We start from the raw sequence: 288,358 nt of genomic DNA, 5'->3' as shown, positions 1-288,358 counted from the left end.
TGTCATCAATTTCAAACCTGAAATGATATTTACAAACCTTAATCGAAAAGCATTTTTGGGAAAGGATTTTGTAAGGTACAACGGTTAAACTAATCAGATGGACTAATCATTACTGTATTCACTTTCCTTTGCTTAGTATCATTAGTTCTTAGTTATTATTAGTTCCTTTCAGTACACAAAATATCACACTTTCCCCTCTTACTGTTTTTCTCAAGTCATAGTATACAAACAGCTTACAATGAGTATACTAGTATTTCAAAATCAGTAGAAAGATGGTAAACTCTTTGCGAGTAGGCCCCTATACCCTGAAGTTCTTTGTGTTCATAACCCCATCTATGTATACTCCAACCCCGCTATAGTAAGGCCGGATATAGGATGAGAAAATAATGTGTTCACTGCAAAATTGGTATAGAAAAACTCTTGTATTAATTTATCATCATTCATTCACGCATAAAATATATAATACACAAAGCGTTTTGGAATTATTATTTTTTTCTTAGCTCAGTAACTCATTCAGACACCTTGTCTTATGAAGATCTTTGAGTGCTGTATAATTAATGCATTTCATCTGACGTCAGGCATTGCATTATCTATGCAGCGTAAAAGTTTCGCGTCAAAATTTCAAAGCTATTACAACTCTAAAGAGTACCTGGTCATTGAAGTCATATATTTGCCACTAATTCAGACCTTATACATTGTGTAATCGGTATTCCTAACTTTCAGCCCCAAATTAAGCTTAAACCACAGCGTGTGTTCTACATAAGTTGATAATCGGAACACTCACCAGCATTACAAGAGTCAGGGTCGATCGCCAGTACATCTTTGCAAGGATTTTGACGATACGAATTGTTTCGAGGGATATGCGATACTCGCATAAACGGCAGGGACGAGGCGCTAATTTTTGACACACGGCTTTTTGTAAATAGTTATCCAGTCAGATGATGGCCAGATTTATCTTTTGTATTTGGATGTAATCAGTGATAGATTAGTTACAACGGCGTGCTGTGTGGAAGTGCGCGACTTAACCGGTCATTATCTCCAAAAAGCTTTATCTATCCGCTCTTCTAGAGTGGCTTCAGTACAGTTCAGCAGAAGTATTCTTTGTACTTTGTTCTGTGTGTATTGTTTGTATTTCCCCTTGAGTGTGTGTGTGTGTGTGTGTGTGTGCGTGTGTGTGTGTGTGTGTGTCTGTCTGTCTGTCAGTCTTTGTCTGTCTGTACATGTCTCTCGCATGCATTCTTATTGTAACCCCATCCTTAGTTCCTATGTGGTGAAGAACAGTGCATGCTGACTGCAACGTCGTATGAAAAAAAAAAAATGCAATCATATTCATTCATTAATTCCGTAATGCGCAAAACTACAAAACACACAAGGTTGTTTTGAATTTCTTTACTTTTGCTTACAGTCACCCCTCAAACACCTTACCCAAACATAATTATCTTACAGCCATCTTCTTGTTTCTATCTTTCTTGAGTTTCATAATCTTTCTGATGCATCCGTTACCGTCCTCACCCATCCTTTCACCCTCGCTCCTTCATCACTCGTTTCTTGTTATCCCCTGTGCCTTAACCTCCCTCTCTCGACCAATATTCATAATTATACCTCTTGATAGTTTGTGTTGCATATGAGTGGCTTTTATTTCTATTGCATGCTTGAAATAGCTGATTTTCTAATCTCCAAAACATTTCATTATTTAAATAATGATTCTTGAAAATTATGTGTATAACATTTGAAGTTTATCAGGTAGTACATGTATTATATATCACCCCTTTGATCCAAACATTCTTATCTATATCTCCCTCTCATTCCATCTCTTTCTTGCCCTTTTTCTGTTTAGCGCGTGTGTGTGCGTGTGTGTGAAATTGTTCGCTGTACAATTAGGGTTTGTTTCTTTTCCATCTTTAATTTCAATCATGTCCTTTTTATGACTTGAATGCCAGGTGTTAAATGGCAAGTTTTAATTTCCATTTTCTATGACGAATAAGCACTACCCATGCATGCAGGATAGATTTAAAGCACTTTCGTAATTTGTATTAAAAATGTGTGACCATTATATGCTACTTTGTACAGGGCCATCGACATTAATATAATATCATATTGTATTGTTTGAATATTAATGAACAAAGAAAAATGTGCCCGAGCTATTTTGCATTGAAACGCCGTTTGCTTTCTCTTTTTGTTTTTCAATTTACCTTTTTTTTTCTCTTCGAAGATCTGAAGCTCCAGGAAATGACAGGATCTCTTTCATTTCGGCCCGCCTTCCCCTTTGGCTTTGCAAAAAAAAAAACAACAACAACAACAACAATACGCCACACAGATTACATCCTGTACCACTTCCCTTTCCCCCTATATTACATGGATAGAATGACTAAACGGGGTATTAGTCTCAATCTTCAGCCACGAAGTCTCGTCAAAAGGCTATGCCAGTAACGGGTGAACGAGTTTCAAGTTTCAAGTTTATTTATTCATTTGTCTTTCTTCCAACAATAGGCAATATAACAATAACATAACAATAACATTGACACTTTCTTTCAAGAATATGTAGGAACAACAACAACTAATACTAAAATTTTTGCAAATTCACATGTGAAATGATGAAGAAAGGGTAACAAATATTTTGAGAAAGGCAAATGAGGAGACCTTAGTGAAGCATAGCTTGTGAGACAAGGTCCCTCAGGAATAAAAGATTATATATATATATATATATATATATATATATATATATATATATGTATACGTAGTGGAAAAAACAACAACAAAAGGTACACAATTCCAAACGGAAACAGGGAATAGACGAGGGAGGCTTGTGTGATGGGGTGAAGGGAGATTATTTACATAAAACAAGGGTAGGAATGAAGGGAGGGGGTGGAAAGGAAGGATAAAAAACGATAAAATACTTACAAAGACACACACACTTAACAAAAACAACAAAAAAAAAGTTGGTCTCTTTTTCAGCACAGAGCCGGTCTGGCCAGAAGGTATCTTGTCAGCAAACAATCAGTGGACCAAATAGCCATCCAAGCAAAGGCCATCACATTATTTTACTAAATTCTATGAGGAAAGTGATGAAACATTAATTTGAAAAAAAAAAATAAAAAGGATCCTGGCGTAAATACTCAATCTTTTTTTTTTTTCCACTGAAACTTTGTAGCCCTCCATGGATTTTTTTTTAATTTTCTCCAGGTCAACATAATACAAATTTTAAACATTCAACAATAGTCTCCTTTTTTTCTTGACATTTCTCTCGCAAACGTTTACACAAACAAAATACTGCCACTACAAAGTGAACTTGTTGAGAGTACCCTATACAGAATGAATACATCTCTCATCTGCATAATAGTCAATATTTTTTTCTTCATAGTGTTCAAACTAGGGACTTGGTTTTTTGATATTTGTACAAACAGTTGTTGCTTGATCGAAACCACAACACAATTTAGAGCATTGTTTCTCTTTTCTTTAAAACCAAAAATAATATTTTCCTGACTAAACTTTATCTTTGCTCCAGTAACTTCATTTATCCATTTTCAGTTTCATTCCAGATTGACTTACTAGTTTCACATTCATAAAAGAAATGTACAATATCTTCCAACTCTTCTTTACAAAACGAACATTTATCACTAATGACGTTTTCATCTTGTACAGTTGCTTATTAAAAAAACGAAATGTTATTGTCCATTTTTATACTGAAAATATCTCAACCCAATGTCCACAGTAAAACGAAATACTCAATCTTGAGTGATACACGCCATTAAACAACTTCAGCAGGATGTTTTGTGTGGTGGTTTAGGGCATGACGGAGGTGAGATTTCCTCTCTGTACCTCAATTCAATTCATTTATTTTCATACTTCTCATTTATGAACATTACAACAGAAATAATAATACAAGTTCTTTTATCTTGTAAACAATGTGCAGAAAACAAACAATATACATGGTGATAACACAGCAATTACAGTCATGTAATGATAACTGGTCCAAATCGAAATGGGGTTGATTAAAGAGAAGTATGACGGGACCTTGATACATGAAAGCTAGCTTGTTTGGCTGTAAACCCCGAGTAATCACCTGACTCCTTTCCGCCCGAACTGGAGCAGGCCTGCACAGCTCGACAAATGGCAGTTGGGCATGTAGTCTTTTGAGACAGACTCCTTTACGACAGACGAGGGCATGTGCCTGCAAACCGGTGTCGAGCTTGGATGCGTGTTACAACAGAGTCTTTTTAGGCTATTACAGTATAAGTCTCTACTTGAACAAAAAACTGTCACACGTCAAGAAGGAAAAAAGGTACATTTACAGATGAATATTTTACACTGTATACATAACAAGCACTTAATGTATACCGATGAAAGTCTCATCAGTCATTCATTCATTTATTCATGCATTCATTCATTCATTCATTCGTTCATTTTCCATCTCCAACAAGATATGTAAATAAAATTTTAAAACAAAAGATATAATTACATATACATGTATATATATATATATATATATATATATATATATATATAGTACAATATATAGTAGGATGGAAGGCGTTGCTTTATTAGTGACTTAGCTGGACAGTCTGTTTCGGCCGAAGCCTCGTCAGCAACTAAATCAGTTTCTTGTTAAAGTACAGTGTAAGACATACGGCTCTGGTGCACTCAAGCAAGCAAACAAAAGATACAAAAGATACATGCACGTGGCTACTTAACAGCACAATAAAGTTGATAATGACACTGGTACCGGGCTTTAAGGCAGGGGTAATATGGTTACATGTGGATGCTGGGGGGGGGGGGGGGGAGCTAACCAAGCTCTGCGAGGGAAAACTTTTTCTTATGTTTACATGTTGAAATGAGTTCTGTTCTTGAGTTCAGGATGGCTGGTTTCTTGGTCGTGATGATGTGGTATTTCTCCCATAGACACAGGTTGCAACGGTTTGTTTTGGGCGAGTACGGTTGGGCGTGCCTGACGATCCTCCATGTGAGTGAGTAGGGAGTGCCTTCATCCTTCAGTCCCCAAATGTATTTACTCAGTTCTGTCTGGTGTCTCTTTTCCCTGTTTGCGAAGCTTGCCTTGTGTGTAGCATATCTGGATTTGAAGGAGGTTGAGGTAAGGCCGATGTATACTTTCTCATCGTTTGGGGTCGCTACCTTCGCCTCGTATATGATGTTCCTAGCTGTGCATTTCCCAGGGATCGGGCAATCCTCCTTCTTTCTGCAGTTGCAGGAGTCCCTGGCTTGCTCTTGACTGTTGTTGGTTATTTTGTTGTTGCGTGCCTTTGTTATAGTGTGCATATTGTCCATGCAGCTGTAGCTTACTTTCAGAGTGTTCCTGTTGCATATCTTGCTGAGCTGGTGTTCTCTAGGGAAGTGGTGCTCGACGAGGGCTAGGAACTTCCTCCCGATGTTTGTTTTAACATGTCTGCTTAACGGGGGGTTGAACCACGTTATGTTTCGTTTCCTTTGGTGTTGTTTTTCTTTTCTGCAATCAATAATTATATAGATCATCTACCGGGGTCCCGTAGGCGTACCGGCGGCCACCCGCCAGTCTCTGCCGGAAATTTCTAACTAATAACTACCTGGGTTTATTCATATACCTATGTGATTTGTGACGCGATAATTTATTAATTACTTAAGATAAAACTCGAGGCAAAAGAATTAAGAGTTAAATTACCAACTACCAAACCTCAGCTATGTAAAACCACAGATAGCTAGAAATTATGAAATCAAACAAAAAGGAGGAAAACTCAAGATGGAACAATGATTAAAATAGATTTGAATTTTTCAAAATATCTTTGTTTGCTTCTATATTTTGCAGTATTTTTCTATTCCCATTTAATTTCATATTTTCATTTCCCCATCTCTTGTCATTCATTCATTACTTCTTCATTCAATAGGTCTTTACTAATTGACAAGATAACCAAATCATATATTACTAAGTCTACATATCTACACTAACATTTAGCTTTCATCTCTTTTGCCCCAAAGTGGTTTTCGGTCATCCATGTCCCTCATGTAGGTTGCCGAGATGTTGAGATGCTGAGATGTTGGTGGGATTTCCTTGCCTCTATCCCTCCCCCCGCTTCTTCCAAAATATGCCCTGGCTTCTCCTACCCATCTTAGTCCCTGGTGTTCCTGTCATTTTCATCTTTATTGTTTTTAGCCCCTAAATCGCTCGACGGTTACCGCTCGATCTATTCCCTTGGTTTTCTTCAGTGCTTTTGTCATTTTTGTCTCTGTTATTTTTGTTCCCCAAATCCGCGTTTGTCTCTGTTATTTTTGTTCCCCAAATCGCTCGGCGGCGACCGCTCGAATAGGTCAGTGCTTGGGCGGTGGCTGCTCGGACACCGAGCGTATTTTGGGCAGCTAGTGAAAAGTGCGCGGCGAGCGACCGATGCCCAAAAAATCAGTTCTGTCACTGGTGGGTGTCAGACCGAAATTAACTTAAAAACTCGCCGACCGGTCGCCAAGCAGGCTGATTTTTGGGGTTGTGACCGTGGCCTCTGCAGAGGAACTCGCTTTTCAGCTAAACAGGGAAAAAAGTGAAGAGATTGCACAAAAGTAACAATTTCGGCCACCATGTTAGGAATAGGCCTATAGTCTTTTTTTAATACTAAACTTTGATGTTGGGAGAGCAAATGCCTTTTTTTTTAAATCAATTTTGCCAAAACTTTCCACAAACCAGGCACGTGGACACGGTAGTAGAACGTATGAGCAAAATCACGATGGAACATTACGAAGTGAAATCACAATTTATTCCATAAAAATACCACACAAGAAAGGCGCTTCAATGGTAGCCAAATCAGTAATGAAAAATACTACGTAACATTTGCATCTTGTCGACGAAACGAGAGCATGAATAATCCCTATTGGAAATTTATAGCCCAAATGAATTTGAAACACAGTGGCAAGTGGACTAACGGGAAATTATAGATGAAATGGGAATAGACTAACTGACTATAATAAGACATAGTGAAATATTTATAGCCCAATCGGGCAGTGGACCAAGCGATAACTAGCCGAAATTTCTATAGACCAAAATGATATATAGACAAATAGACAAAACTGAATTTAGACAAACTGACAGTCGACCCATGACTATTTAGGCGAAAAAATCCAAGTAGGCGAAATGGCAAAAATCCAAGTGGACGAAATGACAATGAGACCATCTATCTAGTCACTAGACGAAGCTGGGCATTAGACCAAGTGAGGATTAGACCAAACGGGCATCAGACAAAGTTGAGACCAATATCATGTAATAGGGACTTTTCGATTTGCACGTTGAGCCAGGCGTCACCCTGTTATGACGTAGTTTTTACGTACTGCGCATGCGCGAGTGTCGACCCTCGGCTCATCGCACAAATTTCGAACGCGTTAACCCCGGTTATAAAATGGGTTCAAGAATGTAGCCAATAGGAAGCGCTGAAATGAGACACACCTCCTTCCTTTACTTCAGTACTATTCAAAGAGATTTTCCCCAGTGGTGGGGAGGAGAAAAATCTCTTTGGTACTATTGCACTGCCTGTAATCCTATGGTAGATTGCCGGTGTCACAGGCGATCCGTTCCGGCCAGTCGATAAGTTCCGCCGGAACTTATCGGTGGACTGTGGCCGGTATATAAGATCCCCCAGATCCAATCGGCGGGATTTTTGCCTCACCGCCGATAAGATCCCCCACCGCCGATTCGATCCGGGTCTCTACCGTACAATGTATACAAAGTGGTAATGGGGAAACACCCCTTCAGTAAAATGTACTCTTCCAGTCTTCCTCTACAGCCAATGAACTTCTCCAAATCTCTCTGACCAGCCAACCGAACAAAGTTGCCAATTTGAAACCCGGACTACAAAGCGATTCCTTTTTTCCCCCCTCCCTTATCTCTTTCGTCGTCATGGTGGCCATGGTACAGTCACAGAACTCTGCTCTGTAGAGTTCTGCACGATGTGACGTTGGTCATGCCAACCTCTCTCTGATTTGAATTATTTTGAACAGAATAACCGAATGAGTAACTGTAATTGGGATGTTCGGCATGATTCATGTTAACTACTGTAATACAAGGAGCTTCATATTTCATTTTCATTCATTTTCATTTCATTTACAAGTGTATTTCATTCCTTCTTTCTTTTTCGTCAAACATAACACGAGATGTATCAGAAGATATAACATAGGCATGTATTCGACTTTACATGGTAGATAATGGTTAACAAATACGAAATTATACATTCATACCGGCAAAATACAAAGTTATGTTTGGAGGGGAAAAAAAGAGAAAGAACTGAGAGGTTCACTGAAAAGCATGCTTGTAAATTGTGAACCACTCAAAGGATTCTTGTGAATACATTAAACTTTCAGGAGAGAACAAGACAGTAGAAACACAAGGACATTACATGACTTTACAGTAGGGTATACCATGACAGTAATAAAACACAAAAGAATAATGGAAAGAAAGGAGAGAAAGAAAAAGGAAATGAAAGGAAAAGCCAACACGCTGAACATCGGGATCAGAAGAGGGAATTGAGGTGTTTCAGCTCGATCAGCCGAGCAATGTTTATACAAATAAGATAATGTACAAATACACAATGATGAAATCAATGATTGACGATGAACCCTTAGGCTGTAAAGACCAGCTAAGTAATGAATCGTATATATATCTTAATATGAGTTCAACAAAAAAAAATTTAACTTACGCTTAAACGAATTCAAAGATAAAGAATTTTTTATATCACAACTTAAAGAATTCCAAAATCTAGGGCCAGTGTATATAAATGTATTTTGAGCCAATAACGTTCTCAGAAGGGGTAAATGAAACTCATTTGATCGCCTGATGGGATAATTATGAAAAGATTGATTTCGTGGAAACATTGAATCAAAAATGCTGGGAAGTGCATTTGTGTTATAATTAAACATAAACTGACCCAGCTGAAAGAAAAACAAATCTTTGATTTTTAATATCTTATATCTAACAAATAATGGATCTGCATGGGAACATGGAGAAACGCCACAAATGATACGAAGTGCCTTTTTTGTAATAACAATAATCTATCTAATAAAGTTTGATGGGCACTACCCCATGCTAAGATTCCATAATTCAAATAAGGTAATATTAATGAAAAATACAACGTCAGCAAAGAAGACAACGGGATATGAGATTTAAGTCTATTAATAATACCAATATTACGCGAAATTATTTTACTAATATTAATAATATGAGGCTTCCACGAAAGTTTATCGTCCACTGTAATACCGAGAAACTTTGTATGAGATACACGCTCTAAGTGAACGTCATCAAAGATGATATCTGTGCGTAAAACTTCTATAGACTTACTGAATAACATATAGTTAGTTTTCTGAAGATTCGGTGATAACTTATTGGCTCTTATCCATTGAGTCACTTTTTTTAATTCAGAATTAACAGTATCGACAAGAGTAATTGGATTTTGGTGGGAGAAAAAAATATTTGAATCATCGGCAAAAAGTAAAAAAGAAAGTATACCAGATGATCTACAAAAATCATTTATGTATAATTAAACTCGCACAACCCGGATAGGATCGGCGGTTGCGGAACGTTTCTGCGTACTGCCTATGGTGCGGTATATTCGTTCCGCGGAACTAATCGACTGGATTCGGCCGGTATATCGGTTCCCCCGGAAGCGTTTTTTTTAAAGACGGCACAGATTGGGGCATGGCGCGTGTTAAACCTATGGGAAAAACGTTGGGTTAGGGTTTTTGGTTATGGTTAGGGTTAGGGTTAGGGTTAGGGTTGGGGTTAGGGTTAGGGTTAGGGTTAGGGTTAGGGTTTGATGGTTATGGTTAGGATTAGGATTAGGGTTAGGTTTAGGGATAGGGTCCCCGATAAATTTTTAGTTTCCCCAATCTGTGCCGTCTAAAAAAAACACGCCCCCCGGAACCCGGAACGGATCGACTCCGGTCGTCTGTGCGCGCGGCGGCTCCTTTGAATTGCAGTGCCTGGGGCCTGTTTCACAAAGGTCGCACTTAGTAAGTCAGACTTAGCGCTAGTCAATCTTAGTCTAAGTGCGACTTCTTAAGTCTGTTTCACAAAGTCAATCTTAGGCTAAGACTGACTTATTCGATTTGAATAAGAATGTACGAGCCAAAAATATGCAAATTAGCCATTTGTTGTCTGCTGATGATTTTTGAGTAATTTCTGGAAGGGAAATTGCTTTGATTTTCTGCAACTGCGATTCATATGACGACATTACTGTATCATTCGTTATTCACAGTGCTCATTTACTGACTCATATTATTTCTCTTTTGTACATGAATAGCCGCTCGTTTGTTGATTATTTTGATATAAGAGATGTTTTGTGCATGAGGCCTCTTTAATCCAGTCCCACATGTTTATATTGGACTGTGTGAAAGTTAGGATGAATGGGGTTGCTCGCGCAGCTCGCAGCAGCTAGCTGGCACTGAGATCTCTGCATTCTGCACAACCATTCACATTGCACAATTGGTAACTGTGGACCATGGTAGAAGAGGATTCTGGCTAGCCTCTTGTTGCACACGAAGAGAAGTTTTCTTTTCCAACTAGCTAGGGTTGGTGGTAACTACAGAAGTGAGTGTATAGATCTATAGCTTAATCTGTTAGTCATTAGGTAGGTCCTTGAAATTATGTAATTTGAGCAAGAGATGATTCATCCAAGGTTAGGAAGGGACTGAATATTATGAACTCTGTGTGTGTTGTACCGGTACTTCTGTATTGTAATTTGTAGACTCTGCTCATTACTAATGTCATTAGACAATGTCGGCATTAGCCCGACCAGACGCTGTTAATACGCTGTGCGAATCATGGGTGTATACAAGGGGGGGGGTCGGGAGGGTCGTACGACCCCCCCCCCCCCCCAAATTTTCAAAAGGTCCACTTTTTGTAAAAGAAAATTTCTGCTTTTCGAGGGCTTTTTACCCTGGGGTCTATGTACTTTAGGAAGGTGTAAGGTTAGCTAGTTTTTAAATGCACTTATGCAGTTTTCAACTTACCGATTAACGAACTTACAAGTGACCAACACAGGTTTTATCACCAATTTTAACATGATGAATGGTTTTTTTTTTTTAAGTATGCTGAAAAAGTCACTTTTGTATGCACCAAATGGCCCCATTTTAAGATATAAAATTCAAAAACTCCCTACTGTGGGAGGGGGGACACACCCCTCCCACACCCTCCCCCCGCTCAGTCGCTCCGCTCCCTCGCAAAGGTAAAGGTCCAAAAATTTTGATTACGACCCCCCCAGAAAAAATCCTGGATACACCCCTGCGAATATTACATGTAGGCTGTGTATAGTTTTCATGTCTATAAAACTCTTTATCAGTTCTAGAATAGTATTAGTATGACTATCAATTAAACATGGCATGCCTAACAGTTAGTGTAGAGTCTGTGCACTGTGTTATTAATCAAGATAGGGGCACAGTGCCACATCTTCATGATTTTGAAGAAAATAAAGTGCATGACTGCCCTAGACTGTATGTATAAGGTTAGTTAGAACCATAATAAATCATGGCTAATGGCTATCAATTGGTCGAATTTTAAAGTCCAATTGCTGGGCCATGAGTTGAATTGGGAAGTAATTGATGAATTTATGTGTTTTCGGATTTTGGAATGTGTTTGAGAACTGTATCAATCAAGATTAGGCATAGAAACTACTAGACCTCTAATGTTTTCCGTGTATACGTTACTGTAGCCTTTGATGCGAGGCACTGCGAGGCAGAGGTGACTGTCTATTGGCTAACCGTTTCCTCTAACTGACACAAAATGCTGGGGGGGGGGGTTGTTATGTCTTATTTTGTTTTGTTTTTTGCTTCCAGGAAAAAAAAAGCATTCATTAAGATGTAACGTTAACTGGTACCGTAGAAATGGAAACTTGGCTAATTTCATTGGCAGTCATGTGTAGAGGTAGACCAATAAATCTGCCTCTTGTCGGGTAGCCTCTTGTTAACTGTATTTATACGGTCGCGAATGCAGTCGACCGTATTACAGACTGTACAGATACAATTAGGCTACCGAACAAGAGACAAATTTATCGGTCTAACCAGTTAGTGTAGCTAGACACAGCCCCGTCCTGTACACAAGAGGTATAATATTTCTAACAAGTATAGGTCTAACTAAACGTTTTTCTAATTTGTTGTGAATGCATGATATTTATAATGGATAGGCATGCATTAATATTCATGGGTAAGCAGCTAAGATTTAAGAAGATAACACAGGCAAGAAAGGATTGGTAGAAATATAATTAATTTCCAAAGTCCAGATACATGTAGATTATATAGCTCTTTATGAGCTAAAATTTTGGTTTAACTTAACAGTTCAAACTATCAGTACATTTGTAGGTAGGGATCTATTTTTCTGACTATTTTTAATTTGGACCATTGTTCAGTGAATAGTGTAGGAGTAGACCCTCTACGAAACTAGTGATTCTCTAGTTTGTTAAAAATACTGGCATCTCACTCAGGATAAGATAAAGTGGAAGAAATTAATGAATATTAGGAGTTGATTATGCTTTTGAACTTCCCATTTTGGAATTTAAGTCTGACTTTACGCATGGCTTCAGGCCATGCGTAGAGTTACGCAGGACTTGGTGGGACTTACGCATGACTTAAGCTTTGTGAAACAGGATTCAAAGTCCTGCGTAAATTTACGCAGGACTTAGTGATTTACGCAGGGTTTGGGGATTTACGCATGAGTTAAGTCAAACTTAAATCTTTGTGAAACACCCCCCTGCAATGCTAAATATGCGAAGTCCAGAGGTTAGATACACAGAACTCTGTAAGAGTTCTGTGGTTAGATATCGCGATATCGATAGCCCAGCGAAACGAACGAAAAATGGCAGCCTCCAGTTCGGATCCGTTGCAGCCGCAATTTGAACTGTTAAATGACGAGGAATTGGATGAATTAATCAATGGAACTGATTCGGCGAGCACGAAGCGGTCTCTGAAATTCGGATGGCAAAGATTTGAGGCCTTTGTGAAATTTACCAAGACTTCATTGACTGATATTTCCCATGAAATTTGGATCAAGGAAGGAGGACGGCACATCGTACAGCAAACGTAGTATTCAGTCAATCAGGTATGCAGTACAGCGTCACTATCTAGACTAGACAAACAAGATTTTGACATTTGTGACAAAAGCACATTTCCGAAAAGCAATAGAGTGTACAAGGCAGTTCTTGTAAAGCTGAAATAGAGTGTACAAGGCAGCTCTTGTAAAGCACAGTCCAAGAAGAGCGTAGAACTTCAAAGACATGATCTTTCTGATGCCAGTGTTACTAGTATGGTAGGGGTCCAACCCACCGACCGGGTCCATAACGACCGGCCGCGCATTATAATGGCATTGCGCGTACAGAAAGAAAATGTACGCATGGGACTACGCGCAACGGTGTTCGATTCTTCACTGGGCTACGCTACCGAGTAAAATGTGGCGAAAACAACTAAGTATTCCCTCTAAATTACCGAAATTTAGCAAAATCGAATAAGGTTTATCGTGTAACTACATATAACTAAGCCTACCTTTGCTGACTCGTTGTTAGATGTAGAGGCGTATCCTTCCGTAATAAATTTGACGATTTTGACCGCAAAATTGTCACCGCCGCTTGTACGATCGTGCACAGTACGTTACACATACACATGACATAAACATTTTGTCGCCCGCTTGCGCTACGACCGTACGAGTTGATGCAGAAACGAGAAATGAATACCGTGAAAAAACAAACCGACTCATCTAATTTATTTCAATTACGATGAAAAGTTTCCTAATGAAAATCAAGTCAAATTCATCAAACAGTCCTTCAAAAGTAATATCGAAGGATTCAAAATATATTCAAATATTATTGGGGAAAAAATTACGACTAGAAAAAAACAGCAGCTTGTCGAAAAAACGCGTTTAAGTACGCTTTATACGTATTGTCAATAGAGGGCGGGGTGGTCGGTCGATATGAGCCGGGCAACTGAGTGCGGAAAAAATGACACCCCACGCGTTCGAAGCCGCCATCTAGAGCGCGTACCTCAGATCGCATTTTCAGTGCGCGCTTGTGAATCCGGAGTATTTTCTCCACACGTGAGTAAAATTTCAGGCAAATTGTGAGATTTTTCACGTTTCTATTGATAGAAAAACGTTAGGTGTCCGATATTATGGACACCCAACCATACTACACTGTAGTAGTATAGTAAGGGTACTAGGTCTCGCGCAGGGACCTAATGATCGCGCATAGCGTAACTGCGTATAGCAAGCGATATTACGCGTAGGACTAAGCGCAAAATTTGCCGATACGCCCATGGAATAAACATACCTGACTTACCGCCCAACATGAGAAGGAAGCAGGTAAGAAATTTTGATTTCCAACAAATTTTCCGCTAAATTTCCAATTTTTTACCTTGTAATTTACCTACCTAACCTTAAAATCTGTTCTAAGGATGTTGTAGCCTAGACGTGTCGTCTCGCTTGTCTCGTTCGTAGTCGATAGAATTCGTAATTTGTTCGATCGATCGTTTACCACGTGACGTCATCATACACAAGAACAATGTATGCTGCCAGCTACGCTGAAATACTGTTAATAAATGTTGTTTTAAGTCAAATTTTAACACAACGATTATAATATTACAAAGGAATAAATATTTCAGTGTATCGAAGTTGAAGTGTGATTTCAATTTGAATTTGCTTGTGATTTCTTGCGCTAACTTGTGATATATTTGTGACAGGGGAGGGTCATAATGATACTGAAGAAAAATTAGATGAGAGTGTGACAAATGGGTGACGAATGGGTAAGCACACACACAAACACACACACACACACACACAATATATGTTCATATTTTACTTTTTTCCATTTTATATTACGTGTATATTATTGGTTAAAGTGATTAGAAATATTGTAAGAAAACTTTATAAATGAAAATCATTAACGATTATGAAAATATCAATGATAAAAATAATGATAATAAGAATGATAAAATGATGATGGTGGTGGAAGTGATAATAATAATAATGAAAATGATAATGATGATGATGATTTTTTTTTCCATAATCTTTTATTGATTCCATATTCAATACAGTTTCATGATAAATCAAATCACATGTATCATAGAATCCACGATTCAACAAAACACAATTATAATGAAATCAAACCAAGCTGTACTTTCAGCAGAAACAGTGCATTCGTAAAGAATATACAACGCACCGAAAAAAAACCCAACATACACTGCTTACTTACTTTCATTAAAATCAAATGGAGCTGTCCTTTTAGCATGACAGTGCATTCATAAGAAAAAAAAAAAAAAGAATCGAGCTGTACTTTCAGCATGACATTGCTTCATAAAAAAAAAAGAAAAAAAGATGATGATTATGATGATCGATGATGGTGGTGGTGATAATAGTAATAATGATAATAATAATAACAATAATAATACTGCTGTTGCTTAACAGGGACAAATTTAATATCAAGTGAAAAAATATTCTACGAAAGCCGGAGCACGCAGAGGGGGAGACACTTTCACGCATGAAACTACAGAGGGCAGCTGCGCGATCTTTACATACCCCGAGAAATTGAACGCATAAAAAAAAGTCCGACATACAAACGGCGACAGCGCACTACTCCGTCATCGTATCATCAGGAGATTTTGGGAGGTGATTTTTCTGCATTTTCGTGATATTCATTGAGAAATTCAGGTACGATTATGGAATAACTTCTATTATAAGAGCATTTCAAATTTTCGTGCGCGATATCTAGACCCCTCAACCATACTGTTAGATCTAACCCCGGGACGCTCCGTTTACACATTTACACACTGTGGGAGCGTCCTGAGTCAATAGAGTGCTATATCGGTAAGCTTGAAAAACATACACAGTCTGTCACAGATTTTCGCGCCTCCGTAAGTTTCGAATTTCACTAGAAAAAACTTACTTTTATAGTATACATAAGATTCTTATCTAATTCCTACCATACGTTCACCTTGTTCTTGTTCACACTGGTCCAATGATCTTGAAAAAAACGTTTTTTTTTACAGGTCCATCTCCTAGCTCCCCATCCCATTCACCATTTTCGAAATCAGTATGCAGTACACTGCGCACGTAAATATTCATGTGCTGGGCGGAGTCGCAATGCTTTTAGCCTTCTGACAAGGCCTGCGCGCGCGTACCAACCCAGAAAGCAACGCAATATACAGCGAGAGGGTTTGCCACAACAGTATGATACGGCCTTGCCATAAAGCTACAGCTGTACAGATGAATTGACGGCCAGCGCGTGCGCACAAGTTTCAAATCCATTGACTGTATAAGATGTCGTTCTCCCAAGTTCCTTTCGACCGAGTCGTATTTAAGTCATCAATTCGAGCAGAAATGGAATATTGGCAGGACCAAAAGTTGAACGCAGTCAGTCTTCAACATTATAACTTCACCTGTAAGTCTTCATATTACAGAATTTTTGCGATTTCATATTGATATTTAGGCGCTATACTTCGCCTGTCATGATCATATCTGCTACAATGCGCAGCCCCAACACTGCGTGTTGGGGCTGGTCGCAGTTATGTTAGATCTACACTAGGCCTACTGTTGCTGGTGAAGAACATAGGCCTAATCGTCATTATCATGGAACAGAGTCAGAGGAATTGGCAATTTCTATTCAGAGTTCTCAGACGCAGAGTATCGGTATCGAAGTGTCTCCATTTTACAAAACTCACCTCAAGTTCGCACTTCTAGTGCACCTCACTTCCATTTCCAGAACTGTGAGGTGCACTTCCACCATAAGTAAGGCAATTGGAACTTGTACATGAGTTGATGTTTGTATTAGTCTTCATTTCACTGTTCATCTTCAATTTGGTTGACGTTCACTTCACTTCGACGTCTTCACTTCACTAATTCTTCATCTTGAATTTGGTTGACGTTTACTTCACTTCGACGTTTATAGATAAGTAAATAACTCATAGACCCATTTTATAAAACTAATGATGCACAGGATTATTTCGTGGCGTAAGTGAAGGTGCGGCGCACTCTCGAGTATTGACAATGGTGCAACATGCACTCGGCTGCGCCTCGTGCATGTTGCACCATTGTCAATACTCTCGAGTGCGCCGCACCTTCACTAACGCACTCTTTCCTGTGCATCATTAGTATATTATCACCGTCCACCCAAATCGGTTGCGCCGCGCTCAACCCAAGCCAATTATGACGTCATACTTCTCGTGTGATGGACGAAATCGCACAAAACATCATGCTGAGTTTCTCAAATTCAGCGGTAAGTGCACCCGCTTCCCTGTATATTTAACGAAAAACAAAATATTCAATTACATGTGATGTGATACTTAACAGCAGTACCGCTGATATACAAACTGGAGTCTCGGGTACCTAGTTTCTTTGCCCGATTTCACTCGTCTTGCAATTTGCAACTGCATACCGTAGTCCCACACATAAACTTTCCATGCACTATGGCCTATGCAGTACCTGGTCTGGAAGTCCGGTGCCCTATCATGGTGTAGGAGTAGGGATGTGCAGTGCATTATTCTTTTAGCAGTCTTAATACTGAACATGCTGAATAATCTTAACAAGCATTATGTTTTAGAATCCACATAAATAATTCCAGGATGCTTATTTAGCACCTACAATTGTACACAAAGACAAGGACCAACTGCAGTGCAATGAGTGCGCATGATGCATCAATCATGCATGCGTGCATGCACAGATGCATCCATCACATGAGCATGGCAAATTGCCATTATTTTAGTCAGAGTAGAGTAGGCATTAATTTAATACTGCATTAGCCAATAGCACTGGTCACTATTAGCAGTAAAAGTTTTGTTAGAATGATTAGTAAATCAAGCAGGGTTCGGTTGACAAAGTTAGGGTTAGGTTGGGTTGTATCTATGGTTAAATAATTTAGTCAAGGGACATTAAAAAGTCTAAAGGGAGAAAAGGAGAAAGCGGCACTGCCACTGATCATTCACACGTACATTACTGTTAAATGGCTGTAGAGGTTTGGGCTGCATTTCAGAGTTATACTACATTTTGTATGAAAGAAAGCCCAACCACTGTGTTTGATTACAAGTAAAAGAAAAGTCACAAATTCCACACATGCACCCAATTATTTGGCACAGTGAGATACAGCAGCATCAAGCCAACGGCCATGCTACATGATAGGGCTAGGCCCATACAATGGGCGTGCCGTGGGTTGGCTGGCCTGTTGAACTGTTTCCCAATCCAAAGATGTAAAAAGATGTAAAAGATGTATGAAGACTGCAATACATCTATTTTTTTTCTTTCATTTATAAACCTCTAATGTAATTTGTATCATATGTATCTTCTCTTTTACAGCCGAGCCAGAGTGCTCCTGCAGCTTTGATTGAACAAGCCTCACCGACAACTACCAGTACTGCATCTCCAATAGAGCAAGCAAATCCATCACAAGCATCTGCACCTTCAGCTGGAACTGCTGGTTCTTCCGTGTTAAAGATGTTAGTACATTCATGAATAACTTTCGACTTTACAATTGTAGATAATCCATTATAACATTTTATTCTAAAGGATACCTCCAGATGATTTTCAGGCTTTTACATTCGAACAGTTATAAATTGGTCATGCTGGGTACAAAGATTGAAAATCATAGTGATTAGGATAAGGAATAAGAATGTTTTCAAGATTTAAAACAAATCACAATGAACAAGGATGATGACATGATAACCTCACCATAAGGATGCATTAGTGGGTGCTCAAGGAAGCAGAACAAAAGATGAAAGCATGCATAAATTCTTCACAGCACAGGTGAACTTGTTCAGCAAGCTGTAGTGGATTTACATTGCTACATTTCTGAATTATGTGATTCTATTATGTCATCATTTTTGTTTAATGTATCTTGTTTGGGGTTTTCATAGTATTGGTTTCTCAGTTCAAAGGCCACGATACATTCCACAAATCTATACATGGAGCTGTCGATTAATGTACTACATGATGCAAAATTATGAAAATTGTTTTTGGAATTCTCCTTTCATTCCTGCAGGTCTGAAACAGAAATATGTGTTTAGTACATACGCATGAATTTGAATAAATAATATTTGGAGCAGTAGTTATCATCTTCTACCGGTTGTATAGTTACAGCTGTACTTTACTTTGGGATTATCTTTACTATATTTATGTGGAGTTGAACTTAATGGCTGTATCTAATGTAGAAAATGGAAAATATGCTTAGTTTATGTTCAAAAGTCAACAAACCAAGACCAGAATCTACATACATGAGGTACATTTTCTAAAGAGGGCTAGTATTGGGATAGAGGAGGAAGTGAAAATTCATTGCTTTGATTGTTCTTGTCAAACTACATTTAATTACATAAAATTGATAAATGCACATGTAGAACATGAATGTCTTATTTTCTTCTCTTTTTTTTCAAAAGTATATTTCCATGTTATTTATGTTATTCTTTTTGTCTTTGTGTTGTTTGGTTTTACACTTGACAGGAATGTAAACTGGACAGAAGAGATGTGCCTTATGTTGTGCAGGGAAGTGGACTTTATAAATCCATTCAAGCACAAACAGCGAACTAAAGAAAGCAGCAAGGCTTGGGAGGACATCACTTCAAATTTGAAGAAGCATGGTCTGAACGTCACGAAACGTGCAGTAAGGGACAAGTACTATAAGTTGAAAGAGAATGTAATGAAGAAAAACAAAACAGAAGAAAAATCAAGTGGGATCGCCCCTGAGCACAATGACACGGAAGCGGAACTGACTCAGATCATCGAGGAGTTGACGGAAGTCGAAAACGACTCGAAGGAGTTACTGACGCAAAAGCAACAACAGGAAGAAAAAAAGCAACTAGATGGGGTGGAAATGCGCAAGAGGGCTCTTGAAAGCTTCACAGAGACGAACAAAAGGTACAAAAAAAAAAGAATCAAATTTTGTTGTGTTTTGTTGTGTTGAAGTGATACATGTATACCACGTTACATGTGTATAAAACAGTAAAATGCACATTCTATTCTTGATAAATGTATGTTATGTAAGATTCAACCAATTTGAATATTTATTTTATTTGTTTGTTTGTCGATCTATTCAGCTGTAATATTGTAGAGAATAGTATAGCAATAATGATAAAGTCTTTTTTATCCAAAATAAGCCTCTTCAGTATTGCCACTGGTCTACCAGAGGACCCTGTCTTTATCATTACCCCTAGCATTGCTAGGTACCCATTTATACACCTGAGTCGAGAGGGACATGGTGGGTAAAAACATCTTGTCCAAGGATTTAGGTACTGGGCAGGAATCAAAGTCAGGTCCTGTTTGGGAGTTGGGAGTTTTACACCCTATGTCACAGCACCCCCCCCCCCCCCCCAAGTACCTTTGTGTGCATAACTATGTGACCCTGCATCACAAAACCAATAAAAAGACATCAGATATGATTTTTTTTTTTTTTTTTTAGGCTGAATTCTGAAAGAGCAGACCTTGAGCTTCAAAATGAAGTCTAAACTCAACTGAAATGAACTCTCCTATATAACCTATCTAAATATCAGAAAGAAAGCACACACTCTGGCAAAGTGTGAACTGAGAAAAGAGGCTCAGAAGTGTAGGGTCTATTCAAGAACTTAAGCTTCCCCAGCCGTGCTACATGTAGCTGTGCAACGAATGGTACAAAAAAAAAAAAAATCTGTTAAAATTGCAATTTTTCATTCATTTTACGATCCAAAATTGCAGATTTATGTAAAAGAATTGCTCTTACAGAAAATTTCATAAGAATTGAACTCTTCACCTAAAATCATGATGTTCATTTTTTTTTTTTTTTGTTTCTGGTTTTTGTGATGCACGGTCATGTGTTCTTAAATAAATGTTTCCTTGGTTATGTAAATTTGGAATAGGATTACTGAATTTTTCACCAAAGCATAATTTGTGTTCTTTAATATTTCAGGACAAACTCTGAAAAGGGAGCAAGGAAAAGGAGGAATACAGGCAGTGATACCACTGAATACCTAATGAAGAAGCTTGAAATGGAGAGAGATCTGAAAGACAGAGAGTTACAGCTGAGAAGAGAGGAAATGGAAAGTAAACGACAAGAAGAGCAGAGAAAGTTGGAGCGAGAAGAAAGAGAAGAAGAAAGGAGGAGACAAGATGACGAAAGAAGGCGCGAAAGAGAGGAAAGAGAGGAAGAAAGGAGGAGGCGCGATGAAGAAAGAAGAAAGGAGAAGGAGGAAAGAGAAGAGGAGAGGAAGAAAAGAGAGGAGGAGAGGAGGATAAGAGAAGACGAAGAGAGGGACAGAAGAATGGACCTGCTCCAACAACAGTTACTCCAGCAGAATGCAGTTATTATGACATTGTTGAAGAATCAGAACAGGGAGTAAAATTTCAAAAGTTGTTGTCATTTCTAAAAGACAGTTCTTGTACAATGTGTATGAATATGCAAATGAGTGAGCTAACCATGTCATACCCTCACAAATTTCCATCGACATGCACAAAAACATTACAAAAATTCAATGTTTCTGTTATTGAAGTCTGAAACATGACATATTCCTGGTTAAGTAACTTCAGAATTAGTGATCAGTTAGATATATGAGGATTTGAGCCTCACATATAATTGCATTTGAATAAAAAATTGGAAATTTCAAAATTTTATGTACAAACTATATGGTAAGTTGTGAGGGAAATGACATGCTCACTTTGCCATATTTGACTGTGCATCACAAAGAAACAAAAAGTCGCACCCCTTGATTTTACGCGATGACTCAAAATAGGTGAAACCGGTCAACCGAGTCAATTTTTAGTTTTCCATATTTTCTAAAAGAGCTATTCTTCTTCTACATCATTCCTGAATTTGGGATCATAAATTGGATGGGAAAGTGGGTTTTCAGCAGTTTTTCTACAACCCTTTTTTGGCAGAGTAGTGTGATCAGGTTTTTCTCAGAGGCCCCTTTTCATTTCTTTAAAATCCTTTGCACACTCTTTACTCTCAACTCTCATAACTTTTGAAAGGATAATGCTACTGCTGTGATAGTTGACATTTATCATGAACAGAATGTGTTAATAGAACATGCTCAATTTCAGCTTAATCTAATGATCCCTTCATTGTTGTTGCTACAGTGGTTTACATCATGTTTTTGTCCCATTCACGGCAAAGGTAGCACGGCTTAATGAAGATTAAGCGCTTAAATAGACCCTGTACTTTAGAGCCTCTTTTCTCAGTTGAAACTTTTCCAGAGTGTGTGCTGTCTTTCCAATATTTATATAGGTTAGGAGAATCCATTTTGATATGAGTTATACATCATTTTAAAGCTTATAGTCTGCTCTTTCATAATCTGCCCTCAACTAAAAATCCATGTCTGGCGACTTTTTGTCTGTTCTATGGTGCAGGGTCACATTATGCCTATTCATATTGACTGTTAAAGAACTGTTTCCCCCAAAAATAGTAAAACTTCAAACTGTCAGAACTTCCTTATTTTTTATCAGATTTCAATCCAAGTTATACTTTTGAACTCGTAATACCTTACTCTTCGAGTACAATGATATACTGTATGTACGCATTGAGCATATTCCTATTATTGACTTGCCTTATTTTTTTTTTTTTTTTAGATGCTGCATACTGTTGTAATCAGTCTCATGTTATTTCTTTGGTGAAAAAGTTTTGTTCTTAGAGGCCACTCAAATAGTATCATTATTTATTCAAGTGTTATCTTTATTGTGCCATAGAAGATATCTTTTTATCTTATTTGTCTACATGTTTTTCTCTTCTCTATAACTGACATCATGAGATAGAGAAAGAGAGAGAAGGAAAAGAACTATGCTGCCAGTTCATGCCAATGCAAGTTATGCTTCCATTTAACAGTCTTGCCATCATTACAAATTGTTCTGCGTTTATAACTATAATGTAAGTTCTGTCATGAGGTGCTTAACCAGACAAATCGCCTTCATTACATTGTATGCTTGAACCATTTTATGTAATATTTACAGGATACAATGTATTTATTACACTTTCAAGAGTAACTTGACTTCATGTTTTTGTAAATCTCTAATTGACAAGCCTAAACCTATAACCATTTCTAGATACATTATTAAATAAATTTGCAAGTTCAGCAAGATATGTGATGCACTCGAGTATCTAGATCGATGTAGTGTATTTTGTTACATGCCCGGAGTAGAGAAGCATAGCATTTATTTTCTCATCAAGGTGATAGTGCTGCCAATTCATGCCAATGCAGTTTATGCTTCCTTTTAACAGTCTTGCCATCATTACAGATGATTGTTGTATTTACAGTCTTTGCTCATTTCGTTTCATTTTATGATCTAGTGATTACAGATTAGAGTCCTGTCAGGATGTAGTGTAGCTGTAGTGTAATACAATATTGTTTTGTTGCAGGCATAAAAAAAACAAACAAAAATATGGCAATTACTCTTCCAACAACGTGATCGTGCTGACAATTCATTCCAATACAGTTTGTGCTTTCATTTGAGTCTTTCCAGCATCACAGATGATTGCTGTATTTATAGTTATGATGTTATCTTTTCTCATTTTTTGTTGTTTTATGTTCGAATGATTTCATGATGTTGTGTAGATGTAGTGTAATTTTTCTTTGCTGCATTAAAGGAGTAAAGACCTACATGTATATCATTTATTTTTACAGCAACATGAAAGTGGTCTTTCAACTTTCCAGTAGCATTTTACTTAACATGTCATACAGTATAGGTAAAGTGACAAACAATGTACTATCTCGTGATCAAGTGAAACGAGAAACGGGTGACCAGGGTCTGGTACTATGTACCTACAAGATTTCATTTATCAGTCATATTCATTGTTACTAGATAGAGAACTTACAGTGTATGGTATTCAGGCATATTTACAGTTTAGCCTCTACACTGTTTGTTGTTTGCTGACCTACAGTAGTGTTGTTTTATGATCGAGTGATCTTAGGATGTTGTGTAAATGTAGTTTATTACATTTTTTCTGCATTGAAGAGGTAAGACCCATGGCAGTTATTTTTACAACAAAGTGAAAGTGGTCTTTCAACTTTCCAGTAGCATTTTACATAACCTATAAGATTTCATTTATCAGTCATATTTATGCGTTGTTTACTAGATAGAGAACTTGTACAGTATACTGTATTCAGGCATATTAACAGTTCAGCCTCTATACTGGGTTGACCTATAGTTAACTTAAAACAAGTATATCTATTTTTGTACGTGTATCTACTTTTGTTACTTATGGGTACTGCTGTCTATTTATTAAATTTTCCATACCATTTGAATTTGCATATGACATTGTTATTATCATTGTTCTGTATGTAACATGGCTACAATTCATGGGCAAATAACAGCTAATAGAAGTGAACAAGAGATGGTTATTAATTTGTGTATAGTGAAACCTTGCCATGAAAACCTTTGGCCCCTGCAAAGTACCTTATTTTTTATCATGTTTCTTGTTTTACAATGAGAAGTGCATATACATGTACAAGTGATAAAACTAAAGTATTGTATCAGCATTCAACAACTGAAATACCTTATTATGATAAGAGGGTTCAGTTACATTTATGCCAAGGTTTCACTATATACAGTGTATGACTTATTAATGGGCACTTATTGTACCCCTAAATGCAATAAACATTTGTATCACATCCTCATCAAACACAACACTCATTCACCCCAGGCAGAAAAAGAAAATGATATCAACATATGTATGTCAAATTCGTAAGAGCATATATATATATTTTCTCGTATAGTTGAATGTTATCTGCAAATGTGCATCCATCTCTGAACAAGTTACCGGAAGAGCTAAACACATATTGAATAGGTAAACAATCATTGTAAAACCTTAATAAGTAAATCCATATTTATCTAGATCGTAGGTGGGTCAAAACTTGACAGGAAACTTCTGCCAATTCTGGGATAATTATTTTCATGTTCATTTGTAGTTATAACAGGTTTTGCAACTTAGAGATTCTTGGCAATACATGCCACTCTCTGTTTGTTACTTCCCCCAATTACAGAATTATATATTACAGATTGTAATATATAATATATTATTGTTAATATTAACAATTATTAACAATATATATTGTTACATATAATATATTTGCATCAACTTTTGTGAAATAGGGAATGGTTGAAACATTTGATGGCAACAAGTACTTACTGTCAGTAGTTACTGTCAGAACCCTATTGATCCTAAAAACTTGAAGCTCTGCCTTTTCAATGACTTTGTTGTACATACAGTGATACACAATACTAGTGATGATGAAAAGAAAAAATACTGAATGTTGTTTCACATCACACCTTAAGTTTTGTGAAGTATTTCAGAACAGCAGTATTTAGTTCACACATGATATAAATACCTGTTCAAGTAGCCACTGTCCATACTATGTATATAGATAAAGAAGTGAAGTGAGAATGAAGAGAAACACAATCATACCAAATAAGGATGAAACTTGACTTGCAGAAACATCAGCATTTCAAATGTAAACTCCGTTCATGTTTCAAAATATATATGCGACACACGGGCTACATTGTATAATCATGCTGAACAGCTGAATAGGCTCTATCATGGCATGTCAATTGTCATTACACAAATGACCTTTGATATAAACTCTGAGGTGCTGTACCGTAAGTGAAATCTTGTTGCACAATGGCCTAAGGACCATGAAAATTGCCTTGTTATCGGTTTTGTTGTTGTTGAACTGGGTAAAAAACAAACAAAGAAATACAGGAACTGGAAATTGTAATATCACCTTGATTCTGTGATATCCAACTTTTTTAATATTGACGTTTCACTGTAATTGTGTGATACATGTATACTTTATCTCCATAAATCTAAGAAAAATGTTATGAAGTACAAAAAAGTAGCAATTATCATATATCACTCAATCATTTTCATTTTGATGTTCACAAAACCGAGTTATAGTGCCAGGATTTTAAACTTCAAAGAAAAAACCAAATAAAATGACACAGAAACAATATGAAGACTAGTATTTCGTACAATGTACTTGCCTTATCTATGCACTATACACCATAATTATTATTACCAAACAATGTAATCAGTGTTGGAGGCCTACTGTACTTAGCAACTTTCTTTCCCAACTTATTGACTACAAATGAGAAGTTATTTACATTCCCTTCATTTACAGCCGGTTGATAATACTTATGTTTCACATGCCATGAAAATATTGCATTAGTGTTGGTGGATCCAGTCCAAAGAATCTAGAGGTTATGTTCCCGTAGAGACAAGTGTGCGCATTGGTTAAAAGTCCAGATACTAGGTACATTTTGCCGATTGCTGACAAACCGATTTTCTGATTTTTCTTGAAGTCTGTGAATTTGAAGTTATTCACAATGTCCCCAAACAACCATTCCACGCTTACTCGCACACTGCTCATCGACCGATTGTAGGCTTCCTGTTCTGGTGTGATGGCATTCCCTTTGAAGGGACTTTGTAGATGGGCTCGGATGGGATATGCCGGATCCCCGTAGATACATAAAGTGTTGCCGTCCACATCATGAGAGTACTGTTCCAGTTCATGGAGGAGACCAGACTCACGGAGCATGTAGCTGTCATGCCTCCGTCCTTCTATGGGTCCAAACAAGTTGGCGATCATGCCGTTTGCTGCTGATACATTCTGGTATTTTAATGCATGCACGCGTTTGTGCCCATTATAGACGACACGTTGGTTTTCATTTGGGCGACAGATCGGTCTCACTGTCCCGTCCACAAATCCCCAACAGTTGTGCAGAGCTCCACCCTTTTCAGTTACAGCAGCAGCAAACTGGGTCAGGTTTGCTGGGGACAACCATGGCTGATTGAGTGTCCCCAACAAATATGCGTAGTTGTCGTACACAAAATCGATCATGTATTTTGTGATCAAACACAACTGCGGTACACTCCGGCCAAACATCTTGACCAGATCTCCATATCTGCAAGGGTAGGCGAATCGTGCCAGCAAGACGCAAAGTGCCTCCAGTCCATTGACCCTTGTGCCATTCCTACACTGGATGCTTTCGGGAATCTGCAGGACTTCTTTCAGGTGCAAAATGTCGTCCCTCTTGAATCTAATAAAATGATAATTTGAAAGCTTGTGTCTAGACAACTAATTCTAGGTGTATTCATGTTTTCATATTGGGAAAAAGTGATATCGATGTATTTTCTGCAGGGTTGGATATTCAATCAAACAGGTTAGAATCTAGTTCAAATATCAAGACGTTTTGTTATCACACAAATATCACATTTCATTTCTTTTTTGACTTTGATCAAAATTTCAATATGTTGAATTTCCTGTATTCCAATGCTTATAAACTATTGTACTCCACATAGAATTATGTATAGACTGAGTTGATAGTAACGGTCAGACAAAAACTAAGCCATGAAGTTACTTGAAATTATTGTGTAATTCTGTATATAATATAAAAGCTGAAACTCATGTTAATTAATCATGTGGATTATCTTTATCGTTACAAAGTGAGAACAGCCAGAATGTAGACTTCAAATAGACAAATAGTTACATTTAGGACCTTTCATTCACTTGTGCACAGCTCCAAATTATTCACACTCCCGTTAGAAATGTCTAGCTATAGTGCAGTGCACCACCACAGCACCTGTAATACATATTTTATAGGGCCTAGACACTAGCACACTACTGCAATTAAGATGGGCTGCGAAGTATAAACCTATTCCGATTCAATTCAATTCAATTCAGTTCAGTTCAATTCATTACGGTATGGTAGCACATATAAGCAGGGAGGTCGACTCACCTCCCTGATATAAGCTAGGGTGTAGTAGAAAATAGCCTACTACAGCTGTACTGTATGTCCCTCGCGAGAGTAACCTGACGTTTGCTTACCTGAAATATGCTTTACACTCGTCATCGTTGTAAAGCCCGAGATCAAATGCCTCATAAGTGGAGTAATTGAAATCGAGGTTTGCTGGCCTATTGGCGTCATACAAGAGTACAAACTCCTCGTCATCTATCAGTCCGTTTGCGTAACCAAGCAGAACCATTTCTCGAATTCTGTGGAGATTCGCCATGACGATAAAAGTAGACCCTATCTTACTCGTAGGCCATGGGGTGAAGCTGAAAAAGAGGCTTAGAAAATGGGTTTCGTTCCAGCAACACTGGCACTACTTTCTGAATGCGGAAATGTGATGTTTTGTACATCCTAAATATGCAGTAAAAAGTTCTCCTCGAAATATCCTGCAGTTTTTGCGAAAATCCATATTTTATAAACTGCGACCAGCAGCCCAATACACATATCGTAATGGGGCTGCGGATTGTAGCATTTAGGATCATGACAGGGTAGTATCGCGGACAAACGTCAACCTTAAATCGAACAAAAAATTTTCAATTTGAAGACCTACAAGTAAGGTTGAAGTATTGACAACAGGGTTCGTGCAAGGTTTGGTTCTACAAATAGGCATTTTCTGTTCGAATTGATGACTTAATATGACTAGGTCGAGAGGAATCTGGGAGAGCTACGCTGAATTGACGGTCAGCGCAGGCGCACACATCACTGCGCACAAATTTCGAATCCATTGACTGGATATGATGTCTGTGTGCGCATGCGCTGGCCGTCAATTCAGTGTAGCTCTCCCAGTTTCCTCTCGACAGAGTCACATTTAGTCATCAATTTGAACAGAAAGGAACTATTTGCAGAAGCAAACCTTGCACGAACTCTGTTATCAATACTTCAAATGTATTAATAAGTCTTCAAATTGAAGATTTTTTCCCGATTTTAAGTTGATATTTGTCCGCAGTAAAATATCCGTCATGATCCTGTATGCTACAGTTCACAGCCCCATGACGCTATGCGTATGGGGCTGCTGGCCGCAGTTATGCGTATGGGGCTGCTAGCCGCAGTATAGTTCCCATAGTGTTTCTAAGCTGAAATACATATACACATTTGTAAAGCACTGCTTTTAGCCACATAGTACCTAGAAAAAAAGTGAAGTTTTGGTTTAATAGTTGCATTATATCTCATGTTTCAGCTTTTCCTGATGCTGGCTATGCAAATGGAGGACAAGAGCAAAGTGGTTCGAGACCATAATGAGAGAGAGCACTGACTAACCGTCAGAGGTCAAGGCAAATGCCTTATATTCTGTTCAACCACATGTTATTAATCAAATGACTAATCATTCAAGGCAAAAAAAAAAAAAAAAATCAGAGCGTTTGTTTGTGTGTGTGTCCGCGTGCATGTGGGAGAATCTTATTGTACACACACACACACACACCCTCACATTCACACACACATACGCACACACATAGTTATGAAGATACCCAAGTGTATTACAATATTATTCTACATGCCTTGGCCATTTATCACATCAGCATCATAAAAAAGATTATCATAAACATGAACACACACAATGATATAATACATGTATTGATCAGTGCATTACACATACACAGGTGCATAAAAACGCTGACATATTATATACGCTCACACGCACATACAAACTCATTTACACACATGAGACATTACTATTAAACAGATCATATTGTTTATCAGTAAACATGTTTTTCTTTTCTTCTTCTTCTTCTTAAGAAGCTTTAATATTAGATCACATAGCAATCACGTTGTTCATGAAATATTACAGTACTTTAGAAAATTTAATCTTCATAAAATTTCCTGAAGTTTTCATTGCTAACATTAGGTTGGTGGGACACCACCTCCTTTCATGTAAGATAGCTCAAAATGATAATCAGTCAAATTTTCTAGTTTTAATAAATTTCCTGGAACATTCCATGGTCCAAATATCCTTGAAAGGGTGTAAAAGTTTTGAAAAATGCCAATATATAAAATAAAGGCAATATCATAGTTTACCCATTCATGAGTGAAAACTGCTGGATTCTGTATTGGAGGCAATGTGTACCTGAAAATCTTGGAGAGAATAAATATATAAAACAGGTTTGGCATTAAAAATTATGATAACATTGCAATTAACTTCCAATATCAGAGGATCTGTGCAAACCTGACTCAACTTATGCACAATTTTCATTTGGCTGGTATTAGTTTTAGCAAACTGATTTTGTACTCACACCTACATTGTACTGACCTTTCTACATGAACATTCTGTTTCAGTATTAATAATAGTTACACATTTTTTCCCCCAGAGTGGGAGAAAAAAAATTTAATCGTAGTCATTCAGTTTTATGAAAAAAAAAACACTTAGGAAAACATCTTTGTTCTTAGAATAATTCAACCCTAATCAAATCATAATAGTGGGCAGAAATGTTTGCTAAAGGGCGAACAATCACATACTGAGGCAAGGAGTCAAAACATGTTGCATAAACATTGGCATTCAAAATACAGGAAGCAATCTGTATTACAAAGACATTTTATCATGCACAACTTTGGTAAGATGTCAATTCTTGAACATTAATCACATTGACCAAAGCATTGGTGCATATACAGTACATTCTGTTGTTTCTGAACTTTGCACTGAAGTTCTTTGTGTATGTGTGTGAATGTTTCAGTGGTGTATATATATTGCTCCATTTTATCAAGGACAACTTATAGTAACATGACAATGTTTTCATGCCTCAATATTAATCATATTGACCTATTTCCCTTGGCAAGTAATGAGCAGGTTGACTCTGTTGCAAATGATGCATTTTACAGGCAACACAGCAGAACCTGAAGAGCTTCCAGAAGAAAATCTTGATCTTGATGTGAGCGTCTTAGGGGAGGAAACAGATGCTCCTGCTGACGGACCAGGCTCCTCCTTCAGCTTTCGTTTCCTAGCGAGATTCAGGCGTTTGCTATCTATAAACCTCTTGTAGCACGTTTCATGGAATCCTATTTAATACAATGGAGAAATGAACAGCAATGATTAGCCGTTGGATTTTGTTAGGGGAAAAAAAGGCTAAACGCTAGGGGGAGGGGTTGAACATTACACTCAATATATCATTAAATGTACGGTAGACTATTGACTGCCAATATTTGAATCTTGTAATTACCAATAGGCCCTAGTACTATGCCAGGTACACCTCTTGATCACTGTCATCATCAACTACTTCAACTTGTACTTGCAGTGCAATTACTGATTTTAAATGACATCTACAGCTTTCAGCACCTGATCACATGCAATATCAATTATCATAATTATGAATACAACTGCCTTATCATCATTAATACTAGTACATTACTATTAATCCTTGGCCTTTCACTATCACCACCACCCACTGCTTTATAATTTGGCACAACATAATGGTAATCTTATGTTTTAGGGAGTTGAATTGTTGAAATTATGTTATTGTCATTGTTGGTTTTTTAGACCTATTTATATCAAATATTAATAAGTTAATAATTTAATGAGATGCTAAATGTGTGTTTTGAGGGGGGATTCACCAATTTCGGGGTGAGAGAGACAGGATGGATTTTTAATATTAATACTCCATGGCCATGAGTATGAAAATATAAATTTACATGCAGTTTAGACCTTTTTCAATCCAGTCCTGTGTGTCAAGATTTTTACAAAACAATATCACTGATCAGCTACATCAACCTAACCTGGGCTGTACATAGAACAACATGTAAAATTCATCTAGGCTACATTGATAACGGCGCTATGCCATGCCAAGGTGAAATTCAAGATAATTTATCTAAAATGTAACAGACACGCTACTAAACGGCTAAGCTACAGCATTACCGTCCATTATAATATACACAAGCAACGTTCATAACATAGCTAACGTTGTACTTGTACAGTCATCATGCATGGTCTTACACATAGCCATATATGAGACTGCACTGCAGTGTCGCCTGCTACGACTGTACGCACGTAAACTAACCTGTAAATTATCATATGTAGGTTGCAGTCAACCCCCTGAGCAGATGAATCACTTCGTTCTGGTCTGCGATTTCACGGTCTCCCCCACTCAATTTGATCCACTCTTTGGCACACAAAATAGGTTTCGTCTATCTTAGGTTTGCCGGTTTGTCATAGCCGTGAAATTTTCAAACTTCATCGATATGTTACATGCATTCAACGCATCTTAAAAGTTTCGGCAGAGCAGACGACGTAGACGCGTCGACAGGCTCACAGGGGGCGGCCATTTTGACTCGTAAACAATAATTCTCGATTCGGATTGGATAACATACATCACATGATCGTTCGCGAATGAATATCGTACACGGCAAAGTGTACATATTCAGCTCCTCAGTGACAAAAAAGTTCACTGTTTCCCCGCTAAATTACCAAAATACTGCAGGAGGGTTTGTGTCGAACTTTTTCCTGTAGCCTTTTGGGTTATTTGTTTACACGTAGCTGTGGAGATATTTTAGTGCCGCAGTTGTCGGAACGAAACAAGCGAAAAAACCAGCTCACCCCATGGCCTATCGGCATTAGCAGACGACAATTTGTTCCCCCATTACATGCTGCTGGCGCGCGCGCGCGGGATTCAAGGGTGCATGACGTCATCACGTTGACCAGACGTGACGCCCGAAATCGAAATGTGTTTTAGCAGCGGCTCAACGTACAGACGTGACGCCTTGACGTACGGTTGCGCTCGGCGGCACGTCCTTCTCGTTCACCCAATCGAAAACTCCCTAATGACAAATCCAACTAAACCTACTCGGGAACTGTTTCTGGCATGTCCGGTGTAAACATATCACCTACTCAAAATGCTCAAGGAAGGATTTGATTGATGCTCGAGAGCGAGGTCACTGTTCCACACACAGTTCATTCTATATACAATTAGCAGAGTTTTAAATATGATTCTCTGCTTTACAGGCAACCAATGTAATGCACGTAGTAATGGACGACAATAAGAAAAACGAGGAGAATTACAAACTAATCTAGCACATGCATTTTGCACCCTTTGTAGTTTACCTAACTGATTATCAGGTAAGCCATTAAATAAACTGTTACAATAATCCAGTCTGCTTGTGACAAACGCATGGATGATTTTTTCAGTACTTTCCCGTGTCAAATGCTTCCGAATATGTGCAATATTAAACAAATGATAAAATGAATTTTTACATACATGTACTTCAGAGATATGTCTGTCAAAAGCTAGGCGTGAATCAAACCACACTCCCAGATTCCGTGCAGAATCAACAGGATAAATATCAACATCAATCACTTTCAGGCTTTCAGTGCGTAATTTTGAAACTTGCTGTTGAGTGCCACATATTACAAATTCGGTTTTCTTATCATTGAGTAGTAGATTGTTGGATAATAACCATTTGTGAAGATGCACAATACATCGCTCTATAATGGACACAGTATAATTCTCATCTGCTGCAGTAGGTGAAAAAGATATGTACAGCTGTGTATCATCCGCATAGGTATGACACATTACTTCTGGGAAATTGTGTTGGAGATTCCGTGCAGAATCAACAGGATAAATATCAACATCAATCACTTTCAGGCTTTCAGTGCGTAATTTTGAAACTTGCTGTTGAGTGCCACATATTACAAATTCGGTTTTCTTATCATTGAGTAGTAGATTGTTGGATAATAACCATTTGTGAAGATGCACAATACATCGCTCTATAATGGACACAGTATAATTCTCATCTGCTGCAGTAGGTGAAAAAGATATGTACAGCTGTGTATCATCCGCATAGGTATGACACATTACTTCTGGGAAATTGTGTTGGATTTCATGGAACAACCTACTAGCATACAAGGTAACTAGACTCGGAATTTGTCATCAAGTTGACAAATTAGGTGATCCGATCTATTGGGAAATCAATGATTTGAGTCCTGATCCCAATAGGCATGACCATACAGGTTTCATCTGTGTTGAGGGGACATTGGCCATGTGATGTTTGGAGTCTCATTTAGAAAAGGGAGTCAGACCCTCCATCTTTGGTACCGAATTCCGTATACACTAAAGAAGATACAGAATGAAGTATATTTGACCTTTGACCCCACTTTGCACAGACAAAATGGCATCTGAGCAAAAAGTGGTTATTTTGTGAAATGATCCTTGTAACATGGTCTTTACGTGTGCAAAATATGGGAAAGATAGGACATGTATTCACCAAGATACAGGATGATACATTTATGACCTTTGACCCTAATTTACATACCCAAGATGACGTCTGATCAAGTAGTTGTTATTTTATGAAATAATGTACGTGACATGAACTAAACATGTGCAAAATATGGGGGTGATAAGGCCTGTTTTTCTTGAGTTATTGTAGAGAAAGTTGCAGAAAGAAAGAAATATCTCAATACATCGAAGATAAGCTTTAATTTCAACCACGTTTTTTGACGTGATTCCGACATCGTATGAAAAATGGAGGGCACACTTTCGATAGCCCAAAGTCTCAGCTACAACATATTAAAATCTGAGAGAAATTCACCGAAGCACAAGTGAGCTAGTGCTCGATAAAGACAATCATGTCAATTTTCACATCTACAAAAATTCCCTCCCATAGAGATAACACGTCATAACGAAGATAAAGAAAGAAGTACATGACCTTTGACCCCACTTTGCACAGCCAAGATGGCATCTGAGCAAAAAGTGGTTATTTTGTGAAATGATCCTTGTAACATGGTCTTTACGTGTGCAAAATATGGAAAAGATAGGACATGTATTCACCAAGATATAAGATGATACATTTATGACCTTTGACCCTAATTTACATACCCAAGATGACGTCTGATCAAGTAGTTGTTATTTTATGAAATAATGTACGTGACCAGAACTAAACATGTGCAAAATATTGGGCTGATAGGGCTTGTTTTTATTGAGTTATTGTAAAGAAAGTTGCAAAAAGAAAGGAATATCTCAATACATCGAAGATAAGCTTTAATTTCAACCAAGTTTTTGGACGTGATCCCGATACCGTATGAAAAAACGAAGGGCACACTTACGATAGCCCATAGTCTCAGCTACAACATATCAAAATTTGGGAGAAATTCACCGAAGCATAAGTGAGCTAATGCTCGAAAAAGATAGTCATGTCAATTTTCAATTCCAGAAAAACTGCACTCCCATTGAGATAACACGTAAACTGGTCAAATTTGACAAGATTACATTCAATCCATTTTTACGAGGTGATGCCGTCATCCAATGAAAATGTTGTTATTACATTTATGAAAGAACATTTAATAAGCTACAACATACTGAAATCTGGGTGAAAATTGGCAAAGGATAAGTGAGATACGCTCGAGTGAACTTGAAATTTGATGACGTCATTCTGAAAATTTACTTTTTTAAATTTATTAAGAAATTTGATATCTTTTAATCATTTTTCCAGCATCGCCAACCCATGAATTGACATGTACAACTCATCAGCTTTCAGAATATGTAAAGAAAATGGGGGGTCACCGTCCATCCTGACGAGTAAAATCGGATTCAAAATTGGCGTTTTTTTTGGCATTGTTGGACTGTATATCGCCATTGACGCGCGCGCGGAATTTCAATTTTGACGGGTCCGTATGACGTCATATTGAGTCGGATTGACTTGAAACTTGGTAGAAATATTCCTTGACATTTCAGTCATCCGATAAGTGTGAAAAAATGGGAAATTTCTATTGCATATGAGCTGTGCGCGCGTATATGTGCGCGCGCGTACGCGTCCGTCCAATTTTTTCAATTTTTCAAAAAATGCTCCAAATGGTCTGAAACGTGTGCAAAAAAAATTTGAGCTCGATTTGAGCATACAAATATTTCAACGCGCGCGTACGCGCACGTATTAAGAGAAAATATGAATTTTGAGAATATGAGTAGAATGCGCATAACTTGAAATACATGTGAAGTAAATTTCATTGAAAAATTCTATTCCATTAATGAGATATGATTGAGAATGTGTTTTCATATAATGACGTCATAGTGACGTCACGATCGACCAATCACAATGATACATTAGATTTGTCGTCTTTGGGTCATGATACATATATGGTATGAGTTTGAAGTTGATACTCTGAGTACTTTCTGAGTACGTAGATACACAACTTTTGTCCAGAAATAAAGAAAGAAGAAGAAGACTAGACTTGGAATTTGTCAACACTGACAAATTAGGTGATCCGATCTATTTGGAAATCAACGATTCAAATCCTGATCCCAATAGGCATGGCCATAAATGTTTCATCTGCGTTTAGGGGATATTTGCCGTGTGATGTTTGGATTCTCATTTAGAAAAGGGAGTCATATCTGCTATCTTTGGTACCAAATCTGTATACACTATAACGAAGATACAACAACACGTACATATGACCTTTGACCCCACTTTGCACAACCTAGATGGCATCTGAGCAAAAAGTGGTTATTTTGTGAAATGATTCTTGTAACATGATCTTTGCGTGTGCAAAATATGGGAAAGATAAGACATGTATTCACCAAGATACAGGATGAAACATTTGTGACCTTTGACCCTAATTTACATACCCAAGATGTTGTCCGATCAAGTAGTTGTTATTTTATGAAATAATGAACGTGACATGAACTAAACATGTGCAAAATATTGGAGTGATAGGGGCTGTTTTTCTTGAGTTATTGCAAAGAAAGTTGCAGAAACATAGAAATATCTCAATACATCGAAGATAAGCTTTAATTTCAACCAAGTTTTTTAACATGATTCCGACATTGTATGAAGAAAGGAAGGCACACATTCGATAGCGCACAGTCTCAGCTACAACATATTAAAATCGAGGAGAAATTCACCGAAGGGTAAGTGAGCTAGTGCTCGATAAAGACAATCATGTCAATTTTCACATTTAAAAAAATTCCCTCCCATAGAGATACCACGTCATAACGAAGATAAAGAAAGATGTACATATGACCTTTGACCCAACTTTGCATAGACAAGATGGCATCTGAGCAAGTAGTTATTTTGTGAAATTATCCTTGTAACATGGTCTTTACGTGTGCAAAATATGGGAAAGATAGGACATGTATTCACCAAGATACAGGATGAAACATTTATGACCTTTGACCCTAATTTACATACCCAAGATGGCGTCTGATCAAGTAGTTGTTATTTTATGAAATAATGTTCGTGACATGAACTAAACATGTGCAAAATATGGTGGTGATAGGGTATGTTTTTCTTGAGTTATTGCATACAAAGTTGCAAAAAGAAAGAAATATTTCAATACATCGAAGATAAACTTTAATTTCAACCAAGTTTTTTGACGTGATCCCGACATCGTATGAAAAAACAAAGGACACACTTACGATAGCCTAAAGTCTCAGCTACAACATATCAAAATCTTGTAGAAATTCACCGAAGCATAAGTGAGCTAGTGCTCGATAAAGATAGTAATGTCAATTTTCATTTCCAGAAAAACTGCACTGCCATAGAGATTACATGTAAACTGGTCAAATTTGACAAGGTTACTTTCAATCCATTTTTACGAGGTGATGCCGTCATTAAATCAAAATTGTGTTTTTACATTTATGAAAGAACATTTCATAAGCTACAACATATTGAAATTTGGGTGAAAAATGGCAAAGGATAAGTGAGATACGCTCGAGTAAACTTGGAATTTGATGACGTCATTTTGAAAATTTACTTTTTTGACTTTATTAAGAAATTTGATATCTTTTAATCATTTTGTAAGCATAGCCAACCCATGAAATAACATGTACAACTCATCAGCTTTCAGAATATGTCAAGAAAATGGGGGGTCACCGTCCATCCTGACGAGTAAAATCCGATTTAAAATTGGCGGTTGTTTGGCATAGTTGCACTGTGTATCCCCATTGACGCACGCGCGGAATTTTGAGTTTGACGGGCCCGTATGACGTCATATTGAGTCGGATCGACTTGAAACTTGATACAAATATTCCTTGACATTTTGGACATCCCATCCGTGTAAAAAAACTGAAAATTTCTATTGCATACTAGCTGTGCGTGCGAATATGTGTGCGCGCGTACGCGTCCGTCCAATTTTTTCAATTTTTCAAAAAATGCTCCAAATGATCTGAAACGTGTGCAAAAAAATTTTGAGCTCGATTTGAGCATACAAATATTTTAACGCGCGCGTACGCGCGCGTTTTAAGATAAATATGAATTTTTGAGAAAATGAGTAGAACCCGCTTGACTTGAAATATATGTGACGTAATTTACATTAAAAAATTCCATTCCATTTATGAGATATGCATGAAAATGTGTTTTCATATAATGACGTCATAGTGACGTCACGGTCGACTGATCACTATGATTTTACTTGCGCTGTCGTCTTTGCGACATGATACATATATGGTATAAGTTTGACATTGATAGGCAATGCACTTTCTGAGCTAACTCTTGCACAACTTTTGCGGAGAAATAAAGAAATAAAGAAAGAAGAATAAAGAATCAGTACAGATACAGAAGGTGATCCGAGAGGATACTCGGATCACCTAATTATGTTATTTTATAGAAATTTGAAGGAGAAGCATAAAAAAATCAGAAAAAGATAAAGTAAGGAAAGGGAGATTAAAATTAACTAAAGAAAAAAAGAACAAAAGTGTTAAAAAAAAAATTGGCAGAGGTGAGCCTCGAACCAGGGACCTTAGGATTACGAGTCGGATGCGCTACGCAATGACCTATTTCATTCTCCATAGGCCCTGTGTATTAAGCAAAATGACGCTGCATCGAAGCCTCGTGCCATTTTCAACCCAGTTTTTCGACGTGATGCCGACATCGTATGAAAAAATGGAGGGCACACTTACGATAGCCCAAAGTCTCAGCTACAACATACTAAAATCTGGGAGAAATTCACCGAAGCATAAGTGAGCTAGTGCTCAAAAAAGAGAGTCATGTCAATTTTCACTGCCAGAAAAACTGCTCTCCCATAGAGATAACACGTAAACTGATCAAATTTGACAATATTACTTTCAATCCATTTTTATGAGGTGATGCCGTCATCCAATCAAAATGTTGTAATTATATTAATGAAAGATCATATATTAAGCTACAACATACTGAAATCTGGGTGTAAATTGGCAAAGGATAAGTGAGATACGCTCGAGTAAACTTGAAATTTGATGACGTCATTTTGAAAATTTACTTTTTTTACTTTATAAAGGAATTTGATATCTTTTAATCATTTTGCCAGCATCGCCAACCCATGAAATAACATGTCCAACTCATCAGCTTTCAGAATATGTAAAGAAAATGGGGGGTTACCGTCCATCCTGACGATTAAAATTGGATTTAAAATTGGCGTTTTTTTGGCATCGTTGCACTGTATATCGCCATTGACGCGCGCGCGGAATTTCAACTCTGACGGGCCCGTATGACGTCATATTGAGTCGGATTGACTTGAAACTTGGTAGAAATATTCCTTGACATTTCAGGCATCCGATTAGTGTAAAAAATCGGGAAATTTCCATTGCATATGAGCTGTGTGTGCGAATATGTGCGCGCGCGTACGCGTCCGTCCGAATTTTTCAATTTTTCAAAAAATGCTCCAAATGGTCTGAAACGTGTGCAAAAAAAATTTGAGCTCGATTTGAGCATACAAATATTTCAACGCGCGCGTACGCGCACGTTTTAAGGGAAAATATGAATTCTGAAAATATGAGTAGAATGCGCATAATTTGAAATATATGTGACGTAAATTTCATCGAAAAATTCCATTCCATTAATGACATATGATTGAGAATGTGTTTTCATATAATAACGTCATAGTGACGTCACGGTCGACTGATCACTTTGATTTTAATTCGATTGCCGTCTTTGGGACATGATACATGGTATGATTTTGACATTGATAGGAAGAGGACTTTCTGAGCTAATCCATACACAACTTTTGCGGAGAAAGAAGAAGAAAAAGAAGAAGAACAAAGAATCAGTACAGATACAGAAGGTGATCCGAGAGGATACTCGGATCACCTAACTAGAGATTGTAATTTGTCATTACTGACAAATTAAGGTGATCCGATTTTTTTTTAAATCAATGATTTGAGTCCTGATCGCAATAGGCATGGCCATACAGGTTTCATCTGTGTTTAGAGACATTGGCCGTGTGATGTTTGGATTCTCATTTAGAAAAGGGAGTCATATCTGCCATCTTTGGTACTAATTCTGTATACACTAGATAACGATGATACAGCAACTAATACATATGACCTTTGACCGACCTTTACACTCCCAAAATGGCATCTGAGGAAAAAGGGGTTATTTTGTGAAATGATTCTCGCGACATGGTCTATATGTGTGCAAAATATGGGAAAGATAGGACAGGTATTCACCAAGATACAAGATGAAACATTTATGACTTTTGACCCTAAATTACATAACCAAGACGGTGTCCGATCAAGTAGTTGTTACCTTATAAAATAATGTACGTCACATGAACAAAACATGTGCAAAATATCGGGGTACTAGGGAATGTCTTTCATGTGTTATTGCAAAGAAATTTGCAAAAAGAAAGAAATATGAAAATACATCGAAGCCAAGCTTTAATTTAAGAGAAGTTTTTCGATGTGATTTTGACGTCGTTTGAAAAAACGGAGGACATAATACCGATAGCGCAAAGTCTCAGCTACAACATATTAAAATCTGGGAGAAATTCATCGTAGGATAAGTGAGATAGTGCTCGATAAAGACAGTCGTGTTAATTTTCTTTTCAAGAAAAACTGCACGCCTATAGAGATAACTCGCAAATGGGTCAAATTTGACAAGGTTACCTTCAATCTATTTTTACGAGGTGAAGACTTCATCCAGCGAAATATTTGATTGATTAAAACTAATAGAGCATTATATAAGCTACAGCATACTGAAATCTGGGTGAAAATTGGCCAAGGATAAGTGAGATACGCTCGAGTAAACTTGAAATTTGATGACGTCATTTTGAAAATTCACTTTTTTACTTTATTAAGAAATTCGATATCTTTTAATCATTTTGCCAGCATTGCCATCCCATGAAATGACATGTACAACTCATCAGCTTTCAAAATATGTAAAGAAAATGGGGGGTCACCGTCCATCCTGACGAGTAAAATCGGATTTAAAATTGGTGTTTTTTGGCATAGTTGCACTGTATATCGCCATTGACGCGCGCGCGGAATTTTAACTTTGACGGGCCCGTATGACGTCATATTGAGTCGGATTGACTTGAAACTTGGTAGAAATATTCCTTGACATTTCATACATTCGATCCGTGTAAAAAACGGGAAATTTCCATTGTATATGAGCTGTGCGTGCGTATATGTGCGCGCACGTACGCGTCCGTTGATTTTTTTTTTTGAAATACTTTAAATGACCTGAAATGTGTGCAAAACAATTTTGAGCTTGATTGGAGCATGTTAAAATTTCAACGCGCGCGTACGCGCTCGTTTAATATGAACGTGAGTACATTTTATGAAATATATCAATAGAGCTTGACTTGAACTATATGATATGTAAAATTCATTGGCAAATTCCATTCCGTTAATGAGATATATATGTAAACGTGATTTTAGATAATGACGTCATAATGACGTCACGGTTGACTGATCACACTGATGCATTAGATCTGTCGTCCTTATGACATGATACATACATGGTATAAGTTTGAATGTGATAGGCGAAGGACTTTTTGAGTTAACCTCTGCACAACATTTGAGGAGATATAAAGAAAGAATCAGTGCAGATACATAAGGTGATCCGAGAGGATACTCGGATCACCTAATGAAGCTAAGCTTTGATTATTTTAGCCGAGTTTTTCGACGTGCTTTTGACGTCGTATGAAAAAACAAAGGACACATTACGATAGCGCAAAGTCTCAGCTACAACATATTAAAATCTGGGAGAAATTCACCAAAGGGTGGGTGAGCTAGTGCTCGATAAAGACAATCATGTCAATTTTCACATCTAGAAAAATTTCATCCCGTAGAGATAACACGTCATAATGAAGATAAAGAAAGAAGTACATATGACCTTTGACCCCACTTTACACAGACAAGATGGCATCTGAGCAAAAAGTGGTTATTTTGTGAAATGATCCTTGTAACATGGTCTTTACGTGTGCAAAATATGGGAAAGATAGGACCGGTATTCACCCAGATACAGGATGAAACATTTATGACCTTTGACCCTAATTTACATACCCAGGATGGCGTCTGATCAAGTAGTTGTTATTTTCTGAAATAATGTACGTGACATGAACTAAGCATGTGCAAAATATGGTGTTGATAGGGTATGTTTTTCTTGAGTTATTGCAAAGAAAGTTGCAGAAAGAAAGAAATATTTCAATACATCGAAAATAAGCTTGAATTTCAACCACGTTTGTTGACGTGATCCCGACATGGTATGAAAAAACAAAAGGCACACTTACGATAGCCCAAAGTCTCAGCTACAACATATTAAAATCTGGAAGAAATTCACCGAAGCATAAGTCAGCTAGTGGTCGATAGAAATAGTCAGGTCAATTTTCATTTCCAGAAAAACTGCACTCCCATAGAGATAACACGTAAACTGGTCAAATTCGACAAGGTTACTTTCAATCCATTTTTATGAGGTCATGCTATCATTCAATCAAAATTGTTTTATTACGTAACTGATAGAGCATTAAATTAGCTTCAGCATACTGAAATCTGGGTGAAAATTGGCCAAGAATAAGTGAGATACGCTCGAGTAAACTTGAAATTTGATGACGTCATTTTGAAAATTCACTTTTTACTTTATTAAGAAATTCGATATCTTTTAATCATTTTGCCAGCATTGCCATCCCATGAAATGACATGTACAACTCATCAGCTTTCAAAATATGTAAAGAAAATGGGGGGTCACCGTCCATCCTGACGAGTAAAATCGGATTTAAAATTGGTGTTTTTTGGCATAGTTGCACTGTATATCGCCATTGACGCGCGCGCGGAATTTCAACTTTGACGGGCCCGTATGACGTCATATTGAGTCGGATTGACTTGAAACTTGGTAGAAATATTCCTTGACATTTCATACATTCGATCCGTGTAAAAAACGGGAAATTTCCATTGTATATGAGCTGTGCGTGCGTATATGTGCGCGCACGTACGCGTCCATCGATTTTTCTTTGAAATACTTTAAATGACCTGAAACGTGTGCAAAACAATTTTGAGCTTGATTGGAGCATGTTAAAATTTCAACGCGCGCGTACGCGCTCGTTTAATATGAACGTGAGTACATTTTATGAAATATATCAATAGAGCTTGACTTGAACTATATGATATGTAAAATTCATTGGCAAATTCCATTCCGTTAATGAGATATATATGTAAACGTGATTTTAGATAATGACGTCATAATGACGTCACGGTTGACTGATCACACTGATGCATTAGATCTGTCGTCCTTATGACATGATACATACATGGTATAAGTTTGAATGTGATAGGCGAAGGACTTTTTGAGTTAACCTCTGCACAACATTTGAGGAGATATAAAGAAAGAATCAGTACAGTACAGATACATACATACATCACTCGGATCACCTAATGAAGCTAAGCTTTGATTATTTTAGCCGAGTTTTTCGACGTGCTTTTGACGTCGTATGAAAAAACAAAGGACACATTACGATAGCGCAAAGTCTCAGCTACAACATATTAAAATCTGGGAGAAATTCACCAAAGGGTGGGTGAGCTAGTGCTCGATAAAGACAATCATGTCAATTTTCACATCTAGAAAAATTTCATCCCGTAGAGATAACACGTCATAATGAAGATAAAGAAAGAAGTACATATGACCTTTGACCCCACTTTACACAGACAAGATGGCATCTGAGCAAAAAGTGGTTATTTTGTGAAATGATCCTTGTAACATGGTCTTTACGTGTGCAAAATATGGGAAAGATAGGACCGGTATTCACCCAGATACAGGATGAAACATTTATGACCTTTGACCCTAATTTACATACCCAGGATGGCGTCTGATCAAGTAGTTGTTATTTTCTGAAATAATGTACGTGACATGAACTAAGCATGTGCAAAATATGGTGTTGATAGGGTATGTTTTTCTTGAGTTATTGCAAAGAAAGTTGCAGAAAGAAAGAAATATTTCAATACATCGAAGATAAGCTTGAATTTCAACCACGTTTGTTGACGTGATCCCGACATGGTATGAAAAAACAAAAGGCACACTTACGATAGCCCAAAGTCTCAGCTACAACATATTAAAATCTGGAAGAAATTCACCGAAGCATAAGTCAGCTAGTGGTCGATAGAAATAGTCGGGTCAATTTTCATTTCCAGAAAAACTGCACTCCCATAGAGATAACACGTAAACTGGTCAAATTCGACAAGGTTACTTTCCATCCATTTTTATGAGGTCATGCTATCATTCAATCAAAATTGTTTTATTACGTAACTGATAGAGCATTAAATTAGCTTCAGCATACTGAAATCTGGGTGAAAATTGGCCAAGGATAAGTGAGATACGCTCGAGTAAACTTGAAATTTGATGACGTCATTTTGAAAATTCACTTTTTACTTTATTAAGAAATTCGATATCTTTTAATCATTTTGCCAGCATTGCCATCCCATGAAATGACATGTACAACTCATCAGCTTTCAAAATATGTAAAGAAAATGGGGGGTCACCGTCCATCCTGACGAGTAAAATCGGATTTAAAATTGGTGTTTTTTGGCATAGTTGCACTGTATATCGCCATTGACGCGCGCGCGGAATTTCAACTTTGACGGGCCCGTATGACGTCATATTGAGTCGGATTGACTTGAAACTTGGTAGAAATATTCCTTGACATTTCATACATTCGATCCGTGTAAAAAACGGGAAATTTCCATTGTATATGAGCTGTGCGTGCGTATATGTGCGCGCACGTACGCGTCCGTCGATTTTTCTTTGAAATACTTTAAATGACCTGAAACGTGTGCAAAACAATTTTGAGCTTGATTGGAGCATGTTAAAATTTCAACGCGCGCGTACGCGCTCGTTTAATATGAACGTGAGTACATTTTATGAAATATATCAATAGAGCTTGACTTGAACTATATGATATGTAAAATTCATTGGCAAATTCCATTCCGTTAATGAGATATATATGTAAACGTGATTTTAGATAATGACGTCATAATGACGTCACGGTTGACTGATCACACTGATGCATTAGATCTGTCGTCCTTATGACATGATACATACATGGTATAAGTTTGAATGTGATAGGCGAAGGACTTTTTGAGTTAACCTCTGCACAACATTTGAGGAGATATAAAGAAAGAATCAGTACAGTACAGATACATACATACATCACTCGGATCACCTAATGAAGCTAAGCTTTGATTATTTTAGCCGAGTTTTTCGACGTGCTTTTGACGTCGTATGAAAAAACAAAGGACACATTACGATAGCGCAAAGTCTCAGCTACAACATATTAAAATCTGGGAGAAATTCACCAAAGGGTGGGTGAGCTAGTGCTCGATAAAGACAATCATGTCAATTTTCACATCTAGAAAAATTTCATCCCGTAGAGATAACACGTCATAATGAAGATAAAGAAAGAAGTACATATGACCTTTGACCCCACTTTACACAGACAAGATGGCATCTGAGCAAAAAGTGGTTATTTTGTGAAATGATCCTTGTAACATGGTCTTTACGTGTGCAAAATATGGGAAAGATAGGACCGGTATTCACCCAGATACAGGATGAAACATTTATGACCTTTGACCCTAATTTACATACCCAGGATGGCGTCTGATCAAGTAGTTGTTATTTTCTGAAATAATGTACGTGACATGAACTAAGCATGTGCAAAATATGGTGTTGATAGGGTATGTTTTTCTTGAGTTATTGCAAAGAAAGTTGCAGAAAGAAAGAAATATTTCAATACATCGAAGATAAGCTTGAATTTCAACCACGTTTGTTGACGTGATCCCGACATGGTATGAAAAAACAAAAGGCACACTTACGATAGCCCAAAGTCTCAGCTACAACATATTAAAATCTGGAAGAAATTCACCGAAGCATAAGTCAGCTAGTGGTCGATAGAAATAGTCGGGTCAATTTTCATTTCCAGAAAAACTGCACTCCCATAGAGATAACACGTAAACTGGTCAAATTCGACAAGGTTACTTTCAATCCATTTTTATGAGGTCATGCTATCATTCAATCAAAATTGTTTTATTACGTAACTGATAGAGCATTAAATTAGCTTCAGCATACTGAAATCTGGGTGAAAATTGGCCAAGGATAAGTGAGATACGCTCGAGTAAACTTGAAATTTGATGACGTCATTTTGAAAATTCACTTTTTACTTTATTAAGAAATTCGATATCTTTTAATCATTTTGCCAGCATTGCCATCCCATGAAATGACATGTACAACTCATCAGCTTTCAAAATATGTAAAGAAAATGGGGGGTCACCGTCCATCCTGACGAGTAAAATCGGATTTAAAATTGGTGTTTTTTGGCATAGTTGCACTGTATATCGCCATTGACGCGCGCGCGGAATTTCAACTTTGACGGGCCCGTATGACGTCATATTGAGTCGGATTGACTTGAAACTTGGTAGAAATATTCCTTGACATTTCATACATTCGATCCGTGTAAAAAACGGGAAATTTCCATTGTATATGAGCTGTGCGTGCGTATGTGCGCGCACGTACGCGTCCGTCGATTTTTCTTTGAAATACTTTAAATGACCTGAAACGTGTGCAAAACAATTTTGAGCTTGATTGGAGCATGTTAAAATTTCAACGCGCGCGTACGCGCTCGTTTAATATGAACGTGAGTACATTTTATGAAATATATCAATAGAGCTTGACTTGAACTATATGATATGTAAAATTCATTGGCAAATTCCATTCCGTTAATGAGATATATATGTAAACGTGATTTTAGATAATGACGTCATAATGACGTCACGGTTGACTGATCACACTGATGCATTAGATCTGTCGTCCTTATGACATGATACATACATGGTATAAGTTTGAATGTGATAGGCGAAGGACTTTTTGAGTTAACCTCTGCACAACATTTGAGGAGATATAAAGAAAGAATCAGTACAGTACAGATACATACATACATCACTCGGATCACCTAATGAAGCTAAGCTTTGATTATTTTAGCCGAGTTTTTCGACGTGCTTTTGACGTCGTATGAAAAAACAAAGGACACATTACGATAGCGCAAAGTCTCAGCTACAACATATTAAAATCTGGGAGAAATTCACCAAAGGGTGGGTGAGCTAGTGCTCGATAAAGACAATCATGTCAATTTTCACATCTAGAAAAATTTCATCCCGTAGAGATAACACGTCATAATGAAGATAAAGAAAGAAGTACATATGACCTTTGACCCCACTTTACACAGACAAGATGGCATCTGAGCAAAAAGTGGTTATTTTGTGAAATGATCCTTGTAACATGGTCTTTACGTGTGCAAAATATGGGAAAGATAGGACCGGTATTCACCCAGATACAGGATGAAACATTTATGACCTTTGACCCTAATTTACATACCCAGGATGGCGTCTGATCAAGTAGTTGTTATTTTCTGAAATAATGTACGTGACATGAACTAAGCATGTGCAAAATATGGTGTTGATAGGGTATGTTTTTCTTGAGTTATTGCAAAGAAAGTTGCAGAAAGAAAGAAATATTTCAATACATCGAAGATAAGCTTGAATTTCAACCACGTTTGTTGACGTGATCCCGACATGGTATGAAAAAACAAAAGGCACACTTACGATAGCCCAAAGTCTCAGCTACAACATATTAAAATCTGGAAGAAATTCACCGAAGCATAAGTCAGCTAGTGGTCGATAGAAATAGTCAGGTCAATTTTCATTTCCAGAAAAACTGCACTCCCATAGAGATAACACGTAAACTGGTCAAATTCGACAAGGTTACTTTCAATCCATTTTTATGAGGTCATGCTATCATTCAATCAAAATTGTTTTATTACGTAACTGATAGAGCATTAAATTAGCTTCAGCATACTGAAATCTGGGTGAAAATTGGCCAAGGATAAGTGAGATACGCTCGAGTAAACTTGAAATTTGATGACGTCATTTTGAAAATTCACTTTTTACTTTATTAAGAAATTCGATATCTTTTAATCATTTTGCCAGCATTGCCATCCCATGAAATGACATGTACAACTCATCAGCTTTCAAAATATGTAAAGAAAATGGGGGGTCACCGTCCATCCTGACGAGTAAAATCGGATTTAAAATTGGTGTTTTTTGGCATAGTTGCACTGTATATCGCCATTGACGCGCGCGCGGAATTTCAACTTTGACGGGCCCGTATGACGTCATATTGAGTCGGATTGACTTGAAACTTGGTAGAAATATTCCTTGACATTTCATACATTCGATCCGTGTAAAAAACGGGAAATTTCCATTGTATATGAGCTGTGCGTGCGTATATGTGCGCGCACGTACGCGTCCGTCGATTTTTCTTTGAAATACTTTAAATGACCTGAAACGTGTGCAAAACAATTTTGAGCTTGATTGGAGCATGTTAAAATTTCAACGCACGCGTACGCGCTCGTTTAATATGAACGTGAGTACATTTTATGAAATATATCAATAGAGCTTGACTTGAACTATATGATATGTAAAATTCATTGGCAAATTCCATTCCGTTAATGAGATATATATGTAAACGTGATTTTAGATAATGACGTCATAATGACGTCACGGTTGACTGATCACACTGATGCATTAGATCTGTCGTCCTTATGACATGATACATACATGGTATAAGTTTGAATGTGATAGGCGAAGGACTTTTTGAGTTAACCTCTGCACAACATTTGAGGAGATATAAAGAAAGAATCAGTACAGTACAGATACATACATACATCACTCGGATCACCTAATGAAGCTAAGCTTTGATTATTTTAGCCGAGTTTTTCGACGTGCTTTTGACGTCGTATGAAAAAACAAAGGACACATTACGATAGCGCAAAGTCTCAGCTACAACATATTAAAATCTGGGAGAAATTCACCAAAGGGTGGGTGAGCTAGTGCTCGATAAAGACAATCATGTCAATTTTCACATCTAGAAAAATTTCATCCCGTAGAGATAACACGTCATAATGAAGATAAAGAAAGAAGTACATATGACCTTTGACCCCACTTTACACAGACAAGATGGCATCTGAGCAAAAAGTGGTTATTTTGTGAAATGATCCTTGTAACATGGTCTTTACGTGTGCAAAATATGGGAAAGATAGGACCGGTATTCACCCAGATACAGGATGAAACATTTATGACCTTTGACCCTAATTTACATACCCAGGATGGCGTCTGATCAAGTAGTTGTTATTTTCTGAAATAATGTACGTGACATGAACTAAGCATGTGCAAAATATGGTGTTGATAGGGTATGTTTTTCTTGAGTTATTGCAAAGAAAGTTGCAGAAAGAAAGAAATATTTCAATACATCGAAGATAAGCTTGAATTTCAACCACGTTTGTTGACGTGATCCCGACATGGTATGAAAAAACAAAAGGCACACTTACGATAGCCCAAAGTCTCAGCTACAACATATTAAAATCTGGAAGAAATTCACCGAAGCATAAGTCAGCTAGTGGTCGATAGAAATAGTCGGTTCAATTTTCATTTCCAGAAAAACTGCACTCCCATAGAGATAACACGTAAACTGGTCAAATTCGACAAGGTTACTTTCAATCCATTTTTATGAGGTCATGCTATCATTCAATCAAAATTGTTTTATTACGTAACTGATAGAGCATTAAATTAGCTTCAGCATACTGAAATCTGGGTGAAAATTGGCCAAGGATAAGTGAGATACGCTCGAGTAAACTTGAAATTTGATGACGTCATTTTGAAAATTCACTTTTTACTTTATTAAGAAATTCGATATCTTTTAATCATTTTGCCAGCATTGCCATCCCATGAAATGACATGTACAACTCATCAGCTTTCAAAATATGTAAAGAAAATGGGGGGTCACCGTCCATCCTGACGAGTAAAATCGGATTTAAAATTGGTGTTTTTTGGCATAGTTGCACTGTATATCGCCATTGACGCTCGCGCGGAATTTCAACTTTGACGGGCCCGTATGACGTCATATTGAGTCGGATTGACTTGAAACTTGGTAGAAATATTCCTTGACATTTCATACATTCGATCCGTGTAAAAAACGGGAAATTTCCATTGTATATGAGCTGTGCGTGCGTATATGTGCGCGCACGTACGCGTCCGTCGATTTTTCTTTGAAATACTTTAAATGACCTGAAACGTGTGCAAAACAATTTTGAGCTTGATTGGAGCATGTTAAAATTTCAACGCACGCGTACGCGCTCGTTTAATATGAACGTGAGTACATTTTATGAAATATATCAATAGAGCTTGACTTGAACTATATGATATGTAAAATTCATTGGCAAATTCCATTCCGTTAATGAGATATATATGTAAACGTGATTTTAGATAATGACGTCATAATGACGTCACGGTTGACTGATCACACTGATGCATTAGATCTGTCGTCCTTATGACATGATACATACATGGTATAAGTTTGAATGTGATAGGCGAAGGACTTTTTGAGTTAACCTCTGCACAACATTTGAGGAGATATAAAGAAAGAATCAGTACAGATACATAAGGTGATCCGAGAGGATACTCGGATCACCTAAAGAACAAAGAATCCGTACAGATACAGAAGGTGATCCGAGAGGATACTCGGATCACCTAAAAAGAAGGGGACCCAGGCAGGAGCCTTGGGGCACACCCCAGGGTACATCAAACTCCTTGGACATACTGGAATCGACCTGGACCCTCTGTCTCCTATCATTCAAATAGGACTCAAACCATGACAATGCTCTGTCAGTTATTCCAAAATGTGTTTGGAGAATATTTACAAGAATGTCGTGTCTAATTAAATCAAAAGCTGCACTCATGTCCAGTAGAACTAAAAATACCACCTGTTGCTTATTCATTGCTAACAGCAAATCATTCTTTACCTTTAATAGGGCTGTTTCTGTGCTGTGGTTTTGTCTATATGCTGACTGCATCGGTGGTAGTAAATCATTGGTTACAAGATGTTGCTGAATTTGACCTGCTACTGCTGCTTCAACCAGTTTGGACACATATTGCAAATTACTAACAGGTCTACAATTTGAAAACTGTAAATCTGCACCGGGCTTTTTCAATAATGGTCTGACTATAGCCAACTTCCAATTCCTGTGAAAGTGTCCACTTGTCAGAGACAGGTTGATAATTTTTGTAAGAACTGGCAATAAAATATCAATGTTCCTTACAACCAGCTTTGTGGGTATTGGATCCAATATACATGTCTTCTTGTTTAACTTCAGAACCAAATTTTGCACATCATGTGCACATAATGGAGAAAACTGTGACAACTTATTTTGAACTTCTGAATAAGAAGATTGGTTGGGGAATCCATCTGCTCTTTTTGACTGAATGTCTTCACACATTTTCACTACTTTCTGCTCAAAATACATACCCAACTCATTTACAAAATTTTCAGTATCAATGTGTGGTGGTAAATCAACTATGGACTTCTTCATATTTAACAAAGACTTTGCAATATGAAACAACTTTTTCTGATCAGCAGCATTCTCAGTTATACATTCATTATAATAATCTTGTCTAGCACGATTCATTAAAGACAAGGTCATATTCCGTATACTCTTATAATCATCATGATCACACTTGTTGTGGCTCTTCATCCACTTCTTTTCTGCTTTACGTCTCTTTCGTTTCATTTGCCGAATATCTTCATTGAACCAAGGTGTTTTGGGCCTCTCACTCACATATTTTGTTACAAGTGGTGCATGTTTGTCAAGAACAGATGTCAAAGAGTTTTCATATAATGAGACCAATTCATCTAAATCATCACACATGCAAGTACTGAGATCGCTTGCTCTCAAATCATTCTGAAAAATGTCAAAATCAGTTGATGCAATTTTACGACACATAACTTTCTTTACTTTTACTGATGGTTTTTGTGTTCTCAAATGACACATGACTGACATATGATCGGAAACCAATGAATCAGCCCAAGGCTTTCCAACAACTATGTCATCTGAACTTCTACTGATGATAAGATCTAAAGTATGACCATGAGTATGAGTACTGACATCTATCGAGCATGGATCGAGCGCATGATGCAGCTCTCCTCTGTGCTCGTCATTCAGCATTGATCTTGAGTGATTTATTAACCTGGTTAATAAATGTATTACATATTCATTAGAATTTTACTATCACATCATATTCATCCTGAGAAGTAGTGTATGCAAGTACATGAAAACTTGTATTTATTCTTTTCATGTGCATGTATTCATACCCTTTACCATGAATGCAGAGTAGCAGTGCCCAGGGCAATCCATCAGGAATGAATAAAGCATTCATGTTCCCAGGAGCAAGAGTCCAGTGAAGCCTAGTCTGCAGATTTCTGAAGAAGGTGGTATTCGTGGTATCAATGTCTTTCGTTCAGGGTCATTGTAAGCACACACTCACGTACACATCATTGGTTCTTATGTAAACTTCAATTTGTACAGAGGGTTCAAATTTGACCAAAATCTGGAACTTGTTAAAAATTAATCATGGATTTAACGGAACTGATTCATGCTCTCATATTCAAATCACCTTCAACTGAATTGTACACTATTCAGCTATCATTCATATCAATGACAGTGTTATCTGGTGTATATTTTTCGATTTATTAAGGATCAGAAGTAGGAAATGTTTTTATAACACCCATAGTATGATTACAGGTGTGAGCCTTATATTATTTTTTGCAATCAGAACATTTGCGCCCTCCCTAATTGGTTTGTCGCAATCGGCAAAATATCTCACCGAGGAAAAGGGACTAGAACAGCCCACTGAACAGACTAGCGAGGCGAGAGCTAGGCATATAGGAAGTGAAACTGATCTATTCGTCAAAAAGGGTAACATAATTGGCTAGTCTTATCAGATTCACATGGCCAATAGCAGCACGAACGGGTAGGGTATTTGGTTGTGGACTGGTGACGTCATGCGTACTATATAGTTGTCTGTCAGTGTGGACGGAGGAGCACATTTCGCGAAGACTTCAATAAGTTTGCTTAATAAAAACTGAAACTTCTCTTTAGAGAGAACTAGTTGGTTGCCAGTGTGGACAAATGAGCAAGCTTTGCCATCTTTTGCCAGTGTGACCGCGGCTTGTGAGCAGCTACTGTGTCAAATATTAGAGCTTTGTCCTTTACCGTCTTGACAAGTATTGCATCACTGGAGGGAATTTGTGTCGCCAAAATCTTCCTTACGAAGATGTATTTGACTCTGATACTTCTAATGCTGGTGAGTATTCCAATTATCAATTTCATTTTAGAGCAAACTTTGCTATTAAGTCGGTGTTTTGACTGAAAGGCAGAAGGTGAGGGATGCTGATGATTAACGTGAATAACCTAAATTAGCGACAAAAATGATCATAACTGAAATAACCAGCTATATGATTAGGCCTGACGTTATTATGACGTATTTTAATTATTGCAGCTCTATATTATATCTGTATTGGTGATTATTCTTTTGGTTGGTTGAGATGAGGATTGGACTTTTAACTTTTTTTTTTTTTACGAGATACAAAGAAACCACTCATGAAATAGTATTGAGCATACGATTCTCAGAGGAATTCAAAGTTTATGTGATCAAAATCGGTTTTAGAATGGCTGGGACATCCGAAAAAACAAAGTAACACGAAGTGATCGCGATAAAAGGTGGGTCACACCTTTTGTCAGGATCGCTCTGGTTTGGATATCTCGGTCATTTCAAAACCAATTTTGATCAAATAATCTTTGAATCCCTCTTAGTGTTATGTGCTCTTTCATATCTTATGATAGGTTTTTCATTATCTCACCGAAAAATATAGGTTTTCACGGCCAATTTCGCACTTTTTCACTCCGATTCCTAATTGCTGCATTCAATTTAGCCCACTTTAGCCTAGATGACATGTTCGGTATTTCAGTTTTATAATTTTTTTCATTCAAATTCATCTTAAAGCATTCAAATTACCTTTAACATCATTCGAATAAGCACGTTTTCAGTTCGAATTCGTAAGACAAGCACCATTTCGAAAATCGTTCATTAATTTTAATTTAGCATGATATCGTCACGTGATCACGTATACGCTGCGCTCGTTCATCCGAATTTAAATTGCATGTATTCATTTTAAAACAATTTTGTAAATTACTTTCATATCGGTATGTTTGCAATACCAAGATAATATGAAATGGTTGTTAGATACAACGTTCCAAATTAGGGCATTAATAGGAAGACTGTTTTTGCCTGCCTGTATATCATGATTTGCAACTACTTCTCATTCTCCCCAATATATAATCTTTGTTCTTTTATAAATGTCGAAAACAGAGTAACCAATTACGCGCCGGTGGCGGACTGGGGTTTGGGGCTGGCGGGGCGTTGGACTGGCGCACATGGTACCCCTCCGGTGCTTTGTCTGCTCCGGGCCTCGGTCTGCTACTGGCACTGTACTATCATCACGTTTCACGGTGGAACAAGAAGCAGGAGAATTCAACACTCGAAAAGTCACAGAGTATTGAATGGTCTGGTTTGTTAGTTTATTGTACTACAGCTGTTCAGGTACTTTTTCATCTTAATCCATTTACCTTATTTACCTTATGAAGTAACTCACACGTAATGTAACGTACGCTCCTGTAATGAGTGGAGTTTCTTTTTTCTCTGGGCTATTCATACTCATTTACGCTGTGCCCTCTTTATTTCAAATGTTCTTCACAATGTCAACGTAAGGTCAATGAAAAGCGTTTGATAACTGAAAACATGCGCTGAATTTTCCCTTGATTATCGAAAAGACATGTAATCATTATTTCCATGTCATAGGCCTTCATGTTACGATACTGAAGTCTTATTTCTGGATTTTGGTTTTCGGGTCGCGTAAATGTACAAATTTTGGTGTGTACCTGTGTGTTTTCCTTTCAAATTTCTCGCTGTTTTACGCATGCTATAGCTCAGACAAGAATTTTCTGTTACTACATCATGAACTGCTCCTCATTTTTGTTATTGCGTCTCTGTACATGTCCTTAATGCTTTTTAGCACACGCTATATTTATTCACGAATGCAGTTCTCTTTTGAGCGAGCCTTCTGTTAGGCTGCTTTCACATAGAAGTATTCGGTATTCGCTATTCGCTATTCGCTATTCGCTATTCGAGCACCGAATACACCATCACCCGCACCGTCAACTCACCATCCCATGTAGTGAGGATTTCTTCCTCCTACATCGCAGCAAATCTTACTAACAATTTCTAAACTGCATCAGAATGTCGGTCTACATGCTTATATTTGCTAACGGGCAAATCCAGACCAAAAGTGTCATTATTTCATAAACGAGAGACGGTATACGCTGCAAGAAAATCGAACAAGCTCGATTCCCACTTTGCTATACTTTTCGCAGGTATTCGGTACTTTCGAATAGTGCCCTCTTATGTGAACCGGTGTGAGGAAATCCTATCGTTCGATTCAAGCTATTCGCGTGCCCTCGAAAAACGAGCCCGAATACCCGAATAGTATACTTCTATGTGAAAGCAGCCTCACACACCAGAAAACGTGTCAATTCCTTTTTAAGTCACTTCCCTTTTGTAAACATGTCGGCAAGCAGTACTTTCACTTCCTACCCACATTTCAACGTATGCAATTTCAGAATTCCAACCTTCCTGTTGTTACTCTAGCTTCCTTTCTCATGTATGCTTCCTGCATGTTTTTTTTTTTTTTGACATGTAAGTTTCTTGCCTTACGTAAGTCCTCCAACAAACGCTTAGCAAGTCTTTGAAACGACATGACTAATACGCATTCTTTTTAATTGACCCAATACCCAGGTTCAATCTTTTTTGTTCCCTGTCCCAGATTTGTTAAGTCTTTTGTTTGGCGATGTCGTAGATTACCGGGTTCACTTGGAGTTTTTCTGCCCATCACACTTAGTTCGGAAGTATGTGGTTTTGCAATTTTAAAATGGTTATCCTTTTTTGGCTATTCATACCCACGTATCCTACTTGTTGACACCTTCCCTTCTAACATTTTTTTCTCACTCTCTTTTGTTCTGTTTTTCTTTATATTCTTGTCCTGCGTAAGTCCTTGACCCTGAAGTTAAGAAAGTTTTTGAACAGCTGCACACTGATAGAATAATCGTTGATTTATGTCAACACATCGACAGAATATTCAGCTTTACGTGCATTATCACAAAATATATGTACATTTTCTCTTTCTTGCTGATGTTAGTCTAGCATTCATTCTACACTTCCCACTCGTTTTGATATGCAAGTTTCTTGTCTTACGCAAGTCCTCTGACTAAACGCTAATGCTTAGCAAGTTTTTGAACCGATACACATTCCCTTTAATAGATTCAATGTTCAAGTACAAACGTTTTGTTCCCTGTCACAGGAATTTTTCTCCGATTTTTGTTTGTCTTGTTACAAGTTAGGAACAGATCAAATTCCCTCAGTTCATTATCCTTGTTAAGTCTTTGTCGATGTAGCAGATTACCGGGTTCAATTGGTGTTGTTTTGTCCACACCCAGTTCGGAAGTATGCGGTTCTATACGTTTTACTTGCTGACACCTTCCCTTTACACATTCTTTTCTCTCTTTCTCTTTCTTATTTTTTTTCTTTCTTCATATTATGTCTTACGTAAGTCCTTGACCCTGATGTAGAGTAAGTTTTTGAACAGCTGCACATTGATAAAAAAAAAATCGCTGATTGATGTCAACACGTCGATAAATTGCTCAGATGTACATGTTTTATTTCATGATATATGCACATTTTTCTTAACCCGTATAGCGTTCTTCTGATCTTCTGTTTTTATTGAATACGTCAAAGTCTCTCAAATCTTACCCTCTTGAAGCTCCTGGGTTTATTCGGTTTCATTCTGCATATTTCAAGTCCACTGAGACGAGACTCTCCCCGCCGCACTTATTTCTTTTCAAAATACAAGGTGCTCTGATAATGCTCGCTCACTATTCACCCTCTTGATCGATTATCCCACTCTCTTTTTTCTCCTTTTCACAAAGGCCTACCTCATTCCGTGTATCTCGTTATAAATCAGCTGTTGATGTTTTTTTTTAGCACTTATTGGCGGGAGCTCTACCCGCAACTGGGATTACACCCTCGTTTCTTACGAGAAATTTACCTGTACTGTAGTGTATCGTGTAAGATCAATGTCCATTATGTGTATTTTCAACATTTTGTTCTTTTCTTTTCTATGTATGTTGTGTTTTATAACGAAGTGTAAACCTACAGAGACATTAGCCATGTTTTATATTTTCTTGATTGTTCAATGCTACTCTTATTTCCTTGCCTCTAACTACTCTAGTACCCCTGGTTTTGCTGACAGCCAACTAGCCCGAACATTTTGTTTGTATGCCCGTGAGAGGCACTTACCCTTCATTGTCACACATGGCGCCAGCCTACCATTTCACTTTGCGCAGAATCCGGTGCGGTATCTGCCGCGTCGACTTTGCTGTTATGCCTATGCTGGCTTCTTCCTGTTAGCATCATTTGCGTGCTCAATTGTCAGAGAATTTCTCATTCAAAATGGCTGAAGGGATAAATGTGCCTTTTCGTTCCGTATTGGATGATGAGTTTTTTGATCTATTTAGACCTACTACACCAGAATTTGATTTCCTAGATGATGTTTCTAATTCGCATACATCTTTTTATGATAAGTTAGTTGCCGATAATATGAACTCAACAGCTGAAGAAATGCAGTATGATTTTGATGATTTAACCCAAGCCCCATTTTGTAGTTATGTTACTATGAATCAATTTAAAGAAATTCGTAAGGGTTTATGTAAAGACACATTTTCGTTGATGCATTTGAATATAAGAAGTTTAAGTAAGCATTTTGATGAATTACAGTTATTATTGGATAACCCAAATAACCCTTTATTTACAGTGATAGGACTATCTGAAACGTGGTTATCTTCATGCCCCAAACGATCTTTCTCGCTTGAAGGATATAATGTTTTTGTGAATAACAGACCCGATCGTTCTGGTGGTGGGGTTGCCTTATATGTTTTAAGCAGTTTTGAATGTATTGTTTGTGAAAAGTTGAGTAAAATGAATGACATTGTGGAGTCCCTTTTTGTTCAAATTAATGTTCCTGGTAGTAAAAATATTGTGATAGGTATCATTTATAGACCCCCAAATTCTAATAACAAAGATTTTTTATCATATCTCACCGAGTTGCTCACAGATCCTTTATTTGCTAACTCAGAGTCCTTTATACTCGGTGATTTTAATATTGATTTGTTAAAACATACAACAGACAATATACCGGGTGAATTCCTTGATACATTCTTATCCTCTTCTTTTTTACCCCTTATATCCAAACCAACTCGTGTTTCTAGTCATTCGGCTACTTTGATTGATAATATTTTTTGTAATGTTTTAACTCTCCCAGATTCTTCTATAATTTTGTCTGATATGACTGATCATTTTCCTGTTATGACGCATTTTAAGTATAATCATATTAATGTTAATTCATTTCATCGTCAGGAAAGGCGTAGAGTAACTCAAGAAAACTTGTTTTCTTTTTGTGCTTCTTTAGATAAGGCTAATTGGGAATGTGTGTTTGATACAGATGACATTAATTTGTCTTTGAATAATTTTTTTGATGTTTTGAATAATCATTTGGATATATGTATTCCCAAAAGAAAATACAAACGGGGGAATTATAAAACAACACCAAGGCTTCCCTGGATTACAAAGTCCATTTTGCGATCTATTAACAGAAAAAATAAATTGTTTTATTCATTTAAGATGAAAAGAACTGAACAAGCACGTTTGAAATACACTTCATATAAAAATACCCTCACAAAAATATTACGTATAGAAAAGAAAAAATATTATCATAAGCAACTGCAGAGATATAGATATGATATAAAAAGTACGTGGAATGTGTTAAAACAAGCTATGAATACATCTACCGAAATCTCTGGTATATCAAAAATTCGATTTGATGACAAGATTATTGATAATTCTCAAGATATTGTAAATATTTTCGATAAATATTTTACAACTATTGGAGAAGATATTGCTCAAGAAATTCCCAATACTGATAAACATTTTACTGATTTTTTGAATCAGTATAATACACATTCTATATTTTTTACTCCTACCACTAGGTATGAGGTTATTGATATTGTTTCTGGTTTGAAAAATAAAAAAAGTGCAGGTTATGATGATATAAGCAATATGATTTTATAAGGAGCAATATATTCTATTGTGGATCCTTTGGTGTACATTTTCAATTTGTCAATGTCAAACGGTCAGTTTCCGGAACAAATGAAAATAGCAAAAGTTATTCCTATATTTAAGAATGGTGACAACCTGGATATTAGTAATTATAGACCTATTTCTTTATTATCTTGTATATCAAAAATCTTAGAGAAAATTATATATAAAAGAACAATGAATTTTTTGAAGACGCATTGTGTTCTGACAAACTCCCAGTTTGGTTTTCGAGAAAAGCATAGCACCTCTCATGCATTTTTGAATTTTATTGATAAAGTAGCACATGCTTTAGATAATCACTCTCATTTGATCGGTATCTTCCTGGACTTCTCCAAGGCCTTCGACACTATTAATCATAATATATTGCTTTATAAGTTGTCCCACTATATGTACGTGGGAAGGCCTTGGAGTGGTTCAGGAGTTATCTAACTGATCGTAAACAATATGTTTCAATAAACAATCATAACTCTGATATGAGAGAATTAATGTGTGGCGTGCCACAAGGTAGTATATTGGGGCCGTTGTTGTTTATTGTTTATATTAATGATTTATGTGCTTCCTCCCAAGTGTTATCATTCATACTTTTCGCCGATGACTCAAATGTGTTTTATTCACATGAAGATCCAAATATTCTTGTGCACACAGTAAATGCGGAGTTACAAAATTTACGAGATTGGATACGAGCTAATAAGCTGTCCCTGAATATCAATAAAACCAAGTATATGTTTTTTAGTAACACTTTAGATAATTTGAATATGGATATTTACTTTGATGATACTGTTTTAGAAAGTGTTTCATATACAAAATTTCTTGGAATCACAGTAGATAATAAACTTTCTTGGAAATTTCATATAGATTATGTTTGTAAAATTATTTCACGCAATATAGGCGTCATTAACAGGTTCAAATTGTTTCTTCCCCAACATTCATTATTCATACTGTATTCGTCTTTGATACTACCTTATTTAAATTACGGAATCTTGGCATGGGGAAACACGCATCAAACATTATTAGATAGGGTTTTATTGTTACAAAAGAATCATTTGTAATGCCGCTCCTTGCTCTCATACAGCTTCTTTGTTTTCTGAAAATAAGATTCTGAAAATTAAGGATTTGTTTTTATTTCATTTAGGACAATTTATGTATAGTTATGATAATAACTGTCTTCCGCTTATATTTGATTCTATGTTTCCTCGTAACCTGACATACCATAGTTACCCAACAAGACAGTCTAATGAATTTCATTTGCCTCTGCTTAGAACGGTTTTAGCTCAGCAGACATTTATATATACAGGCCCAAGATTCTTTAACTCCCTTAGTCCAGACATAAAAAATGCTCCTTCTTTGTTTTCATTCAAAAAAAGATTGAAATCATTCCTTCTTAAGTCTTATAATGTAACAGAAAGAAATTAATTTTGTTTGTTTATCTTTTTCAGTAAGTAGGTTTTGTAAGCACCAGGATGCTATTGATTTTTCATAGGCTTGTTAGGTCGCGTCTTTCGCGGAATTCCGCATCGCATCCCCTGTTTTTCCTATTGCAAACTTACGTGCCTTCACAGAACAGATAATGTGTTCTGCTATCAGCAATTCCATACAATTGTATATATCACTTTCTCGTCGTTTTTAACGCTCTACACTTCTAATATGGCTAATAGTCTCTGTTGGTTTGATCTTGAATGTACCGATTGATCTAGGCTTTTGTTCTTAGTTGTCTCGTCTCTTTACTTGTATTTATGCTTCTTCCCTTTCCCCTTTTCCACTTCTTCTTTCATCCCGCACACTTGTAGTTAAGTTTTCACTTTTTTTTTTCTTCCTGTGAGGTGCCCACGTTGTACAAGCATAGTCTTTTGAGTGGGTACCTCCACTTTTTTTTTTGCAGAATGTATAAATATGTCTGTATGAAAAATGCCTAAATTTGTAATGATTATTGAGAAATGTTATCCTTTGCTATCTATGTATCATTCCTTCAAACGTATGTCGAATCTATATTTTTTTTTTTGTACATTCTGTTGAAAGAAGTGAACATAAAACCTTTGAATTTGAATTTGAATTTGAATTGATTCTTGGGCATCCAATTTTGCATTTACTGCAGTCAATTTAGCAGACACGTTTATGGTTTTTATTCCTTTTATCCATTTTCATTCATTACAGGTATTGTTTGCAAGCATCTTAACATTTCATATTTATTTCGTATTCATTCTTTATTCTGATATCACCTTTGAAACAGTACTTTCAAAATATGTGTATGTGTTTATAATGTTCGATAGCATCACTTCATTCACAGATACATTAATCTCAAGTTTGTTTTGACATTAATTGGGAAAAGGAGGATTCAGTATACATCGTAATTGTTTCTTTCATCTGCATGTTTCATTATTTTCATTTGATGGGTGCTATATTGCGTTATTCATCATTAGGAATAAAGTTTTTGGATCAGCTCTAGCCATCAATATGTCAAGGTTATTACACCCTCAAATGCTTCTATGATTCTTTCCCTGTCTTCTAAGAAATATGAAAGTGAAGTGAATCTATGATACTGGTGCATGTATAGTTCTGATAACATGTATGAAAGAAGAGGGGCGTTACGGAACAACAAACTTGAGTTATTTAGGGTCAAAGATACCTTCCATAATATACTCAACTGTGTGTGGATGAAACAAAAATTTACATTTTAATACGGGACCGGGCATGCTACTCGGGCTTGTTGCCAGGAGGGATTTTTCAACACGCAGGAGAATTTCCCCGGGCGGACAAGAATGTTTGCGAGTTTCGCACTTGTTCCTTACCTACTAGACGCGTGCTACTTATCTTCTACTTGCGTGTATTCCGTGTGACCTGCCTGAGAGCTTTGAAATCGATCCGTTTTCTGTTACGAGCGACTTACAGGTACTGAGAAGTAGGCCTACCTGCGTTGGAGTTGCCTGAGAGGTGTTGCCGGCTAGGGTCTCCCAACTCTCCTACTGTTGTTCTGCGTGTAAACCTCTGTGAACGAACCCCCACGACTCACTCGAGACAGGTTTTGAGCATGCTCAAGGCCTTGTCATACCGTATCTGGGGAAGTTTTGCAGCTTGACTTGCGGGGAAACAATCCAGTAGGATGCCCCTAGTGGCAGCACCTCGCATGCAACTCCCACGCAGGTACTTCGTAGTCCCCGTATGCAGCCAAGATAATGACATTCTGTAGGATTTATGCCATTCATTCAGAGGAATTTCTTCACTGAGTTGTCAGCACCCACGTGACTGGTACACAGTTCACACAGTATACCGCAAGTAGAATTTAAGTACAACGCGTCCAGCAAGTAAGACACATGTCATGCATGCTCTGACTCGCCCAAATCCTTGTCCGCCCTCAGAAATTGTCCGGTATGCTGGAAAATCCCCACACATAACAAGCCCGCGTAGCATGCCCGGAAAGGTGTGACAGGGCCTAAACATAGTTGCGGGTAAAAAGATTTGCGAGCGCACCTCCGGGCTACTACGGGTGAGATACGTGCTAGGTACTGTCACGTCCGGCTCATCTACCTCCCGGTAGTAAAATTGTTCTTTGCAAGTCGCACGCAAGGCTTGCCCGGAAAGGTGTGACACGGCCTTAAAGGCCCCCGAGGTCCCCGGAATGAGCCGCACATGACAGTACCTAACACGTATCTCACCCGTAGTCACCCGGAGGTGTGCACGCAAATCTTTTTACCCGCAACCATGTTTAGGCCCGTCACACCTTTCCGGGCAAGTTATGCAGGCTTGTTGCGTGTAGGAATTTTCCAGCATACCGGAAATTTCTGAGGGCGAACAAGGATTTGGGCGAGTCAGTGCATGTGTCTTACTTGCTGGGCGCGTTCTACTTAAATTCTACTTGCGGGCAGCGGGTATACTGTGTGACCTTTGTACCAGTCGCGTGGGGGTTGACAACTCAGTGAAGGAATTCCTCTGAAGGAATGGCAGAAATCCCATGGAATGTCATTATCTTGGCTGCATACAGGGACTGCGAAGTACCTGCGTGGGAGTTGCCTGCGAAGTGCTGCCGCTAAGGGCCTCCTACTGGCGTTCTGCGAGGACCTCTCCGGGCATCCCCGCGACTCACCCGGAAAAAGTTTTGGTCATGCTCAAAACTTGGCTGCGGTTAAATCGGACTTGCGTGAACACCTCCGGGCAACTACAGACGAGATACGCGCTATATAGGTACTGTCAGGTGCGGACCAACTGCTGAAAACTCCGGGTGGCAAATTTGTTTCCCCGCAAGTCAAGCCGCAAAACTTCCCCAGATACGGTATGACAAGGCCTTGAGCATGCTCAAAATTTGTTCCGAGTGAGTCGTGGGGGTTTGCTCGCAGAGGTACACGCAGAACACCAGTAGGAGACCCTTACCGGCAGCACCTCGCAGGCAACTCCACTACAGGTACTTCTCAGTACCCGTACGTCGCTCGTAACAGAAGACGGATCGGTTTCAAAGCTCTCAGGCAGGTCACATGGAATGCACGCAAGTAGAAGCTAAGTAGCACGCGTCTAGTAGGTAAGAAACAAGTGCGAAAATAGCAAACATTCTTGTTCGCCCGCGGAAAATCTTCTACGTGCTGGAAGCTACCTCCTCGCCACAAGCCCGCGTAGCTTGCCCGGAAAGGTGTGACAAGGCCTTTAGAACATATTAAGAGCGGGTTAAAAAAAGGGCGCGTGAGAGAGGTGTTAACAGAGAGAGTGTGAGTACCGAACCCTGATCATCTGTGTTTTTATTATGATGTTATTTTTACGGCTTGGCCAGTTTGTTGATATACATTATTTTCTTGTTTCCTCCTACGTTTGCCTTGTCTTAAGACCAGGTTTTATTATATCTGCAGTATTTTACGTGTTTCTTTTGTATGAATGTCGTTTGTTTTGTAATATTTGTTGTCTCTTTTACGATGTAAGTCTATGCGCAATTCAGTCTTATAACTGTGAGATATGAATACTTTAATAAAATACCATTTATCTATCTATCTTTCTATCTATCTATCTTTCTATCTATCTATCTATCTATCTATCTATCTATCTATCTAAGAAGATGTCTTAATTTGGTCGCAACTGGTCAAACTGGTCACACGTCATAATGACCAGAAAATGACTTGATTTTAAGGTCCTTCTGAAATGTATCTATCACGCCTTGTTAGGGAAGTTCTAATGACTTAAACTTTACGTCAGTTTTTCGACGTATTTATTGCCTAATAGAGGCTTGTTTATTATTGACGTAAAATTTTATGTCAATTTTTCGACGCATTTTTCACGTCATATTAACGACGTATTAATGACATAAAATCTACGCTGCTCTGCGACGTATATATCACGTCATCTTAACGTAAAACTTGCTCTGCTTTGCCACGTATTCACGATGTCATAATTGAGCGACGTATTGATAACTTAAAATCAGTTTTGCGATATATTTATGACGTCATTGTAACGACGTACTGAAGACGGTAGAATTAAAAGCATTATATTTACCATTTGCAGATAAAACAAAATCCCAGCTCTAGTGCTTCAAAATAGTTCCAAAATATAAGTTAGCGATAGTAACAACATTTGTACAAATTTTGACCACTATAATCAACGTTTAGTATTGTTAGATACTCTATTATACAAAATGTGAACAATAGTTATAATAAAATTGTTTCTAGACCAAGCCATCTTTACAGTTGCGGTTTATTCAGATAAAAACAGAGATATCTCCTTAAATTTGAGGCTTTCATGTACATTTTTTGTACGGTAGAATGTTTTGTGATACATCTGACCTCCACATATGCATCAAATGTGATAACTGGAACTTTTCTTATATCACTTCTCCCAATAAGTCAGTTTTGCGACGTAGGCCTATTTATGACGTCATATAATTAACCTACTAGTATTATAGACGTAAATTTTAAGTCAGTTTATTTATGACGTCATATTTACAGCGTATTAATGACATCAAATATGCGTTGTTTTTTATGTGTTTATTACGTCATAGTAGCGACGTATTCCCTGATACTAGAAACACGTCAGAATGACGTCGATTTCACATCAGCGCTGTCGTCAGGAAGACGCCGTAAACTGTCGACAACTTGTATTTTTTGCTCAAATGCAAGACATAAAAACGACGTCATACTTGTAACGTACTAAAGACGTCATTGCATGCCGTCTTTTGGACGTAAATTATCAACAACAACAACAACAAAATAGACGCCATTTAGACGTCTCGAACTGACGTCAAAATGTATTTTTGTTCAAATGGAAGACATCTAAACGACATTATATTTGTAACGTCTTTCTGACGTCTAGCTGGTCATGCAAAGACGTCATAAGAAAACGTGTAAATAACTAATTTCAAGACAAGATACGACGTCAAAATAACGTATTTTTGACAAAAATCAATATTTGACAAACGAATTGTAAGCCGTGAAATCTAACAACAACAATAACAAGTTCAGTAACTATGAAATAGGTGGTTGGCTTAGACGTAGGTATAAGATTCAGGACTTTGGGAGTAGGTATGGTAAGATTCATAAGGTTGTATATGAAGATGCCCAGAGCTTCATTAGAGCTTGTAATATCATACTATTTAACGTATCTTGGCTTACAAACGACGCCAAAATTATGTCCATTTTTCTGTTTAAAAAAAAAGTCTTTAAGACATTTTTTTTTCTGTAACAATATAGTGAAAAAGTCGTAAATGGACGTGTAAACTACATGCTTAATGCCGTCATTCTGACGTTACATTTTGTCTTTAAAGTCTTTGTCCAGCCACGTAGACTTTGGACAGACGTCAAGTCACAAATATGACATCCTTTTGACGTCTTCCATTAATTCAATTTGAGCAACAAAAAAAAAAAAAAAAGAAGAAAATTTGACGTCACTTTAAGACGTCTAATTTTCTTTCTTATTTACTTCAAAAAGACGACATATTACGACGCCTTTCTGACGCATATTATGCATAACGTCGACAAAGCAATGCGAGGTTGATGCTCCTTTGAGGTTCCCGTACTGGCATGGCACCTTTGCTTGTGCGAATGATGCATTAATGACATCTGTGAGGGGTTGGCTAAGTTCTGAAGCGAATAGATGGGATTTCACCTAGGCTGCTTGCTTTCTTTGTTTTGATTTTCTTTAGTTCATTGAACACCTCCCATGGTTGAATACATTGTAGTGCGAATGGGGAGAGACGGGAGGTACATCAACAAAGCTCTTCTGTCAAGAGGCTCCATGTCGTCTGCAATGGATATGAAGTGATCATTGACAGCGTTTGCGATTCCTTCGTGGTCAGTCCCATTAATGTTATCAACGCTGATGTTTGTCAATGAAGGATTTTTCCCCCCAGACATCTCCCGAATTTGCTGGAACCACTTACTTGGGTTGTCCTTTTTCCAGATGTTGAACGCTATCGACGTAATGATGTTCTTTTGCAGCTCTGATTGATTTCACTTTTGACTTTGTTTCGCAGCTGAGCCCAAAGGCATCGCTTATTGTCTGAGAGCTCTGAGGGCTCTTTGTCTTTGGCAATGAGGTGCTTAATGCGAGGAGCGTGTCGTAGAGGGCAGTGCATTTTTCAGATGCATCATGGCCTCACGCTCTGCTTCCGGGCTCCCATAGAAACCTGTGTTAAATGCAGCATATTCCATGAATCATAAAAAATTAATCGAATCATAGAAACTTTTTAAATTGAAGTAGATGAAGGGAAATTTTCTCTGCTTTCAAGCAAACTACATAGTTTGGGATGTTTGCCAGCTCTAAAAAAAAGTTAAGAGCCTCCATACGAGACTAGTCATCCAGTCACTCTCAAAAATGATAAAAATAGCAAATTACCTCATACATCAATAAAAATTCATTAAAAATACAAAAACCCTGATTCATTCAATTTCTTCATAACCTGCAAAAGCTCCTGTCCTCAAGCAATGTCAAACACTACCAAAAGTGGCAATTTTCCACTTGACTGATTTTTAATGATTTTTTTGGTAAAAAATAACATTACCTCATCTTCGCGAGTTGAATTAGGAGCGTGAGGCCGCATCGGCGGCGTAAACTTCTGACCAATCATGGTTCAGAATCCATGACCAGCATTTTCTGATCTTACTATCTGGCATTGGGCATACCAGTTACTCGCTTTCGTGTTGTGTTACAAATGGGAACATGGTTGTGAGGTTTGACCATCGCACAGCGGGGGTCGCTCAGGTCTTTTGGTGAAATAATTTGAGGGTCATCATACATATCAGAGATGTTGGTGATGATTTTGTCAAGGATAGCGTTATCTCGTGTAGGCTGTTTTGTGATTTGCACAAATGAGTTTGAGACAATTTCTTGCAAATCCAATCTATTGAAGTCACCAAGTATGATCTCTCCCGTGTTTGCCTGGATTGTAAGGGGGCTGTCAATTGTGGTATTGGTGTATGTAACTAAGGTGGCGGTATTTGGCTGTTTGGGGGTAGTAGAATACTCCAACTGTGATATTCGACGTACTTTTTGGAAGCCTCAAGGAGCGGAGTGTAAACCACGTGGTGACAAGGTTTGCAGGATTTAATACCCGTGTAGGTCCGGAGCAAACATGGCCGTTCATCCTGTCAGAATTCGGAAGATAAGGCGCTGCTTTCGTGTGCCGGCAAAGTACCTCCTGTTATTGTATCAGTCGGTGATTTACTTGCATTCCACCCAAACGGAGTTAATTCTTGCTCAAAATGTCGTGGAATGAAGTCCTGACATAATCGTAAAACACCATAACTCACGATTTTCCTCCTATAAAAACACCTTTTTTTGTGGCAAGTTCCACAGCCTTACCAGGAGCCTTTAAGAAGTGTGTATGCAGCCTCTGAGGGCGTAAGTCGGAAAAGCGAAAATCCTTAAACACATCGTGTATACGGGGGTACTTTTTTTTAAGTTATGTTGGTGTGCCCAACAGATACCTCTAACTACGCAATGTTTCCCTAGACGGTAAATTCTCGGTATCGCCAATGCGAAAAACATAACATAACAAAACAAAACAAAACAAAACAAAACATTCTGCGCACGCTGAAGAGTCCTGTAAAAAATGCCATGTCAGAGATGCACTTTAGGATTCTTAGGGAGCACTGTCGCTTCCGGTTCTCTTGAACGTTTCTCAGGTCCCTTTTCGATTCAATGTAATTTTCGCCTGCTTTTTTTTCCGTTGCTGCTAGCGTTGTTGTTAATTTATTTGGTTAGAATTAAGCTTTAAAAAAAGAGTTTCAACATTCGATTTTACTGATTTGGGGTCACTAGAGGCATGGTTCTCTACTGCGAGGGTTCAATGTACTGGTCACATGATCATGATGATGGAAAGCGCAGAAATCTTCAACAGAATATCGAGTATACATCTGAATAAAACCGGAACGCGACCCAAGTTCATTATTTATGCAACCGAAACCGAATGCAAGTTTGTCCCTTGAGCTATCACACAATGTATCTACAGCGATGCTCGCCGCGCTTATTTATTTATTATTATTTTTTTTTGTACACCGTTGTTCGTCATTTTCTCTCCGATAGGTGGGAGCAAGCAAATATGATTTTATATATATTTTTTGTTTTTACAGATAATTATAATACAGGCCTACAATAAAAGTAGTAGTTAGTTAGCAATAAATACTGCAGAAAAAGATATCGTATTGTATAGCTTATTTTCATGTAACACATACGATTTCATTTCATTAAGATTTCACTTATGGCACTGAAGCCGATTACTATTTTAAAATAGTAATACGATGGTTAGTCTATCAGAGTTAGATGACCGTCTGAGATTGACCAAGACTTATTTACTTCCATGAAGTATCATTATTCACATTTTCTTCTGAAGTAATCCCAGCAATTTTCATAAATCTTTCAAAAAGGCGTCGATCCAGCTGTGTATGGGAACTGGTTGTCGTGGATTGAGTGCAGATGTCGACTGCGAGGTAAGTCTCCCCCTTTTGTTTTTGTAGCCACCACTTACATCCGATGTGTTTAGGTGAAAAGGACAAAATATTCCATACCTTGTCATGTTTGCCGAGATAGACCTTGTCAATGTTGTTGTCACTTTATCTTACTATTTAATGGCAAGAAAGGGTCACGCTTTCCACGAAGGAAACTTTTACTGTATTAGTAATAGAAGTAGAAGTAGTGTCAACGATAATAGTGGCAAAACATGCATGCATTATACAAAAGCGATTCGTTTTAGAACAAAATGTTTTGAAAGATTACCTCACCTTTAATAAATGATTGTTTACTACATGTACAGCATATACTGCTTTATTTCTACCTCCCAAATAGTGCGATTGCTACCGCAGGTGCGGGAAAGGCACACTTCAGATTGACTCGTGGCTGCAGTTTGCTGTAAAAACGCAGCGGGAATTGCAGGTGGGTATGTGAACCATACGGGGGAAATGACTTGTGGTGGCGTTGTGGGAGGGGGGGGGGGGGTGGGGCAGTGGTCCCGCTCTAGTACCGTGTGTTCATGGCACATGTCATACTAGGGAGGAGGAAGAGCTCTTCAACCTCCCTGGCGGTACAAACAACAGGCTCTTTCTGACGGACTCGCTCTTTGGGAATTACCCTAACCCTGATATTTACTACATTATATAACCTTATCACTAACCATTGTTTAGCCGGGGGGGGGGGGGGGGGGGGTGGTAATTGTCCTCGGTAGGTACTAGTAATTGCCCTGATACGCTTTGGGTCTGCCCTGAATTTACGTCTTGGCCCACTAGTCGTCTGGTATGCGATGAATATTGTTCTTAGCTATCATCCTAGCTATCTAGAGGGCTCTGATAGCTATCGCAGAATTGCGGCATCTGTTGACGAATACACCGCCAAAGAATGAAACATGGAGGCCCACCTCCATGAGTGAAATATGGCGAAAATACGTCACACGCTAGACTATGACGCACATTACGCCCTGCATGGTTAAAGAACAAATACTTTGAAGAATGAAGGAAAGTGCACTCGGGATCGAAGATGAATCACGAAATATTGTGGTATCATTGCCTTAAAGAGAGAGAGAGAGTACATACTATATGGTAGAGCAACAGGTGTGTGTTTTGTGTGTGCGTGTGCAGGGTGTAGTAGCGTTATGTTCAAGGACTAAACACGATGAGAGCCACTCTACTATTTTGATTATTGACTCTTCATTGACTCATCCGGGGACAATTGGGTCATAGGGAGTTTTCACTGCAGCATGGACCTATGTTGTAGGTCCATGACTACAGGAAGGAAAGACGGAGAAAACGCGGAAGCAATCACCTTTGACAGTCCCCGTGCTCGGACTCCCGTCCCCATATCTAAACAGTTTCGCTTTCCCATTAGGACGGAGGCGTGGGGACAAGATCGCTGATTGGCTGGCTAGCTGGCTGGCTCACTCCTGTCCAGCTGCATCGGGACCGAACGCTATTTTTTTGCCGAATACCGTACTCGTTTTCCCCAGGACGGGATGTTTCTCGGATTCGATCATGCGCAGAAGCAAATTTTGCACACGGCGCGCTCAAATACTGGCTGCGTCGTGCTTGCGAAAACTCCCTATTGGATGATGACAGACGCATCTGTCCCTTGGAGAGAGAGAAAAACAAAACAAAAACAAAAGTTGAACACTCGTAAAGTATATTACTCTTGTTACTTGATTATTGATAACAAAAAGTGATCCCCTGGAGGGTCATCCGGCTGTGAAATAAAAGGAAATTGATTTCACAGTCACATTTTATTTTGATTTTTCTCCTTTAGTGATGGTCTAAACTATTTCATGTATCAATCTTTCAAAACTACCTCACTTGACTCACCTCCTGTTTAAAGTCGTATTTAAATAAATGTAGACCTTAAGTCCTACGTTGTAAGCAGAACGAAGGGGTTCTTTTTAGCTAACTATAAATCCACTGAGGAAAGTAAGGGCATTATTCTCATTTCTTTTTGTTTCATTTCAACAGGTCGATATATCAATTGCAGACATGCAAATATTTGAGGTAAGTGATTTACGCTACATTTCGATTTTCACCCTGAAAGCATCACATGGGCTGTGTCGGTAGAAACGACTTTAAAGGGCCCCTGAGATCCTAATGCATGTTGATTTGTGTTGATTTATGATACCCTCAACATGTTTTTGTTAAGCATTTCAGTACTTAAGCAATGATTGACAGATGAGGTCATTTGAGGAATATTGGTTTGGAAGGATCTTTTTGTGAGCGTTCCCAAATAATCTGAAGAAATATAGAAGAAAAAATCATTAAAAATATATGGAATGTTTCAGGGCCGGCGCACTGTTTTCAAAAGTGTGGGGGCCCACTTCAGGGTTTCATGAGCTAACAAGGAAAAAAAAAAAAAAAAAAAAAAGGTCCTCAGCTCATATCTCCAGCTCATCTCTACCCGTCTACTTCCGGGTTTCTTCAGCTGACAAGCAAAAAAAAAAAAAAAAAAAAGGTCCTCAGCTCATTCTCTCCCATCCCATTGTAGTGCTTCTTACGTAATTCCTGGTTGAAAAAAGTGTGGGACCCAAAGTAATGGCACCTTATGTATTCCTTGGTATGGCGCACAAAAAAAAAAAAGTGTGGGGGCCCGAGCCCCCACGGCCCCCACGGCTGCGCCGCCTCTGTGTTTCTAGGTAATCGTTTCACCGCAAAAGTGCAAGATGTTGAGGGTATCATAAATCGACACAATCAACATGCATTTGGATTTCAGGGCCCCTTCAAAGATGGGATTGGGCCTCTACTAAATGATTTATTTAAAAGTACATGTATCCAAGTAAATCACTTACAATTACGCAAGCCAAGAAGATTATGTAAAACAAAAAGATAACTGCAAAGCAAAATACGAAATCCACACAAACAACCAGATAACAGGAAGTAGAAAAAAAAGGGCAATACGATAGTATCTCTAACAATGTCGTCATATCTTGTAAAAATCATTGAAAGTTTTCTTACACTGCATGCGTGAATATGAACATCCACTGTTTGCGTGTTGCAGTGGCGAAACAAACACTTCATGATGTTGGCTTATAGCGCCTTTAAAAGCCATTTGCGATACAGTAGGGCCTATACTATGGTGGCTTGAGTGTTATCTGTAATCACGTCATTCTCGCTCTTGTTTTTAGCTAAATCACGTCATACACAATCATGACTAAGCTATTGCGACTTTCTGTCTCCTTGTTTGTTTGTTTTTTCTTTGTATAGGCACACAATGCTTTCAACAACAGGGCGTATGGGTCACCGTACGGAGGTAAAGAAAAATATCGTTCAAGACACAATACTATATACAATGTATATATTACTGTGAAATCTATATTTCATCATTTCAGATGTTCAACAAATCACTGTCACTTTCTCACAGCGCAAATGTTTACATGCGGTTTGAGACGAAAACAATTTCTGAAAGAGAAGTCTTCGTCGAGAATTATTGTTCCGTCCATTTTACATCTAAGGATGAAACTCGATCCTCTGTCCTCTGCAGTTAACTTTGCATTCTTTGATCAATTTTGACCTTTGCTGAACTTGGCATTAGGTGTAATTATTCTTTAATCATATTGCATCCTGTTATGAAAACATATTATACAGCCGACGACACATGTCACTGGCCACCGCCTTACAACGATCAGTGTCTGGGGTTAGCCAACCAAGAATTCAGTATCATCGACATGTTGAACATGGGCGTGAGGGCGGTATCCATCGATATTTGGTGGTGCGCAGACGCTGTAAGTGAGAAAGTTTCCATGTGTCCATTTGGCACTGCATATCATAATCCTTCGGTTTACAAGTATTGAAAACTTGACGCATTTTAAAGCTCTGAAGATGGGCAAACACACAATATAAATGTTTTACAGTCATCTACATATTTTGCACATTTGTGCACATTACACTTTCTGGTATTGGGTGTAATATGAGTATATTTATTAGTGGGGCTTTTCAAGAGCATGCAGAGTCGTATTCATATAAATGTACATTAGAGCTACCATCGTGTACATTGTACGCAGAATACTCACATCATCCGAATTTTCACTTGTATCCATTTACACGTGATAATGTCCATGTGCACATTGCAAACTATTATGGACACCTACATGTAAAATTTGTTAGAATCATGTCGATGTTCATCTGTGTTGTGAGTGAACGTTCACCTCAATAGCACTTAAAGCAAATGAGTGCTCTATCATTTCAAATCTTCAATTCGATTTGCCGACGATATCATGGCACAGAAGAAATAGCATTAGTTTGTCAAAATATTCCCCCTCCCACTTTCTCATAGTAGGAGACGCAAAGCGCTATATAGTGGACATCAAAAGTCTTTATATCCTCGATATCAACAATTACTAATTTATTCTTTTTATGCTCGTTCTATATGTTTGTTTAAATTCATTTCATGGCAAGTCATTCTCATGTTTCAATGTGAAAATTCTGAGCCAATGAGAACATTATTGGCTCAGAATACATTTATATACACAGGCCCTAGATTCTGGAATTCATTAAGTAGCGAAATAAAAAATTCTCCTTCTTTGTATTCCTTTAAGCGTAAGTTGAAATCCTTTCTGTTAAACCCTCTCTGATGTTCGTTTTTATTAATCAAGTTCCAACAACCACAGGGTTTATCATCCAACCATCAATCAATTGATTTCTGAATTCATTAATTTATGAAATAGCCATTATAATTTCTACACAGCTGTATGCATCCACCGGCTGTTTAAAGAATTTCTTCAATTACCTCTTCAATTCTCTCTTTCGTTTCTTTGATCAGCGTGTAGGCATTCTCTTTCTTTCTTCCTTCCTTCATTTCATTTTCCACCTTTCTGTCTAGTCGTGTCATGTTATTGTGTGTCTCCCGTTTGTTTCCGTCTTGTGTAAATCATACTTGTGTCCAGCATATACAAATAAGTATTTAGTTAGAGTTTCTTGAGTGGTTCACAATCTACAAGCTTGCTTTTTAGTGGACTTCTCAGTTCTCCTTTTTTTTTTTCAACTGAAACAAAGACTTGTATTATTTTGCGTATACAGAAAATGTTACTTTATTATTGTATCATTTGATATCATTTGTAAGTTGTGTGTATACGATTGTGATAATAACCTAATTCTTACTGTGTTGTGTTTTGTTGGAAAAAGGAGAATGAAATAAAATGAAATAAAATGAAATGAAATGAAATGAAATGTAATTATCTGTCATATCAAATGCATAAGAACTAGCATAGCAGACGATCGTATTTCGAGGCACAACTTAGACATGAGCTTACTAGTATGAGCCCTCAAAATACCTTTGTTGCTTCAAGGCGATGCGTTTTTTTTATTTTTTTATCATTCCTTGCAATGATTATTTCTACCAAAGTTCTAATGCAGACTGAAGTACGGTGTGTATAGTGATTCGTATTATGTTTGCAAATCACACACACACACACACACACACACACACACACACACACACACACACACACACACACAAATCCTGAACAGTTACATGATTGACTATTTAGGTTCGTTTATATGCTCAAGGCGAAATTTCAGAAAATGTAATTTGAGCGCGTAATTGTACATCGCATGCACAATTAATTTCATGTCACATGCCATTGTTTCGGATGAATCCCCCTAGATGTGGGCCGCTTATCTGGTTACCCAGATCTCCATTAAGTGTGGAGAGTCCAACGTATTGTTCTCTGACGTCATAACTGACATCGGACAGTGGCTAGACCGACCTGGGCATGAAGGAGAGTTCGTCAAGATTCAAATAGACGTAAGTGGAAATACACATGAAGAATGAAATCCAATGGAATTATGTTACCAGGTTTTAGGCTACAAAATAGGATTATCAGGACTTTGGATGATTTAGAAGTTAAAATCCTTGATTCAAGAAAACGATTGTCTTTTCGACGTTTGTTTGTTTTTTGTCTGTTTGTTTGTTTGTTTATCTCCATCTGAGAGATGGCTGGATAACCCATATTCAGCTACGTGTAGCTGGCCTTCCATGGGGTCCAGTTGGATGTGAGGTGGGACCACTTCACCGGGTTAAACGCCCTGCTCTTTGCGATGAATGAATGAAGCGGGATCTTTTACGTGCATGAGTTGTTACTCTCTCCAGGGAGGTGAGAGGAAAGCTCACCTCCCTGCTCTCTCTTACACGGGATCTCCATTTTATGTCCTATCCGAGGGACAGAGTGTTTTGCCTCTTGCTAGAGGGGACGATATGCTTACACACAACATTGCTCAGTCCAGACTCGGGTTCGAAACCGGGACGCGTGATCGTGAGGCAGACGCGCTACCGACTGAGCCAACTCGACGTCCAATTTGTCATGTTTAGAAACGATTGTTTGTCACCGCTCCATGTTCGCAGGAGAAGTCCGATCAGGGTCACGACGCCGATGTGAACGGTCCTCTGGAGAGATACCTGGGTCATGATCGCATCTTGAGTCCCGCTGATCTGCGGGATACCTACGGAGGCGTCTGGCCGACACTACTACGGATGAGAGAGGTATACACTAACAAAAAACAAGCAAATGAATAGATCTGCCCCCCCACGGAAGAAAGCAGTAACTGCATAACTGCTGAGCTGAGATAAATGCGATTTTGTGTTTTTTGCAGATTCTTTAAAAACACAGAAACATTCAAAAATAATTTTGTGGTATGATTATGCACCATACCTAGTTGTCTAACAATACCTAGGAAAAAATGATGTTTCCGTTATTTTTTAAATGTTATTTAGGAAAATGCAGTTACTGCGGTGGCTCACCCTTGATTCTGGGTAGTTTCCCCACGGAAAAAAGCAGTAACTGCAGACGGCCAGGAGTCTGCTGTTTTCCCCATGGAAAAAAGCAGTAACTGCACATGTCACATGACCATAGGAGGAGAATTGTTACCACCACCAGGTTATAAAGTTCTTCTACTTTCTGGTTAGTCTAGATCGATAAGATCTAGGACCTATCGCTAGACCTAGACTAGGTCTTGTAGATTGAATGGCATTCTGTGTAAAAATAAGGTAGACACCTATGTACCCTAACTGAACTTTGGAGTGCCCGGCCTGGCCCCTGACACATGACCCTGGACTAGACAATAAAGTCAAGTCTCTTCGTCTTAGATCCTAGTCGAACTCTGACGTTACACTTAAGCTAGACTACAGATCTATGCCCAATGTTAGTGCTAGACCTAGATCTATTACGTTAGATTAGGCCTACTGACATTTTGTCTATTAAACAGTTAACAATAGATTAGAATCTAGATCTACTCTGTAACTTGATCTGGTAGACCTATTTTAAACTTTAGGGCCTACATCTAACATTAGACTAACGTTAGTGCATTAATACTAGTGCTCATCTCCCTTCAATATATTTTCAGCTCACCTAGATTTTCTGGTTCTGGCCAAAGCCATGGCTACCATGACTTTTCCTCTGCAATTCATGATAGATTTACAGGCATGCCTGGACCGCAGAAACTGTGTGACAGCATGGTTAGCACTGGCATGATCACTCAGACTGTACCAGACCTGCAATATTGTGCATGCAAGTGATGACTGTGATGTGATGCAATGTTTAGCTAGTTACTGTATGCTGCAGAATTTATGCGCATGCAGCTGCTGCACGCGTATTCTGCACTTTGAGCGCGCTGAGTCTGCCAGGTTTGCTAGTCTCCAGAAAGAAGCTTTTTCTACAACTTGTCATATGAATCCCTGCGGGCAGAGTCAAGTTACTGGTGAAACAATCTTTTTATATCTACTCTCCTAAATTATGGGAGAAACTGCTGTTTACATTGTTTTAGAAAAAAAAATAGTAGAAAAAATAAATGGTATTAGGGAAAAAAATATACAGGAAGGACTATACAGAGTCTGAATGATAAAGACTAAATTGTTAGTTACTGCTTTCTTCCGTGGGCTTTGTTAGTTACTGCTTTTTTCCGTGGGGAAACTTGCAAAGTTGAATCAACTGGATGCAGTTACTGCTTTTTGCAAAAGTGAAAAATTGTATTTTTGGTCACTTTCATTTTTCTTTTTGCAAAACTGACCTATTAACATTGGAGAGCATTGGGTAAACTATTAATTTTTGCAAAAAAGTAAACATTCATAAAAATGTCAGTTACTGCTTTTTTCCGTGGGGGGGCAGAGATATGTTAAAGCCTTACAGGAAAAGCGAACGTGTCGGACGATCTTCTTTCTAAAAATGATGGGAATGTACTGAATGATGTCCAAAGTACGATAGAATGATATGCAACCGATGACGTGGGACACAATATTGTAAATTCAATTGTGGTTCACTTTGATGACGTCACTCTTTCGAGTAAAAATTCATTGTCCACATCTACAATTTTGATTCGAACAATAATGATTACATGCTAAAGGAGATTAATAAATGTTTGTGCTTCTCTCGGGATCAGTCATTACCGGACGCTATACTTATTCCAAGACGGTCAAGTTTTGTACTGAAATTGTATTTTCTGGCATTGTAGTTTACATTTTAAGTGTGTCTACACAATATACACATATCTCACAAAGAAAGGCATAAACTTTTGAAAACAGAAAATTTGCTCCTTCGTAGTTGCAGTAATCTAGACTTCCAATAATTTGACTTTGCGGGTGGGAGGCAGAGGCAGATCCAGGAATTTCGTAAAGGGGATGCCTTTACAAAATTAAAGGGAGCGCACGCGCCCCCTATTTTCCTCACTATTTCTTCTGTTCTAGCAACAAAAAGAAAAAAATAATAAACGAGACATGAAAACTCGTCACATTGAGGACGAGTTAGGTGATACGCTTGTGGTCATCAGATGACAGTCATCTGTGATCGACAAAGAAAAGAATGTGATATAGGCACCTTGAAGTTATATTGAGCGTGCATGCGAAACCGTTTCTGTAACCACTCGGCCACGGGTCATCCACGGAAATGGTAAGACAAAAAAACAACAACAATGTATAGATATAACAGGGGGAAAGTCAATGCCCACTCAACTAACGTGGCCGTGTGAACATCTATTGCATTGCTAGACGGAAAAGCGGCCTTGTAACGACTGAGGTCGCTATGCCATTTCTGGCAACTTGGGAAAAATACGTCCCGCAGACATAAAACCTATAATCGGGTGGTTTTGATACCTTGCCTTTAATCACAATTTTCAATGTAATGACGTCATCAAATTACAAAACAATGACATCGTCTTGAAAGACAATTGTTCAAAGTACAACACCTCAGTCGTCGTCATTACATACTATGATCGCTTTGACAAAGTCAACCTGCAAAATTTGCTGCAGTCGAAGCAATGTGGTCTCCAACACACAAAATAGAGGGATATGGCGTGTGTGTGTGTCTCTGTGTGTGTATAGGTGCGTTTATATACGAACGTGATTTCTACATGGACGAATATGTAATACAAAATTGAAGAAAAAAAAAACAGTAAAGTATCTAAGTATTTTGTTTCGTGATCTTGTGGGGTTCGAACCCGCAACCTCACGTCTCTGAGAAGTCGCCTTTAACCACTCGGCCACACGTCTCGACGGGAAAATATGGGGAACGTTATGGCCTTGAAAGACAGTTGTTCAATGTATAACACATTCATCGTACGTTGTCAGTTTGCTACTGACACGACAATCTACCACATGAAGATGAGGCAGGTATTAGTACCTGTATGAAATTATTATAGGCATGGTTATCAAATTGCCCTAAAATTTCCTTATAATTGCCTTATTTTTACACACAGTTATGCTATCCCTTTAAACTCGTCACAGTTTAATTAGAATCATTAACATCATACATTAGTACCTTATTCAGTTCCATAGCTGATCACGTTTGCTAATCAATTAAGATTAATTGTCTAGAATGTGTTATATGGCCAACCTGTATACACACGTATATACACACACACAATGCTAAATGTATGTATCAAACATCTGTAACACAACTTTGAACTAACTGTAGGAATTATCGCTGCACTTTAATATCATCCATACTTTTTATCACTATCTGAAACTCCACAAAAACCACTAAATGACAAATAATCATCAATACAGAAGACTGAATACCTTTTTAAAAATGTATAGCTTGTTACATGTATAAATCAGCACAAAGTAACCACGACTACATTGTGTTACTGAATTGATATGAACAAATTTCACTTTGTTAAATATACTATATCAGTTTGAAAAGCCCAGCCTGCAAAATTTTGCAGCAGTCGAAGTAATGCAGTCTCCAACGCAAAACAAAGGTATACTGTGTGAGTGTGTGCGTATAGGTGTGTTTACATGCAAACGTGATTTCTACATGGACGAAGGTGTAGTACTCCATTGAAGAAAAAAAGTAAAAGAAAAAAAATATTTTCTTTCGTGCTCTTGTGAGGATCGAACCCGTACGTGTGCAACCTCACGTTTCTAAGACGACGCCTCTAACCACTCGGCCATACGTCTCGACGAGAAAAGTAGAGGAACGTAAACTTATGTACGTGAAAGATGAATCAGGAATCGTTTGGTCCGCATTCCATTCTCATTTTCAGTTTTAAACTGCAAAATTGTCAACCTCATGAGAAGATTTCAAAGAACAAAATGCATGATTACTGCAGCTTATTGTCTCAGCTACAACATACTTAAATTTCAGAGGAAATGAAGCAAAATCAGCTGAGATAAAGGTGCTTAAACGTTGTCAAGTCAATGGATGGTTTTAAAAAAAATCACCTCCCATAGACATAACACATAAACTTGTCCGATTTTGCATCTTTACTTTCAATCACAATTTAAAGTATGATGACGTCATCAAATTTCAAAACCATGACATAGACTTGAAAGGCAAATGTTTAAAGTACAACATATGTGAATTTGGGATAATATTGAGCTTAAACAACAGAGATACGAGCAAATGAATGTCAGAAACAGTACCTCAAAAAAATCAATTCCACTTTTTTTATTTAAAATGACGATATGATGACGTCATCGCGTTTTCCTGGCAATATTGATACTAGCAATGTTATTTACAATTCACATACTTTTGTAATATGCAATAGAAATATAGGGTCAACGGACGATTTAAAGAGCTATGGCTAAATAAACAAAGACATGTTTTTTCACTATATTTGCAGAAAGACGCGCACGTGGAATTTCAACTTTGACGCCAGTGCATTCCTTTGTTATAGGTCGAAATCGATCGAAAATCAATGGATGTTGTTACTCAAAGTATCAGGAATCCAAATCAGTCAAAAAAATTGCATTTTCATGTTGCTTACGCCCTCTGCGCGCGAAATTGCGCGGACGGACGCGCACGCGAGAAAATGTTTGAAACGCTTAAAATTGTCTGAAACTTCGAGATTTCCCATTGGGAAGTCGTTTTGAGCCTTTTAAAATTTTGACGCGCGCTTACGCGCGCGTAATGATGACCTGTGTAACTAGCGTTAAAAAGTAAGATAGAGCGTGACCTGAACTTCATGTCCACCGAAAATGATACAGAAATGACATCTAGTTATGAAGTTATGATCGATCATGTGACAAGGTCCGAAAATCACAAAATGGCGCCTAGATGACGTCATAGATATGTTACTGTCATGAAAACCTTATTGTGGCTAGATATTGTTATGAGACATGTTGACTGAAAATTTCATGTCATTCCGTAATGTCATTGTTGAGATATTGACGACACAAAATTGTCCAGAAAGAAAGAAGAATAAAAAAAAATAAAGAGAGATTTTGACAATCACAATAGGTGATACGCTGATAGCGTATCACCTAATAAAATAAAAAGGGGCGCGCTCCCAGTGCACCCCCTCTATCAGATTCACCACTGGGAGGTACGAATCTATAAACATAACAAGACTGAAGAGTATAAAATGATAAGAAATATCGCCCTTATTTTTGTCTATGGGGAGCACTTTTTGTCGAAACTGAATACATGTAAAAAGACAATTTCACAGTCGACATGCAAGAAACAGAGGCATTGTAACCCACTGTGGCGTTGTATACATGTAAGGGGGGTGTTAGTGCGTGTGTGTGTGTAGAATAAAGTCACTTGTCAGGATGGCTTATTCTCACCCCGAATACATAATTTCATCCAAATGGATATATCACACAGAAACATTAAACAAACTAAATATGTGGGCGTCAAAGCAGTGACAAAGACAATGTAGTACACATTGGATTACATTAATCACCTTGTTGGTGTTGAGATTTATTCAAAGTCAGGCATCAGAGCAACCAGTTTGATCTCTTTTAACCATGAAAAATAAAAAGAGTTATTATACATATACAAATGACAGAGATAAGAATGTACTCACATATAAGTCCACTCTGATATTCAATGAAGGGGATTTGGTCTCTACCATTCAATATTCGCGCAAAATGCTCATAGATACTGTCCTCGCGGTCGAATTAACATGCTAACTGATGGCGAATCTCGTTGGAGCGCTCAGTTCATGAAGTGAAGAGGGTCCGCGAACGATGACCAGAGGACATCTCTGCGTTGAGTTGACTCACAGTTGGGGGGGGGGGGGTCCTTGTCCAAATGAAGGTTACTTTGGGCTTGCTGCAAATTCTTGAAGCTGCATGTCTGGTCCACAAAGCACTAAGTAGTCGTTTGACTTCTCCTTAGATCGACCAACATATATCACAGACCGTTTCGAATGTACAGCAAAGCGTCCATAAAATATCATTCAAAACATCTAATCAACTTGAACTGATGTACAGTGGACATGACTTAGTTATGTCAGGACGGAACTTCGTGTCAATGCAAAACGTTGAGTTTCTCCACTAAAACAAATAAGTATAACAGCTTGGTCTCGGAGAAACTGGAACACGTCCTTCCACTTCACAGGGCTTGGGGAGAGAGACTGACCCGAAGTCTTTTCTCCAATATATAGGCCCTACTATATATACTTTCCTGTTCCTACTATCCCATAATACTTATCTCTGGTATCGTACCCAAGCTTTCCTGACTAACCCTTCTCAAAGAAACTTTATACAAAAACTTTATACAAAACTGACCATGAATGGTAAGGGAGAGAGAGAGAGAGAGAGAGAGACTTAATACAAAGCATTTTACATGTATGCTCTACTCTGGTTCTTTGTACGGCATCACAAGGTGGCAAACTTCAAAGTAACATAGAACAATACCAGCCACTTTTATGTGGTTTTCTATCTCTAAGTCACTGTCCAGTCATTGCCACTGTCCAGTCATTGCCACTAAATCCACTATTCAAGTAGGGTGGCTGTACCTCTTTTGTTTCATAAACTCATTCAACCTTTAGGTTGCGTGGTGGCACTATATAATACACTGTGTACCAAGCAGCTATTGTATCTTGGTAATGAATAGATTTCAGCTTTCTGGTTCTACAAACACTATGTACAGTAAATTTCGCAAGTTGCTCCATAAACTTATATTACATGTCTTGACAGGAAAGCTATATTCCAGCTTCCTGCCTGTACTATATCTCCAGTAAAGTGGGCATGTTACTCCACCACTTTACATACCTCCCTGCTTTGGAATCATGACTTCCACGTCATGATGATAATGCATACCATGCATCTCGCATCTGGTATTGCTATTTACATATACACAGTACACAAAATATATTATTTACAATATTCATTTAAGAGTGTGATGCCACTTCAGACACCAGAGTTGCATCAGTCACATTCATTATATTGCAGTGTTTGTCTACTACTACCAAAAAAAAAATCCCAAAACCACTTTGAAATTAAATTGTCATGAAAAGATCTAAATTTGTGAAGGACTAATAACATGCATCCAATCTATTGCTCAGACTATCAATCGAACTCAAGCACGTAAAATCACGAAATCGAAGCATGGACATAAAAGTTCATATGAGATGCATGTGCCACTATACAGCCACTACATCAAGCAAGTGTACCCTCATTCAACCTTGTCATCTGTCGGTAGCGGGTTTACTACTGCTTTGACCAGAACAATCTTTCTATGTTTGAATTCGGTCATTCAATGTGCACTTGACCAATTAACTCCAAAACAACCTTGCGAGATGTAGTGCTTCACAATATTCTTAAGTGTGGCAGCATAAAGCAGCATAAATGTACAAAAATATAATGACTTGCAGACTCATGAAATAGATCTCAACACCTACTTTGACAATCCCACTCCTGACACCAATTTATGTAAGGGGGGTGTTAGTGCGTGTGTGTGTGTAGAATAAAGTCACTTGTCAGGATGGCTTATTCTCACCCCGAATACATAATTTCATCCAAATGGATATATCACACAGAAACATTAAACAAACTAAATATGTGGGCGTCAAAGCAGTGACAAAGACAATGTAGTACACATTGGATTACATTAATCACCTTGTTGGTGTTGAGATTTATTCAAAGTCAGGCATCAGAGCAACCAGTTTGATCTCTTTTAACCATGAAAAATAAAAAGAGTTATTATACATATACAAATGACAGAGATAAGAATGTACTCACATATAAGTCCACTCTGATATTCAATGAAGGGGATTTGGTCTCTACCATTCAATATTCGCGCAAAATGCTCATAGATACTGTCCTCGCGGTCGAATTAACATGCTAACTGATGGCGAATCTCGTTGGAGCGCTCAGTTCATGAAGTGAAGAGGGTCCGCGAACGATGACCAGAGGACATCTCTGCGTTGAGTTGACTCACAGTTGGGGGGGGGGGGGTCCTTGTCCAAATGAAGGTTACTTTGGGCTTGCTGCAAATTCTTGAAGCTGCATGTCTGGTCCACAAAGCACTAAGTAGTCGTTTGACTTCTCCTTAGATCGACCAACATATATCACAGACCGTTTCGAATGTACAGCAAAGCGTCCATAAAATATCATTCAAAACATCTAATCAACTTGAACTGATGTACAGTGGACATGACTTAGTTATGTCAGGACGGAACTTCGTGTCAATGCAAAACGTTGAGTTTCTCCACTAAAACAAATAAGTATAACAGCTTGGTCTCGGAGAAACTGGAACACGTCCTTCCACTTCACAGGGCTTGGGGAGAGAGACTGACCCGAAGTCTTTTCTCCAATATATAGGCCCTACTATATATACTTTCCTGTTCCTACTATCCCATAATACTTATCTCTGGTATCGTACCCAAGCTTTCCTGACTAACCCTTCTCAAAGAAACTTTATACAAAAACTTTATACAAAACTGACCATGAATGGTAAGGGAGAGAGAGAGAGAGAGAGAGAGAGACTTAATACAAAGCATTTTACATGTATGCTCTACTCTGGTTCTTTGTACGGCATCACAAGGTGGCAAACTTCAAAGTAACATAGAACAATACCAGCCACTTTTTTGTGGTTTTCTATCTCTAAGTCACTGTCCAGTCATTGCCACTGTCCAGTCATTGCCACTAAATCCACTATTCAAGTAGGGTGGCTGTACCTCTTTTGTTTCATAAACTCATTCAACCTTTAGGTTGCGTGGTGGCACTATATAATACACTGTGTACCAAGCAGCTATTGTATCTTGGTAATGAATAGATTTCAGCTTTCTGGTTCTACAAACACTATGTACAGTAAATTGGGCAAGTTGCTCCATAAACTTATATTACATGTCTTGACAGGAAAGCTATATTCCAGCTTCCTGCCTGTACTATATCTCCAGTAAAGTGGGCATGTTACTCCACCACTTTACATACACACGTGGATGGTGATGAATATAGCTTTTATTTCATTGGCCAAATTTCTCCACTATGTATAAGCGTCGCACAAATACAACGATTTTTTTTCTTTACCTATGTCACGTGTTGTCGAAATACATGTAAATAATTTGATGCTATATCCGTTTGGAATATCAGTAAGAATATCACTTCGTCGAAGTGACTTGGATTTACCGTATTGTTTTAATTTCTACAGGATGGAAAACAGGCAGTAGTTGTCGGGAATCCTGATAGGACGCACCAGGGAAAATACATCCACGTTAAGAGATGTCAGTCAGCTCGTGTGAATGAGGTGAAGCATTTACTGTCATTTCCTCAAATTTCTTTTTTTTTTTTTGGGGGGGGGGGAGGTGGGGTGGGGTTAGGGGTTAGAAATCAGTTTTAAACAAAGGAGGAAGGAATGTTTTTCAAGAAGCAAGCGTTTTCAGGGCTGGAGATGGGAGCATCAAAATCGATACAGAATCAGTATATGCACCATTCCGAGTTCAGCACTATTATATGCAGTCTAATGGGAAATATTACATGGCCTTAAAGGGAAGATAAACCCCAAGAACAATGTGGATTGAGTGAAAGCAGCAACATTATTAGAACACATCAGTGAAAGTTTGAAGAAAATCGGCCAATCGATGCAAAAGTTATGAATTTTTAAAGTTTTGGTGTTGGAACCGCTGGATGAGGAGACTACTAGAGGTTATGACGTATGAGTGGACTACAATATCAAGAAAATATAAAGAAAATACTACAAAAATCCATTTTTCATGAAAATCACATATTCCATCAACTTGATATTGACATAATGTTAAGGGTAGCAATTATTCCCCCTGCTTTCTGAAAGCGGTTGGTCCACTGCTCTTTCATAATTCTAGAAAAGTTATTTTTTGTTGAATATCCTTTATATTTTCTTTGTATTGTTGTCCACTCATACGTCATATCCTCTAGTAGTTTCCTCATCCAGCGGTTCCAACACCAAAACTTTAAAAATTCATTACTTTTGCATCGATTGTCCGATTTTTCTCAAACTTTCACTGATGTGTTCTACTTATGTTGCTGCTTTCACTCAATCCACATTGCTCTTTGAGTTTACCTTCCCTTTAAAGTTGACACGGATATCCGTTGCCCGAGCACTGATCAAAGGGCAACAAAAATTCATACCTTTTGAACTGGTCGTCAGATTTTTCTTTCTTTCAAACTTGATGCACTGCTGTGCTATTTCTGCATTCCCTGAATCCTTGATGACTGCAATGGGAGGACAATTCTTCTTCCAAAGTAAATGAATTTCTATTTTCAAGATTAAAAAAAAGTACCCCCTTTTAAGGAAAATTCAGAGTTTAATGGAATGACCGAAGAGTTTGCAGTTTGCTACCGAAAAATATGCGAGAAAGCAAATCTATATTCCAATTGTTGTTATCTCACAAACTCTGTCTGCTCTTTTGCAGTTTACCTCGTACCCACAGTGTGGCGGGAAGAACAGCACAAACTGCCGCCGCTTTCGCAGCGACGCCACACACATAAACATGTAAGTCCGTGGGGGGGGGGGGCAGTAATCATAAGAATAAAGAATTGTGATAAAAATGGTGGTGATATGGCGAAGACAATGATTTGATATAAGAGAAATAAATTTTTCTTTGTGATTTCAAGAAAAACATGTATAGTGAAGACTTTTGTACAGGTCATTAGGAGGCTTTAGAGGTGATAAAACCTCAGATATTTGATCATGGTTGGTGTTGGTGTTGGTTAAATTGGTGTTGCGTGAAAACTTTAATGCCTCTAAACTTTGTGATGCTTTGTTTTATTTTGATTGAAATGCTACCAGTCTCCCTTTGATTTTCCTCTTTAACGAAGCTCAAACATCGGCTTGAATTTACAATTGTGCATTTCAAAGTGAGTTATTCCAGAAGAAAACTAGCATATTAACTTATCGTTTTAGATTTCATGTCTTCTACGACGGACCCACGGAAGTTGGAGTGATCACGGATCTTTCGGAGATGGTGAAGTGTCGCATCAACCTGCCGGCTATTGACATGGTCAGTCCACAACTCATGGAGACCGCTGTCTTCACCTGGGCCAAGGGGGAACCAAGTCTGGAGCTAGATGGAGACTCCTGTATCATGCTCAGGTGAATGTTACCTATCAGAAAATATAATATGATCATGTTGTATAAATCAGGATATGTTCACAGAAAGAGAGAGACGTTGTACACAGCAGAGGTAGATAACAAGGAATATCAGCGTCACTGATGGAACATGCATCTTTCAATTGAATTCAATCCATTGAAAAGTTGTAAGCAAGTTATTATGTAAAACAAATTGAAAGCATAGCATACGTGCATGGTGTCTATCAATTTTCTATTCCACCTTGATGAATTTACGACTTTAAAACATGATCTTGCAGCCACGGGGACAGTCGTTGGTATACTTCGGCAGACTGCACTCGCTCGCTCAGCTACGCTTGCGAAAGTTCGTCGAACCCTGAAGAATGGACGGTCAGCGAGAGAACGGGTCCATATGACGTAACACAGGACCTCTGTCCCATTGGCTACAAGTTCAGCGTGCCGCATAACGGATACCAACAACAAAAGGTGGCTCCTTGATACCAATATGTTTTTGATGACTTTTCCATCAGCATGTTTACTAGGCTACAGTTATAATGTCAAAAAGGAATTAGACAATATTGTTAACATTGTTACAACAGAGAATAGTAAATAATTGTGTTATTGACAACTACACTTTGCAGCATAGAATTAACTTAGCATACTACTAGCATGTAGATTATAATATCATATACCAGGTCTTTTTTTCATCAGTATTGAACGTCAGACATATAGGAGGAATAATCTAATTATTTTCTTTAAGAAGTGATGAGAAGTTATTCTCTGAATAAGAACAATATGAATTGGAAGGATCTTTGATCTTTTTTAAACATATCTGGTTTTTGTTTGTGTTTTTTTTTTGTGCGTTTTTATCTTTTCGTCTGCTAAAATAAATTTTCAGTGTTCATGATATTCTGGTTAATTTGCATCCACACAGTTGATCGAAGCAATGACTGCGACCGGCTCGGTGTGGTTGAACTACTCGCCTTGGCTTCCCCGTCGATCCCCCACCGAGGCCACCCCTGATCCTTCGCTTACCACCAGTGGAACGTACACGTTAGATACTCCTCACACAGTGATGCTGGTGCTGATAACGGTGACGGTGATGGCGATAATGATGATGATGATGATGATTTTGTACTCATTAATACTTAATAGGTATATAAGAACTACTTAAAAGAGATTAGTTGAAAAACTCAATGATACATGTGCAAGCCAGAAGTACCTTTCCGAAGCTGCCTTTATAACGCATTGCGCATGCGCGTCATACATTGATGACGTGTCAATGTGCGTCACGTAATCTGGGCCCCGTTTCATATAAAGTTCATATGATAGCAAATCTTGCTGGATTGAGAATTGTCATGGTAATGACAAGAATTCAGCTTCCTGATTGGCAGCTTCCAGCAAAAGTTGCTATCCTAACATCTTTTATGAAATGATTCTTCATAAACAGCAATGATGACGACGTATTTAGTCTTTGGAATTGATCCTGTCTTTTCCACATGTCATCGTAACGAGTGTCTTGTAACGTTCCAGCTTGAGCACACACTTGTAACCGAAGACCGATTTATACTTCATTCAAAATACATAATATTTGGTGAAGATATGGTGGCAACCAGATAGTCAGAGCTTTCCGTTTTACATAGTTTTTCTGGTGAAACTTATTTTACATAGTTTTTCTGGTGAAACTTATTTTACATAGTTTTTCTGGTGAAACTTATTTTCGTATATGTTTATATCCCTTGGCACCATTTATCAAAGCCAACTTCGCCAGGGACTCTGAGAGCGCCACTGTATATAGTGTCAAAAAGGTGGCAATCTATAACTTACATACCTCACCAATTTCTGTAACTACATGATTCAGACCAGGAAAAACCCCAACACGTCGTATTTTCAAAATAAAAATATGAAGAAAAATCGCTAAAATATTCAAAAAATTAACCTTACCAGTATTTTCAGGACAAATAAGCTGCTGCTGACAAGGATGCCTCCTCTTACAACGTACATTCATCTGGGATCCAGTCCGTTCAATGTGAATATTTTTTTTTTTTTTTTAACGTCAGGGAATGACTACATTTCGAAAAAAAAAAAATGCAGCTTATGAGTCTGAAACGGTATATAGCCTTTCTTATTGGACCTCTTGATTAAAAAAAAAAAGACACGCAAATTTCATGAGATGTAGCATGTTAGTTTATAAGGCACGAATCACAAAAAATGTAGAATTTTTTCATGCGCTACATAAAATTTTACATAAATGAAATTCAGTTATGAATTTTTAACACTCATATCTGAAGAGAGTTTTTTACAGGCTGAGGTGATACCTTCATTACAAGGTCCATAATTACAATGTCAGCTCAAATTATTCTTGAAGTTAGAGAACTGTTCCAACATTTGCCACAGCAAGTCATTAAGGGCCACTAGAAATAAAAACAAAACGACGAATGAAAACATTATCATGACTTCAACCGAAGAAAGAAACACAGAGCCGTATTTGTAGATGGTGATTCTCTTTAATTAGACCTTAGCTTGAGAGTCATTTTGTTTGACGCTGTCGGCACGTTTTGAGTTGCGATACGTTGAGTGTAAACATTTACACCAGACTACTTTCAACGATAAATGCTGAGTTTTCAGAGGGGTCGTGCATTACAAATTTGCATAGCACAAACTGCATACTTATGGGGACAGAACAGAATGGCGTACAAGCTGCAATGAATAAAGCTACGAGAGCAATACGTAAACAGTAAGAAGACGTAAATATTTTGCAACTACGCAAAGGACAAGTGTTCGAAATAGATCCAAGATACAAGCGAGAGTGAAACAAAAAGTGATAAAAGGAACGACAGAATGAAATAGTATACAATTCGATAACAATCCATGACAATCTGAGTGACTTAGGAATCTCGATTATTTAACTGATAGATGAAGCTGAATGTGGATGGACATTTCGGAAGTTGGGAATATGTGCATTTTTAGACATTTTTGAAATTGATATTCTGTACTAAAAGTCAGTATTATGTCTTTTGGAACCTACATCCCACAAGCTTTGCTTTTTAGTGGGTTTCTCATATTACACGTCACTCATATGTCCTTATACAATTGTTATACATTCGTGCAAATTTGTTTCAAATTGACTGTTTTTTTAGTCTTTTTATAGAATCAAATGGAATATATAAAACTTCTATGAAATGTGGAATATAGAACATGAATATAGCGGGTTGATATGAACACGATGAATGCATTCATCTATCAGTTGTCTATCTTTCTTACCATGCTTCCAGTAGAAAGTATACTCCTATCTGTGCTGATGTTAATGTGTGCCAGTTAACGTAGCTTTCTTACGGTATGACTGCTGGAATATAGCTTCATCTCACTGTTTGATTCGTCCATTTGGACGATGAAATGTATCTTCTTCTATATATCTTCTTCTATATATCTTCTTCTATATATCTTCTTCTATATATCTTCTTCTATATATCTTCTTCTATATAGCTCTGTATCATCCATTAAGACAAATCGAGAATTCTTGCATCATTTCTTATTTCTGGGGCCCGTTGCATAAAAGTTACTATTATGGTAACTTTGCCATCCAATAGTAACTTCCATGGAATTCTAGATTTTGATCGGCTGTTGAGTATTGTTGCCATGGTAGGTACCACTGAATGGCAAAGTTACCATAATAGTAACTTTTATGCAACGGGCCCCTGGTAAACTACTCAGCAGTCTCCTTTGTGAGAGGCAAAATATGCGTATCTCTCGGTTTTGACACAAACCTGTAGATTGGCCGTTTGTCTTTCCTTAGTACTTTATAGTGATGCTGGGTATAGGTTTCTTCTTTATTTGTACATTGTATACTTTTCAATAAATGATTAATTGCAATAAGCCGATAAACTGGCCTGTTACAGATGTGATTGTTTGTTTGTTGTTTTGCGTTTTTAAGTTATTCATACAGTTCTCATGAATTTGAACATTGATGGACAATGCGCCAAGGGAAAAAAAACAACAACAACAGTACAATAAAAAAAAAAAATCAAAGACACAGCAGAAAAGGGCATCTTAATGAAGTTCACAACCACAAACTCTTGTCGGTCGTAAAGGAGTCTATGCCATAATAGCATACGTGCCCTGCACTGTAGCTGCTCTCGACAAGGAGCTGCCATTATAGACGGCCTACATGACATATGGGACAGGGGCAATGGTGCATAGAGGCAGAGGAAATATTGTTTGAAGGGATCAGAAGTATGGAAGAATAAAAAAGATGAGGTGACGACGACGAAGATGATGATAATGATGGTAATGATAACCATTATTATCCTAGTAATAATAATAACAATAATAATAGTAACAAGAAGATGAAGAAGACGGGGGAAAAAGAAGAGTTTTGATAACAATACATTATAGGCATAATTTACCATTTGCAGATTAAACAAAAATCCAGCATTACTGCTTTAAAATAGTGAGTTAGGGATAGAAACAACCACTGTAAAAATTTGAATCATTAAAATCAATGTTAAGTACTGTTAGATATACAAAATGTGAACAATGATTATAATAAGAATGTTTCCAGACTAAACCGTCTACAGTTACGGTTTATTGAGAAAAATATAGATATCTCCTTATATTTTAGGCTTTATCACAAAAATTGTATATGATAGGATGTTTTGTGGTACAACAGACCTACACATATGCATTAAATGTCATATCTTGAAAATTTTTTAAATCGCTGTTCCCAAAGGTAAACAGTGCCTTTATGTAAAGAATACCACTTACAAACACACATTCCTCCGAAACCGGGCCCGGGGGGGGGGGGGGGGGGGGGAATGATTGCACATGCCATTACCCCATCTATTGAGCTGAGGGATGTATACCCTCATCCCCTCCCCCCCCCCCCCCATACGCCCCTGTTATGTATGATTCTACTCTACCAATATTACAGCCCTCAACATCCAATGTAGAATTAAACATTGTATAGTGTAAGCAAGGAGGTACTAGCCGCTATACGCTATTTATACGTCCCTGGAATAAGTAACCTTTCTCTAAATTAATCGAAATCTTCAAAAGGGGATTTCGGACCAGTTAAAAGTTATTTTGAAAAGAAAAAATGACATTTCAATAGCACAACAGTAAAAATTTGATAAGAATCTGATAAAAAAATGAGTTATGGAATTGCGACATTTTGCTTATTTTCACAAAATACGTGAACAGTCAATATGAATATAGAAATCGTGAGTTGATGATGTTATTTCCTCACGATTTGCCAGAGAGCCAGTACACAAATTGTAAAATTTGCAGTCATTTGTTAAAACGCAAGTATGCCCTATAATGTCTCAAATCCTGATACATCCTGGCTGAGATCATCATTTTGAAGTTACTCTGCGAACAATAACAATGTACTTTACACACTTGATGGATAAAATTGGATTTTAATTGCTTTCTTTGGACATGATTAATGAAAAATTCTGAGGTGATGACATCATCAGCTGACTCATTTGCCTATTCGGGTCAACTGTTAGTAAACTGTTTGCAAGAATTAGTAAATATTTGAAATGTCATAACTTCATTGCTTTGATCCGATTTTGATTAAATTTTTACTGCTCAGCTTGTAAAATTTTCGTGTTTTTTTTTTTCAGACTAAGTTTAATGATCCGAAATCCTCCTCTAATGAACGACGGATGTTGGACGCGAATGCGCTGTATCACTTGTTGGAAAAAGATTTAGCCCCATGTCGTGGTTGGATGACGCTGTATACATGATAAAGCGAGTACATTTTGTACTGACAATACTATTTCTCTGAGCGTGACGTCATGACTGATGATCAAAAGACACTAAATGAAATCCTGAAATGCGTGGTTCCAATTTCATTTAAACATTACGTCGCATCGAAGATGGTATTCCTGTTATTTTACTTGATGTAAACAAAAACAACAACGTCTTAGCGTTATTGCATCCAGTCAATGCATAAACATGATAACTGTCGAAGCATTTGCTAAAAGATACATATCGAATACACTGAGAACATATCATAAAAAGGGACTTCAGATATTCTCGCCGTGAACGAAATTGCATTGATAATGGCCTGCATTGTTATTTCATGTGCATGGGGCCCTCGAATCTATTTTCTTGGGGAAGCTGATAAAATAATTCGACATGGGGAGCAATCACTCTCCGTAAAACAGTTTTAACATTGCAGTTGTCTTTGAGAACGTATGGACTAATACTTATTACCTGGTATACGAAACGATAAAACACAACAGAAATACAGACATTTACTTGTCATCATTTTCAAACCTAAAATGATATATATATATATAATATATATATATATACATATATATATATATAATATATATACATATATATATATATATATATATATATATATATATATATATATATATTAACAGAACTGACCAGAAGTGGAAATGGGTTTATTAGAAAAAACTGTTGAAATGATATTTGTGAAAGATCAATTACTCTATAATTTCTTTTGCTTAGTATCAGAATATTACCACAATTCTTTTAATTACACAAAATATCACACTTCCCCCTCTTACCACATGATTACTTTATTAATTTTGTCATGTTTTAGTATACAAACATCCTATATTGAATATGACAACATTTCATAATCATCAGAAAGATGGGAAACTCTTTGCAAGCATATAGCGCTCAGTAACGTAGCAATGGCGATCAGTGCGCTCGAGGCGTGGAGACCTTCTGTGGATGCAGTGGTGGTCAATGGCGTGATCGTTGTCGGGAAGCGCCCGGTGAGCCAGGGGGAGAAGTTCAGCCAGACAGGTGCTCCTCGCATGGCTTCAATTAACTGCATATATATGAATAGATGGATGAATAAATGAATAAATATATGAAAAAATGTATATATGGGGCCAATGTACACGAGGGGAGAGGGGAGAAATGTCATTTCAATTCTAAATTTCTTTCATGCCGTCATTTGCTAGAATTGATTTAATTTTAAAAACAGTAAGAAAACACACATAAAGCTACGATAACAAAGGCTCGTACGAACGGTGCTTTCGTACGAATGTCACTCTTCGTACGAATTCTGGAGTTCGTACGGCCGCCTTACGAAGAGAGGGTTTCGTAAGAAGTGTAAAAAAAAAAATCTTGGACAAGACCATCGACCAGGCTACGAACTGACGACCGGTCTACGAACGGTCTACGAACGATGTTTTCGTACGGCCTTCTTGCGAAGATTTTACGAATTGTCTAAAAATCGTTCGTACGACGTTCGTAGCAGTTCTTAATGGTATTTGTGACCGAGTCATCACATGTCGTATTCGGTATCTTGTAAGAAACAAAGGTGCTCTCATATGTCTCTTATTATGCCTTTCAATATCAAATCCTCTTACAAAATACCATTGATAAATGGTTCCAGTTATCGGATCTACACTCGACCCCCCCCCCCTTGTTTTCCTTTCCTTTTGGGGGGATGGAAGGGGGTGGGGGTTCACTTTTAGTACTGTAGTTTCTTTTTACATAGGCTACAACACTCACCTTCTGCTGTCGGTAGCCATTGTGCGGTACACTAAACTTGTAGCCAATCGGGCACAGGTCGGTTGTGACGTCATATGACCCCATTGTCTCGCTGATCGTCCAGTCTTCTGGGTTCGACGCACTCTGACAGGCGTAGCTGAGCAATTGTCCACAGTCACGTGGTGTATACCAACGGCTGTCTTCGTTGCTATAAAAAAAAAAAAAAAAAAAGATGGAAGTTCCAGAACGTTCGTGTAACAATGATGAGAATGATAGAGTAAATCAAGATTGATCACGCGTGAAGATGTTTGTCCTAGATGTAACGGTGATAGTATCGGTATATGTACGGGTGCACGGGTTTCTGATTTGCCTTTATTGTTCTAGGGTTGGAGTTAATTCGCTATAAATCAGAACGGTATAAAGAGAACGGTAGTGACATGAATAACGTATTTCCTTTTCATACCCTCAACAGGTGGCTACCTGGCACCGAAACCGAACTACTCAGATCAGATAAGGGTACTTTAAACTGAGGACCGTTTGAGTACTTTTCCTTTTTATTTCATGAAAAACTTATGGGAATAAAATAAGATAAGGCCAGGTATATTCTATTAAAACACAGAGTAGAAGTGAAAGTGGGTCCTAAAACGTCCATAAATCTACTATAATTCAGAACATCAGAATTTAAATTCAAAGTTTGTTTAAGACATGCTTATTTTTGAGCCACCCGAAACTTCAAGTGCACGGGAAATCATGGATATTACCTTTCTTGATATTGATCATATTACAATTTCTTATGGAATAAAATCCCAATCACGACACTGTCATTACAACAACAACAACAACAAATAAATAAAAAATCTTTTAAACATTAATCTTGTTCTATGTCTATTATATACCCAGTAAAATTCTCCAATACTTAATATAGTATCGAGTAGAAACTGGTCAGAACTCGAGGCGGATAATTCCTGCTAAATACCATCTTACTTCAGCAGGACACATGTCGACTCGTCCAGGTCTGGGGATGGTTCTCCGGGCGCCCATGTGAAGACAGCCGTGGCCATCAGCTGGGGTGTGACCATGTCCACTGCAGGGTACGTGATGCGACACTTGACCATCTCGGAGAGGTCAGTGGTCACTCCAGCCACAGACGGCCCATCGTAGATGATGTTAAATCTTGAATAGAATAAAATAAAAAGTATTTCCGGTAAAACAGAGCTGAACGTGTTTGCTTTCTTCAAACAATGTCCACATCGTCTAACCAGCAAGCTGATACGCGAAGGACTGAAATTCTCCCAAGGTGAACTATTCTGCGTTAGTCAGCAAAATCAGATACTTTTTGTGATCATCCCTTTAATTCACAATATAAGAGAGAAATTCGGTTGTTATAGTGACATCATTAACCCGAAGTAGAGGAATAATTATATGGGTATGAAGAGTTTGACTTTAACATTCAATTGTAACATTCATTTGTATCATTTACAATAGTGTCTTTAGTTAAGTATGCCGGAACAACATTTCTGCAACCTAGAATCTTAAAACGGATATGATATTAAAGTGACACATGAGCGCTGATGAGCTGTGATACTTATCATGGATATGCTGTGTAACGGACGTCAAGATCCAAAGTTCGCTTGAATTCAACACAGTTATTACATGCAGGTACACTTAGCTACATACTATTAGCATCGAAAAGTCAACCGACAGTACTTTTTTAAAGGTAGGGAATCCCATTTGCATGCCTTAAATGAAGAGTTGTGTAAACACAATGGTATGTTGAAGAGAGTATCATTTTAGAAATTCCCATAAAGTATTGAAAATGGAAGGTAACATTTAGTACATTTTTATTGACCGTTAGATTTTGAATTGATTTTTTTTCGGGGCTCACCGTAAATTCCAGTACATTACTAGGCTACCTTATCAATCAATCATAGTTTATTTCCAATCAACGAAAATCCAAAAAGAAAAACATAGTACAAAGTATACATGTGATGAAATATTGTTCAAACGTTTGCAAAAGATTCATGTAATATATATACGAGACAAGTTATAGAACAACATATAACATGTAGAATATTTAGGAAAACACTGTATAAATACTTCGTGTGAGAGCGGAAAATGAATTCGATTATGGAAAATAGTGATCCACTAAAAAGCATAGCTTGTCGGACGTGGATCGCTAGACAAATAATGAGTAAATTATATACTATTCTATAACAATATACATGTAATTATTTTGAGATACACCGGTTGGGAAAAAATATAGAATACCAATGCTAGTGCCCGGACACTGCTCACTGAACCACGTGTACCGGGAAAATATGACAAGGACAACACGTTCGTACACACATTCGATTACCCACACGTATACACTGTAAGACGCGAGACAGTACCGAGAGGAGAGAAGACGGTAACAATACAAGTCTACGAGGAACAAAAGACAGGAAAGGAAGAGGAGAGAAGAAAGAAGAGAAGTCTGCACACAGAACACGCCAAGTGCTGCGACATCAGGACAGGTGAAGGCTCAAGCATGAATCAAAACAATTTAAATTATCTAAGATTATAAGTAGAAAGTAAATATTTTCTGAGTTTGTATTTAAATGTAACAAATTTGGGGGAATCTTTTAAACTATTATCTAAGTTATTCCAAAGTCTGGGTCCGGTATAAAGAAATGTATTTTGGGCATGTGCGGTTCTCATTAGTGGAAGATGAAATTCGTCGGATCGTCGCGTGGGATAGTTATGAACATGACTATTTCGATGAAATGAATCATGGAATATTTTAGGTAAAAAGTTACTGTTGTAATTAAACATAAACTGGCCAAGTTGAAACACAAACAAATCATTTACTTTTAATATTTTATGGTCAGAAAACAAAGCATCTGTATGTTCTCGGGTATGTAAATTAAAAACAATTCTAAGCGCTTTCTTTTGCAGTAAAAGAAGTTTATCAAGTAACATCTGATAAGTATTTCCCCAAGCAAGAATCCCGTAGTTTAAATAAGGTAATATCAAACTAGAATAAAGAGTTAATAATGCAGATGAAGGAAGATAATATTTTAATCTATTCATTACGCCAATGTTACGTGATATAATTGTACATATGTTATCAATATGATTCCTCCATGAAAGCTTGTTATCGACGCAAACACCAAGAAATTTAAAGGAAGAAACTTCTTCTAAGGGAGTAGTATCAAATGTTATTTTGCCTGGGAGGCTATCTAAAGAATTACTAAAAAGCATAACTTTTGTTTTTTGAATATTTAATGACAATTTATTTGCGTATATCCATTGTATAACCTTTTCCAGTTCTTCATTGACTGTTCTTATTAAAATGTTTGGGTCAGGGTGAGAAAAAAAAAGGTTAGAGTCATCCGCGAATAATATGAATGATAGTTTCTCCGAGGATCTATGAAAATCATTAATATAAATAATGAATAACAATGGGCCTAATAAACTCCCTTGTGGAACACCAGATGCAATTGTTTTACTTTGAGAGTCAAAGCCGTTAACATATACAAATTGGGATCTTTCTGATAGGTAACTCGTGAACCACTCCAAGGCCTTTCCACGTATTCCATAATGAGACAGTTTGGCGAGAAGTATTCCGTGGTTAATCGTGTCAAAGGCCTTGGAGAAGTCCAAGAAGATACCTATTGTGTGAGAATGTGTGTCGAGTGCTTGTGTGACTTTGTCGATGAGGGCAAGTAGTGCGTGTGTTGTGCTGTGATTTTCCCTGAATCCAAATTGAAAGTTTGAGAATATGTCGCAGGTTTTAAGAAAACGTACTGTCCTGATATAAACTATTCTTTCAAGAATCTTAGAAATAGAAGATAATAAAGATATGGGTCTATAGTTATTGACATCATCCTTCTCCCCTTTCTTGTAAATAGGAATTACTTTCGCAATTTTCATGCTATTTGGCACATGGCCAGTTGTAAGTGATGAGTTGATAATGTGTACTAAGGGATCCACTATTTGAGGAATTATGTTTTTTATCAAATAATTGTCAATTCCGTCATGGCCAGGACTTTTTCCTTCTTTCAAATTAGCAACAATCTTTATTATTTCTTCTTTATATGTTGGGTCAAAAAATATAGTTTTGGAGTTAGGTGTATCTAAAAAATCATTAAAAGATTTACTAGAAAGAGGAATATTTTGAGAAAGATTTTTTCCAATTGAAGAGAAAAAGTCATTGAAAATTTCCGCCATGCCAGCGGGAGTGTTGCTGGAGGCATTGCCCCACCGAATTTCAGAAATATTAGATGAATTGTTAGATGTATTCATAGCATTCTTTAATGTTTTCCATGTGTTTTTAATATCATTTTTGTATTTGCTTATCTGATTCACATAAAACATTTTCTTCTGCGTACGTAATAATTTGGTGAGTGTGTTTTTGTATGAAACATATTTTTTCTTATTTTTTTTCAGTGGGATTACATCTATATTTATAAAACAAATTATTTTTCCTGTTTATAGATCGTAATATAGACTGGGTTATCCACGGGAGTCTTGGAATTTGCTTATATCTATTTTTTATATTACGCAGGGGAATATGGTTATCGATTTCGGAGGTAAGAGTAGATATGAAATAATCATAAGACAAGTTGACATCTGTAGTGTTGTATACAGAAGACCAGTCGATTTCTTTTAAACTGTTTTGAAGACTTATAAGATTATCTGCAGTAATCTTACGACGCTTATAATAATTATTTTGTTTATTCAGTTTAATTGGTACCTGAGCAAATATAGGAAAATGGTCAGTGATGTCTGAGAGGACGATACCAGACTCAGGAAGTGGAAAAACATTACAAAAAATGTTGTCTATGAGGGTAGCCGATTGGCTGGCGACACGGGTAGGCTTGGAGATTAATGGTAAAAACGAAGCAGACATTAATGTTTCTACAAATTCTTTTGAAGTGTTTTGGGAGTTACATTTCATGAGATCGATATTAAAATCGCCCATCAAAAATGTATCTTTATTAAGTATCATGGGATTTTGTACTAAATCCTGCAAAACAGTCAAAAAATCATTTAAATTCGAACGAGGGGGCCTGTAAATTACGCCAATCATAATATTTTTTCCATGTGGATTTATCAATTCAATAAAAAGGGATTCAAATACATCGCTCATAACACTAAGCTCCTCATGTATAATATATTTAAATTTTTTCGAGATGTACAAACCAACTCCACCACCAACTCTCTCGCTTCTATTTCTAAATACAAATTCGAATCCGGGTAAAGAAAATAAATGACTGATATTAGAGTTCAGCCATGTTTCTGTTAACCCTATGATGGAGCAAGATTTATGATCTGGGTTTTCTAAGAGTAAGCGCAACTTATCAAAATTTTTGTTGATACTGCGTATGTTAAAGTGAGCTAACAAAAATTTTTCACCAACTGTATTCGTGATCCGATTTTTATACTGATTTTCGGTCAAATAAACACACGATGGACTCTGGACTGGATCATTTGAGTCAAAGTTATATTCAAATTCTTGTGCTGAGGTATTGTATTTATCGGATATGTAATCTTCATATACACTGGAAATAATATTTACATGATCAGATTCAGAGTGCCTTACTGTGTTATAGAATTCATCACTATTCAAAGAATTAAAAGCAAAATTTGTTGCGTTAGCCATGGGTTAAAATATAAAACATTCGGGAATTAATAGCTGGCTTCCCGTCTGGTCCTAGCTCAGCAGCTACGTGGGGGTATGCAGACCTAAAAGAAGAAAGGAAACCGAAATGCGTACAGAGAAACATGAAACACACACAAAACAGGGAAACGAACATGAACACAGATGACACAGAATCAACATCGTTGCGGATGGTACACAAGGCCATGGCCTCGTGTACAATGCCTAACATGAACTTATTCAACAAGCAAGGACGTGTGCTACACGTACTAGGCAGTGGAGAGTGGAAGTGGACAGAGCTCCCACTGACAAGAAAAAAAATGTAAACAATCAGCTATTTACCGATATACATTTGTTTGGCAGGAAAAGAAATCATCCATATCACTGAATTATTCTTCAAACATATCAAACATTTACATGTATATGCATATATAACTATCTCGCAATCAATAATCACTAAACACCTCCGGTCTCCTACCGGCGTCACAGAAATCCCAAAAGGGAGGGGGGGCAGTAGCCCATAGTCATTTCATACGTTTCGGAAAGTACAACAATCTCTGCTTTGTAATTTCCCTCATGGAAAACAAGAGCAAAGAGACAAGCTAAGATACAGCTAACTGAGACGCAACTTGGTATATTAAAATTAACCTAGGGATAAATACCAGTCGGATACCTCATAAGAGGTGAGCACCCTCTGAAAGGGTGAAACTTTGCAGCCGCATGTGCAAAAGATTGAACTGAGCAACTTTGAATAGTAAGGCAACGACCAGCCAACCATAAATGAATAACAATGATGTGTTTTACGTAAGACTTCGTTGCCAGAAGATATACGGTATAAAATATGTTGGGCACGTTGACTCTCACTTTTCGAATAGATTTGTAAATGGCGCGAGTCATTGATTTGAGTTTTTCTATCGAGGCCAGGATGTTACGTACATAATGCCCCAAACGAAAACTGGCCTGTAGCACGTGATATGACAAAGATGAAGAATGTTTCGTGTCGACGACCGTGCGTTCGGAGTAGCAAAAGAATAATGTAATATAACAGCTAAAACCAGGGAGCTGGCCAAACAACTTGTTAGCTGTCAAACAACAATGCTTTGTTACGTAATATTACGATGACACGTGTCCCCATTTGAGCACACAATAGTAATGTTACAATAAACGAAATTCACGTTTGAATCGCAAACGTTTCGCTCTTGGAGCCGGGGTAGCAAAACTCAAAAGATTGTTACGTAAAAGACTCTTCGTGGTGTTCAAGCCAGTTTTTACACGTTTCAGAACGAATAAACAGCATTGAAATTAACGAGGGAAGTGGAGCAATAACCCGTCAACTCTAAGTCATTGAGTCTATTTTTACGTAAATTACAGTGAGCGTCTTTATAATATTTGTGGAAGAATAGCCAACAGCTTTTACAGCTTAGAGGCTATTATTTATGAGTGGCGGGAAATGAGAATAAAGGGATCAGATGAAAACAAAACAAAACAAAACAACGACTTCAAGGAACGTGACCGTCGAAAGAAGCAATACAGTCTATGGAGGACGGTTGGGGCGAAGACCATTAACTTCTATAATAGCTATGCTATATATCGTGATTCATTAGCAAGTTTTAGAATAACCCACATAGAATTACTTAATAAAATGGCTGAAATGAAATGATTTTGAGTGGCTAATAAAAAATAATTGTTTCTTTTATAAAACAAGCATTCAATTGTTTAACAGGAGTAGCATTGGAAAAAAAAAACTGTTCTTTGCGGACCCATGCACTTTGCAGACCCATGCACTGCATGTGTGTCCATCATGTATTATTTTGTGAATAAAGTTCATCAAAACTTACAAACATCTCTATATACATGTACATTCTTGCCACACACTCTATATGTTATTACATCAGCTCTTATACTTTTAGATTTGTGTTTATAGATAAAAAATACAAAAGACTGCAACAAAAAGGCTGAAGTGTGGCTGACACACAGAACTACTGAGTAGTCGAGTTTTGTGCATTATTCAAATTGGAGATAACTGTTGACTTCCAAATTTCTAAGCAGTGGCCTACACAAGTCCCCAGAGGTTCATATTTAATGTTTTGCTGCATTTTGGGAGTTCTGTAAAAGGTATCCCCTACCTTTAAGAGCGATGTAAAATTTAAAAAAATGCATTAGTTTATGATGCAACGTAAAAAAAAAAAATACAAAAATCATTTTCTTTCATCACATTTATTTCTTTTTTTTCTTCAATGAAAACACTAGGCTTTCCTCTTTTCTACTCTTCTCCTTTTGCAGAAAGCAAGTTAGTATGATATTGGAATGGTAAACTCGATATGATTATGTACCATGGGGTTTGCAAGGATATGATGTCTTAATTGAGCTTGTTATAACCCTTGAGATCAAATGAAATATATATCACTAAATGCTCACAAGTATATATCCATGACAACGTACCCATAGTGTGTCGAGTCACCGTAAAACCTCAAGCGGTTGGTATCGTTCTTTCCTCCGCACTGAGGATAATTCGTGAACTGGATAAATAGAGGTTTTGTGGAGATATGAACATAATGAGTTCTTCTTTAATTGATTATCGTAACTATCCAATACATATGTTTTTGTTTTATTTCACCATATCGTTTGAAGCTAAAGACGAAATAGATAGATTAAAAAAAAAAAAAAGATAGAGGATATGCCGAAAGTTTAAGTGACCTAAAGTGGAAGTCATGTGGCTCGTTATCAATAATACAACTGGAATAGGCGCCTTCTTTTCCTTATCTGACTTTCTAACATTTTCTCACCTATCTTGTCAATCTATAGTGTTACCAAAAGAAAACAGGTGAATGGGATTCTGCGGAGGTCTTAGAAATCAGCATGTGCACTTACCTCATCCGCGTGAAAGCCTTGATACTGTGTTGTGTGGAGGTATTTTCCTTGGTGAACATTGTCACCATCCGCTACGACCACCACACGCTTCCCATCCTACGGCGATACATTACAGGGAACAGGGAAATAGAGAAATAAATGGAAAGATAACTAGATAAACAACTAGATAGATAGATAAATAAATAAATACATACATACATACATACATACATACATAAGTAGATTGATAGGTAGATAGATAGATGGATAGAATGATAATTTTGAGAGAAAAAGTGAAAGAGGTTACCTGAAAACGGCAAGCCTGTATAGTTCCATGCATCATGATGTGGTGTTCACCTGATTCTACCCGCCTCATTTATTTATTTATTTATTTATTTATTTATTTATTTATTTATTTATTTATTTATTTATTTATTTATCTATGTATTTATCTATTTATTTATTTATTTATTCATTCATTCATTCATTCCATGAAATCAATATCTATATTATAGAACAAGCTGTGAGATTTTGAATTGTGGTGATACGGGAAGAGTTGATGCCTGATGGGGCAGGTTAATGATGTTCTGATGGTCGTTGGTTTGGAGCCAGTTATTAGAGGGGAAATCAAGTCCAAATATAAGTAAGTCTGATAAGATAGAGTAAAATATTACCAGTTCAGTGGGATGATTTTGATCGAAATCAGACGAAAAATAAACAATGACATTTTGAAATTTTGCTAGGGGGGGGGGGACAGTTCTTGAACGGTCAATATGAATATGCAAATGGCAATGGGAGCATGCCATTCCCTCACAACTTACCATATACTGTACAAAAAAAAGAATGAAATTTCCAGTTTTTCATTCAACCGTAATTATGCCTAGGACTCAATATCCTTGTATATCTAACTGATAACTATTCTGAAGTTATAATAATAATAATAATACAATACATTTATAAGGCGCTTAATACAGATGTTTCTAGGCGCACAGTTTACCGGAAAAATTAATATCAACACCAGGAATACATCATGTTTCAGACTTCAATGCCAGAGACATTGATCTTTCGTCATTTTTTTTTTCTACACAATCAATGGGCAAACTGTGAGGGTATGACATGGTTAGCTCACTCATTTGTATATTCATATCCACTGTACAGGAACTATTTTACAGAAGTTAGCAAAACTTCAAAATGTCATAACTTCCTTATTTTATCATCCGATTTCAGTCAAATTTTTACCGTTGAACTGGTAAGATTTTACTTTTTTATCAGACTAACTTATATTTGGAGTGGATTTCCTCTTTAATGACGCTAGAGGTGCTCCAGGTGGAATTGGTGATGTCGGTGATAGTGACCATATAGTCATGGAAGTGGATGATGCAGGTGAAGATGATACTCATATCAAAAGTCGGTTGCCATGGTTATGGCATTGGCAGCAACATCACTGACAACCACTTTGATGTTGATGAAGCGATGGTCTTTCGCGTGGTGATGCTGATTAGGTCGGTGTCTGCAAATGTAGTTGTACTTTCATGATTGTGAAGTTGAGGTCAATTAAAGGTTTGAAGACCAGAAATCATGAGACAATGGATTAAACAAAAGGGTATATGAACAGATGAGTAGATGTACCTGTCTCATCCTCCGTAGTGTCGGCCAGACTCCTCCGTAGGTATCCCGGAGATCTGCGGGACTCAAGATGCGATCCCGACCCAGATATCTCTCCAGCGGACCGTTCACCTCGGCGTCGTGACCCTGATCATATCCTTCCTTGCATTTCATGGAATAAAAGGGGGAGTTTGAGTTATATCTGGCTCTGTGAATTACTATTAAAAATTATTTTTATAAGATTAAATTCAAATATTTTGGTATATCTCTAAGGACATCGTGTTAAGCAAATTCTTATTCCCTTTCAATTGACAATGTAAATAGTTGCCTTCAACAGCCCTGTTTGCGAACCCCCCGCCCCCCGCAAAAAAAGAAGAAATAAATAAGATAGAATAAATCACCCGGGAAAACGTGTACACAACTTAACAACAGAAATTATTCTACAACCACGTCATGTTCCATTAAAGGATCACATGCAAAATGGAAAGAATTACATTGATAAAAACAGAAAAGTGTCACAAGCGGACGTATACAACGTACTAATTGTGCATGAAATACATTCTATTTTAATTTTTTGAACAGAGAAATGCATTTCCAACGCAATATAAAGCTATTGGTTTTATTCATTCTTTTTTCAATTCCACTAAAAAGAGCCTGACAGGAAAAAAAAATACTTTCCAGAAAGAAATAAGAGCAGTACAGGTAGAAAAAAAAATCACCCTGCTGCCCACCCTGGAGGAGGTAGAAGTTACAACATAAACTACATGTCGCATGTATTCCTCATACACTGTCATAGCATGTTGGGAACTTCTTTGGAATGAATGAATTTAAGGATTAAACATGATAAGATGCACGAGGCTACTTCTGTCTTAGCTTACATTGAGGTAGATCCTCACGAACTCGTCCTCGTTCTCGACTTGGTCTAGCCAATCCCCGATGTCAGCGATGACGTCGGCCAGCGGTACGTTGAACTCCCCGCAGCCGAAAGCGAAGCGGGTGCCGAGGTGTGCCACGCGCATCTGACGAGGTTAGGAATTAACGATCACATCTGGTTCGTAACGTGACTGATCCGTATCGTAGATCAGATGTTTTCGTGAACATCAATTATCTAAAGATGACGTTTCATCATCAATCGACGGTCACTTGTGTAGATCACTTCAATATTTTTGCTTTCGTTCATACACAGAGAGAAGGCACATAAAAGTAAGAGGATGGAAGAGTGAGATGACATAAGGATGCAGAGCTTGTCATGAATTTTAACGGTTTTTCGAGTTGTTCACCTCATCTTCGGCAATAAATACTTCATTACATTGGGAGCTTCCTGCGCTCACCAGCGTCATCGATCATAACTTGTCTTCTTTCTCCTCGCAAATGTATTTTCATATAAACCAATTATGACTCCTTCCGAAAATGAAGTAGAATTAGAAATAATGGGGCGCCAGGATGAAACACTGGCAACCAGCGCTATGATTATGATTATTGCGATTATTGCAATCTTTTTTTTTTTCCGAGTTGGATCATTCATCTGCTTCTCGTTATTACTATACATTCGTTATTAACATAATTATTTCCACACCTGTTACTCTCGTTTTTACAATGTGTACATTGTCATTTATGCAAATTTACTTTGCAAATGTATATGTTATTAGGATATCTGTTTCGATTACTTTTTGTACGTCAAAATGACAAAATGTTATGTTATAGTAATAATCATTGTAATTCAATTATGTTTGTTTCTTGTTCTTGTGAAAAAAAGTGGAAATAAATTCAAATCAACCAATCAATCAATCAATCAATCAATCAATCAATCAGTTTAGATACTATGCTGTTATTGTTAACATTGCAACTTCATAATTTCATTATCATGCGAGTGATGAAGAACGAGTTGTCATTCCTATAGTAGTAATTACTTAAACAACAAGAACAAGAACAAAAACTGAGAACAAATATCTCACGGCATTGAAGCACCACCAGATGTCGAGTTCGACGCTGCGGATGCCCATGTTCAGCATGTCGACGATGCTGAACTCGTGGTTGGCGATACCGATACAGACGTTGTCATAGGGAGGGGGCCATTGACATGTATCGTTTGCTGTGGGATTTCAATCATTAAAGTACAATGGCGAAACAATGTCCAGTAAAAAATTAAATACATATATATATATATAATGTGTGTTTGTGTGTGCGTATCATATGTATATGTCTTTGTTGGTGTGTACGTCAGAAATGTTCCTGTGCATGAAGGATCCAAAATGCTAACATAAAAATCTACAGTATGAGATATTTTGCAAAACTTATAATCATCAAAATGTAGGTTTGTCTTGAAATGTACAGTCTCCAACTTCACACTGATATCAAACTTGATAAATCATAAAAATTCGTCAATCCATACTGTTCAAAGTAGTAGCTACCACTATGTTGCACCATTGTGTGATATAATATTGTTTGGCTTTTGAACAATATTGCTAGTATTCCATGATTATTATAGGCCAATGGCGATTTTCAGTGGAACGTTCACCAAAAGTATAGCAGTAGGGCCTACACGATACTCACCTAACAATAAACGGCATTTAATGGTTTATAAGGAATATTATTGGTGATCTCGGAGCTCCTCTGCTGTCTTTTTTTTAATCAATGTTATTTCATGTTATTCAACCAAAAAGTATATTAACACTGTTTTGGATTACGTGGCATTGTACATCATGGTGATGTCATTTTAGGAGGGAATGTAGAATTAATGTTGTTATTTTTTATATCTCCTGAAAAAAGAATCAAACTTTGTAGAAGCTTACCTCCATATGCGAGTCCATATGCTCTATTATTGAATGCATTGTGAGCCTGTACACGAAAACGAAGGTTAAATTTCAGTCACAATTCGAACAGTGTTAGCTCGCCTGGTTTTACCAACAAGGCACTAGTACCTCCTTTCATGGTTTTACAACACAAGAATCAATTTTACAGGTGTGTTATTGTAATGAATGTCAAATTACTATTACGAAAGAAAAAAATATGCATAACTTAGTCAATGAAGTTGCTTTATTATATTTCTGCAAACAAACGTAAATTCGAAGTATTCACCCGTCTTCTTTTGCAAAATGCAAAGTAAAACCACGGAAATGTATATAAAACACGAACATAATGGTAACCACCCTATTCAAACTTTAAACAGCAATCCTTACGATGAACTTTATGTGTATGTCAGATGCCGATTTCAATGTTGAACATAGACTGCATATATCACATAGACAGAATAAATGTTGCATGCGTAATAACAAAGTTTGGTATACTCACGTCGAATACTTGCATCTGATCAACACGAAAATTTATCTGTAAAGAATTGCAGCACAGAAAAAAAAAAGTCCGCTAAAGGTCGATTTTTTCTCACAATGTATATTTTGACAACTATCTAACTTTCGGTACTTTACCAACCATTGTAGTGTATCCTTACTGTAAGTTTTTAATTATTGTTTTCTTTTATAAATTTACACCATTTTTTCACTGAAGAAAGTGAGATTTATGTTTATATATTATTTCATTTTGAAAAAAAAAAATTGAACTGAACTGAACTGAATTCATGGGTATTAAACAATGTTAAATGCTGTTTTTCTAGTACCTCACCGGCAATCCTCAAATGCAATGTTGTTGAGGCAGCTTTCAGAGCTCAAGTTTTGTAGCAAGTTACTGTTTGTTTGTGTGTCTGTCTATATAGTTATACATTCGTCGCAAACTGTCAGTTTGTCAACAATTTGTCATAAGAGAACATGACCATATCATAACCATTGCATTACACTGATATAGCTGATTCTGGGTGCATGCACTGTTCGTGGAGGAAGGCCTCGAGCTTCGGTGATTAAGTTTGCCTTTTCCTCCCCTGGCAACCAGCGGTATGCACCTAGAATCACCACAATCTTTATGTCATGTAACATATATATATATATTTTTTTGGTATTATGTTGAATTGCCAAATACAAAATAATAATAATAATGATAATGATAATAATAATAATAATAATAATAATAACAATAATAATAACATTAATAATGATAATAATAATAACAACATTAATAATGATAATAATAATAATAATAACTACCGACTACAGCAAAAAGTAACCTAAAAAAAAAAGATAACAGTGGGTATAGAGTACAGTCATTGAGCATTCCAGATGTGAAACCTGTGTGACAGGAAAGTATCCAATGACACGGACACCTCGCTCATTTACTGTAGATAGCATCTGAGCCATAGGAAACAATAAGGCTACTATATAGTGACATGCACACACTTTCATTTTCATCGTACTTATATTACCAGCGTGATTATCATAATCTTTCTTGACGCTCAGTCTCGGTTTGTCACTGTTGAGTTTGGATCTGTTTTAAAGGGATGATATCAGTTCTAGTTGAGATGGAAATTCAGGTTTTAACTTTTTGGCGAGACAATAAGAAACTACTTATACAAAATTTCAAAAAGCACTTACCGGTATTATAATTCTAAGAGTGGATAAAAGATTATTTGATGAAAATCGGTTCTGAAATGGCTCAGATATCCCAAAGCAAAGTTGTCACGTAACATGATAAAATGTGCGTCCCATCTTTTATTATGACCACTTTGTTTTACTTTATTTTTGGATATCTCAGTCATTTCAAAGCTAGTTTTTCATCAAATAAACTTTTATCTCCTCTAAGAATAATAATAATGCTTTTTGATATTTCATATAACTAGTTTCTATTATCTTGCAAAAAACCTTGCAAAAGTTAAATACCATTCCTTTAAGGTGCCTAAATACGAAGGAACTAAACGAACTCACGATCAAGTTACTGACACAGTGGATAGGACTATCATAGCACTAGAATCAAAACACTCGACATAGTTCCATTTTCGAGGGAGGAGTCGGAAGGCTCTGTTCTGCAGCAGGGACAAAGGTTTTGATATTAGCTCTATTAATAAAACTTGGACAATTGTGAAAACTTGGCAGCCAGGTTTGAAGTCAGCTTAAGACCAATGATTTATGGCTTATGTTGATATTATGTAAGGCCGAAATCAAAGTAATCTAAACATTTTGCATGTGCAACAGATACAGTTTGACGAAGTATTTTTTCACGTTTGCGTATGCATAGTAATATATGGCACCAAAGTTTTCATGAAAACTCGAAAGAAATATCTGGGTGAGTGTATAGACCCTAGTACTTGCTGTCAGCTCTTTACTTGTAAGTGGAAATACACATATTGAAAGTGCTCTTCTACGAAAAAAAAAATGCTCTGTAGTATTTTTCAGGATTGTATCATTCTGCAGAACACTAAAAAGGTTGGAAAAGTCACAGTCAACCATTACCGATGTTAATGTTCTTTGGCTTCGCCCTGGCGACGGGCCCGACGGGGGGCGGGGACGGTTATGTGATCTAAAAATATGCTGCTTGTGATAAACGTCTACTAATGTGATGTCTTACCTGCAATTCCCGTTGTGTTCTGAGGGCGAACTGTAACCATGGCTGGACTTCGACACTCCCTTTCTTGCACCGCCCCTTGTCATCACACTATAAAGGAACAGGACACGATATTCAACTACAGTGTGCTTATTTAGTGTGAAAAATCTACAGATGATGAATGTTTGGTCTAATTCATTCATCAGACATCAAGTACAGTGTATAAGGACTTTGTGCACGTCTGGCAAACTTTGGTCGAGAACAATGGGCTTGTTACGGTCAGTAATGACCATAACAAGCCTACCCCAGATTTTAAAAGCTTTGTGTCTCTTGAACCACTGTCAAATGTCTAGTTTTCTGGGAGGGAATTTTGTGTCGTTCGTAAATTTATTGTTGCTTTTCTGTTGTATAGCACTTCAACATAATTATGCTGAGCCTGCTAAAGAGTGCTTACATGCCGTTAATTACGGCCTCTTACAGCAGAGCCTAATGATAGGTACTATGTTTTAAAGATGTACCAAGAAATCAATTAAAGCAATGTTGATTTTGTATTAAGGTTCAGCAATGACGAGGTATTATACTTCCTGCTATAATACTAACCTGGCATGGCACCTCTGTACTCAGTCCACGACATTCGTTTACTAGAGATCCAGTCACTGTTGAAATGATCTAAAAATATACAAGGAGAGACAGAAATGACAGAGGGTGTGTGCGTGTGTGTATGTATATGTGTGTGTGTGTGTGTGCGTTCAAAGGGGAGAAATATCGATTGATAATCACAGAAATATTAATAATGACGTTATAGCCTGCTGACACAAATAAAGTATCATAACATCTTGAATACAATGCAGATTATTCTCAATCTCTATCCAAGCACAAGGTACAAGATAATCATGATAATAAGATACAACAAATATGACTTCGATGATTTTATTGATATTAATCCATGAGACGTGGAAAACGTGTGACAATTAAAGAATGGTTGATGGAAATTACGAAGTGTGAAACACTGATGAAGCAGTCATATGACTTCATTTAAAGGAATATGTAATCGGGAGGATAAATACCCGTTCACCAGTTTAGCATGGAATGATTGGAATCAGGGATGACATAGAAGTTGTAGGTCTAACACACAATCAATTTCAAAGTTTGTGCATGCCATTTCGGCCGATAAACCCCCTACAGGAATAATTGTATTGTCTTACTTGGACGACGGCATATACAATAAACAGTAGACGCATGTTGACAATTGCATCAATAACCCAATGTGGGGAGACCGAGACACAAACGTTAGTGTATTCCTGAATTGCCACTTCAGTTTTGACGCTTGTTTTCTGTTCACGAGACAAATTGAGAAGCTATCTGTATTTGTCTTCTACCTGTGGCATTTGTCGAATATCTTCGCCGAAATGTTCTTTGACCCAGCCCTGATCCCATTCATGACTCATGCGAGTATATAAATTGATAAGCAGCAATAATTAAGCACCTCGTTAGGCAAATTAGTAGATTATTGCTTGGCATCGGGTATGCTAGCTATATCTAAGGATAACTTATCTACGTGAAATTAGAGGACATTTTAGAGTTGTGTGTATTATTGTGATCAGTGTCGTATATACAGCATTGATTGTAATATGTAAAGAGCGCCCTCTTGTACGTGAGCCAGTTTCTTGATTGGACGTTTTGGACCAAGTAGAGCTTTAATTTTGACACTGTCAATACACCGTGAGAAATCATTCAAAGTGTTGCGTTGTGACTTTCAAGCTTGTGACACTGCGGAATTATTTTACGAACATACTCAAAGTATCAACGTCAAATCGTGAACGACTCTTCCTTTATTGTAGTGCATTATATTTGGAAGATACCCAGCGATTGCATGTTATTCTTGTCTTTTCTTGCAATTTCCTTTGTTATCATGTTTCTGATGTTAACCAGGTTGATTATCAACTAATAACATTTGATAAAACCTCGTCTTTCCCTAAAGTCACGAATATCAAAATTGGACTCCTGTTTCACTCATAGAGCAGCTGCAACCATACACATTGTGGTTACCATGACTGCAGCAAGATAACAATCAATCAACTCTGTACATTCCTATGTTGGTCATTAAAATGAGAAATACATTTCTTGTAACTCGTAATGAAATTACATCTATGTTATATGAATTTAATTTTATTAACGTTTACCAACCTGGGGGCAATCACCTCCATAACGAAGATTATATTTGGGAAATGCCCTTTAGGAATGTGTCAAATGAATCTATATGAAATTCTGCTATCATGGCACGTCCGTCTGGCTGTCCGTCTGCTCAAGCACGGCTTATAACGGCGGCCCTCTGCATCATATGTATATATTATATATTGTACTGTGAATCAAGTCATTATTGGCCATATAAACATTTTGTATGTTATTTAACGTTTCATTTGTCTTTATATACAAAATATGACTTATTATGTAATATGTCAATAATTTTCAGAATTGAATTTGTGTAATTGAACCTGCCTTTGTTATTTTTGTATTCTGAAAGAAAATATGAAATGCAGAAAATAAAATCTTTTCAATCAATCAATCAATCAATCAAAATGATTACTTTACTACTGTAGATAAATTTAGGCCTAAATCTGAACTGGAGAACTATTTTTCCTGCCACTGTGTGAATGATGTCTGACACATTGTCACTGAACCGGGCGTGTTTTTACAGATAAATGGCGCTATATACATGCTGTTTCATCATTATTATCGTCAATATGGTAGGCCCTACTTCGGCACTGGTGATGTATAGAACGTTGAATACCAATACGTTGTCAGTAGTAACAATATATTTTCTTGGTTATCAAACGGATTCGAAAGAATATCAGTGAAGCAAAGAGAGCGTTTGACTTGTGGCTCTCAACTAATGATGGCGCTGTTGATAGATTCACGATAACGCGTGACCTTTCAAGTCATGGTAATCACAAGCATTCACATTATTTCATAATTTTTTTTCTTTCATTTTGTCATGACAACGCTATCTCATAATCAATAATTATTAATTAGATTACATAGCCAGAATTCAGGCGAAGTTGTAACATAATTCTTTTTCTAATTCTTTGATATGATAATGTTTGATGATATTAGCGCATTATATTGAAGGATAATATTCTAGAGGAGACACACCAATTAAGAGAAATAATCCTTTTGCATTTGGTGACTTTTTCAATTAATACATTATTTTTATATTTACAACTGATTTACTTTACTTTATACGCTTATTATTTCTCTCTCCCTCTCTCTTGAACGGCACTATTTAAATTGAATAGTTTAATATACAAGCCGATGATGAGAAAATCAATATTCAAGTTCAAGTTGATTTATTTCATTTCCAACAAACAAAATAATTGGAAGTACAATGAAACATTCGTATACACAGATGTGAGAAAATCAGTACCACAATGCGATGAACAGAAATAACATTGTAAAAAAGATACAGGTAAATTATCAACAGAGATACAAAAAAAATAACTGTTATGTCGCTGTGGTAAATGCATAAACAATATTGCTGGAAATGGAGGGGACTGCTAAAAAGCAGAGCTTGTAGAATGCAGTCCCCTCATACAGAAACAAAAAAACATATAGTAGCAAAAACAACAACAATTTCCCTAAGCGGTAGTAAAAAAAAAAAAAAAAAAAAGCAGAGTAATACACACATACATGCACACATACCAACGCACATTGACAAACACAAGGCGATATATCTGCCAGAAAGTCTTGGAATCTCTTAAAACAGTCGTTGAGGTCTTAGTGGTTCATTCCATTTGTTGCCCTCTCTACATCAGAACTCTAAGAGAAGCAAAAATCTAAGCCTTTGCATCGATTTCTCTCTTCAGGCCTATTCCTCCTTTTGCGGTTAGATATGAATATTTGAATTAATCATTTATCTGTTTTTAACTGTAAGGGGTGCTCAGTTAGTTCGTTCAATAGTATTTCTATTTCATTTATGTATAAAAAAGAAATTAAGACATAAAATGAAATCAATCAATCAATCAATCAATCAATCAATCAATCAATCAATCAATCACCCAGTCAATCAATCAATCAATCAATCAATCAATCAATCAATCAATCAATCAATCAATCAATCAATCAATCAATCAGTCAATCAATCAATCAATCACCCAGTCAATCAATCAACCAATCAACCAATCAATCAATCAATCAATCAATAATCAATCAATCAATCAATCAATCAATCAATCAATCAATCAATTAATTGTGTTTGGATAGCCCGAAATGATAAATGTCCGGTCCAATGGGTTGAACTGATTTTAATGACACAATGTCCTCACATACCAAAATTGGAGATATTAGCAAGTTTGGAACTGATGCCATAGTTTGAATGAAATACGATTGTGACCTTGGGACATTCCTTTTAAATAGACAAAGAGCTAAGCAAGTTGCTCCGACCCTTAGCGTTCTTGGGTAGAAATAGAACTTGAATCATATCATATGTTTCCTCTGGATCTGGATCTGGATGAATACCCTGAAAAACTCTGAATAGAGTATCACTCAGCACTGTGATGTGATGTGCAGCTAATCACAACGGAGGTGACGCTGGAGCGCTTCTTTAAATGTATCAAATTTGTGAATCTGGTTAATATTGCTTGGCAGGTTATTCCAATCCTTCGCTGTTCTATGGAAGAAGGAGTTGGCGAGAGCAGTGTGAAATAGAATAATTATCAGGCTGATAGCTTCGGGTTGCTATACCTCTGATGTAATCCTCTAGTTGTAAATCAGTGTTGCCGTGCTTTATCTTATGAAATGTCGATAGCCTTATGAGCTTGTAAACGTCGTTCTGGAAGTGAATAGGGAAGTTTAAGATCCTTTATCATTCCGGAGGCGAAACAGTGCCATTTTGTAGTCATTACAGATGAATCTGGCTGCTCTATTTTGTACTGCTTGAATCTTCTTGATGTTACCTTGAGTGAAAGGGTCCCACACTGTACAGCAATAAAGTGGGGACGCACTTATAGGCTCTTGTATGCTTGGAATTTAACATTTCTCGGTGCATTATGTAGATTACGACGGAGGAAGCTAATCATATACTGCTTGCTCTAGCTGTGGTTGTAGTATATATCAATATGTCTATTCCATTTACTTCACTCTAAAAACGCAAATGTTGAATCAACATTTAAAAGGGCCGAGGAGTGACAGCATTTTGAAGTGTTGCATCCAACTTTTAAGATAGTATCTTAAATGTTGAATCTAGCAGGAAAACCAACACTTTGAAAATGTTGTCACTCCTCGGCCCTTTAAGATGCTTATTCAACATTTGTGTTTTTATTTAGAGCGTTCAAGTTGTCTGATAAAACAACTTCTAGGTACATTGTATTTATGACTGGACACTGACTTTAATTGATGACCGGAAAGGTGTACGTGAGATGAATGGGGCGAGACTTCCTTGTGAAGCGCATAACATTGCCAGGCTTTTGTATTTCATTTGCCATCTCTTTCCCCACGTCTATAGGGTGCGTAGATCTTGTTGGAGTATGACACAATCTTTGTGTGTCTTAATGGGACGATAAACTACAAAGTCGTCTGCGAATAGGCAGACGTTGGATAAAAGCTTATCAGGGAGGTTATTGAGATAATTATGTTAAGAAGAGCAATGGGCCCAGAACCGTGCCTAGGGGCACACCTGGGCCCCGTCTTATAAAGCCTTCATATCAATCACAAGTCCCAAAATCAATCGCAACTTGCATTGCAGCTCTCACAAAACTTGTGATTGATTTCTATCACAAGTCTTTATAAGACAGGCCCCTGAGGAAACATGAACAGGTCTAGAGGATGATCCTTGGACTACGACTGTTTGTTCCCTTTCTGTGAGAAAGTGTGAAATCCATGAAAGTTGTGAGCCCTGGATTCCAAGATACTTTAGGCGATGAAGGAGCCTCTTGTCATATGTTTACACTTTATTTATTCAAGTTACTAGTAACTATACCACAGTGTTTTAGTACCACATTTTGGATAGTATACCGGCAATATTTCAACCATAGCACAGATTCCTGATGTTCTAATGTGTTACTTAACTGTGCTTTCAACTTCGTCTTGTACACTCACGTAAACTGTTGCAGGTGCCTACAGTACTACAGTATGATGAAGTACGCCATCACTTGATAGCGAATCGACAGGTTTCGTCCACGCTGTGCTCGAGTGCACAACGTACCAGGCACTGTGATGTGGTAGCGGCTTGAGAGCAAGGCATAGAGCTGTAGAGCTCTATGGAGCAAGGGCTGTATGCGGACGGTACGAGAATTCTACGTATGTGTATCAATGTGTGTGTGTTGTGTTGTGTGTGTTATGCTGGTGTAGTTCCACACACGAGCGATATGATTTAGACTGGAAAATGGAGGACAACCGCTTGCGAAATACGAACCTCTGAGGTTAATGCTTACACGACAGGACAGTGGGTTGCAGGTTGAATATATTTGATCGTTTTGTAGGCTCAACCTTACATTGTGGAATTAATGTGAAGTGCATTGTGAGCCAAGACGTCACCTTTTGAGCACATTGCAACAGGTGGTCAGATATTGGTGGTGAAACTGAAAGACATCGCCGCGGGTCTGTGGCTTGCTTCCGGATTGTGCTACATGTTGCTGCCCCGCCAAGCCCCCGTAGAGTGGGAGTGACGTTAGTGGACTGAGCACGTCGTTCCCGTGCAAGACAGCCTGGCGAGGCGTTGGGTTTGTGTTTTGTGACAGGAGGACCAACAGGGCCAGGGAGGGGGAGGTTGGGTTTCGATATCGCGACAAAAATGGGAGAGATGGCGGCCAGTTTCCTGCAATATGGCGACATCGTGTCTCTCTTCGCCGAGGGAAGTGTGAACGGATTCATCAGCACCCTCGGGTAGGTAGAGTCTACACTACACCTTCAATCATTCAATACAACTTGACCAACTTGACCGAGACTGCGTCTGGCTTCACGGAATCCCCTCCTATTATTATTATACTGGTGGCGGATCCAGAGGGGGGTCCGGGGGCACACCAGACGCACACCCCCTCTTTATTGTTTTATTCAAACAGAAGGAAAAAAAAGGGAAAAAAATGGGGCGCGTGTGCCCCCTTTAAGTTTGTAATTTTGAAGGCGCCTCCCCTTTACGTAATTCCTGGATCTGCCCCTGTATATGGAGGAGAGCTGATAAAGTCAAAAAAATAAAAGACTCCTGCGGACAGATGGATTTTGCTGTCTACACCTACACTTTACAATTTCTCCACTTTATGAATTGGCACTCGTCTATACAAACTAATTTATTAATATAAATTGTACTTCCACTAACTTGACAACGAACCGCACAATAGTCAATATGTATATTAAGAAGTGAACTGTCAACTGAGCTGATGATGACATGATCATACAAATTATAAATAATCTAGGTATATTGATAATCAAAAAAAAAAATAGATCTACTTGAATGTAGACGTCTAGTTAAAGTGTGACTATAAAGATGACTGAGTCTTCTGCCTAATATAAGGACATGTAGTTGCACACCGTCTGAACTAAACTAGACAAAAGTCTGTACAAACTATATTACAATAAGTTAAATTAACATGTAGGCATGTGCCTATGTTGCTAGTCATTTAATACAATATTTAAGCGACTTCGGGCTTGCCTTTTGGCAATTGCTGAATGACCCAAACAAATATGTGCCGCTCATTCCCTAATGAAAGTAAACAGTACATTGTAGTATGGTACTCTGAATATGTTGTGCAGTAGACCATTGAATGTTTGGTAAGGGGGGGGGGGGCCTTAATGGAAAGTGGACTGGTAGGACACTGGTGTCTGACCATCCTAGAGTAGCAATACTGGCATGACTGTGTGAGACTGCTGTGTGTCTGACTCTTGATAGGTATGCAGAAAAGGGACTTTGTGAAAACAGTGTAAAAACAGTCTAAAGCATACAATGTATCGCAAGTTGAATCTCAGTTGACAGCATGTGAAACTTCAAAGCTATTCACGAATAGAAAATATTTGTGTTTGTTGACATCAGAAAAATTTGCCTCTGAAACTAGAAAAGCACTCGTAGCATGCAGACTTCCGCCATGCGGCTCATTTCCCATGATATACACTCGTGCTGAAAATTGCCCAATATCCACATAATGTAGAAGCCTTTTGTTTATAACATCATCAGCTTCCAGTTATGCATGCCACACCTCGCCTGAACAGAACAATGCACTTTGGAGTGTGCATGCAAACCTCAAATTTGTGCAGCTTGAACTCTTAAAGGGTGTGTACAGTTCTGGTCGAGGTAAGGATTTAGCTTTTAACGTTTTGCGAGATATTCAGAAACTACTCTATGAGATGTCAAAGAGCATGTGGTTCTAAAGGGTATCAAAAGTTTATTCGATGAAAATCGGTTTTGAAATGGCTGAGATATCCAAAAACAAGGTGAAACAAAGAGATCCTAATAAAGTTGTGGCATGTCGCCTTTTATTATTAGCACTTTTTTTGATATCTCAGCTATTTGAAAACCAATTTTCATCAAATAAACACTGGATCCTTCTTAAAATTACATGTTCTTTCATATTTCATAAGAGGCTTTTCATTATCTCACTTAGGAATGTTCAAAACATGAATCCCCACCTCAACCAGTAGGCCTACTGTACAGTCCCTTTAAGTTCATTGACCCTATCTGCCAATAGATTAAAAGATCCTTTAAAAATCAGTGAAAATTCCTGAATCACTGCCAAAATTGAATCGTCTGTTCCTTGTGTCATTTTCAACTTTTCCTGCAAGTTTTATTCAAATTCGTCCACAACTTTTTGAGTTTATTTGCAAACAGACAAACCAACAGGGATGGTCATGAATCTCCTTCTGTGGTGGAGGTACCTGTAATAGATACATGTAATTGTGATCAAATAGTTTGATTATTGATGCTACAGACGTAATACACAAGGAAAATGCCGGATTTCATACTGCAATGTCAATAAATAGAGCCAACATTAAGTGCACATGCTACCCAAACATTAGTACTGGGGTACCGTATTCTAGGGTGAAACAAAATGGATCCTCTGCAAATGATAAAACAGACCTTCCATTTTTCCTAGCCTGTAGGGTTTCTTGTTCTGTATGTAATGAGCTATTTTTGAGTAAATCACATTAAATTGACAATATAGAGAATATTACTGTAGCTTTTCAATGAAATCAAAGTCATATAAATTTCCTTGACAGTTGTGCACATTTGTTAAGATTGGCACCATTTGTAAAGAGCACACATTTACCCTTTCTGTTATTTGAGGACACTTCTCAGCCTTTAATTGCTGGCTTACAATGTATCAAAAAAAGAAGAAAAAAAAGCTATTTTAAAAAAATTGTATTAAGTATAAATGTGGAAAATTATAACATTAACATTAATGTTAACAACAACAACAACAGCAGCAACAACAAAAACAACAGCAACAACAGCAACAACAATCAGAGAGTAGGCTTGAATGGTAGTTAGTGTTATTACAGCGTGTGCCTTTTAACTTGCCTGAAAAAATTGGAAGGCACACAGGAAATGGGGCCAACTTCCCTCCAGCCATGAAATTTCAATTTTAGCAACTAAACTCTACTCATACATATAATGAAAATACAATGCATGCACCTGTGGAATGATAACCTTTGCAGATTCATGAGCTGGCTGGCCAGCTGGTATAATGTGGATCATGTTTGTACACACAGGGCAGCCTCTGGCCAGGGAACTTTAGACCTGTTTTATAGGACTAGCTGATTTTGCTATAGCATGCATTTTCCATAGACACCTGCCGAGTATATTCAGGACAAGTCTTCATTGGGTTAACAATCATAAATCTTAAGGAAAATGGAGCAATGAGGATACTATTACCATTGGCCTGCCTGCGTATTGTTTATTTACACCACTGCTCTGCCACAATTCCCAGAAATACGAAAGAAACGGCTACCAAGTCTTTGACTTTATTACTCTCTCTAGCCTTGAGCCTGACGGAATAAACCGTTACATATACTTTAGAAATTAAGAGCAAATATGAAAACAAGATGTTGAGCAAAACCTCGATTGGGAGTCGAACCACCGTAACAACGGACATTCTGATTGTCAGTCCAAGCCCTAACTCACTGTGCCAAAGCGAGGTGATGCCAAGATTGGTGGTCATTGTCATTAAAAAGTAGGCCCTATGCGAACACATTTTGTCTAATAGGTAGAGTCCCTATACTCGTAGTCTTAGGGCGCGAGCCGTTTCTGTGGTTTTTATTTAATATTGTGGCGGAGCAGTGGTGTAAATAAAAAATACGCGGCCTGCCTTCCTTTGTGCTTTAAAGGTAGCATGGGGTACTTTGTACACTGTGCTGAACATGCATACAAGTGCTGTACAATGACAAGTTCAGTACTATGAAAGGGCATAAAGCCAAATGAAAACCAGATATTGCAAAAATCATATCTGATTGATTCTCATGTGACACCATGATCACCATTAGGAATGCAAGCATTATTTATTTCAGACAACTTTACTCATATATTCTATTTTGCTTTATCTAAAAAAAGTGTGTAATTCAAATGCTTCAGTTTAGAATTAGCGCATTTTATCTTCAATTGTATTATCTACTGTACATTGTACGTGCAGGGCTATACATTATGGGTACAACTGTACAGTGTAGTTTGTACATTTTTGTTGAGCAAGCGCTATGTTCCTCTCACTTCTTCTTTTAAAGTGTTAATTTTGTCATTTTCATGGTCCTTTAACAGATGTAATTAAAAAAAAAAAGAAATAATGTTTTACATGAAGAAGGAAAAAAGAAGTGAAATGTACATTGTGCATGCTAAGTAACTTTCCAGGGAACATTTTGAAAAAAAAAAAAAGAAACTTCTGCTTGAACTACTGTACATTGTACATGTAATGTACAGTAATTGTCTCTGTATCGATTATTCAAAAAATTACATGCATACTTACCATTAGTGTCAACTGTGTAAATGCATAGATGTATAGAATACAAAGTGTAGCTGAATATGTCACATTCTTCTTACAGTCGTGTAAATTGATGTAATATTTCTTTTACTTCAATGAAAACATTTCCAGTATATACAAGTGTAAATCCATTTTGTGATAAGCAGGCCTACAAACATTGTATCTTTGCATCTTTATCTTTTTATGGTTCTTTTAGTATAGGTTAAGGTTAGAAGTTATGGTTCTTTTGTAGTGTAGGAACTTTCTTCTTTGCATGTTTTGAGTGCTTGTACACAGTACAGTATGATTGGCACAGAAAGCTCTGTAGCATTGCACACACTGTCCAAAGTTCCTTGCACAGAAAGGGCCAAGTTTAAAAGAAACAAGCACATGATGGAAAACTGGTCATCTCGCTGAATAATAATATCATGACACTCTGTAGTATGACCCTGGTGTGTGATCAAACAGCTGGACAGCCCAATTAATGCATAGTGAAGAGTATTCATATCCAAGACCTTGTGTCTGTCTTTAGATGAAGATTTACTGTGTGGGAGGGTTGTTTTCACTGGTTGCTAGGCAGCAAGTGGTGCACGCTGCGCCCCAGCCCCATTAGCTGATGCCCCCAGCTTCGGGGAATTTCCGCCTCGTGTCTCCCCTCAGTTACAGGATGTCAACATAGTGATCCTATTTAGTGTCTCGATTGGTCCCTTTGCTGTACCAGAGGTTGGATTGATTTCTGTAGAACTGCAAAGAAACTTTAGGAAACTGTTCTACAGTGCTTGGAAGGAGCTCCTTTCGTATCATCTCACTTTCATTCAAGCTCAAGCTTTTAGATTGAGTGATGTGGATTTTTAAATGATCACCATAATGATAGCATTTATTGAAATATAATGACAAATATTTGTAAGAAAAATATGAATATTAAGCTTTATGGAATTGTAAATTTTATATTTATGATATTAGGTAAAATTACATGCATATATTATGAATTGTTTTGATTTTTATTGATTTACAATATTATTAGCAAATTTAAAAAATCAAGGTATATATGGCCTTTTTTACGATCAGTGGTGTAACTTTTGTACTCGGAGGGTCAAAATTTCAAACAAAATATTTGTTCATTATTCTGTTTGATTCCTGTTTGAAAGTATTCAAATTTTTGAAAAAATAACATTTCAGACCTTAAAGCTGAAGGGTTATTGGTGTAATTTAAGGAAAACCCTGGCACCTGAGGTAAATTTAAGCAAAATTTTGCTTTCATGAATTGCACCATATTGACAAAACTCTGCAGTCAAACTTCACCATGTAAAGTTTATATGGTTAACAACAATATATAGTTTGTGAATCAAAACTATTTGGGGGTTGAATATAAAGTGAATTAAAAAAAAAATACATGAGATTTATAAATTTTTGGTAAAAATACCAATTGACATGTAATTTTTAAGATTTTAACTATTTATTGGAGGGCAGGCCAGGTCAAACTCTATTCTATAACAAGTCTTTAAGAAGGGCTACCTTCCTATGTAGGTTAAATGAAATTCCAATCATTTCTTTAAAACTTGGATTTTTCACACATGGATGTTTCGGAGGTGACAGTTAACATACTGGAATGTTTCGCAGGTGACATTAATATTAACACTCACTTTTTTTGAGAATAAGTGACAATAACACAAAACTTCTTCTTCTTATCAATGTTTTTATAATCATAACTCGAGAACAAGAAATTAACTCCCGTTGCAAGCAGATAAACCAAACAGAACAAGTGTTTTTTTACACTTCATTAATTAGCATGGGTACCAGTAGTTTGCCTTCCACTTGGACGAAGGATGTAAGCTAAATATTGTAATCTGAAGAAACATGGCATTCCATTTTCTACCTTAAATTGAGATGAGGGTGTGAGATCATTTTAGTAATGTTTCTTTGCTCTCAGAACATTTTATTCCACAACACCAGGGAAGAATCACTTCGTTTCGGAGGTGACATTCAATGTTAACATTGTGTTGAAATATTCATTTACAGTAAGAATATGATGGACATAAGCTAGATATTGTAACCTGAAGAAACATGGCATTCCATTTTCAACCTTAAATTGAAATGAGGGTGTAAGATCATTTTAGTAATGTTTCTTTGCTCTCAGAACATTTTATTCCACAACACCAGGGAAGAATAACTTGTTTCGGAGGTGACATTCAATGTTAACATTGTGTTCAAGTATTCATATAGTATGTCCCCCCAAAAATTTACAATTAGACTTTTGCATTGATAGCACCCAATATGATTAAATCAGCTAAATTCTACTTTTGGGTCTTAAATTATAACATCTTAGTTCTATTTTGCAGAAAGCCTCAGTCAATTTGATGAAGTGGTCTCAAAGAAATGTGGATTATTATAAAGGATGTCAGGAGTCTGATTCTTCCAAGTTTAGCACTTGGATGCTCTTGGAACTGCATATTAATGTGTAAACACAATATACAGAACCTGGAGGGAAGGGATTCCTGACATGTTCTACAAAAATTCTCAATTCTCTTTGACCTCTGAAGCAAATTGAATGGGGTTTTCTGTAAGGTATGGGCAATGAGTTATAGTTTTAATCCCTCAAATTGTATTTTAGATTGATTCACTATCTTTAAAGTCATCGTTGCGGAGGGTACCATTGTAATTTTTTGATGGGGACATACGGTACGAATACCAAAAGCAAAAATTCTTATTTGACTTGTGTACGTTTTTGTTTGCACATAGTTTTATAAATAGATTAATTCAAGGATGTTCATGAATTCTTCATCATTCATGATAGCCACCATACAAATGTTATAATACTGGTGAAAGGTGTTTGGTTCATCTGGGATAAATTTTCTATACACCAGATTCATTTAAACTGTTGACATTACTAAAATATATTTTACGTATCTTTCTAAATTGCTTGAAAATTACCTGCAAATCATGCATATTAGTCACTTTTGAGAGTAAAAAGTATAAGATAAGAAAACCCATTTTATTGTTTTGGAGGTGACACAACACAGAGACAACCCAACTTCTCAGGTGTTAACTATTTCGTGGACATTCATGTCTTTCCTCATGGCTTTAATTTCAAATATAAGCTCTTTCTTTCAGTTCTTACTAGTTATTTTGTTTAGTTATTCTCTTTCATGATGATGGATATCAGCTCATATTTTGTTTTAGATTGTAATTCATACTAATCTTTAACAGGTTTTTACAGTTTGGTTAAGACAACAGTTTGTGTTTCCCAGCTGAAGAGAGCAGCATAATGCTTTTCTGTGAACTTGAGGGGAAAATTTGTTTTTGTCAGTAATTTTCCCCATCAACTTCACAGAAGGTCCCGGACACAAACTGGTCTCAAATAACCCTATAAGGGACCGAAAAAGGACAAGTTCACCTCAGTAGACACGAGGGTTGAGTAAATACAGCAATATTAGTAAAACACATCAGTGAGAGTTTGAGGAAAATAAGGCAATCCATTCCAGAGTTATGAATTTTTGAAGTTTCTGCTCAATCAAAGCTGAATGAGAAGACTTGTGATGTCATATCTGTACAAGGATATAGAGAGAGTATCAAGAAAATTCAACATATTTTCACTTTTCTTGCATAACAAAAGAACACTTGACTTCTCTCTTTTGGAAGGCAGGGTGAATAATATTGCCCTAACATACATCAGTAGCAAGTTGAAGAAATGTGCACTTTTTTTTCAAAAAGTAAAGTTTTGTAAAATTCACTTATATTTTCCTTATATCGTTGTACGCATGTGACATCATACACTGTCGTAGTCATCTCATCCAGCAGTGATTGCGCAGATACAGTGTACTTAAAAAACCCATAACTTTTGAATGGATTGTCCAATTTCCCCCAAACTTTCAATGATGTGTTCTACTAATGTTGTTGCATTCACTCAATCCACATGTATATGAAGGTGGACTTGTCCTTTAAGAAACCAGTTTCTTTTCCTTGAAATTCCAATACTTAAAGCCAAATTCTAAGATAAAACATAATAACAAAACAAGGTAAACACCTCATCAAAATCATATTGAGATAGAACTACAAATCTTGTTTTTGGATCTTTCCCTTTCCAGTCCGGGGACTTGTTCCTTTGTTCACTTTAGTTGTCACATAACTTCAATAATCTTAAAAAATACAATGTCATAAACAGTTGGTTCAACTTGGAAAATGTAATAATTATTGTCACATAAAAAAAAATCACATAATTTTGTTTATGATTATCACGTTGTACATGGAAAAACAACAACTAAGAATTCAAGAACAAGTTGTGCACCAGCTATAGGCATGTGGCCTTTTTGTGGAGTTTGATTATTTGATGATTAACCTTTTTTTTTTTTTTTTACATTCTTTTTTTTTTTAAGATTGTGGACTAGGGCATGCATGAACTGCCACGTGTATCACTTTGGTATCAAGGAAATTCTGGTGAGCTAGGTATACAAAAGTCACTTCTGTTGTGATGATTTTGTAGATATTAAATGTATTAGAAAATGTTAATAGATAGTGAAAAGGAACTGAAGTCTTGCCTTTCACTATCACATAACAATATGGTGTTAACAAACAATGTCACCTCCGAAACACAAGAAAAACCAACCTACATGGAAAGCTGTGATTGGTAAATCTTCACAACTAAATTGCTTGTTGGAAATCAGACTTCTAAGATGAAAGCATCTATATGTTTACTTAACTAAAGCAGGAGAATTGATCTTGATTACAATATTACATACACAACAGATGGGTGTATTTTGTGCATTCTCTTTGTTAAAAAACGTGAAAAAATGTAAATTTGCCCTAAAACGTACAGTCTAGTAATAAAAAAAAGAGTGAGAGTGTGTTAGTTGATTTCTCCACTTTGAGACTTATGTTACTAAAATAAATGAAACCATTGGTGTACATGATATGGTTTCTCTGCAATAGAAATGAGCAAAAAATCTTGTTAACAGTGTATTGTCACCTCCGAAACAGTAATTCTTAGTTTTTATTAGATCTTTTATTAATCTCTAGAAAATTCTCACTTCCTGTTGCCATATTACTATTTTCATCCAAAAGAGATTCCTGTAAATTGGACAGAATCAAACAAAATTGCTTTGTCTTCGAGAAATTATCAAATATAATATGTTTGTTGTTTCGGAGGTGACAATTGTTTCGGAGTTGACAAGTGTTAACGGAAAATTGTAAATTGCTCCAAAATGAAAACAACAGGCTATATTTCTACTACCTTCCTTCAGAGATAATGTGAGGGGATATGTTACATTTTTGTAAATGTAATGTATAACTGATGTCAAGAATAAAAAAATCAAATACATAAATCTGTTGTCTCGGAGGTGACAGAAAAGTTAACGGAAAAGTTGCATAAATTTATAAATGCTCACCAAAAAATGATAAGCCATTTGAATTAAATAATCTTTGGATCAAAGTTAAGTCAGATTGATTACTATTCTGTTTTGATGGAAATTAGCAAAGTTGAATTTTATAATTGTGAACAAGAGCCAACTCAAACGAGGGGTTAATTGTTAACGGAAAATGTCACTTCCGAAACGTAAAGTTTGGACAATTTCAGTCTTTAAAGAAGACAAAGCAGAACCTAGTAAACATAATAGTTCTTAATGTTGGATACCTGTCTATCACAACAACAACAAAAATAATGAAAAAGAATAAACAATTTAATATGCTAGCTCTGACAAAAAAACTATGTCAGAGTGAGTACACCAAAAGTGTTGGATTTCAAGCATGTAAGTGCCTGTCACATCTGAAAGAAAAAAAGAGGAAAGTTCATTAAGGTACCCAAGGTAGACACTGTGGGTGGTAAGTTTATGAGAAAAAATAATGCATATCTGTCAGTGTATTAGAAAGTTATACACCAATTAGTGCCAACACTGTCTTTTACACCACTGATTGTAAAAATGGCCATATGCATTTAATTTTTCTTAGTTTTCCTACAGTAGTTGTACATCACATGCACACAGTGTACAGTATGCCTGCTGACTAATTTGCAAACCCTGTGTTGTATCATCCAGGTTTGGGCAGTCCTTTCCTGCTTGTAAGGTGATACATGATAAGATTTAAAGGCATACTGTAATTATACCATTTGTAGATGAAACAAGAACCCAGCATTAGTGCTTTAAAATAGTTCTAAAATGTGAGTTACATGTACAAATAGGATAAAAACAACCCATGTAAAAATTTGAATCAGTAAAATGTGAACAATAATTAATGAAATTGTTTCCATACCAAACCATCTACAGTTATGATTTATTGAGAAAAATACAGATATCTCTATATCCAAATATTTTAGGCTTCATCGCAAAAATTGTATATGATGGGATATTTTGTGGTACGAAAGACCTACACATCTATGTCATATCTTGAAAATTTTCTAAATCACTGTTCCCAGGTAAACAGGACCTTTAAAGATAATATAAAGTTTTGGTACCTCAAAAGTTTCCCTGAATTTCCTTGTCTTAGTTTGTGTTTCAGGTTAAAGTACCTTTCATATAACTAACACTGTGAGACTTACTAGCCCCAAAGTGCTCTCATGTCTTAGTAATCATGCAATAATGGTTTCGTACCAGAGCCGCCGGCGTACGGCGGCGAGGTAGTACACGTATTGTACGAAACCATTATTGCATGACAACTGCGACCAGCAGCGTGCAGCCCCATACGCATAGCTAACTGTGACCAGCAGCCCCATACGCATAGCTAAATGGGGCTTCGCATTGTAGCATTCAGCATCATGACAGATTTAGTATCGTGGGTAAATATCAACTTAAAATCCAAAAATTTCTTCAATTTGAAGACTTACCAGTTAAGTTGAAGTATTGAAAACAGGCTTCGGGCAACGTTTGATTTTGCCAATAGTCCCTTTTTGTTAGAATTGATGACTGAATGTGACTCGGTCGAGAGGACCTTGGGAGAGCTACACTGAATTGACGGCCAGGGCATGCGCACACAAACATCTTATCCGTTCATGGATTTGAAATTTGTGCGCATGTGATGTGTGCCAATGCGCTGGCCGTAGTATTCAGTATATGTAGCTCTCCCAAGGTCTCACAGTGTTAGTTATAAATATGAAAGGTACATGTACTTTAACCTAAAGGGCAATTCCACGATAAAGTGGACATGACCATCAAATTTTCAAAATAGTCAAATCTCATTCATTTTGGTATCAAATGAAAGCTTAAGGACTGAATTTTTCATATTTCACCATCTTGTTAAAAAATTACATCATTTACTTTGCTAAATATGTGCATAAAATCAGCATAATTAAATTTGACATAATTATCTGAAAAATATAATGAAGTTAAATGAATGTAGCATGAGAAAATGAAAAAGGAGGTGAAAACTTTGCCTTTGTTTTCAGAGTTTAAGGGTTGAACATCATTACCAAATCATCAAAGTGCAAGATTTTCTATGTGTTAAGCTTCAGCGAACATCGCAAATACGATCATCAATAATGTCACGGTGTTACGGTAAAAACTGATGTTTTTAGTATTGTTTGAAAATTACAAACACAAAAGGGTTTATTTTGATAGCCCAAATCATGACCACATGTAGCTACCATATACAAGTACTAAAATGATGGTAACTCATTTTGTTAATTAATTAAAGCTGATTAAAATGTGTCACGGTGTTACAGTAACTGTAACACCGTGACTATAACACCATGACTTGCATTGCAATAACACAGGACACATACCGGATTACACATGATAATTAACTGTTGAAGTGACCATCTGATTTCTCTGTCACATTTACTCAAAGGATAGAGGTTTTTCAAGGATTGTTCATAACAGATGGGTCAAGCTATATCCACAAAGATTATCCCTTGTACTTGTTGCCAGCATCATGCAATTTTAACCCTTTCTGTGCCAAAAATCGAGAACTGTGTTTACAGTGCAGTGGGGTTTGATATGCCAATCAACACTCAGAGCACATGGTGGGTTAAAATGGAAGCAATCCACTCACAGTGTGCCACCTACCAGATTCCAGATTCATGTTCTATCCAGAGCAAACATTTCGGAAGGTTTTGAACTTTTGATTACGGTAAAGGCAACAGTTTCAGTTGAGTTGATACCCTTTGTTTGATATTTTTATCATAATTGACCATTTTATCACATGGTTTGACTCTTCTTTTGTAGATTCAAATGTGTGTTCCTAACATGATAAACAGTCTGAAATCTTGCTGCAGCTTCCCTGGTATCCTAAAGAATTACTTAGGGCATACTGAAGCTAGATTGATGAGTCCACCAAAAGTTAATCTCACTGGAATACTACTTTCCTGTGCATGGTGCTGTGCACAATCTTACAAGTTTCACCATTAAAAGAGCCACACTCACTCGGATTTATGTGTATGAATGAAATTTGCATTGTAATCATTTTTATGTACATGTTCATTTTCCAGTACATCTTTGAAAAAGAAGAATAATTATGGTACATTTTGTACCACACAAATTGCTTGAATGATTCTTTTTATTGCTACTGAAATTGCTAAGTGGGTTCACCTGGTATTAAAATGGTATTAAAATCAAAGTTTCAAATTTGTATGTCATCTTTAGATATACAAATTGGACTTTTAAAGAGTAGTTGTAAACCCAAAAGTTCACTCAGAAATATTTAACAAGCTTTCAATGATGATAGAGTGAATTATGTCTCAAAACATAAAGTATATTTTACTGAAAGAGCAGTGTTCCTGACTGTAACGTGTACAAACGTATATGACATGTCACGGCGTTACAGTGCAAAGTTTTTCTTTACTTTGTTGTTTTTGTTAATCTGTTATGATTTCAATAATTTTCTGTTTTATCTGGAAGTGTTATACTGTGATGTCAAACATTCATCATGAATAATCATTTCATTCTACCTAATGGAGAAACACTATGAGCTGACAGTAAGACAACAGGATTCTCCATAGGTTTTCTACACACATTTCAGAGGTCACGGTGTTACAGTCACGGTGTTATGGTGCACTTATTTAAAATCTATGTCATAGTTTTCCTGTCAATTGATTCTTTAATAAAATTTTACTTCATTATTATCATTGAGTCTCTAGTACATCCAATGAACACATCCACTTATCAAAATGTTCATTAACTTCACAGAGTTTTGTCAGTAAACAAAGTGCACAAAAACCCATGTCCATTTTGCGTCACTGTGTTACAGTGGTACTGTAATTAATCGTGCATAACTCATTTACCACAGCAGTTTTTCTTCCTTTCTTTTGTTTTCAAAATTGCTTATGACGATATGCATAGATACATGATAAAGATTTTTTCTCAAGTGTTACATTTTGATTATTATTTACATTTGATCAGTGAAATTATACTCAAAAGTGTCACGGTGTTATCGTGGAATTGCCCTAAAACACAAACTAAGACAAGGAAATTCAGGAAACTTTTGAGGTACCAAAACTTTATATCATCTTTAATAGGCCTACTGGTGTCATATGGTTGATATGAAAAGTGGATAATGTAACATAGTGCTATGTGACATACAGTATGTATCATTCATTGCCATAGCATTGTACAAAATATATACAGTATATTGAAATCACCATATTACCATACAAGTTTGCGTGTACGCTGTTGTGTGATATTGATATCTACATTGTACATTGTACTACATGTAGCTGAGCTATCTCTCTCAAAGTTCTTGGAAATATTTGTCTGGTGGTAGGTGTGAAAAAAAAAAAATGTTTTCCCTCAGCTCTTTATTCCATGAAAAGATCAAGGTTAAGGCACTCAATGAACAAAGGGAGGCAGGTTCCTTGTTGCCAGAAATTGTTTGAAGTTTAAGTCAGTGGTACACAACAGACATCAACTACAAGGCCTATTATGATATACTAATCCTACATGGATTTCTGTTTCCTGATCCAAGTTCCTAATCCTCTTGAGGATTATATCTTTGATCCCTTCCCTGATCCAGTGCGGCTGAGAAAACCATGAAAGAATCTATTAGATATTGAACACAGCATAATACAGCTGCATATGTTGGCCTACAGGGTACAATTGTAATAATGTCTTAATAAAGTCCTAAAAAAGGGGTTTTTCTACTCTTTGATCTACAATGTACATGTGTGATTTTGATAATTTCTCTGTTCTTCAATCTCTGTGATATTGATAAAATGTACAAGTTGAAAGAGAAAAGTTCTTCCACATATTAAAACATTGACAGGTTACCTTCTGTTTTATCAATTTGTCCATCAGGTGCAAACAAATTGCTACAGTCAAACCTGTCTTAGCAACCACCTGTCTATAGCAGCCACTAGCAACGTACAATTCCCTCCAAGAGAAAAAACATGTTACAAACATGTTGAAGACAAATCCCGAGAATGCTTTAATAGGCAGGCGTCTATGGGAAATGCGTGTTATAGCAAAATTAGTCCGTCCTCAATGGGTTAAAGAACCTATCTATCTATAGTGGCCACCTGTCTGTAATGGCCCTTTTTTTTTTGCCTCCCTTGGTACTGTAGGCTGCTATAGACAGGTTTGACTGTATTCTGGCATTTCAGATTACACAAATTTGAACTTGCATTACTGTAATCTTTGACAAGAGTGCTTGAATTTGTGATCTAGAACCATATTGATGGAATGAGAAAGAAGTTATCATCACTTTTCCAGAGAAAAATAAACAGTTTTCGGAGGTATATCACTTGCATGATCTGTAGTTACGCTGTATGGCCGTCTGTACTTTCCCTAGCCGTTAATGCGATTACATTGGTTGATTAATACCTTTGATGAATTGCTAATACTGACAGCAAGTAGAATACTGTATGCACCACTACATTTGTACACCAAGGGCATAACTTTTATAGCTTGATTCTAGACATTTGTGTACAGTGGAACTACATGAATTTGTAGAAAATAATTGAGAAGGATTGAGAAATAGAACATTTTGCAGCTGTACTGTAGCTGGAGAAACTAATCAGTTTTTTCAGAATAAAAAAAAGATATCATGTCAAAAACAAACAAGCATAAAAGTTTGCATCTCTTAGTAGGATAGAGGGATAGATGTACATACGTGTAATGTATACTCGCCATCTTGATGTGTGCAGAGATTTTAATTGATCTATTAATATCATAGGTGTAATACTGTAGATTGGTTTATGAGATGCATGTATGATCATGAGTATTTATGACATAAGTATATGTATATGCCTCATTGCCAAAGATGAAATACAAAGTGCTTACTAAAGCTAGAAAATACGTCTTCACTCCATTTGCTACAATGGTGCTTGTAGTTCTCGTTTCACAATTTGTAGTTCCCAATGCCATCCGTGGTATTGTGCATAAATTCATACCAGTATAAATGTATATTTTACAGCTCCAGCTGTTGCTTGTTTCAGCAAACACCAGGCGCTGTGTTCATTGCCATCATTTTTCATAGACCGGAGCTTTTTTTTCCTATGATTGATGGGCAGGATGAGTGCACATGAAACAAATATACTGTATGGTAGAGTTTCAATGATAGAGCTTCATTTGTGAATAAAAAGGTATCATCCCAATTTATAAACCCATTATCTGCCTGTATGGCCCTTAAAGTAGTTTTTCTACCTGCCAAACTTGTTCATCAGCATTCAGCAACTGATCTACAATACCTTCTTGACCTACAACGCAAGTTGGAGATTAGCCCACTAATAGGTAGTAATGTGCCTAAACTCCAACAGGAAGGTCACAGTGACTCAATAGTTATTAGAGGATTACATACAACATGTAGGTAATCCCTATTCTTTGACCAGTTCATTTCTAGTATCTGAGACTGCTTTAACATGCATTGAGTGTACGTACTTTGAAATGCAATTGTAATGACACATCACAATACAGTCATGATTCAAATTACGCATTTTTTGCTGTGTGAATGCAAACTGGAATAGTGTTGTACATGTACAGAATATATTCAGGGAATAATTTTCAAACTCAACAATTTCAGCTGATGAGAAATATCTGCAATGATATCCTGTACACTTCTATGTAAGAAAACTGCTATACAAAAGTTAGTTTGTGTAGCAGTGGTGTGAAAACGCATAGCAAATTGCGATGCGATACCAGGAAAATTATTCCCTGATATTGAAATCACCGTATTAACATACAAGTTTGCCTGTATCATAATTCCAGTCGTGTTTCAGTGATGGTACGGGTGTGTTTTCAAATTATGATTCACCAAAATTATGAAACAAAACAGTGGGGTGTACGGATTGACCTCCAGTCGTGGTGTAGGGGCTGAGCTTATAGAGCGTGTTTCTACTGAGCGACGAAAATTCGAGGTGATGCCAGCCGATGTGTGACGATACCGGCCGATGCCGGCCGATACCGGCCAATGCGTGGTGACACCTCGAATTTTTCCTCAGTAGAAACAGATCGGGTAGTGGCCGATGCCGGGTGATGCGAGGTGCTCCGTCGTCCACCTATTGAGGTGGTCGATGCGTGGTGACGCGAAGGACGATTCTCAGTAGAAACACACCTGGTAGCGAAATTCATGGTGTATCGGACGTCTAGAATTTCTCCCCGCGCTTTTCAATCGGTTCATCGCACACACTCCTTCGACACATGTGAACAAAATACGTGTGTACACACAGCGACCGTGTTCGCATCATGCTTTGTTTGTACCAACTCGCTTGTGTACGTGTTATAGGCCCTATACGTTACGTTACATGTGAATTAGGGCATTCATCGTCTATTGTTCGCGTGATTAACAGCCTAACTTATTGCATTACTTAGCCCTCGTCACTTACTTTGATTTTACACCGCATAATTTCATATTATATTGTCTCGAATCGGGAGAGTACCACATTAGTATGTCGCAGCCTTGAGAAAATCTCAACTGGACCCTCGATCTCCAAAGATTTCTCATCAGTCAGTGGCAGGATACCAGTATGTTAGTTCGGGGTATATTGGATGGGGAGACGAAGAGAAATGGCTTATCAAAAAATAGCCGACGCAGTAGCAAAGCAGGCAGGGTTCGGATCGTATTAACAGGCAGTGCGTGCGTGACCCAATCTGTGACTTAAAAATACGTGACTTCCGGAATCGCCACATTTGCACGTCACCTTTGCCTCACTTCGTATTTTATCGCTCAGTAGAAACATCTCGCGTGGTCGTAAAATACGAGGTGCTGCGTTGGACAAAATTCGTGGCGATGCCAGGGATGTAAGGTGCTCTCAGTAGAAACACGCTCATAGTGAACTTTCAACCACTTTTGCAGAAAAACTGCGCTGCCCAAATGCTCGCAAAGCTAAAACACCTGTGTGATCACATGTCCCACTAAAGTACCCTGCAAGAGAGTCAGGCGAGTTCGATGATTGGTCGAACAGCAAAGCAGTCAAAGTGTGCGCTACTAATACTGCTCTAGAATGATTGATGGAAACTCAGAAAGAAGTCACACCTTCCCTCCATGCTCTGAAATTCAAAACACCAGAATCTGTTAAGCCTTCCTCACTCATCATGTGAACAGACGATAATTTGAATCCTAATTGCAATCATGTTTGTAATTTAGCATTATAATTACATTTCTCTATCGGTGTGAAAATGATTTGAGCCAGGTCAAAAAAGAAAAGAAAAGGAGAAAAGCAAGGTAATGGGTCAGAGGTCAATAGTTATTGACAGGTGATCAAGGGCAAGGTTCATGGACCTTTGGCAGAGGTTGTCAGTACTTTGGAGTAGTGACATAAAAGCCAAGGATTGTCTCAAGAGGTTTTCTTTCTTGCTGGTGTCATGAGTTCAGCAAAGTTTGATTTACCAAAACAGCTGTGTAGGGTGAGATGGATGCTAATGGATTGCAAATGTGAACAAGTTCACAAAGTCATCAATGTCTTGTGCAGTGTGAGTCATAAAATTGTGCCTTGCACTTGTGCCCTTCTTGTTCTAAAGAGGCTACAGTCCCAATAAGTCATATAGATTGCTCCCCCCCCCCCCCACCTCGTATCCTAAAAATGTATGACTGTGGCAGTAGTGTAAGTGGCATGTTGTCATGGCATGGCAGAGTGGCAATAATCAGTCGAAGGCAATGACTGATGACACACAGGGATTTACCTTCAGGAAATCTGTGCTGTACCTGTGAGAGTGCAGGTGTCCTCCAAGGAGTCCTAGGCTGCGTTTATCATCTTTCTCCTGTTTAAACGGCTTTCAAAAGCTGTTTTCAAAGCCCTTTCCAAAGCCGTTTCCAAAGCCCTTTAGAAACGGCTTTCAAAATAATAGCGTTTATCAACTCTTCGCGAACACGATAACTAGCCTGTCACTGCACAGCTGCATTGCGCAATTCGACTCGAGTAGAAGAGGTCATATAAGGCATGCATGGTTTGTAACTGCAGTACAAAGCCGTTTCAAAACAGCTTTGCGTTTATCTCGCTTCAAAAGGCTTCTAGAAACAGGTTTCTGGAAACCTGTTTAGGAAACCTGTTTCAGAAAGCACAAATTTGCGGCTTTCGAAAAGGCTTTCCGAAAGGGCTTTCAAAACGGTTTTACGTTTATCATCTCGTAAAAATTGTCTGAAAGCCGTTTGGAAAACCTGTTTCTGCCGAGAAAAAAAAAAGAGTTGATAAACACACCCCTAGAGAGCTACTCTGCTCCCATGATGTGACAGGCATCCTTATCCCTGCCTTGCTATTAAATCTCGTCGCCACGGTGTTTGTACATATTGTACAAGTAGCTGCATTAACTGTAAAACTGATCGTGATTTAAACAACAATCAGAGTGATGATGATGATGACTAAGGTATTGATGATGCTGATGATTTTGATAGTGGTGATTACAGTGGTTAATGGTAACATTCATAGTACCCTAGAGAAATTGTACTTGAAATTATATCTTGTCAATGATGTTGACTCTATGCTGATGATGGTAAAAATGTGATGCAATGTGAATGTTTGAGAAAAGATGTAATGATGTACACACAAGTGTGATTATACCGTGATGGTAACAGTGGTTGTAGGATAAGAAATTGTGCTGAAAATTGATATGCCATCTTTTAATATCTTCAAAAATTCATAGATGTTGAACGGATTGTTCACTTTTCTGTTAACTTTACCCATGTGTTTTTACTAATATTTCTCATTCCACATACTATATTTTGGGCAGTAAGATATCTTGAAACGAATTATGCCTGTGACTGACTCCACTTTTTCTGAACAGCTTGATTTGGTATGTATAGAAAGAAAGAAAGAAAGTAAATACAACAATGCAATTCCACTCACGAATCCCATCATCCCTTAAGTCTGCTGGATGCGAAAAACATCTCGATTATAATCTCGTTTGTGAAACACGCTCCAAAATCACATTTCCTGCGAGGAGTCGTATTGACAAAGGAAAGACTCCCCATGCAGAGTGCATAAACTGCAAATGATGTTGCCTAGTGACAGTGTGCCACGAACTCCGTGAACTGTCCATCAATCCAGCACTTCTCAACATGCGTTCATGCACAAAAAATGCTCGTACATCCATAATATGCAATAATGCAGACATAATGGATGATGTACGCCTGCATCTTAAAGCGTACATCTTGTATTTAAGTTATAAATTTTTGAAGTTTCTGCTCAGTCATGGCTGGATGAGAAGACTACTATAGCTTGTGATGTCATACTGGTGTACAGTTGTATGTGTACAACAATATGAAGAAAGTATAAAGAAAATTCAAGATATTCTCACTTTTCTCACATAACAAAAGAACACTTGACTTCTCTCTTTCAGAAGTCAGGGGTAATTATATTACCCCTAACATACATCAGTAACAAGTCAAAGAAATGTGCACTTTATTCAAAAAGTCAAGTTTTGTTAAATTCTCTTTTTATTTTCCTTTATATCGTTGTACGCATGTGACATCATACACTGTAGTAGTCTTCTCCTCCAGCAGTGATTGTGTAGATACTTTAAAAATTCATAACTTTTGAATGGATTGTCAGATTTCCCCCCAACTTTTACTGATGTATTCTACTAATTTTGTTGCATTTCTTCAATCCACATTCATAGGAAGGTGAACTTGTCCTTTAATGCAATTACACATCAGCAGTGCAAAGTTGGGTTGAACTGTGTCATCAGCAAACCAGTTTCAAAGTCAAACTATCCAGATTACCATGTACACATGTACCAAAAATTGAGCAAAACTCTTTTTGTGGAGACAGTTCTGATGATGCGAAAAACATGATTATGGAAACTCATGTGCCTTCAGATGCAAACTCTACATTTTGTATGTACCTTCATAAGGATCATTGCACTCATTTCCTTGTTTTATCTCACGCATTAAATGTTCTTGTTTTGGTGTTTTGTTTTGTTGTGTTTTTGTGGGGGGGGGGGGGAGTTGGATCATTTGGAAAAGCTCCAAATTTCATGTCTGTAACCTAAAAATCAACACACACAGTCTTGTTGTTTGTGGTGTACCCTACATGTAGATTTTGTAGAAGAATGCCAAGCCAATGAATTTAAGCTAAACTCAAGGAAAGAGTGTGCGTGTGAAATCAAAAACCTTTGGGGATGTTATAGAGCTAGTCACCAGTCAAACGGGTTACATGTAGCCTTTTCCTTTGTCAGGGATGTACATTATACAGCCTGTATATCACATTCCATGCCCCTGTGCTAACTACATGTATTGTTGTAAATTGATACAACCGTGCAGGCCTATGTTTCATTTTTCTTTCTTGGAAGCCAACACTGACACATGGTGGGAATGAATGACATTATCAACAGGAAATGAAATGTACACTTGTATGTGTGGTGATACAGTATACAGGACATGCATATTTTGATAAATGTTCTTGATGAGTAGTTTGTTCATGCAATCACATTATATGACCATATAGAAACTTGCTATTAGTAGCACATACAACATACAAGTGTACAACCAAATGTCAGAGCTACGCTGTGTACATTGTATATTTCTTTATTCTGCAGGGTACGTTTGTATAATTATGATTGATGCACAGAAAATGAACTAGAGCATGATGCAAAACCATTACATAGTCAACCTACATGTATTTGTTCGAAGACAAAGTCAGTCAGGTGTAAAGTAGAGTAAAGGGAAAGGAGGGTAAATGCCATTTGCTATAAAATAAAAGAAAGGAAAATTCAATTCCTAATTCACACTTTGTAGGGGAAGCACAGTATTCTGTATTTCCCCTCTTTTATTTCCTCTTTTCATTTTTGTTTTGATGGTGGCATGAAAAAAAAAAGCAAAAAAAAAGTATGGCTTCTTGCAAATTTAAGCAAATTTACAAGAAGTTCTCATTGACTTTAATCTACTTCCAATACTTAGGATGCATAATCTTGCCGGGGCCAGCAAGGCATGGATGAGTTACGTTTAGAAACTGTGATTTGTCTGGTTTACGTCAACTGTTAAATCTGCTCTGATGAATGCCAATGAATCTCCTTATATAGCATCGTGAGCAAACATCAGTCACTCTTTTTAGACCACTGTATGGGACTATGATGCATATCATATTTAAAAACTGTAATTAGTGCACCCCTCCCCCCAGGGCTGTTATGTCATTATGAAATGAGAAGTTGCGGGGAAAGTCGTCACTATCACCATGACAATGCACCCACTTTCTTTGACCCTCCCCGTTTTTAGTAACTACTCAAGATTTTCAGATGTTTTTTATGCCCAACTGTGACATCACAAATTGCTGTTAGTCTTCTTATCCATTAACCCGTTGAGGACGAGTCCCGAGTACTCGGGCAAGCGTCTATGGGAAATGCGTGTTGTAGCAAAATCAAACCGTCCTCAACGGGTTAATGGCAGTACTGAAACTTTTAAACTTCCATAACTTTGAATGGATTGTGTGATTTTCATCAAACTTCGCTGATATGTATTGTACTATAAAGATTTCTGCATTCACTCAATTCACATCATGTATGTTTCAATTTCCTTCAGTACACATAATCTCTGGCAATTTGCATTAGATGTGATTGAAAGAAACAAAAACACAGTTTAGGGAGTTTGTGCCCTGTAAGCTATTCACCATCATTTCATGTTTTGGGCAATATTGTTTGTTTTCTATCTTAATATTGCAAGCTTACACCCCCACCCCCCTCCCCCAACCATACCCCATGTGAGCTTTTGACCTGCAGTAACTTTACAGCCTACAACATATAACAGGATAAATCGTGGCACCTGCAAACCTGCTTTATATTTTAGCAACTGAAACCAAATCTAAAACCAAATTACTGCTTTGGGATATTAGCCCCTGTAAACTGTGTGGAATGTGTACATATTGTAGCATACACTGTATTATGCCTTTGCAATTCTTACAGTAGTGTTTAATGGATATCATTATAGTACATTCTTTAGTCCATGATTTTAAATTCTTGAAGTCAATGTCAGAATTATGGTATATAGTTCTATTGAAAGGAATGTAGGCCTTTTTAATGACATTACATTTGTTGATGAACCAAGAAATTTAAAGTTTTCTTGATCAGAAACCAAACTGATAAAATTATGGACAGTCTGAATTAAGTGACAACTGTTGCCTGTAGAATAGGCCCTATTAATGAAATATTTGTTTTGACATATGTTTGTTATTTTTCCTCTAAACACAAGTGTGGATTAAAAATGTTGAGATTTTTTCCTTGAGTATTCACATGCTTGTACTCCCCATGGTGCAAACTATTGCACAGTTCTTCAAATTATAGTGATAATACTGAAAAAAAAAAATTGCAAGATTTCTTGGGATTTGGATTCCCATGCTGATTGCGCTGTTTAGTGGGATTCTTATGCCCACACAGGTAAATATCATGAGATTTGGATTGGGATGCAAATTTAGGGATTTGTATCCCGCTAATTTCCTTCAGTGTCAATCTTGCTGATAGCTAGCGATATCTTTTCAGGAATATGGTAGCCATCATGTCTTGCCTACTGTACATATATAATGTAAATTGTACACAGTATATTGTGTCCAGGATGGAACAAAATTGCAGCAATTATTTTTGCAAATATTTTGCTTTTGGAAGCGATTGTTACGATTCCAATGCTCCCAGTGCCTGTTGATATTGATAATTTCTCAAAGTGGCAGCTGCTCGAAGGTGACTTGTCAGACTAGCTTCGATCAGCTTAAACCTGAAGAGAGTTTACTGAGGAAGTAATGTTGAATTAAACTTGTGAAATCAAGGAATTGCAGTGTACAAACTTTGATTGAACTCCTGCAGATATTCCCAGATAAATGTTTCTTTTTTTTCTGTTATGGAGTAGTTGGAGAGAACACATTGGCTATTAAATGTCTTTAATCTTGATTCTGTGCGTGTGAAATCAACACTTTCGTTCTTCATTACTTTACATGAGAATGCATATTGGACTTGTATTCATTTCAGATGTTTGTCATGGTAATTGAAATAGCTGAGGGGAAATGAAATATGTACAGTTCCGCTGTGAAATGACTGTAAAGAATGAGCTTGGTTTATTTATGTTCTAAAATGGATCATGACAGTTTAGGGCAATGTTCAATAGATGTTGGTGGTTCAGCTCCTGCTTGAATACAACACAATGATTTGCGTACATTGAGCCCATGCATCCATGTGAGCACAATGTTATCTTGCTAAATTGATAGATACTTATTTTTTATTTGAGTAATATTTTGATAATGTGATAAGACATAAAGTGTTTGCATTGTGTATGGTTTCTCCCCACCACACACAATACACACCACGTGCACACAAGTAGAATGACTTCTTCAAAAATTCAAAATTTACTTAGAGACATTATGAACTTCAGGTTTTAATTATCCACATCTTTTCCTGTTCACATTTCAGCTTGGTTGATGACCGGTGTGTGGTGCAGCCAGAAGCAGGGGACTTGTCAAACCCTCCCAAAAAATTCCGAGGTAAGCTGTTAGCATCATAAACTGGTTGTTAAACTTGATTGTGGGCATGCATCTTCTCTCCATCTGTCCATCTGTCCATCCATCCGTCTATCTATCTATCTATCTATCTATCTACAATGTAAAGTATACCTGTATGTACTGTAAAAGCGGATATTTTCGCGCTCAGCTGGCTAAGAAGAGTTTTGCGTGTTTTTAATTCCGCGGAATCAAGACATCAACTGCTGGAACATATTGCAAGCAGAAATATACGTGTGCTTTTATTTTTGCATTACAGTTTCTCGTTTTCACTTTTACAGTAGTGGTTTATCTGTATGTCTGTCTGTATGTTTGTCTTTCTACGTACTATCTAACTACTTTGTATAATGTACAGTTTATGTATGTATCTATGTACTGTCTATAGGGCTTTTTACACTTGTGTTTCTTAACCCCGGACTTTCTCTGACCCAGGACTATCGTTAGTCCCGTACCAATTTTTTCAGCTTTTTACACTCGCCAATTAGTCCCGTACTATCTCTTGTCCGGGGCTAAGGAGAAAACTGACCTTTTTACACAGTTCGTATTTCTTAGCCCCGGACTTTCCAAACCACATGAATATTCATAATTACGCTGTGTACTGTACACGCACGCACCGGCAGCACTTGATTACCTCGTTTCTGATTGGTCAGTGAGGGTCGGACTTCGTCTCCGTCGCTTAGCCCAGGATTATTTTTTCGTTCTGTTTACACTCACTTGCTTGGCACCGCAATTGCGGTGCTAACCCCTGCTATTTTGCAGGGCCAGATAGTACCGTACTATCGGTGGGGCTAGCCCACTTTGGCAAAAACGAGTGTAAACAGAAAGTGGGCTAAGGATAGTCCCGTACCAACGGTGGGGCTAAGGCCCCCCCTTAGCCCCACCGTTGGTCCGGGGCTAAGCAAAAATTTACAAGTGTAAAAAGTCCTTATCTTTTTATCTATTTACTTATTTATTATTTGTCTGTCTTTCTGTCAGTATGTACATTGTATTTATCTTATGAGCTGAGGATGTACATTTGCATGCCGCCAAACTTTGTCCCACAGTGTGTAAGATGTCAGGGTTATATTGTATGACTAGAAAAACCTACAAAAATCAACTACACCTTAAGAACTGGGGCCCGTTTCATAAAACTTGTCATAAGTGACAAGTTGTCATAGATGTGACAAGCTACTGAAATCCTTGCATCTGATTGGCTGAGAGCAAATTTGTCATAGAAATGTGGCAGTTGCACTGATGACAAGTTTTATGAAATGGGCTCCTGGAGTCGTTGTGTAATTAACTCTTCAGTTTACAGGGGGCAGTGTAATCTTGGTATTGGTGTGTTAAAAGAAGACACATGGATGGATAGCTCACTTTGCTGAGAGTAAACTTTATGTACTGTATTGAGGAGGATATCACAGATGGGACGTTTGTGGGCAGGCAAGTGTTACGGTAGATGCGACAGTGGATCTCATGAGTTCCTGAGTAAACACCAGCTGTGCACACACACTCATTTTATTCACGGACCATTGATGATTGCTTAATGTGTCGCACATTGATGATATTTGTATAGGCCAGTATCTTGACAATGTTTGAATATGTTCAACTCAGAGGCAATAGATGTTGCAGCATAGTAGTGGATAAGTTGTAGTTTGCAGTTTTATGGTCTCATCTGTCCAGTGTCCGAAATCTCAAATATAATGGAGGAGACCAAATACTTCAATACTAAGATCAAGCTTTTGGCAGCTTCTCTCGAAGTCCTTTGTATTTTTCTTCTGTCATTAGTATAATAATGTAATGCTGTACATAATTGAAAAGATCGAGAGATTCAGTGGTGTCAGTTTAATTTTGGTAAAAGAAAATGCTAAATCTTCTCTTGATTCAAAGATTGTGTGTTAATCTTGTAAAACGAAAGAGGAGGTGGTGCAAAGACTCGAGAGGTATGGGTACATGTAGTATTATGAACATTCTGGCAGATGCATGCTAATTTGGACAGTTAGAAGGGAAAGTTTTCCCCATATATGATGTTGATTTATTGAATAGATAATGTGAGAAAAAAAAAACAAACCACCACACCACAGAAATGCATGGAATGTTAGACAATCCATTCAAAAGTTTCACATTTTGAAAGATCCCCTGTAGATGTGAACTCTGCAGCAAGTTATTGTGTCTGGCATCTGTAGTAAATCTGTGGGGGTTTCAAAATTTTGTATGGAATGGGTTAAGAAAATTAAAAAAGAATTTTTTAAACTGTCTTTTGTTATGGAAGTACACATTGCCTGCACTTCTTTCTGAGGTGTGTTCAGACAAGTATTGTTTACCACGTACGTCTTCAGAAAGAGCTCGGTCAAGTCCTCTGTACGAGATGTTTGGAAATTGATCTACAGTTCCTATTTAGATAGGACAGCACATTGAATTAACTATCAAAAACTCTCAAAATTCATATCATATGAATGAGCTGTCCCATTTTCTTCATAACTCCTACTGTGTGACTCATCAATATTTCTGCACTTGTTGAATTCACTTATATTCCATAACATGTTTTGGGAAATGTCCCCATTAAAAAAGAAGAAGAGAAAACTGTCTATGAAGTATTCATTGGTGTTTGTGTTTCATTCGGTCTAATTTATGGTGATTGGTAAACAGACTGCCTCTTCAAGATCTGTCCTATGAACCGATACACGGCGCAAAAGCAGTTCTGGAAGTCCGCCAAGCCAAACATCTCGAGTGCCACGGATGCCTTCTTGCTCAAGAAATTACAGGTACGCAACCTCAAGAACCTTGGGAAGTGAAAGATGACATCCATTTGTTCTTGAACTGAAATCTTTTCCATCTTAAAGTTGACTGTAAAGATGTGCAGTGCACTTTCGTCATGTCGAACATGGTCCCAAGGACTTTGTTGTAACGGGAGTTGCCTGTAGTGAGCTCAAAGAAATAGAATGGTAGTTGCTCATATTTATAACCTTGAACTAACTTGAGAGAATTCTGGACTGTTAGGCCTGAAATCTCAAACGTACTTTCAGTCAAATCCATGGTTTAGGTTTAGTCCATGGACTGGATTAAAGCAAGCACAGAATAGGTCCACCTTTCACATACATGTACAATTGTATCAACATGTGGTTGATATTGGATGTCTCAGAGCACATACAAGCTCACTCATGCACATTTATGCAGAAAAAAAAATGCATAATCCATGGGCTAAATTTAAGCTACCTATATGACTTTGGGCCTTGAAGTTCACTTGCTTAAACATTGGAGCATTGATATTTGGTGAGCACTACCACATGGAATTCAATGAGTGAATGATAGTATGACATCACAACTCTTGGCAACTGCACAGCATGTAGTGAAAAATCATGTATTTTTTCACTAAGTCAATAACTACATTTCCTGGAACCTCAAATAGTCATTAATGCATTGCTATCCCAAGACAGCCACAATTGTGATGCAGTGGCCCTAAAATTGATCGACGCAGCAATTGTAGTTCACAGCACATCCGTAAACAGTTTAGCCTCAATCCCCTTTGCATAGATTTCTGATAGCATTTTAATGGCAAATTATGTGTCTTTTTTCCCCTGTGCCTGTAATAGACGATCTCTCCCTCTCTTTCTTGCTCTCTCACACACACACACACACACACACACACACACACACACAAACACACAGTGTCTATCAATGTTAATATGTAATTGAGCAACTCATACGATGCCATTATTGGCAGATGCTACTGTATAAGCTGTTATTTTCACAAGGGTTTAATTTTCGCGAATTTCGCGAATCACAGGCTAAGGTCATACACGTAGTGCGCTTATGAAGGCCTGCGTGTCAGTTTGCGAAAACAACATCTCGCTAAAATGTCTGTGACCTCCTCATCTGCGAAAATATCTGTACGCGAAAATAACAGCATATACAGTATCCTGAAGCTAGAGAATCAGTGTTAAAAAGTGTGGGCCGTCTGAATAGGGACCAACCAACAAGAGGATATTGAATTCTGTCTTTTCATAGTCCAGAATATACTTCCATCTCTTCCCATTGATTCGATTTCCCTGAATGTCCAGCTTTGTAAAGGCACACTTTGAAATTGGTATCGTCCTTAGAAATAGATGGGCAATAAAAAGTCAGATTGGTTAATATCAGTTTTCTCTCTCTCTCCATATAAATACCCTTTTCAGCCTCAAAAGAGTTAGACAGGAAAGAAGGGGGGGGGGGGTGGGGAGGAACACACCAACACATTTAGTTGAAGGATAGGGATGTCTACTGCGCCTTCAGTTCCCAGTGGGTTGGGGAGGGGGATGAAGAAAGTTCAGGAAAACAGGAGAGAAAGGAAAAAGCGTTGAAATGAGTGAAAGTTAACTGCCTGAAATTCCATGGTTGTGGTGTAAACAAAACAGTAAACTGGAGTCTCTCTTGGATCTTTGACTTGCTAAGGAGAGTGAGAGAGAGGGAGAGAGAATGAAAAGGGGCATGAACGATACATACTTGGGGAAAAAGGCTGAATGAGATGTTGTACAGAGTACTGTACTTCAAGCATTTGACAGAGCTGAAATGCCATCCTACGACGACAGTGTATTTCTGGTTTTGTGTCGTTTGTAAAGCTGAGTGTTATGCTCAAGCAAATGCCTGTTCTGTGTCACTGAATTATATGTACGTGTACGAGCAGATTGAAGCAAAATTTTGTATATGTGCAGATGATAATAATACCGAAATACAGTGTAATTACATATTGATGTATAGCGTGATACATGACCATGTAGGTCTACTTCTTAATGGTGGTGGGGGAGGAGTTATTATGGAAATAATTTTGTTCTGTGTCCAATTTTTGTCACATATGAGAATGAGGATCTCTTGTTCACATAAAATTATATCTGTTCCAAATATTCTGTAACATATTATGGTTCTAATAAAAAAAAAAAATCAGCATGCAAGATGTGCCATGGTATCATATGTTTTCAAGAAAGTTGCATTACATGTAACATTATCTGTCTCTAAGGATATTCAAGATGAGCTTTATGCAATGTAAACTAAACCCATCATACTTATGTCTATACCACAGAGAGCTGGATGAGATCAATATAACAAATATTTGCCCACCAATACTAAACCCATGTCAGTCTTGCCCTACAAGGCCTATATTTGTACTTTTCATAAATCATTGTGATCCCACCCTTTAAGGTTTCACATCTGTAAGTGATTTTCCGGAAGGCATGTGTGTTTTTTATAAGTTTGTTTTTGTTTGCAAAGCTGATGGTACACAGATTTAATGTGTTTCATACTTGGCAGACAGATCAAACTGCATGTTTCAATTTACTCCTGAAATTGTGACGTTTTAGCTCAATCTCTGCTTAGATGTTATTGAAAGTTGATTATGGTTTTTTACTCCTGAAGAAATAACAGGTGTAGAGTATCGTACAAATGCCAAAATAAATGGAAGTCCCTCAAGTCTTTAAGAAAAGCATGCCTAGCCCCCATGTGGTTGAATTTGAAAACAAATTCACATTCATAAAAGACAGTTAACTGGTTCCTGTAAGCTGGCATTCCATGTTTTGAAGAATATTATTCCCAGGTGATAATCATAAGGCCCTTTCAAACACATGTAAAATAGCAGTTTTCAAAAAAAAGATTTTTGAAAGCAATGCAAACCACAATAAATCTTGTTTGTGTCACACACACAAAAAAAACCCACTGAAGGGATTTGCACAGCAGTGCGAAAGTCGTCTATCTTCATTTTTGTTTTTGTGTGTAAATTCTTGAGATAATTGCCTGTCCTATTGTGTGTAATAAAAAAAAAATACATGTAGCAAACATTTTAATCCCCAAATCCATTTTACTACACTACGCTTGTGGTAAAGTTTCCTGGGATCATGCTTCAATCATCAATAAAGCATGGGCAGTTCAGAGATATACACGTACATTTGTAGAATGCATCACTTGCAATGGAATGAGTTGTTTTGGCCATGTGTGCATGACAGCGGATGGAATCGATTGTTGTGTGATTCTTGCATGTGAACGGACCCATTGGTTCTAAGTGACAGTGACAGGGCTGGGAAGGTTTCATCACATTTGAACGTGTGAGGCCTTTAAATGTGAACAAAGTGTCATGCAATTGCTCTGCTCATCCCACTTCAATCTCGGGCTTTATAATCAATGTCCCCACACTATTTGAGTCAATACTGCTCTGTTTGTAATCCGCAGGTTGTTATGCTACTGAATTGGTCTCGAAAATGAGCAAATAATTGCCTGTGCCCACGCATTCATCAGTGTTGTGTGTTAAGGGGCCAGGAGGTCAGATATTGCAACCGAACAAATCGAAAATATATGGTACGGCCCATCATCAGGCTGAAAGCGCGTCGATCTTCCTGCGCCCTGTTTGAGGTGGATACGGCAGTTTGTTTAACCAACTGAGTATTGGATGTGTGCTGTGGTAATCTATAGGGTAGTATAGAATATCACTGATTGACATGTTCATGATCAGTCATGTGCCTGTAGGCATGGGGGAGAAGTTAGTGTTGATGAACGAAAAGGTGGGGAAATGTTCAGAGTTTGAATAACGCACAAAATAGAGTAGATTATTCTGATAAAAAATTTTTCTTGGTATTTTGTTGGGGGTGTGCAGATCTCCCAAAAAAAATCCAGTTTTTTTGCAAAATTATGATTATCATTAATTTTTTTTTTTTAAATAGTATAATTGGTAGTAGACCTGGGGCCCGTTTCATTAAACTTGTCATCAGTGACAAGTTGTCATAGATGTGACAAGCTACTGAAATCCTTGCATCTGATTGGCTGAGAGCAAATTTGTCATAGAAATGTGGCAGTTGTCACTGATGACAAGTTTTATGAAGCAGGCCCCTGGTAACATCTTTTCCTATATTGGTCGATGAATGTGACCCCTGCTGCAGTATACCTATTTGCAGAAGAATATGTGAAAAATAAGATTATAAATATTTTAGATGAATTCAAATTTTGAATTATTTTCATTTCGTAATGCAAGAGAGCATATTGAGTGACAGGTGGCTGCTACGACATGTAATATGTACATGAATCAAACTTTTGTATGAATCAAGATCATAAATCATGGTAGATTAACAGCAAAGACATACAGTTGTGATCTCGTGTGTGCTTCATTTTTTTTTTCTCTCGTGCTTTGAGGATGTGTATATCATTAATTTAAGAATTGCCAAGAAAAACATTTAGGCTGGAATGTAATTACTTCTATCATGACTAATTGCTTATTTAGACTATTTCTTGCTGTATTATTCTTCCTGTCTGTGGCGATGTGGAGTGTCACACTATCTTTCAGAGTTATGAAATCTATGAAGTAATGTATTAGTTCCAGAAACTTGTTTGACATTATGGAGTTCAAGAAACCTCTTTGACAAAAACACTTGTGGTGGTTGTTTTTTTAATCCCTTTTTACGCCTTCCAGCATGCAGCAGAGTTGGAAAAGAAGCAGAATGAGTCCGAGAACAAGAAGCTCTTGGGTAGCGTCATCCAATACGGCAGCGTTATTCAGGTGAGTGCATTTGAGCCTCTGGATGGAGGATTTGCATTTTCAGGCTTGTTGTGGTAAGCGCAGGCTTTGACACGCATTGAAAGCGAGCAGCGATCTTTGGCAGGCCTTCTTAATTTCCTCCAATATTTGTGAGAAGAGGACATTAAAGGGTGTGTACAGTTCTGGTCGAAGTGAGGATTTAGCTTTTAACGTTTTGCGAGATATTCACAAACCACTCTATGAGATGTCAAAGAGCATGCAGTTCTAAGGGGTATCAAAAGTTTATTCGATGAAAATCGGTTTTGAAATGGCTGAGATATCCAAAAACAAGGTGAAACAAAGAGATCCTAATAAAAAGGCGTGGCCTGTCGCCTTTTATAATTTTCACTTTTTTGGATATCATTTGAAAACCAATTTTCATCAAATAAATATTGAATCCTTCTTAAAATTACATGCTCTTTCATGTTTCATAAGAGGTTTCTCATTATCTCACTTAGGAAGGTTCAAAACATGCATCTCCACCTCAACCAGTATGTACAGTCCCTTTAAGTGCAGTGAAAACTTAGTTTAAAGGTGTCTGAGGCATAGCTTACTCTTTCCTATGGTTGTAGAGAAACAGATTTCTTTCCATTCTTGTTTAATTGCTTGTGCATAACGATTTACCAAAATGAGTAATGTAGTGAAGAAAATTTCCTGTCTTTCCTGTCTCTTTGTTCAACATATTTCCTGTGACATACATTTATTTTGTAGCGTTATTTTACCTCAAGCTACCCAGAAAAATACAAAAAGCTGGGTGGAATAAGTAAGTTCTCAGAATTCTGTCACATTTTTCTTCAAATACCTGAGGAAATTTTCAATTTAAACCAAAATGAAAAAGATACTCTCTAAGGTAACATGGCCACCATACAAGGAACATTGTGACATTTCTATGATGAGATAGAGATATTTCTGTGACATTGTGATGGCCTGTTATCTTAAGTCTCAACACTTTAGACCATTTTTGTTCAGGGCATTTTCAGGTAATGATATTTTGCCAAGGTCTACTTCCGTTTCTGTTGAAGCAAACCCTTCGGTATATATGCTGGCACAATGTTCAACTTGCAAAAACATGATCACTTCGGTACGCTGAGATCTGCATTACTTCCTGGGAAAGTTAATACTGCTGTCATATGAATAACATTAGTTGACAAGATGTCCTTCAACTCGGCTAGACAGAGACTGTCCATTGTGTGCAATCTCAAATATCTACACGTCAAGTTCATCCGCCATGTCCTGAAAACAGCATTTCTGTGTTTTTACGCTATATCCTATCATTTTTTTAATATTATGTTTTTGATACAAAACTTGACTGTAGTGATTGGTTGAAGGAGCTTCACTGGAATATAATATATTTCAAACTTTTTAAGAGTGTTGGCCTGTTTGACACTCCATGGTAAGGTTTTGGTTTAGTTAAACTATGGGCTCTCGGTGCCTAGAAAAGTACTGTTCTTTTCTGGGCTGTACCCCTCAGTGAATGGTACAATTTTTTTCGACACCTCTACCAGTAGTTTTAACCAGAAACTCTTAAGGCATAGTATATTTGTATACTATTCCTTGATAGTGTTACATAAAGTAGTAAAAGCATTTTTCCATTCAAGTTCCTTGTACAATATATAATTTTTTCATGTTGGTTGTGGAATTTTCAAAAGCCTGTAATTCCTGATATTATGATGGAGTTTTGAATTGGTAACCCATTATAAAGATTATTGTCCTATTTTCTCCCAAATTGGCGTATATTGTGTTGTTTTTTTCTGTTTCTGTTTTTCTGAAGACTTTTAATGCATTTTAGCAGTCTACTCTTCTTGAAATAATGGACCAGTATGCAGTGAATTCAGAATTGCCAATTGAATGACAGAATAAGACAATTTTGACAACAAAATATCTCCAGGACTCTGTGGATCAAATCATATCTAGTTGCCAAGTGTTGTTGATCATCTGAATGAATAATCAATTAACCAGGTTGTTTTCCATGTTTGTACCTCACAAAATAAATGGAAAAAAAAAACAGCCCACACACACCAGAAAATTAGTAAGGTTTGCAAAAATCGAGGGGTTTATACAGTAGAGCCTTTTTCTATAGAAAATTCATTTGCAAATCTGAGGCTTGCTACTTATTTTATGAGATGCCTTAGATATGCTGATGGAGCAGCCGTCAGTCGAAATATTGTCAGCCCATCTCTAATTAAAGTATGGAGTGGCTCACATGCAATGTGTGCAATTAGTAACATATTAAACAATTAATGCTAATTAATGGTAAACAGACGTCTGCTGTCAGTGCAGTGAAAATTACCTACAAGTGTTCTTCCTCCATCTAAACCTGGGTTCATGTCTGTCTGAGCTTCTAGAAGATTGCCACTTTAAAATGACAAAGATATATCACTTGATATAAAAATATATCAATGGTGAGAGCGGCAATATTTGCTTCTGAATGATGGATATACGCATATCTCCTTTATATCATACATCGTGAAGACCACTACAGCAGAGCATGATTATAAAAGTTAACTGAAGACCATGTTGATCATGATTCTAATGACAATATGTACATTGTGATGTTGTGATGAATCATGGTCATGGAATTTCTTACCGTGTTTTGTGCTCTACATGCATTTTGGTTTGAGTTTGTTTTGTGGTGTTTTAACGTGTCCTTCTTTCACTGTTAGTGTGATATATGTGGGGGAGAGATCTAACTCTGATTTAAGGGATTGGCTTTGTAGGATGATGATGATGATGATGATTATGACGATGATGATGATGATGATGATGATCGTGATTACGACCAACTGCATTTACATCGGCATTATATCTGTTAAAAGAACATTCAAAGGTGCTTGACTCCCACAATATGTCACATACAGTGTAGTATTTACAGAGTTGGTTGAAAAGATACAAGAGTTGTAGGCCTTTGATTCTGATTGGAAGGTGGCAAGTTTGTTGCTAGGTTTGAAGTTAGATTTGCAGGGAGTTTTACAGATTTGGAGTTAAGACCAAAGACATGGAGAAATGGGGGAAAGAAAGCTAATCAATGTAGTGTCATGTACATTAAGAAAACACTCAATCACAGGTGTGAAATGTGCTCGGAAGCACACGGCAGCAGAAGTGAATTTGCAGCACTTTGTGTGCCCAAGGAGGTACTCCTTACCCTAGTACTGTATACACCGAATATTTCGCAAGGTTTTTATTTTCGCGAATTTCGCTAGTCAGGTGCTATTCGCGAAATTAAAGACACGCGAAAATATTGACTCTGATCCCGATGTGGATATGAGGTACGCATGTTCATTTCTCTGTTCAGTACAGGACTCCACGATCACGAATTTAATCACTCGCGAAATCGTCGGGAATTCCCAATTCGCGAAAATTTAGACTCGCGAAATATATGGCATATATACAGTACCTCCTTGTGATGACACTGAACCTCAAAACTAATATGTGCCCACATGCAACCTCAAACCCGCATAACTAGTGGGACTGGTGTGTCAAACTTCAAAGTTTTCTCACCCTTCTTGATTCTTACTATCACTACCACTGCCCTCATTCACTCTCTCTCGTTTTCTCTTGTCCGCTCCGACCAGCTGCTGCACCTCAAGAGTAACAAGTTCCTGACGGTCAACAAGCGACTGCCCGCCCTGCTGGAGAAGAATGCCATGCGGGTGACGCTGGATGCCAACGGCAATGAGGGATCCTGGCTCTACATCGTGCCTTTCTACAAACTCAGGTCCCAGGGTGACAATGTGAGTATTAAAGGGATCGTAAGTATACAAATGATGCACAGGACGCAGTGGATCGGTGAGAATTGGATGCGTGAGTTTAACTTTGGAACTGTATAAACCCAAGAGCCATGAGCACAGCAAGTGGGTTTTAGACTGTTCCAAAGTTAAACGAGAGCATCCAATTCTCACTGATCCATGAAATTGGCCTGTGCATTATTTGTGTTATAAAATGGGCCCATAAATTCATGAAATACAAGCACTTTCCCCATCATGCATCCGGTACACCTACAACACTATACAAGACTTGAGTCATGCGGTCGGATTTTACTGGACTCATGGCTCAATGTGGATCAGTAAAAATCAATGCATGATCATGATTATTGACCAATCAGATTGCAGAGATTCGAAAACCAGTTTTGTAATTCTGGTTGAGACCAAACTTCAGGTTTCTTACATTCTATGGTGAGGAAATGAGAAACCTCTTATGAAATATGAAAGAGCATGTAATTCCAAGAGGGATTCAATGTTAATTTGATGAAAATTGGTTTTGATATGGCTGAGATATCAAAAACAGAGCGATCGTAATAAAAGGGTGAGACCCACCTTATATTAGGATCGCTTTGTTTTCCTTTGTTTTTGGATTTTTTTTCTCAGCCATTCCAAAACCGATTTTCATCAGATAAATGTCAAATTCTTCTTGGAATGGTATGCTCTGTATTATTTCATGAGTGGTTTCCTGGTATCCTGCAAAAGTTATAAGCCCAAACCTCATATCCACCAATACAATACCACCTCTTGAAAATATGTCAAGTTTGATGTACCGTGCATTCGGTATATTTCACCTAGTTTTTATCATGAATTTCGTGAGTAGACTGCTATTAAAGTAAGAGATTATTAAACAGATTTCATTTCACTTGTAGAGGGAGACAAATTGAGGAAATCTAAACTGATATTGTATCCACTTGCTAAAATATTGTCTCCTGCAAGTCAAATGCACAGTGTATTGTCTCAAAGTGTAAAAATCTGAGACTTTTCTGCAGAAAAAGTGATGATATGTATTTCTAATTCTGTTAATGTGTAAAAGTTTAACCACTTGTGAATTTACAACTCTTAATTAGTGGCACATAATCATGGCATACAGTTTATACTTATACAGTATATCCTCTTTCACTTATTTATCTTCTTTCTTTCTTCTCCTTTTATTTCATATTTTTGTCTTCTTTCTTTTCCCTGTATTTCCATACAACTGTAATTCCTCTTCTCTTTCCTTCTATTTTTCTTTTTCTTCTCCTTTTTTTTTCTCCTTGTTACCTTTGTCTTCTCCCTCTCTCTTCCTGTTCTGTCCTTCTTCTCAAGCAGCATTCAGATCCAAAGTGTATATTGAGAGAGAGAAAAAACAAACAAACAAGCAAACAAACAAACAAACAAACAAACAGCATGGAATCAGAATATCAATGCGTTCAGCTTAAATTCAGAACAACTCGCCAATTTCTTTCCCAATCAATTGGGATCATCCAAACTTCTCACAAGCTTTGATATAGAATACTCCCTTGAAAACTATTTTTATAATTCCTGAACAGGTTGTGGTCGGGGATAAAGTGGTCCTGAATCCAGTCAACGCTGGTCAGCCTCTCCACGCCAGCAACTACGAACTGGTGGACAATGCCGGATGCAAAGAGGTGAGTAACCCTGACCGATATAAAATGGCCATGCTAGTCTTCTGATAATGATAAGACTATCTTCAAGGAGAGTACTTATGATGAAAAGGTTTCTGTGGGTAAACAAGACCATGTTGTCCAACATTATTATTATTATGGCCACAATACTTTGTTCTAGAAGAGGCTGAGTTAGATTTGATTGTCAATAAATGCTATTTCTTGTCACGCTGCCCCACTTCAGCCCACAGAAGCATCATACTTGTTCAAATAGCGACGGCACGGAGTCTTGGAGGTTTGTCTAAGTCATTGACACAAGCAGCGTTTCGATTTCTCTAATAATGTGAATTGTGGGGTCACAGAGAGAGAAAAGAATCCAAATACAAGGAAATCAGAGGAAATCTGAGCCAGAGAAGAGGAAGTCATGTTTTGTGGTGTATATTATGTGAGAATCCTGCATTATTATACCCCCGCCCACACATAGCGTGCAAGGGGGTATATTTTTTGCTGTTTTGCAATGATCTACATGTGCTAGCAGGCCATACTTGCTCCTAACTCTTCACATAACCCATACTGCAGAGAACAGAAGTGTACTGTGTACATGGTATATTTCCCACCATTTATGTTCTTGCAAATTTCGCAAGTTGACTGAAATGTCGCCAAATGGACAAATCCCAAAAAAGAAAAATTGCTGCCCATGACACAAGTGCCCTGTGTAGGGCCTATTGTCTCCAAACCTGGGAATCACTGAATCTTCTCTTAAAAAAGGACAATATTTCTTGTACAGTCACTTTGATTCTTGATCATCAGTGCAACTACTCAGGATATTGTCCTACATGTCCTAAATTTGCAAAATATATGGTGAATTCAGGGAATATGTCCTTTGCGAGCTGACGATCCTGCATGTTAAGTGAAAGCTTGAATAAATGTTGCAGCAAAAGAAAAATAGATGATTACCTGATTCCTGGATCTAATCTAAGTACATTATGCGAGTGGGCGTATACAGATAAAGTGTACCCGACACAGAATACTCGTTCAGTCTGACTAGTGTGTAGCAGCTGCTTGATCAAGGAACACAAAATGTGGCCTAGATAGACAGATACCGGTTGTCACCATTGACAAGATGGTGGCTAAATTGATTTTATCAACAGCTAATACACATCACGTACATGGCCGCCATACATTAGTGAATACAGAAAGTGATCAAGTGCTCCTGAGTGCTTGCAGCTGAGGAATGAACGAGTGCTGTAATAATCCTAGTGTTTGTTAGTAGTTTTCACTCACATTATACAATTTTGTTTGCCATAAAGGGCCATTGATACTAATAAGCATATTCAGTGAGGCTTGACCACAGTGAAATATCACCAACAGGAGAAAAAAAAAAAGATGCACAATAGGTGACACTGACTACCCTGTGTTCACAGTATTGACTCTGAAACTCAAATGGGAGCAAGGAAATATATAGTAATGCACAAGGAATGAATGAATGAATGAAAAATTGAGACTTTAACCTTGATAACACCACCATCATAAATTGGCATGGACAGTGTATGCAAAAGGCTGAAGTTTGGGATGAGAGAGTTCAAGAGCTTGTGCCAAGACTGCCTGTATGAATGTTGAAGTAATGAGTGCAAAAGCCTTAACTTGAGAGCTTGTTTCAACATTGAGTGAAGATACAGCCAACACAGAGATGTACATGATTACATGACATTGACGAAGACTGCCAAACACTAGACAACAAAAATAGCTTTTGAGAGATGGCAGTGCAGAATTACATCAGTCAAACAACTGAAAGAGAGGAGAAAAAGAAAAAGAAAAGACAGCATATATACAAGGACAGATGAAATCAACCATGTTTGTTAATTACTCAGTGAGCTCTGTGAAGTGCCTGATGTGATGTTGATTATAAAATGGGAGTGTGGATGTGATTTTATTTTTTTTTTTCATAAAAAGCAAAAGTGAACAATAGCCCGCGAGGATTGAAAAAGGACAAAAATTCACAGAGGAAGCAATGCACTATGATAGATATCCCCATGGCCTAATTGATGGTTCAGTAGAGCCAATAAGAAAGATCGTCATCGTTGTTAGTATTATTTTGATTTGACCGTTTCTTTGGAGACAGCTGTAACACAAGCTGTCATCTAAAACTTGTCTCTCCCTGGAGTAGAGGATGTTTTAATCATTTTGTATGTGCAGTATGTGATTGAAGCCATGTATTAGTAAGTAATGATGATGACTTCACCTAGTAACAAAGAATGAGATGACTGTGTTATTACATGGGACACTGTGGAGCATTAATATGACTGATGCATTGCGAGATGAATTAGGTGATCCGAGTATCCTCTCGGATCACCTATTGTATCTGTACGGATTCTTTCTTCTTCTTCTTCTTTATTTCTTTCTCCTCAAATGTTGTGCAGAGGTTAACTCAAAAAGTCATTCACCTATCACTTCTAAACTGATACCATATATGTATCACGTCATAAGGACGACAGATCTAATGTATCACTGTGATCAGTCAACCATGACGTCACTATGACGTCATTATCTGAAAACACGTTCACATTCGTATCTCATTAATGGAATGGATTTTCTCAATGAAAGTTACATATCATATAGTTCAAGTCAAGCTCTATTGATATATTTCATAAAATTTAGTCACGTTCATAGTAAACGAGCGCGTACGCGCGCGTTGAAATTTTAACATGCTCCAATCGAGCTCAAAATTTTTTTGCACACGTTTCAGGTCATTTGGAGTATTTCAGAAAAAATCGACGGACGCGTACGCGCGCGCGCATATACCCACGCACAGCTCATATGCAATAGAAATTTCCTCTTTTTTCACACGTATCGGATGTCTGAAATGTCAAAGAATGTTTCTACCAAGTTTCAAGTCAATCCGACTCAATATGACGTCATACGGGCCCGTCAAAGTTGAAATTCCGCGCGCGCGTCAATGGCGATATACAGTGCAACAATGCCAAAAAACCGCCAATTTTAAATCCGATTTTACTCGTCAGGATGGACGGTGACCCCCCATTTTCTTTACATATTTTGAAAGCTGATGAGTTGTACATATCATTTCATGGGTTGGCGATACTGAAAAAATGACTAAAAGATATCAGATTTGTTAAAAAAGTAAAAAAAGTAAATTTTCAAAATGACGTCATCAAAATTCAAGTTCACTCGAGCGTATCTCACTTATCCTTTGCCGATTTTCACCTAACTTTCAGTATGTTGTAGCTTATTTAATGTTCTTCCATATTTAACATTACAAACTTTTGATTGGATGACGTCATCACCTCGTAAAAATGGATTGAAAGTATCCTTGTAAAATTTGACCAGTTTACGTGTTATCTCTATGGGAGAGCAGTTTTTCTGGAAGTGAAAATTGACATGACTATCTTTTTCGAGCACTAGCTCACCTATGCTTCGGTGAATTTTTCCCAGATTTTAATATGTTGTAGCTGAGACTTTGGGCTATCGTTAGTGTGCCCTTCGTTTTTTCATACGATGTCGGGATCACGTCAAAAAACTTACTTGAAATTAAAGTTTATCTTCGATGTATTGAAATATTTCTTTCTTTTTGCAACGTTATGTGCAATAACTCAAGAAAAACATACCCTATCACCACCATATTTTGCACATATTTAGTTCATGTCACGAACATTATTTCATAAAATAACAACGACTTGATCAGACGCCATCTTGGGTATGTAAATTAGGGTCAAAGGTCATAGATGTTTCATCCTGTATCTTGGTGAATACATGTCCTATCTTTACCATATTTTGCACACGTAAAGACCATGTTACAGGGATCATTTCATAAAATAACCACTTTTTGCTCAGATGCCATCTTGTCTGTGCAAAGTGGGGTCAAAGGTCATATGTACTTCTTTTTCTATTTTCGCTATGACGTGTTATCTCTATGGACGGGAATTTTTTTAGATGTGAAAATTGACATGACTCTCTTTATCGAGCACTATCTTACTTATGCTTCGGTGAATTTCTCTCAGATTTTAGTATGTTGTAGCTGAGACTTTGCACTATCACGATTCGAATCATTGATTAAAAAAGAAATCGGATCACCTTAATTTGTCAGTGATGACAAATTACAATCTCTAGTTTTTCTTCTTCTTTTTCTTTTTTCTCCTCAAAAGTTGTGCAGAGGTTAGCTCAGAAAGTCCTCTTCCTATCAATGTCAAAATTATACCATGTATGTATCATGTCCCAAAGACGACAGCGCAAGTAAAATCATTGTGATCAGTCGACCGTGACGTCACTATGACGTCATTATATGAAAACACATTCTCATTCATATCTCATTAACGGAATGGAATTATTCAATGAAATTTACGTCACGTATATTTCAAGTCAAGCGCATTCTACTCATATTCTCAAAATTCATATTTATCCTTAAAGCGTGCGCGTACGCGCGCGTTGAAATATTTGTATGCTCAAATCGAGCTCAAAATTTTTTTGGATACGTTTCAGACAATTTAGAGCATTTTTTGAAAAATTGAAAAAAATGGACGGACGCGTACGTGCGCGCACATATACGCACGCACAGCTCTTATGCAATAGAAATTTCCCATTTTTTCACACTTATCGGATGCCTGAAATGTCAAGGAATATTTCTACCAAGTTTCAAGTCAATCCGACTCAATATGACGTCATACGGGCCCGTCAAAGTTGAAATTCCGCGCGCGCGTCAATGGCGATATACAGTGCAACTATGCCAAAAAACCACCAATTTTAAATCCGATTTTACTCGTCAGAATGGACGGTGACCCCCCATTTTCGTTACATATTCTGAAAGCTGATGAGTTGTAAATATCATTTCATGGGTTGGCGATGCTGGAAAAGTGATTAAAAGATATCAAATCTCTTAATAAAATAAAAGAAGTAAATTTTCAAAATTACGTCATCAAATTTCAAGGTCACTCGAGCGTATCTCACTTATCCTTTGCCAATTTGTACCCACATTTCAGTATGTTGTAGCTTACTAAATGCTCTTTCATTAATATAATAACAACATTTTGATTAGATGACGGCATCACCTCGTAAAAATGGATTGAAAGTAATCTTGTCAAATTTGACCAGTTTGCGTGTTATCTCTATGGAAGTGCAGTTTTTCTGGAAATGAAAATTGACATGACTATCTTTTTCGAGCACTAGCTCACTTATGCTTCGGTGAATTTCTCCCAGATTTTAGTATGTTGTAGCTGAGACTGTGGGCTATCGTAAATGTGACCTCCATTTTTTCATACGACGTCGGTATCACGTTGAAAAACTTGGTTGAAAATGACACGAGGCTTCGATGCAGCGTCATTTTGCTTAATACACAGGGCCTATGGAGAATGAAATAGGTCATTGCGTAGCGCATCCGACTCGTAATCCTAAGGTCCCTGGTTCGAGGCTCACCCCTGCCAATATTTGTTTTTAATTTTTTAAACACTTTTTTTTCTTCTTTTTCTTTAGTTAATCTTAATCTCCCTTTCCTTACTTTATCTTTTTCTGATTTTTTTATGCTTCTCCTTCAAATTTCTATAAAATAACATGATTTTTTTTTATTTTTCTTTCTTTCTACTACTTTCTGTGCAATAGATGAACAACAACAATGGCTATCAGTCCCATATTTTGCACATGTTTAGTACATGTCACGTACATTATTTCATAATATAACAACTACTTGATCGGACACCACTTGGGTATGTAAATTAGGGTCAAAGGTCATAAATGTTTCATCCTGTATCTTGGTGAATACATGTCCTATCTTTCCCATATTTTGCACACGCAAAGACCATGTTACAAGAATCATTTCATAAAATAATCACTTTTTGCTTAGACGCCATCTTAGGTGTGCAAAGTGAGGTCAAAGGTCAAATATATATTCTGTATTTCCGTTAGTGTATACGGAATTCGGTACCAAAGATGGCAGGTCTCATTCCCTTTTCTAAATGAGAATCCAAACATCACACAGCCAATGTCCCGTCAACACAGATGAAACCTGTATGGTCATGAATATTTGGATCAGGACTAAAATCATTGATTTTCGAAGAGATCGGATCACCTAATTTGTCAGTCTTGACAAATTCCGAGTCTAGTTATTAAATTCTTGTTGTGCTCAGGCATCTAGCTCAACTTTGCAAAAATTTTTCATCAGCAGTCAGGAATCTATCCAAACTTGACTGATTTGCAAAGTTAGGAAGGCCATGGTGTCGCAGATTGTGAGATTAGGTAATCTTTGTTCATTGACAAGTCGTTTCCAGGTATCTGTGTCAGTGTACCAAAAAAGTGCAGCAAGGATTATGATGTTATAACAGTTACATCCATTCATCCAACTTGAGTTCAAGGTTAACCTGCTGAGAACTGACTGATTTTGCTGTAAGACACATTTCCCATAGACACCTGCCCAAGTATTCTCGGGATTCATCTTCAACAGGCTAAGAAAAGACATACGTAGCGAGAAAGCTGTGGAAGGGGGGGGGGGCACTGCTTTTGATACACTGTTCCAGCCTATATATATATATATAGATGCATAATATAGCCCTCAAAATAGCCATGTTGAAAAATCTAGATATGTATTCATGAAATCCATCATGATATGGTCAGTTGTAGAGGTCTGTCCTTTCATCACTTTCATCACTTCCAACAAAGCCAATACTTTGTGGCAATCTTATCCACCTGAAATAACACTCATTCAGAACAAAATTGTATCTAAAGACAGCAGTGCAACCTGAAATACATGATTATCATTACAAGTCTGGACAGGACCTTTGAGAGATGCGCAACACTGACTGTCAAGTTGGCTTTGATTATTCCAAAGGCGATACACAGCAAGGCTTGAAGGCTATATCTGACATTCATGTGAGTTGCTTATTTGCAGTCAAGGAGGTGGAGTTGGGGCGGGAATGCTGAGCCCAGTAAATCAAACCTGATGCCACCCAGACACATTTCCACCGTCTCCCAGATCGTCCAGGGTTTTCAAAATCACGTTTAGCGTTGTAACTTATGAAAGATTCATCGGTCGCCTCCGACATGCAGGTTTGGAGCTTTACACCAGATCCTAGACCATGCATATGTTTACTGACCGTCTGGGGTTGCTAATTCCTGCCCTGTAACATAATAGTTTTCCGCATTGTAAAAGAAAAAAAGAAAATGATGCCCATATATTATTTTTGGAAACGATTACCAAAATATCATCCAATCTCACTCTAGGGAATGAAGGAAGACTTGTATGGCAAGTGTGGATGTTAAAGGCACTGTTTAACAATCTTTCCACTTTGAAAATCAGAGGTGCATTGTTTTATATATGTTACCAGACTCTCTGATATTGTATGAATGTGAAGGTATGAAGGTGTGAAAAAATTGGGAGTGAAAATAAACACTAAATACTTAAAAAGAAAAGAAATTGGAAACAATCTGTATGTGTCTAAATTGATCATATTCAGTATTTCCCATAGAAAAAAAGTGTTAGAAAATGGTTTATCAAATCAATGGTTTATCAAATCAATCAATCAAATCAATTCAAATCAAATCAAATCAAATCAATGGTTTATCAAATCAATCAATCAAGTCAAGTAGAACTACTATTAATATCAACATATAAGTGTTTTTTCCAGCAGTCTTTGTTTTTCATGATCTTAGTGATGTCGTACATATGCTGGAGAGCAGAGTCCATCCTCACCAAATCTACATATGAAGAGTTTGAATGCAAAAACAAATAGATGCCATTTCCAAAGTTTTGTTTTTGTTATCTTTCAAAGTAAGGTCTTCATGAGAACAGATAAAGTCAAATGTAATGATTTGTCAATGATACTGCACGCCTTCCATAACAAGAAATATTTTTGAAGATGTTAAATTTATCACATGTACATACATATTTTGATTGTTTTCTTTGTTTTTCAACATCTTTAGCATCAAATATCTCAAGTTGATGCAAATGGATGTCAATTTCTGCATTTAAACTCTTCATAAGTCCCTCTGCATCTCTGTCTTCATGGTGGTATTTATTGATAGGTGGCTCGGTACCGACAGTATAATTCTCATAGCTTTAATAGTATGCTGGAGTGTTGTCACATGCACTTGAACATCCTCATATAGCTCATACAGCAAAGTGTGGCACACTCTGAAATTGAGCCACCACAATATCAGTGTCTTGAAGGTTCAAATAGGAAAAATTGTCATAGAAGCAAATCCCACAAACAAGCAAAGAAAATGCTGCAAAGTTTTGTCTTTTTACTTTGGGTGTGATCTGCAAATCTTGAAACTCCATACGAATTCGCCAAATTGTGTATCTTTTAAAGGTGCCACGTGTTTCCATGAAAAAGAAAATGTTTAAAACATAACCAGTTTCCTTGTTGCTGAGCCATTTCTGTATCAAGCATGAATAATGGTATATAATCCTTTGCGATAGCCACTACAGAAAATAACCACACACCTCAACTTGCTGTGCACATTTATGGGCTAGTTGCAACTCATATGTGTGAATGGGTCTCTCTTAGTACTTAGCCAGTCAATTTGAATGGTTGATGTTAAATGCATTTTTCCCCATGATAGAAACTGTAACTTTTTTCTACCTAGGTGCAATCAGTGTAAGCGTGCCTAGTTGTAAGTGCAAACATCACCTTTTTTTATGGGAAGAAAGTGGATAATTGGTGTACACAATGAGTTTGTAGTTTCATTGCTTATCATGGTGTACAAACAATGTGCACGCTCTGCTCTCCTTGTGTAGTGACACTCTGAGACCCTTTGCTAAGGGGGAAGTAAAGCCACGTGATATGATATAGGCCTCTTCTATACAACATACTTTGGCAAAGCTGTTCAAAAGTAGATGCTAGATATGTATACTGTATGCTGCAAGTAATACCCAGGCTTTGATAGTGACATGTTACTTTTCTAATCACACTTTTCGCCTGCATACTCCATTTTTACTTCTTCCCCTTCCATTTGGTCATTCATTCACAAATGTGCAGTGAATCACTATTTCTGTGTGGTTTAATGACCTTTCTTTATTGATTCCAACAATGATTGACAAACAAGTCCTCAACTACTGTATACGCCGAATATTTCGTTAGGTTTTTATCTTCACGAATTTTGAGAGTCAGTTGCTATTCATGAATTTAAAGACACTCGAAAATATTGACTCTGATCCCGACATGAATGTGATGTGCACGCATACATTTCTCCATTCAGTACTATACACCACGATCACAAATTTAACCACTCGCGAAATCATCGGGAAGTCCTGATTCGCGAAAAGCCATACTCGCTAAATATATGGCGGCGTATACAGTATTTGAATACTTTTCACCACTAAATAATACACTGCGACTTTCCAGTCAAATCAATAGGAAGGAGAAATTACACTGTAAAGAGCTGTTCTGTAGTTCACAGTACAGTCTGAATAGTAGGCTGAAGAATTGTATGCCTTTTCCTGTGTAAAATGGAAAATACAGTGCAAAGTTCTTCACAATAGCCCACTCCAATGACCTTTAACCTCATATTAAGGTTCATTTTGACTTCACATAGATGACAAGATGTTTTATATAGGAATGTTGTGCTACCTATGAAGTACATTTACACCTCTTGCACTCCTACATGTACATGGACATAGCCTTGCTCCCTAAGTGTTGGATTGATTTGAATTCATAATTGCAAAAAAAAAAGAATAACAAATCAACAAATCAACAACAAACAAATAAGTGGAAACCACATGACACTCACATGATGCTCAAAGAACACAAAGGGTTAATATTCTTTTTTTGAAAAAAACAAAACAAAAAGATATGAACTTCATGACATTTTGTGCACAAAGAACTGAAGATGGAGATGCGTACAATGCATATGAAAGTTATTTTCAATGCATTTGATACAGGTGGCTGTTTTAGGAGCTGTAGTTTGAATCAGTCCTGGACATAAAACGTCGTGAATACATTTCTGCTGTAAGTCTTTTTTCCCCTCAAATTCCCATGATCTATTCATATAGTGTCACTTCAGTCTTATCGGGGGAAAGTCTCCGTGGATGTGTCAATGAAAAGTGCATTGATACATCTTTGCTGGGAGCCACTGTATTTATCATTACCTGTCCCGTGGCTTCCTAGTAATCTATTGACACTGTCACATACAATGTGTTGGCAAATGTCTCTTTGATTGGCTCTTGCCTTAATTCAGCATATTTCACTCTATCATGGGCTCCAAGAATTCTCAAAATGTCAAGGGTGAACTGTTCTGCTATCCACCCTAAAAGTTATTCTTCTTCTTCTATGTACAGTAAATACAAAAACATAACTGACTCTGGGAAATTTCCTCAGTGAATTGTTTGTATTGAGTATGCACAACCCATGATTATGAAAGGCAAGCTTCATTATACGTAGACAACACATGATACTGTCTGAAGGTTGTAGGTTTGCTTTCTTTAGAAAGAAAAAAATATACTGAACATATAAAAGCTTGAAAATCTGTTATGTATAGAAGTATGTGTGTGTGTTTGTTTGTTTGTTAAAGACAGAAGAAAGTCGGGGAATACTGTTAATTGCAAAATACTCAACCATAAGCTCATGTTCATAGCCAAGATTTGATGCGATGATTGTCCACCAACTGTAGGTTTTGAGCAACAGCAGTGCCCTTCATGGAGGGCTTGTAGAAGAAATTTTCAGCTTCTTGAATTTGGAGAGCAATGGTCTAGTTCATCGAAAGAAGTTTTTGGAGTAGAGCATCCCAAGAGATCAGAAAGCAAACCTCATGCTTACCCTCCCCCCCCCACTCCCCCCCCCCACTCCCCCCCCCCCACTCCCCCCCCCCCCCCAAAAAAAAAGGAACATTCAAAAAGAAAAGAAAAAGGATTCCTCAGAATGGCCTCTCTCAGTGTGTGAACTTATGGAAGTGTGTGGGTACAGCACCCACACACCGGAGTTATCAGCACCCCTGGTGGTTGTGATCCCATCTTCACCTACAGTGTTAGTTGCTATGGCAACAGTCACAGCCTCAACCTTTGTTTTTGTGATTGCTGTCATTGTCTTGTTGTTGCTGTTGTATGTTTATCCTGCCCCCTTCAATTCGTTCAAAAGGAAATTCTCAGATAGATGGAGGAAAAGGAAGGTGGGGGTATGTACTCTTGGCAAGCAAGCAAGAAGCTTGAAGTGTGATGTCTACCCAAGGAATTTTCAGGAAGGAGGGGTGGGAGCTTCGATAGGGTCGTGAAGGGATAGAACATCAAGGTATGTCATGACCCTTGAGAGCGAAAGAAGAAGGGAGTCAGGCCACAACCACACCAGTCTCTCCCCCTCCCCCCTCCCCCACCCCACTGACTTGTATGCTTGTCTGATGCACATTGAGTGTGCAAGAGGATGGAAAAGTGTTCATTGCCAACCCTGCCAAACCTCAAACATGTACATATAAAAAAAATAAATAAATAAATATGAAACAAATACTATATTGTAGATAGGACCAACATATCATAGCCTTTACAGATGTTTTTATCTACACTCTAAAAAATACCTAGTCAGATATGACTAGAATCTCGTCGTATTTGACTAGATTATAGGATCCCAGGGGCACTTACTCTGTTCTAGTCATTTTTACTAGAAAAAACTAGTCACAGATTTTGAGTAGAAATCTAGTCAATGTTTATGACTAGAAAATCTAGTTGGTTTGACCGGTTTCTAGTAAAAGATGATTAGAATATACTGATCAGTTATTTGACTAGATATGTAGTCAGTGTTGTGATTCATGAATCTAGTCAAATTCAACTAGTTTCTATTCAAAATGACCAGAACATCTTTTCAATCTCACCAATCACACATCAGTCACAAATCAATTATGAATGCAATGACAAATTGTGTAACATTTAACTGACACAAATGCATATTTTATTCTGAACCAATAATCATCGGAACATGCTACTCGTAACACTGAGTATAAAGCTTGCAATGACTATTGCACTGATTCATGAACATCTATGATTTTTCATTCATTTTCTTTCATGACTCTCTCTTTGCAAATTGAAAATTCAGCATTATCAACAATGTGTGTAGAATACAAGGCATGTACACGAACGTTTTTTTTTTTCTCAAAATTAACATTCATTTTCACTCGGTCTTCCATGACATTCTACCTTGTCACATATCTCAAGTTTCCTAGATCATAACAAACGAGGCATCATGTAAACTACAATAATCAGGCTTTCAGTTGATAGCACATTTAACAATGGCAAGTTAATGATGATAGAGATCTAATTGATCGAAATGGGCTTACAAAAAAAAAATGTTTCGGATAAAAAGTTCACATAGACAATTTGATAATTGATATTTGATAATATTGAGTGATTGATTTGATCAGGGAGCCCCACATATACACAGCTCTCCTGCATTGCGTTCGCACGCCCAGTCAATTGGCGAGTATATACATGTATAGATAACGGGGATCAAATATTTGAAAAGAGTCAAAAAGTATGATTGTTCTCATTGGGTACGCTCAAACCCGGCCATCTTTGATCTCACACACAATACTGAATCATTGTGCAGACTTCCATTCGGTTTGTAGATTCTGAAGTTGAACAATAAAACAATGAAATATCTTTTTTTGGCTCATATCTCAAATTGCAAATGCTGATGAAGCCTTTTTTGATGAAGCATTTTTCTGAGGAAGATGACGGTTTTGAGATTCGAATTATGTTTAACTAAAAATGTCGCTATGGCGACTGGCATGCCTCCGCCATATCACATTATTCTCCATTAGGTGCAGGACATATTGCCAGTGTAAGACCGTATGTTACATGACTGGTACATAATAAATTTCTGGTGATTATACACAAAGTTCCATGACAGTACTTAAGAGCCACTTTCAATATATGGATGAGCAAAATTTTAGCATTTTCACTTGACCCAAAACTTTTCCTACACAATCATTGTGCATTAATTTATTTGTGTATATTCATGTATGAATATACACATTTTCTCCGAATGAATATGGAGAAAGTAGTATAATTTCAGCATTCAATAATGCAATTTTAGCATTTTAAGGTGACCTTTGACCCTTGATCTTTGATTTCATGTCCCAAAACATCCACAGAGAAGCAATGTCAGGCAACACATGTACATTGTATATGCATTACGTTTCATGAAGATACCGTGAACCATTTCAAAGATATGAAGAAAAATGTGAAATTTTAGCACTGTCACTCGACCTTTGACTTTTGACCTTTGAAATTACGTTGTTACTCCAACAAAGCATAGAATAAAAACGAATCAACCAAATATTATGATCTTGGTGTCATTTTCTTTTGCATCATATACACTATTTAATCTAGGCAACACAAAAAGGGCTTCTACAATAAGGCCACTAAAATCGACCATCCCTCCTTATTATGGCCAGCTCATATAAACCTGGGCAATCCCAAAGAAATTTCCACATGCCACAATCCACAAAATCAACTATATCTTCAGAAATAGATATGTGTTACAAAAACAGATCAATATACGATGTTACTGTTCAATGAACATTTCAATTCAGCGCCCTAGCTGGTGTACAGTGGAGCCCTTACGGCTTTACTCTTTCTCAACGAAGTTATTAAGCAATACAACAGAGGATGTTGGTGGACCATCACCCATTCCCAGCCCATACACATACTTTTGCAAATATGTTATGTATGACTGCACTGCCAGCAGTAGTTGATGTCCAACACATAAGTAAGTTTGAAACATACATCTACTGCTTTCAGCAGAGATGTGCAAGGGATCGCATCCTCTTCAACAGCCACGAATGCCTGCTCCGGATTCTTTCTCCCCCCGAAGACCAGGACATGAGGTTCTCGTTTCCCTTCCAAATACATAGGCAGGTTCGTCTCATCTATATGTAAAAAAGCAAATAAAGAAATTTCTCTAATAGCTTTAATAAGAGATTAACAATTAGATAAAAGACAAATATTCAAAATTTTGATCCACAACCAAGGCATAAAAGAGAAGTGCTTTTGAATAATCTAACCAATATAAAAACACAAACATCAATCAGTGTATCAAACATGAATTCTGTTGATATACCATCATAAACATTGGGAGATTCATTCATTTTCTGAATTTGGAAAAAAATATTGCCAATGAAAGCCCCCTTCATCTACATGATTTTGCCATGCCACTTTTATATCATTTTTTTTTTTTTTTTACATTTCCTTCTGCACACCTCTATCTTCAGCCCTTCACCAGTTTATGGTTTTAATTTACTTGATCTTGCCTTACAATATATCAAGCAGACAGTGAGATAATTCCAGCTGCAATAAACTATGGACATACGAAGCACATTTTATTATGGTGACTGTAATTATCATTATCATTAGTAGTAGCACTAGTGGTAATACTGTTATTAGTATTCTTATCATTTTCATTAATAGAAATTCCATCGATTACTTACTAAATGAACAGGAATCAACAAGCATTTTCAGAGCAATTTGACTATATGGTGAATTAAAGGATAACTAAATGTCAATTAAAGGATAAAAGGAATGTGTTCACTTGACTGAATATAGATCTCAAGTGACAAATATTTCATAGCATGTCAACTGACCCATTCACACAACACAGGGTATTGCACTATTTTCAGTGTTAGATCCCTATTTCTATCATCACCTTCTCGACATTGATGAATGCAGGCATGCTCTCTTCCATAGTTGCACGCAGTACACTTCTCTGCCCGTTTCTTCACCCCAGCTGGAAACAACAGAGGAAGAACCTGTAGAGCCAGGTTGCTCTTCTCATCATCTAAGGAGAACACAAACATTAGCAAACAAGTTCATGAAATGTGGCACGTGGAGTTTTATTATCTTTTTAATACTTTCTCTCTGTAAAAATTCAAATGACAAAGAAGATACACATTTCAATTCCAATCATCCCTTATAAAGGTTGCATTCTCTAGAGGGTTGCATTTTTTCTCAATCTATTACCAAAATTAGTTTTATTTCATTTATTCATATCAGAGTTTTTAATTTTAAATCTTTATCAAAACTCAGGAAAAGATTCATATTTTTCAAGGATTTCAAAAGATCAATAGATTATGTATCAAATCAAAGAACATTCAATGGTCTTTTAACCTGGTATTTGAAACAAAGAGAAACTTAATGCATGAGTGAACACATTCATTTTTCTCTTCTAATGGATCCAACCCCCCCCCCCCCCGTCAAAAAAAAAAAAAAAAATACTACAGATGAATCCTCGACTGCGCAGGGTCAAAATTTATGTCTCCACCTTTGCCAGATCAGGAATATGACAGTGTCAATTTGAAATGTATTACACAAAGTGGAAAATAAAATCTACTTAAATTACGTTGCGTCAGGCCCATTTCATATTGATCTATTGGTTCTCAACACTTAACCTGATTAAGCCCGGGCTATTTTGGCGGGGCAGCAGCTCGGGAAGGGTGTGATGTGAATAACAAGTGTGTTATGCAAATAGTGGCTGCCGGCCAGATCAAATAATGTCAACGGTGGGCGAGGTCGAAGGTCATTGACATTACGTTTGCACGTAAATCATGCAGATTCCCCATCTATAGGCCAATGTTGTGATCCCAGCTCTAATATGATCGTTGTCCCTCTCATATGCAAGTATGATTCATGTTTGATCCACCAAATAAATAGTTAGCACAAGAGTGTCCTTTTCACATATATAAACGCAATGACCTTGACCTTTAAAATTGTGACCCCAGTATCTGCTTAGATCATTGTCCCTCCTATATAATGCATACACGAGTCAAATGGTTAAGTTCCCGTGAGAATTGTGCTATTTTCATGGTAATGTGATACCTGAATGTGGATCTTCGACATTGAGAATCTTCTTCCACTGCACTTGTTTTTCTGCATATTCCAGAACTCTTGCTGACATTTTCGGCCATTTTTTGAAGAGGGCATCTGCAGAGTTCACTTTCGAAAAGTATCCGAAAGCCTTGATCAACCTGTGATATATAAAATCAGAAGTTAACATGTAGGCCTTTCATTATAAAATTAACAAACCCCAATCATAACTTATGCATCATCAAAAATAGGATTTCATGATTAATTATTAAAAGATATTGAAAATTTCATGGTAAGAGCAAAGGGAAAACACATAGGATGTTCAAAATAAGACATGTTGGGATCAAAAGTCAAATTTATCCATTTATAAGATGTTACCACCTTATCCTACCTCATTCTCAATTACATTTTGGAAATCCTCTGGAAATTCATTTTTGAAAATGTATGTTTTTAGGGATAGAATTGAAATATTTTAAGTTATGACCACTTTGATCCTGATAGGTGCACAATATTTAGGTGTCCTAAAGGATACTTTTTTGTTTAACTTAAAAACTAGAAATGTCGCTGTGCCACTGGTATACCTCCGCCATATCACATTATTCTCCTAATGGGTACAGTACATATTGCCAGTGTGAGACCATAATATAACATGACTAGCACACAATCATTTTCTGGGGATTATAAACCCAGTTCCATGACAGTACTTAGAGCCACATCAGTTTGTCGAATTTCCCTTTAGATATGTCAGTGTCATTAGACTTTTAATTCTAGGCTTAATTATAGTACATACACAGCCCTGTCGCTCAACCGGCTCCGCACGGCGTCTGGTCTAAAACTATTTTACACGCAAGTGTGCGCTTGCATAGTGAATGAGTGTGGACCTATTTCACGATAATGCCTCTAGAGCTTCTCACTATTTAGGGGTTCTATATGAAGGCTAGACCTTTTGTCTGGAACTGGTGGTAGTTTCTACAGTAGACCTATAGATCCGAGGTCTAGGCTACCATTGTACCAAGCGCAAGTGTCAGTTAGATCTAGACCAAACGAGAAGAGGACTGAAAGGGCTTAGACTAGCAAAAATGAATACGTTGTAGTTAGAAGATCTAGACTAGATGTTCAATAACCAAGTATCTAGATCTATGTGTATTTGACTATATTTCTAGCTTATCGTATCAGGAAAAGATCAAGCAACTAAGACTAACTGCTAGATTCTAGTACGGTACTTTACACGCAAGTGCACGCGTGCGAAGAAGTGAATGAGGACCTATTTCACAATAATGCCTCTAGACCTAGTACTTAACCTACATCCTTATACTATAGATCTACTAGAGTTCTTCTACATGAAGGCTAGACCTTTTGTCTGGTACTACTGGTACTGGTAGATCTAGGTCTACACTACAGTACAGAGACTCGATAGATAGATCACCGGTCTATAGGCTACCATTGTACCAAGTGCAGTTAGAACTAGGTGCCAAATAGATCTTGGACCGAAGGAAAGAGGACGGGTGGGGACTGACAGGGATGAGCCAAAATGAATTAAGCCCCCTAAAATGACGGAGATCGGCTCGTTCGCCTGTGACTTGCGAGTGCGCGGTTGTTTGTGAATTCATTCGAAAAGTGAACCTTCTCCTAATTGAAAGGTGGTGAAGTGCGGTAAATCTGATTACATCACCGTAATCGTCTCTAACCAAATTAGTAAAGACCTCCCAATATTGTAACAGCATATCTTACAATTGCTTGAAACCATATTTGTCACAAAGCCGATTTGGGGGGGGGGGAGGATTTTTTTTTTTTTTTTTTTGGCAATGTTCACCGATGTTTACGCTGCTAATCATTGCCGCCCAACAACGCAACGGTTCATGCAGCACGTTTTACACATTTAGGCTAGGCGCGAACAATAAGAGGCAACTTGATAGGCCCAAGGCAGCAGCACCTCTCCCCCGAGCTCGCCCAATTTTAGCGAATTATCTTTTTAGATAATACTGAATCAATACCTAATATGAAGCTGTACACTACAAGCTTCTAAACACGATTTAAAATATGCTACAAAATAAATACAGCACTTACCCTCAAAATTTTTGATAAATTTGTTGAGGCCCCACTCAGAGAGCTTGTCATCCACACACTCCATTTTGATCAAGTACGTACTACTAACGTACGTACGTGGCGCTTGCTAGATGCGTTACATATACGCTCAGCATACACTCCTCACGGATCGTGCGATCGAGTACGCTTTTGCTCTCTGCCTGCGCCGCCATCTAGCTCTTTGCGTGCATCGCGCAGACAAGAGCCAATCACGTTTCAAAGAAGTGTTGACAAGACGGTTCTAGCTAAAGCGTAAAAACGATTGACTCGATTGTAGTCAAATTTGCTTGAAAGTTGATAGAATTCTAGTCAAAATAACTAGAATTTAGTTGAAAAAATATGAACCAAAAATCTAGTCACAAAATGACTAGATATTTTTAAGAGTGTATAGATCTATCTATCTATCTATCTATCTATCTATCTATCTATCTATCTATCTATCTATCTATCTATGTAGTTGTATCTATCTATCTATCTATCTATCTATCTATCTATCTATCTATATATATATCTATCTATCTATCTATCTATCTATCTATCTATCTATCTATCCATCTACACTGTATCTCTGTCTCTTTATCTATCTATCTATCTATCTATCTACAATGTATCTCTGTCTCTTTATCTATCTATCTATCTATCTATCTATCTATCTATCTATCTATCTACTATGTATCTCTGTCTCTTTATCTATCTATCTATCTATCTATCTATCTATCTATCTATCTATCTATGTAGTTGTATCTATCTATCTATCTATCTATCTATCTATCTATCTATATATCTATCTATCTATCTATCTATCTATCTATCTATCCATCTACACTGTATCTCTGTCTCTTTATCTATCTATCTATCTATCTATCTACAATGTATCTCTGTCTCTTTATCTATCTATCTATCTATCTATCTATCTATCTATCTATCTATCTATCTATCTACTATGTATCTCTGTCTCTTTATCTATCTATCTATCTATCTATCTATCTATCTACAATGTATCTCTGTCTCTTTATCTATCTATCTATCTATCTATCTATCTATCTATCTATCTACAATGTATCTCTCTATCTCTCTATCTGTCTATCTATTTATCTGTTGATCAAACTATCAATATGTGTATTATACTTCTGTTTTCTCATTTGTGGAGAGTTCATATGTACACTGTAGTAGGTTGTGTAGTCAGTCATAAAAGGACCTGAGTCCATAATAGTCTTTTCCACTTTTGAAAGAGGACATCATGCATGATGACCATGTGGCAAATGTGTGTCTGCATTCGTAATATGTTGTGAACTTTTTGTGCAATTTTGTGCAAATACTGTTAGGCGTGTACCTCCAAAATTATTCTTGTCCTGAATAGTACGGAAGGAAAAAGATCTCCTCCAAAATTGTTCTCGTCCTGAACAGTACGGAAGGAAAGAGGTCTCTGTTTATGTTCGTGTAGTGCCAGTTCCTGTAGGGATGTACAATGCAAGTTTGCCAGAGTTGAAGGTCACAAAATGATCTGAGAAATTGATAAGTTGATATATAGAAAAACATATTTTGTGTATTTTCCATGCTTGAAGAATTAAAAAGCTGTTTTCAGGACAATGAATAATTTCAAAGAAGACAAGTGCATTATTAAAGTACTCTCTCTAAAATGAAATAAAAAATCAAGTGAAAATATTCACTCTTAAATGAGTGAATACAAAAAAAGAGTGAATTTTGAGTGAAAATGTTCATTTTCACTCGTTTGAGAGTGACCTCGGGATCACTCCAAAATCTTCGAGTGATCCTTGAGGCCACTCCCAAATGAGTGAAAATGAACATTTTTCACTCAAAATTCACTCCAGTTTCACTCTAAATTCACTCTTTTTTGTATTCACTCCTTTAAGAGTGAATATTTTCACTTGATTCTTTTTTTAGAGAGTACATTTCCAGTCTTTTTGCCCTTGATGTGGCAAGCCATATAGCCATCAGGGGAAATAGACATTTCTCGCGGCTGTATGCCAATTTTCTACTTTCAACACAGTAATCAAATACAAGTCATAGTTAGGAAGTACGTGTGTGTGGTGTGATGTGTTCAAGGAGAGAAATACACTGTAATTCTGTGATGTGGAAATGATGAAGAGTTTGACAACATTACAGAGTTTGATACAGAGGAAAGGAGCCTTCAGTACCCTCATGTATGTCTTGTTTGAGGTCAAAGCTAAAGCGATAGAGCAGCATGTCATTTCCTTATTGGCAGAATGACTGGCAGTGACTTTTTTTCCCTGAACAGTGTCGTGTTGCAAGCACCAGCTAGGGACAAAATTTTAATCAAATTAGAGCTCGGAATTACATTCATGCTAGGTATGCGTGACAATTCCTGGTTACCTTGTGACTAGTGTCCACGCCCACTCTGGAAATGAGCGAAACATATATGCAGAGTGGGAATCTCTCCATTTCTCTTTCATCCCTTGGACAGTGCAACATGGATTACAAAAGATTTTCCCCTCTTCCAATGCTTGTATTTAAATAAGTAGGCAGGTGTCCTGCCATATTACTCGCTCTGCATTGAATTTTGTTGCCGTGGGCAACTGGATTTGAAGCACTCTGCACAGGCAGTCGTAGTTATCCAGCCGTATTTCCTTTCAGAGTTTTCTTTTCTTGTGATAGATACTTGCAAGTATCTTCTTCCTTGCATCTCCATACCCCTCCCCTCTCCTCCCCCTTCCCTTCCCCTCCTCCACCCCCTCCCTTCCCTTCCCCCACCCCCTCCCATCCCCTTTCCCTCCCTATTGAATCTTGATGCTTTCACAACACGTACTTGCCATTCAACTACAAGATACTCAAACCAAATGCTAGTGGCAATTTCAACTCTAGGCCTTCTACCTCACACTAAGATCTTGAGAGACTTTGCAAATATACTAGAAAATTTACACACAAAAAAAAGTATAATCTAAACCTGAAAAATCAATTCGTAAGTTTCAATGATGAGTTCAATAACAATCATGTGGATGATGTGTCTTCAGCATCTTCAGTAGATGTGGACAAATTAGAAATCACAGCCATTCTAGTCAAGAGACGGCATTGTATATTAAATCTGCTACTAATGTCAGTATCATCCTCATTTAATGTCATCATTCACATAATATTTATATGTAACTGGCACCAAAGACAATATAGATTGTTTAAGAGGTGACCTATGGTTTTTGAGCTATGTACAGGGTTAATGGGAATGGTATGGACTCGCGACTAGAGTTACTCTGAAGAAACAAAAGCGACATTCTTCTTACACTCAGGGGAACTTTGACTTTGGAAAGAATGTGATACAGGTCACTCTTTTTGCCTTGAAGCTCTTCTGGCAGAGATTCAGGAATGAAAATCTACACCCCTGGGATTGTTGTGCATTGTGCCTACATGTTAAGGGGAGTAGTCAGATGAATCAGTTTGAAGGAAAGCCCTGCAGTTGCCAAAAACTAGTCGTACGTCAAGATGTTTGATTATTGTGTTGCCATGGCAATAGGAGACATGATATTTAAAGGATGAGACAGTGCATTTTGTTTACTTGAAATCATGGATTGTATCAATTTTTGTATTTTTTTTTGTTATATTTTTGGCCTGGAGGAAAAAAAAAGTTAGGAAACGAAAAGGGGAAGATATGTATTTACTGGCATGAGTTGTGGGGCTGACCTCGCTCACATTTGCATCATCTCGTTTGATGAGAAACAGTGTTGATGATATATCGTCAGCTTTCCAGCGTGACGTCAGGTATCTCGTGTGCCAGGACCTGCCCCTTCGGCAGAGGTGGGCAGTGCTAGATCATGTCAACCAGCCAGAGAAGGGCAATGAAAGTGATTGATATGCCTGAAGAATGTGTGACGGTAATCACAGGCATATTTTCTGTCATGGGCCTAGGTACAATGTACCTCAACCATTTTTTTTTTCTTTAAAGGAAAATTTCAAGTGAGATTCAATACATCATGTTGAAGTTGGCTAGAACAGATTAAAGGTGGAGGTTTCATCACAAGTAATATCAATTTCCAAAAGTAAAGAAGTGATGGATTTTTAAAAAACATTCATGTGTTTTCTTGAAAGAGTAATATTGGTAGCAAATATATTATACAGATTCAAGTAGGTGATGTGGTAAAATGGTTTGCACAGTAGTCTTCACTGAGCAGCCCCTTTTCAACACAAATTCAAAAGTAAAAGCTTCAAAGTTTTGTTGGGTTGTGGTAACTTGGCAGTAATAACACTAAGGGGGGGGGGGGATGCAAGTGGGTTCTAGATTATCAATTGATTTGTAAGCTGGTGACATGATTATTTTATGTGGTTGCAACTGATGTCACTACAGTTGTTGATGATGTGTGAAACTTTCATTGCCAGAGCCTTCTTATTTGAAGTATCACTGTGATAAAATTTCTACTGTTCACTTCGTCTAAATTTACTCCATTTGATAAAGTTCTCTGTTGAACACTATGTGTGATTGCTCTTTGGAGGTCTTTTCCTTTATCTGGTTTTAGTGGTTGATGCAGGAAATGTCAAGGAATTATGGTGTAACACATTTCACAACATGTGTATAGGTCTACTTGATTCTCTAATCTTCAATCCTATTAAAGCCTTGAACATTCACGAAGTAAAACACTGAAAGACACAAAATGCACTGCAGGGATTTTGTAGACTCACTCTGTTGATCATTGGATCACTGAATGCATGCATTTTGCTCAATTTATCAAGGTTTGTTATCACAATTCTGGTCCAAGATTTTTTTTTTTTTTTTTTTTTTTTGGGGGGGGGGGGGCAATTTTCTGTTAATGATTTTCCTTTATCATGTGGTATGGCAATGTTTTTCTTTCACTTACCCAAAACCGGTTGTAAAATATACCTATGGCCTATCGATAGCCGAAACTGATACTATCCATGCAAAATGTCGCTTGTTTCAGATAAATCTCCAGCATCGTAAATGGGCCTCCATATGAAACTGAGAGAGGAGGTTGTTACGTCATTAAAACACTCAATTTAATTCTACATATAACCTCCTTTGCAGGCTGTTTGATGTCATGACCATGGACATATGAATGATGGCAAGATAGGATTATGACAGTTTTTTAATGTATTCGCTGAGAGTGATGTTCACCAAATGGGGAAGAGATAAGTAATTATGTGTATTGTTTATTAGGATTTTATCTATTGCTTGCTTTAAAGGAAGCCTACATCACAAAATGTAACTACACTGTAGAGCTTGAGGGACTGATGAAATGATTTGAGTATAATGGTAACCCATGGGCATGTGGCTATCTCCCAGCAGATGTAATTTGAAATGTATCAGTCAGATAAATCGCTGACACTCTCCGCCAGGTAAGAAACGTAGCGGAGCAAGGGGAGACAGACAAAGGATTGTTCTTTGCCTAGTGGGTGGCATTGCGGATGTGGAGATGCGGGGATAATGCTATATCATTCTCTTCCCGAAGACCGGATAGAATTCAGAGTTTTGCATTTGGAGTGGTATTTGTGTCCCTGAGTGCATGGTGGGGAGAGTTATCGTAACTTTTTGCACCCAGGAGATGCCCTGTGCCAAGGGCGCTACTCTCTTTTGAAAGCTGCCGACTCAGTCAAAAGATTGCGTTTACAATATTTCCCACATGAATGTAATGTGAGATGACCTAATTATTTCACGTCTTGCTGTCCACTTAGAAAAAAAAAAATCTTGTTTTGTCCTTAAGCCATGAATCTGTGAGGAAGTTCAGTGCCATATAAATGCTGAGTGAGTGAAATCTGCAGTCCTGTGAAAGGGATTATAGAAATGATGTAAACGCGGGTGATATGATTCTGATATGTGTACCACATATTCAGAGATAACTTTACAAGTACCTCATCCGTTTTTGTTAGTTTAGTGTAGAGTTTTAGTTCCCTCCCCTGTTGTTCTCTGTCCTTTTCTATCTTTAGAACAGACTACATGCATATTTCTTCCTTCAAACATAAATTATGTAACTTTAGATAGTCCCTTTTTATCTAGTCTAGGATAAAGAGTATAGCACATTAAACTGCATATTTGTGTTCATTTCGATAAATTTTATAATGAATAAGTAAGACAGAAACATATGAAAATATTCACAAGTCGAGATCAAGCTTTAAATCTAAAAATGTTTATGTCTTCTGTACGTAGCAATTAAGCAGGAGAGAAAGAAAAGAAATCATTATATACCACCATTTTGTAAAGAAATAGAGGGGAAAGTGTTATCTCTTATGCGATCTTTTTAAGTGTATGGAACAGTGCCATACATCAGTATATTAAGTATATGAACCAGTGCCTTAACACTTTTTGTGCTTTGAGTGCTGATTCCCACAGACAACCCCATAGCATTGTACACACCGTCCAAAGTCTCTGGCAGAGAAAGGGTTATAATATACAAGTTGTACATTATACATATATTCAAACAGCTCAGTCTTGTCAAAACATGTTCATCATTTTAGTGTGATGCTGGTATGATGTTGTTCCCTTGGGTACCACTGAACGATGTGACATGGAAATTCGATCTAAAATAGCACTCAAAGCAATATTGCGAGAACTAAATGTAGATTCGTGTTTGCGTGCCACTGTTTGTTCACTGACGTACAGTGTATCTCGGATCCTGGGGTCCCTTTATGTCTCGGTTATTTGTAGGAATGCTATCTTCAGAACAGCTATGCATTTTCTTATGAGAAACACATCTTTAGACCGTCGCCATTTTTTTTTTTCCTGTTTCTCAAAGAGCAGGGAATATCCTTTCATGAAATCTCTGGTCACTTAACTTGGAGATGTTTATAGAACTGTTGGCTTTCGGAGGAAAGGGAAGCATGAGGAAAGAGAGAGTTAAGGGAGGAGAGATAGAAATTATTAGAAAGAAGCAACTGCAGACACAAAAGTGGTTGGAAAAAAATGAAATCAAGGAGGGCTGTTGAAAGGAGGTTATCGCGGGCTGAAAGCGTCGAGGAGAAACGTTAAGAGATTAGTGCTTGCGTCTGACGTCAGTCCGCCTCCGAGTGTAAGTGTTGTTGCGCTGATGTATTCAGCATATTCTGTAGCATCTCCCTCTTCTTGGCTATTTACATCCTTAAAATAACCCTTTGCGAGCCTTTGAATGTTGATTGGCACAGAAAAGCCCATAGTACACAGCATCCAAAGTACTTAATAGCACATAAAGGGTTAAAGGTTAGGAGTGTAAACATTTATATCAAGATTTTTTTTCCCCAGTGATGTTATTGTTGTGCAACATTTGACATTTATCTGTTGTTGCTCACATTCTACATTCAGTACAGTGTACAAATACATTTAAAAAATATATAAAATGTGATGTGAAAAAAAAATGTGCTCAACCCAAATATATCTTTGATTGTTTGGTAGAAAAGACATTTGATAGCTCAAGTGCATTGTAAGGTATGGTGTACCTACATGTATGTATTTAATACGCTGTATATTTCGCGAGGTTTTTATCTTCGCAAATTTCAGGTTCAGACATTTAACAATGCACAAAATTACTAGCTCTGATCTAGATATGAATGCGATGTGCACATGTGTCTGTTCTTTAGTGTATTCATGATTGTGAATTGAACCACTTGCAAAATTGACAGGAAGTCCCGATTCATGAAAAATTAGACTCACTAAATATATGGCATATACAGTAATAGAAGAGACACTAAATGTGCAGTGTGTGTATGTGTGTGTGAGCGTGTATGTGTGTAATGTGTATGTGTGTAAATGCAACAAATCCATAGTATGTGGGGTTGTTTATGAGTTGTCAGAACTCTAATTTTGAATGGAGTTTTGAAGACCGATTTATAATAAATATCCACAGTCTTGAGGGTTTTTTTCTGAACAGTCAATCATGCCATGAAGAGCATGCAAAGAATTACTGACAGAAGCAAGTATGTCTGGGACTATAGGACAGTTATGACATTTTCTTCTCTTGTGGACAGAAACCGTGCGAGCATACTTGTCCAAAATTTGATGTCAGACATCAGCATCCATTTTAAAACACTTGAACAGATCCCACAATGCCAATACAGTCATGTCTCATAGAATTTACATCACATTACAGATGTAATGAAACAAATTTGAAGCTAGGCATCCAGGCCATCTTAGAATGGCTGAATACTTGTGATGTGAAGTAGCCGTAAAGAAATGAAACTGGAAGTGGTGTAACATGATCGTGACAACTAGAGGACCAAGACACTGTTACCACAGAGTTTGTGCAGTGAGAGAGTGCTGTAAAGAGTGGAAAGCAGGCATATACAAATTGTATGAACCATTGTAGCATGGCAGTAACATGCAGTTGCCATTTGTTTATGTTTATAGTTTTGTTTCTTTTTGGGTGATGATTTGTTGTTATATGCAATGTAGTTTGATAATGTGTATGTCCCTTGACCCATCCTTAACATGTCTTCTTTATTATACACCTCATACTCTATACCCTGATGGCCCTATATGCCATACCCCCATACACCTTATGCTCCATGCTCCCATAGATACACGAATTTGTACCTCATACCCTAAGCCCCCATACACTCCATTACCCAAACCCCCATATAACCCATCTACCCAATATTCCATACCTCCATAAACCCCCATACCCTGTACCCTAACACACCCCATTAATATAGCCCTATATACCCATGTCCCATGCCCTATGCCCATACACCCCATACACACTCATTCACACCAATACAGATACATGCACAGACACAGACAGGCCATACACACACAATCATTTCCAAAGGACCCCTCTGCCTCTTTCTTCCTTCTCCTTTCCTCCTCCTCCTCCTCCTCCTCCTCCTCCTCCTCCTCATCTTACATGTACCTAGCCATGCCCATTACCATCACTTCAACCAGCCCAGTGCACACATTGTCTCAGGATTCCAGTTTTGGATTGATGTGACAATGCCACATTTCTTTGAAGTCGTACTGACCCCTAAACAACCTTTCTAATCCTTTATATGCACATTGCATTATTTTCCAGGTATATTTCATTCTTTTACACTACAATCAATGAATATCAAAACTTCAAAGACCAATTGTGATAACGATATGTTTGTATTATAAGTGGTGCCTTTTCAATAGACCTACCTGGTGGGGAACATGCATATTACATATCTGTAAAGAAACATAGCACTATGTTACCTGATGCTATGTTGCACTACCATGTGACAGAAACATGGACCAATCGCATGGACCCAAACCATATTTCATACTGCCCCTTGTGTTTCCTTGCCTTTGATGGATGCCCAGACTTGACGGCTGTGGCTCCGGCATTGCTTTCGGCACTCAGTCATTGTCTTCTCTGCCTCTAGCAATTGACTGTTCCTGTCCGAGGTAAAAGGGCAGGGTTGTGATCATGTCCAGCCCTTACTACTTTCCCTAATTTCCCAGCGCTTGTCCACTGTTGGCAGGGGCCGTCGTTAATTACCCAGTAGATGAAGGGGCAACAGTTCTTTTCGGCAGTGAGTTGACCCAGAAAGCAAGACTGTAATTTGAACATCAAGAATAATGAGAAAGCAACCTGCCAGCGATCTGTGAAAATATAGGAAGAAATAGCAGAAAAGTCACAAATTCATGAAGATGTCAGTGTTTATATCTAAAGATTCAAACTGTTCATAATATTTGTGTTGATATCACAATTAATGTTGACACTTGAACTGATATTGATATTAAGTTGGTATTTGTATTGATGTTGCAGTGGACACTTTTGTTAATATCAATTATGAAGAAAATAGTATTACATTCCGCTCACAAATCGCTGTATTGGTACAGTCTCAAATACAAGTGTTGTAAAGAATCTTACTGCTGGTTCCTGGGTCCCATTTGCGTGAAACTATGGTAACTCTGCAGTAATGGTAATCTTGAAATCAATGGTAACTACCATAGCAACACTATCCCTTAGCCAATTAGAAAAGCAAACAAACAAACCAAGAAATCACTGATGGTTACCATCGATTGCAGAGTTACCATTTTAGTTGCAAAGTTGCGATTGTCTTATGCGACAGGACTCGGCATGGTCTGTGATTGCTTCTAGCTGTGTTCTTGTGAGCCCCCCCCCCCCCCCCCCCCCAAAAAAAAAAAAAAGAGCAGCAACAAAAACAACCAACCAACCGACAAACAAACAGTACAACATGAATGATAATTGACTGATTTAACATGACTTATATAGACATTTGTCAATATTGCCAACATAGTAATGGGTATGTAGGTCTAGAGAGAAGTGGCTAGAATATTTAATGTTCAATGTATAAGGTTCCAATCATTCCATTTCACTGTAATTTCCTGAAACTATTTAGTGGTTTTGATTTACAGTTTTATGGCACCATCTATTAAAGCGGAGTATCCTGTTTCAGTGTGATATTGTTTTCATGGCATTTTTAAATGTTTTCATTCTGTCCCAGGTCAACGCAGTCAACTGCAACACATGTTGGAAAGTTTCCCTTTTCATGGAACACAAAGAGAACATTGAAGAAGTCCTAAAAGGGGTGAGTTCTTCCTCAAATACAAGTATTGTTCTTGATTTTGCTTTGAAATCATAGTTTGCTTCTATTTATGTGATTTTTAAGTTGCTTTTGTGTGAGCATGTGGCCCAGTGGTCAAATAGTTTGACTACATACTAGAAGGTTTGAGATTCAAGCTCTCTTTGGGAACGCTGTTTTATTCCTGAGCAAACTACACCTATTGTAGTGCGTAGTATACCATTCCAACCAGCTCGAATCAAAAGATTCAGGATTAAAGAGAATTTACTTTCTCTACGTGACCAATATCTGGATAATGATCACTCAAAACAACCATGTTATATCATGTTACAAATTTATGACATCCAATTTGTAATGTTTTTTTTTTTTTTACACTTTGTGTTTATTATTTTATTCATTATTATTGTTTTGTTTGAAGAGTTGGCAGAAATTACCCAGATCTTAACTCATCTGCCATGAATAATAACCAATTTCTCGCCAAATACTTCCTTATTTGGCATAGCTGCATGCTGGCCATGGGTGATGTTGGCACAATCACAAGCACAATATTATACATATTCCAGTTAGCGCTGTCATCATTTGCATTGTGCCCAGTTATACTATAACAGACATGTGATTGCCAATCTGAGCTTCCCTTTCTGTCTTTGATAGTGCATTAAAAAGAATCTGAATTGTCAGCATACCTGTTCAGGGCTTAGATGTGTCACCTACTAAATCCTTTTTTTTTTTCTCCTTTCAAAATATGGTACTAAGCTTTCATGTATTTTATCCATGTTCTTACAGTATCTCTGCAGCTAAGTGTTTTGTTATCTCATAATGACCAGTAGATAGTCACAGATGATGCAGGCATTTAAAACCTGTATTCTAATAAAGCTGGAAATTTGCTATTGAAATGCATCAGAAAATGAAAGTTGGCATGAAACAAAAGTACTTTAACATTGATAAAGTATTCATGAAATGTTTATCACTTAAAAGCAGAGATTTAGGGCTTCAGACTCTCTTCTTAACATATTTTGTGAGGAGAACAAGAACAATTCTTTGGTCTGCAGGGCACCACTCGTATTTGGTGTTTATAACATTAATCTGACAATCTAGGAAATTCAGTGCACTTTAAAGAATAGGTTGAAAACCATCCCTTGCCTTCTCTACCCGCCCAAAGTGTATTGGTTGGGGCTGGGCTTCTTTAAAGAGAAAATCCACCCCAAAAATAAGTTAACTTCAAGGAAAGAGAAAAATATTTCCTACAGAATGATTAAAAAAAATGGCAAAAATCAAAAAAGAAATAAGGAAGATATTACATTTTGAAATTTCAAGTTTTTTCCAGAAAACATTTCTTGACCAGTACTTATGAATATTCAAATCAGCAAGTCGATGATGTCATGCTCTCACAATTTTTTATTCATTTTGAATACAAAAATGAAAAAAAATTCTCATATTTCAGCCATATAGATATAAAACTTGTCATAAAAGCACCTAAAAAAAAGAACAAATGTTAACTCTGATATTTTTTTTTGGTATGGGAACATGCATTTACTTGTATTTATTAGTTAAAAATAACAATTTTTCGAAATTAAAAAAAAAAAACACATTCATGAAAAATTGTGAGAGTATGACACCATCAACTCACTCATTTGAATATTCATTGAAGGACTGATTAAGAAATGTTTTCTGAAAAAAAAAATGAAATTTCAAAATATCTTCCTCATATTTCATCTGATAATTGTATTTGTTTTGTGTTGTTCTGTAGCCTCCTGAATTGTGATGTTTGTGATGCTTTTTCATTATAATATTGAACATTTCCTTTCTCTTCCTACTGCTGCTGAGTCTCTCCTGGATCCGTGAATATTAGTATTAGAGCAGCTCTCACAGCATTAAGAGAGCTTGTATAAGTGAAAGAAAAACTATGAGGAACTTAATCAAATTACCGTAAATAAATCTGGATCCAGAGATTGAATTAAGAGGAGTAGTGATTATATTACTCTGCGCTATGCATTGTCTACAGGGGAAAAATTGCTGTACACATTGGAAAACGGGCAATCTCTTCCCCCCCCCCCCTTTCTTGTACAGTATCTATTCATTTGTTGTAGACCCAAGAAATCCACATCTGCACTATAACAGATTCACATAGATATGCATGCATATAAATACACATACACACACACCCATGTTCACAAATAAAACATATCCAGTCATGTCGATGACTGCAGTGTAACTGACAATTCCCATGTATCTCTTGGATCTGCCCCTTTCCTGTCAAGAGTACTCAGTAAATGATTCACATTGTGTATGTTAACAGGAACGCATATTATTTGGTGGACGACAGTACAATGATCAATTCACATGCGTCCCTGGGCCTGAGTTAAGTTACCTCCTTCACTTCCATTGACAACTATACTGCATATTGCTATTAATGTTATTCTTAGAGGAGTGATGCTGGGAGGGTTAATCACTGTACAGAAAGTTGGTATCAATATGGCTATTATTTTCCTTTTTTTTCTCTCTTTCCAGTTCAGAATTACATTTCATAATTTCTGCCTGCCTGATATATTCATTGTGTGCCGTTGTTTCGGGGGGGGGGGGGGGGTTATCTCTGTGTTTATGTAATGGTGTCATCTTTCACATCTTGCTGCTTTTTTACAATTCCAAGAACATTTGCAATGATCTGATGGCTTGCAGGCCAGTTGGGATTTGATGCCCTTTCACCAATTTATGTGATAAAGCATGAATTTCTATGTATTTCAGCTGTTACTAGACAGATCTTTCCAGATAAGTGTCATTCCCTTAGGGCATCTATAGATGATTTTTATCATTTGGGACATTTTTTTTTTTCTTGTCACTTTTATTGCTCATGAGTACTGGCTTGTTTTGTGGAGTGCACTAGATACTCCACAAGATTTTCCCCAGTTTGTGGTTACTGATCATGCCAAGCTTGCGGCTTGCCTCATTCCTTTTAAATATTGAGAACAGAGAATCTGGAAATGAGTGCACTGCCCCCATTGTTAGATTGCCTGCTGGGAGGAATCATGTGACTCTGGTAGACTTTCGGATCAGAGAGAGCTTCCTGATTGTATTGGCCAATCACAAACTGCTTCTGATTGGTATTTGATGGAGAGATTTGTATTGCAACACTTTGCTGCAAAATCATGCCCTGTGCCTTTCAAGTCAATGATAGAAGTAGAAACAGAAAATTGTTTGTTTATATCAGGGAAACATTATCCTATCTGATTTACCAAACTTTCATTTAACTTGCCATTGGTCTTCAAGAAGAAATTGAGACATTAGCTGTTCTGTAAGTTTAGCAGATCTGCAAATTTATGTGTTTTTTTACCCAATTTTGTGAGTAAAAACAAAACAAAACAAAATAATGTGTTTGCTACTGAGTGAAAACCCACACCAAGATATCTATTGGGTGGTAGCCAAATTCTGCAGGTGTTATAGTAAATCCATTATCTAAAATCAAATTTTCATGAAAGCTTCAAGTTGCTTGCATTGAATACAAAACTAGAGAGTATGACATTTTGTATCTATGCCATTTAAATCTGTGTTTCAGACTAGACCAGAAACTAGATGCTCTGCATGGCTTATGTTACTAAGTTGCAAACTTTGACTATTTTGGATAAAGCCGAACAAATTATAGATTTATATAGCATAATATTTTCCCTCTTCCAAACACACAATCATGCATACACTCTTTCTTTTTGTCAAAGGCCTGGTTATTTTCTATTGAATTATTGAATTTTGTCACATTCATCTTTTTTTTTTTCCATTATCACAATTCTGTGATGTCATATAGGCATTCACAATGTATGTCAGTGTACAGCCATTAACTAAAAGAGTTTGCTTCCCTTGCAATTTGCATCATTTTAATCACACTTTAATGACCATGCCATCATTCAAGTTGTCAGGTAGTATGACACTTAGACCCCGTTTACAGTGCTAGGCTCGGCCGTGGCCGAGCCGTGGCCGAGCCCAGCCCCGCTTCAGTGTAAACGCGCAAAAGGCCAAATGCGAGGCCAAAATTGGCCTCGCATTTGGCCTCGCTCTGGAGGTGGTCTCGGCCGCGGCTGAGCCGCGGCCGAGCCGCGGCCGAGCCGCGGCCGAGCCCGGCCTCTTCTTGGTGTAGACGCAAACTGGGCCAAATGCGCGGCCAATTTTAGTCTGGCTTCCAGACCCTCTGCCCGTACTATTTCGCTATTCACGATATTAACCCCCTCAACGTGGAAAACTAGTATAGTTTAAGGTGGTTTTGTCCTGCAAAGGATTTTTCCTTCGGCAAAGGCCTTTGCCCGAACGGCGACTTCGTCGCCTCGGAATCCAGTTGGCAAAGGGTCTGAAAACCAGGCTATACCAAATTGCGTTTGTTTACAAGCAGAGCGCCACTACGACAAAATATTGAAAGGTTTGAATTAAAAGCGCGGCCGAGCCTAGCAGTGTAAACGGACAAAATTGCGAGGCTCGGCCGCGCAATTGAGGCCGGGTTCGGCCGCGGCTCAGCCGCGGCCGAGCCCGGCCCCGCACTGTAAACGGGGTCTTACACCTTTTTTTCATATGTTAAATGTCAAAACATTGCAGAGACAATTTTACTAGGCTGGAGACAAATGTTGACATCAGTGGAATTCCTGTCAAATGTCTATGAAGTTCTTCTGCATAGCTGAGATGTAAATCATGTGATAGGAGCAGGTGACTTCGGATGAATTTCATTTCATAACCAGGTATCCAAGGACATTTTTTGATTAATGCAGGATAGTTTGCTAGAAGGTGTGATTTTTGTTTCCCCCCCCCCTTTTTTTTTTTTTGAGGTGGCTGTATATCATTGATATGAAAGAATAGATTGGTGTGGTATTACTCATAGTATGTATTGTTCAGTATGTGTAGAAAACACAACAAGAGGTTATTTGTTACAAATCTTTCATTTCAATTTCTTTGATCAGTATGCCTCCCTCATGCTTAAAAGTAAAGAGGGCTAAATGCTAGCAAGGGGGTGGATCAGTGCAGATAAATGAGAGTAACAGAAAATAGGAGTGTGCCTACTCCTTCCTCTGTAAGATTTGAAACATTTCAGGGTGCTAACATAACTTTTTTTTTTCTTTTTTTTAACCACATGCCCGGTCAGGCAAGCAGATTTCAAATCATTGCAGAACACTTGCCCAAACATGAATTTTAGTTGCCCAAAAATGAAGTCCAAAAATGTAAGAAAATCATATAGAAAATCACTTGTAAGTCAAAGGCTTGATCAAACACAGTCATTTGAATAGACAGCACTCATTGATTCACACGTTTAAACACATTGGAGTAACGAACTTGGTTTGATCGGGTGTTGCATTGCATTCGGGCATCTTCGTGTAAGTGTTGGAAAATTGCTGAGATGAAATTAAAGTGCATTGCATTTCATTATCTTTGGGCTTCCTATTAGTTGACTTCATGGGTGTAATGGAAAAATGTAAGAAAAAAGAAAAAAAGGTGGCTTCAAAACTTGTTGCTTGCCCAATTTGGGCATGCATCTTTTTCTCATTGTTCCAAAACACTTGCCAGACTTGCCCCCTGGCAATCGGGCAAGTGCTTATGTAGCACCTTGTGTTCGAACTCAAGGCACACCTCCCACTCTCCAGGCCAAGCTTGTCGCATATTTGTTTGTTTCCCTTCTCTTGTTTTGATACACTTTTGCTGTAAAGCTGTTCAAAAGGTTTGAATTGTATCCATACAATTGTGTATGTGTGTGTCAGTGGGACTCTTGAAGTTCAAGGTAGACCGGATGACACATGGCCTAAGGGGGATGGCCAGAAATAATTCCTATTTCCTACAACATGAGCCATCTACTGATTCCAGACCCTTTGGAGTTGCATCACCAAGTGTCTTCAACTAGTCTGAGTTCCAGCCACTATTGTGTTTATTTTTGTCTCTTTAGTTTCATTGGTAATTTTGAGATCTTTTACTTCATATAATGTATGTATAATTTTGATCAATTCGATGCTCCTTTGTGTGTTTTCTGGTTTGAATCTTGAATGATCAGTGCCTCCTCCGTCAGTGCCAGAATATTTCAGGTGCATCATTGGGCTTGTTTATCATCTTGCTTATGGTATATGGAAATTAAGCTTTCTCAACAACTTTCAGAGAAATGTAGGCAGTTGATCAATGCAAAGCTGTTTTGATTATAAGGTTAGAAACACCTTTGTGTAGCGCCGAAAAATTGCGATCACAAAAACGTTTGAGCCAGAAAAGCATTTCTGTGGAGATGATGAATGCAAAGATGTTTTGAAATGCATTAATAGCTCAGACCTGCCCACCCCAACCACTGCCAACTACAAAGTCACACATCTCCGCTCCTCGGGTTGAACTGTGCAATGGAGCTGCGCAGTGACAAGGCCTTCCTCTTGACTCACAATAGAGATGATAACAATGCAACAAGTCGACAAACTTGATCTGAAAGGCCTTTGCAAATGCGTTTTATGGGTATTGGAACATGTTTCAAACATGGGATAGATGATAAATGCAGCCTTTAAGTTTCTTTTGCCATGTGAATTAACTTTTCTGTATTTCAGCCAAAATTCAGTTTTTGCTGTTGTTTTTATAGCAAAAGGTGTAAGACCTGTCATTGTGATGTAATGATGTAAAATGTTGAAACTTTTGAATGTGAAGGGTTGATGTAAAAACACCATCAGGGTTAGATTTTGCCAGTATAAAATTGTGTGTGTATTAATAGTAATGGCTGACAGGTCTGGAAGGACAGAGCTGAGCAGGAAAGATCTGTGTGTATTCGTCTGAAGTGAAGTAGCTATGATGAGAGACAGGTATCCTGTTTAGGTTAGGACTGTTCTACGCAACCCTGGGGCAGTCGTCTATCTGTAAAGGAATTAGAACTAACTTACATGAAGCATCGTGTGTGTGTGTATGTAGGTGGGGATTGGGGAGCGTGGTTTCTATCAACACTTCCATGTTAACAGCCTGACTTTGCTGTGACACCCTTTAGGCTGTACAATCTTACAGCATTTACTTTGCAGTATCTATGTAACATAACTTGTAATATCTGAGAAAGTAAGCTTTTCATGTTGAAATGGCTGGAATTTGCTGGACAGATGTGCAATGATATAGCTTTAAGCCACTGTTTATGACCCTGTTTACAGTGCGGGGCTGGGCCGAGCCGCGGCCGAGCCGCAGCCGAGCCCAGCCTCAATTGCGGGGCCAAGCCCCGCAATTTTGTCCGTTTACACTGCTGGGCTCGGCCGCGCTTTTAATTCAAACCTTTCAATATTTTGTCGCAGTGGCGCTCTGCTTGTAAACAAACACAATTTGGTATAGCCTGGTTTTCAGACCCATTGCCAACTGGATTCCGTGGTGACGAAGTCGCCGTTCGGGCAAAGGCCTTTGCTGAAGGAAAAATCCTTTGCAGGACAAAACCACCTTAAACTATACTAGTTTTCAACGTTGAGGGTTTTAATATTGTGAATAGTGAAATAGTACGGGCAGAGGGTCTGGAAGCCAGACTAAAATTGGCCGCGCATTTGGCCCAGTTTGCGTTACACCAAGAAGAGGCCGGGCTCGGCCGCAGCTCGGCCACGGCCGAGACCACCTCCATAGCGTGGCCAAATGCGCGGCCAATTTTGGCCTCGCATTTGGCCTTTTGCGTGTTTACACTGAAATGAAGGAGGGCTCGGCCGCGGCCGAGCCGCAGCCGAGCCTCGCACTGTAAACGGGGTCTATGATTGGGAGCAGTGATTAAAAAAATGTGTGAGTTATCACATTTGATGCATATAGTTCAGTTGTATCACAAAACATCCTACCATATAACAATTTTGCAATCAAGCCACAAATTGGAGGAGACATCACTAATTTTCTAAATTAACTCTAACTGAAGACGGTTTATTCAAGAAACAATTTTGATAAAACTATTGTTCACATTTTGTGTATGCAGTAATACTTAGCACTGATTACTGTAAAATGAGGCAAGATTCGTGAAATTAAAATACATGTGAAAGTTCTTGTCTACACTATACATATTAAATGTTAGGGCAACTCATGAAAATTTCATGCTGCGAAAATGGCCGTCGGCTCCAATTCACAAAAATTTCATGCAGCGAAAATATCATGTTTTACAGTATTGAAATACCCGGTACTTAACATTTTTACATTGGTAGTTCCATCTATAAGTTACATTTTAAGAACTATTTTGAAGCGTTATCAGGAAGCTGTTTTTTTCTTTCACCAGCAAATGGCAAATAGTGACTTTAAACAGTTGAAGGATATGATGGGAAATTATAGGAATATGTTGTGTATGCTTGCTATCTGCTACCCAGGTAGTTTCACCGTAAGTTTTGATATCTTGGCTTTTCTGATGACATCTTCCACATTGAAAAGATGTGCATACGTAGCTGGTTGGAAATAGGGAGATGGGTGTACAAAAGATGTTGATGACCTTCGGTACGATACAGCTTGTATCGTACATTTTGAAAACAGCAGTCTGGCTTACCCACATTCTTCCATCATGGGAGGATGGGATGCATGGGAAAATATATTCACTTCTCTCGATTTCAATGTGCAATTATGTGGTGCATTCTCATTTTTTCAAAATTTGTGATGTTTGTGCACTTTCCATTCATATTGCCATGAAAAACTGTTTACTGACACAGCAGGTTTCTACCACCGTAATTTGCATGCACAATTTGCGGGGTAGTTAAAGGCATATGACTGTTGCTATGGTATATATTGCAGTAGCCGGGGCTGCCTATTGTACATTTTCTGCATGTGACTTTGGAGAAAAATACAGAACTCATGGGGGTTTTTTTTGGTGTTATTACACAGTTCTCATTTTTTTTTTAAAGTGTCACTTCGTACAAAGTTGGACAATTTGCAGTTATGTTCGCAATTTTTCTGGCGATGTTAAAAGTGTCTTTTTCGAAGCAGTTATTTTACATACCTGTACTTCAGTTGCCCAGCAACTTCACCCGTATTTCATGAGTTTTGTGATGTTGCAATTTTTCCTAAGCAGTGTCACTGGACTATAGAATCCGTCAGTACCTTAGCGTCGGGCGACTACTGAGCAAGCCGCAAGAAGTCTAATACTTCTCAAATGTGCCTTTCATGTATTTCTTAGTCTTGCACAATATCTATAAAGCAAATCAGCATCTCAAGTAGAATGAACTATAGAAGAGTGAGAAATTGTAAGTTTTGTAATAATCACTTAGAATTTCAGAGAAATTGTGAAAGTCCATACTTGTTGAATGGCAGGAATGGTAGTTTGTTCTCAAAAATTGCATTTAATACCGGTATTTGAACAGAATACATAATGATGCAGTAAATGCTTTCATAGGCAAAAGAAGCAAAATTGCATCTCGCCGGGTGAATGAAATGTCAGTTGTTATGTTGTGTGCCAATTCTAGGTATACTCTGTATGCTCAGTGAGCGTATTATGTAATCATGCACCCTTGATTACCCTGCGCACATTGCATCCTGAAAAAAAAATTGCCCTTTGTATTCTCGCAATGTCTAACATGATACACACATATAATATGCAGTTACACACACCTACAGTTTTAGTATAACTAATGTCACCATTTGCAGATGAAACAAAAACCCAGCATTAGTGCTTCAAGAGAGTTATAAAATGTGAGTTAGGGATAGAAACAACAAATGTAAAAATCTGAATATGTGTTAATTGATGTTAAGTATTGTTAGATATACAAAATGTGAACAATAGTTATAATAAAAATGTTTCCAGACTAAACAGTAATGGTTAAGTGAGAAAAACAGCGATATCTCCTTATATTTTAGACTTTATTGCAAATTTTTCGTATGGTTGGGTGTTTTGTGATACAACTGACCTACACATAAAATGCATCAAATGTGATATCTTGAACGTTTTGTAAATCACTGCTTCCAAAGGTAAACAGGACCTTTAATCAGAGTATGGTTCCTTAAATATATATTTTTTTTTTATACAGCTAACCAGATCAGACACCACCTTGTGACTTGTGCAGTCATTGTATTATATGACATTGCTTCACTTCCTTTTAGGAAAAAAAAAAAAGAACAACAGCCTAAAACTTGAAATTATTCAGAACCATCCTTGTGTTTACATTCTGTAGAGTCAATTCATTTCTTGTGGATGGTATCAATTTCTTTGGCAGCATTCTATATCTGGAAGAAAGAACCAAAAGTCCCTGTCCCAATATCTTGCCTTTGAGTAGGAAGTGCGGTAGACATGTTTGAGATTACGGGGTATCATGAATGTGTTCCATTCAATCTGCCTCATTTCCTCTTTCTTGAATCGTGTTTAATCTGCTACAGTTCCACACCTTTTCTTAGTAGTTGGTGTCACACTGGTTAACAGCCTCGCCACAGCCACTCAGCCATAGCAATATCAGCTGTCCATGTGGCTATTAGGTGTTTTCATTCGGTAGATTACAAAATCCTCTTTCATTTCAGTCATGTATATGTGTAATTGTTGTAAAGTTCCAAAAAAAAACAACAACAACAACAACAACAACAACAACAAACAATTACCTTTTAACACCTCAATCTATGACTGATTTAGAAATAGGCAACATTTAAGAAATAAAAATTTATAATTTTTCTCCTAATTTTGTATTGATATTATATTTGCATTAATATCAAAGTAACAACCACAAAGGTCAAAACAACAATTATCATCTGACTGTTTTCATTTCTTTTGAGCACAAAAACCAGACAAGTGTCAAAAATATCAATTTCAAGTTATTAACACTTGTCCCTCTCTGAAAATGGAAAGTGGTGTTTTAGAAGAACCTTGGACTTTATCTTGTGTTGTCGTCAATGTGTGTAGAAATGTTTCATAACGGTGTAATCGTTGGTATTGAGATTTAGATGTCTTTCCTGAACAAACGGCATTTTGAATCATTTGTATGCATTGATCTTGGAATTGGGGATTTGATGATAAGAGCTGTGCGTCAATAGGAGTTAGATGGTAGGATGTTGTACGAGGTACAGATTTCCTGAGTAATCCTCCATATCGAACCATGGCTTTAGTGCCATATCCTATCAAAATGAACTGTTGAAAAGTTTATTTTTTTTTTTAGATAGAAAAATTGCAGTTATTTGCTGCAGGATGCAACAGATTGCAGTTGATAATGTAGCTGCATGCAGTAATAGAAGCTCCAAAGCATTACAGCTGAGCTCTGTAAAGCTATGTCTTTAGGTCATTCCTGTCTCATAGAATTTTTGGTACAATTTCTCATTATATGGTGATAAATGGCTTATATACAGTTAACTACTTGCAAATATCCTTTTAACTACTTTACAGGGCTAAAAAAAGAATGGCAAACAAAGCTATTGTGAATTTTTTATGTCTTCTGTGAAATTCTCTGTGTTTGCAATAATTTGGAAATGAAATACCTGATGGCTATTAGTAACAAAAATGTACAGTATATCACATTTGTATCATTTTTGCTTTTCTATTTTTATTTCTTCTGTAGGGTGATGTAACAAGGTTATTTCACGCAGAACAGGAGAAGTTTTTGACGTGCGACGAGTACCGCAAAAAGAGTTACGTCTTTCTACGAACCACTGGGAGGGCCTCGGCCGCTGCCGCTACCAGCTCCAAGGCACTGTGGGAAGTTGAGGTAAAGTTTTCGCCATCTTTGATATGTTTCCATTTTTTCCATGTGATTCATTTTTTTGGTACAAGGTATGAATCGGTGACAGATCACTGTTATCGTAAGCTGCTATACAGTGTATGCATACACATGAATTATGTGCAGGTATTGGTTTATGTTCAAATGGGGGGGGGGGGAAATAAACTCACTCTGAGTGTCCCCCCCCCCCCCTGTATCTTTCTGCTCTAGCTAAATTCACATTTGTGTGTCAGGGAGTCTGTCCCTTTAAAATTTGGGTCAACCAGAGCTGTTAAAGCTGCCCTGAATGCATGGCTTGCTCTGTATGTCGTGCATTACTGACAATAAATTATTTTGTCAACTTGGCCACATCTCCGCCCAGGGGTGATTTTAGCTAGCAACACGTGCAACAGACTGTACGATGACGGATGACCTCATGACCCACAGTGCAACGTCGTGGATGAAAATGCTATTTCAGGCATTTTGTCTTTAATGGGCAGAAAGGGATGTGGGAGGGGTGGGTGGAAATGGGTTAGGACAGGAAGAATTAGGGGGGGGGGGAGGAGATGGGGGAGATTTTCCTTCAGACCATGAATTCAAATTTGCACAAAGGTATTAGCTGCACATTAACATGACATTGGAGTTGCAGTTTAATAATATCTATCTCTCTTTGTGTGGATTTATTGATTATGTGACCGCTGTTGGGCCACTGAAGTGCTTATGAGCAAGCTGCTACAGCAGGAACAAGAGTTTGTCTTTTTGGTAGCACTCTCTTTATTGAATTAAATCTTTGCTGGAAGAGGGAGCAGCCCTCATATGCAACAACCTGAAAGGTTTCAAATGAAAAATGCATGGGAGACAGAACATTATCTCAGTATTTACACTGGGGTGGTGACAGATATAGATTTTTTGTGTGATATTTTTTAAAGAGAAGACCTTTTGTGTACTAAGACCCCGTTTACAGTGCGGGGCCGGGCTCGGCCGCGGCTCGGCCGCGGCCGAGCCCGGCCTCAATTTGCGCGGCCGAGCCTCGCAATTTTGTCCGTTTACACTGCTGGGCTCGGCCGCGCTTTCGATTCAAATCTTTCATTATTTGGTCGTAGTGGCGCCCTGCTTGTAAACTAACGCAATTTGGTATTGTCTGGTTTTCAGACCCTTTGCCAACTGAATTCCGTGGCGACGAAGTCGCCGTTCGGGCAAAGGCCTTTGCCGAAGGAAAAAAATCCTTTGCAGGACAAAACCACCTTAAACTATACTAGTTTTCGACGTTGAGGGGGTTAATATCCTGAACAGCGAAAGATACAGGCAGAGGGTTTGGAAGCCAGACTAAAACTGGCCGCGCAATTGGCCGCGCATTTGGCCCAGTTTGCGTTTACACCAAGAAAAGGCCGGGCTCGGCCGCGGCTCGGCCGCGGCCGAGACCACCTCCAGAGCGAGGCCAAATGCGAGGCCAATTTTGGCCTCGCATTTGGCCTTTTGCGCGTTTACACTGAAGCGGGGCTGGACTCGGCCGCGGCCGAGCCGCGGCCTCGCCTCGCACTGTAAACGGGGTCCTAGTGATTATTAACTGTTACACAGCCAGCAGCAGTATCTCTGTAGGGATGTCACAAGTAGGCTTAGATTTCAAACTGGTTTACTGCTGCTCATAAAATCATACCTAAAAGATGGATGTTAGTGAGAATATGTCATGTGGGATAAGCTATGTCATAATGGAGCAGTGGGTTATCAAGTGTATACCATCAGAAACAGACAGACAAAACTCAAAATTCAAAGAAACAAGAAAAGAGCGAAACAACCGTAAACAAGAGTTGCCTTTTTTGTTCTTTTTTACAATTCCTATACACTGTTCAGTGATTGTGTTATTCTAATCAAGTTAATTGTTGTAAATAGTGTGATTCTGTATAATTTTTTTCAATAAAACATAAATAAAAAAAAAATGTGAGGAGGGTGTCTGCTTTGCAGGAAATGTGTGATTGTATTGAGAACCAATCCTACCTGAAGAAGCATGGATGGGACTATTGATACTGCACTCTTTTTTTTTTTTTTTCTTGCAGTGGTAGAGAATAAATCTGGCGAGCTCATTTTTCAAGCTGCTAGCTTCACGATGTAGAGAAAAGTACAAGAGAACTTAAAAATATATATATATATTTATATGTAATTATATATATATATATATATATATGCATTTAAAAAAAAGATATATATATATATTACATATATAAATATATATAATATATTTATACCCCTCTCTTTCTGTATGATTTGGTCTGCCTGTAACTGTATACTCTTGATTTGACACCACCTTATTGCTGATGTTTTCAAGGTGGTTACTGAAGGCCATGTAAATAGGATACAACATCTTTTTATGGAAGATTCAAATGATGTCTTTTTAAATGTGTATCAAAAACAATTTATATTGATTAATATTGTGATCGTTGTGTGACCCTAGTGGCTTCAATAACTGCAATATCTTTTGTTTGGAATGGACATGATATTGCTTATTCATATGGCAACAACTGTGAGTGTGGTATGTAGGTGAAAGGGCAAGCTAGACGGAAATTTCACCGCAGAAATATGCTGGTAGGGCAGGCAAAACCAGTAGGATATAGACAGCCATTGATATTATAAAATTGTAATGCGTGAGAAGTTGCTAAAATTGTTTTTCCTTGAATATCAGTCCATGAGTGGTAGGGTCTCTTTGAGTCGTTACTGTGTTTAAACAGCTACAAGTAGTTTAATGGCACAGTGTAGGGAAAAAACAATTGCGGTAAAAGCTATTACCTGGTATCGAAATGCATTATGAATAACAATGAGCATTACCAGCAAAAATCAATGCTGGTGTTTGCTAAAAGTGATTTATACATCTGTATGTACTTCTTCATAATGAAATCATTTTGAGTGGTAACCTCAATATATTGCGATTATGTCCAGTGTTTGTCAGCAAAGTCTGTATTCATCAGTCTGGGGGAGATGGTTGTCGCCAATATAGGAATTTAATTTATTGTGGTCATTCAAAGCCATGCTGTTAAATTGGCAACTTTCAATTTGGTATCTCCATTGCATCCTCTGCCCATGGCCTTGGCCTAGTTCTGAGTGTGTGCTGTTGTGGGCTTCTGTTCCAAGGAGCTGTGTGTGTGTGTGTGTGTGTGTATGCGGTTGATGAGTCAAAAGTTAATTGACGCTGCGCGGCCCAAGGCACCAAACTGCCAAGTGTTATGCTCCATAATCACTGTTGAATCATTCTAGCTTGTCTTGAGCAATTTGGATGTGGGTTTGTGTGTTTTTGTGTGCGTTTGTCTTTGGCAAATTGCACTGACAGTTTTGACCTGTATCTTTAAACCTATACTCTAGATTCTCCTGTCTTTGCTGCTCAGCTATTACTGAGTAATACTATTGCAGATATATTGCTGTATACCATGTTTATGGTACTTTGCAGTGGCGGATCCAGAGGAGGGCGCACCAGGTGCGCACCCCCTCTTATTTTTTTGCTAAAACGAAATGCACCCCCTCTTAATTTTTTTGTTAAAACAAAAGAAATAAAAAGAAATAAAATGGGGGCGTTCCCCCCTTCTAATTTTGTAAAGGCACCTCCCCATTCACGGAATTCCTAGATCCACCCTTGCTTTAAAATTTGTGAGGTTGTGGTGATGAAAGGGTTTATCAGAAGGATGAGACATAGTGCAGTACTTTGCATTATCATCAGGAGGTACCAAGTGTTTTGCCTTGGTGATGCATTTCATATTGTGAATTGGTCATTAGAAGAAATTCATTTTATTTCCAACTCCCTTTTAAAACTTCTAGGATATATACGCGTGTATACATTATTTATACCCATTTCGATGCTGAAAATGAAACTATGAATTTCCTGCAGGAATGCCATCAATGTTAGCATTGTGATAGATCATTCCTTGCTATAAAAAAAAAAAAAAAAAAAAGAAAGACTACAAAAATTTGTCTACAACATTCACGGCTCCCAAGAAGAGCATTCATGGAATTTCTCTGTGTTGAGAGGATTATCCTATCATACTTTAGACATTTTTAGAATGAAGATCGATGATTGCATTCCACACTTTGTGTCTATGAAATTTAATCTTCCATTTACCAGTAAGATCTTGTACTTTGTGTCTGTACGACAATATTTACCTTTTAGATTTCCCTCAAGAAATCTCTTGGTAAATGCTTTGAGAGAGGAGATATCTGCTCACAAAGACAATGCCAATCTCTAGCCACTGATTATTGCAAGGTGTATGAGAACCCTAGAAGCTTTTAATGTCTAAGACCGCACTACCCAGTATTTCATTTTCTACCGTATCTTATTCCCCCGGCAATGTCTGCATACATCAAATACCTGGTTGAAACTCGATTGATTCCTCAAGGACATGTTGCTAATCACCTGCCCTAGGGTGAAAAAAAAAGAAGAAGAAGAAAACCTACGAAAAAATTCCCAAACTATAAACATGATAGAGAGAATACCGCCGTCTTCTTTTGATGACCCGTAGCTTGGAGCATTGTGATAAGCATCTTTATTAATAGCATCAATATCTCCTTAGAACTTCATTATACCCTCACTCAGAGAGTATCATCTGCACAGACCTCAAAACCACGGTCTTATCAAATCAATGTCTTCTTTGCATACCGGCGGTATATCATATTCCATGTGAAATGAAGCTATTGATTTTCTCAGTTGTTGTTTGATGCCAGAGTAGTTCTGTATATTCATATTTAGGCCAGTGGAGTAGAGAATATGGCTTCTAGGAAGAATCCCACTCTAGGGCATAAATAAGTTTCATTTTAAACATCATCTTTGTGCCAGACAGCTGACTGTCTGGGAACATGTACATTTTGTAATAGTTATTTTTTGGAAGGCTGTATGTTCTGAGTAAATAATTTGATAAATGAACAAATAAACATGAAATTAATGAGATAATAAATGCAACATACATTTTTGTAGGTTAATAAGTTGATAAGTGATGAATGTAAATGTATGTGAATAAAAGGTACACGTGTATATAGACAAATAAATGAACAAATAGATTAATAATGAAATATTAGTTGCAGAATGCATTGCATATTAGAACAGCATGTGCTGAACTGTAGACGAATTACTGTAAAAGTGGAAATTTTCGCGATGTTGAAATTTTCGCACATTTCGCGCAACCAGAAACTAGCGCGAAAATAAAAACACGTGAATATTTTTGCTTGCCATACGTTCCTGTGCGTGATGTCTTGATTCCGCGGAATTAAAAACACGCGAAACTCTTCTGACCCGGCCTAGCGCGAAAAATTAGTCCCGCGAAAATATCCACTTTTACAGTACCGCTTTCCTTTTTTTGTTTACCTGCAAGAAGTCGAAATATTTCCTTTGCATCTCTTTGTTGTGTGATGTGAATCAGACATTTCTCAATTGTCAGGGGCAGTTGCAGAGTCTTGTGTAAATACACTGTACATACAATGTAATGCATATATTGAAAAAAAGTAATGTCTATAAGGCAAGAAATGATTTTCCTATAAAGATGTTACATCATTGCCATTGTTGTGTGTGTGTGTTTGCCTACATAAGTGGGTTGTCATTGAGTTCATGTTTGGGTGAAATTGTGCGAATGTCTTTGCCTGGATTGTATTTTATCTCTGTACCACCCTCCTCTGCAATCTAATCACAAAATACATGATATATTTGTCTAAATGTATGCTGAATTATGTGAAATTTTCTGCTTTGAGTGAGAGAAAGTTTGATACACCTTAAAATACATAAAAGAAACCCTTTAAGCAATGGAAAGGTTGAAGAGCATAGAAGTGAAAATGATATGAGGTTTCTGTTTGGTGACACAACACTGGATCTCCCTCTGCCCCCAGCTCATGGAAATTATTGGCGAAACATCCTTATTCTCAGGAAAAAATAAGATAGTCACAGATATGAGCTTGGCATTTGGCGTCATTCATTTTGTGGTTGCAGGCACCGGCTTATGAGGTCGGAAGTTGACTCTGATGTTAGACAAGCTAGCGGGAGTGTGTGTCGTTTTGAGGCTTTTGTTTTACACTTGATAATGATATTAATGTAGAATGATGAAGATAACTGTGTGTTGGGGGGGGGGGGAGGGGGGATAGCCCGTCTCACATGATCATTTGAAGCGCTTAAACAAAAATGTGACTCGCAAGCTGAGCATCTTTTACCATTCTGTTGACCAGCAGACAGTGTTGGGAGATAAGACAAACTGTGCAACTTGAGAATCGTGACTGCAAGCATGTGATTAGGACCCATCGCGTTCGAAGAACTCATTAAGATGAAACAAAATAATTGATGAATGACTTGTCAAGGGTACATATATGTGAATGCAATAAAGTATCTGATAACTGCTACTGCAGCACTGATTTTGTGGAATAGGTCACCAGATTATCTTAGAGCTGAGACAGACACTAATCAAGTTGCAAAATCTTTACAAAGTTTTTTTTCTTTAAAGTGCATGGAGAGGCTTTTAGATTTTTATGCACAGTATATGCAAATTATGATGATCATTGTTTTGATAATGTAACCTTAAAAATGAAACACAAAAAAAAAGAAAATGCAGTTATTGATTGTGTGTCCCCATTACATCAAATATGGGTTGTAGAAAATTAAATAAAAAAGAAAAAAAAAGGAAAGATGTACATGTATGAAAGAGGGGGAACTTGAACTTTTCCTCATATCCTGATGTCAATGAAAATTACTGCATGTAAGGTTTGTGATTTGCAACAGTCGTATACATTGCAAATTGTGACTCAGACAGGCCCATGTATAGTGGAATGTGGAACAGGGGAAGTAAATGGAAAAGGCTGTCATGGTGTAAACCATTTTTTCCTTTCATGAACCTCATGGAAAGTTATTCCAGGAAGAAGGCATTTCATCTAATTGGAATGGTTGAGAAAAAAGTCTGAGACAAGTAGCACAGATAGTATGAGACATGTAATCAATCAATCATTGTGATCAATTTGATGTATTGAGCTATTCAATGTAATCTCGTAATATGAGTTCCTGTTTCATTCATCAGAAACATATATGATTAAACATGCCTAGTATATTGGGATGTCATCTTTTTAAAATCTCGTCCTCAAGTACTTTTCAAAGAACTCTCACTATCTGTTTAGTGTGAAGCTTGTGGACAGTTTAATAGGACATTTGCTAGATGATTTATATTTGTTGTGTTGTATTCTTTTTTTTTTAATTTCTTTCCATCTTCCTTTACCAGTTATGAATATGCCTCTTGATCAGTAACCAAGGAAAGCTGAGATGACCAATTACTGTAGCTGGAGCTCACAGTGTAAAAATTACCCAGATGTGTTTATTACAATGTATGTCAGAGAATACTCTGTGTTTATGATTCAATGTAGGAATTCATTACTATTAAGACATATGCATGTATCTGTCACATTAAAAGAATGATAAAGTTTATGTCTCACATACCTATCATTTCAGAGTGGACAAGACAGTTTTCTTTTTCTGTTGATGTACAAGTAGAAGCTTTGTTCTATTTCAAATATTTCTCATCTTTTTGCATACATTGACCTGGCCAGGTTGTGCAACACGATCCCTGCAGGGGTGGAGCCGGTCACTGGAACAGCCTCTTTCGCTTCAAACATCTTGCCACCGGACAGTACCTAGCAGCTGAGGTGAGATTCTGTCTGTGATCCGTACACCCTCCCTCATATTAGTCAGAGCATGGACGTGGTAGGGTCCATGGTCAGAGGAATGTGAACCACCCTCCAAAGCATAGACTACAGGATTTACCATTTTCTGATACACTTTAATAACCTGTAGCACTCCAATATGCATTGTTGCATTTAATGAATGCTCTGTTACTGCAACATGTTATAGTATACAGTCATGTAAAAGCAGATAATTTAAGAGCTTAGATTTTTCAGAGCATAGATTTTTCTGAGCATAGATACTTCAGAGCATAAATATATCAGATAATAGAGTTTTCAACGTATTGATTTTTCAGAGCATAGATACTAGTATTTCAGAGGAAAGCTTTTTTAGAGCATATATTTAAAAAAAGAAAACAGATAGAGAGGATAGATTTTCTAGAGCATAGATGTTTTAGAGCATAGATTTTTCAGAGCATAGATTTTTGAGTGCATAGATTTTTCCGATCATAGATTTTTCTAATCATTGATATTTCTAGCCCATAGATTTTTCAGGGTGTGAATGAGCTTAGTGTGGTGATCTTTTACTGAATGAAGTTCCTGGTTCAGACTATGAGATGGAACAGTTACGTCAGAAATGGACTCCTTTCCAGTAATCATCACATGACATCCATAAATGCAACAAATATTGCAGCTGAAAAATATTCCAGCGACATGACAGCCAATCATCAGTGAGCATTTCAGTTGTTGCCATGGTAAATACAGTTGCTACAGTTTGCAATAACTCACAGCTTGAGCGATGAAGCGTGATCCAGATATGTCATGTGGCCAAACCCTAGGCCCTTAATCCTATAACTTTGCCTTTGTCCGACCCTTCCCAGGCCGACAATGACCCAACCAAAGATCCCACACGTGAGAAGCTGCGGGGCCCGCATGGCGGGACCACTTACCACCTCGTGCCAATGCATCATGGGAATGACATTGCTTCCATCTTCGAGCTGGACCCGACCACGCTCCAACGGGGGGATTCATTGGTTCCACGGTAAGCAAGAAAATATGATGTGATGGTGATGGTTGCAATAACAGTTAGAAGTGGTAGTAGTGGTAGTGGTAATGGTGATGATAGTGGTAGTAGTTTTGGTAGTGGTTGTGGTGGTGGTGGTGGTTGTGGTAGTGGTAGTGGTAGTGATGGTGTTAGTGGTTGTGGTGGTAGTGTTAGTGGTGGTAGTGATGGTGGTAGGGGTAGGTAATGGTAGTGGCGGTAATGGTAGTGGTATTGATGGTGATGGTACAAATTTGTAGTGGTGGTGGTGGTAGTAGAAGTGGTAATAGTAATGATGTTGATGGTGGTGATGGTGATGGTGGTTGTGGTGGTAGTGGTGATGGTGGTGGTGGTGATGGTAGTAGTAATAGCAGTATTAGTGGTGGTAGTGCTAGTGGCAGTACGGGGTAGTAATAATAATCATAATCAGGATAATGGTGATAATGATCGTGATAGTGATTGTGAAAATAGCAACAAATAATAGATAGTAATGCTGCATTTACAAAATTGATTATTGCAATCACACCATAGTGTATTATTATAAACGTACTATCAAAGAAAACAGAGGTATTCAAATCAGGATTGCACACATCACAGAATCTAATAATGAAAACAAAAGTCTGTATAAAGAGGCATTGATTTCAATTCACAAATTAAATTACTGAAAAATTGAGGATTGGGTGAATTCATGCTGACAGAGAAAAGAAGGGGAAATGTGTGCCTTCACTTTGCTGTGAATGATTTACTGAATACTTGCTGTAGACAGGTATTAGGCCCTACCCCTCTCAGTATCGTGATGTTAACATGTGATTGACATCTATCCTATGCGATATTTCTGATGGGCTGAATGAGGAAGAATGGTTTGCAGTAATGCCACTGGACAGGTGAAACTGCAAACCTCTCTGCCTTCATTTGCATCACCATGCAAACCTTCAAAGGGCATGGGGCTGAATGAATTGAAATCAGTTCCTTGCATTTATCACAGCTCATATCATTACAGCTTATCCATGAAAAGTTCACTGGCAGTCATGGCAAGGGAGCTGATAGAATGTTAAATTTCACTTAAAAGAAGTGATTGAAAAAAAGTGTAATGAAGTTCGATACTGAGACAAAAGGTTATCAGAAATGAGTGAGGAGTCTGTTCCAGCGATATCAATTTGCCAACGGGAAAGAGTAGGAGGGAATTTAGGCGCGACATGAATGGAATATTATCGCAAAGAGAAGAAGAAAAAGGAGAAAAAGCAATCTGCATTGACGTCAGCCAGCCATTGTAAAGTAGTAAAAGGCTTTGGTGGAGGCTGAGTGGCTAACAGATGTACCTAGCAGATATAGCCTCAGAAAAAACACACTGTCAATCACAGCGGAGGTAGTCCAAACACAGCGGGCGTAATGACTCTCCATGACCGTAGCTGTAATTTTTAAAGATCTGATGTCCGGTACAACAGTCAGACTTAGATCTGAAGGAGAGCTACTTAAAAACAGGGGAAAAGAAAAGAGTCATTCTATGGTATATTAGATGTTAAAGAAGTTAATTCTTATACAGTGTTCAAGCTGGCTGTGATTAGTAGAGTAAGAATCAATCCAGCCGAGTGGCACAGGTATGTTTCATCATAGTGCTTGATGTAAGTTAAAAATATGGCATAATCTGAAGTTGTCTTATTTTCAAACTGATATCAATAGATGCCATTTATGCAAATTTAATGAAGGGATGGTATCCTGAACTCACAAAGCTCTCAATGACCTCCTCGTAAATCTTCACTAAAGACATTCATTTGTGGACATTTGATTAATTTGTGTGTTTGTGTGTGTGTCTGTGTGTGTGTCTGTGTGTGTGTTCTCTCTCCTTAAATACTCAGTTGTTCAGTCTGACACTCTGATTCTGTTTATCTCTCCCTTTGTACTCTGTATTCCCTTGACAAATGTTCATGAGTCATGTCCATGCATTCATTGGTTACAGGAAATCATTCAATGCGGCAACTGTCTCACCAAGTTCTTTTTTCATCCTAAATTAATCAAAATCTGCCACTGGTAGATCCATTCCTCCGTATGCTTTCACACGAATCCCAGGTGTATACCACAGCGGTTGTTAAAAGGACTCTACAGTACTGGTTGAGGTGGGGATTCATGTTTTGAACATTTCTAAGTGAGACAATGAGAAACCTCTGAAATATGAAAGAGCATGTAATTGTAAGAAGGATTCAATATTTATTTGATGAAAATTAGTTTTCAAATGGCTGAGATATCCAAAAAAGGGATAATAATATAAGGCGACAGGCCACACCTTTTATTAGGATCTCTTTGTTTCACCTTGTATTTGGATATCTCGGCCATTTCAAAACCGATTTTCATCAAATAAACTTTTGATACCCCTTAGAATTGCATGCTCTTTGACATCTCATAGAGTGGTTTCTGAATATCTTGCAAAACGTTAAAAGCTAAATCCTCACCTCGACCAGAACCGTGCACACCCTTTAAATGCAAATCACACAAAACAGGCTTCAGCGTGGCAATCGGCGAACGAGGCAATCCGTCAGAACTGGTCTTGTGATGTTGATCAAGAGATAAAAGCATAACAGAGACGAAGTCAGTTGGAAGCCTCCCCGTTGCTTTCCTTGGTACTGCAAAAGACTTCGCTAACCATCTACATCCTTTTGGCACTACGCATGGCTTTTAAAAGCTCACAAGACACCTTGAATGCTGCTATTGATGGATTCAGCTTTCTGTCGGTGACGCAATGTCACGGCAATCATCGTCTGTGATCGTCACGCATGCTGTCCTGTGACTCCAGTGTGATAGTCACCTTAGCTAGATGTCTTAGTTCCAACTTCCTCAGCTCACGGTGGTTCCAGTCGATATTCTAAGCCACCAGAATGAGAACCCAATAACCGACAAAATGTAGGCTAGGATGTTGTACCGGTATGTTTTGTTTGCAGTACTATGTGGCCAAACAATAACAGAAATGAGATGGCATACAGTATCTACTTAGCTGGCTACATGTTTCTAGCGATCTATCTATCTATCTATCTATCTATCTATCTATCTATCTATCTATCTATCTATCTATTATCTATCAATCAATCAATCAATCAATCAATCAATCAATCAATCAATCAATCTATCTATCTATCTATCTATCTATCTATCTATCTATCTATCTATCTATCTGTCTGTCTGTCTGTCTGTCTGTCTGTCTGTCTGTCTATCTATCTATCTATCTATCTATCTATCTATCTATCTATCTATCTATCTATCATATCTACAGTGTATCTATCAATCTATATCTGTCTGTATTCCTGTGTAGGATTATATCGCTCAGTTGATTTGAGGGTTACTTTCCTTACAGTTCATTCTAAAAATATGTACTCTTTGTCACAAGTAATGATGAATAGGGTGTTTATTATGAGCATCTGACACTAGTAACCTCAAATGAATTAAAACAGTGATGGATTGATACTCTTCCTCTCAAATGTATTGCATGAAAACAAAATACAAGCCAAGTATATCCAATCTCACTTGGTATTTCTTGGGCATTAGGTCACGTTCAAGAAGATGCAAGCTTTCTTTAAGGTGCTACTGAGTTTGCTACAATGTTCCTTTTCATTGAGTGGAGATGAGACACTCATTGGAGTATACTTGTACTTCTACTTTCGATTATGCTTTTAACAGGGAGTGATCGTTGTTGAACCTAATCAGAAGAATGCTTACATGTTCAGAGAAAAGCAGCTAGTAGTAGTTCTGTGTATGATGCAATATACATTGTATGATAGTATGTGATAGAGTTTGATGATTGTGACAGTGAATTACATGGTGGTAAACCCTGACTTCAAACACTGTATCTGCTAGCATGTGTTTAGTTGATAGATTCCCAATAAATTAGTGGTGTTTATTGAAAGACCATTGCAATAGGCCAGTTTGCAAATTTGTAGATATTAATTCCCCTGAGGACTTTTTCCCAAGCCTTTCAATCCACCTGTACATAGTCAATGTACTTTAATACTTGGAGTGCTGTCTTCATACTGTACAGTACGGGTACCGCTTTTCGACACTTTAGCACATTTCCTTGTTTACCATCAATACTGCACCGTTTTACCTCGGAATTTCGATATGAAGTTGAGCTACAAAGGCCAATGATAATTATGCCTTAAACGAATTCCCATTTGAATGCACTCGCTTTCAATTTTTAAGCGATTTCCGTCACGCCGTCGCTGGCATCAGATTTCGACACCCAGCATCATTTTTCGACACAATCACAGCGCGCATCACACAGAAATCACATGGTGCGTACAGTACGCGTACACTGCATTGTGGACGCAAACTAGCAATCATACCGGCGCAAGAACTTGTTGTTTCCTCTATAACGTGTCTTGATATGGGAATGTCGAAATCTGGTGCCACATTCTCAAAGCCAACTCTTTCTACAAGTTTGCTCATTTATCACGAATTCAGCCATGAAATTACGAAAGACGATTATGAAATCAAACATCAAGATTTGGCAAACAAACTGATACTAAAGCAAGATAACCGGCACGGGTGAATTTAATTTTACGGCGATGTATACAAAATGCGTCATATTGTTTTGAACCCCTAAAAATGGCTGACATTAACATTTCTGCTGACACTGTGTTGCTTTTCTCCTAAATATTCTACCGTCGGATTATGATGACAAGTGACAAACGGTGTTTATACAAGACTAGAAATGTGATTTATAACTTGGTTGATTGCTGAAGTCAGACGTTTGTATTGAGTATAAAATTTTATAAGAATTATCTGCTGGGTGTCGAAATCTGGGTCCTGTTGAAAACTGGTGCACTAACGGTAGTTGTTGCTATGTCAGGCAAGTCACAAGAAATCCTTGGCAAGCTTCCTGGTAAACATTAGCCTTTAAACAAGGCGACTCGCTCTGCGTGCCCCCGTGTAGCGCGTTTACCCCACAAACCTGTTGGCCGGCGAGTGGAGCGAGCCGCCTTTAGCCACTCGTTCAGGGATGTGTACTTTTGTCGTTGTTGTTGCTTTATATTCTTTGACAAATTTGCGTACAAATTTGACGCAGAAAATACACACGGCACCAAGGCAAGCCGCGCGCGCTTGCTAACAAATTTGTACGCAAATTTGTCAAAGAATATAAATTTGTTAGCAAGCGCGCGCGGCTTGCCTTGGTGCCGTGTGTATTTTCTGCGTACACATCCCTGAACGAGTGGATAAAGGCGGCTAGCTCGCTCCACTCGCCGGCCAACAGGTTTGTGGGGTAAACGGGGGCACGCAGAGCGAGTCGCCTTGTTTAAAGGCTAGGTAAACATGAGCAGCTGTTATTTTGAAGGTATGCATAAAATTTGAATAATTGAGTAAACAGACCACTGTCAGTTGTGATTAGTTTGAGTTATGCAGTTTGTGTGTACTTTCCATTGTTTTCCACCTGCCAGGAATTCCTATGTGCGCCTGCGCCACCTGTGCACCAACACCTGGGTCCATAGCACGGGGATTCCCCTGGACAAAGGGGAGGAGAAGCCAGTCATGCTGAAGGTATGCACATCATTGATTTCCTGTCCCTCATCACCTGCAGTCGACAGCCCAGATTTTTGTTTTTGTTTTTGTTTCTGTTTTGTTTGTTTGTTTGTTTGTTTTGTTTTTTTTTTTGGGGGGGGGGGAGAGGGAAGGTGGTACCCAATTCAAAAGTGTAATATCTGGTTTTATATAACGCCTGAAGAGGTCCTTCTCATTTGATTGGTTGTTTGACATTGATCATTCTGCCCATTTCACTATGACGTCATCGTCCGTGCAACTGTGGATCCATTTACCGTGCAATTTTGGATCCATACGATTTGCTCCATTGCACGCTCGCTGAGAGCCTGGCACACTGCGCGTGTCAAACGCACTTGCGTTTGCAGTGTGTGTATGCGACACCGCGCTAGCGTAAAGCGCTCAGTGAGCACTTTGCGATCTTAGATTCTCTCTTGTTTCTAAATTAATAAAACATCAAATGACAAGGATCTATATTAGGCATTATATAAAACAAATAATAAATGTTTTTCATTCGTGCAATGGACAGAATATTTCATTCGGTGAAAGATGAAATGTTTGATCCATTCAACTCGGCTGCACCTCGTTGAATGGATCATTTCATCTTTCACCTCATGAAATATTCTGTCCATTGCACTCATAAACATTCATTATTTGTATATTGATACCTGCTGTGGAAATCTTGTCATCACTACTCCATATTTATTCATGCTCTCACCCGCTGCATGCTCTAAGGTTTAGGACCAGCACTGGCTGTTGGGCAAAAGCTCAGTGGTCTACCTAGTGGATAAGATGCTTGTCCGTTGATTAGGAGGTTGTAGGTTCAAATCCTGCCCGAGTATGTATGTCTATGATTTTTTTTTATTCTTTTTTTTTTTTTTTGGCATGGCTACTGCTAAAACATTGATTAATTTGCTGCATGTTTGTGTCCACGTAGGTCAATTTGTCAATCAGTTGCAATAAGAACAACTCAACGCAAGAATTTTGTTAATTTGAATCAGGTCACTTGTCCAGTATAATTGTCCATATGTGCATGGTAATTGGTATTAGTTGTGAAACTTGGGCATTGATTTCGCCGGGTATGACTCATTCCTCCACTGAGATGGTACTGCATGAACAAATCTCTCCTGGTTCAGATTTCGGTAATGTTCTTCTCCGTAAATTTCCGCAGAGTCACCTCTCAACAATTTATAAAAATTGCGAAACACAGCAGCTGGCAACATTACACTCGTGCCTATTTAGGATGACGCATAATTACGCGAAAGGAAATATATATCATATCGCTCTGGAATTCAAGGTATTTTATGTATGTCAGTTTTTAGATATTGTCTTTCAGGAAGTAGGAAGACAGCTGCATGTAATTAAGTGTCATGCTTTTATCGTTTATGCATGAATAGTTGAAACCTTCCGAAGGCAAGTTTCCTGGTTGTCGGGGATAAACTCCATTTGCATTAAATTGAAATATGTCAGTAAACTGGTCTATTGCATGTGTAAATGCTAGCTCGCAGGACGTACTTCACTTCCGCTGTAGGAGGTAAATGTTCATAGTTCCATCACCAAGATGTAAAACAAGCATACAGACCAACTGAAAGCTGAGTTCATTTCCTTTGTGATGTGAGTTGTCATTCACAGCTGTGTGGAGACCAGTTTTCACAGCCCATGCAGCCCCCCACCCCCCACATGATTTGCAAATAAAGGATTGCTACAGTTGTATATTATGCTAATCCTAACATCTATCCATTCAATATTGATGCAACATTGGATGTGCTTGGTGTTGGTGCTTGCCGTATCTCTGCGATCTCGATAATCATTCTGTTTTGATTTGGGAAGCAAAAGTGACCCCCTTTTCGGCAGACCCTTTACAAATGAATCCATCACAAAATTTTAGTAGTCTGACCCCCAGCAATGTGTAGTCTTCAATCTTTTTGTAGTGGTTAGTCTTCAGCATCATGCAAGAATGGCACTAGCGACAAAATCTGAGCCATCTTATCAGCCGGTGGCAGGGCTGATAACTTCATTAAAAGCCAAAGTAATGTATCTCTCCGAAATCTGGGGGAAATAACCCACGACTCCACGCTCGTAATTGAAGCGGGCAACCCCGCGGCATCGTGAAAGAGCTGTAATGTGTCACACTCCCGGCGACCGTATCTCCAGCCATCTCCTGTATGGGATTCGAGCTATCAGATTTTTAGCTCATCAGCCCACCCCTGTCTCTGAGAGGGAATTCCAAGATACCCGTCAGACCCAGAGATTGATAAATAGATAGATAGTTAAAGAGAGAGTTAGAGTATGTGAGACAGAAGGAAGGAGAGAGAGAGAGAGAGAGAGAGAAAAAAAGAGAGATACAAGGGAGAGAGTAAAAGGAAAATATTATGGTCTTAAAATAACCTTCCTGGTTGAAGCCCGACCCTGATCTCATGGGGAAATGTGCGTCTCTTTTGATGGATCAATTTTCAAAGTGTCAACGGTCTTACCCCTGACTGACTGCTGATTCCAAGACGTGTTTTACTTGACCGTGTCCCAAAAAATGCTACAGCGGTGACTGAAAATGCCCGCTGGCACAGATCACAGATGAAAGGATTGCGGATGGGGGGGCTCGAGTGATGAAAGTGAGAGAGTTCAGAAACATCCACAAAGTGAACCACGGAATGATACAGTATAGGCCTGTATAGTTCCATTCTTAATATGACTTGATAATATTACTCATAAACTTCAATCAAACTTGGGATGTTGATTTATAGAAAGTACTAGTACCTCTGAACTGTCTCCTGTAGGATCTGGCTGCTCTTAGTGTGCTTTGATAACTATATGTGTTTCATTTTTGTGATTTAATAAAAAAAAAAAAGAAGAAATCATTTACATGAGGGCTTGTCGAAATTCTAAAGGCACAATATGTGCCTAAACATCTTTGTGCTGGTGAATATCATAATATACATTCATGATTGCATATATTTGTGGCCAGAATAACGATACAAGCAGTAACAAGATGTTACCCATTCATTAAAAGATATTAAAAGGTATTTGTACAGTTTTGGGAGTCCTACAGTAGTTTTGAGTCATACAAAGAATCAATGAGTTTGAAACATTAGTCTAATTCAGTACACAGATGTAAGATGCTTGTGTAGTCTATACCATGATATGAATTTGTTGGCTTTGTCATGCTTTGAATAGGCAAAGGATTTTTTTTTGAATTATTATTGTATCTGTATGTGCTGAGTAATTAATGAGCATATTATTACATTATGAATGTGCTGTACCCATCAATATCTCATTCATTGATGTGCAAGCATTGTAAGCTTTCTTGTGCCATTTATGACCTTTGACGGAGAGGTCAATTGTTTTTCAGACTAGCTGTCAGGGAAGATTTGATTTATATCAACATGAGCTAAAACAGCTTCCCGGCAAATGTGGCATCTGAAACTCATGGCTCTTGCTCCAGTATTGATCAAATGCATCATGTGTGTAGGTAGTTTGGAGGACGAGTGTTCCTTGTCATGTGTCAAAACACAAATTATGTTGTGAGAGCGACTGAAAAAAACTTCAACTCAGAGTGGGTAATTCCAGTCGATGCAAATCCTACTGGTCTGGTAAATTCCAGGAACCCATTTCATGGAGAGGTATATATGCAATTTTTCACTACATTAAGTATGTTCATATTTAAATAATGGAGGCAAATGGAGCGTAAAGCATAACAAATCTTGTAGTTTTCGTCTCGGACTAATCTTAATTATTGCTAACTTTCAATCATCAAAATTTACAACTTCAGATTTTTATTTAAGATTAGCAATGTTGTGTGAAGCTAACAATTCATTGCTGTTGTTGTAGCGACAACTTTCGCTCTACCAACTGATTTGTAATCTGGCAGCTGTCATACTGCAACTTGTAATTTCATTCTGTAATTGTTGAAAGTTTAGTAATTTGTCATGAAGTGCTCTATGAAATGGTACTCAGGATGTCAGATCACCCATTCATCAGGTACTGGGTGACACCATTTCATGCGATTGCCATCCAGCGAGTTCTGGAAATTGTTTTTCAAGGCAACCTCTTCCATGTGCTGACAGATGACTGGGGTATATTTGGCAGATCCTTGGTGAATATCCTTCTTCTGTGGTTTTTTGTGCAGCTTTTTACCTCCATGGCCCGGTGCTTGCAGTGACAGATTCCTTTTCCGCCTGCAGCGGGACCGTTTCGTTGTCAGAGGAAATGCAAAGATTTTGTCCATGTTATAACCTTCAGCACTTATAGAGTAAATGAGACAATTTGATTCATTCACACCAATATGTACATGTATATTCAATCAGTGCTTTTGAATAGCATGAATATTCTCTGATCATCCCTAATTTATATCATCTGCTGCCTTCTTTCTCCTTGGTTTGCAAGCTGTTGTTGAATATGAAAATGTACTCTTTGAATTTTTCTGCTGAGCACCTAGAAGGAGGCTGTGTATTCCACCTGTACATATTAATTTCAATTCTTTAGGTGTGTTCAAGTGCTTTCCTAAAGCGAACCGTACCGTACCATACCCGCGCCAGAGGAGCGCTCGAATGCTTCTAAAGTGTACCGTAAGTGTACCGTACCGTACTGTACCGAGCCAAAAGTGGCCACTTCCCGATGTGCTCCAAAAGCGTACCAAAAGTTCGCATGTGAGAATGCGCGTATCATGCACATACGTCATAATGCAAAGAGTTCATTCTCTTTGTTCAGGACAGCTGTAAGTAGTTCAAGCGCCAGGTGAATGACCCTCTTGCTACAAAAATGTGTGACCTTTTCTAAAAATAACTCATGAGGTACGCTTTCTCAACAGAGCTCTCGAACGCTTCAAATCTGGCACAGTTCGGTACGATACGCTTTGGTTCAGTTCGCTTTGGTTTTCGCTTTAGGGTGCTCGAACGCACCCTGTGCTTTGAAGTGGGTTTGTATCAATTATATGTTACTACATTGAGGAAGCCTTGGGTAAGCTCCATGGTTGTCATGTACAGTCTTCATTTCAGAAGGTTATAATAAAGTCATATACGAATGTTTCCCTCCCCCACCCAACATCATTATGTCTTTGTAATCAATCCAGCCCTTTTTTGGAAGCATTCCCAAGTCAATAACTAAATCAAAATGAGTTCTCAGTTCCTCTTTTGATATTGTAAGTGCTGTGGAACGTGTTGATTCATTGTCACATGATAAAGCATCCTGAGGGTCACTAACACTTGCATTACAGTGATCTTACAAGTGTGTACATCATGGGTAAAGTGTTGTACGCTGTAAATGAAGTGCTTGTGTCATCTTGGGAATGATATCGGCTTTAGGTGTATCAAAATATTTTGCAGCATAAGTAGGGCAATGAAGAAGACGTACATGTGCGTAAGCTCATATTGCTGAAACTTTACAGACTGCCCTCCTCAACGCAGTGTATGTAAGGGAGAAATAAAGGCAAATGACGGAAGAATTTCATGAATTTGAAAAATGAAAGTGTGCTGTACGTAATTAAAGAAAGAGAAGACTGACGCTATATTATGTACACCATCACGTTGTTGGAATCAAACAATAAAGGAATTATGTTGTAAGGGATAGCAACACAATGGCAATAGTAGTTGTACAGTTGTTATGGGTGCTGTGTGAAAAAGTGCAGGATGAAATTTGACAAGTGCTAGAGGAGAATTTCAGTGGCTCTGCAATAGGGAGAGTTTAAAGTGATGTTCCTTGAACAGACAACGGGGCCATAACAGAATAAAGGTATTCATTAATATGGAGTACATAATACTTGAATGTGTTCTCCTGTGTGTGAGGCTTGTTACTGACTATCTTCTCCTCCACCTTACCAGGTTGGCACGGCCCAGATACGGGAAGACAAGGAGGCCTTCGCCATCATCCCCGTCCCGCCGGCTGAGGTGCGCGACCTTGACTTCGCCAATGACGCCAACAAGGTGCTCTCCACCATCTCCGCCAAGCTGGAGAAGGGCGCCATCACACAGAACGAGAGAAGGTGAGAAGACATGAGTGCAAAGCTTTCAAAAGTAATGTTCTGTTGGTCAAAGATGGCCATTGAGCCACTTTCCTCTATCAGACTGTAGGTGGTGGTATTACTCTGCCCCAAAATGATGCAATAATTTTGAGTGTGCTGAAAACTATTGCACCATTTTCCAATGTGACATCAAAAATCATGTGAAAGAGCATGAGTCATATTTCAATCCAAACAATGATTACTATCTTAGCAAGTTTTGTTTTTTTTTTTTTTTTCATCTGAGCATGTTATCTAGGGAGTGGAACAGAGCCCTTTGTTTGGGAGGCTTTGCTCCAGTAGAGATAGGTTCCTGCTCATGTCTGCTCATGAATTGGACAGTATATTTAAACACAGTGCATTATGCAGTGGCTGATTGACTTTGATAGTGGAGATAACAGTGATTTGCCCCCCTCTGCCTTTCAAGAACCATGTTTAAAGGACAAGTTCACCTTCATAAACATAACGATTGAGAGAATGCAGCAATAGTAGTAGAACACATCAATGAAAGTTTGAGGAAAATTGGACAATCGATGCAAAAGTTATGAATTTTTAAAATTTTTGTGTTGGAACCGCTGGATGAGGAGACTACTACATCTTGTGATGCCATATGCGTACAACAGTATAAAGAAAATGTGAAGAAAATTCAACACATTTTCACTTTTTTCGCATAATAAAAGAGCACTTGACTTGCCTCTTTCTAAAGGCAGGGGGAATAATATTACCCATAACATATGTTGGTAACTAGTCAAGGGAATGTGTACTTTTTTCAAAAGATGAAATTTTGTGAAATTCTCTTTATATTTTCCTTATACAATGTATTGTTGTACGCGTGTGACATCATACCTCCTTGATCATACTCTGCAATAGTCTTCTCATCCAGCGGTTACTGCACAAAAACTTGAAAAATTCATAACTGTTGAACGGATTGTCCGATTTTTCCTCAAACTTTCAGTGATGTGTTCTACTGATATTGCTGCATTCTCTCAATCCTTATGTTTATGAAGGTGAACTTGTCCTTTAAGTGAACTTATCACAGGATGTGTGCTGTATCAGGTCATGATATTCCCCTGGCACTTGGTAGAAAATAAATCATGTCAAAATGACAAATGCATTCTCTGCGTTCGGCAAGATATTAGATGGCAGAAGGAACTAATCAATCAAGACTTCTTACATGAATTCCCTGTGTAATCTATGATGACTAATTTCTCATGTTACTGTGTAATTTTGAGTGAGTTTTTCTGATGCTTTGATAATGCTCCAGATAATTGATTCATTCAGTTGGAAGAGTTGAGAAATGCTAGAAAACATGCCATAGAATTTAAAGAGGATGGAATACTACTCTGTGTCTCCTACAGGACAGTGACGCAGCTGCTGACTGATCTAGTGTACTTTGTGGCCTTACAAGAGAACAACGGGGGAGATGCCCTCTCTGTAGTCATCACCAATCCAGACCGAGACAAGCAGAAACTGATGAGGGAGCAGGACATTCTCAAGCAGGTATGGGACTAAGGGATTGGCAGAATTTATCTTAGTGATGTGTGTTTTTGGTTTGTATTATGTATATTTTATATAAGTCGATAAAACATTCAAAAGCAAAAATTAGGAAAACGATACTCATGGCATTCAATCTTCCCTACATACAGCTGTACTGTGCAAAGGATCAATATTCTGTCAAGCATTCTGTTAAGATTTTGGAGGCATTTTAAACTGTCTTCAGGAGGGCAAATTACCTCATTAGTGAATTCAATCATATGATTTTATCTTGGATGTCACTATTCATCTCCACTGGAGTAGATCTGTTTCAGTGATTTGAACCACCTATAACTGAGATTCACAAAAGCATATGATACCCATTGTTTACCACCATGCTAATTGCCCTTTCCCCCCCCCCCCATTCCACCCTATTTCCCTCTCCCCCCCCCCCCCCATGACCTTAATCCTCAACTGCACAGATCTTCAAGATCCTACGGGCACCCTTCAAGGGGGAACACGCCATGCTGAAATACGAGGAGCTGGCTGACCCTAGACACGCCCCCTACCGACACATCTGCCGCCTGTGCTACAGGATCCTGAGGTTGTCCCAGCAGGCGTACAGGAAAAACCAGGCAAGTGGAAGAATAGTGCTGGTCTTGGAAGAGTCAGAAAATAATTATTCAGCTGATTTTACATGCTCAAAAATCATCTCATGAAAGGATTTATAGAATACAGACAGAATGAAGCTGCTAGTAGGAAGGAGCAGTAGAATTATAGAGCTCAAGAAATGTGCAGAATGCTTTTGATACTATTAAAGGCCGGTAGTGTGGGGATTCATGGGTGGCCCGATTCATTTGCTGCCCACGGGGTACATGAAAAAACCTCAAATAGCAACTGTCAACAAGTATGTGCATCAAAGTGTAAGCTCGTCAGTAATGGTCAACTTCAGCCGAGATCCTTCAGCTGTGGTGTACTTACACAGAGATCAGCGATACAGCCATACACTATTCATTATAGGGATTCTCAAGTATGTCACGGCTGGGCCAGCCTTCCCACTCGATAATATCCCCATGCTACCGGGTTTTTAAGGAATATGCATTGGTCCAGGCGCACTAGACAAAGTAACAGAATAGGAAGCAACACCAAATAGTATTCACATTCATCAATACTAGAGAAAGTCATACATAATATCCCCATGCTACCGGGTTTTTAAGGAATATGCATTGGTCCAGGCGCACTAGACAAAGTAACAGAATAGGAAGCAACACCAAATAGTATTCACATTCATCAATACTAGAGAAAGTGATACATATGGATGCAGAGAATGCAAAGTTTGATCATGGCTTTAACATCAGGGAGATGTGTGTGATAAGTTTTGTCATCTACATGTAAGTGGTTGTTTAACAGGCTTGATGGATTGAATTTATACTCAATCACATGGCCCGGGTTCGAACCCGAGTCTGGACTGAGCAATGTTGTGTGTAAGTATACCGTCCCCTCTAGCAAGAGGCAAAACACTCTGTCCCTCGGATAGGACATAAAAATGGAGGTCCCATGTATGAGAGAGTAACAACTCATGCACGTTAAAGATCCTGCTTCATTCATTCATCGCAAAGAGAAGGGTGCTTAACCCGGTGAAGTGGTCCCACCTCACATCCAACTGGACCCCATGGAAGACCAGCTTAACGTAGCTGAAAATGGGCTATCCAGCCATCTCTCAGATGGAAATGAACAAACAAACAAACAATGACTTCCCGTTCTGTGTAATCTACAGTACATGTATGTACTTACCTACAGACAGACATGCATAGAACTATGAAAATCATATCTTGTTTCACTTTATCTCATGAAGATTGTTGAGGACAGCTTTATAGATTAAATGAAACTTGCAGAAAATCTCCTTTTCTTTGAAATCTTATTAATTTTGTTTGCAAGAAATCATTTAAACAAAACCAAAGGAATGCTCAATTCATCAACTCATATTTCTTACAAAAAGCTTTGGAGTGCTACTTTTCCTATACTTTGTTTATTTTCACAAAGAAAGGGTACTCTGCTTCACCTACATGTATAAAAAAAATATTGTTTTTGTTTTTGATATTGTGACAGGAGTACATTGCAAAGCATTTCAGCTTCATGCAGGAGCAGATCGGCTATGATGTGCTGGCAGAGGATACCATCACAGCACTCCTCCACAACAACCGCAAGCTGCTAGAGAAGCACATCACGGCTGCCGAGATCGAGACGTTCGTCAACCTGGTCCGCAAGAACAAAGAGTGCAGGTAGGACCCTGTCCACACCCTACCCCACCTCTCCCCACCCTCTTTCCCTCTTCCACTCTCCCATCTTCTCTTCCTCTCCATCTGCCCTCCCATCTACCCTCCCCCTCCCCCTTCCCTTCTTCCTCTATCTCCTCTCCCTTTCTCTTTATCTCTCACCCCCTCTCTCCCTTCCCTTTTTTTCTCTCTTCCCCCTTTCACATTCCCCCTCTCTCCTCTCCCCTTCCCCTCACTCTCCCCTTCTTTCTCCTTTTTCCCCCCTTTCCCCCTCTTCTGTCTTAATTCCCTGTACCTTTTTCATCTTTCTCCATTTTCCTCCTTCACCTCCCTTTCATCTTCCTTTCTCAGTCTCATCTCTATCCCCTATCTCTTTCCTTTCCCTTCTCCCATTTTCTGTCTACCCCCATTCCCCTTCCTCCTTTTTTTCTCTCTCCTCATTCCCCTCCTCCTCCCTATTTCCTCCCCTTCTCCTATCTCTCCACTTTCTCCTCTTCCCTTAGATCTTTCTCTCCCTCTCTCCCATCCTCTTCCTCTCTCTGTCTGTCCCCTCTCTTTTCACTTTTTCTTCTTTATCCCCTTTCCTCTTCTCCCTTTCTCTCTTCACTCCCTCTCTCTCGCCCTCCCCTTCACATTCCTCTCCTTCCCCCCTCTCTCTCTCTCCCCATCTACCCCCTCCCTTTAACCACTCTCTTCCTTTCCTTTTCTTTCCCTCCTCCCCCCCCCTCTCCCCCTCCCTTTCCCCTTATCTCCTCCCCTCACCACGACCCAATTTTTTTCTTAGGGGATACAATTGTATCTAGATACTGGAGTTCTGGTTTTATGTTATGATAAGAATTCACAATATTTTCACATTTCTTTCTTACCATTTTTTTCTTTATTTCATGGTGACTTCCCCTTGATACATTGTCAAAATATGATCTGTCAGCAAAGAATGTAAGGGTATAATGTAGACACTAGCTTTCTATTTATAGCTGAATCATTCAAGTTTAGTTTCAGTTTATTCATTTCATTTCAGCCATAAAAACAATATGAAACTGAAATGCAAAAATAAAATGAGTGGATGATAATATTACAGAGGCACATAAAGAGTTTATGATCAAGTGAGAAACTACATGTGTAGCAATAAATTATAAACTTCTTTAATGACAGTCTTCAGATGTATAAAGTACAAACAGTATTCAACACTTGTGAGCTGTTAGATGAGGAATAGAGTTCATGCTATGTTAGCACGACTACACAATGCACATTAAACACATGAATCAAGTTTTTGCAGACACACATACACAAACACACACACACACACACACACGCACACACGAACACATGAGTGTATTGCATTGTACACAGAAAAAAACAAAAACAAAAACATGATTCAGTGTGAAATACATTAGCAACTGAAAATGTTCAAACAGTGTATATAAGGGATCAGGAGTTTCTTCCTTTGAGCCGTGTGTGTTGACGGGGAAGTGTAATGCATTTTACACTGTATATGTAATTCTATTATTTTATTCATCCCCAGTATGGAGACCATTATGTTAAACAGATTTGATCGCTGCCTGAAGAAATACCTGGTGGTATTTATATTTGGTACAGGTCTGAACAAATGTCATATGAATGAAGAATGAAAGTATATTTGTTGATAATAAACATTTTGGGAAACATTTTGGGATGAGATTTGAACATCAAAATAAGCAGTTTGAATTCTATGTGTATCATGAATATTGAGCCTTCTGAAGCCCAAATTACCCCCATAAAAAAGCACAAACAAAACAAAGCTCCAAAACATGAAAAAGTGGACAGTAATGCACTTTGTACAATCGTAGTTGGAGTTGGTGTAAAGTCCCAATGTTTTTTTCTTGAAGTTTGCAAAGCGGTTTTGATGTTGTTGTCTCCACAACAGCCAGAGTGATATTGCAGCATCAAAGATACACAATTATGTATATTCAGATCAAACAATTGTATGTCATAAATATTTATATCTCTTAATAGATGATGTTGCTTTGCAGTTTAGAAAGAGTGCCAATATGTTTGACCTTTTGTATTTTGTTTTAAGTGTATAAGCTATAATGTTATTAGGATCTTCAAGGTCAGTTATGTCCATACTGTTGTTATTTCATAATTTGTGATCATACAGATTCCTGGAGTACCTCTCAGACCTCTGTGTGTCAAACAACCAAGCAATCCCTATCACCCAGGAGCTCATCTGTAAATCGGTCCTCAACGAGCGCAACGCCGACATCCTCATCGAGACCAAGTGAGTCATCTGTACTCGGTGATCATCTTGACAATCGTCTTGGTGATAATAGTATGCTTGAAGAATCTTTTCTTGATGTAACTGCCATCACTACTTTACAATTTATTGCTGAGATCTGTGTAGTGTCTTTGTTTGTATTTACCCATCACGGGCCCACCACTGAAGTCGAATTGATATTCTAGGTAGTGTGATTGTTGGTGGTTATGACAAGAGTTAATGCACTTGCCGTAATCACACTCACTGACGTCACAATTGCAAACTTAAGCAGTGCATGCTCAGTCACATATTTACTATAAACAATTTCCTGTTCACTTTGCAAGTCCTGCATGTAGCTGACTGATTTTTACCCATAAAGGTGAAAGAAAGTAATTCATAGAACCATTTTATAAAACAAATAATGCACAGGATTAAGTTTGTGACATGAATGGAGATGCAGCTCACTCTTGGGTTTTCACAATGTTGTGCAACGTGCACTCGGCTGCGCTCCCTGCATGTTACACCATTGCAAGTACCCTCGAGTGTGCTGCATATCTACTACGGCACTCTCACCTGTACATTATTTGTATATAATGATTATTAAAATTTTCCCTCCAGGCTGGTGATAATGGAGCAAGTGGTGGAGATTGAGGTGGAAGGGGAGGATGGGGTGCCAGGGGAACCAATGGTGAGCATCGAGGAAGAGGAGGAGGTCTTCCTTTTCTGGGACAAAGGCTCGAGGTCCAAGGGGGTACGGGAGCTGGCCATGTGTGCAGCCGAGGGGGTGAAGGAGGATGCTGACGTGCTCTACTATTACAGGTGTGTAAATCTTTTGCCTGTAGAGACAGGCAACTCCCGTTGTAGCTTAGTCCTCGAAACCGACAGTTTTCTTTTGTTATACATGTATCAAAATGCCATTATAGCTAATAAGTATGTAAAAATATATAGACAGTAATTTTGGGGCCTGAATTTTCACTCATTGTCACAAGAGTTTTGTTATTGGGTTCATTATATCGAGAGTGCACTGTGTGACAGATTTTGTTAATGCACCTGTTCTGCGAAGTTTGATTTGCTTTCAATTTCTTTTCATCAGAAATCAAGGAAGAAAAGCTGTCAATCAGCAGAAAAGATCTGTCAGGGGCTGTGAAGAAAATGCATAAAAAGTCAGAATGGCAGCAAAGCCAAATGTGAACAGACAATGGATACAAAGTAAAATCCAAAACTCAAACCAAAAACTCAAACTGCAAACTATTATAGAAAGAAACACTAAACATAAACATTAGATATACAAGTAAAACTAGAGATGAAAAGATGCAAAATTACGAATGTAATTGTCAATGCCAAATTTTCCTGCCACCCTCTCCGCCTGCCAGGTACCAACTGGATCTCTTCTCCCAGATGTGTCTTGACCGCCAGTACCTGGCCATCAACCAGATCTCTATCCAGCTGGACATCAACCTCATCCTGCGCTGCATGGCGGACGAGGCGCTGCCCTACGACCTGAGGGCGTCCTTCACCCGCCTCATGCTGCACATGCACGTGGACCGGGACCCCCAGGAGCAGGTCACGCCCGTCAAGTACGCCCGCCTCTGGTCCGAGATTCCCTCCCACATCACCATCTTGGAGTGAGTAGAATTGTATTTTGTCACCTGCCCAACAGAAGGGCCCTTACGTGAAATTTCACCCCCAAATCGAATTTTCTTTTGTGACATAATTTGACAAATGTTTGAGAGCTCATTCATATGAAGCGACTATCATTTTGTTTGTAATTTCTTTGAGCCAGCATGCCTTAGGGCCTTTTTTGCTGGGCAGGCAACGATTCATTCTTTGATTTCATATCCTTTCTTGCCCGTGGTTGGTCTGTCCTCGTGATAACAAAAAGATCTGATTATTACTTTTTAATCTTTCTGTAGATGAAGATCAAGAATAGTTTGTTTTGCTTGTGTAGAGATATTTGTTATAAATGCAGTTTTCCAGGATTCCTCCTGTTCAGATTAGTTTGAGGTCTTTTTTTTTTAATTTTTAATAATGGTATATATTTACAAGTAACCTAGCATTAAAGCATTTATACGTCATGCTTTGTGACTAAACCATTGAAGATTCATACTTGAAAGTAGTCCAGTTTCAGTGGGAAATATGATTATCATGTACAATACATGTTTTTGAATATCACATTGACCTTTAATACCTATGACTAGAAGAAGTCTTTTCTTTCCTGTCAGCCTTTTGATTTACTTTTCTTTTTATTGTACTCAAGCAAAGTTATGAGTCAATATTTCATATATGTTGTGAAGTTTATTCGTTTTATTGTTGAGTGTGTCTGATTGCTTAAAAAATTGAAATTTCTGTTGTCTTCCAGCTATGACTCTCACAATAATGTCGGCAACACCCAAGCCAAGGAGGACGTCAGGCCAAAGTTCTCTGACACCATCAAGTTTGTGGAGAACTACCTCTGTAACGTTGTGTCTGCAACATGGTCATTTGCAAACAGCGAGCAGAATAAACTCACTTTTGAGGTTAGTTAACTTTGGATGGCATTATTATTACCGTGCATAATTTGCCAGTGGCTTCAAATTTTGTGTTTTAAAGTTTTATTCAATATCTGAGCTGTGTAAGGAAGGATGGCATACAAAAAGAAATCATGCTTGTTTTTGTAATTTTTTGTGGGGGTAAATTCTCTACTTTTTGGTGCATATACTTTTCCATGGCCATATGAGGGATGTATATTGGAACATTTTCAAAGTGGCTTCACAGTGAGGTTTCATTACATTAGTGGTGGATATACTGTTCCTATAGATTGCTATTTTCCTTCCAAGCAATTTACCAAGATTATGAATATGGTTATGGTTATGATTATGATTATTAATATGATGATGCTGATGATAATGATTACCATTGTATAGTATTTCCATTACTGTCATTACTATGACAAGGTATGATTTTTATATCCAGCAGTAATTTTGCTTGTAGACTTCTTTTGATATTTTTTTTTTTTTTTGGTATTTATTTCACATTCTACTTTTTGCCTTCTTTCTTGTAACTTGTTCACCAGGTGGTGAATCTGGCCAAAAACCTGATCTACTTTGGGTTCTACAGCTTCAGCGAGCTCCTGAGACTGACCAAGACCCTCTTGTCCATCCTGGACTGCACGCCAGCGTCCGGCCTGGCCCTCGGGAAGCTTGACCCCACCCGCGAGATAGGTGAGTCCGCATTCCGAGGTCCAGGGGTCTCGCCGTTTGCCATTTGTAAATGTGTGTTTGTGTGTGTGTCTGTGTGTGTGGGACTGTGACTGTATGTGAGTGTTTGTGTGTTGCCATTGCACTCTCAAAATGATGTTATCAATAATACAAAGTATTGAGGATGCACTATCACAATCCCAAGAAAGGGCGGCGTGAGGGGATGCATGAAAAAACATCATTTCAGGATGTACAGTCTGATCTCGGTTATGTGGCCATAATAATAAGGTCTTATTTGTCCAGGCCATCACTTTTTTTGATCTCTTTATAATCCAGACATTGACTGCCACATGGTTGTCTCTGTGTTTTGGGTGCAAGACTTTTTCGGAAGTGCAAAAGAATGATTCTCTTTCATATAGGAGAAAAAGAAATATCCAGGACATTAATGATGATCACTAAAGATACGATGTACATTTATACCAACCAAAGTATCGTTGCCAGAAGGAACAAAGGCCAAGAGAAAGGTGCATTTTCACCAATACCTTATTCCATTTTGTTCCCACATTATAAGCTTGCATAATATTGTGTATATCAGTATTACTAATAGTAAATTAACAGTGCCCTATGTAGAGTATAGGCCAACCCAGCTTGCTTAAAAGTATCATGCTCGAGTATTATCTCACTTTTAATATCTGGCCGTATCACTCATTCGGATGGGTGTTGGTCCCAACATGGCCAGAAAACCGAAGCTGGACTGTATAGAACATTTTAGGCTGGTGTATGCCTCCATAGTCCTGACTACTACCAGTTATGATTACCTGCCATCTACGATTAACTCATGCCCCCCCCCCCCTTCCCCTCTCTCTTTTCTTGATGAGTGAATAAAGCGGCTTGTAGTTTCCCTGCCAGTGAATTCTATTCTAACTATGTTTGTTTCATAGCGATCTGGCAGATAGCACAATTGTATGATTGTATAACCAGTGATTGTTGAAGGGACTTGATTATGTGTGCTGATTATGTTAAAAGGGAAACAACTACAAATGCATGGAAGGTATTGCATAAGTCATCATGTCAGCAAAATCTAAACAGATTCAAAATTCCTGTATGCCTTGATTTTGTATGGAGGTACTCACAGCTTTTGTAATGTATTAATTGATATACACTCAGCAAAACAAGAAAGTAAACGCTTTTTCAAGTTTAGACTTCCCATAGAGTATTTGGCTGAAAGCTAATGTATCATATACCATATTGCAGGTAATTTAATTGGCTATCAACCTGGTAGGTCAACAAAAAGAAAAACTTTACACATGATTCTTTTTCAGGGCACAAAAGTAAAATTGCAAAACTGAACAAGTTGCCATTCATGCGTATGTGCTCTTCCACAGAACAATGAGAACAAACAACAAATTTCACACAAAAAGAAACATAAATTAAGTTGCAAAAGTAAACCTTTGATCTCTATAATATCTTTAAAGCCCAAAAGATCAAAGAAGGCTGAAAATAGTGGAGAAAAATAAAGCATCTTATGTCAAATCTAAATGCAAATGAAATAAGAGAAGAAGTAATAATTAACAAAAATAGTAGAAATTTGAGGGGTTTTTTTTCAAATTAGGATATTGTAAAGGATGTTTGGTTCTGGAAATTGTCACATGGATTCTTAAATCACTAGATTAAAAGAAAAAAAAAATAAAGAAATTCTGCTCATTTAATCATCTTCATGCTTATTATTCCCTGTGACATTTGAAGATTGACTTGACAAAAAAATTCTCATTTTCCCCTTTAGTTTCCCACTTTCTTTTTCTTAGAGGATATAAAGAGATAAAGAGAACAAAAACTTATTTTTCCTATTTAATTCATGTCTCTCATTGTGTTAAACCCGTCTTTTGTTGTCAATACTATCGTGAAGGGCATTTGCAAATGAAAGAGAACATGTCAATTTTTGCAATTTTTAATTTTGTGCCTTTGAGGACCAAAACGAATGTGCTCACTCATGCGTAAAGTTTTCTTTTTTTATTATTCTTAATAGCCAATTAAATTACCTTTAATTTGGTATATAAGACATTGATTTTCATAAAAATCTTCTATGAAAAATATGACCTCGAAAAAGTGTTTACTTTCTTTTTTTGCTGAGTGTAATAGCCAGTATCTATATTTTCTGAAGGAGATGTAGATGTAGAATCCATGAAGTATTGTCCATCATACATTTTATGTGTGCATAATGTTCCAGTGTAGCTTGACTTATGATTTTCAGTTAGGCAGATTTCCAAGCTATGGTCATCTATCCCCAAAGCATCCTAGATTTTTGTGTGAGACAAAGCAAGTGTAATACAGTACATCATCAGCCAGTTTGACCTATAATTTACAACCACAAAACTCATCTCTCTCTATCTCCTTTATATGTATGCTTCTTTTAAGTAGCCACTCAGTAAACTCAGTCCAAAATTACTCACAAATATTCTTGTTGCAGCAAGCACAGTTCCTTATAAGAAATTGCTTTTCTGTTCTTTCTTTGATTTGTCAGCTAAGTACTTGTTTTATTCTGTTTGAAATACAGGTGTTGTTTATCTTCTCCAAAAAGAAAAACTGTTTATTTCACAAATATATGCTCTCAAAGTGTCCAATGTGCTACCCCTGCCAATTATAGAATCTTCCAAAGTTACCTCATTCTAACGTCAAATGTACACCTATTGTACTCATTCTGTAAATTGTCAAAGATTCGTAACTCCACATTGTATTTGTTAATGTTCAGTAATGTTATATTTTTGTATGCTTTTAAGTTGATATTAATACTTAAATGTAATTCTATGTAAATAACTACCTTTTTGTAAAATGCTTTGATACTTATTGTGAATAACCCTATCATTATTGGATTACTATTACTGATGATGCAATATAAAAACTACTTCAGATGTGGTGAATTGAAAAAAAAAAAAAAAGAAAAGCAAAGAGAAGAAACGTAGATACAGTGTACTCCTGATATACATTGTATACAAAACACAGTTATGATGAAATTCTCGTCAAAAGGAAGTAGAAATTCGGGTCCCAAAATTATAATCTGAACTTTTTACTGTTCAGCTATAACAAATCTCAATATCATGAAAGAAAACTGTCAGTCCCAAGAACTTAAGTTTTATGGCTATGTACTTTAAACGAACAATCTATTTCACATATTGAAATAGAAAAAAAAAATGAAATGAAGTGCTGACATGAATTTGAATTTGGGAGTATAGTTAACAATAAAATCATTTCTTATCCCAGCGAGTTATTCTGCTATCCAAATTTCATCACACTTGCCAAGGCGACCTGGATTATTATTGAATAGACAATGACATATATGAGGAGGGTATTACTTTTTTGATACAAATATCACCAACTGTCCTTGCTCTTTCTTTTTTTGTTGGTTTTTTTTTATTAATTTGGTCTGTCTTTTAATAATAAGTTTATTACTTACATATAGGGTCTTACACTTGAAAAGAAGAACAAAAATTGATAAGTTTGTAAAATGATGAATTTGTTTTCTGTGTTTTATAAACCACCCCCTGGCACACATTATATTTTAGATATACGTGTACATGTATGTTTTTCATGCATTGAATATGTTGTCAGTTTTTGTTGTACAATACTTATAAACTCATCATGCACTGGTATTGATGAGTTTAAAGCTATCAGTGTTCATCTTCAGTAATAATATTTAACTTTTCTGTTTGTCATTTGTGCAAATGTAGTTATTTAGAAATTATGTATTTGTTCATCAACAATTTAGTGTAGCTCACATGTTATGTACATTGTAAAAAACTGTAGGTACCATGTATATGTTTGTAATGATGTCTTTATACGAATGTAGCTAGAAATGTAGTGTCAAGTATATGGGCTTTGTTCAGACGTATTCTCGGTCAAGTTCATCTCAACTTACATGTTGGCTATTTCTCTCTGTTCTATTATGCATATTACCCATAATGCTTTGCCTAATCGCTTGACTCAGAGCCGCCTAAGGAAGGTATGGATAAGTGTGGAAAATACCTGTTTGTTTGTGTGTGTTTTTTTGTGTTTTTTTTTTTGCGAGCATTCAATGCTCAATCACATAAAATGCCTCCTTGCCATAGAATTCCTTGATCCTATAGACAACTGCATGAAAAATGAGTCCATTGTTTTCCCTCCCACCCACCCAAGGGGGAAACTTTTTTTTTTTAAAAAAATCAGAAAACAGGAACACTGACAGATTGATGAGGAAAATGCTCGCATGGATTTCCATAGACAGTGTGCATGTCATATTAAACCATGCCATCTCATGTTTCATTCTGTACAAAGTGTGCGTCTGTGTAGTTTTACGAGCCAGTGCGGTTCCTTGTAGATTGAAGAGGAAAATAGAATTGCTGTATCATGCTTACCAGCTTTTTCTTCCCAGTTCTCTTTATGTGTTGTCTGCCATGCTGTGTAAAATGCTTTTTTTTTAATTGCAAATTTTGCAAGGTTGCCTGTTTCTTTTCATTTGACGTTTTCGTTACTGCAGTATTTTACGTTTTCTTGATGCTGTTATATATTTCATGGTTCATAAAAAGGCAGCCTAAAATGACTTATGTGCTGCAACGTTTCATTATGATGGAATACTGTTATTGATGTATACAGTCCTTGATATACGTTCTGACTGTATCATGTAACATTACATGATGATATTTTGAAATGAGCTACTTTATAAACTCTCTTAAGCTTTTATAGTACAGGTTTCTTTTTCAAGTCAGTGCTATTAATATAATATGGACTGGCCTTGAGGGGGATACGGCATTTATTGCCTAAACTAAACATCGAAGACGAGGGCAATACAATTCTAGTGAGGGCAATTAATGTTGTATCCCCCGAAAGTAGACAGTCCATATTATCATTATTACCCATTTTAGGCATCTTGAGCAGTAAAATAAATAATTACAATGTTTTTACGTGTTAACCTATGGGAATCTGTCCTCCGTCGCGAGACTCGGGTGTGCGGCACGCATAGGATATAGGAACAGCCAGCTTACACATAACAGTGATCGTCCTTTAGTTTTACGTGTTAATCCTTCGTCGCAAAACCTCTCTGTGAGAACTGCCATGAACAGTAAATTTTCCTCACTGGGAGCTCAAGTGCCCGGATGCTATATTCCCCTCGTTTTTAACACGCAAATCCCGTAGGCATTTGCCAAAGCAGGGAATATGGAAAATTTGCTCCTCTTCTCCCTGATGGCGCGTAATCCCACGCGTAGTACGAGGGAAATACAATTTTGCAGAACCACAGCTCAGATACCTGATACGGGTAATAATAGCTACTAATACAAAATGTATCTACTATTTTATCATATATTTAGGGAGTCTAATTTTTTTGTGCGAATTGGGAGCTCCCGACAATTTTGCGAGTGGTGAAATTCACGATTGTGGAGTACAATAATGAATAGAGCTACAAATTTGTAGATGTGCTAGTCATGTCCACATTGCATTCATGTCGGGATCAGAGTTGATATTTTTGTGTTGTTAAATTCCCGAATAGCACCCCACATGCAAAATTCACAAAAATTAAACTTTACCAAATATATGCTGGCAAGCGATGACACACATTCGCCAAAGCTTTAACCCTAATCAGGCTGGGGGGGCGGAATCCGCCCCCCCCCTTGACGTTTCGCGCAATATCTTCGCAGCGCGATAAGCTCCCGCTGCGATGTTTCATGACTTTTTTCTTTCAAGTATCGCGCAACTTTTGAGACCAAAATTGTTGCGCCCGCGCGTACCGTTTTGACGCGACGCCCATTCGAAAAAAATTTGTCAACCCCAAAATTGCTCCAAAACGTGATTTTGTGTACAAATCCAATGCAAATTGTGTTTTTTCAATTAATTCACATAAAAATTCATATCTTGACTTAGAATGGACGAAATTAATTTATTTTAGCATAATAAAGCTTCGAAAAATGTCTGTGACAAATTTTGGCCAAAAAACAAACAAAAACAAAAGGTCGAAAAACAAAGAAATACATAAGAAATTAAAAAAACAATCAAATACATAAGAAATTAATTTAGATACAGATTTTTTTTTTGTCCTATGTCTCAGGAGAATGATACAAGAAACATTTTAAAAAAGAAATTAGAGCATTAATAAGTGATTTAGAGCCCAAAACTGATTTTATGCATAAATTACAATTATTAATTTATATAAAATATAAGAAAAATTTTTCGGAGAAAGCAATTATACATTTTGATAGTATACGTCGCGGGCGTGGCGTGTGCCGATTTTCGGCGCGATCACGCGTTCCATAGGCGAGATCTGAAGGGGGGGGCGGAATCCGCCCCCCCCCCCCCCCCAGATATAGCATAGCCAAAAAAGCCCAGCCTGATTAGGGTTAATAGCCTGTTGAGGAGGGACTGATTTTGCTACAGCGCGCATTTCCCATAGACACCTGCCCGAGTATATTCCTTTTTAACCATAGCAGGAATGGGGTGGGGTGGGGGGGGGGGTTGAGCGAGTTTTTCTTATCATGTTGTAGGCAAAAACCAAGCTTCATGTAAAGTTTACTATGATGGTAGCTTGAATATGAGATGGGAGTCACAGCACTTCTGCATGGCCAGGATGTGTGCTGCTGTTTTGATCTATGATGCCCTTTTAGCAAATACTCAAAGAAGGAGTCATAAACATTGATAGATTGTCACGAAAGAGTCATAATCTAGAAACTACATTGTACATGTACTGCATGGTACTCTATGAATCGCAGCAATGGCAGTTATGCTGTACATTCGCACACAAAATCACGATCTCACTGAAGCTTGCATGTGTACAACTGAATTCTCGGGGTACCGTAATACCATCTATCCTCATCTATTTCTAAAGCTTTTACAGACCTTGCTCAGTGTTAATATTAATTCTTTTATCTGTGAATCAGTGCTGCTAGTTGTACATTGTACCTGTATGTTGAGTAGTATACTCCTAGCAGTGATGTGTACCAATACATCTCATGTACACAGAGATGACAAGCATATTTCTAGAATACAGTAACTTGTCAAAAACAAAATTGAAGCAATATTTCTTTATTTATCAGCAACCATTACACATTGGCCTTCATGGAACTCATCCATCTAAGTTGCTAGCAATCCACCAAGAAGTGAACTGAGATTGTCAAGATACAAGCTCTCTAGTTTCTATTTCAAGTGAATTTTCCACAGAAATGGCAATGGGATCGAGGGAGGAAATTGTTCTCGCGAGCTTCCAGAGAGCTTTTCTACCAGCAGTAGTAGTTACAAGTGGCGGTATAGCTCTTCCCAACCTTACCCATCTCATATTACCATTATGAATTCCATCTGACAGACAAGGATGTTAGCCATTGTCAGAGTGTATGAGAAACTTGAGACCAAAGAGTGTTCTCTCATTTTCTCGGGAGTGGAAACAGCCGACCCATGTCATGAAAGCGTGCCATTCCATCTGAATAGGGTATAGTCACCATTACAGGAGCTTGTATGTGGAATTTAAGACCGAGGAGTGTTACCGGTACTCATTTTTCTCAGAAATGGATAAAGCCGACCCATGTCATACATGCATGCATTATATTCTGTCTGAAAAGGGTAGTAGCCCTTACGAGAATATGCATATGGAATTTGAGATGGCAGAATGAATGTCCTCAGCATTTCCTCAAGAAGTACGAAACATGATGTTGAAATTTCCACCATGTCTGAACATGTGCTTCATCTCCTTGAGAGCTCATGACATGAACATTTCATTTTTCCGGAAAATGTCACATCCTGATCATGTCTTCTTTCTTACTACGTTTTTGACCACAAGTTCCATTGCTACCAGCTTCATTGAGTCCATGTTTTTCCCTCAACTTCCATGCAACAAATTGGGAAAAGGGGAATGTCAACTTGCCCAATATTTTGCACAGTATCCTGATTACACATATGCAGTGGTAGTGTGCAATGCAAGCTCTATGTCTAAAGTATTCACCGGGAGTGTCACTCTCCTGACACAATGCTTGATATTTGTAGGCCTACTGATCAGTTGGTTTTATACTAAATTTCTTTCTGTAAATTTTGAATGAATGATATAAACTTTGCAAGTTTGACACATAAAGAGGCAAACACATCTAGCAGAAGATGGCAAACCTGAGACAGTAGTGTAAACATTTTATTGCAATACTTCATATAGTAATATCATGCTTTTTGATTGTATTTTCTGCCCATGTGTGTGGTATCTATATTTGTGTATGTATGTACGTTTGTACACATGATTCTGTCTGTTTGACTGTCTTTCTGTCTGTTTGCCTGTCTGTCTGTGTATATGCTGCGGTACCAGGGAAGGGAGGGGTGTTGCGGTCGATCCACGGCGTCGGGGCGGTGATGACAAACATGGTGCTGGGGAGCGGCCTGCCATCCCCGGGACTGGCCAGTCCCGGCAGCCCCTCCCCGTCCAGCAAGAGCCCACGGCTGGACCCCGCCAACAAGGAGGATGAACGTGTGATGGAGACCAAGCTCAAGATCATCCAGATCCTGCAAGTATGTGCAGAACTTTGTTTGGTTGTCGATCAGAAATGGCTAGAATTTATCATACAGGCCGTGATGAAGGGAAGAATCTTTTTTCATACAGGTTTACGTGTATATCTTCATTTTGCTATAACACATGTACAATGTATCATTCATTTCCCTTTCCTTTATCTTTGTGAGAAAGGGATATACATGTACTTGTAGCAAGCCCGAGCTGTAAAGAGTTGCATTGTATGACATATTGACAGATGGAGAAAGGGATAAACTTTTACTATTATTATACAATGAACCATTACTTGATTTGTACATCTACAAGGCATGTTATGTGATGATGATATGTACACGTACATGTACATCTTATTTTTGCTCTATCAAACCTTTTACTACATATTCATTGTAAAGGAACAGAAAAGTGAATAACAGCAATATTTAGAATAAATTTTTCACCATGCAGGCATTAAACAAGTCAGGTAGTTGTGGATGTCAAGTGACGTCTGTAACGTGCTGTTCATTTTTGCAGTTCATCTTGAACGTGCGTCTGGATTACCGCATCTCCTGCCTACTCTCCATCTTCAAACGGGACTTTGATGAAACTAAAGACTCAAATGAGCAACAACAACAGCAGCAGCAGCAAGAGCAGGGCCAGCAGAGCGAGGGTCCCAACCAGAACGGCTCGGTGGAGAACCCCCCACCTCCGGCCCCACCTCCCCTCATCGGCAACAACAGCAACACCAACACCACCACGCCGGGGTCAACAACGGGAGGCGGCGGGACCAGCCCGGACGGCTCGGGCATCAACCTGGAGGCCATTGGGGACCAGGCGGAAGGCATCTTCGAGGGGCAGATGGACGGAGCCGACCTGGATCTGGACGGTCAGGGCGGGAGGACTTTCCTTCGAGTGCTCCTGCACCTGACCATGCACGACTACCCACCCCTGGTGTCCGGAGCACTCCAACTCCTCTTTAGACACTTCAGCCAGAGACAGGAAGTTCTCCAGGCATTCAAACAGGTGAGAAAGGGATTTCCCCCCCCCCCCCCCTCCCCAAAAAAAAAAAAAAAAATGAAGAACAAGAAAAAATGGAAGAGGAAAAAAGAGTAACTATAAGAAGATGAGAAGAAATGATGGCAGAAAGGAGGAAGGAGGACAGAGAGGAGAAGAACAGGGAAAGGGATGAAGGGAGGATGGAAGAGGAGAGGAGAAATGAAAGAAGAGGAAGAGGTGAGAGAAGGGGAGGAGATGAGAGAGAAGAATAGGAGGGAATGGGGAAAGGGATGGAGGATGAAGGAGGAGAGAAAGAAGGAATGTTGGAAGCATGAGTGAGATGAGAGAATGAAGGAAAGGAAGGAAATGGAGATGAAAGAGGACAGGAAAGAAAGGAATGGAGGAGAGAAGAGGAGATGAAAATTGATTGAAATGGAGGAGGAAATGAGAGAGGAGTATAGGAGAGGAGCGGAATAGGCATGGAGGATGGAGGAGGAGAGGAACAAGTTAAGGATGGAGGAGATGAAGGAAGGAAAGGGAGGAGGAGGAGATGAGAAATGAGAGGAAATGAAAGAGGACAGGAAGAAGTAAAGGAAGGAGGAGATGAGAGAGGAGCGGAAGATTGAATGAGATGGAGGAGGAGGAAAGCATGGAGCAGATGAGAGGAAAAAGGAAAGGGATGCAAGAGGAGATGAGAGAGGAGGAGGGGACAAGAAGAAGAAAGAAAAAGATGGAGAAAGAAGGAGGAGAAGGAGGAAAGCATTGAAGAGGAGATGAGAAATGAGGAGATGATAAATGAGAGGAAGAGGGAAAAGGATGGAGGAGGAGAGGAGAAGAAGATTGAATGTAATGGAGGACAAGATGAGAGAGGAGGAGAAGAGAGGAAGAAGGGAAGGGATGGAGGAGGAGATGGGAGAGGAGGATGAGAATGTGGAGGGGGTGGGGGATGAAGAGGGAGTTGGGAGGATGAGGAGTCTCTTCATACTGACTTCTTGTGGTAGTTATGACTGGAGGGGTTTTTCATAACATTCAAGTATGCAATATTCAGAGATGCTCATGTTGATCGTAGAATTATCAAAGATAAGAGAAACTATAATTTGCAAATGGTAACACAAAAATTGAAACAGATTTTGTTGAAAGCTTTTCTGATATCTAAATTGTCTTTGCATGTTAATGATACCTGATTTTAAAGTGTTCAATTACAAGTGTTTAAACTTCATCTTCCCTTTTTTTTTTTTCTTTTTAATCTTACTCCTGTCTCCATTGAGTAGGTGCAATTACTGGTAACCAAGAGTGATAGAGAGAACTACAAACAGATCAAGGCAGACCTTGATGAACTGAGGCTCCTCGTTGAGAAATCAGAGCTCTGGGTCTACAAGAGCAAGCTGGACAGGAGCAGAAAGAAGAAGGACGATGACGATGATGACAAACCCAAAAAGAAATCCAAAGCGGCCAAGATGGTAAGTCTGCAAAACTGAAACAACATTGTTTCGTCGTCGCTAGATCTTATTGAATTTGGCAGAGGCATCTTCTTCAAAGCACTCCTCCATTGCTGTGGAGGAATGTTCTACACTTTTCTTGGTATCTCAGCAAGCGCCGGATGTTTGCAAATATGGCAAATTTCTGAAAATATTAGGTTTCACCAAGGTTCTTGAAAAGTTGCAATCAAATTTGTAAACAGTTTTTGTTGCTGCAAAGAAATTTTGAACATATGCAAAATTTCTGGACCTCAGCCAAAGGGACTTTTTGCTTCATGCTTCTGTCTTTGTTTTTGTTTTTTCCCCTCTCAAAAAATGTTTCAATATCCAGTTATCAAATTTGGCATGTATGCATTTACAAGGCCATGACTTTCTTTTTTGTCTTTTGATACTCTGTATTTGATGGGACTGTTTTGATGTGTTATATCATGATTTTATTGAATCTCATTTTTTTTTTTTTTTTTTTTTGCAGTACACTCTCCTTTTAAGCTAATGTTCACAGGTAATTTTTCCTTTAGGCAGATTGACAGACAAAGCTAAGCCTACATTAATTTTTGACTTTTATGAAGGGTTTTATGCTTGCAATAGTAGTAGCTAAAACAACATGAATAGCTTACAGTGATTTGGAATAGTGGTAACTACATGTACTGTAGCAACAACTTTGAATCAACCAGTCGGATGTAGGATCTATTAATTTTGGTGTGCACATCCAGTAAATTGTAATTATTGTCAGTCTCGTTACAGTAGGGGCTCAGAAATTCCTAAAATGTTATCTAAAAGTAAGACTTGTTAAAGGAATGCAAACTATTCTATAATTTATTCTAAATATTTTCTATTCTAAATATGTACATGTATTTTTTAGATGAATAGAATGATTGTGAGTGACTGTGCATCAGAGTACTGTTTCTATTAAAGAATGTGTTACTCTAATTTTGTATCAAATATCAAATAAAAAACAACAACAAAAGAGAGAGGATGTCTACGATGATTACGATGTGGTGAGTTTGATAACACGCTTCCTTCGCATGTTGCGCAGTGCAACTTTAATCCTGTAAAATCTAGTCACATGGTGTGTGTGGTAAAGCTTCCGTGTTGTCCTGGTGAAGTTAAAGAAAAAAAGGTGATATGACCGGTCCTCCAGAAGCATGCTTGTTCACTTGCATGACTGCCCAAGTAGAGATTAAAACACCAAATTACAAAATGACAATATCGACAAAACAAGTAGAAAAGACAACTGACTTGGTATTCTTCAAAGAGGACAACACTTTACTGATGAAATGTAGCTGATGCAGTCTTTCTTGTAAAGTAAAACTCAGACATTTTAGAAATATACTGTACATGTACGTGAACTGCTTTGAAGACATTGTTTGTGGGTACGGGTTACATTCAGTTCAGCAATATTACATGTAAGGGTGAGATGTCATCAAGTTTTGCCAATGTATATGTAATGCACGTTGTACTTGATTTAATTAGATACACCTGTAATAGAATGTGTAACAGGAAAATGATGTGTAATTCTCATAGATTTGATAACCACTTATGATTATCAACTATTAAGCACTTGTAGTGCACCATATTCTGTGTTGTATACAGGATGTGAAGATGGAGTGTCCTGATAAAATACAGTGTCATGATGATGCTTTTTTTTTAAATTAAGAAATTCTCCTAATTGAACATGAGGCAGATAGGGTATAAAAGCACTCCTGTTTCTTTGTTATGTATATTCTTAATGCTCAAACAGTATAGATGGATAGATGGTCAAAGAAAACTTGCTTCAGTACACATGCAGTATGCACTGACAGACATGTCTCAGGCGCGGTGGAGCACCCCAATTATCTCGCAGAAATCCTTCGGCAGCCGAGCCTCATTTGCATAAAGTAAACAACATGTACTCGCGTAGTTGAGAAAAAGTAAACAACTTCTCAAGCTAATAACAATTTCAGGAAACCTATTTTCGGATTAAAATTGAGTTAGTTTGAATTTGAAAACATGTCCGAATATGCACATATAACATATTAAAGGATTTGACAATGATAAAATGTGAAATTTTAGCGAAAACCTGGCGAGCAAAATTACCAAAAATATGCCTCGAAAATCATCCTAAAATTCACGAAGTGTGATTGCGGAACAAAAGCGCCATTCAAACAAAGTACACCAAAATTTATTTATCTGCTTGCATTTTAAATTTCATACCATAATATTCCCGGCCATGGTTGTGTCGGAAAAAAACAGAAGGTGATGTCAAAAATGACACGAACGCAAAGCGTACAGGTCGGTCCCATGTATAATTAATCGCGTCACTGTGGCGTTGCATGTCACAGCACACACAACGCATTGCTGCATGCAGCGTGCGCGGCAGCAGCTCAGCAATCACCGCCGTGCGACACTCAGCAAAATTGACTGCGTCACATGCAAACCAACAATGAGCACGAAATCCTGAATCTCACGTACCACGCATGCCCAATATTACGGGAAAAGAAATGACGTTATTTTCAATTGTTTCGCGGACTACAATTTTCTATTCCAAACCCTGTAGAAACAAGTTGATTTCTCAAAAAGTACAGGTGGTACAAAGCGAAAACTTTCACCATTATATGGATTGAGGCCTGATGAACTTATGTTGCCAGTTTCGGACACATTGGAGCCCGGCCATAGTCCAGTCGGAAAAAAACAGAGAGCATGTTTTGCGAGAGGTGATTTTCAAAATGCTTTAATATCTTAAGCTCTAGTGCAGCAAATTTCATAATTTTTTCATCAAAAGGAAGGTTTTTAAAAACTTAGATAGTGTGGGAAGTTTGAGTTTACTAGCGGCACGCATAGCGGCACAAGGAGAAGGTAAAGATTTGACTTTTTCATGCACACAGTTTCGGGCAGCCGTGGATGCCCGTTGGAAATTCAAATAGAACGGGGCGATAATGAGATGCAAATTGGGGTGCTCCACCGCGCCTGGTCTTGTATAAAGTAAACATTGAATCTGGCTCACTCAATGGCTAATTAGCAAACATTTTACTGTAATCATCTCTTTTTAGATTTTCATGCTGAGTGGCTCAAAAAACACATGTGTGATTCTTAATTTTGTTTAGTGCAACTTCTTGCAGTATGTTTTTATCCATTTCACAAAGAAAAAAAAAAATCAGAATTTGATTTGACATCTCAATGCATTAAACTTGAAATACAGAATGCACTGGTACACAAATGATCCATTCTAGTGTATGACCTGCACGGAGAGCCACTAGTATACACACATGTCCTCAAATGAGTACCAGGACACATACACACACTCGCACACACACATGCACTACTACAACTGCAGTAGTATCTAGCAGCTGATGAAACTCACTCTTCAACCTGGTCAAATTGTGCTAAGAAAATCTGAAGACATTTTTTGCAGGTTTAAGAATTTGTGCTTCCCAGCACAACATTCGTGATAATAGATTTATTAGAAATACATGTAGTTCTGCATTTACAGTAGAATGTGAGTCGTGCCTAGTTATTGGATAGATGGTCAAAAATGACATTGCAGTTACAATGTAAATTTGGCTGGTCAGAGACTTTAACTCTCTTAGTCCCATCAGCAACTTATTCATGTACAGTGTTGATAGCATTTTTAAACTGTGGTCATAAGAGAGTTATGAAGCATGTATGATTAGCACCAATGTGCAGCCAGTGCAGTCACTCTCTTGCTTTGTAACAAAGAACACACGGCTGCTTTGTGACGATGCATGCCTGGTGGCCAATGCATGGCAGCCTCACTAGTGTGGACACATGCTTTCTGTATGCTCTCTATAGCAAGTGTCTAGGAAGGGCCTCAAAGTCAGATGAGCTGGCCCACACGAGTTCCTACATGTATCATAAGGAAGGAACAACTGTGGGACCACTATTGCCATGAATTTGCTCCAAACTGATATTTTATTGTTATCATTATTATTATTATTATTATTATTATCATTATTATTATTATTATTATTATTATTATTATTACTGTTATTATTATTATTATTATTATTATTATTATTATTATTATTATTATTATTATTATTATTATTATTATTATTATTATTATTATTATTATTATCATTATCATCATCATCATCATCATCATCATCATCATCATCATTACAATAATGATAATTATTATTATTATTATTATTGCTATTATTTATTACAGCAAGGACCTCTACATGAAAACAGTCATACATGGAACAGACAGTTGTTTTTTTTTATGTTGTTGTTTTTTTTTTGAAGGGGGGGCATCATCAAGTCATGAATATGAGTAGAAGTCCTCATTGAAAGATGTCTCTGAAATCACATGTGTTCATCTCTTTCAGGTCCATTTTTTTTTACACCCCTCTATTCAACTGGAAGGTTGCAATATCCACCAATATCATCCTCCCTGATCCAGTACAAATACCAAACGATTAAAAAAAAAAATGATAGAACCATACATTATGATATAAATTCATCTGCTTTTCATAGCCTCTGAAATATTTTGCAAGAACTTGATTTTAATTTTGTTAAAGACTAAGGAAAGTAAGTGTAATAACTACTTTGTGTGTATAATTAATACTGGTATGCCTGTTGCTGTGACTTTTTCCTGCTTTTTAAAGGTTTAATGCACTCAAGTGGAATAGACATCAACCTAGTCTCAACATTGCTAGAATGCAATTTACAAATGTAAAATATCTGAAAAACTTACAATGTAGTTTAATACCCATGCTAGTATTCTTGGTTGTGTGTGGGTATTGTTATATAATTTTTAGTCTCATCCATTGTTTCTGCAACTTTGTACATCATTTTTTCGCTATTTTGACCTGTCAGTATATTTATTTTTTCCCCATGTTTCTCCAGATGACCCAGTCAACCAGTGCTGGCGAAGGGTCATCCATTGACCTTGACCTTGGACCGTCCGTTGACCCCACAAGTGCCAAAAACTACAAGACCATCCAGCAGGTATGTGAGCTGTGACATTGATCAAGAGTGCAGGATATTCTGATGCGTCCCTTTGTGAGAAATATCAGAAGAGGATTATACAACATAGATAGAGGGCAAAAGTTTGGCTCACATGACACTGCCCTATAACTTCAGATTAGTTAAAGGGATCGTGTAGTTTTGGTTGAGACCTAACTTCAGGTTTCTAACATTTTTGGGTGAGATAATGAGAAACCACTTATGAAAAATGAAAGAGCATGTAATTCCAAGAGGAATTCAATGTTTATTCGATGAAAATTGATTTTGAAATGGCCAAGGTACGCAAAACAGAAATGCTAATAAAAAGGTGGGACTCTCCTTTAATTACAATCGCTTTATTTTACTCTGTTTTTGGATATCTCAGCCATTCCAAAACCAATTTTCATCAAGTAAACTTTGAATTCATCTTAGAATGCATGCTCTGTAGTATTGCATAAGTGGTTTCTTGGTATCTCACAAAAAGTAAAAAGCCTAATCCTCGCCTTTCCAAAGTCCTTTACAAAAAAAAACCCAAAACAAAACAACAAAACAAAAAAGATTGTGTGGTTATACTGCTTGGGCTTAGTCTGGGTGTAAATATGATAAAATGATGACAAATGTACAACATGTGGTTATGTGATGCATCACATTCAAATGGTATGCAAATTGGAACATCTTTCTTGCAAGCTGACACAAAGAATGCCAACTGTTATTTTTTTTTTTTAATTTTGAAATTGTGCCCCTATTGTGAGCAGCCATTCATGTCGTATCAAAATGGTGATGAAATAGCCAGATCTCATGCCTCTCGCCTCCCCCTCTCTGTTCTTCCGCCTTACTTGCCATGCAGATTCTGTGTAGGCTGAGCAGGCTGTGCATCACCGACAGTGGCGGGATTCGGAAGAACCGAAAGCACGAGCAGCGACTGCTGAGAAACATGGGGGCGCACGCCGTGGTCCTGGAGCTGCTTCAGATACCGTATGACAAGGTGGGGGAGTCTTACCCAGACCTCTGTCACTGACCCTTCAGAAGTCAGCAAAATATTTCCACTTTATCTTCTCCTATCTTCCTTTCTGGCATATATCTCTCTTCAATCTTTCCAGACTGTAGTTGATGATGAACACGGGAGTATGTTGAAATAATCCTGAATGTGATGTGAATTGACACTGACAGTGTTCTGCACATTGAAATTCTCTTCATCAGCGATACAAAGTTGTGTGACACCTCACTGCAAATACCTCAGTAACATTCATGTCTGTCACTAGTGGAACTTTCCCAGCATACATGTACAGTATGTGGGTGACATTTGTTAATACTTACTTTCCCTGACTGCCAGAACTTGATGGTGCGATAGCTTTTTATTTATTTTTTTCTCACCTCGCATTATATGTCAAGAAGCAGGTGGACAAAACTAGACGTATTACAGTAAGTGTCATACAAAATCATGAACTTGTGTAATGTTTTGGTACAAGGACATTTGAAAAGAGTGCTTCTGAATTTCTGGCTATTAAGCTGTGTAAGCTGGTAATGCAGACTATAATTCAAACAGCATGTTTGTAAGTGTCATGTAGACTGACAATGGACAATCAAAACTAAAGAAGGAAGGAGTTTTCAGATTTTGTTGTGATTATTTTGCATGCTTTTGAGATTGTCAAAAGGAGAGAGAAAAAGTCATATTCTAATGTGTGATATTTCGTGTGGAGATTTATTCTCTTGGGGGGAATCTTCTACACGTAGATGAAATCTGTATTTCTGTAAGGGAAAGCAATGGTTCTCTTGAGATTTGGTTTGCACGGGGAAAAAGTGGTCGCTGGGATATGTTTTGGTAGCCTAGTTTTAGAGGTGATGTTGACATGTTTGTTGGTAAGATCTGGTAATGGAGCAGAATGGGCCTAGTGGACGGTGCACATTTGTAGTTTTTGAAATTGTTTGTGCATCATATTGCGTATTGGCCATTTTATGCTGGTACATGTGCCAAAGGCTGAGAACAACTCTATTTTTGAGTATTGAAGAAAAACAAAAAGAAAGATCTGACTTGAACATTCTGTTTCTTTTAAAATTTCGTAAAAATTGTAATACTTATAGTGCCATTACCATACTTGATACCTATTACCAATAAATGTAGATATGTGAATTTATTTCAAATATGTGAGTGCTTGCCACAATGTATACATGTGTGCTTGCAATACTTTCATTGGTAGTAATACATTAACCAGTTATCTACTTGTGAGCATCCACTTGGTAGCTGATACAATACCATCAAATTCCCAAATTCCCTTTTGAAGAAACAAAAAATAAAACTTTTGCACACACACAAAAAAACAAAACAAAAACGAAACAGACCAGCAAGTACATTATAGCGATAGCTGAGACTTGTGCAATTTCTTTGTGACATTTAGCTATCTCTGTCTTTCATTCTTTTTTCCCCTCATTTTTACACATGGCTCAGGTTGCTGACACCAGGATGAATGAGCTGATGCGATTGGCCCACGAGTTTCTCCAGAACTTTTGCTGGGGGAATCCGTCCAATCAGCTGCTGCTTCACAAACACATCGACCTCTTCCTGAACCCTGGGGTAATACAAAGCTTGAATGCACTGCCGTGATACAGAATATAACAGATATTGACATTTTCCTATGTGTTTTAACTCTTTATGTGCCACGTTCGCACAAGTCCGTTAAGTCGACGGCGTGCCAACTTTGCATATTCTGCTCAAACGCACGGATCCACCCAATCAATCGATAACTTGCCAAATGCCACGGTACAATGAAAGCGTTTCTTGCGCTTCCATTCCTCTCATATATAGCTTGCACTTTATGAGGTGATTGACTATCAAGAGGTCTTCTCTACTGGATTTGAGAGTAAATTTTAAGTTTCTGTCACTGTTTTGTGTGCAAAAGTCATGCCTTTATCCCAGTAATGTAACTACTGGTCATGTGAAAGAAAAAAAAAAACAGATTTGTCATACAATAATACATCAAAACAAAGCTTGCCATGTTCTCTACAACTTTACTCACTATTTGTCCAGCTTAACGGAAATCTATAGAAATTACATAGACTGTAAAAAAGAATGTTTTCTCAAAGCATGACCACGTTGATGTCTCAGAATAATGTGGCACACAGGGGGCTTCTACCATGGCACATGAAGAGTTAAAATGGATGGTGACCTTACTGTTGTAGAGAATGGCTTTATGGAGATGGAATATGTTCAAGCATGTTTTTGTGGAAAATCACGACTTTGAAATTTTTCGTGTTGTCACATGATGATTAAGCTCAATGGCAGCATGATTTTTTTTTCATCTTCATCAAAAATAAAAGAGTCAAGAACTTTATTGGGCTAGAGATATTCAGTCAGGTTTTTTGTGTGAAGATAAAAGTACTTCTCTTTGAATGAATCTGATTACCTGGCAGCGTTTGACAGTAGAACTACTTTTTGATTAATATTTCTAGGAAAGAACACTTTCGCCATGATAGAGCAGATCACATGCCAGTGCAGCAGCATTACTTTGTCTATGCCTTTTTTCATTGTAGCTGTTCGTCCGTTATAAAGGGCAAAGTAGTCTTGTTAGTGGAAGACAGAATACAAATTATTATACAAGTGAACGTGATCTACACGTAGATTATAAAACATTCTCTCCTTCCGTTTTTTTTTATTTTTCGTTTTGTTTCGTTTTGTTTTACCAAAGCTGCTGGAGGCAGAGACTATGCAGCACATCTACATGGACAATGTACAGCTGTGCAGCGAGGTGTCTGAGAAGGTTGTCCAGAGCTTTGTACACCACATCGCCACCCAGGGTCGGCACGTCCAGTACCTCAAGTTCCTGCAGACCATCGTCAAGGCCGACGGCCAGTACATCCGCAAGACGCAGGACATGGTCATGTCTGAGGTGAGTTAGGATTTGGTCCCAATTGTTTTGTTGTCAGTACAAATAAAACAGGAACCATTTGAAATTCCAGAGGGTCAAAGCTCGAAGATGTCTGAGCAGTAAAGTAAAAGCATGTTGTAAGCAATAATTAATAACCATTTTTCATCCACAGCTAGTGAGAGCCAGGGAGGATATTTCTTGTTCTGCAGTGACAAAGCCTCATTCACACTTTTGAATCGTTGATAACTCAACTGTTTGGAATTTCAGAGGTCAAAATTAATCACCGTATTTCATCTGCAACTTATGAGAGCTGGGAAGAATATCCTACCATTCTGCAATGACGATGCCTCCTACCTACCTTTGAATGGTTGATAATTCCTTGGTCCAAAATTTCAGAGGGTCAAATAGGTCAGAGCAGTCAAGAGAAAAGCAAGAAATCAATCTCCATATTTTATCCACCCCTGATGAGAGCCGGGGAGGAAATCTGACTGATCTATATAATTACAGGCCCTCCTTCCTACTTTTGAATTGTTGATAATTCTGTCGTTTAAACTTTCAGAGGGTCAAAAGTCAAAGAGGTCATAGTAGCAAAGTGAAAAACAATCTGAGAGCAACATCTATTCTTTGTATCTCATTCACAGCTGGTGAGTGCTGGGGAGGACGTCCTCCTCTTCTACAATGACAAGGCCTCCTTCCACTCCTTCATCAAGATGATGCGGTCGGAGCGGGAGCGCATCGATGACTCCAGCTCCTCCCAGTACCACATCCACCTGGTGCAGCTCCTGGCCTGCTGCACGGAGGGCAAGAACGTCTACACCGAGATCAAGTGCCACTCGCTGCTGCCGCTGGACGACATCGTGCGGGTCGTCACCCACATCGACTGCGTGCCAGAGGTAATCAGTCGTCAATGGTCCTTCTGAATCTGCACACTGAAACACTCCCAAACTAACGAAACACAGTCACGTGAAGTTGTGATACAACTTTGTACTGTGATAAATTCAAAGGCATAATGTTTTTCATTTAAATGTGAAGTGCACACTCAGGTAGAGGCCATTGTACCCAAGAGGAACAGGCACTGTAGACTCTTTCATCAAAAGCTAACCCTTACATAAACCTGTGTAGTTGTCTTCATTGATTTCAAGCATACAAGGAGTGTTTACCACATTTTCAAGTCACAAAAAGTCCAGATGAAACTTTTTCTCTTGGAATCATATTTCCACACAGGTAAAGAATGCCTACATCAACTTCCTGAACCACTGCTATGTGGACACTGAGGTTGAGATGAAGGAAATCTACACCAGCAATCACATGTGGACCCTCTTTGAGAATTTTCTGGTGGACATGGCCCTGGTAAGAATCTAAGAGTTGATACACCATGGGTGTGGCAGTGGATGTGGCATGTGTATGTTTGAGAAATTGGGAGGTAGTGGTAGTTGAGGGTGTGATGATGATTGTGATGGTGATGGTAATGGTGGTGATGATGATGGTGATGGTAATGATGGTAATGATGTTGATGATGTCGGTGATGATGATGATGATGGGGGTGATGATAAAGTTGATGAAGATGATGATCTCTCCCATCATTTCTCTATGAAATTGACAGTTTGGAGCACTTCAAAACTTCATTTAAGACTCACATTTTTCACCTGACATTCAATTACTAACTCTTTTGGAGGAGTCTGCACCTTTGAAAGTTTTTTGAACAAATGTATGGCCCCATAAAAATGCTGTGAATCATCATTATCATCGTCATCATAAAAATGATGATGATGAAGAAGAAGATTAATGATGATGATTAAAGCGATGATGATGTTGAAGTTCTTATGATGATGCTAGAGATGATAATGGTGATTAAGATGATGATGATGATAGTGATAAAGATGATAATGATGGTGAAGATGATGATGATGAAGATGATGATAAAGGTGATGATGATAAATGTAATGGTCATGACAAAGATGATGGTTCAAGATGTTGATAATGATGTCGATGGTGATCATGATGACGATGAAGATGATAGTGATCCTTACTTCTGTTACTGAGACTGTTGGTAATAGTAGCAATGATGATAATGGTGATGATGATGATAAATGTTCTTATATTTGCAAATATCAGAGGCAAAATTACTCTTTAGAAGAAGAAAACTAATGACTCAATAATATTTCTGTGCATTTGTTTGTATTTGTCAGGTTTGCAATGCAACGACAGACAGGAAGCACGCTGACATCATGTTAGAGAAATATGTGACCGAGACCATCATGAACATCATCACCACCTTCTTCAGTTCACCTTTTGCCGATCAGAGCACGGCTGTACAGGTGAGGACGCTCAGCTTTAACCTGTCATGTTCAGTGATTACAGTACATCTAAAACAATCAACTGGGTCTAAGTGAATAACAAAGAGATCAAAACAGCAAGAAGTCATTGCTTGGGATGTAACAGTGATTGTTTCACGATATCTTCTTTGCCAGATGTAGCCCCAAAAAATGTAAAGGGGACAAATGGACTTTGCATCATGCTGAAGAGATTAATAAACTTATGCAAATTTAGACTCCTCTGATGCCCTAGGCTATCTTGAGGCATTGTGCCACCATTTCATGATAAAGCCCACAGTCTGAATGATTAGTTTTTGTTGTTGTTGTTTTTTTTTTTTTCACCGTAAAAGGTTGGTGACAATTCATCAAACTTTAGTTAGGTAAGTACATTTCTTTTTTAGGGGTTGCAAATTTGTTAATGTGGATATTAAAAAAACACAGCTCTAGTCATACGTGTATACACATTATGTACATGAAAGCATGCATTTTATTATTATTGGCTTTTTTTTTTTCAAATCTGGTAAGTGAAGACTTAGCTCATCAAAAATAACTCTTCTGTATAATTGTAAACAAGTATCTTGTCTTTTACCCTTTTTGTTCTTCTTCCTCTTTCCTCAGTCCCACCAACCAATGTTTGTGCGGTTGCTCCAGGGAGCCTTCCGCGTCTCTCTGTGCTCGTGGTTATCAGGGCAACAGAAGTACCATGTTGAAAACTGCATCAAGACGCTGACTGACATAGGTGTGCATACATATCAATATATTTATGATAAGTGTGAAAGAATGCATTTACTAGTTTTGTCTTTAGAAAGTTGTGCATACCATAGGTTAGGGTCAGTTTGATACCCTCTCTTCCTCATGCTCAGTTTCAGTCAAAAAATAAAACTCCTCTATTGAGTTCAATGTACAGTACATGGAGTAGCAAGTATACACCCATTACACTGTACGTCCATACACAGTAAAATGTAATTGTGAATGCTAATTGATCATATCAGACTTCAAGCAATAAGGTATGAAGGTTTGTTTGGCTGTTATTTATCTTTCTGTAACCTTCGTATTCACTTTCAATTTGATACATTTGAATGGGAAGCAAAACTCTGGGATGTTTTTGCTTCCCTATTTTGCTACTCTTAACTGAAATTGGGTCTACCAAAACAAGATTATTGCCAAACTTGTCAAATGATGAATATCGTTCCAGCTCGCTGTCTTTGTCTGTCTGTTGTCTTTGTCACTCTCTTTCTATCCTTCTTTGCCTCTATTTTTTTATTCCTTTTTGCTCCTTCACCCCGCCAGCCAAGAACCGTGGCATCGCCATCCCGGTGGACCTGGACAGCCAGGTGAACACCATGTTCTCCCGCTCCCAGACCCTCATGAAGCACACCAGGCACTGGTTGAGTCAGGGCCGGCTGCGGCGAGACTCCATGATGGCCATCTCACGGGACTACAGGACCATCATCGAGGGCCTCCAGGTACCCCAGTTTTGGGAGGGGAAGAATGGAGGGGTTGCCATGGGAACAATCAGACGTCAATGTTGTGCATGTGTTTTAATGGGAGCGACTCTCAGTAGCAAAGCACTTGATGCAGCTTCAGAGCAATTGATAAATACACAGTAGTGACATTGCATATCAACAATAATTGAACTTGTAGTTACACTAGATCATCCAGTGGTAATGCATTTCAGCAGGTTTTGATTTGAAAGATGTACGTTGTATGGGATTTTCCTGACCCGATAAATTAAAGTGTGAGATAGCACTTGTTGAGATAGCACTTGTGTGGAAGGTCTTCAATCTTGGCCAGCGAGTTACATTATGTCATTACACACACATGCATACAAAAAGAATATGTAAATATGATTCTGTAGTGTGCATGTATCACACCTTTCCTGGGTATCATGGTCATAAAGAAAGAAGGAAATGTAGAAAAGAAATCTGTACCCCAGGTTTATAGTTGTTGGAATTGAGGTGGATGCCAATATTTCCTACATACCAGTACTCTTTTCAGAGATATGTGCACGTGGGAGGAGAGTTTAGCAATTTAATCCAGATATTGTGTCATCAAACCTATGATTTTTTACATTCTTTCTTTCTTTTGTTTAACTTCTCCCATATCTCGTTCTTGTATTTGGTCTACATCTTATTTTCCATCTGTCTTTTCATCCTTTTTTATGCCCTTACCCTCTTCTCTCAATCCCTCCTATTCTCTCTTCTGTCTGCTCTCTATCCTTCCTTTAACTTCCCATCTTTCTCTCTGTCTTTTCTTTCTTAATCTCTCTTCTCTTTATGTCTGTCTGTCAATCTCCTAATTTTTATTCTCTCTTTCTGACTCGAACTCCTTCTCTTTACACCTCAATGCCCTTCTCTCCTCCCCTTTCTTTCCTTCTTTCCTTCCTTCCTTCCTTCTTTCCTTCCTTCCTTCCTTCCTTCTTTCCTTCCTTCCTTCCTTCCTTCTTTCCTTCCTTCCTTCCTTCTTTCCTTCCTTCCTTCCTTCCTTCTTTCCTTCCTTCCTTTCCTTCCTTCCTTCCTTCCTTCCTTCCTTCCTTCTTTCCTTCCTTCCTTTCCTTCCTTCTTTCCTTCCTTCCTTCCTTCCTTCTTTCCTTCCTTCCTTCTTTCCTTCCTTCCTTCCTTCCTTCTTTCCTTCCTTCCTTCCTTCCTTCTTTCCATCCTTTCTTCCTTCCTTCCTTCCCTCCTTCCTTCCTTCTTTCCTTCCTTCCTTCCTTCTTTCCATCCTTTCTTCCTTCCATCCTTCCTACCTTCCTTCTTTCCTTCCTTCCTTCCTTCCTTCCATCCTTTCTTCCTTCCATCATTCCTACCTTCCTTCTTTCCTTCTTTCCTTCCTTCTTTCCTTCCTTCCTTCCTTTCCTTCTGTCTTTCCTTCTTTCCTTTTTCCTTCCTTCCTTCCATCCTTCTTTCCTTTCCTCCTTCCTTCCTTCCTTTCTTCCTTCCTTCCTTCCCTCTCTGACATTTTCATCATCCACCCCAGGACATCGTGGCCATCCTAGAGGACCAGCTCAGGCCGCTGGTCCAGGCCGAACTCTCCGTCCTGGTGGACGTCCTGCACCGGCCGGAGCTGCTCTTCCCTATCGGCACCGAGGCCAGACAGAAATGCGAGAGTGGAGGATTCATCAGCAAGTAAGCGGAATCCAGAGTTCTCAGTTCTGGTCCCCCCTTCCCCCTTCCTTCCCCACAGTCTATCTCTAGGGAGCTCCTGTTTTCTGAATGGCTGAAAAGATGGCTGAGCAGATGACTCACAGAATAAAGAATAAAAACAGCATGAAATAAAAATGATAAATTTAGAGCATTTATTTGAGAAGAGAACACTGCAATCTGTTCTCTCATTCTTATGCCTGTTCATCATACATTTACTTCACTTTAACTTATTCACTTTGCCAAATAGATGGATGGTGAGAGAAGGGATTTGCATGGTATATCCGTAGATACTCCCTTTTACAATATAGAGTAATGCAGCACTTGTCAAGTTTTTGTGGGCAGAAGGGTGTATCTTGTAAGTAAGAACTGACTCTAATCTTGGTTACGAACAGTTTCCCAAGCTAAAAAAAAAAAATTAGAAATATAACTCCTTTGTTAAACGTCTCTTCCTGTGGCTTCTTGAGCAACTGCATATGCCCAAACTCTAAGCTCTTTTTTTCTTGGATTTTGTTTCCCTGAGTGTGGAGCTCACACACTCTTTTGCTGTATTATGACCTTCCGTACTACACCCCCCTCCAGGCTCATCAAACACACAGAGAAGCTACTGGAGGAGAACGAGGAGAAACTCTGCATCAAAGTCCTCCAGACGCTCAAAGAAATGATGACCGTGGACATTGACTACACCGAGAAGGTGAGAGGTCAGGGGTCAGGGGTCACACACAGACAGAGTAGGGGGTCAATCAGGGTTGTTTGGTTAGGGATGTTTAGGAAATGAGATGAGAGTTTTGTCCAGTTTATGATTTTTGGAACACAAAAATGCTGTTGTTAATGACTGTTTTAGTGTTTTCTGTTTTTAGGATAAACAACTTATTCTTAATGCTTTCAGTGATATCAGTCTGATCTGTGTTCTGTCTTCATACTACAATATCTTTAACGTTATAGTGATGATACTAATTATTATTACCTATTATTATCATTTTTTTTAATTATCAATATCATAATGTTTTGCTTCATTCAGATGCTAACACATACGTGTCTTGTGAATATCCAAACATACTAAATTTCCTCAATTGATAAAATCTTGAAATTCTTAATTTAATGCTAATCATATGTATATATATTTTTTTCTTTAAAGAAAGGTAGAAGTTGATTGTGTCCTGTGTAGGTGGGTTCTCGTGCTATGCTCTATAAACACAAAAAGCAAAAAAAAATAAATGAACAAACAAAACACTAGAAAAAAAGTAGCAAAAACATAGAGTACTGATCATTATATAACTTTTCTACCCATGTAGGACTAATATGAATGGGAAAGTGGGAAACAGGTGCAAGACACCTGCAGAACAGACGCTTTGGGTCCGTTCTCGACTTAGGAGGTCTCAATGGTTATTCATACATTCAAATATGTGTATGCTTTGGACATACACCCTATTGTGTGGAGAGGTACTCCTGTTTCTTTTTCACTCATATTCTTTTTTTCTGAATTCCTTTTATTTCCTTTTCCTTCTTGCATCTATTCCAGCATTTGAGATGAATTGTAACAGAAAAGAAAAGAAAATGAGACTGGTATTGTTAATTTAGGAACTCTCAGTCCCACCCGTTGCTTTATCTGTATGGTGTCCTTTTGAATGAATAGTACACTGTAAGTCCTTCCGCTCATACCTTCTCACGTACAAAAATTCCACCTTGCAAAGACACAAGACGAGCCAGCACCGAACTTGACCAAAAAGCAGCAAGAAGATGCTTCGCGGGTAAGACTTTAAGTGGTTGATGTGCGCGGTTGGTTTCAAAACTCATTTGCATAGTCAGAGGCGGAGGCGGGGGAAAGGAGACCACGCCCACTCCCACATAGGGGTGGGCAGCTTCCCAGCATGGCGCTTTAACTATCTTGTCAAGTATATTGTTTTGTGCTTAGTTGAAATTATTATATTCCATGTTTTTTAGGAGATTTTTTTTTTCTTTTTTTACTCCTATTAGTGTTTTTTTTTCTTCTTTCCTTCTTTCATGTATGTATTTTCAGATGAGTAGAAAATAGTGCGTTTTTTAGCTTGTGGGTGTATACTGGTATTGCATTCACTATTGCGCATTGCTCTTTCTCTTTTTCATTATCTCTCTTTCATTTCTTCCATCTCTCTTCTCTCTCTATCTATCTATTTATCTCTCTTTATCTTTCTTTAAATCTGTCGTTCTCTCTCTGTGTCTCTCTCGCTTCTTTTCACTTGCCGTCAACTTTTTTTGCCTTGTTCTCTTTGTAACCACCATACATATTCCCCTTGTCTTTTTTTCTATTTGTATCTTTGTTCTTCCATTGCAGAAGAGAAAAAATAGTAACGATTCGCAGCCTGATGTTTCTATGGTATGAAAGGGTCAAGTTGGTGCTATATCACTCTCTTTTTTATAACCACTACTTTTTTTTTTTCAACCACTACTACTTTTTTTTTTAACCACTGTGTAATAAACTTGTAGCTCACTTTTCACCACACTCAATGAACATATTACATATCATGTTTTAGTCAACACTCAGTGAGTATATGGATTAAAGGGACTGTACAGTACTGGTTGAGGTGAGAATTCAGCTTTTAATGTTTTGCGAGATATTTAGAAACCACTCTATGAAATGTTAAAGAGCATACGATTCTAAAGGGAATCAAAAGTTTGTGTGATGAAAATCGGTTTTGAAATGACTGAGATATCCAAAAACAAGGTAAAACAAAGAGATCCTAATAAAAGCCATGACCTGTCAATGTTATTAGGATCACCTTTTTTGGATATTTCAGCCATTTCAAGACCAATTTTCATCAAATAAATGTTGAATCCTTCTTGGAATTACATGCTCTTTCGTATTTCATAAAGGGTTTCTCATTATCTCACCAAAAAATGTTAAAATCCTGAAGATAAGTCTCAACCAAAACTATTTGTTCCTTTTAATAGGATTTCGGTTACACCTAGCTCCACGCTCACTTAACTGACAGGAGACGTTCCATGCCCTCATCCTGCAATGTTGATTTCACTGTCTGCACTTGCATAGTACAAAATTTAGGCATCCCAACATTAGCACACATGACTTGTACACATATGGAAAAAACTTAGAAGCTGTTTTCCCCTTACCATACAGTGGTTTTGATATTTATGTATTCAATAGAAAAAAATAAAGTAACTAGTTTGAGAGATTATTGTGTCAAATCTGCATCATTAAAGGTGATAAAGGTACAAACAATGTCCCAAAAATGTACAAGATTCAAGTTCCATTTACAACTGTATGTACATAAAGGAGCTGGGAGTATACACTAAAGTGTATTGTTTGTCTTTTCATAAGTTTGTGAAGGGTATGAAACACTTGTACTGCTGAACAGGACAAACAACATACATGTAGTTTATTGCTGCTGATGGTCTGTACTTGTCATATATAATGTGAGTGAATTCACCAGTTTGTCTCTTGACAGTAAGTACAACATAACGAACTTGTGTTTCACAGTAGATAGTTGGGTTTTCAATCTAATTGAACAGGTTCCTCGTTCAGTAATTTGTTGTGATGAGTGCTATACTGCTTGATCACAGAAACATCAATTGGTATGTCAGACAAGTCTTGCACATATTTGGATCAGTACTTTTTACAAGATGCCTTTACTGGAATACGGTTTGGAGGCATGCACAGTACAACGTAACTCTCCTTTTTATTATATTGTTACCTGCGAGGTCATGGTAAAATTTCCATTATTTTTTCCCCATCTTCTGCACTTTTGTGTAGGTACTCTTACACGTATCTTACTGTCACTACAATCAGACTGGGAACTGACCTAAAGATTTCAAAGATTCAAATTTCTTTTTCATTTCCATCAAATAAACAGAGAAATTATAAACAATGTATATTAAAAGCAGAAGATATTTGTAATAATTGCAAAAAATGTGATTTAACAAAGGATATGTGAAAATGAGTAACAAATGAAGAAAACACAATTGTATTTTTTTTTAATATATACGTATGCATATCATACAAGCTAATTAAGGATGGTGATGGAAATTAGAGGGTCCCACTAAGAAGCAAAGCTTGTACGATATGGGACCCTCAAAAATATATAGACAGCGAATAATAAATTAAGCTACAAACTGATATAAAACAAAATAAAACGAACCAATGTCAACTGACATGAAATCAAATTGGGACAGAAAAAAAGAAAGAAAAAAGAAACTACAGCATGTTCCATCGTGGACGCTAGCAAACAGGATTCCATGATGTAAGAGTAATGATAAAATACAACCTGGATTGAATATATTGCACACACAAAAAAAAAGGTTTTGTACGTAATTATACCGGTAAGAATGCAGAAGAAGGAGAGAATAGACACAATGGTATATACGGCAAATAAAAGGAACATTTGAGGAGGACTTGTGTTTTAACAGATTAGAACCTAGCGTTTTCATAGGAACCAGCTGAGCTTCACTGAGCTTCACTGACAGTTCACATTGCTCCACTATGTTGATGTCAAAGTTAATGCTTGGTTATTTTTTCTCTCAATAAAGTCTAAAGTATGTTGTTTTCCTTTTGTTACTAAAAAAAAATGCATCAAATCGGAAACAAGAAGAAATATATATTGTGTAAAAAATATTCCTAGGTCATGTTTCAGATGAAAAAAAAAAATAGCTTTGTAGATCAAACTTATCACTGAAAATAATATTTCTCCAGCAGAAAGAAATGTTTTGCTTAAGTATTATCAAATATTTATATGTACTAGGGCTCAAATTATCAGATGCTCAGTTGTTGGGGGTGTTTTTGCATAGCCTTGATTATGTAATGATTTTTCAATATGTTTCAAATCTTCTCTTGTATTCAGAGTTATATTCACAGCATAGTCAGTTTGAATAAAGCATGGGAAGGATCCCTCAACACTTGATTTAGGGCTTTGAAAGTCTCTTGTCTAAATGAAAAGAATCAGTACAGTATTTATTTGTCTGTTTCATTTCAAGTTTAGTTATGTGTTAAAGGGTATAGCAACCACAAAGGCCAGAGATGAGGTTACTTGGGCATCCGTGGCGTGTTATACATGCACAGACCTTTCATCCGAGGGAGGACTGGTTTGTGATGCCCCCACTGACCTTTGCAACCAGATATTTTAACCTGTTGCATGTCAAGGCATTTATCTGTAACTTGCCATGCCTTTTCATATCAGCATTTAGGTAAAATACCTCCAGACTTGACCTTCATGTACCGATAAGTTAGCCAGCCCACTCAGGCACGGCAATAATAATAATAATAATAATAATATGAACACTTGTAATGCGCCGGTATCCATCATGAATAGATGCTCATGGCGCAAGAAAGAGAGGCAGAAAGAAAGTACCAGTGAAAAAGAGGTATGAGAAAAGGAATAAAGGAAATGTTTACAAAAAAGCTTGTCTAAATAACCAGGTTTAAAGTGAGCTCTTAAACTCACTTAGAGAGGACAGATTACAAATATATGCCTCAGTACAATGAGAGAGAGTATGACACTTTACAGATTATGGGGATCAGGTACTCTGTGTTCACTGGCAAGTAGTTTTCATTCATGCAAGCCAATCTCAAAAAGAAAAGAAAAGAGAAAAAAATACTGTAAGGCTTAAGGCTTTTGCAGTTTAGGTGTGAAAAGTTGAAAGTTTGGATCAGAAATGGGCTTCACATTGAATCTTGACCCATTGAGGATGAGCTGATTCTGCTACGTATAACACACATTTCCCATAGATACAATGTACATGTACCTGCCCAAATATACAAGTGTACTCAGGACTCGTCTTCAGTGGGTTAAACTAATAACCTTTGCGGTAGACATTTGTGACAATATACATGTTGCACCAATATAAGGATTGCTTGATTGTAATAGACCCTCTTATTTTAGCAAATTTTTGAAGAAAAACTTAACAAATAAAAAAAAAAATAGCAGTTTGAGCTCTAACAGGATACATTTTTTAATAGTTCTGTAATACCAAATGAATTCTCTCTCATGGCTCATTTTGGTGTCTTGGGGCTTCTGGTGGCAAGGGCTAATATTTTACACATGCTGTTGTACCAGACGCTGTCAACAGATCAAATATGATGGTATTGAGGGGCACTTTCAAAAGATTACTCCTGCCTTTGACTGTACAAAGTGGTGAAATGTTAACTGATACAATGCGTGATGCATCTGCTACAGCTTGTGTACTCCATGCCAACAAGAAAGCACAATGGGTATGAGATACATACATGTAGCTACTACTTATGCTACTACTACCACTACTGCTACTGCTACTATAACTACTAAGTACTGCTGCTACTACTTCTACTACTACTACTACTACTACTACTACTACTACTACTACTACTACTACTACTACTACTCCTACTACTACTACTACTACTACTACTACTACTACTACTACTACTACTACTACTACTAGTACTACTATTACTACTACTACATACTACTACTACTACATACTACTACTACTAGCACTGCTACTACTTTTACTACTACTACTACTACTACTACTACTACTACTACTCCTACTACTACTACTACAACTACTACTACGTAACTACTACTACCTACTACTACTATTACTACAGTGTACTACTACTACTAACTACTACTACTAGTACTCCTACTACTTCTACTACTACTACTTCTATGACCGCTACTGCTTCTACTTCTGCTACTACTGCTGCTGCTATACTTACTACTACTACTACTACTACTACTACATTGTACTTTTACTACTACTACTACTGCTACTGCTACTACTTCTGCTACTACTGTTACTACAACTTGTACACTACTACCCCTTCTGCTACTACTGCTGCTGCTGCTACCACTACTGCTACTACTACTACTACTTCTACAACTACTTCTACTACTACTACTACTACTACTACTACTACTACTACTACTACTACTACTACTACTACTACTACTACTATTACTACTACTACTACTACTACCTTCTACTACCACTACCACCACCATTACCACCACCACTTCTACTTCTACTCCTACTACTACAACTTCAACTTCTACTTCAACTACTACTATAACTACAACTACGGTGTAGTATTCCTGTTACTTCTACTACTACATAGTGCTACTACTACTACTACAGTATTCATCGCATAATCGGGCATCTGATAATCGGGAACCTCGCTTAAATGACATACGCTTCCCAGAAACATTTCCAATGCACGTTATTTTCACTGGATAATCGGGCGGGGACCTCTGATAAACGGGACAATTTTTCTTCAAGCGATCTTTGATTTTGTTGATATTTTACACAAAATATCTACCAAAATACCACAGCAATATTTCAAAGATTCCTTATCAGTTGTCGTTTACATCAAACTTACAAAGCAAGCTTCGGACTGGTGTGTTTTGACCTCCGTCCATCCAGTACACATACATTTCAGCTCGCTGCCCGCCTTCGCTTTTCTGTACATGTGTATATATGGCGAGCCAGATCGCTACAACACATGTACAGTGCAGTGATCGCGGCAAGTAAACAATCAAGCCGTGATGATTGAATGATTGAAGGACTTTTCATTGACGTTCCCACATCAGTTCTGGGTAATCATTTCCCATGGTTGTGGATATGTATTTATACAGAACGCATGAATGTTTAAGAAAGTGCTAGCTTTTAATCCACATATTTTGTGTTCGAAGAGAGGCGACAGAAGAAGAACCCAGTTGCGATTACTCTACGTCATCATTGCGAGAATGCAGGGACAGCTAGAGGGTCGCGCCGAGGGGTAGCGTGGTTGCGTTTCATGTGCATGTACAGTACGTCAGTATGCATGTGTGTGTGTGTGTGTGTGTGTGCACTACATAATGTGCATGTCGTATGCCGTTAGTGTATGGTGAGTGCTCATCGCGAAATCGGGCACCCCGCTTAAAGGGGCCGTGTTTGCTACTCCCAACCTGTCCCGATTATGCGGTGAATACTGTACTACTACTACTACTACTTCTACTACTACTACTACTACTACTACTACTACTACTACTACTACTACTACTACTATTACTACTACTACTACTACTACTACTACTACTATTACTGCTACTACTACCTTCTACCACCATTACCACCACCACTTCTACTTCTACTCCTACTACTACAACTTCAACTTCTACTTCAACTACTAACTATAACTACAACTATGGTGTAGTATTCCTGTTACTTCTGCTACTACATAGTGCTACTCTACTACTACTACTACTACTACTACTACTACTACTACTACTACTACTACTACTACTACTACTACTACTACCACCACCACTTTTACTTCTTCTCCTCCTCCTTCTCCTCTTCCTCCTCCTACTACTACAACTACTACTACTAGCACTGTTACTACTAGTATTCCTGCTTCTACTACTACTACTACTACTACTACTACGTGTACATTGTACTCCTGACTACTTCTGCTACAAGTAGTACAATGTAGTACAACAAGAAGTCTGCTTCAGAGCAGATCTATTCATACTTGATTGCTTGCCTCCCTTCTCAGATAAGTACAAGCATTGATTATCATCATGTGGAGTGATTAAAACTAAGATTGTTTGAAGCATTTTGTGAGTTCTCTGACATATCTACTATCATACAAACTAATGACATACATTGTACCCTAACCTAATGAGTGAGGGTGAGATTACACAGTGCTACACCCATGATACATGTACAAACTTGAAGAGTTCCCGTTGAATGTGAATGTACAGTGTATGAGAGGCAATGGAAATGTCGTAGGAAAGAAAGGTGAGATAAAAACTGGATTTTTATCTCAGTTAAATTTATATGCAAGATACAACTGTATTTCTAATTTCTTTTCTTATCCTGTGGCATCAAAATACCACATTTTCCTCTCACTTTCTCATGTGTAATTTGTTTTTTTTTTCTCTCGTAATTTGGTTGTCATTGGCGTGACAATCTGTTTGTCGTTGCCTATATTTTTAAGGGTTTTGTGTTATTCTGCAATCATTTAGCAACAGAGACACATTTATGTTACTGGTGGTTGCATTTTCTCATTCTTTCCAAGAATATTGTGCGTTCATTTTGATTAGCTGATAGAGAATCATGTGAATTTATCATTTTACGGTGCAGAAGCCAAAATGTGACGCTCATTTATGCAATATGCATACTTGCCGCAGTATTTGAACAGTTTAATATCGCTGCTGCAGTAAAAAATGTTTATTCAGGTTTTCTTCATGTTTTTTTTTTTTTCCAAGACAAATGGCTGACAATAAAAACCCTCCAAAATATGGGGGTGTTTGGTGGTTTATTGTTTTTTTGCAAGTTTGATGCAAAACATTGTAAAAAGCTTTAATCTGCTCATCAATAACCTTTATTTATAGAACAGTTCACAGTTTGAGGTGTTTTTTTTTTGTTTGATAGTGGATTACTAGAAGGGACGTTCTTGTGAAAACCTCATTGTATATCTTTGCAAATGATACTGTCTGTATCTGAGTGTATGCCACGTCCATATGGTAAACCAAGTGATGTACCGTACTGTTTCAAAGTCAGGTACACATTGTAATGTGTATGTGTGTTTGTGTGTATGTGTGTGCAACTTTTACTCTGTCATATTTCTTCCTTTGTTTGTCATGCTTCTGTCGCCATAGCAATGTTACGTTTGTTTCATCATCAGGCAACTGTACATGTAACGTTACATATCTCTTTCTCATTAGATTATATTTTTGTGTGTGTGTGTGTTTATGTATTGTTGCTTTATTTGTAGATGGCCTCTTCAGTTTATAGGCATTTGATTCCAGCAAGCTTACGAGCCCACTTTCAAGAAAAGGTCTGAAGCGCATGTGATTTTTGTTGGGATTCTTTTTTTTTTGTTCCATTTTTTTGTTGTTGTTTTTAACGTTTCTAGTGGAATGAATCTAGTTTGGACAAGACCTGCTTGACTGAATGAGTTTCCACTGCAATGACGAATGCATCCCCTGGTATCTTATCAGTGCTAACCCTAGCAAAGCCATAATTTTTCCCTGTCGTAATTCCTGTAAGATTCAAAGTTAATTTCAGAGTTGCAAACACTCCCTGAAAATGCCAAAATCCTCCCCATTTATTCCCTTGTTTCTTGATGTCGTACTCCGAAAATTAAGGAGATCCTCATTCAAGGTCTCTGAATGACCACGGCTGATCGTCATACAAAAATTACTATAAACACTTATGATGAATATTCAGGCAATGTGAAATTACTAGATTTCAACTTTGTACCTATTGTCATTTGCTCAGTAGGTACCAGATTTTGTAAAGCCCCCTCATAATTTATTGGGGTTAGAAAAATCCTCACCAATGCAAAGAAAAAAAAGTCAAACAGGAAAATCAGAGTTGCTTTCCTATGACATAGCAGTATAGGAAAAGAGGAAGAAATTTGATACATGCGAATTTTATTAAATTCTTTTTTTTGGGGGGGGGGCATTGGAGAGGACTGCAATCTTTAGCATGGATCAGTTCAAATTTTATATACCTTCTTATATTGGTCTTTTGATGACAGATGTAATATATAAAGAATTATTCAACAGAGATGACTTTAAGCATGTGAGAAGCATGTCAAATAGTTCTTCAATATCATCTTTATGACTTTTAGAACTTGACCAATTTTATTTTTTGTTTTCTTGTTCCAGTTTGGGTTTGTTTATTTATTTGTTTGTCTGTTTCATATTACACTGTAGCTATATGGAATGAGTACTTCTAAGAGCAGTTTTGATATTGATGTTATTTGATATTATTCTTTCTTTCAGTGATTCCATGGATTTCTTTACTTTTGCTTTATTTGCATTTTATCCAGATTTTGAAATATATAACTGAACATTTTTTTCTTCTTCTTATAATACACCATTATATTCCATGTCTGCTTCTCCAGCATGTGTTTGTAGTTGTATCTGTGCATATTTTGGCATGCTTGTACATGTATGTGTCTATTCAAAAGTGTTGTACTGGTAAATATTTGTTGATGTTTGAAGCATTAGGCTGTTAAAAATAATGACATTGTCTCATGACATGCATTTTCCAAGACGACAGATGGTAAAGCTGGAATCAGTTTTAAACTGTTCAGCTGTATTAGTACCTCATGGATTACACTCTATTCCTGTTTCTTGAAATAACTTGAAGAATGTATGTTATGACCTCATAGACTGGAATTTTTTATCTATTTATTTATCTATTATTTATTTATTTATTTTTTTTTTTTGATGGGGTAAAAATGTTCAACCTTTACTGCTTTTTCTACTTCCTCATTTTTTTTTTATTTAATTTTTTCTTGAAAGTGTCGATGTTAAAGCTACAAATCAGTTGTGGTTATCATTAGCAGTAAGACTGATTGGATATTACCATTGTTAGTGATTCCCAAACGTAAGACACAGAGGCCTAGATTTTGCAAGTACAACTAAGGATGAGTGACCGAGAGGTAGCATGTCTATTTAGGGGAAGTGTGGGAGAGTTGAGCCACTGGGAGAGTTGATCCAGGCCACCTCACATCTTCATAGTAACTGACAGCAGTCAGCTGATGCCATTTCTTGTTCATGCCTATGATTAACTATATACCAGTGTATGAGGCAGCGACGTTGGACGAAGCATGACAAAATAGTCAAAGAAAAACCATTTTTGGTCACCAAAAGTGAATGTCCACTTGTCAGATATGTGGTTTTCTCTCACACCTATGGTAGAGGATAAGTGCCAATCAGTTGGAGTAGCAGATAGTCTGTATATCATTTGTTTCTTTCAGCAAATTTCAACATGTTTGGTGTGGTCACTTTCATAGGTTTTGAGGGTTAGTTTAAATGGCGACTGTGGGGAGAGTTGTGCCAACGTGTGGAGGGAGAGTTGTGCCATGGCTAAACCCTGTATTCCAATGGCTCAGCCCTCAAGTGGCTCAACCCTCCCTTCAAGTGGCTCAATGAGTGTCATTTTTTGGTTAAAGAAACGGGTCTGCAATTGGATGAGGTGAGGAATATTGGAAAGGTATGTGGTGTTCTCGCCAGGGGTGACGCCCTACGGGCGGTTTCTTCTTCCTAACACCAAGAGTTGACTTATTACGCAAATCCAATCAGGGTGCATCTAGAAATCCTGATCATGTGATCGTAGGTGGACCCCAACAACATCCACATTATCCATCCAATGACCCGTAAGTCAAACAGATGCCCCGCCCCCTCTGTTACCATTACACCATCTTTCCTTAGATAGGTTTCCATAGTAATTTTCTTTTATAAGCCTGAACTTCTTAATATGATATGTAGGGCCTATAGCATAGTGGCTCAACTCTCCCAACCCCGTGGCTCAACTCTCACCACATCAAGGGAGACTTGAGCCATTTTGCAAAATATTTTTGTTGAAGTGTCACCCCCAAGTTGTTTGTGCTAGGTGTCTTATTGGGCTATCATATTATGCCTGAATAGTTGTAGTATACACCAGCGAATGAATAATCCATAAATTGTGTATAGTTATTGAACAGTATCACTAAATGTAAAAAGTGGCTCAACTCTCCCACACTTCCCCTACCCTTCAAACGTAGTTTTAATTGTTTCCTGTTATTAGCAGTCTAACAGTAACTATTACTGCAGTAAGAAACCATAGTCATGTCATTCATAATGGGGTCTGCAGTTACATTAACTCATGGTGCAACTTCCATCGATTGAACTCATTTAGTTGTTTCTTGATATCATGAGATAATTCAGGCAGACACGAAATTGTATGTATTTCTGTGACTGCTACATGTAATTTCCAGCGAAAATGGGATCACGGCGCTACGGGTTCATTGGCGACTAACTGAAAATAAACACACAAACTTACACATGCAACAGAACAGAGCAGATACATTGTGTAGATGTTAGAATCCTCTTTGTTCACCATTTGGCACACATTTGGTACATCAGTCCCACACATTGCAGTAGATGTTAGCAGAGGAGCAACTTAGGTTTTGCACTCTTGTGCATATCCTCGTTTGTCATCCAGTATTATGTGGTTAACATTGGCACAGTAGTAGGGTTCATTGAAACAATTATAATGTTTACTATCATATTAGCCTTTCTTTGAAATGAAATGAAATCTGGAACCTTTGGAACATTGTACAGGTGTTAGAGGACTGCACATGTTTTAAAAAGCTGAAAAGACCATAATGATTATTGTCAATATGGCTTCAGAGTCCCACTTTTTTTTTCAGACAATATACATCAGTAATTACTTGTGTTTTGAAGAGTAGCATGTTGTCATAGAATCACTTTCCTGGTTTCTAGTAGTGCATTGTGGTAGTTACACTTGTGACGGTGCATAATCTTGCAAGCCTCATGAAGTGTGACACTGTACGTATGAAGCACGCGGTCATCTTGCATACACTCGTGTAGCTGTTCTTTGGTACAGGCACTTTTAAACACATATATACACTTCACTGAGTGCACACAATTAGGGATTTTGATCACATGAACATGGACACTGTTCATGTTCTGATAATCAGCTCTAGACAGTTGCCTTTCACAAGATCTTCTTGTTCACTTACAGTAGTTTGAACTCATTTTAGTTTGCATTAAATGCTTGTTTGCAATGTGTGAATTTCACAATGTCACACAAGCAATTGCAGTGGCATCCATTTTTCACACTTGATGACATCATTTGTTCCTGGAAATGAAGTGAATACACCACATGAAATTTCCCATGGATTTGTTCAAAATTCCAGTATTAGACATGTGGAAGAATGGAGAGCATTCGTGTCTTGTTTCATGTGCCCGTATACCACAAAAATGCACCAATCAAAAAGCCCTGAATGTCGGCAGAGAACCAATAGGATGTCATCATTTCACACAATCCTTTATGGACTTACATATTGTATGTGTAAATGCCCTTCTGGTTTTACTACAATTTACATTGTGGCTCTGCTGTGCAGCCAATAGTACATTCATTACAACTCTGTAGCAGCAGAAATCTTGACAAACACATTCACACCATGTTCACCTGGGCCTACTGAGAAGCGAATGACTTGTTCGAACTTTTGTTCAAGACAATGCTGAATTCTGATTATAGAATTTGGAGATATTACTCAGTTGTCTGCTGCAGAATGGGTTTTCTCTGAATGTTTTCAAAGATATCCACTTTGGATGCTCTTCTAGTGTAACAGCTTTGTTTGTCTGTAAAGGACATGCCATGGACTTAGCATGTTTTTGGTACCTGAAAATAATTGCTGTTCAGCAAAAATGTATCTCCACAAACAAGCAGCCATACTGTGCCAATACTTTTTATATAGAAGCAATTATGTGTCCACTGGATGTTGTCTCCTGTACATGGTTTCAACTGATGATGATGGTATCAGTGAGAATGTTTTGATACAGAGTTGTTAGTGTCAGTTTGTGCAAGAAATGGTGAGGAACAATGAATTACCCCAATAGTTAATAATGAATATAAATTTGTATGAAGCAAGGTTTGGTTTGGGAAACTTTTTTTTTTTTTTTTTTTTTTTGGGGGGGGGGGGGGGATCAAAATTTGTTTCCTTAGGACACACCATGCACACAAAAAGTAGAAGTGTGCCCAATCTTAGATTGGGTGCAAATGATTGTGTGAGACCTCATGGCATGGAAACCTAGAGCTTGTTTCATAGAGATGTAATCCAATAACTGCAGATGCAGCAGCAGTAAAGTGAAATACCTACAGCAGTAAAGTGAAATACCTACTGCTGATTGATTGGTTGCTTCCTGGCTGCTGCCATGGCAACTGCATGTTTTTACAACTTGCCGTGAACACAAACATCTTTTTGAAACAGCCTCTTGACATTTGTTCCACCAAGCACAGATGTTAGAATAGCTCAAGAAAATGTCTATAATCATTACACCATCTTCTTTTCTTTTTTTTTCTTTTTTTTTTTGTTAGTGCTATCTAAAGCCACCTTAAAGTTGAAATGCAGTCGACATGCATCAGCTGGGTATTACCGGTGCAGGATATTCAGTGTACTTGTACCTGCAATTCTATGTGTTGACCAAGATGTACCCACAAAATAAGGAGGATACACATCGCTTGCAAGCATTATGCTATTTTATGGAATTCATGTGTATCTGAAGTATAAACGCTGATGAGGACGGGCTGATTTTGCTACAACACGCATTTCCCATAGACCCCTGCCCGAGTATACTTGAAACTCGTTCTCAACGGGTTAATGAAATTGCATCATAATAGGCATCTTGATCTTCAGTTCTTTGAGCAAGAAAGGAAAAAAATTCAATGCTCCAATAATTGATCGAATTCAAAAGTGCTGTCTAATTTGACCATGCAGTTGCTCTTGCGGAATTGCAATCAGTTGAGAAGCAGCAAGCAATCCATGTGATAAAATGTGACGAGGTTTTTTTCACCATTCTTGACATTGTTCGCCTCTCAGGGAGAGAACCTACGACAGAGTCTCCTCTTCCGTTACTACGGCAAGTCTCACCCGCACTACAACCGGGACAACGCCACACCGCTCGGGGCCCAGCACCACCGCATGTCCACGGCAGCTAGCCCCAGTAACCCCGGCAACGTGATGCTCAGCCGGGCGGAGTTGACGCTGGCGCAGGTACAGAACCAGCTGAACCAGCAGGGTGCCTCCATCCTGGTCATCGACCTCGTCGTCCGGAACAGCTCAAACCGGGTCTTCAAAGAGAGTGTGGAGCTGGGCATCGCTCTCTTGGAAGGGGGAAACCCCAACATACAGGTATGCAATACAGTGCACACCCGTTATAACAAACATGGTTACAACAAAATTTCAGATACAATGAAGCAAAATCCAGGTCCCCAAATTTTCACCTACGTGTACGGGCACTAAAAACAATTCCCCTCAAGAGAAAGCCATGTTAACGACCCTGTCTACAGGGGCCACCTGTCTATAATGGCCATTTTTTTTTTTGTCTCCCTCGGGTGGCTGCTATAGACAGGTTAAACTGTATTTCATTTTCTTGCAAAGTGCTACTTGTCTTCACCTTAAAGTAGTATGTGGTGTGTACAGTACTGGTTGAGGTGGGGATTCATGTTTTGAACATTCCCAAGTGAGATAATGAGAAACCTCCTATGAAATATGAAAGAGCATGTAATCTTAAGAAGGATTCAACGTTTGATGAAAATTGGTTTTCAAATGGCTGAGATATCCCAAAAAGTGATAATAATAAAAGGCGACAGGGCACGCTTTTTATTAGGATCTCTTTGTTTCACCTTGGTTTTGGATATCTCAGCCATTTCAAAACCGATTTTCATCAAATAAACTTTTGATACCCCTTAGAATTGCATGCTCTTTGACATCTCATAGAGTGGTTTCTGAATATCTCGCAAAATGTTAAAAGCTAAATCCTCACCTCGACCAGAACTGTACACGCCCTTTAAACCTACCAGAAATCTAACTTACATCGTTGTACTGTTTTCTTTCACGAACAAACACACAAACAAACCAACCAACCAACCAGCCAATCAATTATTCTCTCCTGTGCAGAAATCTATCATCAAGCATCTATTGCAGACGGACAAAAAGTCTGAACGGTTCTTCAAGGTGTTCTACGACAGGATGCGTGATGCCCAGGCAGAAATCAAAGCCACAGTGACTGTAAACACAGGAGAGGGCATCGCTGGAAAGACGGTCGATGAGAAAGACACTGGAAATAAGGAAGTTGGATTGGGAGGACACAACAGAAGGGGTAACTATCAGAATTATACATGATAATAATAATAAATGATGATGATGGTGATGATGGTGATGATGGTGATGATGATGGTGGTAATGATGATGGTGATGGTGATCATGATGATGATGATGATGATAATGATTATAATAAAAAATATCCATAATTTTTGTGTCATATTTGTGTATACTTTCTGTTTCTTACTTTTCTTGGTACATTCATCATGATATTTTCCTTAGTTTGTATTTAGGTTTGAGAGATATCTTCAAAATGATTAAGATCATTGTTGCAGTTTGCCAAAAGATGTAGTCTTTAGTCTTTTATTTTTTTTTTGAAGTAGTTCATCTGTAGTTCATCTGTCTTTTTTCTGCTGTCTGTGTGCCCAAACAAAGACTGGTATTAACTGAATTCATGTACTGTAAAAGTGGAAATTTTTGCAGTGTTAAAATTTTCGCGCATTTCGCGCAACCAGAAACTAGCGCGAAAATAAAAGCAGGCAAACATTTTTGTTTGCCATAAGTTCCTGTGCGAGATGTCTTGATTCCGCGGAATTAAAAACACGCAAAACTCTTCTTACCCGGCCAAGCGGGAAAAATCAGTCGCGCAAAAATATCCACTTTTACAGTATTTCTTTTTGTCTTTGATTTCAAGTTAAGACATAAGCTCAGTGCCCTTTCATGTTTTTCAGAAGAACAACAGAAATTTTAGGTTATTACACCCAAAGCTCAGATGAAATCAGTCTATCACTGCAGAATATGCAGGAAATTTTCTACTTAAGGGTGGGGGAAGGTTAATTCTGAAGTTTCTGTATACCAGTACTCATGGTAACTGTTCTGTTCTTTCATCTTATCCCCAACCAACCCACTGTTCCACCCATGCCCCACTCCTGCTCTACCCCTGCTCCACCCCTGCCCCACCCCTGCTCCATCCCTGTTCCACCCCTGTTCCACCCCTGCACTACCCTTGCCCCACCCCTGCCTTGCTTCCCTCTCACCCCTGCTTTGCCCCTTCCCTCTCCCCACAGTACGCATGGTGAACGGCTCCATCAGTGATGACCTCAAGGAGCAGCTGGTAGATGCTGCCCTGCACACCAGCAAGGCCTTCGCTGCCCTGCGCCGGGGGCGGGACGACTCTCTGGGCGAGCGGGGCGGCGGCCTGGGGGGCATGTCCGGCATGGAGGCCCTGGGCCAGGTGGATAAGGGCAAGGAAGACGAGAAGGGCCTGATGAGCCCCGAGGTGACCATCATGCAGCCCATCCTTCGCTTCCTACAGCTACTCTGTGAGAATCACAATCGTGACCTGCAGGTGGGTGAGATGGGAGCCTTCCTCCCTGAACCTCCCCCGGGCTGTCACTCTCTGGGAGGGGTTTCTCTGAAACCATGGCGACCAAATCACAACAAACTTAAGAAGTCACAGGGTGTTGCTTGTAGAATGATAGAATACAATTATGTTTGTTCTGCTTCTTTGTTTTTTTTTTACTTCATAAATCAATATTTGTACCATCTGTAATGCAGTATACATGTAGTTGAATCCTGATTTGGAATTTATGACTACTGCTGACTGCTCTTAGATTTTTTAAACTCAAATACATTTGTTACAATCAATATTTATGAAGGCTGTCTTGCTTTAGTGATACTCTACAGTGATTTATTGTTTGTAGGAGAATTAGAACCGCTGTTGATGTGATTTCATGTTGTCAGTTAAAGTTGTGTTACAATGTGGGAAACAACTTGTATCTATGCTGGCTTGTGTCCAATTGTTGTACCCTTGTGTAAAACCTAAGATGTATTCCATGTTGTGAATAAAAGATGAGGACTGTCGGTAACAGAATGAGAAAGACCAACATACACCTCTTTACACTGACAGTGTCACTCGCAAGGTTAAAACAAAAAGCATAGATACACCATAACCACCTACATTTAGTTCACATATTTTCATATCACATCAAACAACAGAAATCAGGCAGGTGTTAGTTTCCAAAGAAGTATAATCAGCAAATATCTGCAAATGTAAATATCATGAATATTATAAATAAATGTTATGATGACTTTTTTTTGTCGCACCAGAATTTCCTGAGGCACCAGAACAACAAGACCAACTACAACCTGGTGAGTGAGACCCTCCAGTTCCTGGACTGTATCTGTGGGAGCACCACGGGAGGACTAGGTCTTCTAGGGCTGTACATCAATGAGAAGAACAGTGAGCTGATTAACCAGACGCTGGAAAGCTTGACGGAGTACTGCCAGGGACCTTGTCATGAAAACCAGGTGAGATGGAATTTTAATCATGACCAGTTGGTCAATCCCTTCCATCATATTGTCATGATGTTTGCAAATGGGAGCGGCGAGAGTGGCTCAGTCAATAAGTCCATTTACCTTTCTATCTCTCTCTAAAAAAAAAGGCTACGTTTTGGGTCTTGATAGCCCAATTTAAAAATATGTAGTTTAAATCAAATCCATGGTTAGAATTTAGTTCATGGACTGAAAAAAAGGCTGAAATAGGTGTACCTTTCACATATGCATATCAGCGCACATTCCTCATTAGATATCTCTTTGGCCAATGCATTCTGTCATGCACATTTACACAGATGAAATTTGCTTAATCCGTAGACTGAATTCAAACTATCTTTCTGAATTTGGGCCATTGAGTGTAGCAGAGTAATTCTGTGTGAAATCATGCCGTTGCCTTTCATATGAGGCAAAATAACATGCCCCTTGGAGGGGTCGTAATTTGGGCGCCCTGTGTGCGAGAATGTCACAACTCCTGCATGCAAAAGATCTCACCCACTTTACTTGAAGTAACTAGCCGAGTGTAAACCCATTTGAGTGGTCCTCCTCACATAATATACACATGCACACACACACACACACACACACAAACACGCACACCAGAAAATGAGCACATGATTCCAAACCAACATGGTTTGACCTCGAATGGTTATCTATAATCAGCAATTGGTATCAACCAGGTGTATTGAGCCATAAGAGAAGTGGAATGAAAAATATATCTGCAACTGATTGACAAATTGCCCTACATCGACGTAAATAAGCACTGAATTGATCAGTGTTTTAGTAGTAGCCATGATAAAAAATCATGGGCGTACATACTCGAGCAGGATTCGAACCTACGACCTCCTGATCACCGGACAGGCGTCATCTCCACTAGACCACCGAGCTTTCGCCCGACAGCAAGTGTTGGTTCTAATCCTTATAGCATGCAGCGGGTACTGCTTTGTTATTCAAATTCATGAAATTCTTCCGTCGAGATGTTTTCATTGCAACTGATTGACAAATTGCCCTACATCGACGTAAATAAGCACTGAATTGATCAGTGTTTTAGTAGTAGCCATGATAAAAAATCATGGGCGTACATACTCGAGCAGGATTCGAACCTACGACCTCCTGATCACCGGACAGGCGTCATCTCCACTAGACCACCGAGCTTTCGCCCGACAGCAAGTGTTGGTTCTAATCCTTATAGCATGCAGCGGGTACTGCTTTGTTATTCAAATTCATGAAATTCTTCCGTCGAGATGTTTTCATTGCAACTGATTGACAAATTGCCCTACATCGACGTAAATAAGCACTGAATTGATCAGTGTTTTAGTAGTAGCCATGATAAAAAATCATGGGCGTACATACTCGAGCAGGATTCGAACCTACGACCTCCTGATCACCGGACAGCGGGTACTGCTTTGTTATTCAAATTCATGAAATTCTTCCGTCGAGATGTTTTCATCAATTCAGTGCTTATTTACGTCGATGTAGGGCAATTTGTCAATCAGTTGCAATGAAAACATCTCGACGGAAGAATTTCATGAATTTGAAAAATATATCTGTTGCATATTATGACACATGATTATTGCATAAATTATCTTAATAAAATAGACACGCTTGATAAAATCATATTAAAGTGTATAATTTTTTTTTTTTTATAGATTGAGAGGTAGATAAAACCAGTGGGTTTAGATTTTTCTCTTACAGCATTGAATATTGAAGTTGGGTATGCTTTTGATTCATATAGCCTAGTCCCATGTGTCAAGTTTTACGTTTCTACTTAATATCTGTTTCTTCTTGTTCTTCCCCCCAACAGAACTGCATAGCAAACCATGAGTCCAATGGCCTGGACATCATCACAGCTCTCATACTCAATGACATCAACCCCCTCGGCAAACACCGCATGGACCTCGTCCTCAAGCTCAAGGTCAGAGGTCATGTCATGTTAATCCTTTTGACCCTTTCAAGGCTATAATATACATGATACCATTTTAGCCATTATTGTCATACATATGAATCTGTTCCTTTTGTTTTCTAATGACAGTGTGAGAAGTGACCCAGTAAATCTATTGAGCAGAGAATTGTATCTGTCAAGTAAATTTACAAAGACAGGAAGATGTAATATTTACAGCTTACCAACCATTACTTGATGAGTTGCGATACAACTTCAAATCTATGTATGCACAAAAAGCATAAGGGGCCTGTGTACATTTCTCTAACTTGCTTTCTAACTATCTATCTGTAATAATGTACCCATGAAAGTGGTTTGCAAATGACTGGAGAAACCAGTCAAATAGTTAAAAGGATCCAATAAAATTCTGTTTCTCACAATCATAGAACAATGCATCCAAGCTGCTGCTAGCCATCATGGAGAGTAGACATGACAGTGAGAATGCAGAGAGGATCCTGCTGAATCTCAGCCCCAAGCAGCTGGTGAGTCCCCCCCCCCCCCCCCTTCCACCCTCCTTCCCCCCTCCCCCCCCCCTTGCTTCCATCTCTACTCACTGCCAGGGAAGAGAAGGAGTTTACCATGACATCAGTAACAGCCACAGAAACAAGAGCGGCAAATAATTACAACAGCAGCAACAACAATATCAGCAGAAAAAAAAAACAAAAAAAAACAGCAGTTGTCTCAACAACAGCGACAACGATACCTTGAGTGACAATAACACTAAAAACCAACCAATTTTTCGTACCACTTGAACTCTACTCAAACTATATCATGTACACTGTGCATGTACTTACTGAACACCAGTTTCCAAAAGAAATTGATGATACTATATTGATGATAGTTTTATTGGACTGGGGGTCATGTTATGAAATGTTTTGTCAGATATTCTTTTTTTTTCTGACAAGCTGTTATTAGTTACAGAAATCCTTGCATCTGATTGGCTGAGAGCAAATTTTTCCTACAATTTGTTTGTTGGTCAAAACACTTCATGAAATGCCCCCTTGATGTGTCTGTCTCATCCACTGAAAGGTTTTTGTTTTGAAAGAAAGAGTCCCATGATTGGTGTGTGCATTTACATATGTACGATATAGTCAATCACTATTTGAGATATCTTATCAAACAGTGTCATATTTTGTCAATTGCTTACATTTTATCTCCCCTCAATTCTTCATCTTTTAAAAGCTAGTGAGTATATGACCTCATTGCTGAAATCCTGCCTCTATGTGTGGATAGGATACTATTGACTTTTTGCTTCTTCTGACCCTTGCCTCTCAAAGGTGGAAGTGATGAAGCAGGCGTATCAGCAGGAAGAGGTGGAGAGGGAAGAGGAAGAGGACATCGGCGAGGATGACGATGAGGATACGACCTCGCCGAGGGAGGTCGGCCACAACATCTACATCTTAGCTCACCAGGTAATCAGTGATGGATGTTCTTGCATCAAGGGAGTTTTACGATACGTACTGTAAAACCAGAAATGTTGGCGTGCATGAAACTTTCACGATGAGCCAAGATTCGCAAAAGTAAAATGCATGCAAAAGTGTTTGTCTACACAATGCATTGAATGCCAGTGGCGATTCGCAAATGTTTCATGCCGCGAAAAGGGCTGTCAGCTCCAGTTCATGTCACAAATGTTTCTGGTTATACAGCAATCAGTTCGTAAAAATTCATATGAAATTTTTGCGAAGATAGAGTTATGGTCTTGAGTTGGGTGTGAAATGGCTTTGAGGTGACTGTCTTAATCATCTGTTTTGCGATGTATCACCCGGCAGAATAAAATGCGCAGCATAGACATTTATAGAAGAAAAATGAAAAGGCCTGAAAATTGAAGGAGACAGCTAGACTTTCTTAAATTGTATTCAGATCTTGTTCCTATGAGCAGAACTGGCAAAATGTCAATATCATGACCGCATTGGCTATTTCTTTGAAGCTTAACACCCATATTAAAAAATAATATGTTTAGTAAGAAGGCAGGGAAGAAATGCTTTAGTATCAGGGGATGCAGATTTATAACACTGTAATCTTTGTGAACAGGACAGGCTCACTGTATTTTGTATAATCTCCCCCCCCCCCCCCACCACCACCACCACCAGCACCACAAACAGTGAAAGCCATATAGAAGACAAATTTAGAGATTAGTGCAAAATACATGAAAAAAGAGGATGAATTAGTAGGCAAATTAGAGAAAATCAGAGGCAAGTTTCCTGTTTTATTTATCCTATGAGCAAAATCATCATTTGTCTTTGGTAAACTCTGCAGCACAGTACAGTTGTGTCGATCACAGTTGTGTAATTCATAGACACTACTAGATATATTCAGGATTAAGAATTGAGCAGGAAACTAAATATCCATATATGGGACCATTAAAGACCCTGAATCTCTAAGTCTCAGTCTGAGTGGAACCATTCCTCTGCTATTTTTGAATGATTTCCACCCAAAATTCCAGCTGTCGCAGCACAACAAAGAGCTGCAGTCGATGCTGAAGCCGGCCAGCCCGTCAGACTTTGGAGACAAAGCTCTGGAGTACTATGCAAGCCACACGGCCCAGATCGAAGTGAGCACAACTATCTCTTTCTATGTTTCTCACATTTGAATTGTAAAAGGATGATGACATAACTAAGTTGTGAAGATTCTAGCTTGTGAGGAAAGATGAGAACAGTGCTAGTAGTTTTTTTTTTTCCTTATGCAGAATTTGTTCACATCACAAATATTAAATGACATACAACTGACATATTTTGTGAGCGTAATATTTTGGGAATCAGGACATCTACAATTTTGTGATTTTTTGTAGTTGTTTACTCTGCCATCAAGAACCATGCTGAGGGAATGGAAAATAGGTTTTATCAGATTTCAAGAAGCAAAGTTGACAATTTTCCATGTTGAAGACAGTGTACATTGCATTCTGTTATGGGGCAAGGATATTTGGCAGGTCGTTAATATCTTGACCATTAGTTAACCCGCAAAATTCATAAAAATAAAGGCACTGTGATATTTTATGAACAGCATTTTCATCCACTTTAGATACATGTTTCTTTGTCTGCCAGTGCCATTGATAATCAATCGTCACATGCTTATTTGTAACTGGTATTACTCACACAACAATATTTTGCTCAGATTTTTTTACAGCTCCTAAACAAATTCCTGTCCTTTCCTTGTAATCTTGACATTCGTTTTGTATGTCTTTGTTAAACCGTAGATTGTTCGGCAGGATCGCAATCTGGAGCGCATTGTGTTCCCCGTCCCCCAGGTGTGCGAGTACCTGACGACGGAGACCAAGACGAAAGTCTTTGTCACGGCGGAGCGGGACGAGCAGGGCAGCAAGGTTGCAGACTTCTTTGACCGGACGGAAGACATGTTCATGGAGATGCAGTGGCAGAAGAAGCTAAGAGGTGAGCATGAGGACGCAGATAACACTTTCATTTATCCACGTTCATCACACCATGTCACATGATGATACAGTATATAGTTGGAGCAGTTACTCATTTAATGCATAACTCATGTGATTTCGATCAGTTTTTATGCTCAAAATGATTTCTTTGACATCCCACGCAGACCTTCGAGAAAGGTTCGAAATTCAGTGCCAGATCAGGTCTAGCGACTTGCTTTACAACGCCGTACTTAGCATCCCTGAAAACGTGCAGAAAACATTATGTATAGCAAAATCAAGTCTGAAGACGAGTTTAGTATATACATAATATGGTGAACTGTATAGCTGTTGGCACTGTCATGTGAAGCTCAGCAACTGACAACTGTGCTTGTAACTGTATTACAAAATTTGGCTGATGACTACAAATGTAATTCAAGTGTAGTCATGCATTTGTAGACAATGTTATACTGAAATACAGTTTATCAGGTAGTAGAAATTGAGGTACAGATGTACAGCTTGTCTGGAGTACTGAGATCATTATTGAATTATTAACATGCATTAGCTTTTGTGGTATTTTATGCAACACCAAAAATTGCATCTTTTGGTTGTAAGTGGGATGCGATTGTAGAGTCTGACAACTAAACTTGTTATCGTACTCATTGTTTCTAATATTCATAGAAACTCAAATTTTCTGTTCAGCAATGAAGAGCAATGCAGGCAACAACACATTTCGATTTCATTCTTTGTTTTTGCAGCAAAGCAATTCCTGTTCCTAGCCAGCAGTAACATGTCCAACTGGAGCTACATCTGTTTCAACCTCCTCATCCTCATCAACATCATTGTAGCCTTATTCTACCCCTTCAGAGATGGACCCCACGGTAAGACAGAGGAGATGCCAGACCACACCCCTATTTCCACCCCCCCCCCTCCTGCTCTCAAACTCACAGATGAATAAAAACAAGAAGAAAAACAGTTTGCTATTCCAGGTTGACCATGAACTTTGACCTGCTGCTGTAAATACAATGTATTGCTGGGTATTTCTCTGGAGGTCACTCTCTTGCTTGTATGTGCTTCAACAAGGGCCAATGTGTCTCCCAATATTGGAGCTCTCTGTGCAACCCATGTAACGGTTTTACACGTGACACCCAAAAGGACTCATTTGGTTCAGCTCATTTTAGCGTAGTATTAAGGATTTTATTGCACAAGCTTCCTCCTTGCTCTAGTAGTAAAGCCACCAGACATTAGCAGTGAAAGCTCTCCCTGATTTACCCATGAGAGTAGTGATTCATTGAAAAAAAGAAAATTCAAATGGCGTACCGGCCACCCTTGATCATGAATCAAAATGCAAACAAATTATAGTGTATACATTTGTCAGGAATATATCTATTTGTCTATTTTTTGGTTCACTGACACATTACTCTTTGTTCGCTGCATTTATTTGATATATTTTGCTGGGTCCAAACTCTTACAGGCTATCATTGTCTGCATACTTTTTTTTTGCAGGTGTTTGGTGTATCATCACTGTATTCTACATTCATTTCTTCAAGTTTTTCATTTTGAGTTGATTGTGAGTGATTTAATGAGTACTGTTCTCACTCCCTGTGGTCCACTCCTCTCAGACCTGGACCCCCGCCTCTCCCGGCTAGTCTGGACCGTCATGTTCTTCTCCCTGGCGACCATCCTAGCCCTCCCCAAGCCCTCCGGGGTAAGGACGTTCATCATCGCCTCGGTGCTCCAGATGATCCTGACGATAGGGGTCATCCCTACCCTGAACTTCTTAGGGTTCATCAATGTGAGTTGGTGCTTCACTCTTATTTATTTTTTAACCCTTTGTGTGCTTCATTTCTTGTAACAGCTTAGGATTTTTTTTTTCCCCAGAGTAAGCTCTGCATGAGTTTGAGTCCTTGCACCAATTGGTAAGTGATAGGTTAAATCCAAGTTCAGTTTTGAAATTTGTTGTTACACATTCTCCAATGAAGCCCATCTCATTTTTATGTTTGGTTGTATCATGAGAAACAGTGTTTCAGTGGAGGACCCCCTAGAAATCTGTTAAGATCAATGCCAAATTCAAGACTGCAACCAAACTAGCTGCCATTTTAAGTTACATGTATATTATTGTGCTTGTTTTGTGTTTGTGTGATGTTGTTGTTGTTGTTTTTTCAAACCAGCATGCCAACATGAAATTAATGGCTCTTACACAAGGTGTACAGGTTTATTCAAACGCATTGCATGTATCAGTGCTGAAGACAAACAAAACGAAATAAATCAAGATTGCACTATACTCCCTCGCCTTTATAAAACATGTAAATGTAAAACTTCTGCATGAACTTTCAGTTATTTTTCTTCTCTTGACACCCCCTCTCTCTCTCCTATCATCCCCAGCTCACCACAAAGGTAGTCTACATCCTCAGCTTCTTTGGCAATGGTGGTCTGATGAACAAACGCTTCAGTTACATCGTCACCAACCCAGAGGTACTATACCACCTCTGGTATCTCACCATGTGTGCCCTGGGTACGGCGGTTGACCCTCTCTTCTACAGTGTCCTGGTGAGTCTGAATTTCAAGCTGGTTGTAATGGATCATTTGCCAATGTGTGTGTTCTGTGGTCTATTAGGCAGGTACCTACAAATGTATGTTGCCAATGGCACATAAAATGTACAAACTGTAAGACTCTACACCCCAAGCATCTCATAAATTGTGAATTCTCAATGAAGTGGAGACTGTGATCACATGAAAATGCGCTCAATATTACAATGTATGTGAGCATATCACGCGTCATGCATGCGAAGCGTGGTTACGTCCCTTATGGCTAGGGTCATAGATACTCTCTAGTGCTGTCTTAGCCTTATGTTTGAATATATACAGTATGTCACAACTAAATGAGGTATAATCCAATGATATCAATCACGAATATTTCCATTTTGTGTCAATTTTGTTTAAGTCTAATTTAAAGACAATGCATCATTAGTGGGGAAACACACAGAGCAGGAGAAATTCGAATTAAAGGAGGAAAGTGAGGAAGTTTGCAAAATGACCTCAAAGGAGGAGAGCTCCTGAAAGTAGTAAAGTTACATAAACTGGGAATGTGTTCTCTTACGCATTTTCCTTCTTTGTCTCCATGGCAACAGATGTTGGATGTCGTGTACCAGGAGGAGACACTGCTCAATGTGATACGGTCAGTGACGCGCAACTTCCGGTCCATCGCCCTGACAACGGTGCTGGCTCTCATTCTGGTCTATCTCTTCTCCATCATTGGGTACCTCACCTTCAGGGACGACTTTGTCATCTCTGTTGATTCCAGAGCTGGTAATTTATCTAACCCATTACTTTCTGGAAGGACCTTTGATTGTCCATAGCAGATAGGGATTTCAGATCTTGTAGGGAAAGGGTTAAAAGCTTCTACAGTGATCAGACACACAACATGCAGTCTTATTCCTAGCTGATTGCTTGAAAACAAATACTCCAAAAATGAGAAACACAAGTTAAGATCAACTGAAACAAGAAAAAACAAATAATAAAAAGAGTGGCAAGTCTTGAAACTAGTAAAATGAAAAAGAGGAAAATGAGTTATGTTTAGTCACTGAATAGACTTTGAATCAAATCATTGATGCTGACTTTTAGGACATGCAGAAATGGTCATATGTTACACTGCATTACTGCAGATAACGTCATGCAATGTTGTTGGTAAATAAATCATGCTGTTTCTCTCTGCCAGCATATTAAAGCCAACAATTTGATCCTTTTAGCTTTTTGCCTGTTTCTTTTGTTGCCCTTTCTCTTTTGTTTTGGTTTTGTTTGTTAAGTTAAGAATTCAGATTTGTTTGTATGGTAATACGTGTACTTCCATAATGATAAAGGTTTTATTTTAATTTTGATGTTGATTAATTTTTGCACTATTGTATTTTTGTGTGTTACATTGTTATCATATGTACCATAATCTATTTTGATTGTCTTGTGACACAATGTTGAAGGTTCTTTTAAATGTACAGCAATAACCCCTTTTAAAATCAGACTAAAATATGACTGAAAGGGCAATCCTTCTCATGAATAGAGAATTAATAGATTAAATTAATTAATCTATTGATTTATTGCTTGGTTGATTGCTTGCAGCAGCAGTTGGGGCAAGTGGGACCACACAACCTGTCCCTGAGGGACCGCCACCCACATGTCCAGCAGGAGGGAACTGTAGTGACCCCAGTGGTCCTGCCCACAACCCATACACCCCAACAACAGAAGGTGAGATTAGTTGATTATGCTTGAGGTTTTGGACAAAAATTGAAGTGAAGAGTGATGGTACCTAGTACATGCCCTACCCATGGTAGCAGGGGTCCAACTACACATGCTATGTTTTACCATGTTAAAGATGGTTTTCTTTTTTTATTAAAAGTAAGGAATTGTGATTTTTCTTTTAGATGGAAAATGTTTGTGATATTTCATTCGTTAATGCATTTTTCCTAAATATTTGGCCATAAAGAATCTGTGTACCTTTGAGAGCCTGAGGAAGTCTGTATGAATAGAACATTTGCAAGGCCTGCTAGCGCAATATTATATCTTTGACAAATATAATTTGGAGTTCAACTTAATGTGCACTCTAACCCCTAAAGGTGGAACCAGATGACATGTGCTAGCATGCTCCACATTTATTACAATTAGTGACAAAACTTTGAATTCCCGTTTTCTTTCCACAACAGTGGATGATGCAGCGATATCTAACAGGTGTCATAATGATTGTGTACCATGTAATCATATTTTCATTCAACATTCAATGGTCAATCGTCAGCTCACATGGCATGTCAAAGCCCAAGTTATTAAAGTCCAGTTATTTGTATGGTCGAGGCAGCTGCTGACAGTGTTTTAACCTGCCCGGTGATATTGCAACTCTTCCCTAGAAACATCCGTTGCCGTTGGTGATGAGGAGGAAGGGGAGGAGGAGAGGTTCTGCGACACGTTGATCATGTGCATCGTCACCACACTCAACCACGGTGTGCGGAGCGGAGGAGGAATCGGGGACGTACTCAGGAGCCCATCCAGTGATGTAAGTAGTGGGAGAATGATTTATTGTTCTGTGCCCCATTGTCGCAGATAAAAAGAGATATCATTGCAACGAGTGGAAACTAACTGCCATGAAATATGAGAAAAAAAACCCAGATATATGTTAAAACAAAAAATAACTGCCTGCAAGCAGGATTACAGTTTGAATCAAGGTTGCCATTATGAAATCTCGCATCAAACTCCATCTCCTTGCAGTAGGAAGAAAGAAAGGTGTCACATGATTTCTTTGGAGTGACCTTCCAGTTATAAGAATGTAAGGTGTTCTCTGGTAGGTTGATATTGCATGGAGACAATAATCTAAGTATAGTTATGTTTATGGCAGATAAAACATCAGTGTCAGCTGAATTCAGCCTCTTTGCTGTTATTTCTGAAAATTTTGCATTATTTTGCAAATCAGATCTACTATCGTTATCCTTCCTGTGTCATAAAGAAAATCCTTAAGTTCTACATTGGGTTGATATTCTATGTACATGTAAGCCCTACAGTTCAGAGGAAAAACCAAGATAAAAACAAACGATGTGCATAAGATTTTACTGAATATTGATATTAATAGACATGTGTACATGCAATCTACTGTACCTGTCATCTGCAACGCTATACATAAGAAACTTCATAACACCAGGATTGGCACTTTCAGTGAACTTAATGAATTTTATGGTCTTTGAAAAACATGCATCATACAAAAGAGCTTGATTATTTTTGGTAAATAGAATGATAGAAATGGTTGATAAGCCAGAGTGGACATTCAGTGTTTGAAAATTGCACACAATAGGTTAGCATTGTGTGGCTCATTGTTTTGACTGGTGCAAATTTGTACCACACTGAGTTACGAATACATGTGAAGCCTGATTATAGTAATCATAATTTTGCACTTTTTTTGGGCTTCGCTGCAATAGGAAGCGTGGTTCCTTGGCAGGGTATTCTACGACCTCGCCTTCTTCTTCGTGGTCATCATCATCGTCCTCAACCTCATCTTTGGTGTCATCATCGACACGTTTGCCGACCTGAGGAGCGAGAAGCAGCAGAAGGACGAGATTCTCAGGAACACGTGCTTCATATGTGGTGAGTGGAACACTTGGGAAGGGTTGATAGTTATTCCAAGAAGACCCATACAAAGCAAACAGGATTAATCTTACAGATGTATTGAAGAATTTGGAAAATTTGTACAGATAATCAGGCGTGCATCCAGGAATTTTATAAAGAGGGGGTGCCTTTACAAAATGAAAGGGGGAGGGGGCACACGCACCCCTCCCCCATTTTGTCCTTATTTTCTTTGTTTAAAAAAAAAATAGGGGCGGGGGGCATGTGCCGGTGCCCTCCCCCCTGGATCCGCCAGTGGATGATTGATCGTTAGTAGTAATTTGAGTCATTGACAATAAGGCGTGACAGATTTAATTTCACGAGCGTTCGGCCGCATGGGGAACGCTCGCGTTCCTCCTTTTGTTAGGGGACGCCCCTATTCCTCCTGCGTGCAGAATGGGGGGCTTAATCCCTCTATTCATCAGCCTAATGAGGGCGTTCCTTGGACGCAACAGAACGGACTTGCTCACAAGTCGCATTCATGGCGTTCCTTTCCGCTTTAGGAACGCAAGGATTATCCCAACCACGTGCCTTCCGCGCACGGCTTCACCTATGAAAAGAACAATTTGCGCCGGCAAGTGCACAATTTACGGTGGACGCCAGAATTCCACATCGTTCTTGCCAGTTAAAAATAAATCGCGTGGCAAAAAACAGGGTGAGAGAAATCGCGCACTTCAGACAGTTTACAAACGATTGCGACTCCACATGCATTTTTAATCGTCAAGTACAGTCGCCTACGCTACGGAGTAACATTGCACCAGTTCGCGAAATTCTCTCGACTCGCAGTTTCCAAGCGTCATGAACAGGGCTGGTATTCCAAAAGTTTTGCCAGAGTTTTGCGATTATTCACAAGCAATAATTCACAAGCGAGAAGTTGCATTCTGGTTTACTTTTCGATGACATTAGTCAAGGCTCGACACTTACGGTGGCTCGGGGCCACCAAAAACGCACGTCGGGCCACCAAAATTTCAGAAATGAAGATTTTGGTGGCCCGATCGGGCCACTAAAAAAGTCGGATGTTTGCCTTTACTTTCGAAAATGAACAGCGGTAACAATCGGCTCCGTAAGATGCTAAAATAAATGTCATATGTTTGCTCTTAATTTTGGAAATGAATAACGGTAATATTCGACTCCGTATGATACTAAAATAAATGTCGGATGTTTGCTTATACTTTTGGAAATGAATAACGGTAAGAGTCAGCTCCGTACGGTGCTTAGATTAATGTCAGATAATACTGATTTTGCATTCGGAAATGAATAAGGATAACATTCGGCTCCGGAAGATGCTGAAATGAATGTCGAATGTTTGCTTTGACGTTCGGAAATGAATAATAATAATATTCAACTCCGTATGATGATAAAATAAATGTCTGATGTTTGCTTTTATGTTCGAAAATAAATAGCAATAACATTCAGCTCCGGAAGATGCTAAAATAAATGTCGAATGTTTCCTCTGACGTTCGGAAATGAATCAGAGTAATATTCAGTTCCATACGGTGATTAAATAAATGTCGGATATTTGCTTCACTTTCGAAAGTAAATAGCAATAACATTCAGAAGATGCCAGAATAAATGTCAGATGATTGCTTTTACTTTTGGAAGTGAATAGCAGTAACATTCTGCTCCATACCATGCTAAAATAAATGTCGGATATCTGTTATTCCACACTGCTCGATTAAAAAAAAACAAACCAAAAAAAAACTGTTACGAGTCGCTATTTTGATATGCTGAAGGTTCGCTTTTCTTATAAGTTTCGAAATTTCGGACGTTATAGTCCTATAGCTGATTCGAAAACGAAGTTTCTTACCACGAATATGATAATTCCTTTACAGATAAACGACCCACCTTTTTTCCATTTTCGGATGAATGAACCATCTGAATATTTTTTTTTTTTTCCGGAATGATGAATATCGTGCAAAGAAGTAAACGATGTCACGTTCAGAAATAAACCCATATTCCCGTCACAGGAAAAGATTCGGCGTTTTTAATTTTCTTTTAGCCAAAAATGATATAAGTTTCGTACCATGCACGTAATTTATTCTCACATTTACGAACCTTCGGAATAATGCCACAAATAGTATTAACGAGCCCTAATACAATTTTGGATTAACAAATTTATTAGTTAAGGCATATCAAATTTGCGTGTTTTGCGGGTTCTGCAAAAAGAACCATCGGATTTACGAACCTTATTCTTCTTTCGGAATAATGAACATAAGGCAAAGGAAATAACGATGCCATAATAAGAATTCAACGTATTTTCTTGCCTCAAAGATTTTCAATACTTATTTTCCGAACTACTAACCCCCAATGTCAGACTAAAAATCCGAAAATTAAATAAGCTTTGCTTTCTGATGTTTTGTTAATCCCAGAAATTAAAAGGAACAAGTTGTGTTATTCGTTTTCAGAGTAACGTAATTAATTTCATATCCCGATAAATGCACCTTTAGAATCACAAAATTCGTGCGGTTTCGGATTAATGAATCGTATTTATTTGTCACATCAACGAATATCAATCACGGCAATCACGGCCTGTCACATTTGCCTATCTCGTCTCACAGCGTTGTTTCACGTCCGTCCCGTTTTGTCCTTGATGGCCTGAAATGTGACTGCCGTGGTTGCCGGGAACATGGTGTGAACGAGGCTTTTAGCTTTACACCACCCAATTCCACATCTCCAAGAGCCTGAAATGCTCAAAAGCGAGATTCTCTTTGCAGGTCGACTTGAGAATGGACAGGTTGGTATTCCTCCTGTGCGGAAGCAGTCAAGCTGTAGGCCTATACATGTATCCCCTTTCCATGGTCAACTAGTCATGTGCCATCAAACAATGAAAGTATCGATCGGGCACCAGCTACACAGAGTCATGAATAGACATTGCGCTAATGGGCTCACAAACTCTTTTGTTGTATACATGAATATTGTCACTGGAGGCAGGTATCTACTGAGCTGAGCCTCTATCGCTGTGTACATCTTCATTCGAGTTTTATTGCGAAACAAGCACACGCGGATTAGTAACGGCATTGCACAAAACCCAAATCTCTTGAGAGATTTTGAAAGAGCGGGATCCGAAACCTGGACCCGTTTCTAGACACTGTACGTTTTAAATTTGATTTGGAAAAAACAAACGCATATTCCCCAAAGTGCATGCAACTTTGCGATTTAAATGCAAGTGCGTTGCTGTGAAGATATGCGTGTGATTTCGTATGATTCTGTCGAGATAATTTTTCAGTGCCGACTGAGTTGAAATAGGATGTGTGATTTTCCTTCCCTAAGTCGCCATGTGATTTTGTTTTGTTTAAATTTCTATTGCCATACTCTGAAAATGAATTGTTCTCGCGCTCCGATTCGCAACATTACCGCTCTGTACGGCGCGGGCCAGTCTGAAATAAAAGGAAGAAGAAAAATTTGTTAATCCGGAAACGACATCTTTCGGATTACTAACCTTCGTAAAGATGAATATCTTTCCATCGTCGGACTTATTTAACTTTGGACTGAGATTTAAACCTTCGGAATAGCGAACTGCAGTAACAATAATTTGCTACTATTTTTTCACTGACATTTCGTGAAGCACGATGCGTTTCGGTAGTTTGAAACGTGTAAATGTTGCGATGTCTTTCCCCTGCTAGTGCAGACTAAGTTCGGTCACGGCGAAAGTTCCGTTACGAAATAAAAAAATATGATTCTTAAAGTCTTTTCAACAATAGCACGCTTCGGTATAGATTTTTATGCATTTAAACGCAGTTTCTAGTTTCGTACAGAAACCGCAAGTCTTATCTGCAACGCTCTTGCGTTTTAAATACAGCGTTGCTTGTGATTTGATGGACTTGCATTTGACTTTTAGAATTGCGTTTTAAACGCAATTGAGTTTAAGTTTCTTACAATTTTCTAGTGTCGGATGATTATCAAACGCAAGTCTTTTCAGCGTTCCGTGTGATTTGATGGACTTGCATTTGATTTTTGGGGTTGCGTTTAATTTTTAATTTTGCGTACGAAGTAAAAAAATAATACAGGTCTTTTCAACAATAACTCACTTCCGTGGATGTTTAGAGATGCGTTTAAACGCAGTTTCTTATAATTTCGTACAAAAACTGCATGTCTTCTCGGCAATGCTCTTGCGTTTAAATACAGCGTCGCGTGTGATTTGATGGACTTGCATTTGATTTATAGAATCGCGTTGAAACGCAACTGAGTTTTAAAGAAGTTCCCTACAATTTTCAAGTTTCGAACGCTTATCAAACGCAAGTCTATTCAGCGTTCCGCGTGTTCACAAAGGACTTGCAATTGCATTTGATTTTCAGAGCTGCGTTTAATTTTTAATTTTGCGTACGAAAAAAACAAACAAAATAATGCAAGACTTTTCAACAATAACGCACCTCCGTAGATGTTAAGAGATGCTTTTAACCACAGTTTCTAGTTTCTTACGAAAACCACAAGTCTTCCCTGCAACGCTCTTGGGTTTGAATACAGCGTTGCGCGTGATTTGATGGACTTCATTTGACTTTAAGAGTTGCGTTTCAACGCAATTGAGTTTCAGGTTTGTACAACTATTTTCTAGTTTCATATGATTATCAAACGCAAGCCTTTTCAGCAACGCACTTGCGTTTATGTGCAAAGTTGCTCGTGATTTGATACACCTGCATTTAATTTTCAGTTGCATTTAATTAAATGTAGTTGCATTTGATTACTTTTCTAAAAACGGGCCCAGGTTTCTATTAACGCTTCGGAATAATTAACGTTAGAATATTCGGTTAAACAGAAACACCTACACGTGTATCATGTTCTGATAATGATTTTCGACTAGGACCTTTATGTGTACACAGTTTGTGCGTTTTGAGAATAACGAGCAGGAGAAAAGGGGGAAAGTGATCTGCTTTGGGTAGGCAACTACATGTAATTCTCCAAAGAATGTAAATGAATGTATGCCCTTTCATTTCTGGCGTACAAGACAATGGACGCATGGCGCGAACGCTACCACGCCGTACACTAGCGAATTACCGACTCGCGGGAAAACAATTCTTTCTCAGAGAATGGCGATAAGATTTTGAGCGAAAAAAATTATGTCGACTTAGACGAGGGAATAAACACGTATTTCAGCTCAGTTGGCACTAAAAAATCAGGTCGACTTACGCGAGTTGTCGACTTCTAAATGTCGACTAAGACGAAGAAATTTTCAAGGAATAACAAAGGCAAAAATCGGGACTTTTTTATCGTGTCGACTTTACTGTACTATAGCTCCATAGTTTCAGCAGAGCCAGATGTGTATGCACCTCCCTGGTTTCAGGCAGGCAGCTCTCATCAGCTAGCTCTCGCCAACTCCAGCACGTGTCTCCATCAGCATGCTCGTATTATACGGCACAGGGTTACTATACATAGCCCCTGTTCCCAGGCCCCATGCAATTGACACGATGTTTACGACCCATTCAGCGCGTACGCAAATTCCTTTACCCTGCGGTTTTGCCTGGCGGCAAACCTGCTTTGAAGTTCCTGGAAATTTCCACCAGCCTGTTGCCTGGCTGGCACGGCCATGGGTGTCAAGTTTCCGTCAATCTACCTAGCTATTGTGAATGTTTTTCTTAATACACTTGTCACTTCATTACACACATTTTGCTTCACCTGAGAAGCTGCTTACAAGAGTGGTCTCACGCTCATGTAAGGGGAATAAATACTCTTTCGGATATACTTTTTGATTACGCCTCTCGTCGACGCAAATTAAGGTAATCACAGCGTTACTAACGCGTAATAGTGCGATGCCTTTGGTGGTTTCATTTGTTTGCTAATTTGTCCGTTTTTTAAGCTTCCATGAAATCAACTGTGTATAAGTGTTCAGCACAAGACAAAGGGAAGACTTAATCCGGGCGTTCCCGAACGCTGGCTACATGGAGCGATGGCTTCGTGGTCGATTGGGTGCAGTGAAGTTGACGCTATTGTGTTCGAAACAAAGGCACTAAACAAAAGACTTTTAAGCTGGCGTTCCCGAACGCGGACGGCATGGGCGCATGCCAAGCTCGAGCCAAGCTGGCTACTTAACAGATAAGAAGGCATGCCGGACGCGGGCGAACGCTCGTGATATTAAATCTGTTACGCCTAAGCTATCAGATACTCTCTGATGACTGTGCCACAATAAATGACTTTGGCATACTTTGGTTATGTAGCCTACTGCCGGTACAGGTGCGTGTTCATAGTTTTCCTCATGACTTTCGCCAATATCATCTTGCGTCTTATTCATGAATGGTCTAAAACAGCATTGAAAGTGGCTCAAACATTAATTTAAATCACGTTTCACCCAAAAGTGTTTTTATGAGTATGGGGTTCCATTGCAAAGCAGTGGAGTACTGGTCAGACAAAAATAAGAGGAGATACATGTACACTGCATTCAACAAAGTAGGCCCTGTTGATGGATATCTGATGCTTTCCAAAAGCATTGTGTTCAGTATTATGTTCATATGTTTGATAACCAGAATAACAACGTAGTTGATACTGGTGGTGCTCAATGTGTACAATTACAGCCAGATACTTTTCTACCATGAACATATGCCAATGTAGTGGGGATCTCTTCAGTGAACGGGCCATTGTAATCCTCCTTTGAAATAAATACCACATATAAAGTTGGTTTAGACAAAGAACTTGGCATATGTGCAAGAACCACCTTGTGTAGTGCCGTCTGATGTATGTGTGGGAAATGGACTGACATTATTATATGTCTGGTCTCCTCATTCCTCCCCCCATTCCCACCCTATACTCTGCAGGCCTCAATCGGGCCTCATTTGACAACAAGGCCGTGTCGTTTGAGGAACACATCAAGGAAGAGCACAACATGTGGCACTACATGTACTTCATTGTGCTGGTCAAGGTCAAGGACCCAACAGAGTTCACCGGTCCTGAAAGTTATGTCTTCTCCATGATTAAGGTAACCAACACTGGTTCATCAGGCAGTAAAGAAAGATTATATCTAAAATATATAATGTGTGTGCCATATTAATACTTTGTGAGGTTTTTATTCTTGCAAATTTTGCGATTTGGTCGCTATGATAGAATTACATCTCAAAAAAGTATTGACTCTGTTTAATAGCATGAATATGATGTGCACAAGCACATTTCTCTATTCATTATTGTACTGCACAATCGCAAATTTAACCACTCGTGAAATTGTTGGAAAACCTTATGCGCAAGAAATTAGGCTCATGAAATTTATGGTATACAGAATTGTGATTTACAACAGTACTGTGAATTTTAAGAGCAGTATAAGCAGGGCAGTTTTGCAAAAGGCTGAATTAGCGGTTGGCTAACCAGTAACAGAATGGAGACCACACATTTTTATTTTTTCTAAAGAGAAAGGCTAGCGATTTCAAACCCTTGTTTTGTTTGTTGTATGAAATGTCATAGGCATATATATAGACAAGATGGACAGGTATAGTTTGTATGTGTAGCCAAGTACACATCATTGGTGTATAAGTAGTCATCACTCTGTTATAAACTGACTGATTGAATAGCTTTAATCAAAAAACAAGCTGCTGAAAACTGCTCATCAAATAGTAGCAACCAGAAGAGTACAACTGAACCAATGAATAGCCTGTTTTCAAATAAAAGAGAATCTGCATTCTTGAAGAGTTAATATCAGATGGTTTTTTTTTTTTAAATCACTGAAATTTATGCTTTGTGCCCAGTATCCTCAGTGAAGCATATACTGTAAGTTTGAATAATTATAACCGCATGCGTGTCTTGTCCATGGCAGAAAAAGAACCTGGACTGGTTCCCCAGGATGCGAGCCATGTCGCTAGCAGCTGACGAGGGTGAGAGTGAGCAGAACGAGCTGAAGAACCTACAGGGCATGTTGGAGAGCACCACCAAGCTAGTGCAGACACTGAGCTCACAGCTGGCTGAACTCAAAGACCAGGTGAGGCAAAGAACAGTCTCAAACTTTACTAAACATGAAGTTATCATGACAGTGCATTAACCTTTCTGTGTCTTGGCTCTCGGCTAAAAGTTGCCAAAAAAAGTTTCATCGGCATTCAGTAAATCCCTCAAACTTTAACCTAAGTTACTTATTGCTAGTTAGGCAGCTCCACTCTAGGAAAATGATGCCTGAGTCAAAAGGAAAATGTTAATGACACAATGGGGGTTAGGGTATTGAGAGGGTGTCTATTTACTAACAAGTAGTTTCCATACTTTGTTGCCAATCAGCGAAGAAAAGTTTGGCAGATGTGGAAAAATGGCAAATAAAGCACAGTATAGGTTTTGGTGATTGCAGCAATTATTCTTTATTGTTTGAAATATGCAATCTAAGAGTTTGTAAGTTGAAATCTACAAGTGGTCTCCCAAATTGCTCTTCTCCCATCCCAGATGACAGAACAGAGGAAGCAGAAACAGCGGATAGGACTCCTCAACACCCCTGCCTTGCCCTCCATGGGTCCACCCTAGCACCCCAATCCCACCTCCAGTGCCTGCCCCGCCGCTCCGTGTGGTCTTCGTCCTGCCCACCTCTGGCGGTGTGAAACTCTCGCCTTTGCGTTTGAATACCTCTGCTGTTGACCTTGCCGCGTGAATGTTGCCTGTCGTACACGTCCTGCCTCGAACTGTACGACGTGAGAATCCCAGTGTGCCTATCATGCTTGTGGGCGTGGCCACAATTCACCGCCCAATATTCTCTGCTGACGAAATTTGTAGAAGATCTCCTTGTGAAGTTATGATGCTGCCATTTTCTTCCCATTTGTTATGTAGAGTTCATGATTGATGCTACTCTTCTACCAAATGAATGAGGATCGATGCAATGCTCCTACCAAGTGAATAAATGAAGATTAATGCAAAGCGATGATGTCAAGTTCACCAAGCTTATATCACAAACAACACTTTTTTCCCCTGACACAAGAAAACTTTGGGCATGATTCATGTACAATGTTGTGATTTTTTATTTTCCTATTAGAGGAATCAAGGGCTAATGTTGATAGATACAAGTTTGCTGCTTGATTGTAGACTTCACATTTTCTCCCAGTCATTGACCAGAATCCCATCTCTGAAAAATGTCCTAACAGCATTATATTTGAAACCAAACTGAGGAAATTTCATGTGATTCTTTTTTCCATATCAGACGTACATGTTGTATGTGACGTATGTGACACATTACCTCTACTGTTATGCATAAACTAGAACAATAACAGGTGTACTATTGTTTTTCTTTATGTTTGTTTGTTTCCATAAGATGGGCATTTCTGTTTAGTTATGTTTCTGGGTAAATGTCATGAATTAATGTCAATAGTTACTCAGATAACAGAGGGATTCAGCAGTCCTTGTAGTCAAGTCGTAGATTAGTACATAGTCATATCGTCCGAGAGTTGAATTGTGGTGGATGACTAGATCCAAGTACACAGGACTGTGCTGTTTTGTAGATGTCTGAGAAATAATATGGTGCTAACTTTTGCTCTGCTATTATGTTTTGTAGAACTTGTTTTTTTCCCTCCTTTTCAAACATCATTTCAGATCATAGTGGAGAGGTGTATGTACAGTGTAGTGATGATAACAATGTTGCGCCCCAAATGCTGTTACTTTTCAATCATGCAATATCACTTACCATTACACTAAGCTTTCAAATGTACATGTTGTTTGAACGTTTGTAACATTGCACTTTTTCTACTACTTGCAGCTACTTGCACTTCATAAAAAAGCAGTAACTTTTGTGTAATTCAGAATCAATTTGTCCCACTGATACTTTTTTTTCTGTGCCCTGTTTGTAATACAACTGATGAGGGGAAAAAAAAGTTGAAGAGAGTCATGTATAAGAAGTCAATATATTTATGAAGAGATCATGGTGTATAAAGACATAGAAAAATATAATGTATGCATATGAAAATATCCACCTTCTAAAGTTATTAGAGTTTTATATCATAATCCTGATGATTTTGTAGATCGGGTATCACCACATATGTTGTAATCATGTTTATAGATAGTCATTGTTTGGTATTTGTTGAACCACACAGTTGGTTTGCTTTCTTAACTTATGCAGATAAAAGGTGCAAAGAAATTGAAATATATCACTATCTCAATGTTGGTGTTACTCATTGTAATGAATATAAGCTATATGTCTGTCATAAATTACTACAGGTATATTATATAACTTGTGAGAGTGTGTGTTTGAGTGCGCCTTTTTTTTCCCCCACAAGTGCCCCCCTGTGCATCATGTGTACATATCTGTGTGTGGCTGACAAAGTTTATAGCATATTTTGTATACCAATGTTTTCATATGAAAATGAGACGTGAGAGACAGAGCGTAAAAGAGAGGGAGAAAGAGCGAG

General features: G+C 38.0%; 5 protein-coding genes and 1 pseudogene across 5 annotated transcripts; 3 read left to right on the top strand and 3 right to left on the bottom strand.

Moving 5' to 3' along the window:
• The first annotated feature begins 17,162 nt into the window (after positions 1-17,162).
• On the top strand, positions 17,163-21,454 carry LOC140237873 (uncharacterized). Its single transcript, XM_072317808.1, has 4 exons — positions 17,163-17,210; positions 18,284-18,423; positions 19,421-19,834; positions 20,859-21,454. The coding sequence occupies exons 1-4, from the start codon at positions 17,163-17,165 to the stop codon at positions 21,286-21,288; spliced, it is 1,032 nt and encodes a 343-aa protein (XP_072173909.1). The 3' UTR covers positions 21,289-21,454.
• Positions 21,455-26,076: 4,622 nt separating this feature from the next.
• LOC140237862 (uncharacterized) lies at positions 26,077-27,947 on the bottom strand. Its single transcript, XM_072317797.1, has 2 exons — positions 27,763-27,947; positions 26,077-26,974 (listed from the first exon to the last, which is right to left on the bottom strand). Exons 1-2 carry the CDS (start codon positions 27,945-27,947, stop codon positions 26,077-26,079), a joined length of 1,083 nt encoding a protein of 360 aa, XP_072173898.1.
• A 39,202-nt stretch (positions 27,948-67,149) lies between these two features.
• LOC140237852 (uncharacterized protein MT2135-like) lies at positions 67,150-87,827 on the top strand. Its single transcript, XM_072317787.1, has 13 exons — positions 67,150-67,191; positions 68,856-68,918; positions 69,274-69,360; positions 70,917-70,952; positions 72,156-72,201; positions 72,537-72,673; positions 74,554-74,694; positions 75,292-75,429; positions 84,758-84,853; positions 85,998-86,077; positions 86,489-86,677; positions 86,953-87,139; positions 87,588-87,827. The coding sequence occupies exons 1-13, from the start codon at positions 67,150-67,152 to the stop codon at positions 87,825-87,827; spliced, it is 1,482 nt and encodes a 493-aa protein (XP_072173888.1).
• Positions 87,828-92,858: 5,031 nt separating this feature from the next.
• LOC140237842 (uncharacterized) lies at positions 92,859-110,902 on the bottom strand. The gene is made up of 14 exons (XM_072317775.1): positions 110,867-110,902; positions 110,262-110,330; positions 109,686-109,772; positions 107,529-107,564; positions 107,030-107,075; positions 106,193-106,329; positions 105,116-105,256; positions 104,262-104,399; positions 102,654-102,749; positions 102,225-102,301; positions 95,126-95,314; positions 94,163-94,349; positions 93,362-93,470; positions 92,859-92,872 (listed from the first exon to the last, which is right to left on the bottom strand). The coding sequence occupies exons 1-14, from the start codon at positions 110,900-110,902 to the stop codon at positions 92,859-92,861; spliced, it is 1,362 nt and encodes a 453-aa protein (XP_072173876.1).
• A 5,211-nt stretch (positions 110,903-116,113) lies between these two features.
• LOC140237831 (inositol 1,4,5-trisphosphate receptor-like) lies at positions 116,114-286,912 on the top strand. The gene is made up of 53 exons (XM_072317764.1): positions 116,114-116,540; positions 140,326-140,396; positions 143,037-143,152; positions 147,814-147,900; positions 151,491-151,649; positions 153,209-153,307; positions 181,527-181,610; positions 193,049-193,195; positions 200,735-200,830; positions 201,688-201,848; positions 207,269-207,368; positions 213,179-213,339; positions 214,713-214,854; positions 215,310-215,462; positions 216,937-217,109; positions 219,241-219,360; positions 219,955-220,155; positions 220,710-220,961; positions 221,696-221,852; positions 222,389-222,536; positions 230,815-231,014; positions 231,523-232,011; positions 233,256-233,444; positions 238,311-238,412; positions 239,257-239,394; positions 240,856-240,981; positions 242,093-242,293; positions 242,914-243,165; positions 243,497-243,622; positions 244,462-244,590; positions 245,206-245,326; positions 245,878-246,053; positions 247,564-247,712; positions 248,310-248,421; positions 263,086-263,397; positions 264,166-264,367; positions 265,377-265,657; positions 266,419-266,619; positions 268,445-268,555; positions 268,966-269,061; positions 269,857-269,991; positions 271,023-271,130; positions 271,773-271,965; positions 272,699-272,821; positions 273,563-273,735; positions 274,326-274,490; positions 275,072-275,249; positions 276,054-276,179; positions 276,833-276,978; positions 277,892-278,057; positions 284,819-284,979; positions 285,805-285,966; positions 286,413-286,912. The coding sequence occupies exons 1-53, from the start codon at positions 116,449-116,451 to the stop codon at positions 286,488-286,490; spliced, it is 8,346 nt and encodes a 2,781-aa protein (XP_072173865.1). The 5' UTR covers positions 116,114-116,448; the 3' UTR covers positions 286,491-286,912.
• On the bottom strand, positions 167,003-169,232 carry LOC140246107 (uncharacterized; annotated as a pseudogene).
• Positions 286,913-288,358: the final 1,446 nt, after the last annotated feature.

The sequence above is a fragment of the Diadema setosum genome, chromosome 2, assembly GCF_964275005.1.
Source record: "Diadema setosum chromosome 2, eeDiaSeto1, whole genome shotgun sequence".
Classification (NCBI taxonomy): domain Eukaryota; kingdom Metazoa; phylum Echinodermata; class Echinoidea; order Diadematoida; family Diadematidae; genus Diadema; species Diadema setosum.
The sequence above is the reverse complement of the archived record's forward strand: the minus strand, read 5'-3'. Positions and strand labels throughout refer to the sequence as shown.

What these genes read in the sequence shown, in the direction of transcription:
- LOC140237873 (XM_072317808.1), top strand. Translation starts at nt 17,163, where the DNA reads ATGGACGAAATCGCACAAAACATCATGCTGAGTTTCTCAAATTCAGCG. An exon ending in TGAGTTTCTCAAATTCAGCG is followed by an intron (nt 17,211 to 18,283) that starts GTAAGTGCACCC and finishes TCTCTTTTACAG; the next exon opens with CCGAGCCAGAGTGCTCCTGC. An exon ending in TTCACAGAGACGAACAAAAG is followed by an intron (nt 19,835 to 20,858) that starts GTACAAAAAAAA and finishes TTAATATTTCAG; the next exon opens with GACAAACTCTGAAAAGGGAG.
- LOC140237862 (XM_072317797.1), bottom strand. Translation starts at nt 27,947, where the DNA reads ATGGCGAATCTCCACAGAATTCGAGAAATGGTTCTGCTTGGTTACGCA. An exon ending in GAGTGTAAAGCATATTTCAG is followed by an intron (nt 26,975 to 27,762) that starts GTAAGCAAACGT and finishes TCATTTTATTAG; the next exon opens with ATTCAAGAGGGACGACATTT.
- LOC140237852 (XM_072317787.1), top strand. Translation starts at nt 67,150, where the DNA reads ATGGTTGTGAGGTTTGACCATCGCACAGCGGGGGTCGCTCAG. An exon ending in TTTGGTGGTGCGCAGACGCT is followed by an intron (nt 72,674 to 74,553) that starts GTAAGTGAGAAA and finishes GAATCCCCCTAG; the next exon opens with ATGTGGGCCGCTTATCTGGT. An exon ending in ACGGATACCAACAACAAAAG is followed by an intron (nt 87,140 to 87,587) that starts GTGGCTCCTTGA and finishes GCATCCACACAG; the next exon opens with TTGATCGAAGCAATGACTGC.
- LOC140237842 (XM_072317775.1), bottom strand. Translation starts at nt 110,902, where the DNA reads ATGCGTCTACTGTTTATTGTATATGCCGTCGTCCAA. An exon ending in GTACAGAGGTGCCATGCCAG is followed by an intron (nt 109,773 to 110,261) that starts GTTAGTATTATA and finishes GTTCCTTTATAG; the next exon opens with TGTGATGACAAGGGGCGGTG. An exon ending in ATCAGATGCAAGTATTCGAC is followed by an intron (nt 107,076 to 107,528) that starts GTGAGTATACCA and finishes TTTCGTGTACAG; the next exon opens with GCTCACAATGCATTCAATAA.
- LOC140237831 (XM_072317764.1), top strand. Translation starts at nt 116,449, where the DNA reads ATGGGAGAGATGGCGGCCAGTTTCCTGCAATATGGCGACATCGTGTCT. An exon ending in AGAAGCCAGTCATGCTGAAG is followed by an intron (nt 207,369 to 213,178) that starts GTATGCACATCA and finishes CCACCTTACCAG; the next exon opens with GTTGGCACGGCCCAGATACG. An exon ending in ACTTCTTAGGGTTCATCAAT is followed by an intron (nt 273,736 to 274,325) that starts GTGAGTTGGTGC and finishes TATCATCCCCAG; the next exon opens with CTCACCACAAAGGTAGTCTA.